At 37.4% G+C, this 288,358-nt stretch overlaps 1 protein-coding gene across 3 annotated transcripts; it reads left to right on the top strand.

Annotated features, from left to right (window-relative positions):
• Positions 1-49,237: 49,237 nt before the first annotated feature.
• TRPC6 (transient receptor potential cation channel subfamily C member 6) lies at positions 49,238-194,565 on the top strand. 3 transcript variants are annotated; one of them, XM_003828393.6, is made up of 13 exons: positions 49,240-50,137; positions 128,194-128,968; positions 152,964-153,146; positions 155,596-155,760; positions 161,524-161,740; positions 168,151-168,384; positions 170,951-171,215; positions 172,382-172,577; positions 173,328-173,531; positions 175,198-175,272; positions 190,920-191,003; positions 192,293-192,368; positions 192,934-194,565. In XM_003828393.6, exons 1-13 carry the CDS (start codon positions 49,968-49,970, stop codon positions 193,083-193,085), a joined length of 2,796 nt encoding a protein of 931 aa, XP_003828441.1. In that variant the 5' UTR covers positions 49,240-49,967; the 3' UTR covers positions 193,086-194,565. The 3 variants fall into 3 exon arrangements, with proteins under 3 accessions (XP_063464833.1, XP_003828441.1, XP_054950755.1); XM_055094780.2 differs by lacking the exon at positions 49,240-50,137 and adding an exon at positions 50,166-50,296; XM_063608763.1 differs by lacking the exon at positions 175,198-175,272 and having other exon boundaries at positions 49,238-50,137.
• The last annotated feature ends 93,793 nt before the right edge of the window (positions 194,566-288,358 follow it).

The following is a 288,358-nucleotide window of genomic DNA, read 5'->3' as shown; positions in this document are numbered from 1 at the left end:
GGTGGTGTGAGTTCACCAGGGGATCGCCTGATCCACTGGTTGCACAGATCTATGGGAAAAGTATGGTTTCCCTGGTTGGGTAGCACAATCACTCACTGTCTCCCTTGGTTGGGGGTGGGAGTTTCCCTTACCCTGTGTAGCTACATCCTGTCTTCCCTTGCTTTCCGAGGGTTGCACCAACCACTTACTTAGTCCCAGTGAGAGAACCTAGATACCTCAGCTGAAGGTGCAGGATTCACTTGCCATTTTCATTCTTCTTGGTGGGAACTGTAGATGGGAGCTAATTGCTCGTCTCAGACTCTCCCACATCTATGACTTTTGATTTTAGAAAATCATTCTGTAATAATTTTCCTTTTTTTTTTTTTGGCTATGTTGGTAATATTTATTCCTTTAGTGTTTGGGGAAATTAACTTTTAAAGCCATTAGGTCCAGAATTTTCTTTATACTGTGCTTTTTCAGAGACTTCAACATCTTTAATAACTATAGAACTACCCAAATTTTTCAATTTCCTCCTAAGGTTTTTCAAAAGGCTTGTCTCCTTGATCTGACTTCTTATTTTCATATTCTAAAAAATTCTTGTATTTTCTTTTAAAAACATGTAGAATCTGAGAATGACTCCTTTTTTGCACTGTTGATTTTGGTTAAATTGTGTTTTCTCTTTTTTTCCTAGGGGTGTATGAATTTTACTAGTCTTTTTAAAGGACTTCATTAGTGTTCATTTATTTTCTATTTCATTAAATTCCTATTTTACCATTTTTTCTTGCTAGTATTTTTTAGTTTATTTTACAGTTTTCTTTCTATCTTCATGAGAAAAATAATTAGATCATGGATGCTTAGCCTTTCTTTTTGTCTAGTATATGGAATTTAAGGCTATAAAATTTCCTCTAAGCACAGCTTTAGCTGAATTTAATTTTTTCTATTGTCTATATTTTTCTTGGCTATCAGTCCAATGTTATCTTTTCAATGCTTGATTTTTTTTTGCTTTTATTGAATGACAGCCTTTATGTGAAAAAAATAAAACAGAGAACATTTGAGGTTGTGGTAATAGTATACACACCCAGAAAGAATTTACTTCTTTAAGCATGCTTTTAGACATTAGTGGGAGATCACTTTAATTCAATTGGGAATTAAGCTGATTTGAGTCTGGAATTTAGTGTTAGTGCAGATTATTTCCAGCGCATTCCTATTCCTGGGGTAGATAGTCCTTTATGTGTTCTTACTGAAAGCCAAAGATGTTCACCAACAGGTCTTCATCTTTACAAGCCCTGAACATCAATGTTTATTTCCCCAGTACAGTGAGATTATTGAAAGCTCTGAAAGGTCTGTTAGTCTCTAGATTGCCATTTGCGGACTGACAAAGTGCCTAGAAGAGAGAATCAACACAGAATGTTTGGTTCATCTTTCCTTGCTGTGTTGCTCTTTTGAATCTTGTTCACTCAGTGTTGGTTGCTTTGTTAGTTTTCTTTTGCCCTCAAAGATATATTTAAAAATATTTTATCCACATTTATTAATTGTGATTATTTTCCTTGAACAGTATTTAATGGCATGAAAACATACAAAACAAAAGATAAAAATCAGATTACAAGTATTAGTCTTTTGAAATCATGTATATTTATGTATATGTGAGCACATGCATAGAACATATTCTGGCTGATGGATACCAAGATATTAGTAGTAACTGTCTCAGAGTGATGGAAGTATAAGTCATTTTTAGTCTCTCTCTCTCTCTCTCTCTCACACACACACACACACACACACACGCAAACACTCTTACATACACTCATCCCATAGATTCTTGTGGTGCTTCTTGGTTCCAAAGAGTACAGGTCCAGAGTTCAGGTTCTCAGATTTCATATAGTCAGATCATATGTATGTGTGTGAAACATGTGGAGGAGAGTTAAATGGTTAAATGGTACCTCTTAGTCTCCATCTGACACCAGAAAAGTCACTAGCAACTTTATTACCACTAGGCCAGACCTTGGATTCCTCAAAGTCTGTGGTTTCCCTCAGGTTCTGGCAAGCCAGAAATATGTGTATAAGTGATTCTTATTAGATAATAGTGAATTTGGTATGGTTAGTTTGGGGCAAGGGGGAGTTGGTAAGCAGAGATACATGAAGTTATCTATGTTCCTATGTACATTTTTATTGATACATAATATTTATTTGTATTTTGGGGGTACATGTGATATTTTGATATATGCATATAATGTGTGATGATCAAATCAGGGTAATTGGGATATTCATCACCTAAAATATTTACCATTTCTTTGTGTTGAGAACATTCCAAATCTTCTAGCTATTTAAAATACACACAAATTTATAGATAACTATAGTCACTCTTATAGTGACCTATAGTTATTCTTTTTCCTTTTTTTTTTATCTGAGTAGGTTATTTTAAAAGACCTGTTTTCAAGTTCAGAACTTCTTTCTTCTGCTTAATTTAGTCTATTGTTAGTGCTCTTGATTGTATTTTCGATTTTACTACTTGAATTCTTCAGTTCCAGAATTTTGTTCAGTTCTTTTTTATGATACCTGTTTGTTGATTTTTAAATTCTGGTCATTAATTACTTTCCTTATTTCTTTGTAATGTTTATCTGTGTTGTTTTGTATTGCACTGAGTTTCCTTAAAAGCAATACTTTGAATTCCTATTCAGTTATTTAATAAATTTCCTTTTCTTTGGGGTCAGTTACTGGAGAATTATTATGTTCCTTTGGAGGTATCATGTTTCCTTGCTCTTTCATGTTTCTGTGTCCTTATATTAATATCTGGTGTAACTGTCACTTCTTTTACTTTTATTGAGTAGCTTTCACAGGGAAAGCCTTTTTCCTGTAGATGTATCTATAAGGTCAATTGGGTAAGGTTCTTGGGCTTTGATTTTGAGTGGGCAACAAAATGTGGTCTCCATATGATTACTTTGGCTATAATAAGTATCAGTGGTGTCCTTAGTGGCTTAGGCTGTGGTAGGTTGTGGAGGCTTTTCTGAGGATGGGGGTGCTGGGCAGACTGGTCTTCAGGCACTTAGCTAGGTGGTTTGTGCAGTCACCAGATGTGGTATAAATATGCCCTTGGCAGGCCATTCCTTGGGCCTCAGGTGAGGCATGCAGTAACTGGTGGTGGTAGTGTTGGGCCCTGAGTGGGGCATTTGGGCACTGGCAGTAGCAAAAATGGGTCAGTCATCAGGCACCTAGGTGGGCCCTTTGTGTGTCAGTGGCGTTGATGATGGGTCAGCTGGTGTAGTCCCCAAGTCCCTAGGCAGGGTGTGCAGACACTGGAAATGTCCATGTCAGGCCAGTCCCCAGACTCCTAGTGGGCTGTGTCATTCTGCAAGGGCCGTGGCTTTGAAGTCAAGTGGGGTCACTGTTGGTAGCCACAGCCTTAGATAGGTGGATCTCAGGCTTTGGGGAGTGCCTGCTTTAGTTCCCTATGTCCCAGGGCAGCCTCCCTGATATACTGGACTGTATATTCCCTGGGGTACAGGCACTTTGCTGGCTCAGGTGCTGGCGATGTGATCGTACCTCTGGGTCCAACTGGTACTACAATGCTGTAACCCTCTGGGTAGATGTGGGGGGATGTTGGTGGGGCTCCAGGGATGTGGAAATGCAGGGGCTACTGGACCCCTAGGCAGGTTGTAGCTTGGTGTCAGCTCCATACTCAAAATGGTGCTGTGCTTCAGCAGCTTGAGTACCAGGGGTAGAATCCAACATAAAATTTCTTCTCTGGAATAATACCATCATGTGGACTCCAGGCAGCCCCTTATACTAGGCTCAAGGACTATGAGGGCTGAGGGGCTTTCCTGCAGTTAGAACTGTCAGAGTCTGCAGTGGAAATGTAGACTGCTGAGGACCTCTTACCTTTTCCCCTCAATGGGGAGTCCCTCCAGGCTCTGAGCCAATCTGGCCAGCTGCCTTGCTTCCCTCTCTATGCTGCCATCTCAAGCTTCTGTTCCTCATAGGGTACCTCTCACTTCCTGCTGGATTCTAGCATTCCCCTCTAGAACATCTACTTGATGTGCAGTTATCTCCTTGCTATTTTGGTCTTTGTTATGGAGGAGGATAGTGCTGGGTGCATCAACCATATTGATGATGTCTCCTCCTTAGGTGCATTTTGATATATTCCCCTGGAGGGATTTATCCCAAGGTGACTATTGATCATGGTAGTGTGTGTTATCCCATAGGGATGGTTTGGTATAAATAATAGCTAAGAGTAGTTCATTGCTGTTAAAGTGGAGTTGTTCTTATTTTTAAGGTAAGTCTAATACAAGATAATCCTCCATAGACAAAAGCAGAAATCCCTACCAGCCTGCCTTTTTCTACAGAGAATAGCCAAAGTGATCTTTTCAATTCACAGATCACTTCAGATCACTTTTCTAAGTAGGACCCCTGGAAGTTTTTCAGAACACTTAGAGTAAAAGCCAAACTGCTTACCATAACTTGCAAGGCCTCACATGGTTTGGCTTCTGCTTGCCATCCAATCTCATCTAACACAATCTTCACGTTTTGCTACACCAGCCACCAAGGTCGTCTTCCTGTTCACAAACTCACCAAACTCCTACCTGCCTTGGGATTTTTGGTTCCTTTTGCCTGAACACTTCTACCTCAGAGGGTTATATGGATGATAACTTTTTATTAACCAGGACTCCACTCAAATGTCATCTCTTCAAAGAGGCCCTTCCCCGAACCCTTAGGGCTGCTGTGTAGCACAGTTGAGGGGACATTATCCGTATTAGGGACTATGGAAATGGCACTGGAATTTGGCAGTGCACAGCCTGGTGTGGCTCTATGCTTTCTTCCTGGACCACTCTATTTAAAATTCCTCCTCCATTACTCTCAAGCACAGAACCTTATCATTATCTAAAATTATGTTATTCATTTACTTTACAGAAGGTATGCCTGCATGCTGCCACTTGCATCCCAAGAAGGCAGGAACTTTGTCTCTGCTATTCACTTCTATATTCACAGAGTTTAGAGAAGAACCTGGGACAGGTGCTTCCTGTATATTTGTGGCACTTCCAATATATTTCCTATATAATACGGATTGTAGGGGTATCTCAACACAGATCATAGGTCATGTCTCCCCGGTTTCATTTGCTCTGCTTCCTTAGGGGTCCAGTGGACCATATTCGCTTCTTGTTCCAGATATGAAGTATTTAATAAATATTTATTGAATAAAATTACAATAAAGATACAATAATTAAGATGGCATGATGGTCATACAAGAATAAATAAATAAATAAATGGAACAGAATAGAGACACGAGAAATAGAACACACAAATGTAGACACTTGATTTTTGAAGAGCTCTCCATGTAATTAAAAGCAAACTAAATGTTTTATCAATTAGTAGTCCTGAAGAAACTGAACGTTCATATAGAAATAAGTGATTCTTTACCCCAACTTGTACCATACATAACAATTAACATGAGATGAATCATAGACTTAAATGTGAAAGCTAGAACTGTGAAGCTTCTAGCAGAAAACATAAGAGAATAGCTTTAAGACCTGGGGATACAAAGATGTTTTAAATAGGAAGCCAAAAACACTTGCTATAAGATAAAAATAATAAATCAAACATTATCAAAATTAAAATTTTCTGCTCATCAAAATACCATTAAGAATGTGAAAATGCAAGCCACAGGCTGGAAGAAAATGTTTATAATACATATATCTGTCAAGGGTGTCATATCCAGAACATATAAAGAAAAATAAAAACAATCCTATTTTATAAACATAAAGAAAAGTACTTTAAAAGTACTTCACAAAATAAAATATCCAAACAACTGATAAACATATAAAAAGATATTCAACATTATTAGCCATCAAGGATATACAAATTAAAAACACAATAATATACCAGCCTACATCCACCCTAAATGACTGATATTTAAATGGCTGAAAACACAAGTGTGTTTTCTAGAATTTTGAGCAAACAGAAACTTTTTTTCAATAGAAGCCCATAAACTGAAAACAACACTAAATGTTCATCATCAGGATAATGGATAGTGATGTGAATGCATTACAAACAGATGCAAGCAACAATATGAAAGAATCTCAAAGCATGTGGAGTGACAGAAGCCAGAAGAGTAATAGTATGTGATTCCTTTTATTTATTTATTTATTTATTTATTTATTTTTAGACAGAATCTCGCTCTGTGGCCCAGGCTGAAGTGCAGTGGCACGATCTTGGCTCACTGCAACCTCTGCCTCCTGGGTTCAAGCGATCTTCTGCCTCAGTCTCCCGAGTAGCTGGTACTACAGGCATGCACCATCATGCCAGCTAATTTTTTGTATTTTTAGTAGAGACAGGGTTTCACCATATTGGCCAAGCTGGTCTTGAACTCCTGACATCATGATCCACCCGCCTCAGCCTCCCAAAGTGCTGGTTTGGTGGTGTGAGACACCGCACCTGGCCTATGTGATTCCTTTTATATGAAGATCAACAGCAGAAAAAACTGATCAGTTAAGAAATATGGAAATAAGTGATTCTTTACCCATTATTTATTGACTGAGAAGGTGCACAAGTAAGTAATGGAAATATTTTTTATTTTTATTTTTAATGGGATGGTAGTTACATGGATGTTGTGATGGTTAGTACTGGGTGTCAACTTGATTGGATTGAAGGATACAAAGTATTGATCTTGGATGTCTGTGAGGGTGTTGCCTAAAGAGATTAACATTTGGGTCAGGGGACTGGGAGAGGCAGACCCACCCTTAATCTTTGTGGGCACCGTCTAATCAGCTGCCAGCCTGGACAGAATATAAAGCAGGCAGAAGATCGTGGAGAGACTAGACCGGCTTAGCCTCCCAGCCTACATCTTTCTCCCTTGCTGGATGCTTCCTGCCCTCGAACATTGGACTCCAAGTTCTTCAGCTATGGGACTCGGACTGGCTTTCTTGATCCTCAGCTTGCAGATGGCCTATTGTGGGACTTTGTGATTGTGTGAGTTAATACTTCTTAATAATCCCCCCTTTATATATAAATATATATAGCAGCCTCTCTGTAAAGTCGTTATTTTATATATATATATATATATATATATATATATGTGTGTGTATACGTAGACCTTTCTCTAAGGTTGTCATTATATGTATTTTATATAATATAAATATATTTTACATATAATGATGACCTTAGGTATATAAAATATTATATATTTATATATTATTTATATATTATATATAAAATATTATATATTTATATATAATTTATATATTACATATAAATATATATTTATATATAATTTATAAATTATATATAAATATCTATTTATATATGATTTATATAGTATATATAAAATATTATATTTATATATAATTTGTATATTATATATAAATATATATTTATATATAATTTGTATATTATATATAAATATATATTTATATATAATTTGTATATTATATATAAATATATATTTATATATAATTTGTATATTATATATAAATATATATTTATATATAATTTGTATATTATATATAAATATATATTTATATATAATTTGTATATTATATATAAAATATTATATATTTATATATAATTTGTATATTATATATAAAATATTATATATTTATATATAATTTGTATATTATATATAAAATATTATATATTTATATATAATTTATATATTATATATAATATATATTTTATATAATTTATATATTAAATAAAATATATATTATATATAATTTCTATATCATATAAAATATATATTTATATATAATTTCTATATCATATAAAATATATATTTATATATAATTTCTATATCATATAAAATATATATTTATATATAATTTATATATCATATATAATATATTTTATATTTATATATAATTTATATATCTCATATATAATATATATTTATATATAATTTATATATATATTTATATATAATTCATATATAAATATATATAATTCAGATATATAATATATATTTATATATAATTTACATATCATATATAATATATATTTATATATAATTTATATATAATTTATATATATTATATATATTATATAATTTATATATATTATATATATATTATATAATTTATATATCATATATAATATATTATATATTTATATATAATTTATATATCATATATAATATATTATATATTTATATATAATTTATATATCATATATAATATATTATATATTTATATCATATATATCATATATATCATATAATTATATATCATATATAATATATTATATATATTTATATATCATATATAATATATATTTATATATCATATATATCATATATAATATATATTTATATATCATATATATCATATATAATGTATATTTATATATCATATATATCATATATAATATATATTTATATATCATATATATCATATATAATATATATTTATATATCATATATATCATATATAATATATATTTATATATCATATATATCATATATAATATATACTTATATATCATATATATCATATAATATATTATATATTTATATATAATTTATATATCATATATAATATCTTATATATTTATATATAATTTATATATCATATATATATTATATATGATATATAACTTATATACATATGATATATAAATTATATATATAATTTATATATCATATATAATATCTTATATAGTATATATTTATATATCATATATAATATATTATATATTATATATAATATATATTATATATAATTTATATTATATATAAAATATTATATATGATATATAATTAATATATTATATACAAAATATATATAATGACATCATATGTATAAAGGGGAGTTTATTAAGGAGTATTAACTCACACAATCACAAAGTATATATATTATATATATAATATATATATACTATATAGTATATATATATATATCCTATTAGTTGTGTCCCTCTAGAGAATGCTGACTAATACAAATTTATATGTATTGGTTATACAATTTAGATTTGTGGATTTTCCTACATTTAAATTATAGTTCATTAACAATTTTACTAAGCAAAAATAGAAAATATATGTTGAATGGAAAAACACGGAAATTATTTACTATACAAAAATAAATGTTCAAAGAAGGTTGTAATACATTTTTCCTTCAGAACTACATTTATCTCCCTTTATTTGACTTATTAATATTGCCTATTATTTTAAAATATTATATATGCTAAAGAACTAATATAAATTGCTATTCAGAATTTCCAGCCAGAAGTTTAACTTAAGAAGGAAGAAAGCCATGATTTTAATTTTACAAATAACAGAAATTTCCCTAATGTCAGACCATTGCAAACAGATGATATTATACTCTGGACAGCAGTTATGAGCCTATAATTAACAACAAGATGACTTTCCCTGCTGGTTTCATGAGACAAACAGCTTAACATCCTAAATAAGTTACACAATGCTTATCTCAGCAGCAAAAATGGAACATATTTATTAGCCATGCTTTGTATGTTTTACATTCTTCTTCATGGTTTTCAAATTCTGTGATTTTTCTTCTCACTGTATCTCTCATATTCACCCCCTTCTTCCCAATTCCCAGAAACACACCATAATTCAAGATCTTGAGCATTTCTCATAGGGAGTGAAGATCATACAGTAAAGGTGACATTTTTGCTATATTATTATTTGATTCTAGTTTTAACAATGACATCTATAGATTGACAGGCCTTTCAACTGACTGAATTAAGCTTATATTATGACCTATGTTATTAAATATTATCCCCATTTTATTCCCCATCTTTTTCACATGTGTCCTCCTTTATGTGCTCATGGTGTTATTTGCCCAACTTTTTTCTCTATCACTTTTTTCACGATCCACTCAGCCATACTCTATCATTCAAGGCAATGACTTCCTGTTGTATTTTCCACTGGTGCCTTTCACTGGCATTCTTGATCTGTCTTGCTTATGTCCTTCATATGTTCACATCTTCACAGATAATATATATAGAATCACTGAATGTTCTGGAAATTTATGTTTCCTTCTCCAAGTTCACACTCCACCTTTTCCAGTGGGCTGTGTGCCTTAGGAGGCTGACCTCTTTAACTGTATCACTCACATTCCCTCACTCTCTAGTTTGTGGGTGGATTTTGCTGGTGACTCTTATTGGCTGGATATTGGTGAATGGGAGTACAGAAAGATGGAGGTGTTTGCTTTTGAGATTCTGCAGTGGTTGCACCCTCTCTCTAAGGTTGTCGTTATTAATGGGTAACTCCTGTCCCGCAACTGTAATTTTTGCTGAGTTCTGTTAGTATCTACCTTCTCTTACCCTATTAGACCAAAGGAGTGCAAAAGTTTCTAGCCATTTCTTGTCCTAGAATTCTTAATCCTTCCTGTGTGTTCCTACAACTTGCCTACAGCTTTTCAAAATGATCTCTTCCAAAAATTCTCTTTGCTTTCTTCTTTTAGTATGACATCTCTCAAGACCTTGATGGATACCCCTGTTTGACATAAATAAATGAGGCTTGAATATGTGACCATCTCTGAGGACACATATGCTAACTTTTCCAGCTAGCCATCAAGATTAAACTCATGAGATTTTCATGCTTAAATTTGTGAAATTATCTCAGGAGTCACACAGATTAGGTGTGGGGCATAATCTTGCTATTACCTAGAATTCCTGGGATTACCATTAGTATGGAAACTTGCTAGGCCTCCTCCTGGAAGGAACAGTGCATGCAATGAACTATGTCAGTTAAGGACCTCTGGACACAAATATTATAAAAATAGTCAAAAATAGCTGGCACTTATCAAATGCTTAATGTACATTGGAATAATTGCTTTACATTCATTATATCATTTAATTATAACTTTTTCTACCACTACTACCCCAATAGAACATAATAAAACTCATCCCAGGCTCTGGGGATTTTACTACATTTGAGTATATAACTCTCCACTGTAATGTTTTGCCCCATTAGTTGACAGCTGTCAAGAAGATGAGAGGTTGAAAGGGCATATACCAAGATATCTCTAAATCTCCTTCATTGAAAACATTTTATTTCTCTAATTAAATCTGTCACCTGAAACAGCACACATAGATGAATTTTCCTCATGGTGAAGTGACTTAGGAGGAAGATTCCTTTAATTAGCATTTACTGCATATCTGCTATGTGTAAGACACTGTCTGTCAACCTAGGAAGATGAACTAGGTACAGCCTATGCCCACAAAATGCTCATAAACATGAACACATAAACAAAGTGAGCATACAAATACAAAGTGTGACCTAGGTCGCCAGGTTGTAGCACATGAAGGACCCTTTGAAAACTCTAATCCATCCTCCTCATCTTATACATGAAACCCAACTATAAACCCAACTAGTGTAAGCACTTCCCAGGTCTGAATTCATGGAGTCACTCATTAGTTTAATAATTAAAATTTAAATTATTAGATGGCCCTATTCCATGTATTGGAGGAATAGAATGCCTTGTACAGTGTCAGCAATTTGGCAAAGATTTAAATTTTAATAGTTCTATCCCACTCCAGTTTCATATTTCTAAGAACCCTTGCTCTTATTCAGGACTTTCCCCACCATGGCCATTCTGTCGTCTTGTCTCTGAGATCTTTAAGACATTTATCATAGTCTCTGTCTGTGTGTGATGTCTCTGAAGCATCACCCACAGAAGGCAGTCTGTAGTTTGGAGGGAAAGGGAGAGATACATTGTAGCATGCCAAAACCTGTACAATTTAATATTAAATATCCTGGTTCATAAATAGCATCTGGACATCCTCTACCTGAGGAATTACATGGAAGAAATAGCATGAGTTGGGCCCTGAAGAACAACAGAATTTTTTAAAGTTAGAAGTTGGGGGTAGGGACATTTAGAGAAGAAACATTCGAAGTAAAGGTTCAAGTCAAGGATGGGGCATGAACAAAAATCTTTCACAAAAATGACTTCCCTACTTGTCCACCACTACTCTGACATACACACCATTCATCTGGCAACAATAATACCCTGAACTGTCTTAGGGAATAGTGGTTTTGCTAAATGGAAGATGCGTAAGTGAGTACTGTGGATAAAACCTAGAGAGGTGGCTTGGGTGAAATAATGGAGAGTTAGCTAAATGTGGTGTGTATAATGGAAGCGTGTGAAGGTTTTTGAGCAATGGAGTTTCATTACCAAACCTGGGTTGTTGGAAGATTAATATGGGAATAATGTATGTGCTAAATTACAATAGGGAGAGGTGAAAAGAGGAAGGCTAGCTGTCATGAACAGAGGGATGTGCTCCCCAAGTGGGGCAGTGCTCCTGGGAGAGTTGATCATAGACAGCCTTCTGTTGTTAGACTTGCTGTGGATTGCCTCACCTACAGAGAGTTCTCTCAGCCAATGGCAGACCCCTTGGATTAGTGGCTCACCTCCGGTCACTGATGTGTGTGTAAGTATAAAAGCCTGGACATACTGGCCCAAATCGGGCAACCCTGCAGTGTCCATCTAGCTTCTGAGCTTCTCCTGGGGTGGGTGGTGGGGTTGGGCTGACCTTAGACCTGACTTTTATCTCTATGCACTCCAGGTTCCTTCCTCTCCCTTCCACAGGTATTGATTCCAAGGGTACACTTTAATCAGTATTTGGCACCTTAAACTACATCTCAATCTCTTTTCCAGAGAAGCCAATCTGAGACATTGGTTAGAACATGATTATCCTAGTCTAGATGAGGGGCAATAAAGACCTGAATTAGAACTGTCTCATCTGGAATAGAAAGTTCAGATATAAAGGAATCAGTTCCTCCATGGTATAGCTTTGCTGCCATGTAGATGTTATTGGGGATTCTGTAACTAGGATTCACTAGGACTAATTCTGTGTGACTACAGAAATCATTCAGCCTAGTCCATTCAAAGCATATGTGAAAACACGAATGAGAGAATAAATCCATGAATGGATTAGTAAGTGCAACAGATGTGTTAAGTTCATTTATCATCTCATGAATAGAGTGGGTCCAGAAATACTTATCTTACTGTTTGTAGGGCAACCGTAACAAGCCATAGAGAAGCTGACTGGCTGTCTGCGTTGTTGCATCTGACTTGGCTGTACTTGTATATACAAAGACTGTGATCAGAAAAGCAGCACAGAGCATTTTCAATGAGATATTTATTGTACTACAATTGCAAGTTCCACACATACTAATCAGGAATTTGAGTTATCCTAAACAGGTATATGTTACTACAGTCCACTGCCAGCCGGGGAACATAAAATGACCTTTTGTTTTGCATTTAAGGTGTCAGATTTATAAAAGGATACACTGAAATTTCACCAAGTATTTGTTAACTGTGAATCAGCCAGGAAATTGTTTTTCAACACTTTGATTTTATGAGCTAGTAAAAAATAAAACAAGATGGTAAGACCAATTTTACAGTAAATGAGCTTGTTCTGTTATAATTCATCTCTTTCTACTAAACATAGCAAAAATAAGACCTGGATAATTTTAAATATTATCATTTAGGTACTTGCTGATTGGGTTTTTATCCCATTAAGAAAAGACAGTTCAGGGGATGGCCTAATTTCTACACTAATGCAGTCAGCTTCCTACCCTAAGTATGTCCATAGCTCAGACACACTAATCCTTAGACACTAAAATATACCTACTCTCCAAAGAACATGTATTGTTGTGTAATATATTATTCTTATCAAATATATTTTTATTCCACAAATACTTATTGAGGACTAACAGTGTACTAAATAACACACTAAGCAGGGGGATCTAACGTTATAAAAGAATAAAAGCACTCAAGGAGAAAGGGAGAAGGGGAGGGAGGAATGGAACTCTTGACAGTGTCACTATTACTGAGGATTAAAATAACATAAAAACCAAAAAACATTCATTAGATTTAACATCTTGTACATTATAAGCAACTTTTGAAAAGCAGTTTCTGCAGGGTAGAGGACAAAATGTGGTGGTTTCGTATTTTCACATCAAGAGAAGGAAGTGGACACAGCAGATTATTTGAGTTTTTTATTTGTTTGCTTGTCTGTTTGCTTAAGTTCTGTAACCCACGCTGGAGTGCAGTGGCACAGTCATAGCTCACTGAAGCCTCAAACTCCTGAGCTCAAGTGATCCTCCTGCCTCAGCCTCCTGAGTAGCAAGAACTACAGGCATGTGCCACCACACCAGGGTACACAGCAGGCTCTGAGTAGATTTCTGGGAACTCAATGTGAAGCAAAGGAAAAATGCAGGGCAGTCACTTGGAAGAGGAATAAAAGCAGAGAAAGAAGCTTTTTTACAGATGTGAAATAATTGATCTTATATGCTGACAGGAAGAAAACAACTACTAGAGAGGAAAATGCAGAAAATACAGGAGAATGAGGAGATAAATGAGGCAGCCTGGGATGGGACTGTGAAGATAGGGGTTGAGGATGGGTTTCAACAACAACCAGAGTAATAGCAATAATGATAACTAATAAGCATTGATCTCTATGTGCTATACCTGCCTAAGGATTATATATGTTATTTAACCTCCCCCATAATATTGTTAGATGTATATAATTATTATCCCATATTTTAATGGTAGCTTAGGAAAGTGAGACACAAAGAGGAGTAGTGTAGATGCCAGGCAAGTTTTTAGGTGGAGAAAGAAGTTGAGATGTTTGCTTTGGTGGACCTCACTCTGGTCTGTAAGGCAGAAGGTGAGTAAATCTGCTGAGAATGAGGAGGAAGCTGATACAGCTTGTGAATTGTGAAGGTTGGAAATGGTTGTGAAGGAAACCGGAAATCGTATGAGACTTCCTTAGCAGGTCTGAGGAAATGAGGTTCAAGATCATGGATTTTCATAATTCCAATCAACTTAATTGTACAATTTGCTCTAGGAGCAGAGGAGGAGCTCCCAGAAGCAGAGGCGGTAGACACTTAGTGTTGACACCAGGATCACAGTCTTTCTCTGTAGCTCCAAGAGCTTCTAGCATCTTGAGGACATCAATGTCCACATGATGGCCATAAAGCATCCCATTGTTAAAGTTCCTTGACCCTCTCCATTCCAATGACCTTCCTTCTCACTCCATTTCATCCGCTCATTTCATGGACATTTCATGAACTCATTATAAACCTTATTTGCACAATATACATTCGGAGACCTCATTAAAACTAGCAGTACTTAAGTCCTCCATCTTTTCCCAAGCTATGAGATTCTTCCTATCCAGCCCAGATCCAAACTTTCATCATTTTAATTATTTATTTTTAACTTTGTTTTCTTTTCTTTTCTTTTCTTTCTTTCTTTTTTCTTTTTCTTTTCTTTCTTTCTTTCTTTCTTTTATTCTTTCTCACTTTTCTATCTATCATCTATCATCTATCAATCTATCTATTTAGAGACAGAGCCTTGCTTTGTCACCCAGGCTGGAGTGCAGTGGGACAATTATAGTTCACTGTAGCCTCGAAACCTCCTGCTTTGGCTTCCTGAGTAGCTAGGACTGACTACAGGCATGGCATGTGCCACCATGCCCAGATAATTTTTTTTGGAGGGATGGGGACTTGCTATGTTGCCCAGGCTGATTTTGAACTCCTGGCCTCAAGCAGTCCTCCCACTTTAGCCTCCCAAAGTGCTGGGATTTCAGGTGTGAGCCACTGCACTTGGCCTTAATCATTTATTGATACTGTCCAAACTACTGCCTCCCTATTTGTATGTCCTTGCACATGCTCCTCTCTTTGTCTAGTACATAGTTTTCTGCTTTCTTTGCCCGGAAAAAGCTGTCCTATACGTCATATGTAGCATATGTCTTATACATTCTCTAGGAAACCTTCCTTGGCTTCTCTCATCCCTGAGGATTTTTTAGTTATGTATCGCCCATAGGCTTCCTCCTGAAGCACTCTGCATGATTCCTCCAGTTTATTTTCTGGTCTCCCATACAGTTAAATCACGAGGCTCTTGAAGCCAGAGATTCTGTTTTTGTTTAATGTCTATGTGCATATAATTTACCGTAGTGACTTAAATAGAGCAATCGCTTAATGAACCCTTGAAAGATATAATCAATTTCTTTTTAATATTAATTCAATACTGCATAAATGTTCTTCCACTCATCATTTCCCAAGAACATGAAAATAAAATTCTGAATACAGATACACATTCACTGTCTAAGAATTTAATGAGGTTAGACTGATATATACTAATTTTCAGTAATCTACACAAGCATTCAGAAGTCTTGATGCCATGTTTATCCTTTTATTGTTTCTTAGACACTGATGCATCACATGCTATTCCTAAGAAAGTATCTCAATATTAACATGAGTGATATTAGCACTGAGGGGCTGACAAAGTTACTATACTTTAAGGAAAATATTTTTTAAAAGGGAATACATTTTGTATTTCAAAGCTTTGTGCTATTTTTACAACCACAGAGAAATTAAATGAGATCTGATAGGGCCTAGCTTTATTGCTTGTATTACGCTTCATTACTTGCATCTTGGAGTAGCTCAAATCTGTCCTCACTGGAGATAGAATATTATTTTTATTTTGATATGTAAAAATAGTGATAAGCAGTTTATCTTTAAAAGTTTGAAGAGTTATATATGTTTTTAAAACACTGGAGAGTTATGTAGAATTTCTAAGACAAAAGTAACAGAATAGGAGGAATGATCTTGTGTAAAAGTGTTGAGAAGGTTATGATGCATCATCCAAATATGGAAGTTTATGATGAAGCCACCCAATATTCCTCTGCTTCCCTCCATGACAGCTCATAAGATGGAGCACCCCTTGCTATTTCAAGCCAAGGTCCTTGTCTAACAACCTCCTCCGACACTTAGCTCATGGCTTGCCTCCTTCAGGAATACTTACTGGACACTTTGGTTAATTTAAATTCCCCTTGTCTGTGATCTCGCGGGACCAAGCATTACTTTATCTATCTGAGCACCCAGAGCTCTGTACTTTGCTTTTAGTATATTTATTCGTTTCCCTCCTAGACCATGAGCTTCTTTAGGTCATGGATCATGTCTTATCTGATTGTTCATCCCCTCTCTTTCTTAACAGAGAACTTGGCACAGAGTAACTGCTGAATAAATATTGATGGTTGAATGGATGGATACACGGATGCATGAGATGAATAAGTACAAAATACTAGATCTTTGCCTCTTTCCCTGCTTGTAATGCAGACAGGGTGTATGTTGGAGCTAGAGAGTGGAATATGGGAGATTTCTGGTTAAGAGTGTCTCTCTTTTCTCTTACCACCAGTTGTTTTTCATGAGATTTATACTTCCCATATATAGTAAACTTCCTAAAGCAATTAGCTCTACTGTTCAATTCCATCCTGCAAAGATCACACATCCATCAATCTATGCACAGAGCTCACAGAGAGATAACCCTTTTGACACAAAAAAATCCAATTCTAATGTCACTGAGCTGCCTGCAGATGTCACTCAGAGATAAAGCCAGTGTCTCTGTACCTGTCTTTCTTCATTCTGGGCCACTGTCTCTTCAGGTAAATAAAGAGGAAGAGATGAGGATTCTGTTGCCTGTTATGTGCCAGGCCTTATTCTAAGTGTTTTACTTTGTGTCATCTCATCTCGCCTTCACACAGTACTGCAATATAGGTACAATTTGTAGACAAGAAAACTGGGGGCTAGCTACATTCATTAGAAGCAATGGGACCCATTGAAAAGTGCATCAGCTTTAGATTTAAGCATTGACCCAACCATGTGCCAAGATATTACCTTAGACAAGCCATTTACCTTTCCTAACATTCAGTTTTTTAGTCTGTAAATGGCAATAATAAATGCTTTCTTTAGAGAGTGGTCATAAGGGTTAAAGCAACTAGCACAGTGTTAGGCACATAGTGTTAAACAGATCTACTTTATTATACAAATAGTCTAATACCATTCTAGTCAATAGTAAAATTAACTCCAGTTTCAGAAGCCCATGTCCCCAGCCTGCCACAACTTCATCTTGAGACAGGAATACTGGGTGGTCACAGAAGCGAGAAAATGTCAAGCAGCAATTTCATATGGCAGAAAGAAAGGAGCTGTTAAAATTAGCTACAGGCTGGGTGCGGTGGGCCTGTAATCCCAGCCCTTTGAGAGACCAAGGTGGGCATTTCACGAGGTCAAGAGATCAAGACCATCCTGGCCAACATGGTGAAACCTTGTCTCTACTAAAAATACGAAAAAATTAGCTGGGCATGGTGGTGTGCACCTGTAATCCCAGCTACTTGGGAGGCTGAGGCATGAGAATTGCTGGAGCCGGGAGGCAGAGGTTGCAGTAAACCGAGATCACGCCACTGCACTCCAGCCTGGTGACACAGCGAGAGTCCATCTAAAAAAAAAAAAAAAAAAAAAAAATTAGCTTCAATGACAAGGATGAGCCTAGGCTGATAAGACCCTAACAGAAAGGATATGGGATAACCTGGTTGAAACTGGCTAAGTCCAACATGGTGGTGGATTTGACCCATGCCCTATCCAGACCTAATTATATGCTCATTACCATACTAAATTACACACCCACCAGCACCACAACAGATCCGAGCATGCCCATAAAAATAGGTGCCACCCCAATTCTAAGAAATCACCACCTTTTTTTCCTAGAAAACCTCATGATTATTCCACCCCCTAAATGAGAGGAGAACATTAAAATAGAAAATTCCTTTGTGTGTGACTTGTTCTCATGAGCATGCCTGCACTTCTCTCTTACGTGTGTACTTTCTCTTCACAATACAAGCTTATTGTCTTTTGCATCATTCTGACTCATTCCCAAATTCTTTCTTGTGATGGTGTCAAGAACCTGAATACTGGCTGGGGGGCTAGGGTTTCACTAGCATCTGGGGACCTTCCTGAGCCCTCCAACAATAAGCTGACCTCATCAACCATGCCATGACCAATGCTGAACACATTTCCCATTGGGGCCACTTGTTATAAGGGAAAGCAGAGAGAATTTAGAATCTGAGGACATGTGAGTCTCATCTCTGGCACTTAACCTGGTCTTGGGCAGGTGATTAAAGTTCTAGAAGTTTCTGTTTTCTCATCTGTAAGATGGTGATAATACAATGATACAATGAGATAATTTATGAAACACATTTGTAATAATATGTTAGTGTCCTCCAAAGATTACTATTACTAGTATCACTACTTCTACATTTAGTACTTATTCTTCTACAACCATGCTGAGTTTTCTACACATTATCTCATTTAAACCTCACAAAATGCTTGATGTACTGACGTTTGTCATACAATAATTACAGCTGGAGAAATTAAAGCTTAGGGAGTTTAAGTCACTTTCTCAAGGTAAAAAAGCCATTAAGTAGCTGAGTTGGGATTTCGACATATGTCTTCATACTCCATGACCTAAAAATGCTACTGTATGGCCTGTAACGTGGCACAGAAAGTCCCTATTCAAACTAGTTTACCATATGATATGATGGCAGCAGTTAATTGTATCATGTAACTGAATGTTTAATACCTGTAAGAAGGCATTTGAAAATTTTCTCTATGATTCATTCTCAAATTACTTCCTTCTGAATTAGTAGGAGCTGTGGGTAGTTCTGCACATCTTGCCATTACTCATCCTGGAAGATCTATTGCTAAGACAGAAGGAGAGGAAATGTTACATACATTTCCAGAGTATTGAGGGCTCAGGCATTGATGAAGATGAGCCAGTCAGATGGGAGTGGGTCCCTGGGAAACTCCTACTGGCCTGCGCACTGGGAGGAATGCTCACTGAGGTGGATCCTTGGGAAGTTTGACCCGTCTGCAGCTGGGAGGAGCCTGGCCCCTCCTCTTACTGTGTGTGGAACCTGGAATTCAAACTGCTGGAGGGAAGCACTCTAACGGGACCCTGGCCTTGCGGAGAGTCTCTGTTTCCCCCTTTTCTTCCTTTTCAACCAATAAAACCCTGCTTTACTCACCCTTCAAACTGTCTGTGAGCCTAAATTTTCGTGGCCGTGCGACGGACAAGGACGCTGTCTTCAGCTGAACTAAGGAAAAATCCTGCAACAAAGGCAGTGCCAGGTACTGAAGAGAGCTCCTGGTTTGATTCACACACTAGAAACCAGCTTTGCCATCTTGCAGCTTTGGCAGGAAAGCATTCTATACCTCATTTCCCTCATTCATAAAATGGGAACAATTATACTTCAATTACTTCGTTAACCTGAAAGCACAAAAGGTGATTCAAAAGCCAAAGATTTCCAAGAAGATAACTAGAAAGGCAGGGCAAGTCTGCAAGCCTTTGCCAGACAGATAGCATTAAAAAAAATCACCCCTCAGTGTGAGACACTTTATGATCCAAATATCCAAGTTGAACTGGGATTTGTTTCATGAGAAGCAGTGGAGCCAATATGAAGGGGAAAACACAATCGCAAATATGTTGTAATCTGAAGAATGTGATTAAAGAGCAATATTTGTTACTCAAAAGCCCCCACAAAGTGTGGCGTACTTGTGAAATACCCATAAATGAGTACCCTCTGTCGGGATGTGACACTATAGGACAAGTTTTATCTTCATCAGCATGTCAGTGCTTATGAGCCCAAGTAAGTTTCATTGCATGATGGAGCTGCTGCCTTGCAGAGTGCAGGGCAGGGAAAAAGCTTTCTGAGAAGGAGACTTCAGTCCCCTTGCTGTAAGTCAAGGTTCGCAAAGGAACATCTCAAATCACTCCTAGGTCTGCCTACAGGGAGAGGTGAGTGGACATTAAGGCTTTCAGATATTTCTGGGCTGTGAGGCAGGCACTTTTCATGGTTTCTCAACAGCTTCCCATGTTGCTTACCACAGGAGAAGAATGTGCTTGTTCTACGTCTTTTATTGCTGTGACAGTTGTTTTTTCCACGGCTAACACCAGTTCTTTTGTGCATTTTAGTAAGCATGAGCCAGGTTCCCAGGATCTGACCACCTTGAGGCATTGACCCAATTATGTCTCTGAGCCTTCACAGAAAAGGGCTACATCCAGTCGCATTTTCTCAGAAGGTGCTGCTTCCCCACGCATATAGGCACACTCTCACACTCAGAGCATGCCCATTTTAGATGAAAGAAATAAACGTAGTTAGAGAACTGCTTGCCTGCCATGGAAGGGAATCTTGGACACTAAGATCGGCATGTGATTTCCTATAAAATTACAAGGGAATGTGCTCTTCCAAAAAGAAATGTAGTCTTTTTTTTTTTTTTTTTTGCCTGAGGCAGGTCATGGAAAGTGACTGATACCAACATTTGCCATCATCTCTTTTTGTGACCTTGCTCCCACTTCCTGATTCCTCAGATCTGTGTGAACCAGACTGAAGCTCAGTAGTGCAATAAAACTTTATGCCATAAAATTCAAAATTCATCTGAATATTTTAGTCCAAGTTAGTCATTTTCCAACTCTAGCAGTGTGTGAACATTGAACATGCTCAGTGCACATATGTTCACACCACATCCCAGGACAGGAGATGATCATATGGATGAATGAGTGAAGTCTTCCACTTATGCAGTGTTCTGTATCTTCAAATTCAGAAGAGTACAAAGTGCTCAATACATACACGGAGGCTCAGTTAGACACATTTTTCTCTTAAAAACCATCACCTCATTTACCAACTTTCTTCTATCAGCCTCTTTGAATTCACTTGCATGAAAGCATGAGTCAAATACATAAAATTTTCTGAAGACATCATAGAGGAGACAGAGGAATTCTCCTCACACATTCCACAGCCAAAATTTTGGAAGAAAAGACATGACAATAGATTTTTGTTTGTTCAAGTTTTTTTTTAGCCAGGGATGCTGGGCTACAGAGGAGCATTTTTCTTAAAGTAGAATCACTGGCACCTCATTGATGCTTGCTCCCTTTCCCCTAGATCTTCCTCCAGGAATTTGAAATTGCCAGTCATTTTTGGAGGACTTATTTTCCATCTCAAGAAACTTATAAGCAGTTTCTCAATGGAGAATAACCTGCAGTGTGAGGAATTCTTACACTAGCTTCTAAAAGACAAATATCACAGTTCCTTATTATGTAATAATATAAAGAATACTCTTATTTTTATGTGTGTGTCTGTTAATATGCTACAGACGTGAGGATATTTCTTTTTGAAACATATAGAACAGTGGAAATAAAAATAAACTACAGACTTCTATATTTATAGATTATAGATCTATTTAAAAGTAGTGCTCTATACTCTTCTGTGGAATGACTGGTTAATTATATTTAATGACTGAAAAATAGACACATTGAAACAGCACACTGTATCTCATAAATATATATAATTAGTATGTATCAATTAAAAATAAAATAAAACTTTAAAAAAGTTAGGAAAGAAGCTAGTCTACTAGGTTAAAACCATTAGTCATTAATACTAATTATGAAAAAGGATATATTATCATAGTCAGTGGTCTGTATTTTGGAAAACTTTGGCTGTAGTTGAGTATGTTTCTCAGAAAGAAGACATATGATTGAGGCAAATCTTCTGGAATCACACCTTCTATGTGGTTATATAAATGATTTGGAGGGATAGTTGCTTTATCAGTCAGGGTCCAGGTGGGAAAAGAGAAATCACTCTAGCTCTTTCAAATAGAGTTAATTTGATACAAGAAATGGTGGTACTGGGATAGAAAGGATGACAAGCAAATACGAGGTGGTGAGCAACCTAGAGATTTAGCAGCAACAGTAAGACAATGGGGTGATGCCAGACCTTGGACACCAGGGCTGTGTAGAAGGTGCTAGAAGAAGAGTGGGTACCTGGGTGGGTGCTGGGAACCCAGCTTGGTCAGATTGTGAGCCATGGTGAAAGTGTAACTGCTGCCAGACACCATAGGAAGCAGACAGAAAGAGGGAGGGAAAGAATTACCCTGGTTGCTCCCATCCTCCTGTCCTCCCATCTTCCATGATTGCCACCAAGTACCCAAACTTACCACCAGACCAAAAGAAATGGCCTAGGCAATGTAGCTTCCTATAATTCAGGGCATAGGAAAGAAAGGATAAGAAATGGATCTGAGAGGAAATGGAATTTTGACACGCATAAATGCTCTTCTCATAATCTGTATTTGAACTAATAAGAAACTTAAAAGATATAATTTCACTGGACAAGTAGTTAGAGGAAACCTAGTCATGTACTTTCCCCACTACCCTTCACCAACCTATTGAGCTCTTCATTGAACACATCCTTACTCTCTTACCTCCTTTATCAAAAAACTGTTCTTCCTTAAGTATCATAATCCACCTAGGCTCATGTCATCCTGCCATGACTATGTTCCACCACTAATCCATGTGTCCTCAAATATGTTACGTCCCTCTCTATTCTTTCAGCCAAGATTCTTTGCAAAAGAGCATATACATGGTTTTTACACTTTTTATTATTCACTTTAATCTGATTTCTGCTGTTACAGTCTTTAAATCTGACAAAGTTTTCCAATAACTCATCTTTTACCAAATTGAATGGGACTACCCCTTATAAAACTTTGATGCTGAATTTGATTCTATTTATCTCTCCCTCCTTCAAATTGTTTCCTAACTTGTCTCTGTGAGACCAGTTCCTGTAAGTTTTCCCTTTCTTAAATAGGGAAGGGTGACTTTTCTCCATGGGAAGAAGAAATCGGGGAGAAGGCAATGCTAGGCTGGGAAATAATAGATGACTCTTGGAAAGAAGAAGTTAGAAGATAAGTTTCAACATCCCCAACAATTTCCCTGGCCAAACCCCCTATTTTGTGCCAATTAAATGGATACCAATAACTGTGAAATCCCTGGTAAAACTACCACATTTTTCTGAAAAGGAAAGGAAATCTTGTAGTTCAAATAGTTCCCAGCAGAGTGGATTCTTTCAGCTCCCACCCTCAGGCCTAGCTACCAGCCAGCTGCCATATGCAAACTGTCCTCATAATGCAATGAGGCTGAGCTGGGAATATCACCCTCACCAGCGGTTGGAAAGGCTCCTGTATAGCTTCATACCCAAGGGCTAAAATATAGAGAAAAATTAAGTTCTTCGGCGTGAGTTTCAGCAACACTAACAAATGGCCACTTCATGGAGTCCAGTCTATCCAGTGTTTTGGGTTCCAGTAGTTCTCTCTCTCTGCTAGGTCCTTGGAGTCTATCAGGCCTCTCATACTGTATCCAAGCCAGCTGGCTGGCACCTGCATTCCTCTCTCATTCCTACCCAGCTCTGCTTCTTTGGACTCAGCCCTATTTTGAGTATTCCATGGTTCATCTCAAAAAGAGATTATCCAGGGCATGTCTCCGACATCCGGTTGCCATTTCTGTCTCTGCTCTGCTTTCCTGAATCAAACTTCTGTTTTCTTCCTCAAACCTTGAGGCTCTACCACTTGATATAAATCTTGTGGCTACACTTTCTTAGGATCAAACATTTCTGCCCCTGGTGGTGCCTCCTTACTCCTGTGAATTACCTCTCCCTTGATGTCTTCCTGTGTCAGATGACAGAAAATGGATGGGAGCAAACAACTGAAATGGTTAAAGCTTGCTCTTAAAAGACATGTGTCTGGTGGCTGAATACTTCTTATACAATAAATTAATTAGTTAATCAATATTACTGAGCCTCTACCCATACTGTTCCCAACTGTGCCAAACAGCATGGAGGAGGCAAAAGGATACTCTAAAGAGTGTATGATCTAATCAAGTAGATTAATAAATAAGTGAATACAAGTAGTAAATGATTAGACCCTAGTTCCAATCTGGGCTCTCTCACTACCTGTGTAACTGTGAGGCTTAGAAAGGTAAATCACTTTCCCTTCCTATAGTATAGGAATTTAAAACATATCCTTTTGGATTATTGTGAGGATCAAATAAGAAGATGAAAATGGAACGTATGGCACACACTGAAAAGCTCCCATTTTTTGAGCACTGCTTCAGTAAGTGTTCAATAGGGTAAACAGAAAAGACTTTGAGTATTTGAAACAGGAAATGCAATGCTCACAGTTAGTTACACAGGTGGTAGAAAATCTACAAAGATCACAGGAGGTGAGGGAGGCAGCCCAGAGATTAGCAGCAGCAGGAAGTCACTACCATCCTTAGGCTGGAGGGACTGGGGAAGATCTGGATTATAAGCAGGGTCACCCATCGGAAGTTGGAACCACAGTGGCATGTGCAGTAGGAGCAGGAGCCACAGAGCAGCTGCCCCTAATGCTGGAGAAGAAGCCCTTGGCACTGAGGGAGGGAGAGATACTTTGTTTTCCATTTTCCTCCTCCTTCCTCCACCCACAGTCTTCAGGAGATAATTTTCGCTAGCTGAATCCAGCTTACTCAGAAATAGGGAGAGCAGCTGAAAAGATTTATTGCCCCCCACCAACTATCCCTTGGCTCCCCTTGCAATACAGGCACACAAAGGTGAGGACAAGGAAAAGATTTAAGGACAAGCCTGCCCAGCATTGGGACAGCATTTGCCTTGGTATGCGTGTGTATGGTGGGGTGTAGGGTGGGTGGGGTGGGAGACAGGTTCACAGATGTATGGTGTTTGTGCTGGAGAGACGCATGACATGGCTAGGGTGAGAGATCATGTAGGGGTTCTAGAGAGAGAGGCCTAGGCCAGAAAGCAAGTGGTCTTTTTTTTTTTTTTCCAAGACGGAGTCTTGCTCTGTTGCCCAGGCTGGAGTGCAGTGGTGTGATCTTGGCTCACTGCAACCTCCACCTCCTAGGTTCAAGCGATTCTCCTGCCTCAGCCTCCCAAGTAGCTGGGACTACAGGTGTGTGCCACCACGCCTGGCTAATTTTTTGTATTTTTAGTAGAGACCGGGTTTCACTGTGTTAGCCAGGATCGTCTCAATCTCCTGAACTCGTGATCTGCCCGTCTCAGCCTCCCAAAGTGGCAAGTGGTCATATTTAAGAAAACCAGATTGAAGGGGTAGACAGTAGGGAGTCATTGTGGATTTCTGAGTAAGAGCAATAGCAAGATAAGTATAATATCTAAGCCAGGGCCTTACAAGCACTGATTGCACTGAGAGCAAAACAGATTATTTTAAAAAACATTTTATTTACTTAATTGCTAAATAAAAATTGTATACATTTATTGTATACGATATGTTGTTTTGAAATATGTATACACTGTGAAATGGCTAAACTGAGCTAATTAACATATGGATTTCCTAACACACATTATTAGTTTTTGGGGTGATGAAAACACTTAAAATCTACTCTTTTAGCAATTTTCAAGAATTCATTACATTGTTATTAAATATACTCACCATGTTTCACAATAGATCTCCTGAACTTGCCTCCTAACTAAAATTTTGTACCCTTTGACCAACATTTCTGCTTTTAAATACTTTTACATTCAATATTTAAAATGTAAGTGATGGCTATTCTTAATAATTCTACCTGCTAGTCCATCTGGATAGTAAGAAACTAAAACTTGTACTTTTCATGGGAATAATATATGAATGCAAAGGAGACTCATTTCAAGTGTTTTCATGATTTAGTTGTAATTAAAATACACCTGATTTTACTCAAAACATATATAACAAGATTAATCATTTTTTTTTTTTTTTTGAGATGGAGTCTCGCTCTGTCACCCAGGCTGGAGTATAGTTGCGTGATCTTGGCTTACTGCAACCTCTGCCTCTTGGGTTCAAGCAATTCTCCTGCCTCAGCCTCCCAAGTAGCTGGGATTACAGGCATGCACCACCATGACTGGCTAATTTTTGTATTTTTAGTAGAGATGGGGTTTCACTATGTTGTCCAGGCTGGTCTCAAACTCCTGACCTCAAGTTATCCACTCACCTCGGCCTACCAAAGTGCTGGGATTACAGGCATGAGCCACTGCACCTGGCCTGATTAATCATCATTTTTAATTAAAAGATTATTTGCAAAATGTTTATACAGCTTCTTTGAAAATTTATAGTCTCATAAAATTCAACTCTCATAATGAATTTTATTTGAAGCCTTTGTGTAATATAAATCTAGCGATCTATGCAGATTATGATGCAGAAAGATCTCTTTCTTTCCATGTAGCAAATTGGCAGTGGTGAGTTCATACCCCAGGAAACTACTCTACAATGTTGTCTCTGCTTACTTGTTGCCAGGCACTGATCTCCTCTGGGGCATTATGTTTCTTAAGTATCTTCTTATGCCCTGGACCTAGCACACTGCCTGGCACATGGGAGGAGCCAAGTTCATGTTGGCCAATTTGCTCTCATTAAATTAACTTCAGAATATTCTTACTAAAGAGGCCGCAAAAGGGTCCCATTTCTATCCCTTCTGTTACTCTAATGTCATGCAAATGAGGCTTGAAGTAATGCTTCTGACGATGGGCAGACTTCTTGGGCCTTCTCTGATGCTGTCTGACCTGTATTCAGATCTTCATTGTACCAGTCTTGGGTCATGTGAAATTAGCTTCCCTGAAAATAAGCTTTTGCATTTGCAAGGTAGACTACCCATACCTACATTCAGGGACTTCTGAGGGTTAAAGAAAATCATGTAGCTGGGAGTGAATAACAGTTATTAGCTACCTACTATGAGTCTGGAGTGGTTTCACTCAGCTACAAATCTGCTAGGACACTACTTATTCTCAGTGGGGCTGCACTTCACATAGTTTCCTCATGGTGATGTGAAGTCTCATTGAATTGAAGCTATGAGGTTAATTTCAAGACAATTGGCTAGGTGCATTCCAGCTGCTTAGCTAATCATATCATGATTACATGCCTTTAACACCCATTCTGTTCTATGTCCTATGGTACAATGTCCTTGTGGTTCTTCCTCTGAAATATGCCTTATATCCCAACTCTTCTATTTTCATTGCCGCCATACCTATAGGCTTTAGACCCCAAGATAAATTACTGCAATAATTTCTTAACTATTTCTTCAACTCCTGTATTTCTGTCTCGTCTCTCCATTTCTATATACACCTGCTGGATTTATCTTCCTGAATCCTCCCCTCTCAACCTTGCATCAGTTAGAATTGTGATAAAAAAAAACAGGATTTCAAAGAGTATTTCCAACTAGCCTCAAAAAGCAAAACAAAATAAAAGCTAAAACTTACTTTTCCTTTAACATTTTTTAATGCAATGATTTTGAAGATAGTAGAATAGATGTCTTTTAGAATATAGGCTATTACACCAATGTGGCACTTTTAGCTTTATGTAGAATTCACTAGATAGCGTTATTATTTTTACTTTTTAACTGAGGTCATTAAAAATTTCACCACATTCCTTGGCAAAAATAAAAATAAAAAAATTTTACCACAAATAAGCATTCAGAAACACTAAAATATATATCTCCTTTAATAGGTGTTTGGAGCCAAAAGCAATCTCTAAAACCAAGCCCCAATGAGTAGTTGAGGACATGAGAGTAAAGGCCAGGATAAGGAATGGAAATAATTTCTTCCATTAACTCTACTAAACTAGACTCTTTGCTGTTTTTCTCCCCACTCACCTCTCTAACCTAATGAAATGTCCCGTTGCACTATTCACTCATTGCTACTGGGGAGAGTTTCAGTCCTCACAACCCTGATCACACCCATCCTGCATAGCTCATTACTTGGACTGGGGTAACAAAATACAGAGTGGCCATGTACACCAGATCATGGGTTTTGAACTCAAGAAGCTCGGCATTAGAAGTCTCAGGTCTACTGCTTAACTGTCTGACAAACTCAGACAAGTTTTAAAAAATATTGGTGTTAAAAATGTCTGGTACATTATAGTTCCTGATACATCACAGTTACTCAATGATTGGTGGTTACATTTTTTTTTTCAAGATGGAGTCTTGCTCTGTTGCCCAGGCTGGAGTGCAGTGGCGTGATCTTGGCTCATTGCAACCTCTGCCTCCTGGGTTCAAGTGATTCTCCTGTCTCAGCCTCCCAAGTAGCTGGGATTACAGGCACGTGCCACCATGCCCAGCTAATTTTTGTATTCTTAGTAGAGACGGGGTTTCACCATGTTGGCCAGGCTGGTCTCGAACTCTCGACCTCGTGATCCACCCACTTTGGCCTCCCAAAGTGCTGGGATTACAGGTGTGAGCCACCCCCACCACCGACCCGGTGGTTACATTTTAACTTTATTTTAGGACATGAGAACAAGAATAGAAAAGGTTAAACTGTTTCAGAACTGTTTGTAGGTTCTTAGTCATGAATAAAATGGAATTAAAATTTCGGAGTCATCTACTTCCTTTCTCTTCAACCATTTTAACACTATTCACTTTTTTCTACTATTGTACAGAGCAGAAACTACAGTCATGTGCAACATAAGGACTTTTCAATGAGCAAGGGGCTGTGTCTACAATGGTGGTCTCATAAGATTATAATGCCATGTTTTTACTGTATCTTTTCTATGTTTAAATATGTTTAGATGCATAAACCAGTGTGTTGCAGTTGCCTACAATATTCAGTACAGTAACATAGCATACAGGTTTGTAGCCTAGGAACCACAGGCTATACCATATAGCTTAGGTGTGTAGTAGGATATACCATCTAGATTTGTGTGAGTGTAGTCTATGATGTTTGTACAAGGACATCACCTAATGATGCTTTTCTCAGAATGTCCTCTTACCAATATACAGAGAATAAGTTCCTAATTTTTCCTAAGATCTACATTAGTAGTCATCAGAGCTCAACTTAGAATATGTCACATCATTTCAGAGAAACAAAAATTAATCAAAATTCTTCCCTGAAGTATTAATTCCATGTATATGAAAAGGAAAGCCAAGGAGTACGGGAGCAGGTAAGTCCAGGAAATAGGGATCATTGAACCCGTGGTGGAACGTCCAATAAATCCTCAGTGGGAGGCTCAAAGGAAAGAGTAGGTTCTGTTTATGCAGAATAGTAAAGGTCACCCTTGCTTATTTTTGCTGCTTCAGGGAGAGAAGAGGCAGACCTAAATATATTTAAGAGCTTAAAAGAGAGTGAAGTTGAGACTGTCTGGGTTATCTGACTGCTGGACTTTTTCAGTCCCATTAGATTCTAAACAGAATCCATCTGTGTGCAATGTTCAAAATCCATACTGAGAAAACAGGCCATGGAACCACAAAGACTCACTGGAAAGCAAATCATATTGAAAAGAGCTGATGTGCAGGGTTTATGACCTTCCACATGTCATATATCCCCTGTAAATAATTATAAAACAAGGTACTGATTCATGACCCCACCACTGTATGGAAATTCATTTAACTTTCTTCCTGAAAAATTTGTAAATATGTGAACTTTGACACAAAATTGAAGAAAATGAATTTTGATACATAGCACCAAATTTCTATTTAAAATTCTTTTCTTTAGAGTGAAGAAACATTAGTATAACCAATCAAGTACTGATTTGTCTAATATCTACTTATCCAATAGTCAACATATTTACATAATTGTATACTTCTTAAATGTACGTGTGTCCTATGAATTATTAAAGTGCCTGATGGTGAAGACTGGATGGCAAGAGAGTGAGATAGTGCTGACTTGTTTCCTCACCAGCAGGAAAGCAGCCAGGTGTAAAAAACAAACCAAAGGCCAGTAGTGACAATCACTCAGATCAGATCTGAGCTGAGGTAGCTCATGCCTGGCCCTTTACTCTCCTGGAACTCTAGGTTCTTTGGATGAAAGATGGGGTTCTAGGTCAAACCCAGGAAGAATGAAGGCAGGGAACAACAACAACAACAAGAACACAGAACAATAAACAGTTGAGAACATTGCGCTGGAGTCAAGTAATTTTTAAACTCCCAAGGAAGTTGTGGGTGATGAAGAAAGGCTGGATGGGGTTAGAAAACATTTGCGATGTTTGAGTTGCCCTGGATAGTTGCCCCTGGTGACTTGAAAGCAGATTTGCAGCTTCTTCTCCATCACTTTTGGTCATTGATGGGGGACTCTCCTCACCAGACACCCATCCCTGCCCATGAGCCAGTGAAGGCTATCCTTACATCTTTTCCACTTTGGAATGAGAACCTATATTTTCATGCTAAAATTTAGTTATTAAGAGAAAGAGTAAACAAAACCTGGGATAGGAGGCTACAGAATGAAAATTTGATAGAAAGTTTTTGAGAGAGTCCTGTATCAGCAAAATGGGAACTTGTTATCAAGGCAGGTTAGATAGCTGAGTTCTCTGCTTGTGGTACACATGTAATAAAAAATACATTAAAAATTTTTATTTGACAGTTGGTTAATTATCAATTTCACTTTGCTCAAAAGGGTTTAGTGTAAGGATAGAGCTCTAGAAGGCATTCTTAGCTTAGATCATGCAATTTTAGAGTTTCAGGGATCTTAGACATCAGATAATCTAACATTTTCATTTTGGAAATGGAGATAAAGAAGGCTGAAAATGTTAGAAGAGAGTCAAAGTCACATAACCCATTCATTTATTTTTAAGTATTTTTATGGTCTACAATGGGCCAGGCATGTGAACCAGATAGTGACAAAATCAGGACAAGAACCCAGATATTCTCTGCTGTATCCCAGGGGCCTCACCACTGAACCACTGGTGCTGGGTACACCATGAAGCCCCCAAATCTTTCCAGTTATACTGTTTTCTTCAGAGGAAAATAGAGCCAAGTTGTTCTTTTATGCATAAAGAATCAAGTAATTGTAATCTTCCTCTCTGGCCACTGGACATGTCAAAGAAAACCTGCACCATGTTGCTGCAATCCAATATGAAGTTCCCCTGACCTTATCAAATTTGCTCTGTGGCAATAGTAGATACTAGGAAAAAGTAGGTTTGTTGCCCAGTTTGGATAGTACCAGGCCCAGATTGACTGTATGGTAGGTGAGCCAATTCCTTGAGTTATATGCATTTTTGTTATTCCTGTACTAAATCCAGGGTGAAACAGACTTGATGCAGATAATGCATTACATTGGAGACTAAGGGCTACGAGGGACATGTATAGATACATTCAGTGGGAAGGGCCACAAATTGAAGGAAGGTATACATCATGATGTTGAAGAAGTATAAAAGAGCAGGAAGAGAGCCAGTCATGGTAGTATACACCTGTAGTCCCAGCTACTCAGGAGGCTGAGGCACAGAAAGATAGTTGGAGGCCACTGTGCACTATGCTAGCACTTGTGAATAGCCATGACATGCCAGCCTGAGCAATATAACAAGACCTTGTCTCAAAGCTACAACAACAACAACAACAAAGAAGCCATAAGAGGTAACATGTAAAGTTTTTGAGCTACAGTAAGGAGTTGGAATTTCTATTGCCTAATAATTCCAAGATTAATTTATAGCTTTGAAAGATTTCTCAACAAAATCTAATACAATATGCAACTTAAAAATTTAGCATTACATTTCTATAATATATTAAGCAATTATTATTGACTACATATTAGGGAGATGGGATTCCATTAAATGTAAGATCAAGATGAAAAAGCAAAAGTGTTTTTCAAGTGAGCAAATGTGAGAAAGGTACAAAGGGAGATTTTGGTAAGTCTCATGACCTCCTCTAACCCAGCAAGGTCCTCTGGGATCCAGTTTCAGCTTTTCAAAATAATGTACACAAAGTTTTATCAGTAGCAGTTAGAATATAAAAAAAAAATTTATGGGAAAAGCAAAAAGGTTATGGCTTAAATCTGCATATTATCAAATAAGCTTAATTTATGACAAACAATATATCTTCTCTCTGTAGCACTCAGTGGAGCTGCACTTAGCAAGGTGGGTCAAAGAAAGTGGAGAATAAAGAGGTTCACGCCACATCATGTATTAAAAACTCCTTGGATGATTATACTCTAAGTCTTCACTTAAATTCCTTCTTCTGATGAAAAATGCATATAGTTAATAACTTTTGAGTTTTTCTGCCTTGTTAGAATAGTGAGGAAACAGGTAGACCTTCAGAGACCTAAATATTTCATGATATTTGGGGATTACTTAAGTTCTGCTTGAAACCACGGGCAGATCTGACCCTCTGCCGAGAGTTTTCTGGTAACATGGGAGGAGAAATTGGGAGAAAGGAAATTTATTATTCCTTATTAGATTTCATTTAATTTTCTTTCTGATGGGATTGCCAGTAGATCAGGAATCCTTTAGATTACTGTAGTTACTAAGATAGCTCTGTGAGTTAACAGGGAAATACAGGCAAGGGTTTAGTGCACTTAGTTTTAAAACTAAGCAGTCATGTCCAATGAGTGCTCATAAATGAACTGGTGCCAGCTTGGAAGGTGGTATCTGGTAATATGTGAAACATCAACATGAATTTGAATGGGCTTGAATCAGGAGATTAAAGTGAGTATTCCTATTCCTCCTCAGTATGTTTTCAAGTTTTGTTTCCTTCTAGTCCATCCTCATCCCACACTCTTACCATAGAAATAGAGCACTATTTCTAGAACCTCACTCTGTCACTTGCCACTTTAAAACTTTTCAAAGATTCATCATATACTTTGGGATTATGACTCAACCTCTAGGCATGGTTTGACTCTTTGTATTTTCACAGTCTCATCTTTCTTGTCCCTGTCCTCTCTTTCATACTTTAAGGATAACTAACCAGTTTGGGGGTTTTGGACATATGGCTTTTTCTGTCTGAAACATCACTTCCCCTCACTCTTCAACTGGCTAACACCAAATCATCCTTCAAATTTCAACTCAAGTGATTCTTCATCAAGGTTCATCTCTGAACCTTTCTTCCACAAGTAGGATTAGAGTTAGAGTTAAGAAGGTTAAAATTTCTTCACAATCACATAACTTCGAATCAGAAGACTTATTAAATTTATTGGTCTTTGTTATCATTAATCCTAAATAATACCTGGCACCTAGATAAAAATTTTTAAATGTTTACTGAATGAAGAGACAATACTATAACCAAAATTCAAATATTTAAGCACTCTGAGATAGCCATTGTTCAAACATTTCTAAAAGTTTGAGCTTATGAATAAACAAACAATACAAAATTAATGAAACCATACAATGGAGCACTATACAGACATAAAAATGTTATTATAAAAGAATATTTAAAGTATACAGGTAAATATTTACTACCTGTGGTTAGATAAAAGAAGTAGGATACAAAGTCGTGTTTATAGAATGTGCTGTTTTTGTAAAAGAGAAAAGTATAAATAGAAAGATAAAATTTACAGAAGAACGTACAACAAATGTTAACAATGGTTGCTTTGGAATGATAGAAGTGGTATGATTTTTATTTTCAGTGTTTCACTTGTTTATATTTTGTAACATAAATGTTTGGTCTGTAATATAAAAGGGAAAATATTTTAGGAAATAGAATCGACTTGCTGAGAAGCTCATGATAAGGAAGGCTCTTCAGGGGCACTCCTGCACTGCCGATTCCCTTGGGTATGAGTCAGTGGAGACATAAATGTGCATCAGGGCACAATTCCTTTTGCTCCCCACATTATCCTCACATAGGGGTGAAATGACCAGCTTAACAAAGCAATGATATGGTGTGTGCTTGGTGGAAAGGGGCCACCATAGTTTTTACCCTGTATGTTTCATGAAATAATCTCTATCATCCTTGAGAAAACCACACCAAAAGTTAAGGCCCTACACAAGAATTTCTTTATGGTTAGCTTCTGGAACCTAGCCATGCTAACATGTTCTTTGCACCATGTTTCTCTGAGAGTGTAAATCTTCCTTCAGACTTCCAGAGTGTGAATTCCCACCCACACAATAGCTGCCTCGGCTGTGAGAAATGCATCATTCATTCCCCATCCAGAGACTTTGTTAAATAGTGTGGGGGACAGAGCAATCTTTAGGAAATGCCCCCTAGATTAGAAGAACATTATGTAGGAATGTCAGCAGAATAATTCAGGACTCCAGTTTGGCTTAATCTCACATCTGACGTCCTTCGAGGTCTCCTTGCTATACATACACACACACACACATTGAAATGCTTCCTTCTTTGCTGCTGAGCCAGGGAAATCTTGAGAATACATTTGCAGGCATGCTCTGTTATCTTCTGTATTTGAGAAGGGAAGGCAGTGTGAGGATCTGTTATCCTCAGGTTAAGCTAAATGGCAGGAGATGAGAGGGTGGGATGGAGTGTCAATTTTGTGGAAAACAAATTTTCCTAGTTTTTAAAAGACTGCTAAGATCTTAGGGTCAACAGAGTGAATGGAATCAAACTTCACATAGGAGGGTGTGAGGAAGAAAGTTAGAAAGAGAGATTTTGAGTCTCAACAATATTAAAAAAAGAGACAATAATTTATGTGTGTGTGTGTGTGTGTGTGCGACCAGAGTTTTTTTGCTCAAATCAGTCTACCTGAGCATTCGGGGATCAGAGTTTTCAAGGACAGCTTGGTGGGGGGTGTAAACCAGTGGGCTAGGAGTGCTGATTGGTCAGGTCAGAGCTGAACTCAGGGAGTTGAAGCTGTCTTTTTACAGAGTCAGTTCCTGGGTGAGGTCCCCAAGATCAAGTGAGCCAGTTTATCACTCTAAGTGGTACCAGCTGATCCATCGAGTGCAGGGTCTGCAAAATATCTCAAGCACTGGGCTTAGGTTTTACAATAGTGATTTTATCCCCAGGAGCAATTTGGGGAGTGTCTGAATCTTGTACCCTCCAGCTGCATGACTCCTAAACCATAATTTCTCATCTTTTGACTAATTTGTTGGTTCTGCAAAGGCAGTCTAGTCCCTAGGCGGGAACGGGGTTTGTTTTGAGAAAGGGCTGTTATCATCTTTGATTCAAACTATAAAGTTCCTCCCAAAGTTAGTTCAGCCTATGCCCAGGAACAAACAAGGACATCTTGGAAGTTAGAAGCAAGGTGGAATTGGTTAGGTCAGTTCTCTTTCACTGAAGAGACAATAATTTTTAAGAAGAGAAGGGAGATACTTTGAAAAGAGAACTTAGATTTCCCTTAGGAGTGAGGTAGCCTCTTCTCACTCCACTTCCTGTTTCAATTTTGTGTTCCAATCACAAAGTCTGCAGCATCCCTGAATCTTCCATGCTGTCTTTCACATTCAGGTTATTCCCTCTTCCTGGAACATGACCACCTTCTCCCCTATCTCCTAGGGATATCAGTCTGTTGATGTCAGATGCTATAATATCTCTTCCGATGCTCAAAACAAAGTAAGTCTGTAACCCAAGCACCTCCATACCATTGTGTTTATCCTTATCATAGGTGCTATCACTGTGCATCCATTCTGCCCTCAAGACAAAAAGCAGACAGGGTTTTAGAGTTGGTGCCATATAAATTTTCACCATTGTATTCTTGGTGCCTCCAACAGTGCCAAGCACCAAGTAGAACTCAATACATTTTTTAAAAGATATTAAAGAAGAAATGTTGGACTGAGAATAATCTAGACTTAGATTTGAGAGGGAGATCAGAAATATTCAGAAAAACAAAATGAATAAAAAGAGTTGTTTCTACTACATTCATTGTGTAACTTACATATGTTTAATTTACTCACAGAGTTGATACCCCTCTCTATTTCCATTGCCTGTGGTATGGCAAAGCAGTAACCCTGGAGAGGGCCACTGGAGGAAATGTGTTATAAAAATAAACTTTCCACCTATTTTCTCTATGACTGACAGAAGCTGAGTTATCTTTGGAACATAAAGCCTTTTTAAATGTATTTCAGGACTATCTCAGTGTCATTAAGATGGGAAAAAACAAATTTTTTCTATCCATATTTCCCTCCAATTCTCGAGGGCCTACTAGGGCAGAATCACAGACTAAAAATAGATTAGACTAATTTAGGCTCCGTTAGGCAAGCTATTCTGTTGTACATAGTTGGGTTTTTTTTTCTTCTGAAACATCTAGTTAATTCTATTAATGCTATGAAAGCAACTATGTGGTATGAACAAGACCGACAAGACTGCTGTACATATTGAGTCACTTCCTTGAAAGTAATTCTCAGAATTCAGCTTTTGTTGAGCATCTGTTATTTCTCTCTTCAATTGCATTTTGTTACAAATTATTTTTCTATATTATAGCCACAAATCCTTTATTATCTGCCTGATTATTGATAACACATTCAAGTATGCAAACAACCACGTTCTCAACACCTAAATATTTTGGTTATAAAAGGAGAAAATTAGTTTTATACATTTTCATCTCTTTAACTTCTGGGTTTCATAAGTCACTTTATATTGAGTACCCGAGTCCTTGTGTTTTTTTTTTCATATGTGTATATATATATATGTTTTATTCAAGTCAAGATACTTCCTTCATTTTCTTCCTTGCACACTGTGATCATCATTCATTAATGCTTTATCCATGTTTATGTTTCTTACTCATTATATCTTTCAAGTTCTTCCTTTAAAGTTCCTTCATGTTCTCCAAAGTATATCTATCATCTTGGTTCCTTCATGTGGCTTTTTATGAAGGTTCAGTTTGTGATTTTCTCAGTGTATGGAATTGCTGGAAAGAACAATGTCAAGGGCAATATATTTCTAATATTTCTATCACGTTAAGAACTCTCAAAGTATTGAGTAACTATTCCATCTTTCAGCAATTTCTAACTCCCACCTCACTTTATCACCTCCACCCCCAGCATGCGTGAGGTTCTGGTGCCTTACATTTTGCTAAATTAATAAAGATCGATTTAGTCAGTAAGACCCAAGGCTTAGTCTTGATATGGCAAATAATTCTCGAATGCTGATTTGCTATGCACTCTTCTAGGCACTAAGAATTCAATGGTAAAATAGAAAAGGTTCCTGCACTGGTGGATCTCATAATCCAATCATGGAAGATGGCCAATTAATACATGAACATTCTATATGTAATGTGTGCAAAAAAGAAAACTGGAAAACAGGATAGTGATGCCCTGTACTTCTTTTTCTAGGATACGTTATTTAGCTTATATATTCTGAGAAGGCTCCTCTGATGAGGTAGCAATAAGCAGAGACAAGAATGAAGGCAAGGAGTGAAGTGTGCTGATAACCACAGAAAGGATCATTCCAGATAGAGGGAGCACACACAACTAAGGCCCTAAGGCAGAAGCACTCTCTGCCTGTTTGAGAAACAGCAAGAAACAAGTGGAAATGCAGAACCACCATGTTTGCAAGTTTCTGCAGGGTCCACATCTGCTAATACCGCAGCCAAGCAAGTTATACAGCCGAACTCAGAGTCAAGGGTGAGAAAATCGACTCCCATCTTTAAAAGGAAAAATTGCAAAGTCCCATGGCAAAGAACATAGAGAAATGGGTGAAAAACTGGGACTCAGAACATCTTTATCCACATTCCCACTTATTCTAAGGAATAAACATCAAAAGTAGGAATTATGAGACAAATGATCTTTTGAGTTTTTTCCTTTATGAAATCAATGTAACAAATAACTTGTTTGATTTTTTAATATTAAATTCCCCTTATGTTCCTAAGATAAAATCAATTTGTTCATGATGTGCATAATTTTTAGGTATTTATGTAGTGTATGGTAATGAGTGAAACTGGCTTATAATTTTCTTTTCTTACATTTTCTAGTCTGCTTTGATATTAAGGCTATGCTGTTCTCATAAAAATCATTGGCAAGTATTACCCCTTTTATTAGTCTGTGGCTAAGTTGGTGTAAGATTGCATTCGTCGCTTCTTAAAATGTTTAGTAGAACTAGTGAGTGAAGCTATTTAACATTGTTTTCTTTATGAGACAGTTTTAAACACTGATTCACTCTTTTAATCAGGAACTAGAAAGATTTCTTATTTCTCCTTGTGTTAGTTTTGATAAGATGTATTTTTCTAGGAACTTTTCAGCTTTCATTTGGGTATAACTTTGTTTATAATATCTTTCCATTATTTCTTAATGGAACTGTACACCTACCTCTAAGATGTACAGTGACATTCTATTTTGCAATTCTAAAATTGCTTTTTTGTTTTTTTTTTCTCTTCCTGGTAAGCTTGCAATAGGTTTATCAATTTTACTAATACAAAATATATTATCTATACTACACTACTATTTTGCATTACACTGGTGGTATTAACCAATGCAATTAGACAAAAGAAAACAACTAGACTCGTAAGAATTTGAAAAGTATAGAAAAAATGTTTCTAGTTGCAAATGGTATGATGGTACTCTTAGAAAACTGAATAATCAATGACAGAAGTAACTGAAACAAAGAACTTGGTAGGGTAACAGGATATGAAATTAACATAGAGAAATCAGTGACCTTAATGTAAATAAAAATAACTATGTATATAACATAATGAAAAATAAAACTATATTTAAGTAGAGTGATAAAAATTTTAAAAGTTAAAAATGTGCTTAACAAGAAATATACAAAACCTGTGTGAATAAAACTAAAACAGTTCTGAAAGATGAAGACATAGATTTCAGCAAATAAAAAGGACATCCCTTGTATTTGGATACAATGACTGAACCCACAAAGATGTGATCCCAATAAAAATACCACCAGGCACTTTTTCTAGTGTCAGGAATATTGATACTAAAATTCATCTGAAAAAATAAGCATACAAGAATAGCTAGGAATATACAGAAAAGAAACACTAACAGACTAGTCTTATAGCATATTAAAATATATTATAAATCCTCTACAATTATAACAATGTAGAACTCACAAGTGAATAAACATATAAATGAAATAGAAAACCAAGTCTAGTAGTAGACCCGAGTACATGTGGAAATTTAATATGTGAAAAAGATGGTACCTAAGAATACCAGGACAAAGGTGAAGTTTTTAATAAATGCTGTTGGGGTAAGTGGATAGTCATTTGGAAGAAGACAAAATTGAATCCATAACTCACACCATACATAAGAATAAATTTCAAAATGAATCAGGTATATAGATATAAAAATGAAGCCATATAAGCTCTGGAAATTGTATCATCTCTTACACCTTGGCTGTAGGGAAAGGAAATTTAACTATGACTCAAAATTCAGATTAATTAGATGAGATTTGAAGAAGTTACATCACTACGTTCTGGTACTTTAGAGAGAAATCATTGGCTAATTGAATTATTGTTCACCTTTGTATATTTTATGTTTCTACTAGCTTCTTTCAAGATTATCTCATGGCCTTCAGTTTTCAGTGGTTAAACTATGTGTCAGCTTCTATATGGTAAATTAAGTTTCTTCAAGACTCACACCTGCCATATGTAACAACTATTAATTCTGGGAAAAAAGCAAAAAAAAAAATACACAAAGGCACTTGAGAATGAATGAAAGCAGGATAATTCTTGAGGGGAGTGAAAACTTGAAAGAAGAGTCTCATTTGAAGTACATTTCTCTTTTTTTGACTTTTATGGAAGGACAGGCCAAAACTGCCACCAAATCGTCAATAGAAAACTCATAACCTGGCCGGGTGCGGTGGCTCACACCTGTAATCCCATTTTGGATGTAATATCTGAAATTTAAAAATTTATTTCATCATCTTAGAAGAATTGAGATGGCAGAGGAAAAGAACAGAGAATTTAAAGATGGACCAATAGAAAATATATAATACAAAGAAGAACCAGAAAAATAAGACTGAAATAAACTAAACAAATAACATACATGTGTTTATTTGGAGTCTGAGAAAGAGACAAGAGATTGGGCCAGAATAAGATATTTGAACTTATAATCACCAAAATTTTTATCCAAATTTAGTTAGGCACAGGTTTTCAGATTCAAGTAACTCTGTGCTTGCTTTTGAGCCATCAATTCCACTTCTAGGAATTCATACTAGAGATGTACCTCTATATTAGTCTGTTCTCACACTGCTAATAAAGACATACTGGGTAATTTATGAAGAAAGAAGTTTAATGGACTCACAGTTCCACATGTCTGGGAATCACAATCATAGGAGAAGGCAAAAGAGGAGCAAAGCCACATCTTGCATGGAGGCAGGCAAGAGCGAGCGTGTGCAGGGGAACTCCCCCTTTATAAAACCATCAGGTCTTGTGAGACTTACTCACTATCATGAGAACAGCACAGGAAAGACCCTCCCCCATGATTCAGTTACCTCCAACCAGGTCCCTCCCGTGACATGTGGGAATTATGGGAGCTACAATTCAAGATAAGATGTGGGTGGGGACACAGCAAAACCATATCAATCTCCAATAATATGAAAACACACATGCACAAGACTATTCATTATAGCATTATTAATAGTTAAAAATATTGGGTACAGTTTCAATATCCACACATTGGATATTGTTTGAACAAATTATGATTAATTTTCACTAAGGGACAGCAAAATTTTCTTAAAAACGAGGGAGGAATTTTTGGCCCACACAGTCTCTATTTCAATTACTGAACTCTGTGGTAGTAATCCAAAAGCAGACATAAAAAAACATACAAACAATTGTGCATGGCACATCAATCAAAGATCATTTACAAAAACAAATGGTGGGTCAGATTTTGCCTGTGGGCCTTAATTTGTAAATCATTGATTTACACAATGGATTTATACAACAATACATCAATTTAAAAAAAGATTGAAGAGGATCTCTATAAACTGATATGGAGGGATTTTCAGAGGCTGATCAAAAGTGCCAAATCTAGAATCATTTGAGCAGCAAAATAAATTATGATGATAATGGATAATAACCACTTCTATCAAATATCTGTCCATGAATCCATGGATAATGAATGAATGGCAGAAAAAGAAAAAAGTTTTCATTCACTAACCATGCATTCATGAATATGAATTTTATGTATTTATACATATTTGTGTATATATATTTATTCTTCACAGATTATTACTCTTATTATTATATTATATATAATATTATTATTATTTCTGGGCTGTCTATTCTGTTCCATTGGTCTGGGTGTCTGTATTTATGTCAGTACCATGCTGTGTTGATTACTATAGTTTTATAGCAGATTTTGAGATCAGGTAGTGTGATACCTCCAGTTTTGTTCTTTTTCTTCAGGATTGCTTTGACTATTTGGGGTTGTTTCTGTCTCCAAAGAGACAGAGCCAATATAATTTATAGAGAGATATATGAAAAAGGATTTATTAGAATTGGCTCACTTTATTTTGGAAGTTGAGAAATCTTGCAGACCATCTTTGTCAAGTGGGAGAACCGGGAAAGAGAGTAATGTGTCTCAGTCCAAGTCCAAACGGCAGAACCAACAAAGCTGTGGTGTGATTTTCAATCCTGATTGCTGGAGAGCCTGAGGGCTACTGGTATGAGTCCTGGAGTTCAAAGACCAGACCACCTGGAGTTCTGACATCCAAGGGCAGGAGAAGAAGGTGTCCTGTCTCAGGGAGGGAAAGTGAGAATTCTCCCTTCCTCTGCCTTTGCTCCATTAGGGCCCAAAACTGATTGGATGATGCCCACTCACATCGAGGGTGGATCTTCCCCACTCAGACCACCAACTCACATGCTAATCTCTTCTGGAAACATCCACACAGACACACCTAGGATAGCCCGATCATCTAATCAAAACCACAACTACCTGGACTTCCCTTTTAGCAAAAGAGGGATCAGTTCCTTCTGAAACATTAAGAATAATGCCTTACCTGCTATCTGAGTATGCCTTAATTAAGTCAAGTCCAAAGTTAACCATCACAGGGTTTTTTGTGGTTCCATGAATGCTTTAGAATTCTTTTTATTTCTGGGAAAATGTCACTGGAATTTTGATGGAAAGAATCTGTAGATAACTTTGGGGGAGTATAAACATTTTAACAATATTAATTCTTCTAATCCCTGAACATGAAGTATCTTTCCATTTATCCATGTCTTCTTTACTTTCATTCTTCAGTGTTTTATAGTTTTCAGTGTCAAAGTCTTTTGCCTTCTTTGTTAAATTTATTCCTAAGTTTTTTTTTTTTTAACTATTGTAAATGGGATTGTTTTCTTGATTTCATTTTTTGGATAGTTTGTTTTTTTAATATAAATGCAATTGACTATTGTATGTTGATTTTGTATCCTGCAACTTTACTGTATTGTTTATTAGGTTTAAGTGGTTTTTTTTTGGTGGAGTCATTAATATTTTCTAACTATAAGATTATGTCATCTACAAACAGGAACAATTTAACTTTTTCCTTTCTAATTTGTATGCTTTTTATTTCTTTCTCTTGCCTAATTGCTCCGGCTAGAATTTCCATTATACTATATTGAATAGAAGCAGGAAGAGTGGACATCCTTGTCTTGCTCCTGATTTAGAGGAAAAGATTTCAACTTTTACCACTCAATATGATATTAGTTGTGGGCCTGTCATATATAGCCTGTATTGTGTGATGTACATTGCTTCTATATCTAGTTTGTTAAGGGTTTTTATCATGAAAGGATGTTGAGATTTGTAAACTGCTTAACTATTGAGATGATCATGTGGGTTTTGTGCCTTATTCTGTTAATGTGGTATATCATGTTTATGGATTTGCACATGTTGAACCATCCCACATTCCAGGGAAAAATGCCACTTGATCATGGTGTACCATCCTTTTAATGTATTGTTGAATTCAGTTTGCTAGCATGTTGCTGAGGATTTTTGCATCAATGTCATTGAGGATATTATAATTTTCTTTTCTTGTAATGCCTTTGTCTGGCTTTGGAATCAGGGTAATGTCAGACTCATAAAATGAGCTTAGAAGTATTTCGCCTGCTTCAGTTTTTTGAAGTAATTTGAGAAAGATTGGTACTAATTCTTCTTTAAATGTTTGGTAGAATTCACCAGTGAAGACATCAGGTCCTGGGCTTTTCTTTGAAAAATATTTTTGATTACTGATTCAATCTTCCTACTTGTGATTGGTCTGTTCAGATATGCTATTTCTTCATAGTTTAGTCTTGGCTGATGATAAGTTTCTAGGAATTTATTTCTTCTAAACTATCCAATTTGTTGGTGTATAGTTATTTGTAATAGTCTTCTAAGGTTCTTTGTATTTCTGTATAAGTTGTAATGTTTCCCTTTTCATTTCTCATTTTAGAATCTTCTTTCATTTTTTTATTAGCCTAGATAAAGGTTTATCAATTTTATCTTTTCAAAGATCCCCTTTTAATTTTGTTGCTCTTTCATATTGCTTTCTAAGTCTCTATTTTATTTATTTTTTCTTTGATCTTTGTTATTTCCTCCTTCTACTAGCTCTGGACTTAGATTGTTCTTTTTTTTTCTAGTTTTTTTTTTTGAGAAATGATGTTAGGTTGTTTATTTGAGGGTTTTCTTCTTTTTTAATGTAGGTGTTTATTGCTACAAACTTTTCTCTTAGAACTGCTTTGCTGCTTCCCATAATTTAGTAAGTTGTGTTTATATATCATTTGTCTCAATATTTTTTTTATTTTCCCTTTGATTTCTTCTGTGATCCATTGGTTGTTCAGAAGCATGTTTTAAAATTTCCAAATACTTGTGAATTTTCCAGTCTCCTTCCTGTTATTTATTTCTAGTTTCATGCCATTGTGGCCAAGAAAGATACTTGATATTAATCTTTTCTTTTTCTTTCTTTTTTTTTTTTTTTGAGACAGTCTTGCTCTGTTGCCCAGGCTGGAGTGCAGTGGCACGATCTTCTTAAACGTGTTGATTATATGCTTTAAAAAGTTCACCTGTATCTTTCTTTAGTAGGTTTTACAACTTCTTTAATTACATTTGACTTATTAACGCATACCATTTGTGGCAAAAGTACAAGATAGAAATCTCTTATCCAGTTTGATTTATTCCACATTCCTTCACATCTCCCATTGACTTAAGATGTGCTCTTTATCATACCATAAAATCTTTTGTATCCTTTATTCTTTCCATTAAATTCTTTATATATTTCTAGTTTGTGTGTACCAATTTATATTATTTTTGTGGTTTCTTTAAATCATTCGATATTTTTTACACCAAGTTTCTTTCATTGCTTTTCTTTTTTTTGGATTTTTCTTTCTTTTAGATATTTATTTTTAGAAATGTGAAAAAATAAATAGTAGAGAAAAACCTGTCCTTCTATAGGAAGACATAAGTATTGAAACTACTACATTCTAACTAAATCTGTAAATTTAATACAAGTATAATGAAACTATCAATAAAATGTGTTATATAATTTGATACAGACCTCTGATTATTTTTCAATTAGGTCTTAGTGAAGATTTATAGTTTTCTTTTCATAGGTTTTACAATTCTCTGTTAAATATATTTCTGCTTATATTATATTTTATAGCTTTTATTATATTTTGGCTATTGCTGATATAAAGGAAAACTACTGAATTTTTAATATTTACTTTTATTATCTGGCATTGTACCAAACACATTTCTTACTTCTGAATCTAACTATTTTTAGCTAAAAATCTTGAATTTTTTATAGTAGACTATTATATAGCCTGTGAAGTAATAGATTTATGTCCTCATTTCAAACTTTTTCATGTTATTTTTTATGTTTTATTTTACTTATTGTTGAAGTTCTTAGCTATGAAAAATAGTAATGATAATGACAAACATCTTTGATGTCTTAAATTAATGGAAACATCTCTGGTGTTTCTCCATGTTGTTTTTATCTAAAATAGTTTTCTCTGCCATGTTAAAAATGTGTCTGTTACTCTTAGTTTTCTAAGCTTTTTCTTATTTCCTTTTAAAAAATGAAGAATAGATATTTTATTAACTTTTTGGATCCATGGAGATGATGATTAGTTTTTGAATTTTAGATTTTTTCTTACAGGATCTTAGTGTTCACTTAATTTTCCATAAGTATATTAATTTTCCTTGTAGTATATGTGGAAAATTGAGGTCCAGGTTGTATTTGAACATGTCCAGTGAAAGAAAACAAAAACAAAAACAAAACAAAACAAAAACCAGCATAAACAAACCAAAACAAAAAACCAAAAGCAGCTCAGTCCATTCTTGGTATGTCTTCATTTACTAAACTTGGGTGACATTGATGTATAAATCAACAATCTTTTCAATCGTCTTCTAACTATTTATGAATCACTCCTTTGTTACCCAGTTCTTATTTTTCAATTGTGCTGTCAAACATATCACACAATGCTCTTGGTAAACAGTTTACTAAAAATGTCCCAATAATTCCATCAAAAGAGATATTAACATAACTTGTTCTCTAAGTGAAACCATAGTAATCACAAGTGCTTACAAAATAAGCATATGATAATGTTAGAATTTTGGACAACATCTATGTCAAGCTCAAATTAGAGCAAAAATGAAATTAGCAATCTGTAGATTCTTCTTTTTGTTTCTGATGGTTAATAACATTTTAGCTGCAAGACAGATACTAAATGTAAATTATTATAACCCCTTTATTTTAAAAATTAAGAAATTGAGGTTCAAAGATACAGCAGCACCTGCTCAGATTTCACTAAAACTGGAGTTTGCAGGGCACTTTCATTCATAGAGAATCAGCAGCCCCTCTGAAGCTTCTGAAGTGTTTCTGTTTTCACCTGGTTGATTCTACATGTGATAGGAGTCAGGGCTCAGGGTTTCCATGCTTTAAAATATCCAGATGAAATCACGACTAAACTTTTATCTGTACTTCTGGCCAACCAACCCCAAACTGCATTTTCCAGAGAGACTCCTATGTTAGTGGTTTTCCATCAGCAACAGCAACTCACAAACTGCAGCTTTGTGTAACTTTTGAGCTTCTTGAGTTATTAAGCATTTAATGTTTTCTCAACCTTTTGCTTCTAGTGGCAATTTCTTTTCCTTTCCCTTTGGGCTCCTTGCCTGAGACTTCCTAGAGCAGCGGTTCCCAACCCCCAGGCTATGGACTACTATCCATCTGTGGCCTATTAGGATCTGGGCCACACAGCAGGAGGTGAGCAGTGGGCAAGCCAGTGAAGCTTCACCTGTATTTAGTATTTACAGCTTTTTCCCATCACTTGCATTACCGCCTGAGCTTTGCCTCCTGTGAGATCAGCGGAGGCATGAGATTCTCCTAGAAGCATGAACCCTATTGTGAACTGTGCACGTGAGGAATCTAGGTTGTGTGCTCCTTGTAAGAATCTAATGCCTGATGATCTGTCACTGTCTCCCATCACCCCCAGATGGGACCATCTAGTTGCAGGAAAACAAGCTCAGGGATCCTATCAAGTCTACATTATGGTAAGTTGTATAATTATTTCATTATATCTAACAATGTAATTATAATAGAAATAAAGTGCACAATAAATTTAATGTACTTAAATAATCTCCAAACCATCCATCCCACCCCACAGGTCCGTGGAAAAATTGTCTTCCACGAAACCAGTCCCTGGTGCCAAAAAAGTTGGGGACCACTGTTCTAGAGGACAACCGTTTTTCTTTACTCATTTTTCTCCTATCAGCTTTTCAAAACACTGTGTTATATATATATTATATGTATAATATATATACACATTATATATATTACACACATGTATATATGTAAAATATCTGTTTTTGTAAAATCAAACTATTAATCAAACAGTGCAGATATATATAATGAGGCAAAGGTCCTCTCTCATTTAACATCTCTTCCTCTGCCCACAGAGACACATAACTCACCTTCATCCTCACATCTCAGAATTAATGACTGAGTGTTTTTTTATTTCAATAGCATGAACATACTACATAAACATACATAACCTATAATTGCATAGCAATTTCCAACTCTGTAAGAACTATCAGTCCTGCGCTCACCCAACAATTTTTTAACTTTAAAAACTATTGTTTCTTTGTTCACTCAGCTTTCTTCATGACTCCAGATCTACTCAATACTTCCGTAGTTGATTCAAAAATTATATTATTTAATCGTATTTTGTCTTTTTAAAAATTGGTTTCACCATGTTTTTAATGTAAAGTGATAAAACTGCATAGATAACTATATAATGTGGGAAGTTAGAGATTGAGGCATAATTGTATACCAGCTTACTGATGAAAAAACTGAGGCAGAGAGAGATTTAATGACCTCTCTGAAATCATGTAACTTCAGTTAGGGAAGTGGCCGAAATAAAAATCCAGGCTTTGAGACTTCTGATCCAATGATTCCACTTCATCATGTCATAAGCTCTTTCAGAATCTTCTAACATTTGTACACCACCTTATTCCTTCTGGGTACTCAATAAATGACTGGGCTTGTTGTTCTAGTACTCACAATAATTCAAAAAAAAAAAACAGAGAAAAACATGTCTTATCTTACCACATGATAAATTGATGTCAGAATAAGTTTACTGTAGTAATTTTTTCAGTGTGAAGGTTGTTACCTGTGAATGAAAAACAGTGTAACAACAGCAAAATAAATTCCGTCTCAGTTTTTGTTTTTTTTCTTTTTATGTGAAAGGTTAACACTTCAACTGACACTAAAAATGTTTACTAATTTGGCTTTAACTCACAGAATTTGAATTGGGTAGAAAACCTTTGAATATTACTTTTCCCATGAATGTTTTCCCCATACTTGGTGTTGCCAAAGAGATTACCTTGGCACTGTTTAACTAAACGTTTATTGATTAATTCATTCAAGCATCAAAGCTAGTGAATACTTACAGATAGCAGTTGCCACAAACAAATTTTAGGAAGAATATCTTATTCCTAGGTATAGTAACCAGAAAATTATAAGAATTTTAAATCATGGCTCCACATGTTGAAAGATCAAAAAGGAAGGCTGTTAAATCAGAAAGAACAGACTTCAGAATGATGCAGGTTGTTTGTTTCCCCAGGGAAAATGTTCTTTCCAGGGCCAAGAGCATTTTCTTATTTTTTCTATATTCCTTCCATCCATCCATCCATCCGTCCATCCATCCATCCATCCATCCATCCACCCATCCGTCCATCCATCCATCCACCCACCCACCCACTCACCCACCCAAGCATGCATGCATGCACGCTACACACCTGTGTCAAATACAAAGCTGGATCCTCAGGACACAGTGGTTTCTGCTCTCTCTGAGTTTCAGTTCTAAATTTAAAGGCAAACTCAGAAGTTTCTAAATGTGTGAGCTCTTTTCCCTTCTATCAAATCAATTGCATTTTCCCACACTTCCAACATTCATTTTGTTGTCCACCTGTTCATAGGAAGCAAAGGCACCTTTGCAGACAGATTTCAGTCTGGCTTTCTTTCATCCATTTGCAATGGGCCTCTGATCTTTTCATGGCTGGCTGCTTGCCATGCATGCCTCAACTTAACGAGCACCTCCTTGGAGGGGCCTCTTTTAACCATCTCATCTGAAGTAGTCATTCACCAGCTGCCATCACATCAACCTGTTTTATTTTCATTGTAGCATTTGTCCTTGATATTTTTTCATTTGCTTATTTAATTGGTCCCCCTTTCTGCCACGAAAGCTCTATGAGGGCAGACAGGTGCCTCATCTGCTTGTTTGCCTCCGAATTCTGAAATGATTTGAAACGCAGTTGGCATTCATTAAATATTTGTTGACTTAATGAATGGATTCTTAATTGGCTACTACTGCTTAAAGGTCTACAAATACTGATTCATCCTTGTTAACAAGTTTTTACTTCTCACACGTATGCATATTAATCAGAATTTAAAACTAAGTCTTAAAAATAAAACAGCTTGGAAACGTGGGAAACATCTGGCAGAGAAATCATTCTTGCATTCGCAGTGACGGAAGGAAAATTTTTTCTCTGAAGTAAGCAGGTTGTTGGCCTCTTTATCGGTATCATTGGAAAATGCTTGCCTATTTTTGTTGGTTTTCTCAGGAACTGGGAACATCTGGCGTTGGGAACATAGAACGTTGTTCATTTTTAAAGCAGAGTCATAATAACTTTATGAGTTGAGGGTAAGAGAGAAAATGACCAAAGAAAATGAAGGCAGTTTGGAGAAAGAAGAGGCTCGTGTCCCTTTTAAGGAACAGGTTTCCTTGGCTCTTTGAGAGTGGTTCTTAAAGGAAGCTTCCTAGAAAGTCCGCAGTTGGTATCCTTACTAAATGAGCCAACTAAATAGTAGAGGGGAAAAAAAGAGTGCGTGCCTGACTCCTCCTAGTTCAGGCTCATACCGCCTCCTGAAAGTTGTGGCTACAGGACAGGCTTTGGCTGCTTTCTAGAACGTCGCTCGGATCCCTTTAAAGGTGGGGATCTTGACGGAGAATGCGGGGGATGAAGGCGGGAGCTGAGGGCTGGAGAGTCTCTGTTGACATAGTAACTCTTCAGCTCCGTCTCCCTTGCTCTCCGCTCTTACGCTTCGCTACCACCAGCGGCCCCGCCTGTGCCCTCTCTGCCCGGGCGCCCCAGACGCATCCTCGCGGGGTCTCCTCGGCCTGACCTGCTCAGGTCAAGGTCCTCTTTGCACCCCCTTAAGTGGTGACTTTTCCCCGGGCCAGTGGGCGAGCCACTTGCGGCGGGCGTCTGGACCCCCTGCTTCATCGTCGTCCCCTGGGCACCGGTCTGCCCAGGTCCAGTTCGGCCGCTGACGCGAACCCTCCGCACCGGGTCCCCGCTGGAACTGCCCACTCGGCTCCCCTGGGAGCGGGGCCCAGGCCAGTCGGGCGTTCCCGCCATGAGCCAGAGCCCGGCGTTCGGGCCCCGGAGGGGCAGTTCTCCCCGGGGCGCTGTCGGAGCCGCTGCGCGGCGCAACGAGAGCCAGGACTATCTGCTCATGGACTCGGAGCTGGGAGAAGACGGCTGCCCGCAAGCCCCGCTGCCTTGCTACGGCTACTACCCCTGCTTGTGAGTGCCGGCGACGCGGGGCGGATCGGGCGCGGGCTGCGCGGAGGGGGGTTGTGCGCTCGCAGGAGTGGCCGAGTCCGTCCGCGCGCGTCCTGAACCCGCGTGTGTACCTCCTAGGACGGTGCTGGGAGGTCCGCGAGAGCCAGGGCTGGGACCTGAGTGAGTGGAGGGGCGCGCGGGGAGTGGGGGAGGCGGGGGTGTCTAGGTTTGCTCCTCGTAGGTACGCATGGATATGTTTGCCCACGAGAGTGAGACCGCATAGTAACAACACCATTGCAGGTGATTAGATGGGTGGTCGATTTCTCCAGACCCCTTCATCCTGCGCTCTCCAAGAGACAGGATCGCTACGTAACAGGCGGGATCTGAACAGGGGGCTGATTCAGATGTGCGCCCGGGTGACTCTTAGCCTATGTGGGAGAGATGACTAGAACTCTAAGGGTTGGAGCTGCCTGGGTGCTGGGTGCGCCCGGAGGTCTCCACGCTTGGTTTAGCGTTTCGGGCTGAGCGCTGAGGTCCTTGGACCGTGGGACAGCCAAAGTTAGACCAGGACCTCTCCCCGGTCCTGGGGCCTTGGAGTGAAGACAGAAATAGAACCAATAGGACTCTCTACCGGCGGCGCGAACCTTTTCACCCGGGGCGTCTGGGGAGACGAGCCTGTTAGGGGCTGGGAGACTCACGGGCTATAGAAGTGAGGGCGTCGGGGTCGTTTGTATTGGGCTGTGGGTAACTGCAAGCTTTTGTTTATGAATCTAGGGTATTTTATTTTTAGCTGGGTGGGTGGCGGGAGGGGAGGTAGGGAGTAAGCAGAGTGGACTCCAGAAGAAAAGACTCCGCTTCCCCGACACCGCTGTGACCACATGTGCAGCGGGCAGATAGCATTTCTGTCCCATTGCCCCTTTGGGTGATTGGGTAGTCAAGTTTCCTGACTTGTCACATCCACCCGCAAGCGGTTTCCCGAGGTTCTCAGCTCTATAAACAGCTTTAGTTGGAGGGAGGATTCCACCCCATAGGCGCCTGGCAGACCCTCCTGATAGATGGGTGCTGTGTCAGGGCTGCCCGGCCTCAAGCCCTGCTGCGGTGCCCTTTCGAAGTAAGAGGTGAGCCCCAGTAAAGGGAGCATCTAACTTTTCTCAAAGATAAAGGAAAATAGTTAGAACTGGTTTCATTCATCTGTGTGCTGTGCAAGTTAAGAGCATTTACAATTATGTATATGTTTTTCTTTTTAAAAGTTCAAGACATAATTCCCATACCACGTAATTCCCCCATTTAACTTGTATAATGCACTATTTTTAATATATCCATAAAGTTGTACAGCCACCACTAATATCTAATTCCAGGACAATTTCATCATCCCTCAAAGAAATCTTACACTTGATGTGTTAAATTAGAAGATATTTTTATGTCTCATAGTACAGACTTTTCCAACTTTAATGGCTAGCATGCAAATCATGTGGAAATCTTGTTAGAATGCAGATTTTGAGAAGGCAGGTCTTAGGTACAGCCCAAGATTCTCCATTTCTGACATCCCTCAGATGATGACAAGGTTGCTAGTCCGTGGACCACCCTCTGAATAGCAAGGTGATATATGACAAGAAAAAACAAGAATAGAAAGAAAAATAAATAAATCTTGGATATTCTGAAATGCTGCTATTTTAAAATGTACTTTGAAGGTGTAAGTTTAAGACATAGATGGAATTTTTATTGGCTTAAACTTGAGATCTCCGATGTCTGAGGGTTATAGGTTTGGCAGTATTACCTCCTGGCTAAACTAGGTGACTAAAAATTTATACGGCTTTTTAAAAATTAGACTGTTCCATGAACAAAACCTTTTTTCATTCTATAATCCCTGTAATCACTTGTCGCTGTGTCTGTCAAAAAATGATTTGATTAAAAACCTTGTGGTTATATATCAGTAGTGAGAGAGACTGAATAAAGTAATAATTCCAAGTTGTCCTGAAAACTCTTCCCAGTGCTTTCTTCAAATGTGGCTTACTGCCTAATTTGTCTAATTATTGTTATTACATTTTTTAGCTACAAGTTCTCACTATGTTACCCAGGCTGTCCTCAACATGCAGTATTTAGTGAATATTCCCTTAGTTCAAGAATTCTGGACTATTCTTAATAAATAGAACTGAGCAGCAGAGTGATGAACAGAAATATTTTAATGTGCTTCAATTCATAACATCCACCCTGTGCGTGATGTCAGAGGTACTATAATACATGTAAGAGTGAGCCATGCTCTAGAATTTGAGTTTGGTTTTATATGAATCTATTATTTCCAAAAGTTTCTATAGTTACATTTCATCCACTGTTTTCTCTGACAAGGTTTTAAGTTTTTCCAGTTGAATAATCAACTAATGGAAAAATTTTAACCAAGAAACAAAAGTACTTCACACCTATGATGTATGAGAAAGAGCTAAAGAAAATTACTCCCTCTGGTAGAGTAGAAATCAACTCTTCCATATGCTTTTGACTTGTGATTTATACAATTTCATAGTGGGAGGTGTGTCATTTCTGAAAGTGGCAATCACTAGTACATTTTAGATATGAATATTGCCATTTCTCAAATCATTGAGATTTTCCCTTATAAGATCCCAAGTCTTTGTAAGTTGTCATTTCTGTGGAATAAATTCCATGACTCTTGCCAAAAATTTCTGTTTCATAGTTTTCTTATTTAGAAAAATTTTTTACATATATTTATGGGGCTTCAGTAGTAATGGGGCTTCAGTAATGGGGCTTCAGTTTTCAGTAGTAAAACTGAAAATTATGGTAAATTATCTTATTTGTGAGCAATTATGTGCAATAAGGCCTTAATAGTTAAATAAGGCCTTAATAGTTAGTAATAAATTGAAATGGTGTTTAGAAGAAAATGGCTCAGATTTTCTCTTTATTCAACTTTCAATAGCAAATCAATTAATATTCTCTATTGTGATCAATTTGTAATGGTGATTAGCAAGAAAGGCCCATGTCCTGCCAAGGTCCCAGGAGGCATTTCAGATTTCCTTTATTTAGAACTTTAAAGATATGTTTACAGTTCATCACTGCTGAACTTGGGGAAGAATCCCAGACATTTAAAAAAGTTAAGCATTTCTAAAATCTCAGGATCTGAAAACACAGTCCAACTAAACTTTCTGCTTGGGAAGAAGTAATTGATTGATTATGAATAATGAAACAGTAAACTGTAAACTAAAGCACTGGCAATTCAGCTGACTGAGACAATCTGAAAAATTTATGGTTACAGACACCTAGCAGTACTGGATAAAAGATTTTAAACGATTTTAAAACATCTCCCAATTTTGTGAAAAATAAAAGGGTAATCTACCATGTGCTAAGAACAAAGACATTAAAAGCGAGTATAGATTGTGAAGTGATGATGTGGTTGCCCTGTGAGTTATGCATCCCAGTGACGAAGAAGCCTGGAATCTGATGTCCATATGAGACAGAAAGAAGGTAAACTCTTGGTGCCAGATGAGGCAGAGAGCTGGAACTGAGATACCCCTGTGCCCTGCATAAAGCCATTAAATAAAAATGTAGGCTAGAAATATATGCCCACCAGCATACAGTGAGAACAGGAAACTTTAACAGTAAGAAGAAAGGAACACTCCCCTTAAGAATATCGTTTTTGGGGTTTTTGTTTTTATACCCTACCTAACTAGCCTAGAAATTGTCAACATGGAAAATACTCCTGAGGTTCCTATAAGAGTAAAACACAAAATCATTATGAAAGACTAGTATCAAGCATCTAGATTGCCTAGGCTTTTCAAGAAGAAAGCAAGTCCTGCTAAAGATATGCTTGCTATAATGAATAACAAAACACACAAGGAAACAATCGACCAAGAGTGAGAGTCAGTGGACCATGGACTCAATCGACCATAAGTGAGTAGATATAAGACATGCAGTAGTTAGTGGATTTCTTAAAAAGTTGAGATAATACAACAACATGAAAAAGAATATTTAAAAGTACATATAAATGTTGACAATATAAAAGAATAAATCAAACCTTAAGAAAAAAATGACATTTTTAAAGAAAAGGACAAATAGAACATCTATAAGTAAAAAATACAATTCTTAAAAAAAATTAATGGAAGGGCTAAATGCAGATTAGAGCATAATTGATGATAATACCCAAAATGCAGAGACATAAAAAATATTTTGTATGAACATTGTTAAGAGTAATGGAGCTAGAAGGTAAGAGTTCCAGGAAAAGAAAACATAAAGAAGTGGGAGAGGCAACACTTGAATAGATAATGGGTAAGGATTTTCCAGAAATAATGAATTTTCATGTTTATGAAGTATACCAATATTATTGTAAAACAGAAAAAACCCATTTAAACATATCATTTAAATTGCAGAACACCAAAGACAAGAGGAAATACTAAAAATTAATGAAAACAGAGATTTGAATGAGAGAGTTTTAAAATTCAAAGTATTTACAGTGGAAATGCACTCATAATATATTTTGATATTACCTTGGTTAAAGAATGTATAGCTTGTAAGAACTATGGCTTTTCCATTACATAAAAGGTTTACTCTCTTGTTATTAATGGAGTCAGTGCTCCATTGCTGATAAGGTCTCCGATGGATATATACTAAATATTTTTAAAAGGTGACTTATTGCATCACAGTCTTAGAGGAAACTCAAAGTGATTCTTAATTCTATCCTCTCATATAAAAAAAACAAAAAACGACTTTTAAAAAATGAGTCACAGATCCTTTAAAATTTTTATTGACTTCAAGAGGGTTTTGGGTGACCTGAACCCCATTTATGAAAATAAGATCCAGAGTTTGAATTCCCAGTTTAAGAAAGGTAATGTAATGTTAGAGACCACAAGTAAAATCCCCCACATATTGTTTTCTTTTCTCCAGGCAAAAAAAGTTAGTATTGAACACATTGATAATAAGGGAATGAAAAATTCAGACTGTAGACTAGAGAATCTTTCCTGATATTACTTGCCAATAGGATAACTAGTCTCTTAAAGAAGTTTAAGATTGAAGAACATGGACTCAGGCCTATGCATCATATTAAATTATTATATCCTTGTTATCTCTCCCTTGTTTTTGGCAACTATGTTCATTGAAACATCTGTTACACATTTTTACATTTATTTGTTCACACATCCTTTTCCTCTGACTAGAATGTAAGCCACAAGAAGTGGGTCTGTCCTTCATCCCCCCTATCTTAACACAGTGCCTAGCAGAGAGAAGGTACCATTTAATCTATTCCTCAACAAAGAGATTTCCTCCTCCTTGATATTTATTCAAATAAGGAATAAAATGATACTAGCTACTTTAATGAAATAGCATCTGGATCAGCTAAGTTGGGCAGAAGAGTGAATGTCCATATCAAAAGAGATACCTATATCTTGTATTCCAGCTGCCTGTCACAAAGACTCATCTTTCAGGGAATCTTTCACCAATCACTACTGCCACCAGCATACTACTCTTCTTTTAGCTCTCTAGCCTGAGGCTCTTCCGTTAAAGTTCCCTCTGCACACCTGAGGCGAGGCTATATCTTTACCAAAGAGAATTAATAAAAAGGGAAACACTCCTGGCTGGCTATAACTGCTCTTCCAACTCATTTATGGAGTCTCCTGGGGATTGACCCTTGCCTGGCCCCAAGCATTATCTATCTGGCAGCGAGCGTTCTTGTTTTCCCTCTGCAGACCGTCCTCAATCAATCTAGTCCTTAGTCCTAGCCCAGACTGAAGAATGACTGCCTCCCCACCTCCCGCCACAACCTTTTTCTTTGGTGTACTATCTATTTTCCAAACTTTATTTCTTTTTAAAATTCTCCTTCTTTCCTAGATGATTGACATTAGATATGTCTACTCCTTTAAGCAAAGATACCACCACTGACCCACAGAAGTGTGGCTTTACTCTCTGACCCCAAAGGGGCAGTCACATCAGAACATGACAGTCCAGCAGCAGTACGAGGTATTTCCAAATAAAATTAAAGGGCTGATTTTCTTAACAAGACATATTTATTGAATGGTAAGTGAAATCAATAAAAGTGAAATCAATGAAATCATGTGCGACACAATGATTTCTTATACATATGTAGTGGTCTAGAACACAGAAATAATCCTATAATCTAGTATACCCTTTGAAATGGCATCTATAACCATAAAGCCAAGACCTAGACTTTGGTGAAAGATTGCAGTGTGGAAGCTTGCTCTTCCAGGGGAAAAGCACGTGTAAAAACCACCTTCGAATCTGGCTCCCCTTCTATTAGGAGTAATCATCTCCCCCAACCACTTGGATTAATGGTGGGTCTCATAGCTGATGACTTTGAAGCTCTGTATTCTGCATGGAAACGACCTGTTTTGTGTTGAAACCTCCCCTGGCTTGAAGTAATCAACTCTACTGGTAACATATTATCGTGAAGCATTTTTAGGGTGCCAGCATTGTAGGTTGTGGAATGATTGCCAGATGTGCTTAAAAGTCCACATTTATTCTGTAACAAAATGTTTGCCTCCAGGAAGACATTGCATAATTTTTTTTCTCTAGACAGTTTATGCTCCTTGAGTTGTAAGAAGTAACTTCATAAGGCAATTCATCTTAAAGAGGGTAAAAGTCATAAAAGGAAAACATTTTCTTGAGTCCATTCTTATTTTTCTCCCTCTTTCATAAAAAATGCCAAATATAATTGGTTCCAGTTGGATAAAATTACCATGTGTGTGATTGCTCTTTGTTTAGGAATCTTCTGATGGCTTTCAATACATGCAGAAGTGTTCATCCATATGCCAAGTTTCAATTAAACTTTGGCATCTAAAATTTGGTATGCTGCTCAAGAGGCTTTAAGCCATTGGAACTGACTGAATCACAGTTCTTATAGAATCTCTGTTTAGAGCAGAATACAGAAATGAGTGTTACACATACTCAAACAACCTATATGATTGCAGCATAACTGTTCTCCACCTAATTCAGCTCTCAGCCATGACAAAGAGGAGAAATGATGTTAACTAGAATTACATACAGTTTAATGTAAGTTGCTGTTTCTGTGGAGGACTAATCCAAAATATTTATATATATTTGGGGCAACTAACATTTTTTGAATACCTATTCTGTAGCAGGTTCTTTTCTAGTTGTCAAACAAATGTAATTTGATCTTCAGAGCATCTACTCAGCTATTTTTAGCATCCGTTTTATAAAGAACAATGCTGAAATTTAGAAATGTTAAACAATGTGCAGTGTTACACAGCCAGTAGGTTGTTGTCAAGTGGGCAAAACCCAATATATTTGGGGCTGGAACACGTGGACCATGGGGCTGGCAGATTCTCTCAGTATCCCATATCTCAGTCCTCTATTCTCTCAGTATTCAGCCAGGCACAGCTGGATACAGGTGGATTATGCTCTTCAAAAGCACACTCACCCGCATTCCTTCTCTTCTCCCTTTTCATAGGAATTTGGAAAGCCACATGTTGGCTCTGATCTACTGAACCAACATTCCTTGTGCTGTGCTCATTATATCTAAGTTATATCCTGGGTACGGATAGAAGACTGGAAGAAAAGGGCATAAATAGCAGTAATAAGTATGTTTAACCCCCACTTTCTCTTTCTGTTGAAATCTTAGCCATCTTTGGAGGTCAAGCTTTATATCTCACTTCTTTCATTAATTCATTAATCTATTTATTCATTCATCTCTGTTGATTTTATATGATTGTGTCCCGCAAGAATAGAAATAATAGCTAGATTTATTAGCAACTTCTGTGTGCTAGGCCCTTCTCCAAGTGCTTTGTAGGTATTAACTCATTTAATCCGTATCACAAACCTATGAGATATGCATTTTTATAATCCTCACTTTACTGATAAGAAAAAAGAATGACAGTAGAAAGAAGGTAGGTGACTTGCCAAATGCTACACAGCTAGCAGTTGGCACAAATGGGAAGAAAGAAAGGGAAGAGCAAAGGATTTTGTTTTATCTCTTATTTCAATAAAGAGTGAAACTAGGTTTTGAAAAATTGCCAGTCTTTGTCACCAAAGGAAGACTATGAATGTTAACAAAATTGTGTGTCGATTGCTAATGTTACCAAAGATCCACAAACTGATCATGACTAAAGATTGCAAAAGGCAAGGCTTTCTTTTACTTTTCATTGCCATCATGTGGATAAAACTGCTTCTATGCTATAATGCAGGTTGTTTTAGAGACATTGACTCACATGACAGTGTGAAACTGGGGATTTAACCACAAGATTTGCATAATTTTTAAAGCATTTACATGGTATTCATCTAAAAATATAAGTTGCCAGGAATCAATTACAGTGTGGATAGTCATGTTAAGATTGACTGCCTATTCAAAGCAGAGTTCATGTTTCCATTGCACCAGCTTTGGTTTGTGATACAAAAAGCATTTTGTCCTGACTTGTAGTAGCACAAAACCTTCACAAAAAAAAAGAAAAAACAAAAAAACTAGGAAGAGTTCTTTTCATGGGAATCGCTAATAAAATTATCTTGAGAGTTAGGAGTCAAAATAAGAATTAGAAATGGCAATTTCTAAAGGTAACTTAAAAATTCTTTTAGGGAGCTAAACTGTTACAGATAAAAATCATTTTTGTTATTACTGAGTTAGCCTTCTTGAAACAGAATTTTGTATAGAGTAGATTGAAGGGTGGCAGAAGCAGCTATAAAAAGCTGATCCTGGGCAGTAAGAACATCCCCACACTTAACCTAGGGGAGGGATTTCTGCAGGAACCCTTTTCTTGGAGGGGCATTCAGGGCCAGACACTGTATTCCATCTGGAAAGATTCTTAATTTATTTCAACAAACATTTGTTTAAGTTCCTTTGGTATGTTAGGCACCATTTTAGGGTAACCAATGAATACCATATAGCATGAAGTCTAAGCTTCTATCAATTGTAACCTGCTCTGACATTTTATGTATCTTTAAGAAATAAGCAAAAAGAAGTGTTATCAGTTAAATTATATCTTAGATTTTTATTTTATACCTCTTAAAACAGTTCTTTATACTCAATTAGATATAGATTTGGATCATATATAACTCTTACGCACATAATTAAAAAATAAACAAATTTGTTATGGTATTCCTAAGTTCCTTCACATTTGGGGATGGAGTCTTCAGAATCACTTTTCAACTCAGAAGCTTCAGTGCCCATATTTTTCCACAGGATTGTGCTCTGTGCCAAAAGGACATTGGTGATGAAGGATTTCTTTAAAACAATCTAAAGAATCCATAATAGACCAAAAGCTTTTGGTGCTAGACAATTAAACTGACTTTGCAATTACATATAAGTAGCCTGTTTTGAGTAACTGTTCCAGAATGTTGCTAAACAAATCTGATTCAACACTGTTCCTTACGTACTCTCCACCCTTCTCAACACACACACACACACACACACACACACACACGTATTTGTTTCTTAGGCTTGAAAGGAGCTTCACTACTGTTCCCAGGATTTTTTTCAAACCATGCCATTCATTCTGAAACTCTGGATGCCATTGTTTTTAATGTTGGCACATGCACTGATGATGAAAACTATGTCACGGTAATGACTGACACTTGACTGACAGCGATTGCAAGAAGGCTTGGATTATAAGACATGTTGTATGTAGAAAAGTTAAAATGGGAGAAATATGTGTCTTAGACTCAATGAAATATGTTCAGTGGGCTAGAGTTACTGTAAATGAGAAAGAAGAGGAAACATGAAAGATTACAAGGCAAACAGTATTGTTTATGATCTGTCCAAAAGCTAAGAAGTTTGGATTTTATTCTCTAGCTGACTTGAAAACACAGATAAGACTATGCCAGGCCCTAGCTTTATTTACATTAGCTTATTTGATCCTCACAACAAACCTGTGTGGTTAGTAATATTATTTCTACTTGTAAATGCAGAAAAAGAAGTTCAGAAAGGTAAAATAATTTGCCAAAGAATTAATGGTTCTTAAGTATCTCAGCCAGGATTTGGGTTCATATTTGACTGTTTTGTTTATTTGCTTGTTTGCTTTTATCTTTACTGTTCTACGCTTCCTCTGAAGTAGAATACCAGTTCGATGAGGAAAGGAGGTACTCTAAAAAAATGACTAGCATCTGGTAGGGACTCAAGAAATATTTGTGAAATGAATAAATTAATGCCTGCCTTATACAAAATGATTTCAGTGTATTGGCCTTATCTCTACAATTCTTTCCTCTATGGACGTCATACTGTATCACTAGATTTTGCCTTTAGGGTATCAAGTTTTCATCTTAGCATTTTTAGAAATACATTATTGGAGTTTTATATTCTTGGAGCTTAGGTCATTTGATGAGTTTTTTTTTTAATTATACTTTAAGTTCTGGGGTACATGTGCAGAACGTGCAGGTTTGTTACATAGGTATACACATGCCATGGTGGTTTGCTGTAGCCATCAACCCGTCATCTACATTAGGTATTTCTCCTAATGCTATCCGTCCCATAGCCCCTCACCCCCGAAAGGCCCCAGTGTGTGAAGTTCCCCTGCCTGTGTCCATATGTTCTCCTTATTAATCTCCCACTTATGAGTGAGAACATGCGGTGTTTGGTTTTCTGTTCTTGTGTTAGTTTGCTGAGAATGACGGTTTCCAACTTCATCCATGTCCCTACAAAGGACATGAACTCATCCTTTTTTATGACTGCATAGTATTCCATGGTGTATATGTGCCACATTTTCTTTATCCAGTCTATAATTGATGGGCATTTGGGTCAGTTCTATGTCTTTGCTATTGTGAACAGTGCTGCAATAAACATATGTGTGCATGTGTCTTTATACCAGAATGATTTATAATCCTTTGGGTATATACCCAGTAATGGGACTGCTGGGTCAAATGGTATTTCTAGTTCTAGACACTTGAGGATTGCCACACTGTCTTCCACAATGGTTGAACTAGTTTACACTCCCACCAACAGTGTAAAAGTGTTCCTATTTCTCCACATCCTCTCCAGCATCTGTTGTTTCCAGACTTTTTAATGATCACCATTAAAACAAGCATGAGATGGTTTTAATTTGTGGTTTTGATTTGAATTTCTCTAATGAGTTTTTTTTCATATGTTTGTTGGCTACAAAAATGTCTTCTTTTGAGAAGTGTCTGTTCATATCCTTTGCCCACTTTTTGATGGGGTTGTTTATTTTTTTCTTATAAATTTGCTTAAGTTCTTTGTAGAGTCTGGATATTAACCCTTTGTCAGATGGATAGATTGCAAAAATTTTCTGCCATTCTGTAGGTTGCCTATTCAATCTGATGATAGTTTCTTTTGCTGTGCAGAAGCTCTTTAGTTTAATTAGATCCCATTTGTCAATTTTGGCTTTTGTTGCCATTGCTTTTCATGTTGTAGTCATGAAGTCCTTGCCCATGCCTATGTCCCGAATGGTATTGCCTAGGTTTTCTTCTAGGATTTTTATGGTTTTAGGTCTTATGTTTAAGTCTTTAATCAATCTTGAATTAATTTTTGTAGAAGGTGTAAGGAAGGGATCCAGTTTCAGTTTTCTGCATATGGCTAGCCAGTTTTCCCAACACCATTTATTAAATAGGGAATCCTTTCCCCATTTCTTGTTTTTGCCAGGTTTGTCAAAGATCAGATGGTTGTAGATGTGTGGTGCTATTTCTGAGGCCTCTGTTCTGTTCTCTTGGTCTGTATATCTGTTTTGGTACCAGTACCATGCTGTTTTGGTTACTGTAGCCTTGTAGTATAGTTTGAAGTCAGGTAGCGTGATGCCTCCAGCTTGGTTCTTTTTGCTTAGGATTGTCTTGGCTATGTGGGCTCTTTTTTGGTTCCATATGAAATTTAAATTAGATTTTTCCAATTCTGTGAAGAAAGTCAATGGTAATTTGATGGGGATAGCATTGAATCTATGAATTACTTTGGGTAGTATGGCCATTTTCACAATATTGATTCTTTCTATCCATGAGCATGGAATGTTTTTCCTTTTGCTTGTGTCCTCTATTTTTCCTTGAGCAGTGGTTTGTAGTTCTCCTTGAAGAGGTCTTTCACATCCCTTGCAAGTTGGATTCCTAGGTATTTTATTCTTTTTGTAGCAATTGTGAATGGGAGTTCACTCATGATTTGGCTGTCTGTCTGTTATTGGTGTATTGGAATGCTTGTGATTTTTGCACATTGACTTTGTATCCTGAGACTTTGCTGAAGTTGCTTAAAGCTTAAGGAGATTTTGGGCTGAGACAATGGGGTTTTCTAAATATAAAATCATGTCATCTGCAAACAGAGACAATTTGACTTCCTGATTTCAAAATTGAATACGCTTTATTTCTTTGTCTTGCCTGAATCCCCTGGCCAGAACTTCCAATACTATGTTGAATAGGAGTGGTGAGAGAGGGCATCCTTGTCTTGTGCCAGCTTCCAAAGGGAATGTTTCCAGCTTTTGCCCATTCAGTATGATATTGGCTGTGGGTCTGTCATAAATAGCTCTTATTATTTTGAGATACATTCCATCAATGCCTAGTTTGAGAGTTTTTATCATGAAGGGCTGTTGCATTTTGTCAAACACCTTTTCTACATCTATTGAGATCATCACATGGTTTTTGTCATTGGTTTTATTTATGTGATGGATTACATTTATTGATTTGTGTATGTTGAACCAGCCTTGCATCCCAGAGATGACGCCAGCTGGATCATAGTGGATAAGCTTTTTGATGTGCTGCTGGATTTGGTTTGCCAATATTTTATTGAGGATTTTCGGATCAATGTTCATCAGAGATATTGGCCTGAAATTTTCTTTTTTGTTGTATCTCTGCCAGGTTTTGGTATCAGGATGATGCTGACCTCATGAAATGAGTTATGGAGGATTCTGTCTTTTTCTACTGTTTGGAATAGTTTCAGAAGAAATGGTACCAGCTCCTCTTTGTACTTCTGGTAGAATTTGGCTGTAAATCTGTCTGGTTCTGGACTCTATTTGGTTGGTAGGCTAATAATTGCTTCCTTATTTTCAGAACTTGTTATTGGTCTATTCAGGGATTTGACCTCTACCTGGGTTAGTCTTGGGAGGGTGTATGTGTCCGGGAGCTTATCCATTTATTCTAGATTTTCTACTTTATTTGCATAGAGGTGTTTATAGTGTTCTCTGATGGTAGTTTGTATTTCTGTGGGATCGGTGGTAATATCCCCTTTATCATTTTTTATTCCATCTATTTGATTCTTCTTTCTTTTCTTCTTTATTAATCTGGTTAGTGGTCTATCTAGTTTGTTGATCTTTACAAAAAGCCAGTTCCTGGATTCATTGATTTTTTTTTGAAGGGTTTTTTGTGTCTCTATCTCTTTCAGTTGTGCTCTGATCTTACTTATTTCTTGTCTTCTGCTAGCTTTTGAGTTTGTTTGCTCTTGTTTCTCTAGTTCTTTTAATTATGATGTTAGGGTGTCGATTTTAGATCTCTTATGCTTTTTCTTGTGGGCATTTAGTGGTATAAATTTCCCTCTAAACACTGATTCAGCTGCATCCCAGAGATTCTGGTACATTGTGTCTTTGTTCTTGTTGGTTTCAAAGAACATCTTTATTTTTGCCTTAATTTTGTTATTTACACAGTAGTCATTCAGGAGCAGGTTGTTCAGTTTCTGTGTAGTTGTGTGGTTTTGAGTGAGTTTCTTAATCCTGAGTTCTAATTTGATTGCGCTGTGGTCTGAGAGACTTGTTTGTTATGATTTCCATTCTTTTGCATTTGCTGAGGAGTGTTTTACTTCCAATTATGTGGCCAGTTTTAGAATAAGTTTGATGTGGTGCTGAGAAGAATGTATATTCTGTTGATTTGGGGTGGAGAGTTCTGTAGATGTCTATTAGGTCTGATTGGTCCAGAGCCGAGTTCAAGTCCTGGATATCCTTGTTAATTTTTTGTCTCTTTGATCTCTCTAATATTGACAGTGGGGTGTTAAAGTCTCCCACTATCATTGTGTACAAGTCTAAGTCTCTTTGTAGGTCTCTAAGAACTTGCTTTATGAATCTGGGTGCTCCTGTATTGGGTGCACATATATTTAAGATAGGTAGCTCTTCTTGTTGCATTGATCCGTTTATCATCATGTAATGGCCTTCTTTGTTTCATTTGATCTTTGTTGGTTTAAAGTCTGTTTTTTCAGAGGCTAGGACTGCAACCCCTGCTTTTTTTTTTTTTTTTTGCTTTCCATTTGCTTAGTAAATATTCCTCCATCCCTTTATTTTGAGCTTATGTGTGTGTCTTTGCATGTGAGATGGGTCTCCTGAATACAGCACACTGATGTGTCTTGACTCTTCATCCAACTTGCCATTCTGTGTCTTTTAATTGGGGCATTTAGCCTGTTTACATTTAAGGTTAATATTGTTATGTGTGAATTTCATCCTGCCATTATGATGTTAGCTGGTTATTTTGCCCATTAGTTGCAGTTTCTTCTTAGCGTTGATGGCCTTTACAATTTGGTATGTTTTTGCAGTGGCTGGTATTGGTTATTTCTTTCCATGTTGAGTGTTTCCTTCAGGAGCTCTTATAAGGCAGGCCTGGTGGTGACACAATCTCTCAGCATTTGCTGGTCTGTAAAGGATTTTATTTGCCCTTCGCTTATGAAGCTTAGTTTGGCTGGATATGAAATTCTGGTTTGAAAATTGTTTGTTTAAGAATGTTGAATATTGGCCCCTCCTCTCTCCTAGCTTGTAGGGTTTCTGCCAAGAGATTTGCTGTTAGTCTGATGGGCTTCCCTATGTGGGTAACCCAGTCTTTTCTCTCTGCCTGCCCTTAACATTTTTTCCTTCATTTCACCCTTGGTGAATCTGACGATTATGTGTCTTGGTGTTGCTGTTCTTGAGGAATACCTTTGTGGTATTCTCTGTATTTCCTGAATTTGAATGTTGGCCTGCCTTGCTAGGTTGGGGAAGTTCTCCTGGATAATATTATGAAGAATGTTTTCCAACTTGGTTCCATTCTTCCCATCACTTTCAGGTACACCAATCAAACATAGATTTGGTCTTTTCACATAGTCCCATATTTCTTGGAGGCTTTGTTCGTTTATTTTCACTCTTTTTTCTCTAATCTTGTCTTCATGCTTTATTTCGAGTTGATCTTCTGATATCGTTTCTTCCACTTGATCAATTTGGCATGTATGATACTTGTGCATGCTTCACGAAGTTCTCGTGCTGTGTTTTTCAGCTCCATCAGGTCATTTATGTTCTTCTCTAAACTGGTTATTCTAGTTAGCAATTCTTCTAGCCTTTTTTCAAGGTTCTTAGCTTCCTTGCATTGGCTTAGAACATACTCCTTTAGGTCTGAGGAGTTTGTTATTACCCACCTTCTGAAGCCTATTTCTGTCAATTCGTCAAACTCATTCTCCATCTAGTTTTGTTCCCTTGCTGGTGAGGAGTTGTGATCCTTTGGAGGAGAAGAGGCATTCTGGTTTTTGGAATTTTCAGCCTTTTGCGCTGGTTTCTCCCCATCTTTGTGGATTTATCTACCTTTTGTATTTGAAGTCCATGACCTTTGGAAGGGGTCTGTGAGTGGACGTCCTTTTTGTTGATTTTAATACTATTCCTTTCTGTTGGTTAGTTTTACTTCTAACAGTCAGGCCCCTCCGCTGCAGGTTTGCTGGAATGTGCTGGAGGTCCACTCCAGACCCTGTTTGCCTGGGTTATCACCAGCGGAGGCTGCAGAATAGCCCAGATTGCTGCCTGTTCCTTCCTCTGGAAGCTTCATCCCAGAGGGGCACCCACCAGATGCCAGCCAGAGCTCTCTTGTATGAGGTGTCTGTTGGCCCCTACTGGGAAGTGTCTCCCAGTCAGGATACACGGGGTTCAGGGAACCACTTGCAGAGATAGTCTGTCCCTTATCAGAGCTCGAACACTGTGCTGGGAGATCCACTGCTCTCTTCAGAGCTGCCTGGCAGGGACGTTTAAGTCTGCTGAAGCTGTGCCTACAACCACCCCTTCCCCCAGATGCTCTGTCCCAGGGAGTGGGGGTTTCTAAGTTCCTGACTGGGGCTGCTGCTTTTTTTTTTTCAGAGATGCCCTGCCCAGGGAGGAGGGAATCTAGAGAGGCAGTCTGGCCTGAGGGGCTTTGCTGAGCTGTGGTGGGCTACGCCCATTTGGAACTTCCCCACGGCTTTGTTTATACTGTGAGGATAAAACCGCCCCCTCAAGCCTCAGCAATAGCGGACGCCCCTCCCCCCACCTAGCTAGAGTGACCCAGGTGATCTCAGACTGCTGTGTTGGCCAGGAGAATTTCAAGCCTGAGGATCTGAGCTTGCTGGGATCCATGGGGGTTGGACCGCCCCCCCCCCGCCCCCCGCCCCGAGCCAGACTTCAGCCCTCTTTCCAGGGGAGTGAACGGTTCTGTCTCACTGGCGTTCCAGGTGCCACTGGGGTATGAAAAAAAACTCCCGTGGCTAGCTTGGTGTCTGCTCCAAGGGCCGCCCAGTTTTGTGCTGGAAACCGAGGGCCCTGGTGGTATAGGCACCCTAGGGAATCTCCTGGTCTGCGGGTTGCCAGGACTGCGGGAAAAGCCCAGTATCTGGGCTGGAGTGCACGGTACAGTCCCTAATGGCTTTCCTTGGCTAGGAGAGGGAGTTCCCCGACCCCTTGCACTTCCCGGGTGAGGTGATGCCCCACCCTGCTTTGGCTGGCCCTCCTTGTGTTGCACCCACTGTCCAAACTGTCCCAGTGAGATGAACTGGGTACCTCATTGGAAATGCAGAAATTACCTGCCTTCTGCGTCTATCTCGCTGGGAGCTGCAGACCGGAGCTGTTCCTACTGGGTCATCTTGCCAGCAACCTTGATGAGTAATAAGACCTGGGTGATATATTCTTGATCTCTAAAATGGTGCTTGTTAAATATTTCTTAACAATCCTACAAACAAGATATGTAAATAAACATTTTTTCTTTTCATGTTGATAGAATACCTATGGGGATACATCTTTTTTGTTTTTATTTTAATAACAAGAGGAAAGGGGTATAAATTTTTATTTAAGTTGAAAGAATTTGTGAAAACTAAACTTCCTGAGACCAAAGCTCATCATCTCCAGAAAAAAAATCTTAAATACTGAAATGAAGAAATCCAACTTAAAATCAAGAAAGTTAGAAAAGAATGGGTAAGTAAAGAATGGTCTAAAAGTTACACATTATTGATAATATAATTTTGATTTGTACCATGTTGTGCCTGGGCGAAACTTACAAAGTGATTTAGTTGATTTTTATTGTAACCTGTCTTCTAGAAATGAGGTCAATCATTTTCAGATTAGATTACAATATACCCCATATACCCAAAGTGGCTTAGAAATTATCCTTATGTCACTTCTTACCTGCAAGAATCTAATAACCATTTACTAGAAACTTATGGCGAAAGATATTACTGAAGAAAGAGTGCTGTGCATTAAATGAACATAGAGAAAATATTAGCAAGTCCTTGTCTAAACATGTACACCGGATGATGGGGATTAAAAAATGTTTTAATTAGTGGTTTTCACATCTCGTTATGTTTCTGAATCACTTAAATGATTTTTAAAAATATAGTTTCCCTATGAAACGGTTACTGTGTATTTATCCAAGAACAAACATATGAGATTAAAAAATTATGCTATTTAGGGTACAATGATCAGGTGTTGTCAAATAAATTAGAAAATAGTACATTCTAATTTAGCAAGTTTTCATCAAATACCTATTATATACAAGGTGCTATTCTTAATATATTTTAGGGGCAGAAATGATGGGTCTATATGATATGCTTGATAAGATGTCAGGAGAGTAATGTCAGAGAGTTGTTTTTTGAGAAAGTATATTAAAAAAATTCCCCTTCCAGTTTGTTTCTTAAAGAACAGCCTGTTGCAATAATTTTATATTGGAATTACAGGATAAAAGAATTTCTCAGAATTTTATTTTTATCTTAATGTTGACTTTCTTCCTCATTTGGATTCTCAGTGTAAACTTCAAGTCTGTAATTTCAGGAAGTATTGAGGAAATTTGTCCTTTTTAAAATCACCCAAGATTTTTAGGGTAAAATTTCCCCAAAGGATGAAAATTTTGCTATTAACTAAACTCATTATCACTTAGGTTGGTTTCTTCTTTTTCTGAATATTATGTAGTTTTGAACACTTCTTTTCATTTGTTGATTGTTTTCTTTGCTGTGCAGAAGCTTTTAGTTTGAAGAAGTCCTACTTGTTTACTTTTGCTTTTGTTGTCTATGCTTTTGGTGCCATATCCAAAGAATTATTGTCAAGACAAATGTCAAGGAGCTTTTTTCCTATGTGTTCTTCTAGGGAAAGATCTTATGTTTAGGTCTTTAATCTATTTTGAGCTCATTTTTGTGTATGGTGTAAGAAGGGTCCAATTTAATTCTTTTGTGTGTTGCTATCCAGTTTTTCCACATCATTTATTGAAGAGACTATCTTTTCTTCCATTGTGTCTTCTTTGTACCCTTGTTGAAAATTATTTAACCCTATATGCTTCGGTTTATTTATGGGCTCTCTATTCTATTCTATTGATCTATGTATCTGTTTTTAAATCAGTACCATATTGTTTTGATTACTATAACTTTCAAATATAATTTGAAATTAGGTTGTGTGATGCCTCCAACTTTGTTTTTCTTTCTCAAGATTACTTTGGCTGTTTGGATTCTCTTGTTGTTCTGTATACATTTTAGAATTTTTTTCTATTTCTGTGAAAAATGCTACTGGAATTTTGATATTGTTTTGAATCTCTGTTATCACTTTGGGTAATATGAAAGGTTTAACAATATCGATTTTTCCAATCCATGAGCATGGAATATCTTTCCATTTGTTTGTGCCTTCTTCAATTTCTTTTATATTGGAAGCATCTCTTTTTAAATTCAGGAGGAAGACAATGATGCCTACACTGCTGCTTCTATAAGCATGTACTGGAGCATTAACTAGCACAATAGAAAGTGAAAGAAATAAAAATAATAAGTTTGTAAAGGAAGAAATAAAAGTGCCACTATTAGCATAACATTGTATAGTAAAGCTCAAAAATTCCATGGAAAAATTATTAGATACAGTAAGAGAGTTTAGCAAATTGCTATGTATATGATTGTTATATAAAATCAATCATACTCATTTATATCAACAATGAACTGTTAGAAAACATAATAAATATACAGTTCACATAAACAACAAAACTTAAGGAATAAACCTAGCAAAAAACATGGCTTTAATGGAATAAAATTTAAAATTGTATTGAAAGACATTAAAGAGTATTCATACAATGCAAAAGCATATGCCATCTTCACAGATAATAAAACTCATTATTAAAGATGTCAGTCTTTTTTTTTCTTTTCTTTACGAACTGATGTCTCACATTGGATTCTTTACTGGGGAGGTGGGAGTAGGAAGAAGGACAAGTTTGTTAAATCCTGCAACGCGTGCAGTAACATTCTCTGTTTCTGTAGCTTCACGCAGTTAAACATATAACCCTGTTTTCCTCTGGTCATCTCTTTCTCACTCTAAATGTACAAGTAGAAAATGGAACAAAGAAGGAAAATACTTAATATGAAACTAGCTGCATGATTCTTGGGTAGACGGATGCAGAGGCCTGTACTGCCCTCACCTTGGCTTTATAGCCCCTCTGTGTGTTCACTTCCTCCTTCGTGCTCTGCGTACTCAGTTTTGCACAAACCCACAGTGTCTCCTCCCATCCTGCCCCTCTCTTTTCTTCTCCCTCCAGCCCCATTTGCAGATATTCCCATCCTCTTTATCCTCACTCCATTCATACTGACTTTTAAAATTTACAAATTAAATGAATGTATGGTGAGTACCTATTAGGCAGTAATTATTGTACTAGGAACAAGAAATTAAAAAAAAAAAAAGATTACCTACACAGCCTACAGACAATAAACAGCTTTAACATTTTTTGTAATGTTTTCCTACCTAAAACCTATTCACTCTTCAAGACTCCTTAAGCTTCAGTTTTCTAACATATCAGCCCTGCCCCACTCTTGCAGACACATGGGAAAAGACAGACACGTACACATACAAGCATCCTCAGCACTTCACGCAGCTTCTGGTCCAGAGTAAACCCTCACTCAGTATTTTCACAACTACCTGACTCAACACATTCTTATCCTATTCTATTCCCTTGGGTCTCTGTTATTCTTGTAATCAATCTTATAATCAGTTTCTAGTACAACACTATGTGGTAGAACTTTTCGAAGTGGTGGACGTGTTCATTATCTGCTCTGCCCAGTGTAGCCACCACTGGTATTGAGCACTCGAAACATGGCTGGTGCAATTGAGGAACTGACTTTTCAGCATTAATTAATTTTGATGAATTTAAATTGTTATATATGGCTAGAGGTTACCATATATACTGGACAACACAATTCTAACCTCTTTACATGGATTAGTTTTCCAGATTACTGGCAGAAGAAACGCTAATGAAGAACATACTATCTGCCAGGCATGATGCTAAGTGTTTTACACATAGGAATCCATTAATACCTCATGACAGCCCCATGAAGTAGGCCTATTATTTTCTCCATTTTGCAGCTTAGGAAGTGAAAGCCCAGACATAAACTAACTTTTGCAAAGTCACGTAGGTAATTCGGAGAGCTGAGGTTCAAACTCAAGCAGTCTGGATCCAGAGTTTATATTCTTAGGGCTTATTCTTTACTCTCTTGGACAAGGTATTTTTAATACTTACTTTCAATGTCATATTTCACAGGGGTCAGAAAGAAGGACAAAGGCACTTTTCCTATTATGCTTCAGCTCACAACAGTAGGTAGCTACCTACATATGAGTAAGGCTCAGATTATTTTATTATGTAAACTAGGATTTTTGGTATGAGGTCTGTAGAGCAAAATTTAAATCACTTGTTCTACAATTTCAGGTTTTATAGAAACAAGCATTTTCATATAATATATAAAAAATATCTAGTGAAAAAGAGAACAGAGAAAGAATTTTAAAACATGGAATTAGCAAAGGGATTTACCCTGGAAATATTCTGGGACTCAAAGTGAAGCCATAAGCTTTTTGGGGACTGTCCAAATTCACAGGTACTAAATAGTTAACTAAATTATATACTAAATACATAACTGCTCATTTAAATCCTTGCAAGTCCCACTGAAATTGAGTTATTTCCCCTAGTTTCTTATCCTCCTCTTTGTATTCCTTTCTTCTGTTACCATCTTTATTTTTAAGTCAATTATGTCTCTTTCTCTTCCATTTTATGACCAGGTTTATCCATTTTCAGGAGTATTAGAAGAGGATAAGAACTGAGAAATAGGAACCATCCCCAATCAAAGGTAGTTTGAATTTTTAGTTTCCCAGGATATTCATTTACCACAGGTTCACTTCACTCACCCAGGCAACCAGCACCATCTTTTTGTGATCCTACGGTATATCTTAGGCATTTGTGAGCTGTGCCCCAGGCAATTTGTTAGTAATCAGAACTAAAGAACCAAACTCTTAAAATGATTTACTTTTAAAAGCATTTTAATGTATATTCTTTAATATCTTTGTATTTATAAATACATATAAACTAATATGTATAAATATATAAACTAATATGTGTATATTTAATATATATTATTTAATGTCTTTCTATCTATATTACATATATTTTTAATGGGGTCATACTATGCTTACTTATATTGTAATTGTTTTTCTTTCCCATTTAACATGATTATGAATTTTAGGGGGTTTAAGTTTAGCCCTGGAACTCTGATACTGGCATGCCCTCTCATATGTTTCCTGAGTAGAAGAGAGAGGAATAAGGCTTTTGAAAGTCCCAGCCTACACTGTCATTGCCTCTATATAGCAATAGAGCCTCTATATATCCTCTATATAGTAAGGGAGCTCTCGGGTCAGATGTAGAGTAGAAGGATAAAAAGGATGAGAACCACTGTTCTCAAATGTTCCCAACAGTTTCCATGAAAATTTAAAATAAAAAGTATGGAGAGGCTTCTAAGTGAATAAAAGAGTTGGCATGGAACTCATGTATACAATTTATAAGGGTGCTTATTCTAACTGAAATAAATGACTTACTTTATGTATATCTAATGAACTTGCTCTTTTAGCTTATAGTATATCAGAAAAAATGAGAAGGAGGACAGTACTTGAGACTGAGTTTTTGTTGCTGTCAATTTGCCTAACAGCTTTATATTTTAAAAAGATGAATTACTCAAGTGGAATATTATTAGTGTAGGAGGAAAAGTCCCATAACCCTCAAACCCACTGGTAGAATTGATACTTTATCAGCAGCGTGCTATAATGATTGGATGACTCAAGGATACACTATGAATGTCAAAGAAACTCAATCTGATCATTGTGAATATAATTTAAGAAAAGAGAGATGTATCTGATATATTTTAGAAAGATTTTAAATCCAATACAACAAAAATGTTCATGCAATAAGACATGGTATTAAACTGGAATGCTCTTTTATATGGATTAACTCCTTGGCAACAATCTGAGACCCTATTGTGGGTAGTTCAGGTTGACTTCCACTCTGACTTCTGCCTTCCCTCACCAACATTAACTCTCCTTACCTTCTTCCCCATCTTTGTGCTCTAATAATAAATGATCAATGCTTCTGACGGCTGTGCCATTCCTACACTGTTCTCTGCCTAGATTACCTTTGACTCTGATTCTTTTTTCTTTAGGAACAGCCCGTCAGAGAATCCTTCCCTGAATTTTCCTGTGCACTCCGGGTTGCTTCTCAGAGCTCTCATAATGTTCTGGGCAGATCTATGCTATGTTTTTTTTAATCACACTGTAGTATGATTTATTTCTGTGTCTGCTGTATGGGGCTTTCGGGTATTTGAGGGCAGTGGCTATGGCTTAGTAATATACCTGTTAGTTATAGAACAGTTTGTCACACACATTATCTAAAAACGTTCAATGCATGGAAGGATGGTTGAATGAATCAGTCTTGCCAACTTAAATGCTTAAGTGCAAGAAATGAAAACAAGCAAAGCAAATCTGATGTAAAGGAGGGTTGGGGACGTAGTGACCTTGAGAGCAGCCTTACATAAAATTGATAGTGTTCATTCAACCCTGATCAGTTGTTGCCTGGAGGCTCTAGAGGCTTGTGTTCCAAAATTCTCTGTTTTTTTTTTTTTTTTAAAGAGAAGCCAGAATTAAGGTTTTATATGTGAACTGTTCTGATTTTTCAAATGCTAAATGGTCCAAAAGAAGTATATAACGGGCTCACCCACAGACTAATCATTTTTAAAATATTTAGAATGAATAATAGGTCAGTTTCCATGAAATTCTAATTGGAAATTGAATACATTTTGCCCACTCATATGCCACCATAATGAAACCTAAAACTCTGTTGATCCGAAAAAAAATTGAAGTTATCTTGTTGTCATACAGGTTTTATTTTTATTTCAGAACTTGATCTGACAGATATTACTTTTTCACAAGATGGTCAGCTGTTGCTTTAAAAATGAACTGTAAGAAAACCTTTGTAGGGACATGGATGAAGCTGGAAACCATCATTCTCAGCAAACTATCGCAAGGACAAAAAACCAAACACCACATGTTCTCCCTCATAGGTGGGAATTGAACAATGAGAACGCTTGGACACAGGAAGGGGAACATCACACACCGGGGCCTGTTGTGGGGTGGGGGGAGGGGGGAGGGATAGCATTAGGAGATGTACCTAATGTTAAATGATGAGTTAATGGGTGCAGCACACCAACATGGCACATGTATACATATGTAACAAACCTGCACGTTGTGCACGTGTACCCTAAAACTTAAAGTATAATTAAAAAAAAGAAAAGACATTATAGTGGATGCTTTTAGGTGTAGAGAAACAAAAATTTTGAAAAATCACTGAAATAAAAATTCTTTCAAATTGCCAATAAATTATCTTAGCTCCCTATGAAAAAAAGTTAACTTTTATTTAGAGGTGTATTCATGATATGTCATGATCATTATTTGTTTTGTTAAAACCTATGGTGACAACTTCATGGAAAATCACTCCCTAGGGAATTGCTGGGCTAGTGCTTCTCAAACTTTTTAAAATTGTAAATTGGCAATTTATAATTGTCTAATTTTATGGGGTATAAAGTATTGTTATGATTTATGAATACAGTGTAAAATTAGGGATTAGTCTAATCACTAAATAGACTAGCTCAACAGATTAGTGATGTTGAACATTTAAAATATCTCTGGCCATTTGGATGTCTTCTTTTGAGAAATGTCTATGTAAGTCTCTTGCTCATTTATTATCTGTGTTTTGTTTTGTTTTGAATTGCCTGAGCTCCTTATATAGTGTGGATATTAACCCCTTATATATATGGCTTGCAAATATTTCTCCCAATTCATAGATTGTCTCTGTACTCTGTTGTTTCTTTTGCTGTGCAGAAGCTTTTTAGTTTGATATAATCCCATTTGTCTGTTTTTGCTTTTGTTGTCTGCACTTTTGGGCTTAAATCCAAAAAAAAACATTGCCTAGATCAATGTTGTGTAGTTTCTCCCCTGTTTTCTTCCAGTAGTTTTACAGTTTTTGATCTTATGTTTAAATCTCTAATCCATTTTGAGTTGATGTTTGCATATGGCACGGGATAAGGGCCCAATTTCATTCTTCTGCATGTGGATAGCCAGTTTTCTGAACACCATTTATCGAAGAGACTATCCTTTTGATAGTTACCATTGTGTATTCTTGGCACCTTTGTCAAAAATCAGTTGACCATAGGCTGGGCATGGTAGCTCATGCCTGTAATCCCAGCACATTTGGAAGCTGAAGAGGCAGAATTGCTTGAGCCTAGGAGGTCAAGGCTGCAGTGAGCTGTGATTGCACTCCAGCTTGGGTGACAGAGCAAGACCCTGTCCCAAACAAACACACAAAAAATCAATCGACCATACGTAAATCAGTCCTGGGCTTTCTATTCTGTTTCACTGGTTAGTATGTGTGTGTGTGTGTGTGTGTGTGTGTATGTGTGCGTGTGTATATATATGTATATATGTAGATATGTGTGTGTATGTGTGTGTATATATATGTATACATATATACATGTATACCCATATACATGTATACATATATGTATATATGTATACATATATACATGTATACCCATATACATGTATACATATATGTATATATGTATACACACACATATATGTATGTTTATATATATTTGTGTGTTTGTGTATTTGCCAGTACTATGCTCTTATGCGCTAGATTTTGAGGTCAGGTAGTATGATAACTTCAGTTTTATTCTTTTTGCTTATGAATTGCCTTGGCTATTTGAGGATTTTTGCAGTTCCATATGAATTTTAGGACTGTTTTTCTCTTTTTATGAAAAATGACATTGGAATTTTAAAAAGGATTGCATTGAATCTGTAGATCACGTAATCTGTAGATCACTTTGGCTAGTATAAACCTTTAATAATATTAATTCTTGTAATCTATGAACATGGAATATCTTTCCATTTATTTGTATCTTCCTCAATTTGTTTTATCAACATTTTATAGTTTTCCTTGTAGAAGACAGTCACCTCCTTGGTTAAATTTACTCCTAAATAATTTACCCTTTTTGTAGAGATTGTAAATGAGATTGTTCTCCTGATTTCTTTTTTTGGATAGTTCTTTGTTAGTGTATAGAAATGTTACTGATTTTTCTGTGTTGATTTTGTATCCTGCAACTTTACTGTATTCATTTGTTATAACAGGTTTTTGTGTGTGTGTGTGTGGAATCAGTAGAGTTTTCTGTATGTAAAATTATATTATCTACAAGCAGAGAAAATTTAACTTCTTCCTTTCTAATTTGGATGCCTTTTATTTTTTTCTCTTGCCTAATTGCTCTGGTAAGCTCTTCCAGTACTATGTTGAATAGAAGTGGTAAGAGTGGGCATCCTTATCTTGTTCCAGATATTAGAGAAAAAGCTTTCATATTTTCACCATTGAGTATAATGTTAGCTGTGGGCTTCTCATATTTGACTTTTATTTTATTTTTTGAGACACAGAGTCTCACTCTGCCACCCAGGCTGGAGTGCAGTGGCACAGTCTCGGATCATTGCAACCCCTGTCTCCCAGGTTCAAGCAGTTCTCATTTGTTAGCCACCCGGGTAGCTGGGATTACAGGCATGTGCCACCATGCCTGGCTAATTTTTGTATGTTTAGTAGAGACAGGGTTTCACCACGTTGACCAGGCTTGTCTCAAACTCCTGGCCTCAATGATCTGCCTACCTCAGCCTCCCAAAGTGCTGGCATTACAGGCATGAGCCACCGTGCCCAGCCATCTTTATTTTATTGAGGTACCTTTCTTCTATACGTAATCTGGTAAGAGTTTTTATCATGAAAGAATATTGAATTTTGTCAAATGCTTTTCCTGTATCTAATTAGATGACCATATGGTTTTTTGTCCTTTTGTTTTTCAATGTAATGGTTCATATTTATTAATTTGTGTATGTTGAGCCATCCTTGCATCTCAGGAATTAATCCCACCTGATCATGGAGGATGATCTTTTTAATGTGCTGTTGAATTTTGTTTGCTTGTATATTTTGTTGAAGATTTTTGGATCTATGTTCATTGAGGATAGTGGCCTATAGTTTTCTTTTCTTGTAGAGGTCTCATCTGGCTTTTGTATCAGGGTAGGGCTGGCTTCTTAAAAAGAGTTTGGAAGTATACCCTCCTGTTTAATTTTTTGGAATAGTTTGAAAAGGACTGGTATTATTTCTTCTTTAAATGTCTGGTAGAATTCAGCTGTGAAGCCATCAGGCTTTTCTTTGATGAAAGACTTTTAATTATTGGTTATTTATTCAATCTCCTTACTTGTTATTGGTCTGTTCACATATTCTATTTCTTCATGATTCAGTCTTGGCGGGTTCTATGTATCTAGGAATTTATTTCTTCTAGGTTATCCAATTTGTTGGCATATAATTGTTTCTAGTAATCTCTCTTATGAGCTTTTGTATTTCTGTGGTATCAGTTTTAGTGTCTCCTTTTTATTTCTGGTTTTATTTGAATTATCTCTCTTTTTTTTCTTAGTGAGCCTAACTAAAGGTTTGTTGATTTTTTCTTTTCAAAAAACATACTCTTCATTTGTTGATCTTTTCGATTGTTTCCCTAGTCTCTATTTCATTTATTTCTGCTCTAATGTTTATTATTTGCTCCCTTCTGCTAACTATGGGCTTAGTTTATTTTTTCTGTTTCCTTGAGGTATAATATTAGGTTGTTAATTTGAGATCTTTCTTCTTTTTTGATATAGGTGTTTATTGCTATAAGCTTTGCTCTTAGAACTGCTTTTGCTGCATTCTGTAAGTTTTGGTATATTGTGTTTCCACTTTCATTTGCCTCAAGACATTTAAAAAATCACCCTTTTAATTTTCCATTCACCCATCGGTTGCTCAGGAGCATGCTGTTCAATATCCGTGTATTGGCAAATTTTTCCAAAGTCCCCCTGTTACTGATTTCTGTAATTTCAGTCTTTTGAAATTTGCTGAGGTGTATTTCGTGCCCTAACAAGTGATCTGTCTTGAAGAATGTTTGTGTGCACTGTTCTTCAGGTTTTGTAAATAAATTGTATTTATATAAAATTCTCCACATTTTATGTTCCTGACTACAGAAAAAAAATGACTGGTTCTCATAGAAATCTGGTACAGTCCACCATAAACACAAATATTCTTTGACATCTGTTTTACATTAAAAGTTTGCATTCTCTTACATAATGTTCCCATGTTCATCTAAAAATAAAATTGTTTTTCTACCATCCCTTCTTCCAAAAAGATGAAATATGTTTATCCATAACTTCATATGTCCTTAGGTCACACTGCATGCTCAGGGGTATTCATACCAGGATGCGGAAAAGCAGATGACTCACATCGATAACTATGAGCAGAATATATCAGCTCAACCACTTACCAAGCTCAGGTCATGAGCAAATACATTGAGTACACAGGACCCTTCCTAGACAGGAAAAGGAAGCCTTTTGGTGGTCGTTGTTAAATAATAGAAGTCCATTGCAGAAAGGTGAAAGAGTAGGATGCCATGTGGCAAAGTTGAAAAGAAAGGTACAGCCTTTGGAACAGAAGAAATAATGTGGAGTCCTCGTATGTTCCATGACCCGTTGACACCAAGCCTAAAACATCCTGCCTTTGAATAATAGGTGAAGGCTGATTTCATCAAAAAGATATTTAGTTGTATGATCATCTAGTGAATATACACTTCACAAGAGGATGAGCTCCCAAAGCCTGAAACTCTCCTTCTCATGGCAGTGTCTCTTAGCCTACCACAGAGTGAAGGCTCAGTGACTATCAGACCGCAGTGTCATAGCACTGAAATTACCTAGGTAAGAAGAAAGAGCAAACACTAATGGAACCCAGAACAACTTTAACCCATGGAGTGGCATCTTTGTGGCCTGTTTTAAGACTCAGGCATAGAGAGCAAGACAAACTTAGAGAGGAAAGGGAGTCAAGCGGGTGATGTGCCTACACCCAGTGGGAGGACAAGGTAGGGCAAGGAAATAGGGCTGGGATTGATTGAGGGTATTACTCAGCTTTGAAAGAAGATCAGCTGCTATCTTTCTTAGGCTGGAGTTTACAATAACTTTCATTAACTTTTAGTTAATAAAGAATTTTGTTGATTGGTTATTTTTCATCTTTGTTTTTTAAAATTTTTTCCTCACTTTTTGGGTGATGCAGGGAAAGAAATATAGTGAGGCTGATAACTTGCTTCTTCCCATTGCCTGGCACTGGGCAACCACCACCTGAAACTGGCCAGGGCACTGAAGGATACTGTAGAGGTCAGTGTCTCACATTGAAACCAGGAAAACCCACCATATTCCCAATTTATATATATGTTTTATACATACATTCATGCAAACATGGGAAACATTAAGGATTCCAACATAATCAGGCCACTGTTTATTCTCTTAACAGGTTATTTATTTTTTTTTTTACTATTGCCCTACTTTGAAATAAGCTTAGATGCCCAGTTAACATACCAAGCATAACATAAATGTAAACAAAAGTTTATATGCAAATCTAAAACTTTCTTTTGTTGTTCCAGCTTCTCTACTACTGGCCTCTTAATAAAAAGCAGAAGTGAAAAGGAACAATTTTCATTTTCAGTTCTTCCTATTGAAGAGACACAGTATAGAATATACTGTCTCACACATCCATTTCACTGAATATACTGGTCTGTCTGCCTGGAGCACTGATTTCTCCTTCCTCTTTATTTATAGAACCATTTTGCATCTGACCACGTGTTCTTTAAAAGTCACCGGCCAGTGAATTCAGCTTCAACTGATGCAGAGTCCAGTGTGTCTATTTCTGTATTTCCATGTGCATTGCACATACCTCTAGCATAGCATTTAAAGCATGTGTGAAATGTGTTCACATGAACATTTTCCCCACAAAACTATGAACACTTACAACGGCATCTAGTATAGAGCAGGGACTTAATTTTTTTTTTCAATTGTCTCATTTTCCTTTACATATACCCTATTAGTGAGCTTGGTACCTGGGACACGATAAATCTTAAGAATCTTTTTGTGGAGAGAATGATGTATGAGTGCACTTACTCTTCTAAAAGTAGCTGTGGGAGCCGAAAGAGACGTGAATAAAATAGAGGAGCTTATCCATACATGTGTGCTAGAATATATTATAATTCTTAGTGAATGTGATCCAGTGTATGCTAAGTTCTCAGTAGGTGAGCTGGTTGAGAGGGAGGAAAGCTGGAAACTATTAGAAACACAACCTGGGTGGATTCTAAAGTACTGATCAGCAATCCAGAGTATAATGTCCAAAGGCATGGGACTAACATTACTTGCTTTAAACTAACATTGGCATCCAAGAGGGGCTGATGCGATAGGTGAGGAAGGCAATAGGAGTTAATAGGCAGGGAGATATTTGCATTTAGCCTATGGTTTCATCTCAATTATCCTTTTGTTTATCCAGTTTGAAATAGAATACGAGCTGTGATAAAGGTTCAGCGAGAGGGTTACAAAGCCTAGTCAGGAGGAAACAAAAGCAAAATTAAAAAAAAAATAAGGCTGGTATCAGAGTAGGCAGAGATGGGATAGGTTACAGGAAAGAGTTAGCTTAGAACAGCATTTGGTTTCTGCAGTCAACTTCAGTGTTTCAATGGTAAACTTCACTGTCTAGAATTATTACATTTATCAGAGCTGGCTCAGGTTCACGATCTTGAATCAGATGAAGAAAGAGGGGACTGGCACTGATTCTTTGATTACATCACCTATCTTACTTCCCATTAATACTCTACCTCACCCTATCTTACTTCCCATTAATACTCTACTTCCCGAATTTCTGCAAACCCAGACTTTAAGGAAGCTTCTCTTTTCACATTAGCCAAATACCACATATTTCTCAGCCGTTATCTGATAAAAGAATAAACATTTATTGGTTATGATATTTTCACTTGATTTCTGCCACTTGAAACAGAAAAACCACACTGGATAAAGTTTGACAGTGTTTGTCACTATCATTTATATTTATGCCATATCATTTACTCATGTTATTCCAAACACTAACCAGAACCCAGAATTAGACCTGATCCTGAGCGGCTATAAGATGTATATTTAGCACCAATTGAAAAATAATAATGTAGGAATTATAGAGGAACTATGCAGAGTTTGAGACATTTATCATCTTAATTAGATGGAGAATTTTTTTAATGGATAATCTGATAGCTAAGACTAAACTTCTTTTAGGATTTGTTGTTGGATCATAAACCAGTGTTCACTTTTTGATTTGGGCAACAAATAAACAAACCTAAACAGAAGAAAGATGTCTGAAGAGCAAAACTTGAACTTTCTGACTCACCTCCTTAGTTTGCCTTGTGTCAGAATGGATTGACTAAAGCTTTATTATTTGGTACAAATACTTTCTGGACCATTTTGTTTCTTGACATATAAACTGCTGAGACAGAAGGTGATGAAAATATTTAGAGCCAAGTAATTTTGGATGATTAGAAAAGCCAGCCTCATGTGGCTTTGTTATTATGTTTTCAAATATAGGCCACTGTGTGTTTCAAACATGGGTTACGTTGATTTCTCCTCTTCGTCATCTTTCTTGTTTCTTACAGCTAGAGGTGACCTGCTGCCCAGTGGAAAATGTGCAGTGAATGGCCCTGGCTTCACTTAACAAAAGAAAACTAAGTTTCTAAGTTCTGAAAATAACTTATAAAGGGTACATCAAGTATATGATCTTATTGGTGTAAAGAACTGTGAAGGGTCTGAGATTTTTACTTGCAAACTTACAAGATGGCCTGCCATAGTTTCATGGATGCTGATAAAAGACACAAACCTCCTGGGCCAAAGTTGGACAACCTTTAATCATAGCAATAACAGGAGCTAGGTATTCTTATTTTTGTATCAGTTCCCCAAGCCCCAGTTTCTACAAGGAGACACAACAAGATGGGATGGTACCTGCACTAACAGTGAGTTGTGTTACAGAAAGGATCTCTGAGCTTAGAGAACCTAAATCTTTTGTAATGAGCAATAACCATGACAGCCCTGAGGCTCTGGTGGGAGACATTCTATCTTCCAAGGCTGTTTGTTTGCTTTAGAGATGTCCTTGAAAATATAGTTTGGATCAAAGGGCAAACATTGCTTTGCACACAATATGTGTAGAAACTCTAGACCCATCTGTAAATAATTGAATTTTAGGAAAGTTTTTGAATCATTAATTGGCAGACATAATTTGTTGGTGGGGGAAGGGGGAGTTGATTTAAACCTTGTTTAGAACTACAGAAAAAATGTGCAGCTTTATGACTATATGAGAGAGTAATGAAAAGCAATTTCATGAAGCACTGGTGAATCAAGTTTTTTTTTCTAAAGAATGTTATTTCTTAGTAGAATAATTTGTATTAAGTTATTTTTTAAAAAGAGAAATTATGCCAACAAAGAAAATATTTTAAGTGGTCAAATCTGATGTATTTTTTGGCCTTCTTTTTGACAAACAGTTTATAAAAATATTTTGTTACTAAGATTGTCACTCCAGATTGGCCATCAATACTGTTTATTCTTTAATACTTTATGGTTGCAGTTAATAACTGCCAGTTCATAATATTAATTTAGTCCTTTGAATTCATTTAATAGTTTCACTGACTGTATTTAATGATTAAATGTTAAATACTAATTTCCAGGAAGTTTGAAATTGAACTATTTATTTATAGAAGGATGTTGACTTGAAGATATGCTCTTATATGGAGAAACTATTTTCTGATTCCTAAAGTACAGAAGCATTTTCTCTAAGCAAACTAGACTATGGGTACTGACCACTTTGTCCTATGTACTTATGTATTTGTAGTCATATAGTTGCACTTAATGAAAAGATTATTTTAATTTTGGTCAATGTAGCACCAAAATTAAATATTTCATTATTAAATCACATGGTTCAATTTACTTTAAATACTATGATCTAATAAACTATGGGAATCATCTTTTATATCACAATGATATTAGGTGAGCTCAATGAATGTATAGTTAAGCACATACATTATTTTTAAAATAAAAATGAAATATATAAATATGCAATATTTCAAAGTACTACATTTGATAAGAACACATTTTTCCAGTCCAGTGAGGTTATACCACATACTCTCCATGTTGTGTATATTTTTTACTTAATCTGTTTGTGTTTTATAATGTATCAGACTACAAAGGCCTTAGGAAACATTTATATATAAAGAATAATATTGTTATTCAATTGCCCTTTATCCTTATTTATTAGTGCTTATGACAAATATTACAGATTTTGCTGTTGAAATTATTTTTTCTTTAGTTCTGTTGCTTAAAAACACTACTGTGTGTTTTAAGGTTATGAAAATTATTATTATCAGTTGAACAAATACTTGCATAGTGTTAGCAGAAATAAAATTAAAATTAAGAAAAAAGTATCAATAAATCTGCACTCTAACAAATCAAATTATATTTCTCTCAGTTATGTTCTTATACCTATCCATATATATGCATGATTTTACATCCATAGCTTATATCCTTGCGTCTTTTTAAATTTAATGTAACATCATATTTGTGTTTTCATATGTGTAATATGTATTCTTCATAATAATTATGATAAAAGGCAGATAAAATTCTATCAAGGAACTTTTTGTTGAGGAATTAATTACATGATGATTTTGTAATTGTTGGGCATATGTAAGTTGATTCTAAATTTTTATTCTTATAATATTGCAAAAAACATCTTAAAAAAATTTAGATTCTTTTTAGACTAAATTTTATCAGTAATAATTTCCAAAGCACAAAAACTGAATAGAATTATTTTCATGAGTCTTAGACTATAATTTCCAAAAAGACTGTTCCACTTTCTGTGTCATCAGAAAAAAGGGAGGTTATAATTTGGTATCAGTCTTGTATACTTTTGATATCATTCTTTATACTGCTAACTCAGTATGGAAAAAACAGTACCTCATATTGTTTTTAATTTGCACTTATTTGTCTATTCGTTGACTAAATATTTTTCTAAGTATTGCTTTATTAATTATATTTTTAAAATTGTATTATATTTACATGAAATTTACCTATTTATCTATTAGGGCCATAATAGTTCTTTCTCAATTTTATTTTATTTTATTTATTTTTTGACATTTTTTCATTTGTGTTTTTATATTTTTTATTATTTATTTTGAAATATTCCATTTTACATACAAGTTTTCTTTTTTATCCCTTTTTTCTTTGTCAATTTTTCTCTCAATTTTAAACATAACTCCTTTCTACCTTATTCAATATGTTTTTCTCTCTGCCACTTTTTATTGAAATGATTTTATCATAAACATTTAACTATTTCTTTTTACTATAGCCTCTTCTAACTCATCAAAGTTGGTAACTACCAGTATAAGATCTGATAAATGTTGACTTGCCTTTTTGCTATTTTCTTGGATTTGTTTTTATTTAGCTAGCTAAATAAAACATGTATAAATGTTTTATTCACATGTTTGTTTTGCTTTATGGTGTAATATGAGGTGTGGATATAAATAATTATTTTTCATATAGCTGACCATCCTCACATTGTTTCAATAACTATTTTTTAAATTTTATAATATATCCCTTTTTAAATCAACCTAATGAATAAGTTAGATGTATTTCTAGGTTTTGAGTTCTGTTCAACTTACAAAAGTGTTTGATTTTATACTTCACTTGCTCTTAAATCACTTCAGGTGATTAAAGCAGGCATTTCTAATATTCAGCTCCTCCCATTAGTAGGCCTTTGTTCTGATCTGTACATCTCACAATCTTTTTAAAAATTGGATTGTCTTTAATTTTAAAAAGTGATATTTGAACATGAAACATCAAAAAAAAACAGAAGGATACAAAGGGAAAATGTCATTCTCTCTGCATGAACCCTACCCTTGGTACTACCCCCAGAGTTACCCACTGACATTTCCTTGCACACTCTTTCAGAACTTGTCAATGCATATGTAACCGTATATATTTTTTGACAAAGCAAAATTATATGATATCTTCATACTCTTCTACACCATGATTTTTTTCACTCAATAGTATATGTATTTTGTAAAATCTTGCATTTTAGCAAATATAGATTTATTGCATTCTTTCTGATAGCTGCACTATATTTCATTGTGTGGAAATGTTCTTAAAAGTTTTAAATAATAATTTCATCTCAGTTTTCTTTTTATAAATAAGCATGATTGTTTACGGATGCAGCATCTCTTGAAGTGAGAATGGTACGAGCTTTGCTATCACAGAGAACTGGTGTCAATTAAAAAATAGAATTGGATTCTTACTTTGGTTAAATGGCTTGACACCTCTTTGGATAAGCTACTTAACCTCTTTCAACCTCACTTTCCTCATCTGTGAGAGATAAATATATATATATATATCAGTATATGTAATTATGTATTATATATTTATATATTAAATATATTTTATATAATTATATATTATACATAATATATTTATATATTATAATTATAAAATATAATTATATAATTATATTATATTGTATTTCAATTATATATAATTATATATATAAATTATATATATATATATGATCTAGTTCTTAGGCTGTTGGGAAGATTAAATGAGATGATAAATTTTAAATGCCTGGCATACAGTTCAAGAAGTGAAAAGAGAGAATATTTTAGAAAACCTTATTTGTTGAAGTTCTCTTAGAATATAGTTGGTGAATAAAAATCCTATTTTAGCCCCATTACTGAAATAATAGATTCACTGCACATGGCAAGACTTCCATACTCTCAATAACCTTAAGGAATCTTAAAGTCATAGTTGGCATCTCCTGGATACAGTTTATATGTGAGAAGTATGTGTGAATATATTTGCAGCATATGTATTGACATAACAGTTACATTTTGGTGTCAGAATTGTCTAGTAGTCTTATTTCAGTGTTCCTTAGTTTGCTATATGATTCTGAATGTTGAGAATTAATGAGTAGGAGGAGACAGTCAGCAGGCTAGGAGCATATAGTGCCTACTGGGATCAAAGAAGATACACACCTGTGTGCCCCTGTTCCATTCTCCATGTCCATTTGTTAGTGTATGCTGGACCTTCAGGCAGTTTTCTAGGACACAAGTCAGAAAGATTACTACCTGGATACCTGTTAACATAGTATGTCTTCTACACAAAATTTCTGATAACTTATTGCTTTCTAAATTACAGACGGGAAGAAATATTCATAACAGAAATTGATGGTCTCAATTGATATACTGGGGGCATGGTTGACGTAATTGATAGGGCTTGTGCTAAATGCATGGGGAGTGTAAGTTCTCCTTAGTTTGAACCAAGAAGGTTTTGGGAATTTCTAAATAAGCCAATAGATTCCTACAAAATGTTCTTGGCAGCAGAGCATTTGTTCCATGCTATCCATCCTATTTGTGCTTTAGAGTACTTGAGATGCTTTGTTATTCTCATATCAAAAAGGAAATATTACATTAATGTTTGTGAGTACATGGGAATCTCAGGGCCCATATAGACTTAGATGTCATGTGTTTGTGAAAGAAAAGGAACATTAATTAACTAAAAATAATTAATGCTTTGTAATAATAATGACATTTTTGTTCTCATTCTTTATTGGGAGACACAATGCACATGTAGAAAAGTAAATAATACATATAAAGTTTAATAATTATAAAATGAATTCCATGTAGCAATGGCCAAGATCAAGGAACAAAATGCCACCAAACCCAGAAGATTCCCTTGGACCTCTTTCTGACCTGACTCTTGTGAAGATCGTTTTTTTGTTTTTCATTATCACTTAACATTTATGTATTTATCCTTAAACAATATAATGTGTTTGAACTTTCTATAAGTGGATGATGTCATTTGTATTTTTTATTTCTTGCTTATTTTGTTCACCTGATAATTTTGACATTCATAAAATTTTAGTGTCTCTCTAGTTCATTTTATTACTGTACAGTATCCCTTGTATAAATATACCATCCTTTATTTATCCATTCTATTATTGATAGATATTTGTGTTATATGTATACAGTCTTTGTTTGGTAAAAGACATCTTTTTAAAAAAATCATGAATAGAAGTTAAATTTCATCAATTTTCATGCAGCTGCACTTCACTTTTTTTGAAATCCACTGCTTCCCAAATGATATGATAGTTGCTTTATATACATCATGTTTAAAACTCAGATCAGTGTTACAAGTAAGTATTACAATTCCCATCTTGTACATGAAAAAGCCAAAGCTCAGAAAGGCTAAGTAGCTTGCCCAATTTTCTAGGTACTAAGTGGAAAAGCTAAGATTCAAAGTCAGGTTTCTCTGGTCACTTCATTCACTCATTCATTAAATTATGCATGTATTTATTCACTAACATGTTACTGAGGAACCTCCATGTTATCTTGAAATCTTTGCAGTGGTTCCTTTATCTCATCACATGAGTCTGAGGATAAAGAGTTGTAAATGTGATACTAGATCCATTATTTTTTTATTTCCTGTGAACTCAGTTTATCTTCACTCTCTCTTCTTCTTTATAGCCCTATTCACAGAATGGAACAAGTTGAACATCATAGGCAAGCAAATAAATGAAGGGCCCATCTGTGTGAAAACCAGAAAACACCAGAAATGCTACATGTGTAAATAGGTCAGATAAAATTGATTCCTATGTTTAGTAGCTAATATGAAAAATGAAGTCTATCTCAAGCAAGTGGAAAGATGTCTTAATTAAAGGAAGGTAAATGATAAAGCCCTCTCCATCATCTACCTAAAAATTATTTTAAGAAATAGGGGGCAACTCCTAATGTGTTAGCTAAATTATAAGAAATGTATTAAGGCTGAATCCAGATGAGTGTTTTATCTGACTATTTGGTTTTTATCAGAGACTTAATAATGTTAACAGAGTATTGGATTAGCAGTCAAAAGACCCAGACGATCTAATAATCTCAAGAAAGCTATTTTATGGATTACAAAACTAGCTAATGTGCCTTGTAAAATAGAAGTTTTGTTTATTTCAATTGTTGGGGCAATGTAATGGATAGATATACAGTTGTTCCTTACTATCCTTAGGGGATTGGTTTTGGGTTCCCCACCCCCCACGCAGATAGCAAAATATATGGATGCTTAAGTCCCTGATATAAAATGGGGTAGTATTTTCATATAACCTAGGCACACCCTCCTATATACTATAAATAATCTCTATATTACTTACAAAACCTAATACGATGTAAATACTGTGTAATAGTTGTTGTATTGTTTATTTACCATATTTTAATTGTTGTATGGTTATTATTTATTTATTTCAAATATTTTTGATCCACAATTGGTTGAATCAGTGGGTGTAGGATCCATGGATACATAGGGCTGACTGTATATGATGTTTGTGTTTATGTGTGTATGTGTGTGTGTGTGTAAAGACTAATACAGACCTATTTTTCATTCAGAACAATAACTCTTATAGGAGTCTCATACTTAAAGGCTAGGTGATCTTCATAAATTGAACAAATTCCTACAATGTTATTTCACAGGGCAGGGTTTCTACATATAGCACTACTGGTGCTCCAAGTACATTCCTAGAAAAGTTCAAAAAGTGTCAATTAATTTGAAGACCACTGAACAAACATTTTTTTTATTATACTTTAAGTTCTGGGGTATATGTGCAGAACATGCAGGTTTGTTACATAGGTATACATGTGCCATGGTGGTTTGCTGCACCCATCAACCCGTCATCTACATTAGGTATTTCTCCTAATGCTATCCCTCCCCTAGCCCGCCACCCCCAACAGGCCCCAGTGTGTGATGTTCCCCTCCCTGTGTCCATGTGTTCTCATTGTTCATCTCCCACTTATGAGTGAGAACGTGTGGTGTTTGTTTTTCTGTTTCTGTGTTAGTTTGCTGAGAATTATGGTTTCCAGCTTCATTCATGTCCCTGCAAAGGACATGAACTCATCCTTTTTTATGGCTGCATCATATTCCATGGTGTATATGAGCCACAATTTCTTTATCAAGTGTATCATTGATGGGTATTTGGGTTGGTTCCAGGTCTTTGCTATTGTGAACATTGCCACAATAAACATACGTGTGCATGTGTCTTTATAGTAGAATGATTTATAATCCTTTGGGTATATACCCAGTAATGAGATTGCTGAGTCAAATGGTATTTCTAGTTCTAGATCCTTGAGGAATCGCCACACTATATTCCACAATGGTTGAACTAATTTACACTGCCACCAACAGTGTAAGAGGGTTCCTATTTCTCCATATCCTCTCCAGCATCTGTTGTTTCCTGACTTTTTCATGATCATCATCCTAACTGGTGTGAGATGGTATCTCATTGTGGTTTTGATTTGCATTTCTCTAATGACGAGTGATGATGAGCATTTTTTCATTTGTTTGTTGGCTGCATAAATGTCTTCTTTTGAGAAGTGTCTGTTCATATCCTCTGCCCACTTTTTGATGGGGTTGTTTTTTTCTTGTGAATTTGTTTAAGTTCATTTTAGATTCTGGATATTAGCCATTTGTCAGATGAGTAAATTGCAAAATTTTTCTCCCATTCTGTAGTTTGCCTGTTCACTTTGATGATAGTTTCTTTTGCTGTCAGAAGTTCCTTAGTTTAATTAGATCGCATTTGTGTTTTTTGGCTTTTGTTGCCATTGCTTTTGGTGTTTTAGTCATGAAGTCTTTGCCCATGCCTGTGTCCTAAATGGTATTGCCTAGGTTTTCTTCAAGAGTTTTTATGGTTTTAGGTCTTACATTTAAGTCTTTAATCCATCTTGAGTTAATTTTTCTATAAGGTGTAAGGAAAGGATCCAGTTTCAGCTTTCTGCATATGGCTAGCCAGTTTTCCCAACACCATTTATTAAATAGGGAATCCTTTCCCCATTTCTTGTTTTTGTCAGGTTTGTCAAAGATCAGATGGCTGCAGATGTGTGGTGTTATTTCTAATCTGATTTCTGATCTGTTCCATTGGTCTATATATCTGTTTTGGTACCAGTACCAAAACAGTACCATGCTGTTTTGGTTACTGTAGCCTTATAGTATAGTTTGAAGTCAGGTAGCATGATGCCTCCAGCTTCGTACTTTTTGCTTAGGATTGTCTTGGCTATGCCAGCTCTTTTTTGGTTCCATAAGAAATTTAGAGTAGTTTTTTCTAATTTGTCTTGGAGTGGGATTGCATGGTCATAGAGTACATGTAAGTTGAACTTTATAAGAAATTGCCAAAGTGCTTTTCAAAATGGTTACACCATTTTGCATTCCCACCAGCAATGCATGAATTCTAGGTGTTCCACATCCTTGCCAAACTAGATGTGGTCCGTCTTTCTTTATTAGCTCTTTCCTGATTAATTATGTTGAGCACCTTTTCACATACTTAAGGACATTCACATATTTATGTTTTCATTTCTTGCCCTTTGTTTTGGGTTATTTGTCTTAATTGAGTTGTAAGAATTCTTTATATATTCTGGATAGAGGTTCTTTACTGTGTATGTATTTTGTAAATATTTTCTGTCTATAATTTGTTTTCAGCATTTTCTTGAGTATAAAAGAGTAGAAGCTTATAATTTTAATGAAGAACTGTTTACCAATTTTGAAAATAGTTAATATTTTTAATATCCTATCTATGAAACCTTTGCTAATCTAAGGTCACAAAGATTTTCTCATGTTTTCTTAAGGTTTTTCCTCTTATGTTGAAGTCTGAAGTTCATAGAATTTTAATCTGTTTAGATGTGTCTTTTATTTTCATTTTAAAATTATATATATATCACATTCACTATGCATAATAGATTATATAAATTTAGCTATAAAGATAGAATTTGTTTTATTCACTGGCTTTCATAATGGCAAATTATGCTTATTTTTTAGTAGATACTATTCTCTCTTTAGTTTTCTTGTGTTTATTTTTTAATGCTGTAGCTTTTTAGGATTCATGATAAATGGTTTAGACAATTAATTACTCATTCTGGGTAAAATGCAGGATGCAAAACCCAAATACATCATTTGGTTTCTGCATATCAGTTGGGTTTGACTGCTGACTTTAGTAGTGACTATCAGCTAGCTGAAATCAGCATTTACACAAGACAAACTTGCAAAACTACCTAACAAAGCTAGATCTGTCCCAGAAAGATGTATTTTAGATTTTTACTTAAGGGAACTATCTTTATCAGTGGGTCTGAATAGAGTGGCCAATGTACATTTTTTCAGTCATGAGGAGTTAATTAGCACCCTATTTATAATTGATCCTGGTATTCGTTTATTACATATTTAGATGGGGTGCCACAGGCAGGTGCCCAACAGACCTTGCACTTCTGTTTTACTCCGTGTCTCATCTCATTCTATCCTTGAAATTACAATAGTCAAGACACTATTGATCAAGACACAATAAATACATTACGTACAATTATGGCTCTAATTTCAGTTCTTTCAATTATTAAAAAAATTTATCTAGGAATAGTTCTTTTTCTCTTCCAGTAGAGAATGCACCAGCCATTCTACCAATTACATTTTAGACCTGACAATTGCTGATTTCAATCTGAATTATCCAAGAGTTTCCTGATATTTTCCAGATATTCCAAACTTCTAGACATAGTATATATTTCAAGATAATAGGGTGGTTCTTGGTTGGAGGCTCTCTGCTTGAGTCCTCCCTGTAAGCCTCTTGAGAGCCCATTGTCGTTACCAATGTTAAACATGCATATACATTAGCATGCTCTGAGCTTTAGCTCTTGAATTATTAAGAAAATTAATAATGTAATACTTTTTTTTCTTTTGCACTGCATAGCATTTGAAGAAGGCATCCTCCAGCCTGATATCCTCCAAGGTGTTCTTCAGCAGTTGGCAAAAGTAGGCATGTGTGGAGCCCTTAATCAAAAATTACCCAAGGAGAATTCCCTTACCATATCCATCTACTCGGCCTGCCTCTGGCCTAAGCTTTCTGTCTCATGTAGACTATAAGAAACACAGTAAAACCCTGTCTGTACTAAAAATACAAAAAATTACCCGGGCGTGGTGGCAGGTGCCTGTAATCCCAGCTACTTGGGAGGCTGAGGCAGGAGAATCGCTTGAAACCGAAAGGTGGAGGTTGCAGTGAGCCGAGATGGCACTACTGCACTCCGGCCTGGGTGAAAGAGCAAAACTCCGTCTCAAAACAAAAACAAAAAAATTCAGTCATTTTAAGAAGAAATTTATTTGTTTAAAGCATCATAACTCTTCTACCCCATTTTGTCAAAAACCTCACATAATTTGGATGATAGATAACCAGCAAGCTGAATGAGTTTAAAAATTTTGGATATGTTTTCATCATAGAAAAAAACAAAAAGACTGGCTTTTATCTATCAAAGGGACTTATTTCTAAGGTTAATATAACTAAAGAATCCTTTAGCCTCATAAAAGTTCCAACCAAATTTCTTTACTTATGAACATTAATATACATTTTCTATTAATTCATAAAATATGTTTGTCTTTGTTTTCACATCCTGAATCTGTTAGACTACGATGACTTGTGTAGCTGCATTTCTAGCCTGATTTTGTTTCTCCTATGCATTAAGCAAGTTTCAAAATACTCTTTTAAAGTTAAAAAGTTTACATATGTAAAGGGTTTTATAGTTCCTTGCAGGTTTTTGTGTAGGTTATATTTAATCCTCACAATTCCTGTGTGCCTTTATCTCTGCTCCACAGATAAGAAAATAAAAACTCATAAAACTGAGTCAACAGAAACCAAAAATGGTGGTCAAATAAGGAATGTAACCAAAAAATTTTAATTTTTAACTCATCTTTCTTTAGAGTTCATACTCAAATTGTTTCAGTATTTCAGAGCAAAAAATATGATATCTGAATTAACTGGACTCCTTACATCAAAATTATTTTTAATATTAAGTTATGTGTACATATTTTTTCTAACATCTTCACATTGATGAAATAAATGGCTGTGACCTCTGAATTATACATTGAGTTGCCTTGGATGTCTCTTTACATTACATGTAACAGCACAGTTAAACAAGAATGAAATTCAATAGACTCCAAGCATGTAGGATGCAGTCATTTAACACTACATATGCCCAGGAAATGCAAAGGATAAAATACTTTAAAAATACGCTGTGAAGAATATCACATTGTTCTTTTCCTCCATGTCTTTAAGAAAAATTAAAATATCAGAAGGTAATTTAATTTGCTGTAATTTAATGTCCTGCTCTGAGTACCTAAGTCTGCTTAACTCTCACAATGTTCCTTAGACCCTGCATTGCTTTGTTTCCTCATCTGCTCTTGCTCTGCCTGTGCCCTTCCTATCACAGCTGAAGAGCAGAGGCCTCAGGCAGTCTTCTATGTGTGTACCCCATTGGTGTTGACTCATTTCCACTGCTGCGATAATTGTTTCAGCATTTCCTAGAGAACAGGAATTTTACACATATGTGTTGTTCACAGCTAAGAGAAGCTAAAGAACTTTTGAATAACTTTTTAATCTTATATCACTCGCTCAATTATTTGCTGTATTTTGACATAACTAGAGGTTTAAAAATGATTTAGTATTTCAAATCTATAATTAATTACATAATAAAAACAAATGCTCCCATTGAAACTTCCATGATTGACTCTGAATGGCTGTTCCTTCACCACCTGCCAATTCTCCAGCATTGATGTCTAGACAGGTGGGCTTCCTTTCACAAACACTCCCAAATTCATAAAACAGATGGCCTAGGACTTAATTAAATATATTTTAATGTAACGCTCCTAATGCAGAAACTTATTACTAAATTTATTTATAAAGACAACTGCCATTAGAAGATTGAAATATGGCCTGTTTTAATAATAATATTTATGAGCAATTTTTCTAAAGTATGTTTAGATTAGGCCCAGGATTCTGGAAAGATGCTGATGATGGTAAAAGAAGCATAGTTTTTAAAAATGTCTTCAAATTCCCTCATATAAACAGCCAAGGCAACTGTTTAGTAAAAGCAAAAAATGATGGACAATATTTATGACAAAATTGGTGACAAGGTGTCTCCACAACCCCAAAATGTACGTTGATGAGGCAAGTCAGCAGTAGCCAAAAGACCTACTTGGAATAAGTGTCTTCAGAGGAAAGCTCAGTGTGGCATCTGAGAAACTGAGAACAGGTTAGCTCCGCACAGCAATAGATATTTACTAGAAGGCCCAGGCAGTCTGAGAACAGCAGCTGAAACTGGGAAGGTTTTCCTCACTCTAATAGCAAAGTGCACAAGGCTTATGGTCAATTCTAAACATGAGAGCAGTCTAGCCTCAGAGTTGGAGCAGTCTAGCTCTAAGGAATCTGAAAACCGAGACTTTAGGGCTCCTTTCTAGGACTAGACCTCACAGTGAGGGTTGGAGTCAAAATTGAGCATGATAAAGATGATGGAAAGAAACGAAAAATATTCAAATGAAAGTGGATGTGTTTGTTTTCAAATTACTAGTGTAAAACACTGCCACAAATTTAGTGACTTGAAACAACATACGTGTATTTCTCACGGTTCTGCAGGTTAGCAGTCTGGGTGGGCCTGGCTGATTTCTCTGTTCTGAGTTTCACGAAGCACAAACCAAGGTATCAGCTGTCTGGGCTCTTATTGAGAGACTTTAGAAATAGTTCACTTCCATGTTCATTCAGGCTGATGGCAGAATGTTGTAGCATGTAGTTGAAGGACTGAGGTCTCTGTTTCCTTGCTGTCTGTTCTGGGGATCATTCTTAGCTTCTAGAGCCTGCCAGCATTCTCTGGTTCATGACTCTCTTCATCTTCAAAGCCAGCAGCAGTGTGGCCTTCTCACATGGGTCCAGTTTTTATCATGTCTCCAATCTCTCTGATCTCTCATTCTGCCTTATGTCTCCTGCCTTCAGTTGGAGAAAGTTTTCTCTTTTTAAGGGCTCATGTGATTAGATTGAGTTTACATGGATAATCCAGGAAAATATCTCCAGACTTTATTTCATAGTCTATAACCTTAATTACATCTGCAGAGTCCCTTTTACCATGTAACGTAACATACTTACAGGTTCCAGGGATTAAGGCACAGACATCTTTGGGAGACCATTCAGCCTCCCACACAGGATTTGGTTGAGGGGGTAAGGAAAGGGGCCACAGAGCCAGGAAGTCTTGGGAAACAAAACTGCCGTACAAAAATGACAGAAGAGGGAGCTTTGTGACATTAGAAAGTTACCCTGAACTATGTACCTTCTAAAAATTCAAAGAAACTAATTTCACGGGAAAACAGGCAATAGAAAAGTATAGAAATAGCTTTTTCAAAATAAGCTAAAATACTTTAAAAAAGATGATGTAAGAGCAATATTCACCAGAATGAGAAAAATTCAGAAAGGAGGTAACAGAACTGAGGTATTAGAAATAAAGAACAAAAATCCACACAAGAGAGAAGAAACATACTAGAGAGTGCTAAGTAAAAAATTTTTTTAAATGAAGAAAGAGATTTTAAAAAGAATTAGAAAGTTAACAATTGTGAACAGGCAAAGAAGAATCAGCATAAAGGTAATTGAGATCTATGGAAAAAAACTAAAAACAAAGCAAGAGGACAGAAAAATATACTAAGAACTGCAATCCAAGAAAACTGCTAAAAATATGTATACGTTTAAAACTACATATTGATGGTACATGGAATACCTAATAATATCAACCCAAATGACAAACATCAGACACATTCTAGTAAAATTACTCATTTTAAAGAAAAAATAATTTGGCATCTAAGCAAAACCAGTAGGTGAATTATAAGGCAAAGAAATGTAAATTATCAGACTTTTTTTTTTGACAGCAATGTTTTTTTGCTAGCAGAAAATGGAATAACATATTTAAGATACTCCAGGAAAGAAATATTAGACAATGATTTTTATATTCAGCAAACTGACGTTCAAGTAGAAAGGGTGCAGATTAACTGTGAACAACATACAAGAACTCAGGGAAATAGTTCCCAAGATCCCTTCATGAAGAAGTTTCTAGAAAATGTGCCCCAGATGACCAAAATGACTAGAGAAACATCCACATAAGGCCATGTGGAAGCATTAAAGATGTAGTTACTTATAGAATTCAGACAAGTGTTTTTGAAAGAGAGAGAGTATAGTGTATATGGCCAAATGTTCAGACAGAATATGGTGTAACTACAAAAAAAAAATACAAGGAGAAAAAAAAAAACCCATTCTCAGTAATTGCTTAGGCAACAGTAGCATTAGTGTAACAGTGAGACTGTTAATGATTGTAATGTGGCATAAAGTAAATGAATATATGTGGAATATTCTATCATCCCTTGTGTCCTTGGGAATCAGGATTCTTGGTGTAGTTGAAAAAAGGTATAATATAAAAGAGGTTAAGTGAAAAACAATGTAGTCTTGAATTTGGTTTTAAATTGGAAGTACTATTTTGAATATTATCTTAAAATTTTCTAAACGAAGTGCGTTTCAAAGTCTGCATTATCTTATCCCAAAGTACTCCAAATGTAGATGGCAGCACTATAACCCCAGATGTTCAGTCCAGACACTTGGTAAACACATTTAACCTTTTACGTCCTTAACTCTTTGCTCACAGCCAGTCTGTAAATCCTATCAATTCTACTTTCCAAGATTTCTCAAATTCATCAACCCCTTTCCATCCTAATGGTGCCATCTCTCACCTGGAATACCACAATAGTCTCCTAACTGGTCTCCTTGCATCTAGTCTTGCTACCCTCCCATCTGTTCCTCAGATTGCAAAGTATCTCTGCAAAACAGATCTGATTGCATCACTCCAGGTTTTAAACTCATCAATCACATCCCAGAATCCTAAGAATGGTACAGCGGCCTGAATGCTCTCGCCCCTGACTAATGACTGAGCCCAGAGAGGCATCATTCTCCTTTCAGCTCTCTGATCCCCCAGCCCTACTGGACTTTTGGCTCCTCAAACATGCTAGGATCTTAACGGCCATGATATTAGTTATTTTCCCTTTCTGCAATGCTTTCTTCTCCCCTCTACTACATCTTACTTTTTCTTTGGTTTTCATCTTAAAAATCATTGTCTCCAGGAAGATTTTCCTGATTCCTACCCCAGACTAGAGAATATACCTGGGAGTGTATCGCATTCTGCAGTTCTTACCACACTCTGAGCACTTGCAGTTACATTTTCTTTTCTTTCTTTCTTTTTTTTTTTTTTTTTTTTGGTGAGGGGGAGGGGCTGGGGGATCGAGTCTCGCTCTGTTGCCCAGGCTGGAGTGCAGTGGTGTGATCTCGGCTCACTGCAACCTCCGCCTCCCGGATTCAAGCGATCCTGGTGCCTCAGCCTCCCAAGTATCTGGGATTACAGGCATGAACCACCAAGCCTGGCTAACTTTTGTATTTTTAGTAGAGACAGAGTTTTGCCATGTTGGCCAGGCTGGTCTCAAACTCCTGACCTCAGATGATCCGCCCATCTTGGCCTCCCAAAGTGTTGGGATTACAGGCGTGAGGAATGTCAGTTTTTTTCATCAACATGGAAGTTCCATGAAGAGAGAAGTCTGTCTGCTTATTTCCCACAGTTTCCCCATTTCCTAGCACATAGCAATGCTGATTAAATAAATATTTATTGAATGGATAAGGGAATTACTGTCTAAATAGACAGAATTGGAGCATTTTAAACAGTCTGCCATTTTCCTTGTTAATCTTTGCATTAATTAAAATCAAGCGTGATGTCGTCTATTTTATTTATAGGAATATTATTTAAAGGATATTCTCACATTCTATAGCCATTAATCTGGTTACCAACTTTTTGTTACTAAAATTTTTCCAGGTAGGTCATTTCATTTATCTACAGAGTATTTTATTCTTTCCATCCTAACTTCTAACTCCAATAAAAGCTGATTGGTATGCCTAATCAATAATGCTTTTATGCTCTGCTTTTATCAGACTAGACAAATCACAAAGGAGAAACAGTCTATTATCAGGGATTTTACTAACAAGTAAACAAAACTATTAAGTCATATCCTAGTCAGCCCAGTTTTCTGTATGTTCTGTATTTGAGGTGAGCATAAAGGTTCAGAATAATGACCCTATAGTCCTCTGAAGTTCTGTGTCATTAAAAAGACTCAGAAAGTTTGAAAGAGAAATAGACAAATATCTTTTATGAGTACACTCAGTAACAAAGGTTAAAGCAAAAAAAAAAATAATAAGATTAAGGAATTAGTTGGCTAGTAACTAAGGTATCCATAAAAATAAGTTAACTAGAACATGCTACTTCTGAGCATTCTGGAAAGTTTTTACCTTTACTTTTATGTTATTATACATTTCTTAATCACTTTGACTCCTCAAATGCTTTGTGTTTTCTTTCTTCCTTCCTTCCTTCCTTTCTTTTCTTTCTGACAGAATCTTGCTCTGTCACCCAAGCTGGAGTACAGTGGTGTGACCTTGGCTCACTGCAACCTCTGCCTCCCAGGTTTAAGCGGTTCTTGATCCTCAGCCTCCTGAGTAGTTGGGATTAGAGGCATGCGCTACCATGCCCAACTAATTTTGTTTTGTATTTTTAATAGAGACAGGGTTTTGCCATGTTGGCCAGGCTGTTCGCGAACCCTTGACCTCAGGTGATGTGCTCACTGGGCCTCCCAAAGTTCTGGGATTACAGGCGTAAGCTACTACGCCCAGCCCAGTTTGTGTTCATTTTCTCATATAAATCTTGCAGGTTTATATGAACCATATACGTTTCTGATATATAGAAATCTCCTAATAAACCTTTTAAAAAATTTTCTGAAATGCAGATTGGATTGAAACTTCACTCAGCTATGAAGTAGTTATGTTAAAAAGATGTGAACCATCTCTTGCTAAATGAACCACTACTTCTAAATATGTATCAGTTGTTATTTAGTCTTTCTTTTAATTAGGAATATATGGAGTTATTAATCTTTTATCTATAGTATTATGTAGTGACCTGGGTTTTTTTTTTAATAAACTTCCTTGTCATTATCAAAACATAATTCTAGGTGAATTCATTTGTTTTAGGATTATGTTTACACCAAATCCTTACTGTTATATCTTGAAATGATACTTTAGTGTGGGCAGTAGTAGTACAGATTATATAAGAAGTGAAGGGGTGCCAGTCGCGGTGGCTAATGCCTATAATCCCAGCACAGTGGGAGGCTGAGGTGGGTCGATCATCTGAGGTCAGGAGTTCGAGACCAGCCTGGCCAACATGGTGAAACTCCACCTCTACTGAAAATACAAAAATTAGCCAGGCATGGTGGCAGGCACCTGTAGTCCCAGCTACTCAGGAGGCTGAAGTAGCAAAATCTCTTGAACCAGGGAGGCAGAGGTTGCAGTGAGCTGAGATGGCGCCACTGCACTCCAGCCTGGGCAACAGAGCAAGACTCCATCAGAAAGAGAAGAGAGGGAAGGAAGGGAGGGAAGGGAGGAAGGAATCGGGGCCCAGTTCAGTATCCATCATTGAGGAAGGATAAGAACAGAGGCAACTTCCTGATGGCAGAGCCTGATTTTGGAAGAGTGGCCTCCTGAGCTAGATGGAATGGGAGCTTCCAGACAGGCATATAGCACACAGCATCAAGGAACGTATTAATAGCTAATGTGGAGTTACAGGAGTGGATGATCATCAGCCGTAAGCCAATACATTATGGAGCCCTCAGTTGCCTGAGTGGGGCTGTGAATACATCAAACAAGCTGGCCTTTGATATTGGGCTGAGGTTCAGGGTAGGATTAAGTCCCAGAAGGGAATGGAATCCTAAGCAGAAAGCGAGTTAGAATAAAGGAATGGGGAGAAAGATAGAAGTCCCTGTTTATAAACTGAAATACCTTAAAAAAAAAAAAACGGCCAAAACTTAAGCAAAGCCCCAGTTAAATTTAGGAGTGACACCAAGATCCCAGTATGGTCAGGCTCTTTCTGCTATGACTCCCTGAACCTGACACTTGAGTTTCACTTGGCACTTCAGACCTACAACTCTGACATGGTTTGCATATTTGTCCCTGCCCAAAGCTCGTGTTGAATTGTTGTCTCCGATGCTAGAGGTGGGGCCTGGCAGGAGGTGTTTGGGTCATGGTGGCAGATCCCTCATGGCTTGGCACTGTCTTTGTGACAGTGAATTCTAGTGAGATCTGGTCATTTAAAAGTGTGTGGCACTGCCCCGCTTCCCCCTTCTCTGCAACCAAACTCTCTCTCTCTTGCTCCCATTCTTGCCATGTGATGTACCTGTTTCCGCTTTGCCTTCCACCATGATTGGAAGCCTCGTGAGGCCTCCCCAGAAGTAGATGCCACTATGCTTCCTATACAGCCTGCAGAACCATGAACCAATTAAACTTCTTTTCTTTATAAATTACCCAGTCTCAGGTATGTCTTTATAGCAATGCAAGAACAGCATAATACAAACTCTTACTCCCATCTTTTTCACCCTGATCACCTCCCAAAGACTGAGCTTTATTCATTGTTCATTTTCTATATTCTCAAACCCATTTTTCTAAGTGCTTCCTCCACCCTGACCTTCTTGGTTTGTGGCTCACCATGGCACTGTTGAATGTCTAGCCATGCAGCTCAGCCAGCTCTGAGGTTCTGCGATGCCTTTTTTCTCAGGAGCTCAGAGTGGCTGCTGGCTCGGCAATGAATCCTTGGGGCAGCTGGGAGGAAGAAGGATCTGAGGCTGCCGCATAGTCTCAAGAACCTTTGTTCTTGGAAATCTGATGTGCCTTCCCATTCACTGCCTCACCCTCTTAACTCCCCAAGTGACAGGGAGGGGAACAGCTTCTCCCTTTCTCCCACACTCCTCTGTCATGCTACTGGGTGCTCTTGGCTAATTATTTCTCCTCCTCAAAGTATCCTTCTTATCAGCTGAATTTCACCAGCAAAACAATGTTGGCTGAGGGCTGGAGTCCCACTTTTCATTAGACCTCTTCTCTTTACAGGAGCTGCTTAAATTCACTACATTGTCCACTCCCAGTTACTTCCACCTCTTGGACAGTCCTGATGAACAGGCCATGCATCTTTCAGTTGTTCTCATGCCATGCTATGAGTGACCCTCATGCACACTGACCCTAGGCTAGGACTTAAAATCCTGGCAAATCATTTTTATTCCTGGATGCTTTTAGGAAAAGAATAAGATCTATCTCAAACTCAGGTTAGCTTCAATAATTTATAAAACAAAGTAAGATTTCCTCAAAGGTGGAGTGAGGCAGGCTTTAGGACACCAGATATGCACTTTATCTGGTTGCCAATTTTCTAAATAGCTGAACCAAATTCCACCTTGAAGGTGTGATTAAAGCCATAGCTTCAATGAGAAGATTTAGGTTTTGGATTTTTGCACTTATATAATTTTAGGGACCTTTGCTAGAGTCTCTCCCAAGACTTGGAAAGAGACCTGTACCATTGAGATACTCTGAAGATTGAGTTACTTAGCTTCAGGATACATGTGCCCTTGGGTTCAACTGTACAATGTTGTTGCTTGATCTAAACCCTGGACTTGCTTTTGCTTCAGCACCATGAGTGATCTCATTTTGGTCCTTGTCCATCTAACTGTGCCTCTGCCTCAGGACACTTCTTGCCATGCCTGGAAACTGCTGAGCCGACACCTTCCCAAGTCTCCTTAACCAGCAATCTCTGCTATGGCTAAAACAGGCAGACAGGAGAGGGAGAGAATGCTTAGGGCGGTTCTACAATAAACCAGGAATGGGCTTTTGAACCTCAGTGGAGCAGAAAGAACGGGGAGAAGAGAGAATGAACTCAATTGGTTATAGAAGATACAAAAAAACGTAATATATAATGTCAATACTAACTGGAAGTGGGAACACTGGATGTGGAAAATTTGCTGATTTGGGCCTTGCATATTTAGATTGGGTGAAAATATGGTAGGCAGTAAAATAGTATTAAGTACAAAAAGCCTCAAATTGTGCCTGCTTCATGCTTCCTATTCATAAGATTTGGGAAGAGTAATTAGCAAATAATCTTTCAGTAAAATCAGATATTCCCAGAATCAAGATTGTGAGTCAAATTCTTTTTTAGAATAAATGTTATGCATGATGTTCATATGTACTAACACAGTCTTTCCTATCTAGAAAAAGCAATACTGAATGCCTACCAAGATAAAAGGCAATGCATTTGAAAGGTTTAGGATGCAGACTTTGGGTCCAGACTTCCTGGGTTCAAGTCTCTGTTCCACCAGTAAGCAGCTGTGCTACCAAGACAAAGTTATTTATACTCTTGTTCTTCAGTCTTCCCACCTGTAAAGTGCTGGTACTAATATCATGTACCTCATAGAGTTCTTATGGGGATTGAGTTTTTTCCCAGATTTATTAGGGTATAATTGACAAATAAAAAATTATATATATTCAAGGTATACGACATGATGATTTGATGTATGTATGCACTGGGTAATGATCATCACAATCAAAGTAATCAACACATCCATCACCACACATTGTTACCGGTGTGTGTGTATGTGTGTGTATGCGTTAAGCACACATTAGGTTACTCTGTTAGCAAAGTTCAAGTCAACAATACAGTATTATTTACTATAGTCACCATGATGTACATTAGCTTCCCAAACTGAAAGTTTGTACCCTTTGACCAACACCTCCCCATATCCCCCACCCCCAGGCCCTGGCAATGCTATGTGTTTGACTTTCTAAGATTCTACATTATAAGTGAGATAATAAATTTGTCATTCTGTTTGGTTCTTTTTTATGATTTCTATTTATTTATTAAATATCTTATTTTGTGGATGCATTGGTTTTCTGCTTTTGTTGGGTCCCAGGGCTGATGGGATTGCCTCCAGATCACAGTTCGTGGTTGGCAGGCCTGTTACCAGGGGCTCGAGCTGGCATGAATATTGTTTGGTCCCTGGGCAGACTGGACTTCCAGGATCTTGGTCAGTAGGGCTGGTACTGGTACAAGGGTCCACTTCAAGGTCTGCAGAAAATGGGCCTGTTACCAGGTCTGTAGACAGGTGTGGCTTCTTCTTGGTTCCTGGGAAGGGTCACTTGGTGGGTCCCTGGGTGGGCAAGACTGGCCCCAGACTGCAGATAAGAGGAGCTAGAGCTGAGTTACAGGGCTGCTTCAGGGTCTGCAGCCCAGCCTCATGTCTCAGACCTGCCTCTGGAGGCACAGATGGGCGTATCTCCTGCCAGGTTCCTGGACAGGCAGAACTGATCACGGATCACAATTGAAGGGCACTGGAGACAAATTTCTGGGCTGTCGTAGGATCTGCTGTGGGATGGAGTTCAGCAAGCCTGCTTCCCAGGGTACATACAGTGTGACTCCTGGCAGGTTCCTGGGTGGTCAGGACTGCATTCAGACTGCAGTTTATAGGGGCTAGAGCCAAGTTAGAGCTTTTTCAGGGTCTGCTATGGGACTGAGGGTAGCAAGCCTACTTCCCAGGGCACAGATGGGTGTGTCTCCCAGCAGGTCTCTGGGCAGGCATGATTGTTCTCAGACTAGATGAGGGGCTAGAGCTGAGTTACATGGGTACTTCAGCGTCTGCTGCCAGGCCTGTGGTTGGTGGACCTGTCACTTTAGGCATGGGTGAGCATGACTCCTCCTTGGAGGATGGTTCTGGTGGCAGGACCAAGGCGAAACAGGATTGTAGCTGGGTCCACAGGGGATGTGTTCATTTTTGATCAATGGCTTATTCCATAGTCAGCAAAATTGCCACCCAAGTGTGGGCCTGCCCTATTAAAACGAGCCTCCTTGGTTTTGGCGTGTACCAGAATTTTAAAATCTGCTCCCTGGATCCCAAAGCTCCCACTGAGGCACTTCTATCAGTGGATGGCTGCCAAATCCTTCTTGCTGTGTGGGTATATGAGCAGGGGGCCTCCTATTCCATTATCCTGCCAACCGTGATTGACTTATTATTTATAAAAACATGTTTAAAATTGTACCTGGCATGTACATAGGAAGCAGTATCTGTATTTCATAAATAAGTGCATTTTTTAAGGTCCCTCCTAATTCCAAGATTATCAAATTCTGTAGGACGATCTATTCTAGCCAGGCTTTAGCATTGGTTTACTGTGCATTCAGATGATTCTGCATTAAAACAAACAATTTTGAAGTACTATGTATGTCCGAAGTCCTAGTTAAAGGGCAAGAGATCACTCAGTGCACGCTCATGCTTTTATCCAGGCTATTTAATTCTTTTTATGAAGCAGCAGCATCTCCTGTTTCCCTTAGGGGAGTGCTCCAAAGGCAGGAGCTTTCATTGCCAAGATGCTGCCCTGATATTTAGCCTAGACTCTCATTTCTTCTATGTCTCACCATCCCTCCTAGTTAATCGACTATATATGCATTATCCTACTCCCATCCTCAGGAGCAGATATTGGGCAGTGAACTCCCTTCATCCTTTCTGATCTTCCTAGGCTTTTAGTGAAGTTTGAAGCTTTTTTGAACCATTTGATCTGTGAACCCCTGTGTCACAAAATGAAGTCTTGTGGATCCAGAAGTCTTTATTTAAAGTATGTGGGAATTCCTTAGAAAACACACTTAGTATTTCTTACTTTCAACTCACATTCAGTTCATGAGTTGTTCAAAGGAGAAAAATGGTGTCTATCCACTGTTCATGTCTCCTGCTTGCTAATGCGGCTGTGCATTCATTAGTTGGAATTTTCCAGAATATATGGCTTGGGAAGAATCATTAATATTTTCATGATTCCAGATGCTGATTGGCCTGTAGTATTTTTTACAAATTATTTCTTCATACGCATTCTTAGGTCAACTTAGCCTTCCAGAAAACATCTAAGAATCTTTCAGTCTGTTGAAATTCCGTTTGGCCCAATGAATTTTTATTGGTGCAATTAATTCTTACCTCATACTGCTAAGCATGTTTATGTTTTTCAGATATGCACAGGCTAAGAAAGTATCACATGGCAAAGGTAATGGTCCTGCATCTGCACAGATTTCTATTAGAGAAAGCAGACTACACATAAGAGTTAGTATAAGCAATAATACAATAGTAATATACACATTTATTGAGTGCATATTATGTGCAACTCTTTATAATGTGTTGCCTCATGTAATATAGATGCCAATAACCCTCTAAAGTAATATCTGTTTAAAGATAATTTTAAGTATTTCATAATAGATCATATCAAAAAATAAGATCATATTGTATATATTAAGCTTTGTGCAGTGACAGTGCCAATGAGGTTTGCAATGTGTAGGCAATGAGGTTTATCCAAGGCACAATATTGCTGATTGAAAAGTCTTCCCGTATTGCATATACCACCTTATGATCTACTTTGTTTTTCCAGGTCCCATGTGGTAGACAATTTTCCATGTCAGTATCTTAAGTTCTAATGATTAGATAATACTCCACTAATCTGACTTTTACCTTTCCCATTACACATTCTTTAAGATAATAAAGAATATGTAAATTTAACATAGATTTATTTATTCATATTGATAGACATAAATCTGTTTATAGATATGGATATACAGATAGACATAGACATATATATATATATATATATTTTGAGATGGAATCTCACTCTGTCACCTGGGCTGGAGTGCAGTGGCACGATCTCGGCTCATTGCAACCTCTGCCTCCCGGGTTCAAGCGATTCTCCTGCCTCAGCCTCCTGAGTAGCTGGGATTACAGGTGCCCGCCACTATGCCCAGCTAATTTTTTTAATTTTTAGTGGAGACAGGGTTTCACCATGTTGGCCAGGCTGGTCTCTAACTCCTGACCTCATGATTCGCCCACCTTGGCCTCCCAAAGTGCTGGGATTACAGGCGTGAGCGACTGTGCCTGGCTGACAAAAATATTTTACACTCCATCACATTCCAGAAAATGTTTGTACTATCATGAATTTTATCAGAACTATAGAAAAAAATCAATTATTTAGTTGCTTTATTTTAAAATGTCTTTCTGCTAATAACTTTATAAAGTCAATTAACAAAATTCAAATTTTATACCATTGTTTTTATAAAGGCTTCAAAATGTCCATGAAAAGAATTAAATAACATGCATGTGTGCACACCACCCCCCATCCACACACACTTCACAAATGCATATAATCTCCTGTTAATCTAGGATACGGTATTGGAACTGTGTCATCAAAAATGTAAATTTTGAAATCCGTATTTCCTTGAATGTTATGTAAGAACACTTACTAGCCCAGTCAAATCATTATGGGCATAAAATGATCAAGCAAAAGACTTGCTTCATTAAATTATTAAGTGTCCTAGAGGTTTCTATTATAATTGAATATAGTGATTTCAAGTATTGTTTTTCAAGCTTCAGAGTAATTAGTGAAAACATAAACATATTTAGTCAAGACTTGGAGGCAGTAATTCAACAGAGCTTTGTCAAACCAAGAAACCCTATTTGGTATTTAACAGGATGTATACATTTCAGAGGTAAATAATATATTGCAGTAAATGATAAAAAAATAGAAATTTTATTCCTGAATAAATAATTAAAATTGTTCATATTGCCAGCATGTTTTTCTTCTCCAGTGTTAGTAGTGTGCTTTATAAAATAGTACATAGCCTTGCAGCTATATAATATTTTTTGAAATTGTAGTCTTGTTAATTCATTTAACATTTATGTATACAGTGAATAGTATTGCTCACCGGAAACATGACTGGATCAGATATACTTTAAAAATACATTTTCTATTGTCCAGGAACTAAGACTATTTAATTTTTTTTTTTTTTTTTTTTTTTTTTTTTTTTTTTTTTTGAGACAGAGTCTCCTTCTAGTGCAATCTCAGCTTACTGCAAGCTCTGCCTCCCGGGTTGATGAGATTCTCCTGCCTCAGCCTCCTGAGTAGCTGGGATTACAGGCACCCGCCACCATGCCCAGCTAATTTTCTGTGTATTTTTAGTAGAGATGGGGTTTCACTGTGTTGGCCACACTGGTCTCACACTCCTGACCTCGTGATCTGCCTGCCTCGGCCTCCCAAAGTGCTGGGATTACAGGTGTGAGCCACTGTGCCCGGCCAAGACTATTTAATTAAATCATCTTCTGATGTTCAGAAAATTCTGGAAAGGATTTATATATACAAATAAAGAGAAAGTTTAGGAATAACACATCTGAAAAGATTCACTCAGTAAGAAAACAACTATACTTATTGATCTTGACTTTAAAAGAAGGAAGAGAAACTAAACTATGCCAAAATTTATTTTTTTAAGTTCAAAGCATGTATCTTATAGAAAAGTTTCTGAGGTCAGAAAATGTGCCATATTTAACTTAATGTTCAGCATGTAATACCATTTCGCATGGATATTAACACTGAGAGTTTCTGTAAGAATAACAGTGGTCTTCTCTCTACTGGAGGAAACAGTTCCATTCATTAGAGGGGTCTGCATCATGCCTATGAGTGGTCATTGTTAAAAAGAGAGGGACAAAGAGAGAGAGAGAGATTCATATTTACACCCTTTCATTAATGTACATATATGCAACTCTTCAGGTGCCAGAAATTGCATGAGGGACTGGAAACAAGACACATCTCTTGCCCTCTTGGAATCTGTTTTACCGTGTAATTAAAATATACTGTGATAAGCACTCTGCAATGAGGGCTATGAGTACAAAGGACTGTGGATCCCAAAGAAAAGGAGCTGCCCCGCCCACCTATGGAATCAGGGAAGGTTTTCCTGATGTGTTCTCTTAGTTCCCGCTGGTGATGCCTCCTTTAGGCCACCATTGTGGCTTGTAGCCATAGTCTCTTGCCTGGTCATCTTGCTTCCTGACTCTGATCCTCTCAACTTCAAATATGATTTAGAAGTTTTCAGTGTCTCCATATTATGCTCAGGATAAAGTACAAACATTGCATCATAACTCAAAAGTTTCTTCATGACTGGCTGCCCTTTCCCTCCATCTTAATCTCTAGCTACCCTGTTGTACTTGACTGTCAAAGTGTATCAAAATACTTTGAGTTCCAAAAACGTGTTACGTTCTCTCTTAACTTCTGCCTTCTGTTCATGCACTCCCAAGTTCTAGAATAGTCTCTTTCCTCTTACTGAACGTTTACCTGGCTAATTCATACTCATCCTGTAGGTCTCAGTTTGTATCTGTTCATCCAAGCCAGAACTATGAGTGTTGTCCTAGTCTCTTCCCTTTACTTCCTCCTTTCCATTCAATTCATCACCATGTCCTGAAAATTCTAAGACTAAGCATCTTTGCTGTCGGTTATTTTTAAATTTCTCCTACTTATTACAATAAAACCACACAGTTGGTATTTATGTTCCTCTTTTACAGGTGGTGAAACTGAAGCTAAGAGATATTAAGTTAGTCACTCAAGATCACACTCTTAATAACTCATAAGCTAGGATTCGAGCCAAAGTCCATTTGACTCCAAAGCTAAAATGCTCTACCACCTTGCCTTTCCATTGCCAGAGATATGCTAATGACCATTACATGCTTGTTCCAAAACAATAGTACTTTGATACTTTTCATTTTGTTTAATTGTTTCTTCCATGGTTATGAAAAAATCAGTGGCTAATGTAACTGGCACCAGACTTTTAAACATATTCATCTCTTCAACAATTCCTTTAAGATTTCTACTTAACGCAAAGGCTATTTTAAGTGAGGCAATGAGACTTGATTGATTGTTGCTACTGTATTTCTAAGGCATAGAAATGGAGAAATAGTTGGAAAGTGAATTGAAGCAGCATTACATTTTGTATCAAGGAAAAATGTATAATTTATAAAGTATTGCAGGCACACTGTAGGAAATTCATAAAATAATGACACAAAACAAGTGAAAGATAAAATCACCTGTACTTATTCCTTCCATGGATAACACTGCATCAAATTTTGCTGTCTATTTTTCTTAAATGAAGTCTATGTATCATATTGTATACAAACATATCATACCACCTACTACCTACTACTCACTGTTTTGATAAATGGGGACTATTGACATGGAAAAAACAGAGTGCTGAAATAAAAGTTCTTGCAGCATGGTAGAATTATATTTAACGGTAGAATTACATTTGTGATTTAAATACATTTAAATTTAAGGGATAAAAATGGCCTGGGCTGGGCACAGTGGCTCATGTCTGTACACTTTGGGAGGCCGAGATGGGTGGATCACGAGGTCATGAGATCGAGACCATCCTGGCTAACACGGTGAAACCCCGTCTCTACTAAAAATACCAAAAAATTAGCTGGGCATGGTGGCAGGCGCCTGTAGTCCCAGCTACTCGGGAGGCTGAGGCAGGAGAATGGCGTGAACCTGGGTGGTGGAGCTTGCAGTGAGCCGAGATCGTGCCACTGCACTCCAGCCTGGGCGACAGAGTGAGACTATGTCTAAAAAATAAAAAATAAAAAAATGGCCTGATTGAGACTGAAGCCACTGCCTCTCCATTTGTTGGTAAATTCACTTAAGGGACCTTGATCAACCTATAATCCCAAATTTGAAAATGGAAGGGTGTTGTGAATACAAAAAGTAAAATGAATGAGAGGCTACTTTTACATTGGAGGAATGTGGACTAAACAATGGGATGTAGGCAGCTGAGTATGTATGGGTAATCCTGTGTTGACTTTGACAAAGACAATGGCTATTCCTCTCAGAGGAATGCCTCCTAAATTAACAGCCATTATAATTTTAAAACCACAGAAGAATCAGGGTGAGAGGAATAACAGGGGACAATATGTTTTACTAAAATGTAGGCAGGGAAAAGAGCAGAAAATTTCACATGAATCACCATCTCCATTCTGAATCATTTTTTGCAATAATAGAAAAATTTTAAAACAACCTTGTTTCCTACTTGTATGTACATGCCTTAAATGATCACTGTAAGTGAAGCAAAGTATTTGAGTAGAGATTGGATATATTTTATCTCAAATGTAGAACCACTGAAATGGTTTAGTCTTTTTCAATTTGCTGTATTCAATTTCAGCTAACAATAAGTATCTGTGAAATGAACTCCTGTCTAAACTAAGAGAAAATGTGGAATTCTTGCTTTTTTACTCTCCAGTGAAGTTTGAAATTGGTTTCTTCCAAGATTTAGTCTACAAAGTTTAGTGTAATCTATATTTTATTTCTGCTATTATTGATTTAAAATGTTTTATAAGAAAGAGAAAATTACAGATAGTTGAAGACAATGGCAACTGTTCAGTTCCATTTTCTCATATATCTTAGAAATGATATAGACTAAGAAAGGAGAAGTAAAACTTCACAGGTGTCATGCCCATGGCATAACTTGAAGACAGAGAGAATCACCAATTTCAAAATAACTCTGACCAGTAAAAGAAAAAACTCTGTTAAATCCTAATGCAGATCTCTCATCCTCCTGCTCCTTGCTTTCACTCTGACCTGTTTTGGGACAAGTAAAGACAGCTAGTGAACAGCCACAGGTTGGTCTAAAACCACTGCCAGAAAGACTCAGTTGACCTTAAATCTGAAGAATACTAAAAAAGTGCCTTGTTAGATCAGAGCATGAAGAGTAAGGGTTCTTTGTTTTGATGATGCCCAATTTGCCAAATTTTTAAATCATGGGATCATAATTTTGGTGTCATATCTAAAAATCCTTTGCCCATTCAAGCTGTCAAATGTATAGGCATAAATTAGTCCACAATATACTATAATCCTGACATCTCTAGACTCTGTGATGGTATCATCTCTCTCATTCTTGGTATTGGCTATTTGTGTTCTCTATCATTTTTGTTTCTGCTTAGTCTGATAGAGCTTTACAAATTTTATGGATTTTCTCAAATAATTCTATTGTAATGCTGGCACTGAAGCTATGCCTAACATTTCCTTGCAGACATAGATACATAGGTTATTTCTATGCATGCTTTCATGCATTCAACAGATATGTGCTGAGAACCTAACAGGTGCAGGCCCTGTTTTATGCACTGGGAATATTTTGGGGGAAAATAAATGCTTTCATAGAACCTACATTCTTATGAAAGAGACAAACAATAAACAAGATAAATAAGTAAAATGTACAGATGTTAGTGATAAGATGAAGAAAATAAAGAAGGGAATGTAGACCTGGAATGTTAGAGGTTGAGATTTTACTTTTAAATAATAACCAGGGAAGGCCTTAGTGAGAAGGTGACTGTGTTAGTCTGTTCTCACATTGCTGTAAAGAACTACCTAAGACTGGGTAATTTATAAAGAAAAGAGGTTTAATTGACTCACAGTTCTGCAGGCTGTACAGGAGGCATGGCTGGGGAGGCCTCAGGAAACTTACAATCATGGTGGAAGGCAAGGCGAAGCAGGCACATCTTACATGACCAGAGAAGGAGGAAGAGAGTGAAGGGGGAGGTGATATACATTTTTAAACAATAGATCTTGTGAGAACTCACTCACTATCATGAGAATAGTAAGGGGAATATCCATACCCATATTTGATCACCTCCTACCAGGCCCTTTCTTCAACACTGGGCATTACAATTCAACATGAGATTTGAGTGAAGACACAAATCCAAACCATATTATTCTGCCCCTAGCCCCTCCCAAATCTCATGTCCTTCTCACATTGCAAAACACAGTCATCCCTTCTTAATAGTCCCCCAAGTCTTAACTAATTTCAGCATTAACTCAAAAGTCCACAGTTCAAAGTCTCATCTGAGATAAGGCAAGTCCCTTCAGCCTATGAGCCTGTAAAGTAAACAAAAAGTTACTTACTTCCAAGATGCGACAGGGGTACAGGCATTGGGTAAATACATCTGTTCCAAAGCGGAGAAATCAGCCAAAGGGAGGAGTTACAGGCCCTGTACAAGTCTGAAACCCAGCGGGGCAGTTATTAAACCTTAAAGATCCAAAATAATCTCATTTAACTCCATGTCTTACAATTAGACCATACTGATGCATGGGGTGAGCTCCCAAGGCCCTGGGCAGCTTTGCCCCTATGGCTCAGCAAAGTTCAGTTCCCATGGCTGCTCTCAAGGGCTGGTGTTGAGTGCCTGTGGCTTTTCCAGGTTCACAGTGCAAACTGTCAATGGATCTACCATTCTGGGGTCTGGAGGATAGTGGCTGTCTTCTCACAGCTCCACTAGGCAGTGCTGCAGTGGGGACTTAGTGTGGGGGCTCCAACCTCACATTTCCCCTTAGCACTGTCCTAGTAGAGGTTCCTCATGAGGGCGCAGCCCCTGCAGTAGACTTCTGCCTGGACATGGAATAGTTTCCATACATCCTCTGAAATCTAGACAAAGGCTTCCAAGCCTCAACTCTTGCCTCTGTGCACCTGCAGGCTTATCATGACATGGAAGCCACCAAGGCTTATGGTTTGCACCCTCTGGAGCAGCATCCTATGACATATCTGGGACCCTTTCAGCCGCAGCTGGAGCTGGAGTGGCTGGGAAACAGGGAGCAGTGTCCTGAGGTTGCACAAGGAAGCTGGGCCCTGGGCCTGGCCTACGAAACCATTCTTCCCTCCTAGTCCTCCAGGCTTGCGATAGAAGGGGCTGTCACAAAGGTCTCTGAAATGCCTTTGAAGCATTTTCCCCATTGTCTTGGCTATTAACATTTGGCTCCTCTTTACTTATGCAAATTTCTGCAGCCAGCTTTAATTCCTCTCCTGAAAAATGGGTTTTTCTTTTCTACACAGGGTCAGGCTGCAAATTTTCCAAAGTTTTATGCTCTGCCTCCCTTTTAAATATAAGTTCCAGTTTCAGATCATTCCTTTGCTCATGCATATGAGCAAATGCTATTAGAAGCTGCCAGGCTACATCTTGAATGCTTTGCTGCTTAGAAATTTCTTCCATTAGATCCCTAAATCCATCACTCTGAAGGTCAAAGTTCCACAGTCCCCTAAGGCAAGGGCACAGTGACTCCAACCTCTTTGCAAACGCATAGCAAAAGTGACCTTTACTCCAGTTCTCAATAAGTTCCCATCTCCATCTGAGACCACTTTAGCCTGGACTTCATTGTCCATATCACTATCAGCATTTTGGTCACAACAATTTAACAAGTCTCTAGGAGGTTCCAAATCTTTCCTCATCTTCCTGTCTTCTTCTGAGCCCTCCAAAACAATTTAACAACTCTCTAGGAAGCTCTAAACCTTTCCTTATCTTCCTGTCTTCTTCTGAGCCCTCCAAACTGTTCCAACCTCTATCCATTGCCTGGTTCCAAAGTTGCTTTTACATTTTTAGGTATCTTTAAAGCAATGCTGTACTTCTCTGTTACCAATTTTCTATATTAGTTTGTTCTCACATTGCTCTAAAGAACTACCTGAAACTCAGTAATTTATAAAGAAAAGAGGTTCTGCAGGCTGTACAGGGAACATAGCTGAGGAGGCCTCAGGAAACTTACAATCATGGTGGAAGGCGAAGGGGAAGCAGGCACTTCTTACATAGCCAGAGAAGGAGGAAGAGGGTGAAGCGGGAGGTGAGACACACTTATAAACAACCAGATCTCATGAGAACTCTCTCACTGTCACGAGAATGGAAAAGGGAAAATCCACCCCCATGATCTAATCACCTCCCACCAGGCCCCTTCTTCAACACTGGGGATTACAATTCAACATGAGATTTGGGCAGGGACACAAATCCAAACCATATCAGTGACTTCTAAGTAAAGAAATACCTGAATGAATTGAGAGTGTGTGCTCAGGTATCAGGATAAGAGCTTCCAGGCAGAGGGTAGAGAAAAGTGCAAAAGCACAAGCAAGCTTGGTACGTAGAGGAAGAACAAGCAGATCAGTGTGGCTGGAGCAGAGAGACTGAGTGAGGGAGTCAGAGAGTTAAGAGAATTAGTACAGGTGAGATTGTACTGATTCTCTTAACTCTCTGACTCCCTCACTCAGTAAAGATCAGATTGTGCCAGGCCTTTCAGGTCATCGAATCTAGATCTAGTATCTAGATGCCTGGACTGGGGTGGTAGCAAGAGGTGTTCAGATTCTGGATACATTTTGAGATACAGCTCAGAATTCTGAAAAATAAGCAGGATTTCCTGATTAAATGGTTTTGGAGTATGAAAGAAAGAAGCCCAGGACACCACCATGATTTTTTTTTTTCTGAGTAACTAGAAAATTGGGGTGCCACTAGCTGACATAAGGATCAAGATGGGTGAAGCAGATATTGGAGAGAACATCATTTTGTAGCATGTTTTCACCAAGTTCTCACCTGACTAGGTTATTTAGCTTAGTCTGTGTCCTCAAAGCGGTGGAAAATGAAGGTAAATATTCCACTTAGTTAAAACAGAGAAATAGAATTAAATGTTGTATTAACTGGAAGGGTCCTTAGAGGTTGCTTTATTTATCTTATTTGATTTTTTAAAATTATTTAAAAAAATTTTTGTGGGTACATAGTAGGTGTATATATTTATGGGGTACAGGAGATGTTTTGATACAGACATGCAGTGTGAAATAAGCACATCATGGAAAATGGGGTATCCATCCCCTCAAGCATTTATCCTTTGAGTTACAAACAATTCAATTACATTCTTCACATTATTTTTAAATACACAATTAAGTCATTATTGACTATGGTTAACCTATTGTGCTATCAAATAGTAGGTCTTACTCATTCTTTCTTCTTTTTTTATCCTTAACCATCCCCAACTCCTCCCAAACCTTCAGTACCCTTCCCAGCCTCTGGTAACCATTCTTCTACTCTCTGTGTCCATGAATTCAATTGTTTTAATTTTTAGCTCCCACAGATGAGTGAGAACATGCAAAGCTTGTCTTTCCGTACCTGGCTTATTTCACTTAACATAATCATCTCCACTTCCATCCTGTTGTTGCAAATGACTGGATCTCATTCTTTTTTATGGCTAACTAGTCCTCCATTGTGTATAAGTACCACATTTTCTTCATCCATTCATTTGTTGATGGACACTTAGGTTGCTTCCAAATCTTAGCTATTGTAAGCAGTGCTGCAACAAACGTGGGAGTGCAGCCATCTCTTTGATATACTGATTTCCTTTCTTTTGTGTATATACCCAGCAGTGGGATTGCTGGATCATATGGCAGCTCAATTTTCAGTTTTTTGAGGAACCTCCAAACTATTCTTCATAGTACCAATTTACATTCCCACCAACACTGTACAAGGGTTTCCTTTTCTTCACATCCTCACCAGCATTTGTTATTGCCTGTCTTTTGGATATAATTCATTTTAACTTGGGTGAGATGACATCTCATTGTAGTATTGATTGGCATTTCTCTGATGATCAATGATGTTAAGCATCTTTTCATATTTCTATTTGCAATTTGTATGTCTTCTTTTGAGAAATGTCTATTCAAATATTATGCCTATTTTTTGATTAGATTATTAATTTTTTTCCTATATGGTTGTTTGAGCACTTTATATATTCTGGTTATTAATCCCTTGTCAGAGGGGCAGTTTGCAAATATTTTCTTTGATTCTGTGGGTTGTCTCTTTACTTTATTGATTGTATCCTTTACTGTGCAGAAGAGAGATTACTTTAAAAGCAAGGAAACAGAAGACCAAAGAGGGCAAATGATGCTTTTCTTTCAACAGAAATGGTGGCAAAAATCTGGCTGATTCTATTGATTAAGTTCCACAATAACATCTCATGAGCAGATATACCAGTATATCACAACTCTGAGCTCCAGCTAAGATCTGAGGATTATTGACTCAAACAACTTTTTAATCTAGGCCAATTCTTCTGCTTTCATTGGCCACAGTATAAATGGGAACAAATTTAACACCAGCTATGGGAATATCTAGAGAACAATATGTTGTTTATTGAACTGGATCTTCATCATAAGAAAATTCTCCTTAACAGGACCAGAAACTAATTTCCTTTCAATAACATTTGTTTTTAGGTAATAGCATTTTGGAATAAAAATGATCTAACAGCTCAGGGTTCTAAGTAGCTGTTTAACATTGGGCAAGTTAGTTTGTATCTTGGTTTCTTCAGGTAGAAATTAACAATATAATTAATAATTTTTATATATTCCCTCCTCTAGAAAAACTTAAAGCAGTTACTTGAAAAGTGATAAGGTTGAAACAATTTTAAATACCCTTATGGAACTTACAATTTGTGGTTCTATCATTATTACTTTGGTGGGTAAAGTGGAAGTAATGCAGAAATGTATTCCATGAATGCAGACACTTAAATAACTAGCATTCAGTCAGTGACTAATGGCAGTAATAAAGAATCACCGAGTAGGATACATAGAGGAAACATGAGCCTTCGGCAGAGTTCTCAAATTTAAATTTACTAGCATAGGAATAAAAATACAATTAGTAAAAATGGTTTGAGTTATATCTGTAAAGACTGAAAACAAGCATTCTTACCATAAGAGAAAAAGGGTAAGATAAGAATAATTTGTCCGTGGAAAATAGAACTTTTCTTTCATGTTATACCAAAACACCAAGGCTTTAGTCAACTAGATTTGCTTTATGGTATACCAAAGCAATGGCTTCACTAGTTTCACTGAATTTGTTTTCCTTTTCACCTTCCTTTAGGGAAGTCATATAACTTTTATAGCTTGAACATACTATTGTAAGTAGAGGCACATTGATCACATCCCTGAAAGCTGAATACAGCTGCAAATGGATATAGACAAATTCCATTCTGGTTCAACATCATGGGTAGCTTTCCAGCTACTGGCTGTTCATATTATGTAGCTTTCAGCGTAGTTCAGTGTTTTGCTTTTGTAAAATTGGTTTTAAAAAAATGTGGGCAAAAGGGGAAACATGGCAAAAAACCTTGATTGACAGCCTTACTCCTAAAGGCAATGTGGAAGAGTTCAGTGAGGGTCAGCCCTCTCTCGCCTCTAAGGTAATGTGTTCTGACCTGCTCTTTTATAGCAGAGAAGAGAGTAGACAGCAGCAGATGCATGGCCAGATGCCCTGCTGGCTACTCGGCCAGCTGCTGCAGCTCTGAGGAACCCTGTGTTCCCAGGATGAAATTCATGGTCACCCCCTGACCAACCTACAGGGGCTCTTGCAAACTCTCAGGGAAGTTGGAGCCAGATAATGAACCACAGGTTCTGCTCTGCTTATCTCATGTTAGGAGCCTTCCTCTAAGAGTATAGCAGTGGCAGTATTTCCCTTCCTTATTCTACCAAGTTTGTGCTAAGTACTTACTTTTTTTGAGCTAATTTGTATTGTTTAGGGCATGCAAAGATGGAAAAGCTATAAAAAATATGAGAGTGCTTAACATAAAAACCAGATAATGGTTGGTGGTTGGGGTTCAGGGGAAGATAGTAATTTAAATAGGCACACAGAGGTCTTTAAAATGATCACTGATCACATTCTTAAGTGGGGATGGGTAGGAAAATGGTGTTAATTTTGTTATTAATCTTAAAATTGTAGTTCTTTTCAGCATGTGTGCGTCACAATAATAAAAAATAAGATTTAAGAAATGAAATAGGACATCTGCAAACCTAGGTTTACAGTCTTGCCTTACCATGCATTGCTAGCATGAACTTAAGAGGGAAGTTTCTATGTATCAATCAGTTCATAACTAATCCTAGGTATTGTTGAAATCCACAAATTTTCACAGTTTTTGGGGAGGGGATATTGAAACTCTGCTTTTTTTTTCCCAGCTGCATTTTAAAATAAATTCAGAAAACAAAAGCCCCCAAACATTTTTCCTTATATATGCCATGCCTGTTCAGGAGTGATCTCCAAACATTTCTTCATGTAGTGAAATAACAAAGCCAACCTCACCAAATGCCGTGAAAATTAAATAAAATAACACCTATAAAGTTATTTGGTCATAGTAAAAACTTTTAATAAATATCAATTTCCATCCTCCTAGCCTTAGTGAAATTAATTTAATATATGTGTACCTACAAGTTTATATAATATTTTTATTGATAAAGCTAGAGAAACAGGGGTAAATATATAGTAAACTTATAATTTACTTGACATGATTAGTATACTCAAAATCAAACTCCATCAAATTGCTATATTTCATTTTTACTTAGGGTGGATAAGTACATTTCACTTTATGACAAGTAAAAATTAGTTTAAAATACTGTGAAATTCTAATTTTTAAAAAGTTTCTTGAAATGGAGTAAAATAGTTTGAGAAACTCCTAAAACTGTGACAAACTAGGGTGCTCTCCATTCATTTTTCTTTTCATATTCTTCTTTCTGTTGTTGCTTTTTTATTCATTTGTAGATGCATAAAACATTTTGTGTCTGGCTCTGTGCTTGGCACTGGAATTCAATGATAAGTTCAGGTGTAAAGAATATAGGTAAGAAGGGAAAGGGAAATATATAGTCACAGATGAAGGTATAAGAATAGAATACACTTTAAGAACAGTGGCAGCAAAACAAAGCACAGAGTATTCTGAAGATTAAAAACATAATGCCCATTTGGCCATATTGACATCACAGCAAGGGAAAAAACAAACAAACAAAAAAAAACAAACGAGGTCAAACTGTGTTCTTTGGACACATGGTGCAGATGTAACAGCTGGCATTAAAGGAAGAGAAGCCATTTAATGATTTCTTAGTTTCTATCTCCTTTATTAAGCAGCACATCTTCTAACTGGAAAGTCTTGAATAATTATGATTAAGAAGGATTTAAAGTCCATGACAGATGAGGCATTGAATTACCTTAAGCAGAATTCCACAAATCACCAATTTCATAGTAACCCTAACAGGTAACTGCTATCCTTGATGCTGTTCCCTTTCCATTTTTACAGTTAAGGAATCCGAGGCTCAGAGGCATGACGCAGGTAGTAACTGACAGAGTAAGGATTCCCAACTCAGCATGTCTTTCTTTAAAGCTTTGTTCTTCCAAATATTTTGCAAGGTTCCCCCAAAGTTTTCTCAAGTTTAGGTCCCTAAGGACTCAGTTCTCAGTTTCCCTCAATTTGTCCACAGTTATTCTCAACTTGAGATCTTGAATTATATAAGCTCCAAACCCTTCAGAACAAAACCTTTTGGGGCAGCAATCCAGTCTCCCAGTTTTGAAGCTTGAATCTCCTAAATTGGAATCCTGTTGTTAAGGAATTACCTTAATGTTTACCTTTCTGCCCTACAGTAGAAGTGCTAAGTGCTAAACTGTGAATATCAATGGATGTTTAGCTTCTAAACCTGAGTGCTAGACCTTTGGTTAAATTGAGCCAGGAACCAGAAATCGTGTTGGGGATGGGAACTCTTATGTGTTCCAGCCATAATAAACATGTTTCAGGGTTTTTTCTGGGCTGCTGACTTAAACAACTGTGATTTTCTCTGCCTGCGGGCTGAGTCTCCTCTTCCCTCCTCTCAGCTAACTCTCCTTCATTCTTAGGCTAAGTGACATGTCCTCAGAAGGCTTTCCCTGACCTTCAGATTGGGTTGAAAACTGTTTGCTAATCATTTATATGCCACACTACTTCCTTTTTGGTAACATTCATCACCCTGTAGTCTTTTGCTTATTCTCTTTTTTTCTGCCATACCCTATTTTTCTGTGGCTGTACCCCCAATGTGCCTAGCACAGTGCCTAGAACATGTGGAAGCTGAGGTTCAGTAAATATTTGAATTGATGAATGAATGAATGAATGAACTGTTACGATCCCGGTGGTGGTAGTGGGTGTGAGGGTTGATAATGATGTCTGAAATCATATCACATCAGCAAAGAAAAGCATTTCACAATTTTGGTTTCAATAAATGAAAGCTATGTGCTGCATGGTCCTGCCAATTTCCCTATCCATGTACTCTATTACACATAGCAGTCACATATAGAGTGAAACCTGTACTGTGAGCATTTGGAGCTATCCCCCATTGTGGAGAGTTAGAGCATGTTCCAGACCTATTATCAAAGTCTTTCTTCAGCACCATTATCTCTGGGAATCAGCAGCTTCAGCTTGTGCTCTTCACATTTTGAATGTTTCTATGACATCAGATTATCCTTCTTCTCCCCCTCCACATCAGAGTTGTTCATCCTAAGCCTCATATGAACTTCAACTTAGAATTTCTATGGATGAATCTTAGTTACAAGTTAATTTTTTAAGATAATGGACTGCATGAACTTGAATGTGGGTGTCTTTCTTGACAGCTTAAAGAAGGGAAAAATAAGCTCAGAAAGGCGTGAACTGATGATGCCGTGGTTACCCATCATCAAAAATACACTTACCATTTTTTTGGTGCATATGTTTTCATCAGTAATTTCTTTTCCTCTCTCTCTCTCTAGTAGTTTAAAATCTTTTAAAAATTATTTCAGTAGTTTTTTTTGGGAACAGGTTGTGTTTTACATGGATAAGTTCTTTAGTGATGATTTCCGAGATTTTAGTGCACCCATCACCCGAGCAAGGAGTTAATTATGGCAAAGTCAAATTATTGCATCTAGAGCATATGCTGGGTGTTGTTGGCTTGGTCGTCCTGGCCTAGTCTTCATGTTTTGCGTACTGTTCTCTGACTGTGGAATAGCACCAATGCAGACCTGTGTGGACTGCATCAATGGGCTTCTTTGTCCCCCAGCACTAGTCTGAGTTCAGCCCATCAGAGGCACTTGTGGGACATCAGAGGGCAGGAGAGTGAGGTCAGAGTATCAGTTCCCTTGGCTCTCTCCTTGATGGTGGGCTGTCACCCTTCATAAAAGGTCAGGGCCACTGTCAGGTGTCCCTTGTCTTATGGTTATCCTGTTCTGGTAACTGTTCCCTCATTATGCCCCTTCAGACTTAAGCCTACATTGTCCTAGATGTGGGCACTTCATGGTGCCATGTTGGATTTCCCTAACTTCTGCACACATACTCCTAGAATTCCTTCATTAAATTTTTTTAGATTGTCTTATAATTGAAGTGTGTTTTTTCCTCCCCAGAATCTATCTTATGCAGAGGAATTGGAAAATGTGCTTGTGTAATACACATGATGATGGCAGTCACTGATAACAGAAGCAAAGAATTTAAACCTCTTCTTTGATGAGATAATTTGGATATAGTTTGCTGGTATTACAAAGAAACTTTTTAATATTCCCAAGAGTACTCTATTTTGTTCTTAAAACTTTGTTCTTCCAAATATTTTGCAAAGTTCCTCAAAGTTTTCTCAAGTTCAGATCCCCAAGGACTCAGTTCTCAGTTTCCCTCAACTTGTCCTTAATTATTCTCACCATAAATGTCTGGCCCCAAAACTCTTCCAAAGAGCATTTCAAAGTAGGAAGACATGACACATGAAATAAATTAAACCACCAAGGAGAAACTAAAAGGGAACAATGAATTAAACCACCAAGGAGAAACTAAAAGGGAACAATGACATGTCAGATGTTGTTTTATAAAAAGGCAAGTTCCTATAACTTCCGTTATTTACTCACAATTTCATTCTCTCACACAGTTTGAGTTCTAATTTACACAAACAAGATGTCAATTGATGATACAAATGACATGATGATACAAATGAAATGATGACCAAAAATTTGTTACATGCACCTGACATTTTTCAGTCACACTTTTGCTGGCTCCCAACTGAAAGTGACAAGTAGCTCAGGCTCTTACCATTTCATTCATAGAATACTAAGGCAGGGTGTGATGTAGTGTGACTGATCAAACAGCAAGTTAGTATTTGAAGAAATGAGAAGAGTTCGTGAGGAGAATTGAAACTAATTGAATCAAAATGAAGAATTGCTATCTAGAAGACTATCTGGAAGTTCAAGGGATTTGGGAGTTCACTGTGAAGATGGGTGCTCACTCTCTCACCCTCTAAACAAGAGGGAGAGAGAACAGGGTGAGAAAATATTAGTTTTGCCTTTATTTTTCTTTTTTTTTGTTTTGTTTTTTGAGACTGAGTCTTGCTCTGTCACCCAGGCTGGAGTGCAGTGGCGTGATCTCGGCTCACTGCAACCTCTGCCTCCTGGATTCAAGCTATTCTCTCGCCTCAGCCTCCCAAGTCGCTGGGATTACAGGCCCCCACCACCATGCCTGGCTAATTTTTGTATTTTTTAGTAGAGACAGGGTTTCACCATGTTGGCCAGGCCGATCTCAAACTCCTGACCTCAGGTGATCCACCCACCTAGGCCTCCCAGAGTGCTGGGATTACAGGCATGAGCCACCGCACCTGGCCCTAGTTCCACCTCTAAAGTCAAGAAAATCTCTGCTTCTGGATCATGAACAAGACACAAGGATGCCATTAAAAACACGGCTTTCAACTTCCTTTGTCCCCTGTTGAGCTCACTACTTATTTGAAATGAATATAAAATATTATATTTACACTAGAACACACTGTGGCTCAACCTTTATATTTTGTTCCTTTTTTCTGTGTAGGGTTGTACATTGTAGTCGTTTGCAGTCAGGTTAGTAGGGAACAAACAAGCTCTAAACTTTATTCCTTTAACGGGAGGGATTAATGTATTCCACAGTTTTGTACTGAGAGTTTACAATGTGTCCCTCTGCAAAGAGGGGTGAATTCAGTGTGAATAAGGCAAAATCATCATTGCTCTCATAGGACTAAGGAAAACCACTTTAATTGTTTATTGCTTCCTCAGCCCCAGAGGAAGAGCATAGGGTATGTGCCCAGAGATTAAGTAGTCAGGGCAAAAACAGTGTCAGTGTTGTAAAATGAGAACAAATGACTTCTTTCATTCATCTCCCTAAAGTGGTTTGCAAACTTGCTAGTTGTGTATAATGTTAATCTCTAAATATCTGAGTCTAATTATTCCCATTGATAATTGTGCATATAATAAAATGCAAATTCTGGAATTTCTTTTATTTCTACTTTCCTAGGATGAATCCACATTACGCTTGTGGCTGACCACACTGCCTGGAATAGTTACATTCCATTTACAGTTTTAGAACTTCTGCTGTAATAGAATTGTGCTTTAAAATATTTGTAAGGATTTTTAAAGCACAAAGTCAAAGTTAAGCTAAGTACTTAATATGGAGCTTAGTTTGTATAAAAGCAGTTCCATGTTATAAAAGTGTATCATAGTTGAACAGGAAGTAGAGAGAATTACTACACATGCTGTGGACTCTAGCATGCAATCCACTCTACTCAGAAGCTAATTTGCCTTGCTGGCATTTTCAATAGAGATGGATTATTCCATGTCTCACTATCTGGGGCAACAAGTACTAAAAAGATCAGGAAAATGAGGTATGTAAAAACATGGTTTTCATGACCTAATCTACATTTGAGTGCCATAGGGGTGGTGGCTAATTACTCTTTCTTAGAACCAGTATTTATATGTTGTGATAAACACCTTGTAAAAATACAGACATGAAAATGTAGGTTACTAATCTTTTAACCATGCTAAATGTGGCTAAATGGGTGAAGAAAATTTCTTAATAAATATTTTCATAAATAGAAGAGCCGAATTTGAAAAGTGTGCCCCTTAGCTGAAATGAAAATGTCTTTTGTTGAAGTAGTGCTATGGAGCTATGGGCTGAGTTGTTCCTTTTTTTAACAGATGATTTTGCTAGGTTTCATTTGCTATTAATGTAAAATTCTACAACATAGTTTTATAAAAACCATTTGCAGAGAGGTTTGTAATATAATCTAGTAACATCTAGTATCTTTCCTGAATTGCTTTCAAATACCTGTTACTTAAAAAGTTGTTTTACACATTTTGCTTTTGCATAGGAGAGGCAGGGATTAAGCAACACCACTTGTGACATAAAAATACAAGTAGAATCTTTTATTGCTTCTCCAGGCTGCAGTTAAGAAAGATAAGGAGAGCAGCAAAGCATGCGTTTTGTTCTGTCAACAACATACAAGCAGCTTTTACTGTGTCTTACTACTCATGCAAGGGGTGCTGAATCCATTGGGCCTGCATTTGTAATATGCCTAAAACAATAAAAATTCATTGTGCCTGCTGTTGTAATATTCGTAAAATAATCAAAAACAAACAAAAATGTATCAGATACATTGTGACTTTTCAGATACAGAATGACCGAGTTGTAATTCTGTCACAGACTCATATATAGTTGACAGAGTGCTAAACAGATTATGATAATCTAGGCCTTTTTATAAAAATGTATCTAAAAGTTATATCATTGCATATGATTAATATGTGTGGTCACAACAACTAAGACAGAAGATGCTTTAAAACTGAAAAAAAAAATTCTACGGAAATATCTTTGCTGTTCCTTCAAGAAGTTATAGGTACAAAAGCCACAGTAATTTAGAAGGAAATAAGATACATCATTAGGGTTAGTGGCTTGCCAAGATAGAACTTGTCATTTTTCAAATAAATGGGCAGGAAAGTCATAGATTGTGATTTTAAAATTTTAGAATAAAAGATGTCACAACTCAGACATTCTATTTAGCTCAATGTAAACTTAGTATTGGATGAAAAAATAAAATTTTGTAAACCAGATTAAAAATTGAGATACAAGTAAAGCTGCTAATTATTATTTTTCTTTCTTTAAAAAGACAAACAAAGGGCAGGTGTGGTGGCTCATACCTGTAATCCCAGTATGTTGGGAGGCTGAGGTGGGAGGATACTTGAGCCCACGAGTTTGATACCAGCCTGGGCAATATGGCGAGACCCCATCTCTAAAAAAAATACGAAAATTAACTGGGTGAGGTAGCATGTGCCTTTAGTCCCAGCTACACAGGAGGCTGAGGAAGGAGGATTGATTGAGCCTGGGAGGTTGCGGCTCTAGTAAGGCAACAGAACGAGATCCTGTCTCAAAAAAAAAGAGGAAAGACAAAACAACTTATATCAATTACCATCTCAGTCCTTGCCTTTTTTCATAGGTCTTCTTATTGCATAACAGCTGAAAAATGATGAAGTCCAAGTGTCCTTCCTATTTTAAAGTGCTATATATGTGCTTATTATTATGGATGTGGCTGTAAAAAAATTTAAATCCAACCTAAAATGCTTTCCACATTCATAATTTCAATTACCTCTGAAAGTAGTCCTTTGAGATAGGTCAGAATAATTATTTCTCCCATTTTAATGGATGAAAAAAATGGAGCTTGTTCTTGATGTTTTGATATGTTACTATTTTGTGTCAGTTTTGTGTCATTTTTTTAGTTACATGAGAACTTATCTTGCAAGTTCTCACTCCCAGTACTTTCATCTTACTTTTATAGATCCCTGATCCTATTTTGTTTCTCCCTTAAATTTACAGTTTTTCTTTTTCAAAGCATTCTTCATGTTTGGAAGATACTGTCTCTCCCCCTAATCTTTGAACTTCCTCTTGTCTACAATAGAAACTACGCAAAGCAATAAATACAGAAGATAAGAGAGAGGAAGTGAAAGCCTTAAGAAGTTAGTAGAAGCCAGAAAAGTGACAGAGAGAAGGGAAGAGGGTTAAGAATTTCAGTAGGAAGATGATGGATGTTTCCTCATGTAATAAACCTTGATGATCTCCTGTCTCTTCTACCTCATCCATCTTGTTAACTCAGAAATAATGTGATTCTTCTAGAAACTCACCCTAACTCAGACATCACCTTTTGCCAAAACCAACATTAGGCTCACTCTAGTTTTTATAAGGGGAAATTATACTCTCTTAGAAAAGACATTATAAGGAATATTTCTTTAAAAAGAAGCAAAGAATATCTACTAAGAATCACTAGCTATACGAGGAAAAATTCTACTATGAAATACAGAGACCAAAGCAAACAAACACAAAAAAGCAACTCAGGAGTAAGTTCTCTAAATTGTGATGTGTGCAATCTTTAACATCCCCAGAGAGAGAAGAAAAAATGTTTGTGCCTTTAAAAGCAGAAAAGTCTTATAAAAAGTAACATTTGAAAATAAAGGGTGTTTTTGAAAATTAAAAATATAATAGCAATTTTCATAATCTAAAGTTGAAGAAATTTCCCAGAATATAATAAATAATATTGAACATAAATAATTGGAAATAGAAAAGATAAGAAAATTAAAGGACAATTACAGGATGTCCAACATCAAAAAGAAGGAGTTCCAGAAATGGTACATTGAAAGCAGAAAACAAAATGATCAGATAAATAGGGCAAGACTATTTCTTAGAAAAGGACACTTTTTACTCCAGATTAAATGGGCAGCAATGTGGAGGAGAAGAAGACTCCCTTCAATAAACAACCATGTAATTTTAGGACACCAGAGACAAAGACAATATCCAGAATCAAAATTGCATCATGCTTCTCAATAGTAGCCACAAAACTATAATTTATTACAGCAAGGCCTCCAAAATTATCCTCAACCTTGAATTCTCTACCCAGCCAAACTATCAGTTAAGTTTAGAGGTAGGACAAAGTCAGTTTTAGATGTACACGTTCTTTAAAAATTCACCTATGCATGCTTTATTAGACAGCTGTTGGAAGATGTGCTATACTAGAACAAAGAAGTCAGCTCAGATAAAAGAAGATCTGGGATACAGAAAACAAGGACCCCAATACAAAAGCAAAGTGAAGAGAATCCTTGGAATGATACCAAAGGAAGATTCAAAGAGAACATACATGCATCAAGTCTAGACAGCAACTGGTCCAGATTTTCCAAAATTGAAAAAAAAATACCCACATAATATGTAGAATGTATTAAAATAAGACTTATATTGATGGAGAAGAGAGTTTGATTGAATTAGTCATATGTATATAGAGCACTGAGAAAATGAAGAGAATTTTTATCTATTAGGTTTAAGGTTATAGGGAAGCTGTACCTGAAAAGACACTATAGTATACCACTTAGCCATGATTAGCACTTGCATTGTCATGTTTTAAACAGTAAATAGTTATCTAAAAAAAAGTCATGATATAACAATTCTGGAAAGATAAGGGACCATGAAGGGGGTCTGTGTGTGTGTGTGTGTGTGTGTGTGTGTGTGTGTGTGTGTGTTAGAGAGAGAGAGATACGTGAAGGTATGGTGTAATGGGAAGTCCATAGGTAATGCCAAACCTGAAAAATCAAGAAGTAACAATATAACCAAAGCTATGTGGTTATAACATTTAAAATTATAAAGTAACCAGCTAAAATAGTTAAATTGAAATGTATCACCTCTGGAGATCAAGACATACAGAGAATAAACTAAAATATGCACATGTATAACTTTACTAAAATTAAAAATGGAATTAAAAACAAAGTAATAGCTATGGGACAAAATAGTTACAGATGCTATTCTCTTATAATAAAAGTTGCATATGTATTATCTAATGACCCATTTTAGAAATTATTATTAGGTTGTATAACTTGATATTGGCCCTTCATGTCATTTTTGAAACTTACAAAGTTGTCTCTTTGAAAAAAACATCAGTTTGGTTGATTTTGGATAGGACTTGGATAGTTAAAGGAATCACTGTTGAATGAAAATCTATGAAAAATATTTGTCAATATGGCAGTATACTCTTCAAGCTCTTCCAAGAAGCAAAATCTGTTTGTGAGTTGCTGAAACTTTACTATCTTCCTTTCTATTCCTGTCCATCACATTGCCACAGACAGCACTGTCTGGAGATGTGGAATCAAGATTGATAAAGGCCAGTAGGGAAAGCAACTAAGATTCTCCAGACCTGAACATATTGGAGGGAAAGATAGCTTATGAGGCCCTTGGATCTTTTTATTGTCCTCTTTATACTGGGAAGTTTGTGACTGTTTTTAAAGAGGGATGAATCTTGGAACATTCATAAAGAGAAGAAAGAATACTCATTTATCACACCTTTTTCTTTCTCTTTAGCCTCCCCTATAACCTGGCCCTGTTCCAGTTCTGCAAAAACATGCCTTTGGGTTCAGTTAGTGATACTGGTAAGAGTTGAACCTCTAATTGTAATGAGATCCCTTGACGCTCAAAAGACCTTAAGACACGAAGTTATGAATTAATAATGAAAAAATCTTCATTATAGCATTTTGATCAGAGGAAGAATCACACCCCCCTTCCTTTTTTTTTTTTTTTTTTTTTTTTTTGATATAGGATCTTGTTCTATCACCCAGGCTGGAGTGCAGAGGCATAGTCATGGCTCTCTGCAGCCTTGACCTTCTGGGTTCAATTGATACTCTGCCTCAGCCTCCTGAGTAGCTGGGACTACAGGCATGTGCCACCATGCACCACTAATTTTTCTATTATTTGCAGAGATGGGGTTTTGCCATGTTGTCCAAGCTAGTCTTGACCTCCTGGGCTCAAGTGATTCGCCCACCTTGGCCCTGCAAAGTCCTGGGATTATAGGCGTGAGCCATAGCACCCAGCTCACTTTCCCTTCTTATCACAGATTGAAGGACTACGTTGAAGGCTGGCCACTGCTCTGACCACAGCCTGCACCGCAGAAGTGTTTTTTCCTACCTGACAACTTGATTACAATTTTCTCCAGTTTGCAGTGATTTTTAGGACAGCAGAGTTCAAGCATTTATTGCCCATATTAATGAAACCTGTACTCTAACATCTAGCTGATACCTCTGCTAGAGAAAACTTTCTACCTATACCTAACCCCTGTCTCACCCTCCTGAAGTACACTCTCACCTGAATTCTACTTATCCTTCCATTTTCAGCTTGTCATTTTCTCTCAGAATCTGGGATAGATGCCCCATTATAGGCTTATCATTATAATTAAGCAGCTGATAACAAAGCAATATGCTGATTGCCCATCTCTCCCTTTGGTCTATAAGACTTGTAGAGGCAGGAAAAAGCATCTATTTGTTTTTTCACTATTGGCCTTCTTGGACCGAATATAGTTCCTAGACCTGGCATCAGAAGGACTCAATAAATATTTGTTAACTTGAATGGATTTGCTATTGTCTCTACTTCTTAAAATGTAGTCTTATATTCTCCATCACATTGTGACTGAATATGGATAAGAGGGTATGGATATAGACATCTTTCCTAAGTCTATACCATCTATATAGTACATTAGTTTCTATCTGAATGGCACAGAGTAATTATGGCAATTGCTAGTCTCCACCCCAAATGGGAATGTTAAAATCTGCAAAGTGCTTGGCTTTCTTAGACGTGAAGTTCTTGGAATCCATTAACAAATAAATGCATCTTCATTTTATAATATAGTAGGTCTAGAGATGATGAGACAACATCTAATATACTTGAGGATTGTATTAGATGAATGGCAAGTCATTTGGCACACTAAAATGCTCTTAATGTGATTTGTTTACAATCTTTCTGTTTTATTGCAGCCGGGGATCTGACAACAGACTGGCTCACCGGCGGCAGACAGTTCTCCGTGAGAAGGGGAGAAGGTTAGCTAATCGAGGACCAGCATACATGTTTAGTGATCGCTCAACAAGCCTATCTATAGAGGAGGAACGCTTTTTGGATGCAGCTGAATATGGTAACATCCCAGTGGTGCGGAAGATGTTAGAAGAATGCCGCTCACTCAACGTTAACTGTGTGGATTACATGGGCCAGAATGCCCTACAGTTGGCAGTGGCCAATGAGCATCTGGAAATTACAGAACTTCTTCTCAAGAAAGAAAACCTCTCTCGAGTTGGGGATGCTTTGCTCCTAGCTATTAGTAAAGGTTATGTTCGGATTGTGGAAGCAATTCTCAGTCATCCGGCTTTTGCTGAAGGCAAGAGGTTAGCAACCAGCCCTAGCCAGTCTGAACTCCAGCAAGATGATTTTTATGCCTATGATGAAGATGGGACACGGTTCTCCCATGATGTGACTCCAATCATTCTGGCTGCCCACTGCCAGGAATATGAAATTGTGCATACCCTCCTGCGGAAGGGTGCTAGGATTGAACGGCCTCATGATTATTTCTGCAAGTGCAATGACTGCAACCAGAAACAGAAGCATGACTCGTTTAGCCACTCCAGATCTAGGATTAATGCCTATAAAGGCCTGGCAAGTCCGGCTTACCTGTCATTGTCTAGTGAAGATCCAGTCATGACGGCTTTAGAACTTAGCAATGAACTGGCAGTTCTGGCCAATATTGAGAAAGAGTTCAAGGTAGGTCACTAACAATAGAGACTTCACCCTCCACAAGCCAGAGTCAAGGTGTATTTAGCAGCTTCCACCATGTGCTCAGCACTGTGCTAGTTACTGTGGACACTGGGTCATTTTATAAGTTTATTCAACAAGCTCTTTATTATAATCATTGTAGCAAAAGTTGTGATCGCTACCATTTAGTGATGCTCTACCGTCTGCCAGACATTTTTCATTTATTATATCTAATCTTTATCCGTTCCCCTTGAGAAGCTATTATTAGTTCCTGTCTAGATGGGTAGATGAAGGCATAGAAAGTTTCGCTAATGCCCAAGATCAACAAATGGGAAATGACACAGCTGGGTTCAGAATCCAGGTATACTGCACTCTGAAAAGGCCAGGCTTTTTCCTCCCACAAAACACTATTTCCATGTTCAGAGCACAGTGATAGATGCTGTTGAGGTCAGAAAGAAGAATAAGCTTAAGGAAGTCACAGTTGACTAGAGAGACAAATGCACACATGAATAAAAAATAAACAAAACTACCAGGTAGAGGTAAAAGCAACATACTGTAGAAGTTCAGAGAAAACAATATTTAATTCCGGTTAGGCTGCAGGGAAGTATGTGTAAGTTGGCATTTCAGCTGTATATGGTGGAACAAGTAGGATTTTGGAAGGCAGAGAATGAGGGAAAAGATATTTTAGGCCAAGGTGTACCAGCAAAAGCAAAACATGATAGATATGAAATAGTAGGAAATTAGAACTTTGACCAGTCAATCTCTTAATAAGAGGTATCTGGAGAGATAAATGGTGTCAGATGCTGCCATTATCCATAAGGGCTGTGCTCCACTTGGAGAGGATGAAAGCTTGCATCCCTAGCTAAGATCTTCCCCACAGGTATCTCTAAACTCCCTCTACCTGTTTGAGGTAGTTCTGATCCTCTAATGCCCATCACCTTTTACCATGGATTATTGTTATTTATGATGCACTTATCTCCTTTACTAAATAATGCAGGTTGGAAACAGGTTTGATTCATCAAGTACAATGTTTTACAGAAGTGAATATTGGTTTCATTTTTTCTATTCTATATGCTGAGAGAATGCTTGTTTCTATACTCTTTTCTTGAGGGATTACAGCCCAGTCTTTCCTGAGCAGCTTCTTGGTGCCACTGTCACTGATGTTTCACCCCAGTATCAGATGTCATGTGTCCATCTATCCTCAGGTCCAGTCTATCCAGAAAGGCTAGAAGGAGGAAAACGGTTACTGAATCGCTCAGTATGTGCTTGGCTCCCAAGGTAGAGGAAGGTGCTTTTCCTCCAGCTACCTGGCAGCTAACAGGGCAAGACAAGTAAATGGTCCTTCTAACCCTGTCTCAGATTCTTACCTACTTTTCGCTTGACTCCTAGGACACAGAGACTTTCACCTGATTCAAATTAAAGCATTTTGAACTCTGATTAATATTAATTATTTTCAAAATCTATATTACTAATTTTGCCTAATTTCAACATTTCTGTTTCCTTTACTGTATCCTTGTTTACATGCTTTCTCTAAACCACTGAAGACTATTATATTCTTTATTTGTTCATTAATTCACTGGCATACATCTTTTGAGTCCCTGCTGTTTTTTACTGGGGACAGTTGAGGATGAGGATGGCGAGGTAGTACAAAATACAAAGACAATTCAGTCAGCAATCCTGTCCTCAATTAGTTTATAATCCAATGTGATAGAAAAGATCTGTGTGTAGTAACTATCATATTAGGCATGACCTTATGGAGTGAGGAGGGGGCTAGTGGCTGAAAGGTGGGAAGAATCACATTTAACCAGGATGTAAATTCTTCATGGTCCCTAAATGCATTGCAAAATGTTGAGGCCTCCACACGATGATGAAGACGTAAAGATCTGGACATTCTTCTGTTTGTTCATCACACCCTTCTTTCTGCTGTCATCAGTGTGAAGTGTATGGATTAGCCACTTTCCTCCCATTTATGCTTCCCTATTTGCTCCATTGTCTTGAGCAGTTACCTAGAGCCTCTGGACATGCATACCTTTTTGCTAATGCCCTGCCTCTATGAAGGTTTCAAGGCAAAGAAAAGATAAATCTAACTGAAAACATAAATGTATTTAGGAGTATGTTACTAATGTCTTCTAAAAATCACTTTCAAAAATTAGATTACTGTTAAACAAGAGTAGCAGTTTAAAAAATGCTTTTATAAAGTATATCCTAGAACTTGACAATTTTTATAATTAGAAACCTAACTCAAAATTACTGCACAAGGAGAAAGGGCAGTTACTGGCTTGATTTTTAAGGCCTTTTTACAAAAACAAACAAGAAAAGATTTCTTCCTTGCCAGGTATCAAGCATTAAAACAAATATTCTTTTTCTCTGAGATTAGTTTGGACAGCAGATGAAAGAACTGCCGCATACAAGGGTGAGCCTCCCTTGCCTTTGTGTGTAAACTCACAGGGAAATAACATTCCCCCACCACCCATGGCTACTGGGACACTAACTCTTGTCCCAGCATCCCAGTCTCAGTTTACAGTAGGGTGGGACCTTACAGGAATAGAGAAGTTGGTGTCTCTGAGGTGAGGTTTGCTGCTGAGTTTGCTGCTTCTACCCTTAAAAATAACTTCTTTTTTCTTACTTTAAAGTAATATATAGCCATGTTAGAAAATAATAATATAAAAATGAAGGAAGTTTAAAAAATCATTCCTAATTTTAGCCATCAAGAAATAAACACTGATACACTACAAACATGCTAGCACATATCCTTTCAGTCTTTTTTTTTTTTAATCTTTTTAAATAGTCAACTCCCTTAGAGTCTCAGGAAATAAAAGTCACTGAGGGCTGGATAGCTTAGGCCTGGTCAGCCTCACAGGGACCTGAGAGATTGTATTGGCCACAGGAGATCCTCCCTGTTCATGGTATGTATGTATGTATGTATGTATGTATGTATGTATGTATGTATGTATTTTGCTCCCTTTCCATCTGAAAGATGTTTGAAAAACTCTGTGTTCATTCACACAGTTTAAAATTGATATCTATTTTTTGTCTTCTGTAAGTATAAATATTTTTAAGGGATATAATTTCTGCATGGTGTACATATTGCCATTTAAGAATAGAACTCTTCAATTCTCCTTCAGATATATGCAAAGGACTCTAAATGCTTTAATGATTTCATGCCCACCATCAACTAAGCGAACAACATCTTCTTTAATGTTCAGAATAGCTGCATCTTTCCTTTTACTCCTTGAGGTTATATTTTCAGTCCAATTTCCTTCACAAATGTGATTCCTCATATTATAGCTTTTATTATTGTAAAGTCTCTTAAAATCCCTTTATACAGATATCAACATGTATATCATATATAAATAAAATACATATAACACACACATATATATGAAATTTTAGAATTTGTTTCATTTCCTCTTGCTAAAAGGCTCTGGGTATTGAAAATACTCCAGAAAGAGTTGTCTTTATATCTATTATTAGTATATTAGATCAAAAACTACAAAAATCAACCCAGCTGTTAAAAATAATTAATATGGGCCGAGCACGGTGGCTCTCACCTGTAATCCCTGCACTTTGGGAGGCCGAGGCGGGTGGATCATGAGGTCAGGAGTTTGAGACCAGTCTCACCAACATGGTGAAACCTGTCTCTACTAAAAATACAAAAAAATTAGCTGGGCATGATGGCGCACACCCGTAATCCCAGCTACCCAGGAGGCTAAGGCAGGATAATCACTTGAACCTGGGAGGCGGAGGTTGCAGCGAACTGAGATTGCGCCACCGCACTCCAGTCTGGTCAACAGAACAAGACTCCGTCTCAAAAAAAAAAAAAAAAAAAGAAAAAATACATTTTGAAAAACAAATTTTAACTATGTGACATAATTCTTACTGGATGTATTTTTTAGTGGTACTCATCATGTTCACACTTTGGCTATATATTTAAGGAAAGAAAAATGTGTGTGTGTATATATATACACACACATTTTATATTGTATATATATATACACATTTTATATTGTGTATATATATATACACACATTTTATATTGTGTGTGTATATATATATATACCACGTATATATACACCATTTATATATATATATATATGTAGCTAAAAATTAGTTGGTATGGCAGCCAGTATGTTATTTTAGTCTTTGTTGATAGGATATATAAATTATTAAAGGTTTTATGGAATAAAATTTTAAAAGGATAAATAGTAGTAGGAATAAATATTTCTAGATATGATTTGATAACTATCTTACTAGATTAAAATTCTAAATCAGAAAGAAAACACATAAAAGTTTCATCCATGGGTTTTGACCATTTTCCTGTAAAAATTTTGAGTTCTGTAAACCATTCCAAGTCACATTTAAAAGAATCACTCTCACTAAGCTTTTCTGCCTTGCCTGTTTGAGATACTTTTCTAGTGAATGATACATCTTAAAGATATTAAGAATAATATAAGGAATCATTTACATTTCAATACATGACAAAGCATTGTTTGGTATTCAGTATTCCCTGCTGATGCTGTCTTTGCTTAACTTTTTCTGGACTCTCACTCAAGAAGCGTTCATTCTTTGACAATTGTTGGCAAATGAAGAGGCAAAGTCATAAAAAATGGCCCTTGTTTCTGTCTCCACCCTGCACTCTCCATCTGAAATCAGAACATCCCAACATGAGCCAAGGTGCTGCATTTCTTTCTTTTTTTTTTTTTTTTTTATTATACTTTAGGGTACATGTGCACATTGTGCAGGTTAGTTACATATGTATACATGTGCCATGCTGGTGCGCTGCACCCACTAACTCATCATCTAGCATTAGGTATATCTCCCAATGCTATCCCTCCCCCCTCCCCCCTCCCCACCACAGTCCCCAGAGTGTGATATTCCCCTTCCTATGTCCTTGTGATCTCATTGTTCAATTCCCACCTATGAGTGAGAATATGCGGTGTTTGGTTTTTTGTTCTTGCGATAGTTTACTGAGAATGATGGTTTCCAATTTCATCCATGTCCCTACAAAGGATATGAACTCATCATTTTTTATGGCTGCATAGTATTCCATGGTGTATATGTGCCACATTTTCTTAATCCAGTCTATCATTGTTGGACATTTGGGTTGGTTCCAAGTCTTTGCTATTGTGAATAATGCTGCAATAAACATACGTGTGCATGTGTCTTTATAGCAGCATGATTTATAGTCACTTGGGTATATACCCAGTAATGGGATGGCTGGGTCAAATGGTATTTCTAGTTCTAGATCCCTGAGGAATCGCCACACTGACTTCCACAATGGTTGAACTAGTTTACAGTCCCACCAACAGTGTAAAAGTGTTCCTATTTCTCCACATCCTCTCCAGCACCTGTTGTTTCCTGACTTTTGAATGATTGCCATTCTAACTGGTGTGAGATGATATCTCATAGTGGTTTTGATTTGCATTTCTCTGATGGCCAGTGATGATGAGCATTTCTTCATGTGTTTTTTGGCTGCATAAATGTCTTCTTTTGAGAAGTGTCTGTTCATGTCCTTCGCCCACTTTTTGATGGAGTTGTTTGTTTTTTTCTTGTAAATTTGTTTGAGTTCACTGTAGATTCTGGATATTAGCCCTTTGTCAGATGAGTAGGTTGCGAAAATTTTCTCCCATGTTGTAGGTTGCCTGTTCACTCTGATGGTAGTTTCTTTTGCTGTGCAGAAGCTCTTTAGTTTAATTAGATCCCATTTGTCAATTTTGGCTTTTGTTGCCATTGCTTTTGGTGTTTTGGACATGAAGTCCTTGCCCACGCCTATGTCCTGAATGGTAATGCCTAGGTTTTCTTCTAGGGTTTTTATGGTTTTAGGTCTAACGTTTAAATCTTTAATCCATCTTGAATTGATTTTTGTATAAGGTGTAAGGAAGGGATCCAGTTTCAGCTTTCTACATATGGCTAGCCAGTTTTCCCAGCACCATTTATTAAATAGGGAATCCTTTCCCCATTGCTTGTTTTTCTCAGGTTTGTCAAAGATCAGATAGTTGTAGGTAAGCGGCGTTATTTCTGAGGGCTCTGTTCTGTTCCATTGATCTATATTTCTGTTTTGGTACCAGTACCATGCTGTTTTGGTTACTGTAGCCTTGTAGTATAGTTTGAAGTCAGGTAGTGTGATGCCTCCAGCTTTGTTCTTTTGGCTTAGGATTGACTTGGCGATGCGGGCTCTCTTTTGGTTCCATATGAACTTTAAAGTAGTTTTTTCCAATTCTGTGAAGAAAGTCATTGGTAGCTTGATGGGGATGGCATTGAATCTGTAAATTACCTTGGGCAGTATGGCCATTTTCACAATATTGATTCTTCCTACCCATGAGCATGGAATGTTCTTCCATTTGTTTGTATCCTCTTTTATTTCCTTGAGCAGTGGTTTGTAGTTCTCCTTGAAGAGGTGCTTCACATCCCTTGTAAGTTGGATTCCTAGGTATTTTATTCTCTTTGAAGCAATTGTGAATGGGAGTTCACTCATGATTTGGCTCTCTGTTTGTCTGTTGTTGGAGTATAGGAATGCTTGTGATTTTTGTACATTGATTTTGTATCCTGAGACTTTGCTGAAGTTGCTTATCAGCTTAAGGAGATTTTGGGCTGAGACGATGGGGTTTTCTAGATAAACAATCATGTCGTCTGCAAACAGGGACAATTTGACTTCCTCTTTTCCTAATTGAATACCCTTTATTTCCTTCTCCTGCCTAATTGCCCTGGCCAGAACTTCCAACACTATGTTGAATAGGAGCGGTGAGAGAGGGCATCCCTGTCTTGTGCCAGTTTTCAAAGGGAATGCTTCCAGTTTTTGCCCATTCAGTATGATATTGGCTGTGGGTTTGTCATAGATAGCTCTTATTATTTTGAAATACGTCCCATCAATACCTAATTTATTGAGAGTTTTTGGCATGAAGGGTTGTTGAATTTTGTCAAAGGCTTTTTCTGCATCTATTGAGATAATCATGTGGTTTTTGTCTTTGGCTCTGTTTATATGCTGGATTACATTTATTGATTTGCGTATATTGAACCAGCCTTGCATCCCAGGGATGGAGCCCACTTGATCATGGTGGATAAGCTTTTTGATGTGCTGCTGGATTCGGATTGCCAGTATTTTATTGAGGATTTTTGCATCAATGTTCATCAAGGATATTGGTCTAAAATTCTCTTTTTTGGTTGTGTCTCTGCCAGGCTTTGGTATCAGAATGATGCTGGCCTCATAAAATGAGTTAGGGAGGATTCTCTCTTTTTCTATTGATTGGAATAGTTTCAGAAGGAATGGTACCAGTTCCTCCTTGTACCTCTGGTAGAATTTGGCTGTGAATCCATCTGGTCCTGGACTCTTTTTGGTTGGTAAACTATTGATTATTGCCACAATTTCAGCTCCTGTTATTGGTCTATTCAGAGATTCAACTTCTTCCTGGTTTAGTCTTGGGAGAGTGTATGTGTTGAGGAATGTATCCATTTCTTCTAGATTTTCTAGTTTATTTGCGTAGAGGTGTTTGTAGTATTCTCTGATGGTTGTTTGTATTTCTGTGGGATCGGTGGTGATATCCCCTTTATCATTTTTTATTGCATCTATTTTATTCTTCTCTCTTTTTTTCTTTATTAGTTTTGCTAGCGGTCTATCAATTTTGTTGCTCCTTTCAAAAAACCAGCTCCTGGATTCATTGATTTTTTGAAGGGTTTTTTGTGTCTCTATTTCCTTCAGTTCTGCTCTGATTTTAGTTATTTCTTGCCTTCTGCTAGCTTTTGAATGTGTTTGCTCTTGCTTTTCTAGTTCTTTGAATTGTGATGTTAGGGTGTCAATTTTGGATCTTTCCTGCTTTCTCTTGTGGGCATTTAGTGCTATAAATTTCCCTCTACACACTGCTTTGAATGCGTCCCAGAGATTCTGGTATGTTGTGTCTTTGTTCTCGTTGGTTTCAAAGAACATCTTTATTTCTGCCTTCATTTCGTTATGTACCCAGTAGTCATTCAGGAGCAGGTTGTTCAGTTTCCATGTAGTTGAGCGGCTTTGAGTGAGATTCTTAATCCTGAGTTCTAGTTTGACTGCACGGTGGTCTGAGAGATAGTTTGTTATAATTTCTGTTCTTTTACATTTGCTGAGGAGAGCTTTACTTCCAACTATGTGGTCAATTTTGGAATAGGTGTGGTGTGGTGCTGAAAAAAATGTATATTCTGTTGATTTGGGGTGGAGAGTTCTGTAGATGTCTATTAGGTCCGCTTGGTGCAGAGCTGAGTTCAATTCCTGGGTATCCTTGTTGACTTTCTGTCTTGTTGATCTGTCTAATGTTGACAGTGGGGTGTTAAAGTCTCCCATTATTAATGTGTGGGAGTCTAAGTCTCTTTGTAGGTCACTCAGGATTTGCTTTATGAATCTGGGTGCTCCCGTATTGGGTGCATAAATATTTAGGATAGTTAGCTCCTCTTGTTGAATTGATCCCTTTACCATTATGTAATGGCCTTCTTTGTCTCTTTTGATCTTTGTTGGTTTAAAGTCTGTTTTATCAGAGACTAGGATTGCAACCCCTGCCTTTTATTGTTTTCCATTTGCTTGGTAGATCTTCCTCCATCCTTTTATTTTGAGCCTATGTGTGTCTCTGCACGTGAGATGGGTTTCCTGAATACAGCACACTGATGGGTCTTGACTCTTTATCCAACTTGCCAGTCTGTGTCTTTTAATTGGAGAATTTAGTCCATTTACATTTAACGTTAACATTGTTATGTGTGAATTTGATCGTGTCATTATGATGTTAGCTGGTGATTTTGCTCGTTAGTTGATGCAGTTTCTTCCTAGTCTTGATGGTCTTTACATTTTGGCATGATTTTGCAGCGGCTGGTACTGGTTGTTCCTTTCCATGTTTAGCGCTTCCTTCAGGAGCTCTTTTAGGGCAGGCCTGGTGGTGACAAAATCGGTCAGCATTTGCTTGTCTGTAAAGTATTTTATTTCTCCTTCACTTATGAAGCTTAGTTTGGCTGGATATGAAATTCTGGATTGAAAATTCTTTTCTTTAAGAATGTTGAATATTGGCCCCCACTCTCTTCTGGCTTGTAGGGTTTCTGCCGAGAGGTCCGCTGTTAGTCTGATGGGCTTCCCTTTGAGGGTAACCCGACCTTTCTGTCTGGCTGCCCTTAACATTTTTTCCTTCATTTCAACTTTGGTGAATCTGACAATTATGTGTCTTGGAGTTGCTCTTCTTGAGGAGTATCTTTGTGGCGTTCTCTGTATTTCCTGAATCTGAACGTTGGCCTGCCTTGCTAGATTGGGGAAGTTCTCCTGGATAATATCCTGCAGAGTGTTTTCCAACTTGGTTTCATTCTCCCCATCACTTTCAGGTACACCAATCAGACGTAGATTTGGTCTTTTCACATAGTCCCATATTTCTTGGAGGCTTTGCTCATTTCTTTTTATTCTTTTTTCTCTAGACTTCCCTTCTCGCTTCATTTCATTCATTTCATCTTCCATTGCTGATACCCTTTCTTCCAGTTGATCACATCGGCTCCTGAGGCTTCTGCATTCTTCACGTAGTTCTCGAGCCTTGGTTTTCAGCTCCATCAGCTCCTTTAAGCACTTCTCTGTATTGGTTATTCTAGTTATACATTCTTCTAAATTTTTTTCAAAGTTTTCAACTTCTTTGCCTTTGGTTTGAATGTCCTCCCATAGCTCAGAGTAATTTGATCGTCTGAAGCCTTCTTCTCTCAGCTCGTCAAAATCATTCTCCATCCAGCTTTGTTCCGTTGCTGGTGAGGAACTGCGTTCCTTTGGAGGAGGAGAGGCGCTCTGCATTTTAGAGTTTCCTGTTTTTCTGTTCTGTTTTTTCCCCATCTTTGTGGTTTTATCTACTTTTGGTCTTTGATGATGGTGATGTACAGATGGGTTTTTGGTGTGGATGTCCTTTCTGTTTGTTAGTTTTCCTTCTAACAGACAGGACCCTCAGCTGCAGGTCTGTTGGAATACCCTGCCGTGTGAGGTGTCAGTGTGCCCCTGCTTGGGGGTGCCTCCCAGTTAGGCTGCTCGGGGGTCAGGGGTCAGGGACCACTTGAGGAGGCAGTCTGCCCGTTCTCAGATCTCCAGCTGCGTGCTGAGAGAACCACTGCTCTCTTCAAAGCTGTCAGACAGGGACATTTAAGTCTGCAGAGGTTACTGCTGTCTTTTTGTTTGTCTGTGCCCTGCCCCCAGAGGTGGAGCCTACAGAGACAGGCAGGCCTCCTTGAGCTGTGGTGGGCTCCACCCAGTTCGAGCTTCCCGGCTGCTTTGTTTACCTAAGCAAGCCTGGGCAATGGCGGGCGCCCCTCCCCCAGCCTCGCTGCCGCCTTGCAGTTTGATCTCAGACTGCTGTGCTAGCAATCAGCGAGATTCCGTGGGCGTAGGACCCTCCGAGCCAGGTGTGGGATATAGTCTCGTGGTGCGCCGTTTTTAAGCCGGTCTGAAAAGCGCAATATTCGGGTGGGAGTGACCCGATTTTCCAGGTGCGTCCGTCACCCCTTTCTTTGACTCGGAAAGGGAACTCCCTGACCCCTTGCGCTTCCCAGGTGAGGCAATGCCTCGCCCTGCTTCGGCTCGCGCACGGTGCGCGCACCCGCTGGCCTGCGCCCACTGTCTGGGACTCCCTAGTGAGATGAACCCGGTACCTCAGATGGAAATGCAGAAATCACCTTCTTCTGCGTCGCTCACGCTGGGAGCTGTAGACCGGAGCTGTTCCTATTTGGCCATCTTGGCTCCTCCCCAAGGTGCTGCATTTCTATCATTCAGCTTCATCTTCAGCAGAAATGTGTATTCATTCAGGGAAATACAGGAAGCCCTTCAGGGTTTATAATAGCTGGATACTGTAAAAGGGGGACGCTCTGTTGTTTAAAGGGGGACTCTCTCTTGCTTGCTACATGGGTGGGTGGGCGAGCAAAAGATGTATTTTCAAGGAAATCCATTTTAGGAAAGTGGAGATCTGCAAATTGATTCCCTAAAAATTATCCATACTCTACAGCCACTTGGCAAGTATTCATGTACCTCTGTTTGAAGACGATTAATCTATTTTATGACAGAGAATGGGACTTTTCATAACGATTTTGTAAGCTCCAATACATAGCTTGCTTTTCTAAGCACCTTCCAAACTGTCCCCTACTACAATAACCCATAGTACATTAATAAAAGAGACCATGGGAGATGTTACTGGGTTTCTGAGGCAGTTTTATCCTGTGCCTTGAACCTTCTAGGCCTAAGTGTTTTGTTACTCATATCACCACATGTATAGCTGGTTCCAAGCAGAGGTGACATGAGACCTCAGCAGAGAAATCTAACAATTAGATGGAGCCACAGGAACAAGAAGAAAACCAAGAGATGTTGGGGAGTTGCAGGTTTTTAAAGAAAATGGGGAAAAACATAATACAATTTTTACCCATTCAAATTCAGTTTTTATATTGAATCTTTATAAATAGTTGTAGGCTTTGGTAGCATGAGACCTCAGCCATCTTAAGCTTAAAATTGGGTTAAGACAATTTTGGCAACACAAAGTCAGTAAAAAACAGAAAACCCAAAACTTTGACTAGTTTTGATACTAAAGAAGGACAGCAAAAACTCTTGCTTTCTCTCCTTGACTTGAGTTTTAATTCAAATAAGGGACAACAGACTTAAAGACAAGGAGATCAATACCAGGGATGGTCTTGTCCACAAACACATTCCCCAGCATTCTTAATTTCATTTTAGTTCTCAATATGTGTCTATGACTGATGTCTCTAATTCCCTCTTTTTTTGAACCTATTTATCTTTTAGGTTGTTTGTAGTAACACAATGTTTCCTTTTATTCCTCTTAAAAATCCCCTCTTTTGGGAACATCACACACCGGGGCCTGTCAGGGGGTGGGGGGCAATGGGAGGGAGAGCATTAGGACAAATAATGCATGCAGGGCTTAAAACCTAGATGACAGGTGGACAGGTGCAGCAAACCACCATAGCACATGTATACCTATGTAATAAACCAACATGTTCTGCAAATGTATCCCAGAACTTAAAATAAAAAATAAAGGAAAAAAAATCCCCTCTTTTATACAGCAGGAATTGTCCTCTTCTCTGTCATTCTGGATAGAGAGTTTTTCTGGAGGTCTTCCAGCTCCTTTACATCTTCCTAGAGGTCTGCTCATGCATGTGCACATGGCCCTCCAGATGCCTCTGCTGCTGACTCTGAGAAAGAGGAAGGGTAGAGAAACTCCCGCCGTGTCTGTTTTTAGACCGTTGCTATGTTCTAGTGTATAATATTCAAAAAATGCTTGGCATTGTTTCAAAGATAACTATCCTCCAAGAAAATGGCTGCTTTGAAAAGTACTTTTTGTTGGGACAAAGGTGGTGTGACTGTTATCAGACCTTAACAGGGTGACAAAGGGTGTCACAAGCAAAATAGTCTGCGAGGCAGAATCACAGCTCCAGAAGAACAGGGCTTGGATCCTGACCAAAGAGGAAGAAGAAAGTGTACCTTAGCTGAGCTTTATGAGTTATTCTGTTATTTACAGTCTATGCTATAGCAGAATTTAAGTTGTCCATAATGACGTGAAATTAGGAGAAGGCCAGCAAATGAAATAACCTTTTCAAGATCATATAGTTATTTAAGTGGCAGGGCAGAAATTCAAATCCAGGTATGCTTTCTACTCAGCTATGTTCCTTTCTTTACATCGGTTAGCAAAATGTGTTGATTACCTACTACGTACCTCACACCATGCTAGGTTGGGAGGATTCAAAGATGACTAAGATATAATCCTTGTCTTGAAGGATATTGAGTCTATTCAAGAGAGGCAGAAACATAAACAAATAAATGCAGTAAGTGATATGGGGGTACGTGTATGTGTGTTCTTGCCTTTGAATATCCTATTGTAGTTTGAAACAGATGGGCAGAGAAAATCTCATTCTCACAGGATTGTAGGTCTATGACAAGTCAACAGTTAGGGAGGGAGTTAAGTGTAACAGTTTGCTTGATGAGCAACCCCAGCCCCTGAAACAATCTGTTTACCTTCATCGTCGCTCTCCAAGCTTCGTAGCTTCAATGGGACCTGAAAATTGTTGTGCAAAGGGAAGAGTAAAAGCTAACCAGACATTATACTAAGTGTATATAACCAAACACTATATTAACTAAGCAGCCACTGCTGATGGCAACAATCAATGGAAAAAGGCTGACATATCTAGGAAAATGTTTTTCTTCAATTCTTGTTTTGAAATTGTATTCCATTTCTTTTTACCTTTTCTATGGAATAGTGCCAATTAACTTTTATATCCTCACAACCCCACATAGTAGATGCTTTATAAATGCTTGTTAATTATCACCATAGAGCTCCATGATCAGTGTGCCATCTGGTGACAATTATCCTGAGCAGCAGAAGAGCCCTAGAGTTACACTTGGTCCCAAGAAGCATGGTTGGCCAATGCAACACCGTATATATCATAGTATAATACACTTTTCTTACTGATATGGTTTGGATTTGTGTCCCTGCCCAAATCTCTTGTTGAATTGGAGGAGGGGCCTGTTAGGAGATGACTGCATCGTGGGGATGGATTTTCCTCTTGCTGTTCTCATGCTAGTGAGTGAGTTCTCATGAGATTTGATGGTTTAAAAGTGTGTGGCACTTCTCCCTTCACTCTCTCTCTCTCTCTCTCTCCTGCTGCCACATGGAGAAGGTGCTTGCTTCCCCTTTGCCTTCCGCCATGATTGTAAGTTTCCTGAGGCCTCTCCAGAAGCAGAAGCCTCTATAGCCCATAGAACCGTGAGCCAATTAAACCTCTTTTTTCTAAATTACCCAGTCTCAGGTAGTTCTTGAGTGTCAATGCTTCTATTGCTGACTGTGAGAAAGAGGAGGGGACTAATATGCTTACTCCTCACATGTAGAATCTTATTTTACAAACTCCCATCTTAATAAGAGAGTGGTATCTATCACAGTGCTGTGTGTAAAATATTTGTTGTGAAAATATATGAATAATTGTTTTATTTCCAACACGTGCAGATAATATCCAGGAATTCCAACATGACTTTATATTTGATAGCATAGCTTTGTGATGGGGACTGCAAAGAGCTAGATACTGTTTGTGAAGTAATGAAAACAATGATAATAATAATATTAATAATAATTACCATTGATCTGCACTACCCTGTGCCAGGAACTTGGCATTCATTGTCTTGTATGATCTTCACAGCAACGCTAATTCATGGGTACTAATATTATTCCCTTTTTAAACATTAGGATTAGAAGCTTTAAGAGATTAAATCATTTATCTAAAGTCACATAGCTAGTAAGTTTCAAACCCAGGTCTGCCATCTCCAAAGCCCACATAGTAGATTACTGAGAATCAAGACATGCATTTTTCTCTACACTGTTAATTTCTATGAAGTAAACTTCATTCTTCATATAGAAAGAAGAGCCAGAGATTAAAATCACAAATCATAACATCTATTATTTAAAATCCAACTAAGAGGAATTTTCGAAAGGATCATTTTAATGGGTATTTTTTATAGTTTCTAAACTGTGTTTCATTAGCCCACTGTGAGTTATCTCTTTTCAACTTTTCAAAGGTTAATAGGCAAGCACCCATATTTGATTAATGAATGAATGTACGGTGTAGGTGTGTGATCCAAAGACATGACCCAGAATTAAGTTAACCCATCAGCTTCACTTTTCCTCTCAAGGAACCAAAATCATAGAGCTGCATTCTGGCTTATGAACTACCACCACCATTTTATTTGAGTGAGTTTACATGTCAGTTACTTAAAATATGAATTAATAGTAATGTCAATAACTGAAAATATGAAAATATTTGTAAATGATTTCCCAAGTAGAAAAAGTGTGTATTTCTGAAATCATAGTCTTATTCTTTCTTTCTCTCTCTCCTTTTTAAATAGGTATTTTTGCTTAAGAAAATGTCTTAGGAATTAGTGATGAATTGGACAAAAATTTATAGATTAAGGTTATTAAATACCACAAAGCTCTTGCACTTTACTTTTTCAGTCCACATGGGTTCTGCTTTAAAAAAGTGTTACCTCCATTTGAAAGATCATACTTTCTTTTAAAATATCTAAATATATCTGAGCTTTCTTAGAATTCTAGAGAGCACTGCTTTTGACAATTACTTTGTTACTTTTAAAAGGACTAAGAATTCACTATACTTGAACTCTACATTCAAGAGAAGCCAGGTGCGTTAAATTTTGTCTTAGCTCCATGGTATTTTTTTAATGTCAAGAGATGGCCTGTTTTCAGATCTTCTCTTTGATGGTATAAAATGAAGTAGTTGCAATTTATCGAATGCTTGCTAAATGCTCACAACCTTGCTAAGTCCTTGGCATGCATAATCTCTTTAATACTTATTTAATCTCACTAAGCCTCAGTGTTCTTACCTGTAAAATGAGAGTAATAAGGATCCCTACCTCATAGACTGGTTCTAACATATTAAAGGTCACATGGCTCGTAAGTAGAAGAGTTGGGATTGATTACAGGTATATCCAGCTCTAAACTACCAAGTCGTAACTACTATACTATAGTATAGTGGACATGGACAAATATGTACCTCCATATCTAAGAGTTCGTCCCCAGGGCCCTAACAGACCATTTTATAAAATGGGCAAAGCCGTTTCCTTGTAACACTCTAGATGCTATCTGCCCAGACGTCTGTTTATAAGTAGTTTGAGCCATTCTCAACTAGCCATTCTCAGGTAAGACACAATTTGCTTTATTTATTATTTATTTATTTATTTATTTCTTTTTTTAATTATACTTTAAGTTTTAGGGTACATGTGCACATTGTGCAGGTTAGTTACATATGTATACATGTGCCATGCTGGTGCGCTGCACCCACTAACTCATCATCTAGCATTAGGTATATCTCCCAATGCTATCCCTCCCCCCTCCCCACCACAGTCCCCAGAGTATGATATTCCCCTTCCTGTGTCCATGTGATCTCATTGTTCAATTCCCACCTATGAGTGAGAATATGAGGTGTTTGGTTTTTTGTTCTTGCGATAGTTTACTGAGAATGATGGTTTCCAATTTCATCCATGTCCCTACAAAGGATATGAACTCATCATTTTTTATGGCTGCATAGTATTCCATGGTGTATATGTGCCACATTTTCTTAATCCAGTCTATCATTGTTGGACATTTGGGTTGGTTCCAAGTCTTTGCTATTGTGAATAATGCCGCAATAAACATACGTGTGCATGTGTCTTTATAGCAGCATGATTTATAGTCATTTGGGTATATACCCAGTAATGGGATGGCTGGGTCAAATGGTATTTCTAGTTCTAGATCCCTGAGGAATCGCCACACTGACTTCCACAATGGTTGAACTAGTTTACAGTCCCACCAACAGTGTGAAAGTGTTCCTATTTCTCCACATCCTCTCCAGCACCTGTTGTTTCCTGACTTTTGAATGATTGCCATTCTAACTGGTGTGAGATGATATCTCATAGTGGTTTTGATTTGCATTTCTCTGATGGCCAGTGATGGTGAGCATTTTTTCATGTGTTTTTTGGCTGCATAAATGTCTTCTTTTGAGAAGTGCCTGTTCATGTCCTTCGCCCACTTTTTGATGGGGTTGTTTGTTTTTTTCTTGTAAATTTGTTTGAGTTCACTGTAGATTCTGGATATTAGCCCTTTGTCAGATGAGTAGGTTGCGAAAATTTTCTCCCATGTTGTAGGTTGCCTGTTCACTCTGATGGTAGTTTCTTTTGCTGTGCAGAAGCTCTTTAGTTTAATTAGATCCCATTTGTCAATTTTGGCTTTTGTTGCCATTGCTTTTGGTGTTTTGGACATGAAGTCCTTGCCCACGCCTATGTCCTGAATGGTAATGCCTAGGTTTTCTTCTAGGGTTTTTATGGTTTTAGGTCTAACGTTTAAATCTTTAATCCATCTTGAATTGATTTTTGTATAAGGTGTAAGGAAGGGATCCAGTTTCAGCTTTCTACATATGGCTAGCCAGTTTTCCCAGCACCATTTATTAAATAGGGAATCCTTTCCCCATTGCTTGTTTTTCTCAGGTTTGTCAAAGATCAGATAGTTGTAGGTAAGCGGCGTTATTTCTGAGGGCTCTGTTCTGTTCCATTGATCTATATTTCTGTTTTGGTACCAGTACCATGCTGTTTTGGTTACTGTAGCCTTGTAGTATAGTTTGAAGTCAGGTAGTGTGATGCCTCCAGCTTTGTTCTTTTGGCTTAGGATTGACTTGGCAATGTGGGCTCTCTTTTGGTTCCATATGAACTTTAAAGTAGTTTTTTCCAATTCTGTGAAGAAAGTCATTGGTAGCTTGATGGGGATGGCATTGAATCTGTAAATTACCTTGGGCAGTATGGCCATTTTCACGATATTGATTCTTCCTACCCATGAGCAAGGAATGTTCTTCCATTTGTTTGTATCCTCTTTTATTTCCTTGAGCAGTGGTTTGTAGTTCTCCTTGAAGAGGTGCTTCACATCCCTTGTAAGTTGGATTCCTAGGTATTTTATTCTCTTTGAAGCAATTGTGAATGGGAGTTCACTCATGATTTGGCTCTCTGTTTGTCTGTTGTTGGTGTATAAGAATGCTTGTGATTTTTGTACATTGATTTTGTATCCTGAGACTTTGCTGAAGTTGCTTATCAGCTTAAGGAGATTTTGGGCTGAGACGATGGGGTTTTCTAGATAAACAATCATGTCGTCTGCAAACAGGGACAATTTGACTTCCTCTTTTCCTAATTGAATACCCTTTATTTCCTTCTCCTGCCTGATTGCCCTGGCCAGAACTTCCAACACTATGTTGAATAGGAGCGGTGAGAGAGGGCATCCCTGTCTTGTGCCAGTTTTCAAAGGGAATGCTTCCAGTTTTTGCCCATTCAGTATGATATTGGCTGTGGGTTTGTCATAGATAGCTCTTATTATTTTGAAATATGTCCCATCAATACCTAATTTATTGAGAGTTTTTAGCATGAAGGGTTGTTGAATTTTGTCAAAGGCTTTTTCTGCATCTATTGAGATAATCATGTGGTTTTTGTCTTTGGCTCTGTTTATATGCTGGATTACATTTATTGATTTGCATATGTTGAACCAGCCTTGCATCCCTAGGATGAAGCCCACTTGATCATGGTGGATAAGCTTTTTGATGTGCTGCTGGATTCGGTTTGCCAGTATTTTATTGAGGATTTTTGCATCAATGTTCATCAAGGATATTGGTCTAAAATTCTCTTTTTTGGTTGTGTCTCTGCCAGGCTTTGGTATCAGAATGATGCTGGCCTCATAAAATGAGTTAGGGAGGATTCCCTCTTTTTCTATTGATTGGAATAGTTTCAGAAGGAATGGTACCAGTTCCTTCTTGTACCTCTGGTAGAATTCGGCTGTGAATCCATCTGGTCCTGGACTCTTTTTGGTTGGTAAACTATTGATTATTGCCACAATTTCAGCTCCTGTGATTGGTCTATTCAGAGATTCAACTTCTTCCTGGTTTAGTCTTGGGAGAGTGTATGTGTCGAGGAATGTATCCATTTCTTCTAGATTTTCTAGTTTATTTGCGTAGAGGTGTTTGTAGTATTCTCTGATGGTTGTTTGTATTTCTGTGGGATCGGTGGTGATATCCCCTTTATCATTTTTTATTGCGTCTATTTGATTCTTCTCTCTTTTTTTCTTTATTAGTCTTGCTAGCGGTCTATCAATTTTGTTGATCCTTTCAAAAAACCAGCTCCTGGATTCATTGATTTTTTGAAGGGTTTTTTGTGTCTCTATTTCCTTCAGTTCTGCTCTGATTTTAGTTATTTCTTGCCTTCTGCTAGCTTTTGAATGTGTTTGCTCTTGCTTTTCTAGTTCTTTGAATTGTGATGTTAGGGTGTCAATTTTGGATCTTTCCTGCTTTCTCTTGTGGGCATTTAGTGCTATAAATTTCCCTCTGCACACTGCTTTGAATGCGTCCCAGAGATTCTGGTATGTTGTGTCTTTGTTCTCGTTGGTTTCAAAGAACATCTTTATTTCTGCCTTCATTTCGTTATGTACCCAGCAGTCATTCAGGAGCAGGTTGTTCAGTTTCCATGTAGTTGAGCGGCTTTGAGTGAGATTCTTAATCCTGAGTTCTAGTTTGATTGCACTGTGGTCTGAGAGATAGTTTGTTATAATTTCTGTTCTTTTACATTTGCTGAGGAGAGTTTTACTTCCAACTATGTGGTCAATTTTGGAATAGGTGTGGTGTGGTGCTGAAAAAAATGTATATTCTGTTGATTTGGGGTGGAGAGTTCTGTAGATGTCTATTAGGTCTGCTTGGTGCAGAGCTGAGTTCAATTCCTGGGTATCCTTGTTGACTTTCTGTCTCGTTGATCTGTCTAATGTTGACAGTGGGGTGTTAAAGTCTCCCATTATTAATGTGTGGGAGTCTAAGTCTCTTTATAGGTCACTCAGGACTTGCTTTATGAATCTGGGTGCTCCTGTATTGGGTGCATAAATATTTAGGATAGTTAGCTCCTCTTGTTGAATTGATCCCTTTACCATTATGTAATGGCCTTCTTTGTCTCTTTTGATCTTTGTTGGTTTAAAGTCTGTTTTATCAGAGACTAGGATTGCAACCCCTGCCTTTTTTTGTTTTCCATTTGCTTGGTAGATCTTCCTCCATCCTTTTATTTTGAGCCTATGTGTGTCTCTGCACATGAGATGGGTTTCCTGAATACAGCACACTGATGGGTCTTGACTCTTTATCCAACTTGCCAGTCTGTGTCTTTTAATTGGAGAATTTAGTCCATTTACATTTAACGTTAATATTGTTATGTGTGAATTTGATCGTGTCATTATGATGTTAGCTGGTGATTTTGCTCGTTAGTTGATGCAGTTTCTTCCTAGTCTTGATGGTCTTTACATTTTGGCATGATTTTGCAGCGGCTGGTACTGGTTGTTCCTTTCCATGTTTAGCGCTTCCTTCAGGAGCTCTTTTAGGGCAGGCCTGGTGGTGACAAAATCGGTCAGCATTTGCTTGTCTGTAAAGTATTTTATTTCTCCTTCACTTATGAAGCTTAGTTTGGCTGGATATGAAATTCTGGGTTGAAAATTCTTTTCTTTAAGAATGTTGAATATTGGCCCCCACTCTCTTCTGGCTTGTAGGGTTTCTGCCGAGAGGTCCGCTGTTAGTCTGATGGGCTTCCCTTTGAGGGTAACCCGACCTTTCTGTCTGGCTGCCCTTAACATTTTTTCCTTCATTTCAACTTTGGTGAATCTGACAATTATGTGTCTTGGAGTTGCTCTTCTCGAGGAGTATCTTTGTGGCGTTCTCTGTATTTCCTGAATCTGAACGTTGGCCTGCCTTGCTAGATTGGGGAAGTTCTCCTGGATAATATCCTGCAGAGTGTTTTCCAACTTGGTTCCATTCTCCGCATCACTTTCAGGTACACCAATCAGACGTAGATTTGGTCTTTTCACATAGTCCCATATTTCTTGGAGGCTTTGCTCATTTCTTTTTATTCTTTTTTCTCTAGACTTACCTTCTCGCTTCATTTCATTCATTTCATCTTCCATTGCTGATACCCTTTCTTCCAGTTGATCGCATCGGCTCCTGAGGCTTCTGCATTCTTCACGTAGTTCTCGAGCCTTGGTTTTCAGCTCCATCAGCTCCTTTAAGCACTTCTCTGTATTGGTTATTCTAGTTATACATTCTTCTAAATTTTTTTCAAAGTTTTCAACTTCTTTGCCTTTGGTTTGAATGTCCTCCCGTAGCTCAGAGTAATTTGATCGTCTGAAGCCTTCTTCTCTCAGCTCGTCAAAATCATTCTCCATCCAGCTTTGTTCCGTTGCTGGTGAGGAACTGCGTTCCTTTGGAGGAGGAGAGGCGCTCTGCATTTTAGAGTTTCCTGTTTTTCTGTTCTGTTTTTTCCCCATCTTTGTGGTTTTATCTACTTTTGGTCTTTGATGATGGTGATGTACAGATGGGTTTTCGGTGTGGATGTCCTTTCTGTTTGTTAGTTTTCCTTCTAACAGACAGGACCCTCAGCTGCAGGTCTGTTGGAATACCCTGCCGTGTGAGGTGTCAGTGTGCCCCTGCTGGGGGGTGCCTCCCAGTTAGGCTGCTCGGGGGTCAGGGGTCAGGGACCCACTTGAGGAGGCAGTCTGCCCGTTCTCAGATCTCCAGCTGCGTGCTGGGAGAACCACTGCTCTCTTCAAAGCTGTCAGACAGGGACATTTAAGTCTGCAGAGGTTACTGCTGTCTTTTTGTTTGTCTGTGCCCTGCCCCCAGAGGTGGAGCCTACAGAGGCAGGCAGGCCTCCTTGAGCTGTGGTGGGCTCCACCCAGTTCGAGCTTCCCGGCTGCTTTGTTTACCTAAGCAAGCCTGGGCAATGGCGGGCGCCCCTCCCCCAGCCTCGCTGCCGCCTTGCAGTTTGATCTCAGGCTGCTGTGCTAGCAATCAGCGAGATTCCGTGGGCGTAGGACCCTCCGAGCCAGGTGCCGGATATAATCTCGTGGTGCGCCGTTTTTTAAGCCGGTCTGAAACGCGCAATATTCGGGTGGGAGTGACCGGAGTTTTCCAGGTGCGTCTGTCACCCCTTTCTTTGACTCGAAAAGGGAACTCCCTGACCCCTTGCGCTTCCCAGGTGAGGCAATGCCTCGCCCTGCTTCGGCTCGCGCACGGTGCGCGCACCCACTGGCCTGCGCCCACTGTCTGGCACTCCCTAGTGAGATGAACCCGGTACCTCAGATGGAAATGCTGAAATCACCGTCTTCTGCGTCGCTCACGCTGGGAGCTGTAGACCGGAGCTGTTCCTATTCGGCCATCTTGGCTCCTCCCACAATTTGCTTTATTAATTTGCTTTTCTGGAATCTTTTTGGACCTGCAGTTTAGCAAATTGTAGCCTCTTTTGTAGTTACTAAACTGCAATGATACTCACTTTTGGCATGATTTACAGAAAGGAGCCCAAGTAGGTACCTTACACATACCTAGTATTAAGCTCTTCTCCATACAGACACCCCCCAAATATGGCCTTATTGACTGACATCCTGAATCACATACATTTCTCTTGAACTTTCCAAAGAAATCTTTTCATCCTACAACACACTGGTTTCAGGAAGAGAAGACAACTAACTTTAAATCTGCAGTTCTGGGTTTAAGAGAAAAGTCTGTCACTGAAGCTGTGTGAGAACCTTAGTTTTTTCATGTGCAAAATGGGAACGGTATTTGCCCAGCTTGCCCCCTCAGTTGTTTCAAAAATCAAAGTAGAAAAGTACTCTACAAATAAGAGAGATAAAGTGGCATTATCTCAAAGGCAAAAGGCTTGGGGCCAAGCAGATTTAGGTTTAAAGCTTGATTTTGGTGCTTACTAGCTGCATGATTTTGGACACATAATTCAACCTGAGCAATTGTAAAGATTAAATGAGATAATACCATCCACCTGCAATACAACAAGCTCTAGCTCAAGCTTGTCCAACCCACACCCCAAGGACATGTGGGTTGGACATGAGGCCCAGGATGGTTTTTAACACAGCTCAACACAAATTTGTAAATTTTCTAAAAACATTATGAGATTTCTTTGTGAAAATTTTTTAAGTTCATCAGCTATCATTAGTGTTAGTGTATTTTATGCGTGGCCCAAGACAATTCTTCTTCCATTGTGGCCCAGGGAAGCCAAAAGATTGAACACCCCTGCTAACAGGCTTTCTTGATTAGCATTTGGTTATAGGTGGTCTTAGTGTAAGAAAATAGAGGGAGGAAATATTACAAAAGCATGAATGAAGATGTAAAATGATGCCTTATAGAAGCATGACATGAGTTTACGGTAATCTGAATGTGACCTGCATGATTTAAGTCTTCCCAATAGAGTATTAGATCATCAGCAACAAACTACAAAACTACGACAGTGTTTCATTAAACTTTCTTTTCTCTAAAGAGAAGAGTCTCAAATTGCAGACTCTATGTCTAGATTTCATCTTTTGACCCTGTGCCTGCCATATAAAGTTCTTCAATTAAAATCTGTTAAATAGACACGTACTTGCTCTTCTCTGGAAACTTTCCAAATGTTCTATGCTCCTCAAGTTTACTAACACAGTTTACAAGGTCTTCCAAAGACCTATTAAATGTATATTGTATGCCTAACTGATGAAGTTGTGCCCATGAAGGAGATGATATATGCAAAGTCCTATGATCATGCTGTGGAAAAAGTTGGTTATATTTCTTCCGAATCAACAGGTGAGTTTGGTATACCATACTCTTTTTTTTTAGACAGGGTCTCGCTTTGTTGCCCAGGCTGGAGTGACAGTGGCACGATCACGGATCACTGCAGCCTCAACCTGCCCGGGTGATCCTCCCATCTCAGCCTCCTGAGTAGCTGGGACTTGACAGGCACACATCCCCACTCCTGGCTAATTTTTTCTGTATTTTTTAGAGACAAGGTTTTGCCATGTTGCTCAGGCTGGTCTCCAACTTCTGGGCTCAAGCGATCTGCCAACTTCAGCCTCCCAAAGTGAGGGGATTACAGGCGGGAGCCAACACACCCGGTCAGCATACTCTTTTTTAAATAACTTTGATTATGCTTTAGATAAATTTCCTTTTTGAGGGTATGAAGAAAATCTTCATGTGCTAAAATATTTTAGAGGTCAGTCAGCAGAAACTGCAATTGATATATGATAAATGAACAGTAAAACTAAAAATAGAATGTTTCTCGGCTGGGCATGGTGGCTCACGCCTGTAATCCCAGCACTTTGGGAGGCCGAGGCGGGTGGATAATGAGGTCAGGAGATCGAGACCATCCTGGCTAACATGGTGAAATCCCGTCTCTACTAAAAATACAAAAATTAGCCGGGCGTGGTGGCGGGCGCCTGTAGTCCCAGCTACTCGGGAGGCTGAGGCAGGAGAATGGCGTGAACCCAGGAGGCGGATCTTGCAGTGAGCCAAGATTGTGCCACTGCACTCCAGCCTGGGCAACACAGCCAGGCTCCGTCTCAAAAAAAAAAAAAAAAAAAAAAAAAGAATGTTTCTCTTAAAGTATAAAATCCTTCAAGTCTCTGAAGCATAGTAAAACGTGGTATTCTCCATTATTGCTTTTGTTTTGCTTTGTTTTTCCTAGAATGACTACAAAAAACTGTCAATGCAGTGCAAAGACTTTGTTGTTGGACTCCTTGATCTGTGCAGAAACACTGAAGAAGTCGAGGCCATTCTGAATGGGGATGTTGAAACGCTCCAGAGTGGTGATCACGGTCGCCCAAATCTCAGCCGTTTAAAACTTGCCATTAAATATGAAGTAAAAAAAGTAAGGTCAGGCGTGAAGCCCGTTTACATTATTTTGGTTCTTGTTGGTGCTAAATAAGGATAAAGGGTTGATATTGTTAGATTGAGCTGGGATTTTCTTTTCTTTTCTCTTTTTTTTTTTTTTGAGATGGAGTCTCCCTCTGTCGCCCAGGCTGGAGTGCAGTGGTGCGATCTCGGCTCACTGCAAGCTCCGCCTCCCGGGTTCACGCCATTCTCCTGCCTCAGCCTCCCAAGTAGCTGGGACTACAGGCGCCCACCACCACGCCCAGCTAATTTTTTGTATTTTTAGTAGAGACGGGGTTTCACCGTGGTCTCTATCTCCTGACCTCGTGATCCGCCCGCCTCGGCCTCCTAAAGTGCTGGGATTGCAGGCGTGAGCCACTGCGCCCGGTTAGGATTTTCTAATTAACAGTTGCACTAGGCAGATTCTCTAACAAATCATAAGCATCTGTACTAGTTGTGAGGCACTCTACCTACACTAAATGCCAGTCTTTAAAATCTAAACGTATTTATATAGAATCTTACAGGGCCTGCCACTTTCTTACTGTGCTAATGATATAACAATGACTTTATGAATCCAAATTCTAAAACATTTGTTATAAGACAGGAACATCACCATTTGAGACTCAACTCCATTTTCCCATTTGTTGCTGTTTTCCAATAATGCCTTTAATTCTTTCTTTACTGCATTAGAATTTCCACCAGCTGCATTTTTATTTGTGAAATATTTTTAGTCTCTCCCTTCAAGCATTGGCCCCATTCTCTGCTTTCTTAGATTATGTGAGGTATCTTTTTAAAAGCTGGCCGGGCACAATGGCTCATGCCTGTAATCCCAGCACTTTGGGAGGCTGAGATGGGTGGATAACTTGAGGTCAGGAGTTGGAGACCAGCCTAGGCAACATAGTGAAACCCCGTCTCTACTAAAACTACAAAAATTAGCTGGGTATGGTGGCGTGCACCTGTAGTCTCAGCTATTTGGGAGACTGCAGTGGGAGGATTACTGAACTCTGGAGGCAGAGGTTGCAGTGAGCCAAGATCATTTCCTGCACTCCAGGCTGGGTGACAGAGTGAGACTCTGTCTCAAAATAAATAGATAGATGGATAGACAGATAGATAGCTTTTAAAGGTAGATTTTTCCAATAAAAGTAATATATGTTTATGGTAAGTTTTCAAATAGTATAAACATGTCTCCTCCCAATTTTTCCAGTTCTGAATGGAGAATAATGAGCCATTGTTATGTTTCTATACACAAATTTCTTTCTTGGACAACTTTATATAACAGTCAATAAATGTCCACTTTATCTTTTTAAAGGTTGCATTGTTATTTCATTATATTCACATAATCTGTTTACTATTTAGGGATGTTTATTATAATTTTCAGATTTTTGTTATTAGATTTTTATTTTTTATACAGTAAACATATTTGTTGATATAGCTTGCTTACTTGCATGACTTTTACTTGTAAACAAAAATTCTTAGATGTGGAATTAATATGTCAAATTTTTATTTTTAGGTTTCCAAACATTTGCTAGGTTTCCCTTAAAAAATGGTGTACCAGTTTCCATACACACCAACAGTATGTGACAGGGCTTATTTCTTCCACCCACAGTGGAATGGGTTTTATCCAACTTTACCATTCTGAGTAGATAAACATTCTATCTTGTTTTAGACTCAACTCCTTTTCTACCTACCTCTCAAACTACCTTTGAGGTTAACCACCCTTAAGATTCACTTGTAGTTCTTTTATATAACCTGTCCTTTGTAATATTTTAATATTAATATTAAATATTGTAACTTTTTAATATTCTTTACCAATTTTTATTTTGGGATATTGCTTTTTGTATATTAACTGCCATATGTATGGTTCAGTTGTAAAAATAAATACATGAAAACTTAAAGATTCCCTCAAAAAAAATATTGAAAATTAAAGTCTTCTTAAGTGAAAGAGTTTTTGGCACAAGAATAAAAGGAGAGATCAATAGAATAAAACAGGCAGTCCAGAAACAGACCCATATACAAACGGGAATTTAGTATAAACTGTGTGGCATTTTAGGTCAATGCAGGAAAGGTGGTATTTTTTAAAAAGTATTTAGGCAACTGAGTTAATATTGATCTCTTTCTGGATGAAAAAACTATGTAATCATAAAAGCCGTATGTAAAATTTAGATTAATCTTTTTATAATATTCAATTAAAATTTTTTCTGTGCTTTGAAAGAAAGCTTGTTTGTCATAAAGGAAAAGCTTGATAAATTGAAATCTTCAAATTTATGTAAAACATATTAGAACTTTTTGCCATTTGTTTGTTGCCTGTTAATTTGATGTTTTATGTTTGTTCTTTAATTCTAACAATATATTTCATTGGAAAGCATGGAACTATTAGAACACATGAAAATCGTTTATGCTGAACCTTTCTTTAATCAAACTTAAATATTTTGTCACTTCCCTGCTAGTTTGTAGCTCATCCAAACTGCCAACAGCAACTTCTCTCCATTTGGTATGAGAATCTTTCTGGTTTACGACAGCAGACAATGGCGGTCAAGTTCCTTGTGGTCCTTGCTGTTGCCATTGGACTGCCCTTCCTGGCTCTCATTTACTGGTTTGCTCCATGCAGCAAGGTATGTATGTGAAGCCTGGACCTCTATTATCTACTAGAAGTATGTTTTAAGTGGGGAAAAATCTTATCTCCAAAGTGAAAATTTCAGGGAATTATAGTTGGGTTTCAGTAATCTTTATTGTTTTTAACATTACAAAATAATTCCTGTTTGGGTTTAAATAATTTGTATTGCTTTTATTATCAAAAAATAATACATGTTTGCTATAGGAAACAAAAGGAAAAGATAAAATTCACCTGTAATATCACCACTGTTAATGTGTGAAAGGATACTCAGTAGCTATATTAATTTCCTTTTACTCTTTTCTCTATGTACATCTATGCATATACTTTTATATTTCTTTATGAGGTCATAGTACCATTGAGCATATATTTCAAATGACATCCTAAAAGATGAACACTTTTTCTGTTTCTCCTCTGGCAAAATTTGAGATGAAAGTTTTGTCTTGTATTTATTTTAGCTAATATGACCAGATAAATCTTAAATAAAAGGCAGTCATGTAAATACTAATGTAATACTTGTTTCAGTAAAGAATATATATTTTTTAGGGACTAAGTACACCAGAACCTGACAGCAAAAATAGCCTATTTTCTTAGCAAAAGCTATCTACCCATGCTTTGGTAAAAATGCTATGTTCAGATGGATCTAGCCTTTCATTAGTGTGACAGGATAGGTTTGAGAAATATTGACCTATCATTCTGTTAACAAGTAGAGAAATTTGTGTCTTGCATTGCTAACAAGCCTATTCTTCATGTTTTTGAAGCCACATTTCTGGATCTGTTTAACTCTGAGAGGCAGATTGAAATAATTCTGAAGCTTAGTGCCTAAATGTCTTTTGGACCATCTATTAATGTGCTATGTAGAAAGAACTATCAGTTGGGTTACTTCCAGTGCTTAAACATGGGCATGATTCATTTTCAAACATTCATAATATGTGGGCGCAAACACAAACATCACCATTGCTAACATATTGTTTTCTAATTATTTTGTCATATTTTTGGTGTTTTAGCCATATTAGGGCTGTTCAAAATGACTCATGCTAGAAAGCTTGTGCAAAGCCTTTTAGACAGTGGAAACATCCTAATTATTTCTAGTGATGATAGGAATTACAGGAAACTGGACATTTTCTCATGAGAGTAAAATCCATCATCATAGATATTTTCCCCTTAAAATATATAAGGCCAAAATTTGGTATCTCAGATTCATAATATAAATGAGGAACATAAAATGAAAATAGTGCAGTTTACTAGAAATGACATCTATAGTACAGACTTTCATCTAGAAAATTGACTTTTTTTCCCTTTTTACTAAAAATGACAGATTTTGCCTGGAAAAATAATGTGTGTACATGGACATGGAGTGTGGAATGATAGACATTGGAGACTTAGAAAAGTGGGGGCTCAGAAGAGGGGAGGGACAGGTGGTGACAAATTATTTAATGGGTACAGTGCATATTATTTGAGTGACTGGTGTACTAAAAGCCAAGACTTCACCACTATGCAGTATATTAGTTTAACAAAATTGCACTGGTATCCCTTAAATTTCAACAAATACATTTCTAAATTGTCCTCCCTAGAACATGAGTTATATCTATGTAGGTAGTCTCTTTGTTCTTCTTCTCCTTATATTTCCTGAGTCATCTGAGATTTAAACTGAATTAAAATGGGGGGAGTTTTTGAATTATCCCTATTCTCATTCTGTGACCAGTTAAATTATAATCTCTTTCCTAAACTGAATAATTTTCCTTTTCCATAACCAGTGTGTTCGAAAGCATAATGTATTCCAGAGTGTCTGGTGCTTTGACACAGACTATTTTTGGCAATCCTTAGAGTTACACATTTCTTAAATTTTGATTGAATTCTAATTAAACTGATTTCCTTTACTATTTCTTCTTCCCTGGCCATTTGTCTTTCTGGCATCTGTTTTCCATCCTTGTTTATGAACATTGAGGCAAATAATCAAATTAAAAGGACATTGTCAAGGTATTTTTTTTTTCTCCTATCCAAAACCTATTTTACTGTTTTTATCTTTGAAGCATGATGATAAAATCTATTTTACAGTTTTCCATTTGCAGTGAACATAAATATGCTTTACAGGCCACAGGATTCTTTGTGGGAGGGGATTGCTTCAGCTAAATTGGTGCTTTTATTCCAAATATATTTAAAATATTTTGGATTTTCCAATATATCCATGAACATCAGTAAGATCAAATTGCAGGCCTATGCACTGTGACTGAGTCCCCATTTTTGTTTAAAGTTGGTTTTGCTATAGGAAACAAAAGTTGGTTTTCTTCTTTCCCCATTCCGAAATCCCTTTTGTTTTTACTTGCTCTCTTTCTTCTACTGTAATCCAAATATCAATTGTTTTTGTTCATTACAATAAGAATAGTCATACTGCAATTACAAGTCATTTTAGTTTAAGCTAGTCTCAACCTTTCTCATTTCTATGTGGTGTTGAGTAGCTAGGTATTTAGTCATCAATAAATACCTAAAAAGAGTATCACATATCATATTTAAAGACAAGTATTTATTTCAATGCTTACCCTCAGTAATTTTCCAGGTACATAAGTTGTTCAATTTCTTCATCTAGCTCTCCTCCTTTACAGTTATTTTTTGGAAATTTGTCTATATCCCAGAGTATATAGATGGCAAATTTTACCAAAAAGGATAACTCACTTCAGTTCCTAAAGTCTAGTGAGAGATGCCAAAATCTTCCTCAGTTTGAAGAGAAATACGATTCTCAACTTTTGTAAGAAAAATAAAGGCTACGAGGTTTCAAACATGCCCATTTTAGTTTCTAGGCAACCAGCTTTCTGTTTGATTGCTAAAACAAAACAAAACAAGAAAACACCAACAAACAAACCAAGAAATACCCTAAGACTTTTAGTAAGCAGAAGAAGATGCCTGGATTGATACTCCCTTTAGAATAAAATAAAGGAAGAGTAATGTTACATAAAGGTCAGTAGGCCAGTGGAGAAAGAAGGGAAGCCAGGTAGGGGCCAGGCACACAGATCAGACACCTTGCCCCAAAAACTGAAGATTGACTTTAGAGGTGTTCAGGACAGTTAAACTAAGGTTCCAGAGTTTTCAGATTTGTGGCTCATTCTAATGTAGATAGCTTTATTTCAACTCCATTTTATGTCCCCAACCTCGTGTTTTCTATTTATGTTATTTATTTGGTTCTACTTTAATTTATGCTCTACTGTATGATGTCCTTGAAAGCTGCTTCTTATTCTTCCTGGAACCAGGCAGGTGATAAATAACTTTTTCATGAATTTCACTAACAGTCATTGCCTCTAATCCCGGGTTTCCTCAAACAGTCAAATAAATTGAGAATTTAAAAAAAAAAAAGTTTAGGATTTATAATGGATTTTCCCATGAGAAAGATATGGATTCTTGCAATACATTTTCACTTGCTCTAATACACGGTTAAAATAAATCATACATAAAACATTATAGAATTAAAATTGTATGTAAAATATATCATGGAAATATAACATTGATGTTTATTTTTAACTGTTTATATTTAAAAAGAAAAATAGCAAAGGACAATAGGCAGAAGAAAATCAAACTTACTTTTTATACCATTTGTTTTAATTTTGCCATTGTTTGATTATTTGAGAGTTTGATTTTAAAAGGATCTAAAAAAAAAAAAACAAAAAATACTCTTTGAATCAATTCAGTAGGTGATCTTATCTAAGCATTTTTTTACAGCAAACTTTTACAAAGTAACTTTGGATTGGCTCTGCAATTCTAGAATCTATTGGCTTTAAAACTCTCTCTCTCTGTGTGTGTGTGTGTGTGTGTGTGTGTGTGTGTGTGTGTGTGTATTCTTTGGCCCTCTGTATATGTGGGTTCTGCATCCCTGGATTTAACAAACCGCAGATTGAAAACATTTGAAAAAAATTGTATCTGTGTTGAACAGGTAGAGACTTCTTTTGGCATTATTCTATAAACAGGATATTGAATATTCTGAACACAAATGATAGATGTTTGAGATGATGGCTATGCTAATTACCCTAATCTAATCACTATATGTTATAGGTATTGACACATCACTATATACCCCGCATAAATATGTACAAATATAGGTCAATTTAAAAGTGTATCTTATAACAAAAATTTACATAGCATTTACATGATATTACGTATTATAAGTAATCTCAGCATGATTTAAAGCATATGGGAAGATGTGCCTAGGTTATATGTAAATATTATGATTTTATATCAGGAACATGAGTAGCCTTAGATTTTAGTATCCATGGAAGGACCTGGAACCAATCCCTCATGGATACCTAGGGACAACTGCACACATACACACACACACACACACACACATAGCATGAGAGAGAGAGAGATACAATACAATATCTCCTGATATTCTGTGTCTGGCCTAACATTCAGAATGTCAAGATAAGTTAATTGGTTCCAGCTCTAAGTTTTATTATTTTGAAAACCATATAGACAAATAAAGGTAGGGAAATAGAGAACACTGATTGTGTTCCTTCCATGATAGCATTTATCTTTTCCGAGTCTTAAAAGATAATTCCTAATAATTTACATATGTAGGCCCACTGATGAGAAAGTATGAAATTATTCTGTAAACCAAATAGAAGTATTAACTTAGGAACAAGAATGCCTGGGTTCAAGTTCCAGCTCTACCACTTATAAGATATGTGACCTTGAACAAGTTTCTTGACTTCACTTCCTCAGTTTCTTCATCCAAAGTGGGCATTGAGTGCACCTGCCCTTTTGAATTGTTGTAATGATTACAAGTTAACAGTGTAAAGCACTTAAAACAGTGCCAACTAAGTGTTGGTTGTATTTTATTAGTTTGTAAAGTTTTCTGTAATAATAAACTCACTTGAAAAGCAGTTGAAAGCTATGGACCATCTCCTAAAGGGTGGGGGAAACTGCACACACAGCTTAAGTTTTGTTCATTTCAGAGGATGTCCAGACCCCTTAGTCATATCCTAGATCCTCACTCTGCCTAGGTGAAGATCTGTACATCTTAGACAGAGATGAATCTTGTACTATAAAAGGCACACTAGCTTTTATTGTCCCCCATATTTCATATAAAGAATCTGGTTTTCACATAATTCAGGAAATGTGCTCATTGTCACTCAGCTAATGAGGGAATGAAACTGGAACCTGAACCTAAAATGTTGGACTTTAAATCCAGTGTCCTTCCAGGAGATTGTTTCAATACACTGTAGGAACTGCCCTGCTGCCCTGTCCTCAGCTGGGAGTTCTCTTCTTGGTACTCATGACTTTTACTGCATTTACAAGATCACCAAAATAACAACATCCACTCAGGCCTGAATTGCATGCCTGTCAATGAAGTATATGTGAGGACACCCACCAAGGTTCTATACCTGGCAAAGTAGACTCAGTTTCATATTTTCATTACCACTTCCTCAATACCTCAGACCCACTAAATTAGTTTTCTTTATATGAATAATGCTGATATTATTATGCTCTATATTTTGTCAACGATATTATATATTTTAAGAATTTAAATATCCTTTATTAGAAAAATACATGTATTTAGTTATTAATCAAGAACATCAGCACATGTAGGTGAGGAATGTGAACAAAATTTTGTAACAGCATAAAGATATTACTCTATCACGAATTACATAAATATAAACAATTATCTCAGGAGATTATTGGAATGTGCAGATGTTTATTCTTGCATGTATGTATGTGTGTTTTGCAAAGTGTACAAAACAAAGTTAAGATTTTATTTTGGTGTGTGTTGTGGCAGATGGGGAAGATAATGCGTGGACCATTCATGAAGTTTGTAGCACACGCAGCCTCCTTCACCATTTTTCTGGGACTGCTAGTCATGAATGCAGCTGACAGATTTGAAGGCACAAAACTCCTTCCTAATGAAACCAGCACAGATAATGCAAAACAGCTGTTCAGGATGAAAACATCCTGCTTCTCATGGATGGAGATGCTCATTATATCCTGGGTAATAGGTAAAGACTGATTTTCTGTCATATTTTCTGTTTGCAGTCTTAGCAGTTGGACTGAATGACACTGATTCTTTCACACATCAGTTATACAAATGTATGCAGCACGATACAATGCACCACACATCATAATTTTCTTTGTGTTCCTAAAGTACAGTTGCCTTGGGTTCATTATCAGTGCCATAGTCTTCTCACATGCTGTGCGCCTTTCGCATTTCCAAGGAAAACCCAGGAAGAAAACCAACAGGGTAGTATCAATCACATCCCACCAGTGACACAAAGCTATTATACTATTCATATTTTGAGAGAGAGCTATGATTTCCAGCTTAAACACAACCACAATTTTACATTGAGATTTGATAGGAATTGAAGCTAACAGCCACTTGCATTTATTGAACATTTATTTTGTGCCAAGAATTATTCCAAGCACTTTATATACATCAAATCACATCATTTCTCTGCACCTCAGTTTTCTAGTCTATAATGTATAATCACATCTATTTTATAGGATTTATCTAAGGATCAAGTAACTTTCTTTAGGCCTCTTGGGTGGTAAGTGGAAGAGAAGGAATATGATCTTAGTTGCTATACTATTTGTCTTTAGAATCAATCATACATGTAGCTTGCCATTAAATATAATGCAAACAATAAAGATATTTCAATTAGATATTTATGAATAAATAAATCCAGTGGCTGTTAAGTGCCTTTGTTAAGTAACGAGGATACTAAAGTGAATGAGACAGTCCCTGTGTTCAAGGAAGTTAAGTCTGGGAGGCAGGTCAGTAAGTAAATCAATAATTAAAATTCAATGTGACAAATGCTATAATTGAGTTATTGGGATATTATGAACATACACAGATTGGGCATCTAAATCTGAGGTGGGATGTGAAATGGAAGGGGCAAGAAGCCCTTCCTGGGCAGTATCTTCAATGTGGTACTTTGAGGATAAAAGAATGTTAAACAGACCTGTTTGGGAGACAAGGATGGCATGGGAACATTAGAGATGTGGAACTATGGCAATACCTCGCACACTCGAAATATGATGAGTTAGGCAGAGAAGGAGCCAAGGTGCATTTATGGATGCGAGTGATGGGAGATAAGGGTGGAGAAATGGCTAGAAGATGCTTTTCAGCAATTGGTGATTTGATCTGATCATGTTTTAGAAAGGTCACAGTGGTTGTGAGATAGACGGTGGCTTTAAAGAGTCCAGAGGCTGAGACTCAATGGAAGTGCTCCCTGCGAGGAGGATGAGGCCTGGAACTCAGGAGATAGGGGAAAGGACTTGAGAGCACCCTGATAGGTAAACCCCAGACAACTTGGTGATTATTGGACATCAGAAGGGAGAGCTGTGGATTCTGCCTTGGATCAGCAGGTAGTGACTACAGTCTCTAAGAGGGAGAATACAGAAGGGAGATCATGCCTGGGACTGGAGGAATGAAAAGCTGATAAAGTTTAGGTTATGACTGACTTTGAAGTGCCCATGGAATTTCAAGGTGGAAATGTCCATTCGGTAATAGAAAGTATGACCCCTGGGAGTATTTGGGTTTTGAATAAAGTTCCAGCAATCCTCAATTCCAGATGGTACTTAAGGCCCTGACTATGCATAAAATTATGTAGGGTTAACAGATGCAAGATGTAAAGAAAATTAGGCTCAGGGATTTTCATATAAATCCTTTAATAATCCACAGGCTTCTCCATTCTCTCCCCCCAACATCCCACCTCCCTCTCTAGGGACCTGGAGAAGCACTGACAGTCAGTTTTGTATCACTTCTAAGGCAGGACATGTCTTCTTGGCTTCATGCTGGAGCTTGATGAGATGATCAGTCAAAATATTAAGACGCATTTTTCAAATTACCATAGGAATATTTTAAATTTAATTCAGTAGCATTTGAGTTATTCAAAACTTTCAAATCACTTCATTTCCTGAATATGTTTTAGGGAAAAATATGGATAGTGGCATAAAATGTGAATTGTATCACCAAAGTAATGATAAATCTTGGATACAGAAGATGGCTTTGATTTTATTCTATTTCTTTTCTAATTTAATTGATGAGACTAGAAAAAGAAATTATATTTCACTTCTAATATCTGATTTAAAATAAGAATAAACAATCACTTGTGCATGGCCTTTATCTTGTTAAACTAAAAGCCCATGTCTCATAGTTTATTTTTTATGTGTTAGTATATGTAAGGTAAATAATACAGTACTTGGCACAACGGACATATTCAAGAAATTTCAGATAATTACAATTATTATTCAACTTTTCACTGAGCATTTATATGTCACTTTTACATAGAAGTGCTATTTTCCTATTAGGCAAAACATGACTGTTTTAGGACAAGATGAAACTTTGAAAAATTAAATTTTCTATAGGGGGTAAAGAATTTTAAAAATTAAATTTTATATAAAGGGGTATGAAGAGAATGATTTATGGTAAAGAATAAAATGAACATATTATATTTTATATATAAAATATGTATAAACTTGAGAGCACCCGAACAGGTAAACCCCAACCCACTTGGTGATTACTGCACATCAGAAGGGAGGAGCTGTGGGTTCTGCCTTGGACCGGTAGGTAGTGACTGCAGTCTCTAAGAGGGAGAATATAGAAGGAATATCACGCCTGGAACTGGAGGAATGAAAAGCTTTGAAAACAACTAGACTGCATGAGTTCAGTGAGTTATATTTTATATAACATGTTCATTTTATTCTTGACCATAAATTATTCTCCTCATACTAGTCTTAGTTTTATTGATTTTTCTATTTTATTTATTTTGAGACGGAGTTTCACACTTGCTGCCCAGGCTGGAGTGCAATGGCGCGATCTCAGCTCACCGCAACCTCCACCTCCCGGGTTCAAGCAATTTTCCTGCCTCAGCCTCCCGAGTAGCTGGGATTACAGGCATGAGCTATCACGCCTGGCTAATTTTGTACTTTTAATAGAGATGGGGTTTCTCCATGTTGGTCCAGCTGGTCTCAAACTTCCAACCTCAGGTGATCTGCCCACCTCGGCCTCCCAAAGTGCTGGGATTACAGGCGTGAGCCACCGTGCCCAGCCGTCTCAGTTTTATTTTAAACTTTATATATATTTTTTCCTTTTTCACTTAGCAACCTAACACAGGAATATTAAATGGGGCTTTAATCAAAAGCATTTTCCTTGTAACTTTTGTCCCATCAGCCTTTGTATTTGACTTCAGAGACTAGCTAACACTGTTTATTTAAAGGGAAAATAATGAACAACTCAGGATAGCTGATGCTTTTATAGCCTATGTTAGATTCCTGGTTCAGTTTCTGACATTGGTATTTATTTTCTTTTTTGAAGTTATTCTTGAAAGAAAGTTGTACTTTCTGGAAATGTTAATAAGAAGTGGCCTACTTAGATGAGATGTTGGGTGTGTTATCTGGGCTTGAGGGAGAGGATGACACTATTAGTCACAAAGCAAATTTATCTCATTTTTAGTTGACAAAAAGTTGAAAGGTTAAATGACAAAACTGATGTGTTAGGAGATGTTGACAAGGCAGAACAGTGAGCTCAAATCAATGAGAGGACATGTAGCAGGAACACAGGGAGGAGGACGTGCTTGAAGACACTAGTGAAAAGGGCCTTAGGAGCACTTGTCACTTAATGGCCAGTCTGAGCTGCTGAGAAAGCAGATGCAGTCCTGGGCTGACTCTTCAACAGAAGGAGAGGACGGCAGTCCAGGCAGTAATTACCCAATGGCGAGACCACATCTGCAGGCCCCGGGTACCACGTGCAGCCAATTGGCAAACTAAGGAGCGTTTCAAGCACAGCAGTTAGTTAGGAGAGTGAGTGGTTCTCAGAACAGCACTTGAGGGGGCTGGGGAAGTTTACCCTAGAGGGTGAGGCATGGTGTAAGACCCAGTGGAATCTGAGGCTTGTTTATTCAGAGGGCCCCATTTAGTGAAAAAGAAGACAAAGTGACGACTTAGCAGGAGCCTGGGCAGGTAAAGGCATCTTGAAGCTTCAGTTTCATGGTTAACCTGCCTCTGCTAGAGAAAAACAGATTTAATGAGCACGCAGGTGGGTTTTTTGGTTGTTTTTTGTAAAAAGAAATTTGAAGGCATAGGGAGCTGACTCATTTGCTACCTGTCTAGAGGGCAAAAATAGAACCACTGCATCCACGTTGAAGGAATATTCTGAAAATTCAACAGTGGAATGAGCAGCCTTCAGAATTAGTTAAGCACCTTATCGCAAGATCTATACGAGCTTGATCCCTGTGAAGTCTCCTGCCTGGGGCAAGCTTGGACTTGATGCGGGATTTCAAACTCTCCTTGGCAGCTCTCAGGGGTCCTCAGGACAAATGAGACACGAACTTTTCCTTCAAGCAGAATAGCTCACTTGTTTTAGTTTTTAAGCTTCAGGAAGACATCATTTGTGCCAAGAATTCTATTTCTTAAAGAGAGAAAGAGAAAAGAAAATGGAAAAGTGGGAGGAACAAGAGGAGGGGAAGCTTTGAAAACAACTAGACTGCATGAGTTCAAATGTCCCTTTAGTCCCCATGCTTGTTACTCTGAACCATCCGCATCTCCTCGTGAGGCTGACAGGAGCCCAGGGACCACAGTAGGGGGAAAAAAACTGCCGTATTTCGTGTTACAAATTTGATCCCCCAGATTATATATGAATTCAATCCTAGTCCCCTCTTAACTTGAAACAACTCAAAATAAGTAATGAAGTCTTCTCTTAAATCCATGTCCTCTATGCTGCATTTAATGCTGGCTTTAAGAAAAGGCACATGACGTGCTCTTGGAAATTAGAGATGGGGCATTTCCTTAATCCCCACAGGGCTCTGCAGCTATTCACATAGCAGGTTTTGTGATTGACATTTAGGACAAATGTGAGAATTTGAGGCAGGTGGTTGCTGAGGGTAAGAGGAGAAGATTATTTTCAACTCGAGGCTGTGAAGGACTTCTTGATGGAGGCAAGTTTTGATCAGTTGTTGGTTTGGGTTGTATTTCTCCGGATGGCTCCAGTAGGAGGCAGGATGTCAGAGTAGACTATCTTAATAGGGATAAAGCAACTTCTTTTTAATTAAAAAAGTGGGATTCTTCAAATTAAGAAAAAAATACATGTGCCAATCACGGAAAATTTTAAATAGTAAGCACTCAATGAATGTTAGTCATAATTTTTTCCAAGTGCCAGACACTGAGCTGTGTATTTCACATGAACTATTTTATTTAAGGCTCATAACAATCCAATGAAGTGGGAATGAACCAATATCATTCCCATTTTACAAACTGAGTTTTAGATAGTTTAAATACCTTATCAAAGACTTCATAGCTGACAAATGGAAGAACAAATTCTCGAATCCATGGTAGCCTGATCTCAAATCCAGTGTTCCTAAATACTACGTTAAAATTTTGAAGAAATATGCAGTACTATTAATAATTCTACCAGAAAAAGACAACTACTATTAATAAGTAAGTTCCTGTCATCCCATCTAGGCTGTCACTGTGCTGGTTTTAAACATAAACCACACATCATAACATTTTAAACATTTTTACTTAGCATTACAATATAAAGATTTTTCCAGTGTATGTTACTCCGGGTCCTCCAAGAAGCAGGCACAAAGATTAAATGTTCAACAGGTTTATTAAGGGAAATGGGAATTTTATTAAGGAACATTTCTTGTGAGAGGAAATGGCAAGAGAGCTGAGAAAGGTCTCAAGGGCTCTCAGGCAGGGATACAAGTCAAACCCCAAGGGACAGTGAGCAGGCAGGAAGGTTGGGTAGAAGCATCCTAGATCTTTACACAGTCTAAGGAAAGGCTGGCAAGGCTGTCATGAAATCCTTGAGCCAAAGTCAGCCATCAGAAGAGTCCCATGTCTCCCAAGAAGGGGCACCCTCAGTAATTGGCTGACAGCAGCCGGGGGGAGACACGGCCTTGGACAAAAGTGGCAGTGGTTTTCAGAAGGCAGTAGGTGAGGCCTGTGATCAGTCAAATTCCTATAGTTGGATGTCACTGAGACACATTCTCATGGTCACTGTCCCATAGTAATTAATAAAATATTAAATGGCTTCATAATACTCCATCTGCGGAAGTCCCACTTCCATTTTACTTCTATTTTGAGTGTGTGGGTGTGTTTGGGTTATTATAAAGTATCCTACAATAAACATCTGTTAAATATATTTTTATGTGTGGAATTAATTGATCAGCAGGACATTTGTTATTTTAAGGTGTTCAATGAACTTTGTCAAATTGCTTTCAGGTATGCACTGATATTTCTGGACTAGGATATTTGTGAGGATATGGGAATTATGGTGGGACGGCAGGTTGGGACCAAATTTTGAAGGGTTTTGTAATGTCAGGCTGAGACCTTTCAAACATATTTTGTTTTATAGAACAGCTAAGGCTGAATGCGATTGAATTGATATTTTAACCCCTTTCTGATGCAGGCATGATATGGGCTGAATGTAAAGAAATCTGGACTCAAGGCCCCAAGGAATATTTGTTTGAGTTGTGGAACATGCTTGATTTTGGTATGTTAGCAATTTTTGCAGCATCATTCATTGCGAGATTCATGGCATTTTGGCATGCTTCCAAAGCCCAGAGCATCATTGACGCAAATGATACTTTGAAGGACTTGACGAAAGTAACATTGGGAGACAATGTGAAATACTACAATTTGGGTGAGTTTACAGTACAGTCAATATAAATAAAAATGCAGAATTTTCTTGTAAAACAGATGTCAGTAGTAGTTCGGTTACTGCACAATTCTCATAAAATTGTTTGTGAGTTTCCAACATCTGTATCTGAAGAATGAGCATCTATACGTGAGGAAGCATGCTTTCTGCTGCTTCTTTTGATTTTTCTACTCCCTGGAAAACTCTCTTAATCACAAGACTCATCTCCCTTTATCTCTTGGATCAATTGGCTAATTATCAAACTTCATTGAGAATACATGTCTTATGTCCTGGATTTATTTTTCCCTCTTTTTTAATTAAAAATGGTTCACATTTGATCTATCTCTCTGTATCTCTCTCTCTGTATACATATATATGTATATGTATATATACACGTGTGTGTATATATGCACACACGTGTATATATGTATATGTATATATACACGTGTGTGTATATATGCACACGTGTATATATGTATATGTACACACATATGTGTGTGTGTATATATATGTGTGCAATGGAATAGTATTCCACCTTTTAAAAGAAGAAAATCCTGTCATTTGTAACAACATGAATGAACTCGGAAGACATCATGCTGAGTGAAATAAGGCAGGCACAGAAAGACAAATGGTATATGATCTTACTTATTTGTGGAATCTAAAAAAAGTCAAACTCAAAGAGGTAGAAGGTAATGGTGGTTGTCAGGGGCTGGGGTAAAAGGCACAAAATGGGGAGGTGTTGGTCAAAGGTACAAAGTTTACAAAGGGTACACGGATAGGATGAATAAGTTCTAACTTATTAGTTAGAGCTTATAATAAGGGAGCTTGTAATAAGCTTATAATAAGGGAGATATACAGTATAGTGGCTAGAGTTAATAATCATGTACTGTACTGTATACTTGAAAATTGCTGAGAGTAAATTTTAAATGTTCTTACCACAAAAATGTAAATATTCGAGGTGATGAATATGTTAATTAGCTTAATTTAATCTTTGCACAATGTAGACAGACATATATGAAGACATCAAGTTGTGCCCCATAGATATATATAATAAAGTTCACATTTGGGTGCCATTTTCATTTAAGATATATAAAAAGTATTTGAAAACGAAGGAATTGTTGGGATCTCTGAGAGGTTCCCCAATCAATAACACCACTGTTTCCCAACCAGGCTTAGAATTAGTTGAGAAATAAAACAAGAAATTAATATGGAGGCCAGATCATCACCTCTAACACTGATAAAATCCAGGGTGGATGACATAGTTCTATTAGCTAATGGATTCAGTAATACTGAACCCCAGAATTAGGCAGACACATCCTCCAGTTTCTAGACAGCAATGGGCCAGGGCAGTCCTCCTCACAAAAAGAGGATGGCAGCAAGTGCCCGACCAAGTGAGATCTTCCATGGAGGACCAGAGGAGAATTCCCAAGAGAGAGAAGGTAATGCCGAGCTAACTATGTCCAGTTATTCATCCCAATTTAGCAATCAGATAAGTCATTCCAGCTTTCCAGGAAGAAAGTGACTAAGGGATGGAAATTGGTTCAGTTATTTACTTAAGGAGACTACCACCTCGTAGAAACCTGGATGGGGAAAATATATTCCCTTTGAATACTCATTTCAAACCCTCTGATAAGAAATTAGTTAACATTCACTTGTGAGTTTATTGGCAATATCACATAAGGCCTCCATTATTATTATTAATGTTTATTTTAATGTTTAATTTTAAGATTTTTTAAAATGCACTTAATTAAAAAAATTCAAAGCTATTTGTAGATAATACTTATATTCAAAGCACTATAAAAAAGGAAACTGCTTTTATTAGTTTCTTGTTATCCTCCCCTAATTCCACTTCTCAGCAAATAAGCAAATACAAATTTGTAATTATGTTTTTCCCCTTTCTTACACACTGTTTTCTGTTTTTCTTCATAATTGCATTTTTGATGACCTGATGTAATAATGCCAAAAAAATTCATAAGTGAATAATTGCTTCATTTTATGGTAAAAATAGACTTGTTTGAGTGACCAATAAAAGTTACTTCTAATACATTTAAATGACTACAAATATGCTACAAGCCTAAAATTATATTATAGTGTAATTATAGTTTAAGACTGAATAATAAACGCTACCATTTATTAAGTGCCAGGCACTTGCTAAATGCTGAACATATGCTGACTTACTGAATTCTCACAAAGACAAGAGAGTTAGAAGGGATATTATCTCATTTTCAAAAATGGGGAAACAAAACTAGAGAAATAGTTTGCATAAGTTCTTTGTTATACATGTGTGTGCGTACATATATACATGAATTTTTACAGATACTGAGTCTATAGTCTGAACTCTTAACTATTATGCTATCCCCTTATGGGAAATTGCTAGCAAACCAGGAGAATCATGTTCTCAATAAACTAAGAAGCTCAACTATAGCAGACACTTAAGAAGCCCTTTAAGATAGGAGACTTCCATTCGAAAACTGGATTCTAACATAACTATATTTCTTTCGCAGAAAAAGAAGTTACCTAAATAAAAAACTTGAAGAAACTCACACAACTCTTTGTCTTTGCTTTTTCCTAGCCAGGATAAAGTGGGACCCCTCTGATCCTCAAATAATATCTGAAGGTCTTTATGCAATTGCTGTAGTTTTAAGTTTCTCTAGGATAGCTTATATTTTACCAGCAAATGAAAGCTTTGGACCTCTGCAGATATCACTTGGAAGAACAGTCAAAGACATCTTCAAGTTCATGGTCATATTCATTATGGTGTTTGTGGCCTTTATGATTGGAATGTTCAATCTCTACTCCTACTACATTGGTGCAAAACAAAATGAAGCCTTCACAACGTATGTGATCTCAGATATTTTGATGATAGTTATTGCAAATTAAATAAATATTAGTTTAACAGTGTTTATTTAAGTCCATGGGATAATGTTTTGGTAAAGACTTCATCTCTAGTTCCTGTTTTGCAAAATGAGGGGATTTTACAAATGAGTTGGAGGGACTCTAAAATGTAGGAAGCTTTCTAATATTAAATAATAACTTACATTTTTAGAGCCACGTAAATACCTTGCATGCCTCCCTTTATTATCTCTATTTCACCAAGAGGAAACTGAAATTCACAAAAATTAAGTAATTTGCTGAATATTCCATAGCTGTGTGTGGAACAAGCCAGGTTGTAACCCTTGCTTGCTGACTCTAGGGTCTGTTGCTCTAAACTCCCTTACCCTCCTGCTTACAGGGGACTCCTGGGGATGCTAACTATGAAAACAGCTGCTTTCCTAATTGAATTTCTCAGATCTTATCACTGAGTAGATATGACTTATCAATAGTGGCAAGAGTTTTGACTTATGTTCACCATGGACACGTGGTTTTTTTTTATAAAGTGTGTTTGGAATAGATTATTTAAATATTAGGTCTTCAGTGTTATAATAAGAAGCAACAACTGAAACATAAGCCTACTGTTTTCCATATTTCTCTAAAATACAGTTTGCCAGGGAAGTGAAACCACCTGAGTTAAGCAAATTGGCTTAGCTTTGGTCAATAATTAGGCCTAAAGCATTGAAATTCCTACCTAAGACATGTCAGTGATTTTGGTAACATTGTCTGTTTATATTGTATTTTCCATTAAGATGTATATGATTATTATCTATTGGATATGAGTAGAAGTATAGATCAGGAGGAAACCTAAAAGGATTCTAACAATTCCATTGCCAATGCTATGGATTAAGTGTTCATATCTGTGGTTATGAAATTATGTTAATAGCATTTATTGAGTGCTTATGTATTTAGATATTGAGCTATGATTATGTACTTCATATGCACAATATTACCCCATCCTTGCAGCAATCCTATTGTAACCATTTTACAGAAAAGTGAGCTTCAGAGAAGTGAAGAATTTTTTTTATACTCACTAATTTGCAGACACTAAACAAACTCACTTTTATTATGGTAATATTGTTATTTATTTATACACTTTCTTATTTCTTTTCTTCTGTTATTTTTTCCCCAGAGTTGAAGAGAGTTTTAAGACACTGTTCTGGGCTATATTTGGACTTTCTGAAGTGAAATCAGTGGTCATCAACTATAACCACAAATTCATTGAAAACATTGGTTACGTTCTTTATGGAGTCTATAATGTTACGATGGTCATTGTTTTGCTAAATATGTTAATTGCCATGATCAACAGTTCATTCCAGGAAATTGAGGTATAATCTCAATACATTTTTATAATTTGTGCCTTCATGTTTTAACTATTCCAAGGGCTAACTCAGCAATGGGGATGAAAGCATGGACTGTTCTTCGCCCTTTGTTCATTCCCTGTTTTATACACTCGTTTGACCAGTAATCTGGAAAATTTTAACTCTTTGCTTCCAAATGCAACATCAGTAAGGTGTCATGGGGCAGAGACATAAGGCATAAGAAGCAGAAATGCTGATTTGATACTAATTTAATAAAAAACTTTAGAAATACTATATCAGCATGAATTTATATTTTATTCAAAAAATTATTGCTTATGAATACCATCATTCTCCAAGTCTTTTTTGAGTGATATTCAAAATTGACCTTTTCTCAAGTTGAGATTAATAGTGTAAATTTTTATTCCAGAAATCTTGATCTGTGTCCCAAATAAATGAGTGGTATATTTCAGATTAAAAGAGAGAATAATTTTTCATAGCATTTTTCAGAAAGTAGGAAAATACATTTATATTTATCAGGTATTTATAAACACATGGGAACTTGGAGATTAATAGTCTTGCAAGACTGTCAAAATTTTAGACAAATTTAAGAAAGAATATGTGAATAGAATGTTAACATTTTGAAAAAATCTTGGAACGATCACTGGGGTCTGAGAGTGTTTATAGGCATTGTCCTCCATCTAGCTACACAATGTTAAAAGCATCCCAGTAATTCTGTTTATGCATTTCCTTGCTGAACTGTCATGTGTATTTGTATAGGATGACGCTGATGTGGAGTGGAAATTTGCAAGGGCCAAACTCTGGTTTTCCTACTTTGAGGAGGGGAGAACACTTCCTGTACCCTTCAATCTGGTGCCAAGTCCAAAGTCCCTGTTTTATCTCTTACTGAAGCTTAAAAAATGGATTTCTGAGCTGTTCCAGGGCCATAAAAAAGGATTCCAGGAAGATGCAGAGATGAACAAGGTAACTTAGCTTGATAAGTTATCATTGTATTCTTAAATTTTGTGACTACTGTAACCACTATGCCACATCCCTTTAAAGAGAAGCAGTTCCTGATGACACATCCATTCATTCCCACATGCAGTCACTTCACACAGCACAGTCCTTTGGCTTGTGTCTGTTCAACATGAGCACACTGGACATTTGCTACTTAAAAGAATGTAAGAAAAATTCATGAAATATAACTAAAATAATATGTTATCTGGAGTGGGTACTGAAAGAAGAACTATTCTGGGCTGCTTTTTTGCTGTTATGGCTACATGTCCCTCACTTTTCCTTCAATTTATACGGCCCAGTAAATCAGCAGCAGATTGTTATGACTCAGGGTGGGGGGGCAACTTGATTAACTCTTAGATAGCTTCTACATTGAAAAGTTCAGAAATCAGTTGCTCACATACAATTTGGGAAACCAGGCTTGGCAATAAGTAGTTCAAGAAAGAAAGAGCTAAGGACATTGATTGAAAACAGTAATCCCACAAGGCGATGCAATCTCTAAAAAAAATAAAAAGATTTAGTGCTTAGATGAGGCAGTAGGGCGATCACAGCATGTTCAGATATGTTTAGAGAACATGTGGAATTTGTGTCTCACTGGAGGTGGAAGGTGAGGGCTTATGATGTGCAAAGATCTCTGCTGAGCATTTAGACCTCTGTACTCAGAAGGAGCACTGAGATACCAGGTGTATCCAGAGGAGGAGGACCAGAATGGAGCACATATGGATAAAGTGTCATATGAGGGAGGACTGAAGGAGCTGGCTGTTTCTTCTGAAAAAGGAAGATTGAAAGTGACTAAAAATATCTTTGTAATTTCCATCTTTAATTAGAAAGTACACTTGTTTTTCAAAAATGGGAAGAAAAGCAATGGGCCAAAAATTCAAATTGTTAAATTTTAATTCGATATAAGAGCAAACTTTTAATAAGAAAATCTGCCCAACAGAAGAATGGGCTGCCTTTAGAAGTAGTGAGCCTCCCACCATTGTAAGAAGTCAATAAATGCCAGATGGCTGACAGTGGGAATGTATTGAAGATTTTTCCTTCTTACACTGAGTGGGTGATTGGGCCAAATGATTATAAAGTTTCCTTGCAATAAGATTCTATCATTAAATAAAAGGAAAATGTTGTAATTCCTGCACTGTTTCCCATTTACTGTTTAGGGTGCTCAAGTAAGTATCACATTCTCTGAGTTCTAGTTTCCTCAACTGTAATATGTGAAAAAAATTATATCTACATCCTGAAGATCAACTCAAATAAGTATATAAAAGTACTTTGAGAATTTTAAAGCTTTCTTTAAATGTGATTATGATTAATTTGTGTAGGAATTTTGGAAAAAATACAATCTATGATATTCTTCCAGAAGTATAACTTACAGAACTCAGTGGCAAAAATTTCCCTTCCTTTATTTTACTTAATTAAATGGGTGGTTTACAGGTCTGGTTAGAAGTGCAACCTGAGGGAATTCAGAGTCCAAAGGAAATGTCTAAGCAAGCACTTGCAAAGGGAAGAACCCCATAAGAATATGTTTCTCTCATTAAAACTTGTTGGAGAATTAGACGAAATGGCTTTTAAAATACAGAATGAAGAGTGAAATTGGTTATGCAGTTATACTCATTTTACTATCTATCATCTTTAAAAGATAAATGAAGAAAAGAAACTTGGAATTTTAGGAAGTCATGAAGACCTTTCAAAATTATCACTTGACAAAAAACAGGTAAGCTCATATTTGAAAATATGAAGTCATGCACATGATCGGGCTTATCTTTTCAAACAAAGGGACAGATGTTCAGAAGCAATTTTAGGAAGTAGAGAACAGACCCATTAAATAATTCAACTATTTTAACAATTCTCAACAATTCTGTTATTGAGAGGTAAAAATAAGCTATGTTTGATAAGCAAAAAAGAATAGCATGTACATTTAAGACATATACTAAGCACATATATATACTTATGGTGATGGAATAGAAGACTGGTGATATAAAGAAGGGAATATTCTGTCAGGAACCTGATGGGAGGGTATGATTAACTTCACTCTTTGCAGCTCAGGTAGAGAGCAGGCATGGTCCCCAGTGCCTCCTAATTTGTCAATAATCAAGAAGCGATGGAAAAAGGCACTGTGGGACCTTAATGGCTATTGTGGTCGACACCGTGTATAATGAACAATGTACTCTAGAGATCTATCAGCTCCTTAACTGAGAGTAGCAAAATCCTCAACGATGAGGATGTTTCCTTTTTTGTGGCCTGTACATAGTAGGGCCACAATAAATGCTTGTTGCTGAAAAGAAATGATAAAGGAATGATTAGGAAAAGGGCAATGTATCAGGTAGGACCTGCATTCAATTACACATAGTAATATAAAATCCAAATCATAGTAGTTTAAACAAGACATTTGTTTTTCCCCTGTCTCATTTAACTCTCCAGATTTATGCAGTATGGGGCTGTTACCAGGCAGGAGTTTCTGTGATTCTCCTGGATTTTTTGTCATAGTCAGATTCAAGAGGACAGCTTTACTTTCAGCTATTATACCCACTTTTCAGGCATGCAGGAGTAAGGGCAAAGGAAAAGTCGGGGATGCTAGCTGAATCTGCCACCACCTTTAGAAGAATCTCCCAACAATTTCTGTTGTTATATCTCATTGACCAGAACTATGATATATGGCTATCCCATGGAATACAAATGACAAGGAGGGAGACCATTTTTTTTGTTAAGCTGGTTATGTTACCTCCCCCAACAACATAGGAATCCTCTTAAGGCCTATCTGATATCCAACCTCCCAGCTTCCTTTCTAACCATCCCTTTCACTAGCATGTCAACCATCACCCATTACAAATCAGAAAACAAAGGAGAGCTTTAGGTAAGGGGAACCCTAAGCCATTAGCCCTAGTTAAGATTAGGAAGTTTGATTGGGAAGAACTTCCAAAGATCAATATCACAGGTGAGAAGGGCTGCAGTGGGAGGTAACATGTGGATGAGAGACCTGTACATGAATTCTGTGAGCCCTGCCACAGCAATGGGGCCGCATGGGCTGAGAGTAAGACAGCAAGAAGGCAAGTGGAAATCGTCCCTGGTCATCCAAGAGAGTCAGCAGATTAGGGTCATTGCAAATTGGCACATTCTTGCTGTTCAGACAAGTTTTGTTTGGCTTGCCTATCCAGGTGAATCTAGATTGCATTTAAAAATGATTCCAATAAAGGAAATTTAAGAAATGGAAAATAAGGTATTTAACAGAGCTACAAAGTCATTTCACTCTAGAAAGGATAGTTTAGTGGTTAGGAGGCTAGTGTATGGGGGTCAACAAGCCATAGCCCTCAGGCCACATTTAGTCTTCAGCCTGTTTTCAGACTGAGAGTTAGATTTTTTAAAAATTACATTTCTAAATAGTTGTTGTGAAAAAAAGAAGGATATGTGAGAGAGACCATATGTGGCCCACAAGTCCTAAAATATTTATTATCTGGCTCTTTACAGAAGAAGCCTACCACCCATGTTCTCATGATGATGGTTATCATGAATAGAATACATAGGAAACACGGAATTAAGTTCAAATATTTTGTGAGCAATTTCTGCCATTCTAATGCATGCCTGTGTGTGTTGTACTTAAAACGTTGTCTCATTAAGACTATTTACTTGTTCACAGGATGTAGGCAGTAATCACACCAACATCCAAATGTTCTTTTGAATATTAAATTACTTAATACTGTAAAGTTCTGACAACAGGGCCTGGCACATAGTGGGTATGTAATAGCTATTTATTATTTTTATTGCTATTACTAGAGAGCAGGAAGAGTAAGTATACTACATAATTTGGTAGTGATATTAATCCAGTGAGGACAGAGAAATAATACTAGGCCTAAAAGCCCTATAAAAAGAATGCAAAAAATAAAGAAGGGGTCCAGTTAAAATCATAAATGGGCATATCTAGAAAAAAATAACTTGAAATAAATGAAGTAGTGAGTGGAAGAAACAAAAACAGGATTGCTGGCAAGATGGCCGAATAGGAACAGCTCTGGTCTGCAGCTCCCAGCAAGATTGACGCAGAAGGCAGGTGATTTCTGCATTTCCAACTGAGGTACCCAGTTCATCTCACAGGGACTGGCTGGACAGTGGCTGCAGGCCACAGAAGGCGAGCTGAAGCAGGGTGGGGCATCACCTCACCTGGGCAGCGCAAGGGGTTGGGGAATTTTCTCCCCTACCCAAGGGAAGCCATGAGGGACTGAGCCTGAGGAACTGTGCATTCTGACCCAGATACTGTGCTTTTCCCATGGTCTTTGCAACTCACAGACCAGGAGATTCCCTCTGGTGCCTACTCCACCAGGGCCCTGGGTTTCAAGCACAAAACTGGGCGGCTGTTTGGGCAGACACTGAACTAGCTGCAGGAGTTTTTTGTTTGTTTGTTTTCCATACCCCAGTGGTGCCTGGAATACCAGTGAGACAGAACCATTCACTCCCCTGGAAAGGGGGCTGAAGCCAGGGAGACAAGTGGTCTGGCTCGGTGGGTCCCACCCCCACGGAGCCCAGCAAACTAAGATCCCCTGGCTTGAAATTATCGCTGCCAGCACAGCAGTGGTCTGAGATCAACCTGGGATGCTCGAGCTTGGTGGGGGCAGTTTTACCCACACAGTGTAAACAAAACGGCCAGGAAGTTCAAACTGGGCAGAGCCCACTGCAGCTCAGCAAGACCACTGTGGCCAGACTGCCAGATTTCTCCTCTCTGGGCAGCGGATCTCTGAAAGAAAGGCAGTAGCCCCAGTCAGGTACTTACAGATAAAAACCTCATCTCCCTGGGACAGAGCACCTGGGGGAAGGGGCAGCTGTGGGCACAGCTTCAGCAGACTTAAACATCCCTGCCTGGCGGCTCTGAAGAGAGCAGCGGATCTACCAGCACAGTGTTTGAGCTCTGCTAAGGATCAGACTGCCTCTTCAAGTGGGTCCCTGACCCCTGTGTATCCTGGAAGGTGCCCCTTTGGGACGAAGATTCAAGAGGAAAGAACAGGCAGCAATCTTTGCTGTTCTGCAGCCTCTGCTGGTGATACCCAGGCAAACAGGGTCTGGAGTGGACCTCCAGCAGACTTGTAGCAGAGGGGCCTGATGATTAGAAGGAAAACTAACAAAGGAATAGCACGTCCACTCAGAGACCCCATCAGAGGTCACCAACATCGAAGACCAAAGGTAGATAAATCCACAAAGATGGTGAGAAACCAGTGCAAAAAGGCTGAAAATTCCAAAAACCAGAATGCCTCTTCACCTCCAAAGGATCACAACTCCCCACCACCAAGGGAACAAAACCAGACGGAGAATGAGTTTGACAAATTGACAGGAGTAGGCTTCAGAAGGTGGGTAATAACAAACTCCTCTGAGCTAAAAGAACATATTCTCACCTGGTGCGAAAAAACTAAGAACCTTGAAAAAAGGTTTGAGGAAGTTCTAACTAGAATAACCAGTTTAAAGAAGAACATATATGACCTGATGGAGCTGAAAAACACAGCACGAAAACTTTGTGAAGCATACACAAGTATCAACAGATAAATCGAACAAGCCAAAGAAAGGATATCAGAGATTGAAGATCAACTTACTGAAATAAAACATGAAAACAAGATTAGAAAAAAAAGAATGAAAAGGAATGAACAAAGCCTCCAAGAAATATGGGACTAAGCCTCCAAGAAATATGGGACTATGTGGAAACACCAAACCTACATTAGATTAGTGTACCAGAAGGTGACGGGGAGAATGGAACCAAACAGGAAGACATCTTCAGGATATTATCCAGGAGAACTTCCCCAACCCAGTAAGACAGGCCAACATTCAAATTCAGGAAATACAAAGACCACCACAAAGATACTCCTTGAGAAGAGCAACCCCAAGACACATAATCATCAGATTCACCAAGGTTGAAATGAAGGAAAAAACTTAAGGGCAGCCAGAGAGAGAGATTGGGTTACCCACAAAGGCAAGCCCATCAGACTAACAGCAGATCTCTCTGCAGAAACCCTACAAGCCAGAAGAGAGTGGGGACCAATATTCAACATTCTTAAAGAAAATAATTTGCAACCCAGAATTTCATAACCAAACTAAGCTTCACAAGTGAAGGAGAAATAAAATCCTTTACAGACAAGCAAATGCTGAGAGATTTTGTCATCACCAGGCCTGCCTTACAAGAGTTCCTGAAGGAAGCACTAAGTATGGAAAGGAAAAACTGGTACGAGCTGCTGCAAAAACATACCAAATTGTAAAGACCATCAACACTATGAAGAAACTACATCAACTAACAGGCACAATAACCAGCTAGTATCATAATGACAGGATCAAATTCACGTATGACAATATTAACCTTAAATGTAAACAGGCTAAATGCCCCAATTAAAAGACACAGACTGGCATATTGGCTAAAGAGTCAAGACCCATCAGCATGCTGTATTCAGGAGACCCATCTCACATGCAAAGACACACATAGGCTCAAAATAAAGGGATGGAGGAATATTTACCAAGCAAATGGAAAGCAAGAAAAAAAAAGCAGGTGTTGCAATCCTAGTCTCTGATAAAGCAGACTTTAAACCAACAAAGAACAAAAGACAATGAAGGGCATTACATAATGGTAAAGGGATCAATGCAACAAGAGAGCTAACTATCCTAAATATACATGCACTCAATACAGGAGCACCCAGATTCATAAACCAAGTTCTTAGAGGCCTACAAAGAGACTTAGACTCCCACACAATAATAGTGAGAGACTCTAACATCCCAATCTCAATATTAGACAGATCTACAAGACAGAAAATTAAAGATATTAGGGACTTCAACTCAGCTCTGCACCAAGCAGACCTAATAGACATCTACAGAACTCTCCACCCCAAATCAACAGAATATACATTCTTCTCAGCACCACATTGCACTTATTCTAAAATTGACCACATAATTGGAAGTAAAACACTCCTCAGCAAATGCAAAAGAACAGAAATCATAAAAAATGGTCTCTCAGACCACAGTGCAGTCAAATTAAGAAATTAACTCAAAACCGCACAACTACATAGAAACTGAACAACCTGCTCCTGAATGACTACTGGGTAAACAATGAAATGAAGGCAGAAATAAAGATGTCCTTTGAAACCAATGAGAACAAAGACACAAGGTACTAGAATCTATGGGACACATTTAAAACAGTGTTTAGAGGGAAATTTATAGCACTAAATGCCCACAAGAGAAGGCAGGAATGATCTAAAATTGACACCCTAACATCAAAATTAGAAGAACTAGAGAAACAAGAGCAAACAAATTCAAAAGCTAGTAGAATACAAGAAGTAACTAAGATCAGAGCAGAACTGAAGGAGCTAGAGACACTAAAAACCCTTCAAAAAAATCAGTGAATGCAGGAGCTGGTTTTTTGAAAGGATCAACAAAATAGACCACTAGCCAGGCTAATAAAGAAGAAAAGAGAGAAGAATCAAATAGATGCAATAAAAAATGATATAGGGGATATCACCACTGATCCCACAGAAATACAAACTACCATCAGAGAATACTATAAACACCTCTACACAAATAAGCTAGAAAATCTAGAAGAAATGGATAAATTCCTGGACACATACACCCTCTCAAGACTAAACCAGGAAGAAGTTGAATGCCTGAATAGACCAATAACAAGTTCTGGAATTGAGGCAGTAATAGTAGCCTACCAACCAAAAAAAGTCCAGGACCAGATAGATTCATAGCCAGATTCTACCAGAGGTACAAAGAGGAGCTGGTACCATTCCTTCTGAAACTATTCCAAACAATAGAAAAAGAGGGAATGCTCCCTAACTCATTTTATGAGGTCAGCATTATACTGTTACAAAAACCTAGCAGAGACACAACAGAAAAAGAAAATTTCAGGCCAATATCCCTGATGAACATTGATGAGAAAATCCTCAGTAAAATACTGGCAAACCGAATCCAGCAGCACATCAAAAAGCTTATCCACCATGATCAAGCCGGCTTCATCCCTGGGATGCAAGGCTGGTTCAACATACGCAAATCGATAAACGTAATCCATCACGTAAACAGAACCAATGACAAAAACCACATGATTATCTCAATAGATGCAGAAAAGGCCTTCAACAAAATTCAATAGTGCTTCATGCTAAAAACTCTCAATAAACTAGGTATTGATGGGACGTATCTTAAAATAATAAGAGCTATTCATGACAAACCCACAGCCAATATCATACTGAATGGGCAAAAACTGGAACCATTCCCTTTGAAAATCGGCACAAGAGAAGGATGTCCTCTCTCACCACTCCTATTTAACGTAGTATTGGAAGTTCTGGCAGGGGATTCAGGCAAGAGAAAGAAATAAAGGGTATTCAAATAGGAAAAGAGGAAGTCAAATTATCTCTGTTTGTAGATGACATGATTGTGTATTTAGAAAGCCTCATCATCTCAACCCAAAATCTCCTTATAAGCAGATAAGCAACTTCAGCAAAGTCTCAGGATACAAAATCAATGTGCAAAAATCACAAGCATTCCTATACACCCATAACAGACAGAGAGCCAAATCATGAGTGAACTCCCATTCACAATTGCTACAAAGAGAATAAAATACCTAGGAATGCAACTTACAAGGGATGTGAAGGACCTCTTCAAGGAGAACTACAAACCACTGCTCAAGGAAATAAGAGAGGACTTAAACAAATGGAAAATCGTTCCATGCTCATGGATAGGAAGAATCAATATCATGAAAATGGCCATACTGCCCAAAGTAATTTACAGATTCAATGCTATCCTCATCAAGCTACCATTGACTTTCTTCACAGAATTGGAAAAAACTACTTTAAACTTCAAATGGAACCAAGAGAGTCCACATAGCCTAGACAATCCTAAGCAAAAAGAACAAAGCTGGAGGCATCACGCTCCTGACTTCAAACTATACTACAAGGCTACAGTAACCAAAACAGCATGGTACTGGTACCAAAACAGAGATATAGATCAATGGAACAGAACAGAGCCCTCAGAAATAACACCACACATCTACAACCATCTGATCTTTGATAAACCTGACAAAAACAAGCAATGGGGAAAGGATGCCCTATTTAATGGTGATGGGAAAACTGGCTAGCCATACGCAGAAAACTGAAACTGGACCCCTTCTTTACACCTTATACAAAAATTAACTCAAGATGGATTAAAGACTTAAATGTAAGACCTAAAACGATAAAAATCCTAGAAGAAAACCTAAGCAATACCATTCAGGAAATATGCACGGGCAAAGACTTAAAAAGCAATGACAACAAAAGCCAAAATTGACAAATGGCATCTAGTTAAACTAAAGATCTGCACAGCCAAAGAAACTATCATCAGAGTGAACAAGCAATCTACAGAACTGGAGAAAATGTTTGCCATCTATCCATCTGACAAAGGGCTAATATCCAGAATCTACAAAGAACTTAAACAAATTTACAAGAAAAAGAAAAACCCATCAAAAGTGGGTGAAGGATATGAACAGACACATCTCAAAAGAAGACATTTATGCAGCCAACAAACATATGAAAAGTGCTCATCATCACAGGTCATTAGAGAAATGCAAATCAAAACTACAATGAGATATCATCTCACTCCAGTTAGAATGGCGGTCATTAAAAAGTCAGGAAACAACAGATGCCAGAGAGAATGTGGAGAAATAGGAACGCTTTTACACTGTTGGTGGGAGTGTAAATTAGTTCAACCACTGTGGAAGACAGCGTGGCAATTCCTCAAGGACCTCAAACCAGAAATAACATTTGACCCAGCAATCCCATTACTGGATATATACCCAAAGGATTATAAATCATTCTACTATACGGACTCACGCACATGTATGTTTACTGCAGCACTATTCACAATAGCAAAGACTTGCAACCAACCCAAATGTCCATCAGTGAGAGACTGGATAAAGAAAATGTGGCACATTTACACCATGTAATACTATGCAGCCATGAAAAAGGATGAGTTCATGTCCTTTGCAGGCACATGGATGAAGCTGGAAACCATCATTCTCAGCAAACTAACACAAGAACAGAAAACCAAACACCGCAAGTTCTCACTTATAAATGGGAGTTGAACAATGAGAACTCATGGACATAGGGAGGAGAACATCACACACTGGGGCCTGTCGGAGGTGTAGTGGGCTAGGGGAAGGATAGCATTAGGATAAATACCTAATGTAGATGATGGGTTGATGGGTGCAGCAAACTACCATGGCACGTGTATACCTATTTAACAAACCTGCACGTTCTGCACATGTACCCCAGAACTTAAAGTATAAAAAAAGAAACAAAAACAATAATGGAGAATTGTAAAATCAGAATGAATTTGAATGTCAGTAGATATTATTTGCAAAATGGCAACAAAATTAGCATTTTTCAGGTATGTTTGGCAGCAACACACACATACATAGTACACACACACACAGGGTCATGTTGGTTTCCCACCACTTCCCAGCAATGGATGTGGATACGTTTTATGGCTTTCTCAGGCCTGAGTTTCCTCACTTGTCATTACTACAGCCTCAAAGGGTCATTAAATTAATGAAATAACATACCTAGCAAGGAACATGGTAGGAAGTATATTTTGCTACTCACATGCCCGTTTCTTCCTCCCATTCCTCTTCCTTGGTGAAATCATGTTGGTCATGGTGTGTTAACCAATCTCCCAGACCAGGAAGAGGCAAACTAACTGATGAAGGTGTGGGTTCTGGAAGATAGAGCCCATGTCTTAGTTTAACTCTGATCCTTAATACTTCTATAGTTTTGGTACCTGCAAATGTCTGTGGAAAGAAAGAATGCGTGAATGTACAGAAGGAAAGGTGTACAGACAGAAAGATAAAGGGGAAAATGTTACTGAAAGAATATGAAATAGCTTACCTCCAAAAGGTATTCAACTCAAAACATTTTATTTTTATTTCATTTTAGTTTTTGAGACAGGGTCTCTATCACCCAGGCTGGAGTGCACTGGTGCCATCATGGCTTGCTGCAGCCTGGACCTCCCAGGCTCAGGTGATCCTCCCACCTCAACCTCCCAAATAGCTGGGAGTGCAGGTGAGCACCACCACGCCTGGCTAATTTTTAGTATTTTCTGTAGAGATGGGGTTTCGCCATGTTGCCCAGGCTAGTGTTGAACTCAAACTCCTGGACTCAAGTGATCCACCTACCTCAGCCTCCCAACGTGCTGGGATTACAGGCATCAGCCACCGTGCCTGACCCAAACAATTTTATAATTTGCTAGGACATTTTAGTAAATTCTTTTGTTTGTGTGAAGTAAATTATCTGCACATATCACATAAGAAAACTGGAGTAAGGTGAAATGATTTAATTTCTCAAAGCCTTCCCTAGTTAGTGGATATATTCAGAAAAGAATTCAGTCATTCCTGGTGACATATTGTTTGGTCCCAATCATTTGTAACGTGTGTACCAAGCACTATATAATTAAGTCTGTCTTACCAGTTTAACTTCACTCTATGTATTTTAAATATTGAAATGCTTAAAGGAAAAAGAAAGGGGTGACATTTCAGCTAGTAATATTATTGTTGTGTTATAATTGACAATATGGCCCATTATGTTTTCTTACGGATAAGAGGTTATGAATTATTAGTCTCAAGAATAACAGTGTCCCTCTCCAAAACCTAAATATTCATAGCAACCCTTGGGGTTGACATATACAGGCAACTGACTTCTTTTTTATATTTATTTTCATTGTTATAAAATATATATAGCATGAAATTTACCATTTTAACCATTTTTAAGCATATAGTTCAGGAGCATTAAGTGCATTCACAATACAGACTTCTGATTCTTAATTGAATATTCCAAGGAGATGGTTATGGCTCTTTTCCTTTCCATCTAACTCCCATTTATGATCTACAAAATGTGTGATATGACAAAATTGTTTTACAGTTTTGCAAAGGGCATTTCAATTAAATATCACACACATACACAGTCCACCCTCCATGTCCATATGTTCTGCATTCACAGATTCAACCAACTACGGGTCAAAAATATTAAATAAAAACATCAAAAATAATATGATCATAAGAATAATACAAATTTAAAAACAGTAGAGTATAACAATATTTATCAGTTACATAAAATTATATCGAGCATTGTAAGTACTAGAGATGATTTAAGTTATACCAGTGGCTATGAGTAAGTAAGTTATATGGAAATAGTACACCATTTTTTATAAGGGGTCTGGGCATCAGTGGATTTTGGTGTGCTCAGAAGGAGGGTCTTGGAACCAATCCCCCATGGATACCAAGGGGTACATGTACTGACTTCATATAATATACAATTGACTACATATAACATATATAATGGATTAATATGAAGATATAAAATTCACCATGTTTGATCAATATTTTATATTCACTGCTTTTCCTTCCTTATCAAAACTGCACTTTGGAAATTGATATAGTAACAGTATTGAACTAAGTACTCAGAAGATTGAGATCTTATAATAAGTGTACATCTCTGCCCCTTCAGCAATTCATTTAACTTCTCTGAACCTTAGTTTCCTCATCTATAAAACAGAAATAATCAAGTTGTACAACCCATCACACAAGCATATTGGAAAGATTAAATTGGTACTTTGAAAATCGTAAACACTACGCAAATGTAATATACTCATATTATAAAGAAATGGCTCTTGTTGTTATTTGGTTTTAAAAATCTCAATAAATTTTTTGCAAAGATAGGTCAGTGTAATTGGCTCTTATATTTTTCCAGTAAGAAAATACTCATCCTGAAAGCATGAAGGATGTATAATAAGTCACTGGACAGATAAGAGAAAAATTAAAATAAAATCAAAATGCCTTTTATGATAGAAAATATGGTATCCATCAAATGAAATAATTTTATTTTCCCTGTAGCTTCTCTAAAAATGTGGAAAATTAAAATTTAACCATCAGCAAAATGTATATTATATATTGTAAATGAGAGTTACACTTTTCAATAACACATATTTTAATCATAGCTTAAAACAAACTGTTTAGTATTTTAGAAATACTAAACCTGTGATGTCTGACCTCAGTTGTGAAGTCTGGAATAAAATGTTGATTCCACTGTCAGTTTAACAATCTAGAGAGCCTTTTGTGTAAGTGTGTCTTCTGGCAGCTACAGAGATGTGCCATTCCCTGTTGGGCTGACTGACTTTCCCAGACAATCGTCTTACCTCTCCCCCTTTCACAGGTGAGCAGAGCCTCACAGTGGAGAGGATTTCTCCGCCTTCTCCCGTTCCCACTTCCCTTTATCTCTCATAGGTATAATCCTGGGTACATCTCATACTTCCAACTCAGTCTTGGCATTTGATTCTTGGAGGCTTAAATCAACACAAGTATCTCTTTTCCCCTGCCATATGAGCTTGTGGTGAACAAAACTTGAGACACATTTCACATGGCTTGGTTTTACGACATACATTAAACTGTATTCCTGAGAAGATTTTTTAAGGCAATCATTTATATTTCAAATAATTTTTGCCCATTGCTAATGAGATGGTTTGGCCCTAGTGTATACATACTAAGAAAAACTCTCATGGTTCATTCTTTCCTACCCAACTCATATGGCTTATGCTTAATCTTTTTCATAACATCTATATCTAAGATGGTAAGTGAATTTCTGATTCACTCAGGTCTTCTCTCTCTGACCTCTTGAATTTTAAAGTAGTTAGCTAGCTGCACAAACACTGCCTTCACATCTGCTCCAGGTGCACCATAGATGTCAGTAGGATGAACCATATATAAAAATACATTTTGAAACAAGGTAAGCATACTTATTCATTATCTCCGACCGTATCCTTTAACTCTAAAGGTCACTGACTGGTGGTTGCTAGCATTAGCTTTTCAGATAATAAGCAGACCTATTCATTATCTTCAATCATATCCTTTAACTCTAAAGGTCACTGAGTTTGGTGGTTGCTAGCATTAGCTTTTCAGATATACAGTCTGAAAGGATAGCATAAATTAAAAGTTGATCTCTTCCATAGTCTATTACATGTGTAAACCTGAAAATGCCAGATAACTTCTTGAATAACTGCCCTGTTCCAACTTCTGAACAGATCACATTCCAGTTGTCGTCTTAGGGCAGGTTTTTAAACCATGTAGGGTAGAGCTTAGGAGATTTTAATGCTCATCTGAATGCGTGAATCACTGACTATTTCATTCCCTGAAGGACTTAGTCATGGACTTGGGCACATCAGTAAAAAGTAATATTTGGCAAAATATCTCTAGGATGAATTGACTACAGACAGTCCCAGACTTACCAGAGTTCAACTTCATGATTTTTCACCTTTATGATGGTGTGAAAGCAATATGTGTTCAGTAGAAACTGTACTTCAAAGTTTGAATGTTGATTCAAATTTTGTATAATAACTTTAATATAAAATAGGTTTTGTGCTAGATGCTTTTGCCCAACTGTAAGCTAAGGAAAGTGTTCTGAGTATGGTTAAGGTCAGCTAGGCTAAGTTATGATGTTCAGTAGTTAGGTGTATTAAGTGCATTTTCAACTTACTTACAATGGATTTATCAGGATGTAACCCCATCATAAGTAAAGGAGTATGTGTAGATTAAAGTTAACCATGAAATAGACCTAAAGCCACATAGTAGATATTTATCTTTCTGTAAAATAATAGCTCTTGACAATTATAGAATGTCCAGTGTATTTCAAACTATATATTCTCTATACCCCATCTCTTTAATTCTTGCAATAGCTCTGGGAGGTAGGTAATATTATTTTCCCTATTCTATATCTGAGGATCCCAAGGATATAGAGGTGGAATGATTTGCCTCAAGTCCCATTTCAAACAAGTGACAGAGCCTGAATTTGAACCAACATCCACTTGATTCAGAGCAATATGTTTATAAGCACTGTATAACACAGCTTCATTTCATATCTGCATTCACTGCTGACTGAATATATTGTCCATACCTTTTCAGTTCCTTGCTCTGTTCTCAGCTGCAGGACATTTACTGCTTGTGGGAAATAGGTGACTCCATGAACTGTTCCTGTATCCAGCAATATAAGAAACTTTAAAGACTTAAGATTACTTGTTCTTTTTAACGAATTAGAAACAAGTTATTAGTATTGCTCACTCTAATCCTAAAATGAACCTACAAGATGAGAAATGTTAATATCCAACTAATTATTAGGAAATGAAAAAGAAAATGAATAAAGAATGCATAAAATGTGGTAGAAGGTATTAACAAAGGGGGCAGGCAGTGGTTCATTCAGAATTGGAGAGAGTGTTTATTTCCATATTAGGAACAAAGCTTGCATCCAGTCCTTCTTGCTTGTAGTCAACAAGCTTCCCACTTCCAACCTCTATGGCAGTATACATGTTGGCACCATCTATAAATACCCAAATCCCTAAGCTTTAAATACTATTCAATTTTCAAATTGAATTTTCTTTTATGTACAAACGTGTTGCAGACTTGGATTTCCAGACATTAAATAATTGTACATGGAAACAATTATATATTAGGATTTTCTGCCACCAAGTGGTAATAATACTTCCTTGCACCATTGGATAGGTTTACTCTTCTCTGTATCATTAAGTTTTTTATGAAATATTTACTGAATTTCTATGATGTATTAGAAACTGACTAGAATTTTTTTCTGAAAATAAAATATGTTATATATGCATCCAAAACTTGGTATTTAATACTTAGAAAAAAACTAGACCCATAAAAATGCTTCATGTGAGTTTATATTTAGTTTTATGCCATTTAACTATACCAGTGATTCTCACCCAGGGGTGATTGTGCCCTCCACTCCTAATCTGGTGCCTTTGATAATACCTACAGATATTTTTGGTTGGCACAATAGGGGGTGGTGGGAGCTGTGACTGGCATCTAGTCTGTAGATGAGAGGCCAGGGATGCTGCTAAGCATTCCATAATGCACAGGAGACCACCCACACCAAAGAATTATCTAGCCCAAAATGTCAATGGTGAGTTAATGAATAGATGGTAAATAAATCAGAGACATGATGGTTATGAGCCTGCCCTTACCTGCATGCTTTATCATAATGGGCTTAGTGGGAGCTTCACACTGGTCTTCACCTTTTATGATGTTCTTAAGGCATAAATCATAGTTTCAAAGCCAGGGTTCCCATTATATTATTTAAGATGTTATGTGGAAGTTTTTATGCATTTCACAAATTCATAAATTAGTGGGGCTTGAATGATAGAAGCTAGGTAGACCACTTCCTTCATTGTCAGACAAGGTTATAGAAAGTTGAAGCATCTTGCCTCTGTTCCATGGCTAGCTTGTGGCAAAGCCAGATGGTATTTATCCTTCAGGTTCCCTTCAAGTGCTCATTTTGGGAACCTAAACTGCCTCACTTTGGTTAATTTGATGAATTATGTAATTTATCAGAGTGGTTTTAAAATTCAGTATAAGTAAAATTATATGGACACTAAAATTTTTAGAGTGAGTAAAAGAAAAAGGAAATAGATACATGAAAAATGATGCTATTTTCAAATTTATATATTATTATTAATCTTATCAATCTTGCCATATTTTTCATAATTGAGCTGTTACCATAACTCAGCTATACCATAATTGCTTATGTTCATTTATACACAGAGGCTAGCACAGCACCTTACATTTTGAGGACCCTCAATATATACTTGAATATATAGATGAATGTCTGAGTAGCTGTTTTAATTCAGTATGTGGCTATTTAAAGTATCACAGCAAAGCACTGCAGTGAATGCAAGGATTTTAATTCAGAAAATGCATTAAAGAGGTTTTAAATCATCCTCTTAGCATGTTAATATGGTATGCTTTATTGCAGATTGCTTTAATTTTTTGTTATTTGCCTATTTGGGTAAATGTATTTTAATTTGAAAAGTGCTACCCAAACGGGATAGTATACAGTACCTAAAATTCAAACATTAATTAGAGCTTTTTTTGCAACTGAATTCTGCTCCACCACAGTCTTACCCTGGTGTTTCTGCAGGATCCACATCAGACCCTACTTCAGGTGTGGATGTCTTAGTTAATCAGGTGGCACTGTTGATCCCCCATCAATGGACTTCTGAGATCACCACCAATTTGTTTGACTCTTTCTCTACCATGCATTTATCTGTGAGAAGGTTAACGCGTGATTCTCATGACAACGTGATTGGCAGCCACAAAGTCTAAGAGACTCCTCAGACAACCTCTAACAGCCATTAACAAACTGAACACACCTAAAATGTCACTGATTTGTCTTGGAAGACAGAATATTAAGCAAGATAAATGGCACTATACATATAGATAATTTGTGTATGTAAGACTATTAGTTCATTAGATAACTAATCTCACTACGTTATTTAAAAGAAAATTTAAGTAGGAATCCATTTCTAAATCTTTTCAAATTACAGGTTGGGCACAATAAACAACCAAGTATAAGGAGCTCAGAAGATTTCCATTTAAATAGTTTCAATAATCCTCCAAGACAATATCAGGTAAGCATGGATTTTTAAAGGAATAAAACTAGTTATTTGTAATATTTAGGTTCTTGAACTATGTGATTCTTTAAAGTATCAGGATATTTTTCTCAACATCAAATAATGCATTAATTCAACAAATATTTATTAATTACCATGTACCAGGCATTTTGTAAGTGACAGAGATATATAAGTTAAAAAAATAAAGTATTGGAATCACAGATCTGAAAGTCTCCATTAAAAAAGAGTGTTCATTGAAAAGGCAAACCTTACAAAAAACATAAAGAAGACAGTAAAATTCATGTCAGATTCCACCAGTGAGAAACAAAGTCTGCTTGCTTTTGGTGAAAATTCTGACAGCTGATTATATGCCTATATGTGCATAATTTTACATATATTTTAATATTATTATAAAATGCATATATAATACTATATAAATCAGCTAATACTTATATAATGAGTAATAGTTTTTAGCTTGTGATTTTCTCTCCACAAAATATATATTCCTATTAATTTCAGTGAATGTATCATATTCCTTCATACAAATATATAATTTACTAAAAATAATTCCTTATTGATGAACATTTAAAGTTTCATTTTTGTCTATTATATAACTAGTTCTATGAACATACTTGTTAATGTACTAAATCATATCTTTAGAATAGATTCTTGAAGGTAGAGTTTTACTATCTACCATTTAACCTTGGCTTAGGTGTAAAATTTTATTTAGTTCTATATCCATCAAGACTTTCTGAGCACCCACTAAGACTCCTTCTTTTTATGAAAAATATATAATAAAAGCAATGTTTGCATGATAGAAGCCCAGGTACTTGAAAAATATATTACATTGAAACTAGCATTCCTAAATTAATAGGAAGTTTAAAATAAAAATTGGTTCCATTTTTTGGTGGGTCAGACGTGGGGCTTAAATGTGCAGACATTAGCTTAATTTCCCATTTCCACGAGCAGTAGTGTACATCTTTTACCTACCCCACTGAAAGACTGTCTTACTCTAATACTTTTCAAATAAAATACAAGCAATGGACATAAAGGATTTCATACTTGCTCTAAACATTCGTTTCTAAGAACTCACTTTTGAGTCATTAGCCTAGGTGATGTGAAAACTGCTTTAAAAAGGAAAGCAAAATGTAGAGATCGCCTGCATCCTGGCTGAATCATCTTAGTCCTTGACAGCCATCACTTCCAAAGGGCTCACTACAGGGAGGAAGACTCTGAAACTTGTTCCAAATGAGAGATTTGTCATGAACCTGAAACTGACATAGATTTCTCCTTTCTCTGTTTTCTAGAAAATAATGAAAAGGCTCATTAAAAGATATGTACTGCAGGCCCAGATAGATAAGGAGAGTGATGAAGTGAACGAAGGTGAGTTGAACGCAGAAGCAAATCAGCCCCTGAATGTGAGTCAGGACGGGGGCCTAATGCAGAGTGCCTGGAGAGCTGCAGAGATGCGTACAGGGAGAGTGAACTTCAAGGGGAAAAGTAGAACAGGATCTCACCAACCACCGTTCTGTTAAAGAGTGGGGAACAGGCTATGTCTCCACAGGCGGGGACAGGTGCCACTTGCTAGATAAAAAGCTTTCATTCTTATGGTGGACTTGGAGGGAGGAGGAAGTGGGTGGGAAAGGCAAGGAAGGGGCTGCTGCCTCAATCCCTGAATCATTCACCACCTTTTTGTTTTAACTTACTTTAGGAGGGCTTTTGTTATCATTCTGCTATAATCTCTTCATTCACAAAAACACTTAGCTAAGAAAACAAAAACCTGCTCAATTAGGAAGTTATTTCCTTTCAAAGGATTCAAAATAAAATTGTGTGTGAATCAAAATAAAATTGTGTGTGAAATTAGAGCCGATTTCCTCCTGTCCCACAGTCACTAGTTTTTCTGCATTGCGTATTTATAGTTGACTTCTTATCACTCTTGCTTTCAAAGGGGAACTGAAGGAAATTAAGCAGGACATCTCAAGTCTCCGCTATGAACTCCTTGAAGAAAAATCTCAGAATACAGAAGACCTAGCAGAACTTATTAGAGAACTTGGAGAGAAATTATCCATGGAACCAAATCAAGAGGAAACCAATAGATAATGCGAAGACTTCCTTAGAAATTCATATTTATTTGTCCACTTGAAGCCATATTATTTTCTGATTTATTTTCTTAAGTGCCAATGGGCCCACCTTTTAAACAAGAAAACGTTAAATAACTTGGGCCATCCTATCATCTGGAGCCCTAGTATCTAATTTTTTTGGTGATTAAACTCCATTGTTCAGGGTAAAGGCTGTAGATAATGAGGAAAATTATGCCCAGTTGTTTGGTGCTTGTTTTATAAACTGCTTTCTTGGATATAACTCTTGTGATGATGTCATTGCCATGTAGTGTCTGCCTGAAAATGGGTCCCAGCGGACAGGGGCTGACCCACGTTACTCCCCATGCGGTTTTTCCTCTGAAGTTTATTTCAGGTTCCTTCTTGCCTGCTCTGTGGATCCCCTGCTGGGGACTCCCAGCTCTGAAATTTGGGAAAAAGTAGCCCATGGGCCTTTAGAATGCTTTAATCCTTTCTTTAGAATGCTGTTTAAACACCATTTACCCTACTTATCCCTCAATGCACATGATTGATACCGTTCATACAAAACGGGCTTACATCTATGTAAAATTTTCTGATTCATCTATTTGAAAACATTACACTTAACAATGAAAAAAGTTTTTCCTCCACTGAACCCTGGAAACATGGTCCAGTTTTGTGTGTGTGCGTGTGTGTAAATGTGTACACACATACATAAAGTACTCGCCCTATTTATTTTGTGGCTAATGTGGACACACAAGCTCTTTATGTTATAAATTTTTATTGTCACTAAAAAATTACTGTCTAAATAAGTACCTTTTATTGGAGAAAAATCAAAACCCCAAACAAACACTGTGGTTGTTTGGTTCCATTATAGCACAATTTTGTGCCATTTCTGGGAGCATTTACAGATGAATCCCCACACTTAGCCATTGAATGTAAAGGGGAAAAATAAGGTGAGAATTTGTAAATACTTATCTGTTATTTTCAATATGTTCTATCCTTCTACCCAAATATATAAAACAGGAATTTGCATTCATGTGCATTTACCAAGAGGTTGTTGTTGTTACTTACTGATCATGTGAAGTGGTGTCTTAAACAACTAAAAGAGATGAAGGTTCATATGTTTACTCAAAGACCATTGGCATTCAGAGGATGCTGGACATTAACTGGAACTGCTACTTCCAATTCAATAATGGGAGATTTCAAATGCAAATCTTTAACTTCATCTTAAAGATGAAATGGCTGCAGAAAATCTGTTTAGCTCCAACTTTGGCTTAATTTAAATCAAAGAACATTTATGTAACCAGATCAGAAAATACAGCTGAAAATTTATATTCAGTGATTTTGTATTTGTGGATACTACTTATGGAAAAGTTACTTGGTGATACATAAAGATCAATTTTCAAATATTTTGTGACAGTATTTGAATCAGCAGTTGTAAAAAATCAACCTCATACTGAATGCAATATCAGCAAATTAAAATAATCTAACATCCACAAAAAGTGTGTGTTGTGCCATGCGAGAGATGGACCTTCATCCCAAGGATGCTCTATGACAGCACATGGTCTTGACTCCAGAAGACTCAAGAAAAGATATTCAGATTCCTCAGTGTCTTTTAAGTTGGATTGACTTGACAAGATATAAGTTTTGGGAAACTCACTCAACAGGCATGACTGTGGGTTCCTCAGCAAAAGGCATTACCCTCCTGGTGGCTCTTATGGTTCAAATTAATGTCCTGAAGTCAGATTTTCATCAAAGTGCAACTGAATTGACATCTCTTCTAATTTCATCTTCCAACTTAGAATAATTGGCATTTCTTCTAAGTTGGAAGATGAAAAAGGAAATTAAACGTATTTTAAGAAAGCTTTTAAAATTCTGATAAGAGCTGAATTACAGGCACATCGCCAAAAGATGGTCATAAGCATGGGAAAAGTCTCAAGTCCACTGGCTTTAAATCCTACCTTCACGTCGCAGTCGGCTTCATCTTTGAAACTAAGATGATAAGTTGAAACGTTTTTATCCCAGTTGCTCTCCTGTCCTATTTCTCCCCTCTAAGTGGATGCTTTCTGGAGGTTCATGCACCCATGAGTAGGATGAAGCAGCGCTGCTTTTCACTGTGACCACACAGCTGCTCCCCGAGGGCTGAGCCCTGCCCACTCTTCACCATCTCACCACAGATCGACCACCAAGAAACAGAAAAAAGTCCCTGTTTTTGTCCATCAATGCCTGGGTTTCCTCTCTGCTGCTCTTATTACTTGAAACTGAGAAATAGCACAAACTCAATATGATTTTATGAGGCATATCAAAGAAATTACCAGAATCTGCTGTCTGCTTAAAACTACCAGTGATTGAAAGGAGAAGAAAATGAGTGTTTGAACTCAAGGTACTTGCAACCAAATGGGGTAATGGGCCTTAATACAAGTATGAGAAATGTTAAATATTTTCTATGAATTATCAAATTTAATCTAACTTAATGCTTACAATGACTGTGTGAGGTAAATTCTATCATTATTCTCACTTTGGAAAGGAGACAACTGAAGGAGTTAGAGGCTAGGTGACTTACACATGAAGTGTCAAAGCCAGAAATGAACACTATACCTGCCTCACAGTTATTGTAGGTCTTGATGAGGCATATGGAAGTGTGGTCGTCTCATTGCGTAGCTTATATTTAAGTTTCTAGGTGAGGAAGAATACGTGGTACCTGAACACCCTAGCTCCCATTATATGTCCAGTCTAGGGAAAAATGAGCATTAGGCAAAGAAGGCTATGGGTTAAGAGAGGATTTGGTTTCAAAAGGATTGTAGATATTGGGGAGGAGAAGTATGTCTTTCTCACTCATCCTATGTTCATGGCTGAGGCCTCTATAACCAAAGACAGGTTAACAAAAGAAAAGTGTACAAATTTATTTACTGTGTTTTATGTAACACGTGAGCCTTCAGAAAGACTCAAACACTTAAACTTATGTATTTTTATGTTAAGTTTGACAAAGAGTGGAATTGAACAAGGGGGTATTATGTAATGGTACTGAAGTGGTGGGAACTTAGCAAGGCCTATTCAGATTCTTCTCTTACTATCTGGTTCTATAACAAGAGTCTTTTATTCTTTTAATCACTCATGGTCTATCTCTAACATTCCCTTTAAGGGTCTGAGTAAAGTTGAGAATCTTTGAAAAAACACTGATGTGATTAAATATAGTGTACAGAAATCTATTTACAATCAATAAGCCAATAAGGCCTGTGGCTTTAAGAGATGTGAAGCCTGTGTGTGTGTGTGTGTGTGTGTCCTCTCTGTGACCCCATGTCTTCAGAGATAAGGAGGTTTCTGTCCTCCATGTATAGGAAGGACACTTCTGGAATGAGGGTCTCATGACCTGCTTCAGTGGAAGATCAGAAAATTCTTTCTAGGGAAAGAATTTCTCACCTGCTTCAGGAGAGAAGGGTGAAGGGAAGGTGAGAATAACCTTCCTGCTTCTGCTGTTTCTTGAATTCCTTCAGCTCAAAATATTCAATATGCTGGGGTGCCATATTTTCAAGTAGCATGTCCTGAACCCTGTGATAGTTATAAAAAAGAATAAAAGATTGAGATGTATATTTCTTGGCAGGGACAGTATGAGCAAAACTAAGAGCTGGCCATGAGTGTGGGACACTTAGGGAGTTCTTCGGAGAGCAATAGTAAATTCAATGGCTGTGAGTCAGTGAGGAGAATGGATTGACTCAGGAGCAAATGGTTTCACTTTATTTGGACAGTCTATCCCACCCTTCCAGGGCTGTTTCAGTATGAAAGAATTTTATTGCCATGTGAAGAGTGAAAACAAACTGAATTTTCAATTAAAATGGAGAGACTATATGTCAGTATTTGCCTGCCAGCCAGTCCCCTAATGAAATCACTGTCAGGATCGATTACCAGCTTCAGACCAAGGAAGAGCCCCAGACACAGATGATGTTTCTCCAGGTGGCACGTTCTAAGCATGCCCCACATCAGTTCTGATTTGAACACATAAATATCATCTCCCTCTTGGCTCCGAAACCCTCCTTCATCACTGTGTGCCAAGCAAGGTTTGTGAGCATCATGCCAGTCATCTTGGCAGCTCTGGTGAATGGTGCTGAATATGAATTCCTACACTTCAGAGTCTCTACCCTTTGATGTAGACAGCGCATGTTTCCAAGTTAATCCAAGGTTGTGCAGGAGTGCAGCCCAGAACCCTAAAATGGATGGAAACTGAAACTTCAGCTGTTATCTGTTGTTATACAAAACATGGACTGCTAGTCCAAGTCTTTACTTCCATATGTGGCTAGCTGAGGTGAGCGACACAGCAGAGACTCTCTAAAAGACCTGGTAATTAAAGTAAATTCATTTTTCTTTTCATGAATCTTGGAATGATTGCTTGAATTTTCTTCCTTACTCTGTATTCATAACTACAGCTATAAAAGTTTCCAGAAGCACTTTTCAAAAACACTTTCCTGGGATGGATTTAATGATAAGATCTATCAAAAATATTTCATTTTAAATTAGAGATTTTTGTATAGCTGAGTAAATAGCTAGAGACACTGACCAACTGTATGATCGTTTCTTTTTTTTTGTTTTTAATATTAGTGCCATTTGATGGATAATCAATTTATCCAATATAAGTGGATCATAGAAATAGTGGCTCATATTTTTCAAAATCTCATGAAAATTACATATCAAAAGGCACCTTATTCAATGGTAAAGGTAATTATATCTACTAAGGAGATCATATATTCATAACGACTGTAACACTTCCTAAGTAAGTATAATGTTACCTGGAACACTGAAGAAAAAACAGGAGAAAGATTGGTATTCTAGTCTATTTGCACTGCTAAAATAAAATACCACATTGGGTAGCTTATAAACAGCAGAAATTTATTTCTCACTCTTCTGCAGGCTAAGAAATACAAGATCAAGGTGCTGGCAGATTCAGTGCCTGGTGAGGGCCCACTTTCTGGTTTTTGATAGTGTCCACTTGCTGTGTCTCCCATGAAGGAAGGGGCAAGTGAGGCCTCTAGGGCCTCTTTCATAAGGGCACTAATCCCATTCATGAGAGCTCTGGCCGCATGACATAATCACCTCCCAAAGGCCCCATCTTCAAATGCCCTCACATTGGGGGTTAGGATTTCCACATGTAAACTCGGAGAGGACACGAGTATTCAGATCATAACAACTGGTTTGTATAGAATCAAATGAATTTTTAACCTTTCTTGTTTTTCTAATGTCCACCCTGGAAGTCACAAGGCTTTCATCATTGCACACTGATAAACTGATGGAGTAGTGTATCAAAAGTTGACAGAGAGCTATATCTTCTGGCAAATGCATAGAAAGCACACTTTTTTTCCCTAAATAATAAAAGAAAACCTTGATGCTGACATTCAGGAAGTGAGTCTGGAATTTCACGTCCCTGCATTTTTGTCCTAATTATTGTCTATGAAAAGATACTGTTATACCACCATAGGAACAATTTTTTCAAAATAAAGTCAGTTTACTTATTATCACGTCTCAGGCTAAAAGAACTGTGGCAATGCTCTGCGTTTGCTTTAACCTTTTTAGTAGTCTGTGATTCAGCCGTGTGACATTTACCCTTCACTCTTCTTCAGAAAATGGACTTTCACCAGAATGATTGGAAAAGGTCAAATTGTAAAGTGTCTTCTTATATTCTGGAAAATGTTAACATGTCCTGTTGTTGCTACTGTTTGTTAACATTGAGAAAAATGTATACATACACACACACACACACACACACATATATATATAAAGTCTGCCATGATATACAATCAATAGCTAAAGAACACATATATATGTAATTGTATATATGCTCAAAGACATTTTTCAAAACACAGCTATCTATAATTCTATCAAAAATTATAAATATGGATCTTTTTCTTTTCCCACATATCCTTTTACATTTTTTTCTTCATTTCAATGATTTTACTCTCTTTCTAGTCTCTCTGTATTATTTATCTCTTTGAATTCTTTTCATCCCAATGGTTCAGAGTATAGCATCTGCAGCCAGAAGTATTGGGTAATCCCAGCTCTGACAATAGCTGTATACTCTTCACCAAGTTTCTTAACCTCTTTGGACCTCATTATCCCAATTCTACAGGTGAAAAACAAAACACTAATATCTCCTACATTGAGTTTTTATGAGGATTAAATGAGTTAATACATTTTAGGCTGATGATAAGCATTCAGTTCATACTAGCAATTATAGAGAAAGCATGTGGCTCCAAAATTTCTTTTTCCACTCCGTCTTAAATAACTCTCACTTAAACCTCACAAATCTATTGAAATTTAGGTTCTAACTCATGTTTCTCTGATCACTTGGTACATCACATCTAGGGCATTGTGCTAAAAAGGATTCTGAGGCCCAGTCAGAATTGGTAGGAAAGAATGACATAGAGACACTGAATAATGCTTGCCATGGACATGGGAAGGTGGCCCTCATGCCACATATTTGCCATTTTTGAAAAAGATGAGTCACATTTGAGCAATATGTGGGAAAAATTCAAAGCATTTTTATTACTTTTGAGCATGATATTTGTATCATTTTATAACAGTATCATTCATAAGATGGCTTAGGCCAACTCCCATATTAGGTCCAGCTCGCAAAACTTTTATTTGAAACCTATGAAATTCATTGCAGTGTTCTGGGTGCTATTGCCAGTAGCAGTACTAGAAACAGAATACAAGTAGTCTATTTATAAGCAAAAGACCTAATTAATACAAGCTACTTCCATGAGGCCCACCTTAATTTATTCATCCTAGATAGCTATACAGCCCTTGAGAATGAAACCTGGACTAATTTGTTTTGGGTTAATTTACCTGCCACAGCTTGTGGCTTCATCTCATTTTTTAGAGGGCATACCAAATCTATGTAAGAAAACCTTGACATTGTCCAGTCATTGGGTGGCTCCTGAGTGATTTGCATCTCCCTCTTGCAAGGTGATGACTTTTGACTCATTCACTCATACTTTTGTTTAATAAGAAAGCTATCTTTTGGCTGATGTAGAAGTAAACGATAAATGAATCACATGCCAGCTTTTTCTGCTATTCCATTTACAGGTCTAGCCTATCAGGCTGCTTCAGAGCCACGATCCAGTTGTCTTTCATGACCTACTAATAGGATATAATTAACCCATAGCTTGTGTCATTAGTTCATTTGACATTTAGCCTCACTAAGAAGCAGGACACAAAGAGCCTGTCTCAGTTTGATCACTTCTGCCTGATGCTGTCCACTCTGAGACCTAATTACTTTTTCTTGCAAATCCCCAAAACATTTAGGTTTGAACTCAGGGTAGGTGTTTCTCTCCTAAACCAATGACATCTCACTAATGATTTAAGAGCCCAGGGAGGGTTTATAAAGAAAACCTGTGTGAGGAACAGTTACGGCCCCTTATAGCCTTTGAATTGCTATCAATCAGGACAAGCCAGAAGTCCTCCAATATTGTGGTTGGTAAAAGGCATTTAATATGTCACAGGATCAGCAGTTGTTTTTTAAAATAAACTTTTTCCAATAAGAAGTCTGGCCTGAGGCTGACATTATGAGGACATAACTTTTCCAGCAATTCATTTATTCTTAGTGTTATAATCTAGACATTAATTGTAACCTATCTGCTGCTGACTGCATCCAGTGAGATAATCTAAATCATTCCCAATTCCTTCCCCTTGAAGCAGGCACCAGGCCTGTTAGCCTTCTAGTATTTTCCAGTATTTCATGAGAATTGCAAAACTATCCATAAGAAATGCATTATCAGAAAATCAAAATAATGCAGTACTCCATGTGTCTTGGCTTGTGCTTTGCAAGAGAGGTATCTAATGCCATTTTCATTCCAATGACTTTTATGCATCTCCATGCTTGGAAGGGCTCCTGGGACTTTGTGGCTGCCCAGCAACATGTGATTTATTCAATCTGTAAACCAAAAATAAATTCTAAGCTCCACCCAGCCATCTGAATGGGCCCCTCCTCTCAGCCAAGGACATTCCAAAGTTATCCTGAAAAACTCATTAAGGCCATGATGGGAAGGAGGAGCTAGACATGCTTTATTACCCTCCTCTCTTTTGGAATTACTGGTAGAACAGACTCTTTAAGTCTGATAAGAAATATTCACAATCGATTCTCTCTGAAGCCTGCTACCTGGAGGCTTCATCTACATAAAACCTTGGTTTCCCCAACCTCTTATAACCCAGACATTTCTTTCTATTGATAATAACCAACTGTCATTCAGAAAAATGTTTAAATCTACTGATGACCTGGAAGCTCCTGATTCGAGTTGTCCTGCCTTTCCGAACAGAACCAATATACATCTTACATGTATTGATTGATGTCTCATGTGTCCCTAAAATTGGCAAAACCAAGCTGTGTCCTGACTGTTAGCGGTGGTGAATCCTTAGGAATCTGCAGTAACCTCAATTCTTGCTACTTCAGAAGAAAGAATTCGACCAAGGGGACATAAAGCAGAGTGAGAGACCAAGGCAAGTTTTAGAGCAGGAGTGAAAGCTTATCAAAAAGCTTTAGCGCAGAAATGAAAGGAAGTAAAGTACACTTACTTGGAAGAGGGCCAAGTGGGCGACTTGAGAGATCAAGGGCACAATTCCGCCTTCTGACTCATTGGCATGCTTACAGGATCTTGTGTCATTTCTGCCCTGATTCTTCCCTTGGGGTGGGCTGTCCACACGCACAGCAGCCTGCTAGCACTTGGGAGGGGACACATGCGCAGTGTGTTTACTGGAGGTGTATGCATGCTCACTTGAGGCATTCTTCCCTTACCAGTCAAATGTCCCTAGAAGGTGAGACACCATTGCCTCTTAATGTGCATGCTTGAGCCCATTCCCCCAACTCCTGAGATCTTGTCAGGAAGCTGCTGATTACCAGTTTCAGGTGTTTCTGTTTATAGGAAGACTGCCTTTCCCTGATGCTGGCTGCAACCAATTATTTGAGACAGTTTAATAACTGCCCATCACCTGATGGTTGCCTGACATTCCTGGTTGAGGGGGACCTTCACCTGCCCTGCTCATGTCTGTGTGACTACCTGCTGTAACATAACCACCTTGGGCACATGTGGTCAGGACCTCCTGAGACTGTGTCATGGGCATGTCCTCAACCTTAGTAAAATAAACTTTCTAAATTGATTGAGACTGGTTCACAGTCATTTCACAAATAATTTTGGGATCACAAATCATTTCACTTAAAATTCAAATAATAACTAAAACAGTTTATGCTCTCAAAGAGTTCTGAGCCAGACATACAGCCTATTAAATGCTGTGAAAGCCCCCAGGAGAAGCATCTAGGTATGTATTTGGAAGGGGGTGGGTGGGCTGGAATTTCAGGTCAAAGGTGCTTCTGTTTGGAAGTAGCATACATTTTGGGGAAGCCTGCACTGAGACTGAAGCATTGTTACTTCCATTCCTTGGGACAGCGATGTCAGAAGGAGACCCTAGAACAAGATTCACGTGCAATCAATTCACGAAGAAACGCTCCCAAGAAAAAACTGAAAGTGGTAGGGAAGGCAGGACAAGGAAGGAGAAAACCAAGCAATTGTGCAATTCAGGCAAAATCCTGCTAAGGGTAACTTCAAACAGATCCTGCACAGGAATTCTCTGAGCTGGACTTCCATTTTCCATTTTCTACCAGTCATTGGCTAAGGGCTGCCTCAGGAGGACGTAAACTCTCGGGCACTTTCAGCAAAGGCTCCAGTAGCCCAAGTGTAGGCGTCCAGAGAAAGCAGCAGGTGCAGGTATTTAGAAGCAAAACCACACAGTCTTCATGGACGGACACACTGAAAAGGGATCTTGGAGGAATGCTAACAGCATCCACTCTACACCCAATGCACAGCACCAGGAACAGTGTTCCTTGTAGTCACAGATTGCATCAGAATTCTAAAACGTTGTTTGGTGGCAAATTTTTTGGTACTTTGTAATTTTGGAATTTTCTTTTGGAACTTTGAGATTTTGAGAAATTGTATGTTTTTGTTTTTTTTTTTTTTTGAGTCTGTAGAGGAAATGCATTGTATCCTCTTGAAATCAAGGAATGTTTGGGTTACATGAGGTTAAACCAGGTGACATCTTTGTCCGCTGGGGACATGGCTGCTTTTATAGGTGGCTGCTGACTCCATTAAACTAAATTACATCATTTGGTTACAGAGATATCCCAGGCCCACCTCCCCGTCTTATGAGGCAGCTAGGCCCTTCAAATTGCCCACTAGTTGTCCTTCCTTTAAGTGAAGTTATAATATGCTTCTTTGAAATGAAATTTTAATGAGGGTTATACATGAAACAGTTATTAATATTAACCTGACAGAATTTATCAGGACCTCTAAAGAATGAGACCCAGAATCGATAACTTTCAATGAGGGTCTAAGAAAATATCCAGAATATGGGGTCATTTTGTTAGGCTGTGTTGTAACTGAGAATACCATAGCAGTATCCTTGGCCTGAAGGGCAGCAGGAATGTATTAGATAGCTATGGGAAATGTAAGGGCCAAGGGCAGCCTCGAGAATAGGCAGCCAGCAGCACGAATGACTAATTTTCCCTTAGGTGGCCTTGTTCACAGTACTCACATTCCTACTGCCACAAAAAAATGACCCTGCCCAAACTTTAGAGACTCATAACCCAAAGAATTAGTTCACAGTCACTTTCAGGCATTCTAGCGCATATTGGGTACTCAAAAATATTTACTGAATGAATACATTTGTTGAATGAATCCTTTGTTTGGTGCGACTTGCAACCCCAGAGGGGCTGGTAGCCACAGCCTGGAAGAGAAAAGGTGGAATAGGCCTTAGGTAGAGAAAAACTCCCAAGGGACCATTTCAAGACTTTCTGGCTGAATGTTGTGACATAGATGTCTCAGTAGCCTTCTCCAGGCTTAGGCAGCTTTGAGACTTAGTGCGGGACATGATCTCCAGTGATAGGGGAGCTATCTCTGGCTGGCTGGCACAGGGATCTCCTTACAGACTGCCAGAAAGAACACACCAACCTGGCTTGACTTGGGTTCTCTTTGTTTCCTGTACAGCTGACTGCTGGCCAAAACACACAGTATTCCAGATTGAGAGGTCACACTGACACAGTTCAGGCAGGCTGGTGACAAGGCCTCTGAAGAAGAAGGCGGGAAGCACCCACCCCCTGCCACTGCTGCTGATGTCATGTGGCAAAGTGGTTCAAGGAAATGGACACAGCTCCAGAGTCATAGCTGGAGCAAAACCTACCGGCTGCCACTTATCACCTCCCAGGTGAACTTGGGCAAATGTTGAGCCTTTCTGAGACCCACTGTCCTCAGCTGTTTAAGAATAACCTATTTGATGAGATTGAGTGATGGTTAAACAAGAAAATGTATATGAAGTGCTTTTTCTTTGAGGGTCTTAAAATTGAGCATCCCTGTCAGGAACTGGGCTAATACCTTGCCTTATACATCTGCATCAGGTCTGCCCTAGAGGCCCAACTCAATTTTGAGATGAGATTTGTGCTGTAAAATACTCCCAGGACAAGCCTTCGGATATGCATCTGGGCTAATAAAGACAAAGCTGAGACATGAACAGACCAGTCTTGGGGAGATGGGGGGCAGGCAGATAGCAGACCCGTCTTGGGGAGATGGGGGGCAGATGGATAGCAGAGTGGGAAATAGGGAGCTCTGGCCCAAAGCCACGACAAGACAAACACACCTGTTCTTGTCTACAGCTCTTGGTTAATCTAGGTGCTAAATTTTGCCTCCAAACTTCACACGGGTCTTTTCTTCTATATGTGGCTGCTGTCCCTGGTGGGGACACGGCTTCAACTGGACTTTATTTTCTGACACTTCCGTGGTCTTGATGGTAGGGGCTTAGTCATTGGTGCCCTAGTCTTATGCCTATTCCTCAAAGTCGGCTGGGTTACGATCCTGTAAACTGCCAGGGGTCTATTGCTGAATCTTAAACACTCCTGAAGCATTCCTAGTCCCCACTGGACTAGAGCCCCTTCCTTGATACTTCTGTGAGAGCCCCATGTGCTCAGGACTGAAGACTTCCTGGAGCATGCGTGCCCCATCAGAGATATGGTGCTGAGAATTGCAAGTCCAAGATTCATTTGTTGAAAAACAAATACGCTCTGAGTGCCTAACATGTGCAGCAGCTGTTCTGAGTGATGAAGACAACAGGGAAAACCTCTGCCTCCCCATGGAATTTGTATTCAGGAAGGCAAAAACAGACTATAAGCAAAATAATTAGAGGTAAAGCAGTTGCGGTTTTAAATCGGGTTGTCAGGAAAGGCCACCCGAGAAAAGATCTAAAGGAGCTAGAGGAGGGAACAAGCAGATATGTAGGAAGAACATTCTAGGCTGGGTGAACCTGAGTACAAAGACTCGGATGCATGAGCATGTCTTGGGGGGGTTGTAGAACAGCGAGGAGGAGAGGGGCGTTGGAGGGAGGGAGGGGGACAGCAGGAGGAGATGAGGTCAGAGAGGCCACAAGAAGGGCCAGAGCATCGACGGCCGTGAGAGCCACAGGGAGACTGTGGCTTTTACATTGAGTGGAAAAGGAAGACCGAGCAGGATTTTGAAGACAGCGAAAGCAGCATTGTTCTCTGGCTGGCTGGCTGCGGGGCCTGTTCCTACCCTCACTTCTAGAGCTGAGACCTTCCTTTCTTCATCTTACTTTGCCATCATCTCCTGAACGGCAGTTTCTTGTGATATTGGGAGCATCAGAACCGGCTGGGTCAGGTCAAAACCCACATTGTGACATGCCGTGCAGACTTTCACTCTGACAAATGGCCGGAGCTGAACTGGAACACACTATCCAGTTGACACTATCTCCAACACCAGCCTACCCTCCCCACAAGCCTTCCTCCTTCCTGCTAGCTTGTAGCTGAATCTCTCGCCGCCTCCTTTCTCCCACTCTTTCCCCATAATTTCCTTCACGTGGGCTCTTTTGCGCCTAGAAAAACTGATGCTAACCTCAGGGTTTTCTAAATACCTATTAGAAGCCAGTGTTGACAGTGTACCAGGCTACCTGGTGTTTCCCTGGAAGCTTCCACTCCTTCATCCTGCCACCTATTTATGTAAAGAAACGGCAATAAAATTAGCATAGGGCTTGCCTCAGGAAATTATAGGCCCAAATGAACACTGATTTCAAAAAGGAGTTTCTAAAATCTCTTCATTTTTCTTTTTGAAATTGACTAACCTGAGCCGGCGTCTCAGCGCAAACCAACTGTGGTTTGTGACTGAATCAAGCCACAGCCAGTTTAAGCCATAGTGCCCACTTCACTCTCTAGCACTACTCTGTGGTGGAGAAGGGGTGATGCGTGAAATTTTTTTTTTTAACTTTTATTAAGTTCAAGGGTACATGTGTTGGTTTGTTACATAGGTAAAGTTGGGTCATGGAGGTTGTTGTATGGATTATTTCATCACCCAGGTATTAAGCCTAGTATCCATTAATTATTTTTACTGACCCTCTCCCTCCTCCCACCCTCCACCCTCAAATCGGCTCCCCTCTATATGTCCCTGTGTTCCATCATTTAGCTCCCACTTATAAGTGAGAACATGCGGTATTTGGTGTGTTGTTTTCTGCATTAGTTTGCTAAGGATAATGGCTTCCAGCTCCATCTATGTCCCTGCAAAAGACATTCTCTCATTCTTTTTTATGGCTGCATAGTATTCCATGGTGTATATGTACCACATTTTCTTTATCCAGTCTATCATTGACTGGCATTTGGGTTGATTCTATGTCTTTGCTATTGTGAATACAGCTGCAATGAACATATATGCGCATGTGTCTTTATAACAGAAAAATTTATATTCCTTTGGGTATATATCCAATAATGGGATTGCTGGGTCAAATGGTTTTTCTGTCTTTAGGTATTTTATAAATGGCCACATTGTCTTCCACAATGGTCGAACTAATTTATACTCCCACCAACAGAAGGTAAGTGTTCCTTTTTCTCCACAACCTCACCAGCATCTGTTATTTTTTTGACTTTTTAATAATTAGCCATTCTGACTGGTGTGAGATGGCATCTCATTGTGGTTTTGATTTGCATTTCCCTACTAATCAGTAACATTGAGCTTTTTTTCATATGTTTGTTGGCCACATGCATGTCTTCCTTTGAGAGGGGTCCTGTTTATGTCCTTTGCCCACGTTTTAGTGGGGTTGTTTTTTTTCTTGTAAATTTAAGTTCCTTATAAATGTTGGATATTAGACCTTTGTCAGATGCACAGTTTGCAAAAGTTTTCTCCCATTCTGTAGGTTGTCTGTTTACTCTGTTGATAGTTTATTTTGCTGTGCTGAAGTTCTTTAGTTTAATTAGATCCCATTTATCAATTTTTGCTTTCGTTGCAATTGCTTTTGGCATGTTCATCATGAAATCTTTGCCCATGCCTACACCCAGAATGGTACTGCCTAGGTTGTCTTCCTGGGTTTTTTATAGTTTTGGGTTTTACATTTAAGTCTTTAATGCATCTTGAATTGATTTTCATGTATGGTGTAAGGAAGGGGTCCAGTTTCAGGCTTATGCATATGGCTAGCCAGTTGGCCGTCTCCAAGGCAAGGAGCAGCCAGCAGGGAGCAGCTTGTGCTCCAGCTCTGGAGCAGCCTGCCAGGAGGCCTGGAGCACTGTGACACAGACTGGTTTTATGAGTAACTGGTAGCCTCTAATAACCCTGCTCATAACTATGGCACTGGAGATGGGGCCCTGAAGACCATTCATAGAGCCAATGCAATTATGGCCTTGACTTGCACATGGGCCATACACAAGTCATTCCTTCATGTCATCACCCCCAGCAGTGAGTGAGATGCTGCAATATTTGAGTTTTGCAAATAAATATATTCAAATATAACATAAATATATCTAAAAATAGATTTTTAATAAATAACATTATTTTTAATTTTTACTATGTAAAAGTCCTAATTCTTGTAGAAGATTTAGTAACATTAATCAATGATAACTGTCATCTATTAAACAGACATAAATGGCAGATTCTGTGCTAGGTCTTCAATCTACTTCATCTCATTGAATATGACAACCCTATGTGTAGATATTGTTCTGTCAGAGATGAGAACATTCAAGTTCAGTCAGATCAAATAACTGGCTCACAGTTAGATAGCTAATATGTGGTAGAATCAAGATTTAAGTAAGATCTTTTTGGAAATAACAGTAAAGTGCAAGAAGTAGGTATTGGAGTTAAAATGCCTTAGTTCGCCTGGCTGTGTTTGACTTTTGTGGATGGAGGATGATTTACACACATTTAATGGTGTTGCATCGGCAAAAATGGAAGGATTTATTTCCCACTCTGAGAAGAAAAACAACTCACTCCACACACTATCACAGCTCACTAGGACAGCCAGTCACTCAGAGGAGCTGCGACGGGCAGAGGGCTACAGAAGCTCAGGTCATGGAGAGAGAGCCCATTTTGCACTGCCATGTCCAGAGTTCACACACACAAAAAGACTGATTTTTTTTTTTGGTTACAAAGACACAAAAACATAAAGCTAGCATACAGAGTGGTCTGTTCTGGTGAGACTCTTGGTTTTGTTGCTGGTTTATTCTGAATTCTCTTAAATTTCCTCATCACATAGGTTAAAACAAACACTAGCTCTTTAGCAAGAAAACCTTGGAGCCTAAGCTCTGCAACTGATCAAAGATGGATACAGAAGGTTCTGATAAATGTATAGCATTTCTTTATTTTTCCTTGCAGAGCATTTGACTCAGTACCTTGTGGAGAAGACAAAAAGATTTGATAATAATCACTGTACCCCTTTTTTCATATATATGGATCCCATCTGACTATTAAAGTTGTACTTCATAGTGAGAAAAAAGTAGATGAATGCTTACACAATGCTTCTTTAATATATCTTATTTTTCTCTGGGTGCACATCATGTTCTATCTTAACACATTTGCTAATTTAATTTTCACAGTAGTCCCCATCTTGCATCTTAGAGAAGAGAAGTAGCAATCATTGTTCTTGCTGAAGACCAGGATTCTAAACCCAGCGCTTTTAAGACCAAGGCCAGTACTTTATGTATGCAAGCATGTAGAGTAATTGCAAAAGAAGAGGCTCTCTCAAGAGGAAGAGTGTTGAAGTAATTTTCAAAGTCAGGTCAAGTTGCTCCTGTCTATCAGCAGTGAAGGTAGGTAAAGAACAATTTGTCTTTCAATTTGCCAATGAAGGATAGAAGCAAAAAGCATCTTGACCTAGGTAAGCCAGCAGAGGGTGCCATTGTCCCTTCCTGTAGATGTAATCATGCAAGCCCAAGGGGCTCACCTTTCTTGCCTAAAGGAAAAGGTCCAGGCGAGAGGTCCCAAACTTCTCAGGTCATAATGCTCCTGCATCTTCTTTCCACAAAATTTAGATCAGTAAAAAAATTTTCCTATAAGCAAACAGGGAGCTGAGCTTTATGGATACAGGTAACTTAGTATCTTTGAAACCGGCTTTAAGTAATTTTTTTGAACTCACTAGAAAATGTTTTTTCAATGACTAAATGAGACCTGGGAGGACACACAATAGTCCCTGCTGTCTGGCTTTGAATAACTTTAATTTTCTTTTTTAGGAAGAGAGGATTAGTCTGTGAAGAAGCAGCTTTGCCCAGCCCTACCAGAAGAATCAGAGTTTAAACTGCCATAGTGTGATTTCTAACCCCGTCCCCAAACCACCACCACCACCACCATCATCCTAAATTCTCATCCAGCCACCTTCCTGGACCTATTAAACAGTGGACAACACAAGGACTTCTGTCCACAGGAAGCACTTAATAAACAGTGGTTGAATGTGCGAGTGCAGCCCCTGCTTAAATACCCCCAACAGCAACAAAGTGATGTGCACATTCCCCAGCTACCCATCCTGCCACGGTTTTGAGCTGCCCTGCTTGTATGTGTCAGGAGTGAGCATGCTGAAAATCAAGCAAAGAAGATGTTTACATGTGTCTTTTGCTTGCCAGTGGTTACAGACACAGCCTTTCTCTCACCATAAACGCTTCAAAAGTACCTGCTGAATTGAGTAAGTAGGAGCTGGCTCTAATTATGAGTAATAAATGAAACTGAGCCAGGAAAATTGAGTATGAAACAGTTTAAGGGGAAGACATTAATGATAAAATCTGCTCATGTGTGTAATTGCCTCCCACCAGCAGCAGTGGCTGTCCCCTGCCTTAATTAACTTAGCAAAAGAAATAGTTCAGCCTAGAGCTCTTCATGCGGGGATGCAATGAGAGGATGAAGGAGGCAGGGGAAAGCACAGCAAAGATGCCCTAATGGGTTTTCTACATCTAGGTTGATTGACTGTTGAGAAAAGAAAGAACAGCTTGTACTATTCTGGGTAGCATGAGCACTGTAATTTGTGACAGCTATAGGTCATGTATCTATTTTTCTGTCTGACAAGGATGAGGAGCAGCTGGTGGCTGGTACAAACTCAGATTGGCTTGGTCAGGCTGTGAACTATGATAGAGCCTTGGTTTTCAGCCTGAGCTATAATGGAGGAAGGGTATGTGGTTAATGTTTGCATGTCTGTGCAAATTTAACTGTAGTTAACAGATCTGTGGCTGCAGGTGGAAAATGAAGCTTAATGATTCCAATAACTCGTCCTTAATTTCCTTCTGATTCTGAAAACAAGGTAGATTTTATACCTTTCATATCTCTCTCCACTCCCACTGTGGCCACCTTCAATTAAGTCCAAAAACATTATTTTAGTTCTTGTTAAGTACTTGGCACCATGCTGGGCACCGAGCAAGTGAGAAGAATGTGGCATGCTCCCTGTCCTTCCAAGAATCATTTAATACAGAAGATAGATAAGTAATCAAATAGGGTGGTAATTGTGATAACAGATCTATGCACAAATGCTACAAAGATGCAGTACAGATAAGGGAGTGATTTCCTCTATTGCTACAGAATAAGGAGAATCATAGAAAACATCTCAATTCATAGAAATGAGGAGACCATATTAAAGAATGCAACTTTCCAATGCATAATTCAAATTCTTCCCTCCTGTAAGGTGATTTAAAAAGTGTTGAAGGGTAAAAAGACTACCTCATCCTTATAGAGAGACTTTCTTCTCTGCCTATCCAAACCTCCCATGCCAAGTGATAGACCTTTGCTACTGTGACCAGATCCCTAGCAGGTGCCCTGCTCATGACCCCCACCCCTTCCTAGGTCATGGCTTCCAACTACAGTAATATATTTTTTGTCTTACAAAATATTCTGGGCTTTTTATTTTATTTCCTTTGGACATTAAAAAAAAAAGATCCTGGAAAAAGCATTCAGCTGGAGCAGGAGTGTCCAACTTCTGGCTTCCCTGGGCCACATTGGAAGAAGAAATGTCTTGGGCTCCACACAGAATACACTAACACTAACAGTAGCTGATGAGCTAAAAAAATTGCAAAAAAAAAATCTCATGTTTTAAGAAAGTTTACAAATTTGCGTTGGGCTGCAAAGGCATCCTGGGCCACATGTGGCCAGTGGGCTGTGGGTTGGACAAGCTTGAGCTAGACTGTGCTTGTCTCTGCAAGCCTGAAGTGTCAGTGTTTCCCTTAGGAAAAGAGCATTATCAAAGCTCCATGTAGTTAAACCAAGCCAAACGCATGTGTTGAAACTGTGAACTTCAGAAAGTCAAATACACAGAGTTTCCTGACATCTTCTTGTTCCTAACACGCTCATTAATTCTGTCCTCATTTCCCCTTATCCCTTCTTAACCACACCTTCCTTCACTCCTCCCTTTATGGACCTTCTCCCTGTTATGCCACATGCCACAACAAACAGGCCTCCCTCGTAGACACTGTCATCCTTCTCCAGGAAAAAAATTACTAAGTGGAAAGAGGGAGTTGCAATGTCCTATCCCTATAGGAATAGCAATGTGGTTCACTTTTGGGGAACCAATGCAGAATGAACAACAAATGAATAGAAAACTAGTCTTGTATATTTGGAAAGATCTCATATTCTTGGAATAAATCTATGCCCTCAGATCTTCAGTGGAAGGGAGTAATAAATATATAAATAAAAATAAATATTGAAGTAAATCGTCAGTGGTAAAGAAAATGCATGGGAACTTTAAAAGAAATTGCATGTAATAACTGAATATTCCACAGTGCAACAGCAGTTCTCTTTATATTCCCAGGCTCATTGAGTTAGCCCTGGAGTATTTAAACATCGAATTATGTCCAACCATCAGACTGAGCCTCAAGATTGTAAGAAAACCACCAATAAGGGAATGTCCCCTGAATCCTAGATCCCTAGGATTTGCTGTATTAGCCAAGCACTTAAATCTTTTCAATTTGACTTAGGCTGTATTTCCTGCTTGGGTTTGTCAGGTGATCTACATGGAAAGGAGTCCCTAACTCCAGAGAGTAATTGACAAAAATGTTCATTCTAAAGCAATTCAGGTTATGTTTAGACCATAGCACCGAATGTATATGTATCCTGGAGTTTTCTCAAATTTGGGTTTTGATGCGCGATAGATTTGAATATAAACTACAATTTTGGAGGCCTTCTAACAGAAGTACAGTCTGGACCCATGGCTTATGGTGTGTCACATAAACAGGAACAGTCTGTTTAGCAAAAGCTTGGAAGTTTTAGTGTTTTCAAAGCAGATATTCAGGGACATAATCCAATATCCTCTATTGCCAAATGAATTCCAACTGTGACCTGTTTTTCTCAGCCATGATGAGCTTTGTGTTTTTGATGGAACCCAATTGAATCCGGGAAGAAAAGGAACTAAAATAATTAACTGCACATCTCAGAGTCTGGGTCTGGCAGTGTTTAAAGTTGAAGGCAGGGACTAGCATTAAACACTTTTATGTTGCCATAGAAGCATCCAGGACGTTAAAATCAAATCATTTGCAGTCTCGATGGCTCTTGCTGCAGGAAGCTCCTTGGAGGGGCAACAGGGATCAGTCTTATTTCAGCAGAGACTCCTTATCAGGGGAAGGCACCCCACACCCTTCTCACATGCAGCCCTGAATTTTGTGCATGCCAGTCCCTGAGGCATCAGCTGTGAAGTTACTGCAAAAATAAGAATGGACTCTATGAATTTTGTGGTAAATAATTTTGGAAGTTATTACATACTTTATCTCCCTCTTGAAGATTCACCACACTCTTGATCACCTTAAAGACCCTGAGAAGTCTTAAAGTCAAAATGTTTTATGTGTTCCTATACATATGTATTTTTAAACACAGACTTCTCTAAATTTATTTGACTGAAGCCATTTTTGCAGGACACTTATTAACATCTCAAGGAATCGATGTTCTATGACACACGTTTTGGGAAAGACATATCAAAGTAACCCGCACTTCACACAGCAAATGAACGTTTGAAGTAGGTGCACAAACTACTCACAGGTGAGGAGGGATGCAGAAGAATATTTGTAAAAATTCACAATATAGGAGCCTCAGGGAAGGCAGCCAATATCAACCAGGTGAGTCTTGCTCAAAAGTGAGGGTATGTTTGGTGAAGGTGAAAGTGAAAGTGGCGAAGTAAAAGTAATTTCACTCAAATGGAAGGAAATTGGCACAAGGTGGGCTCTCACTTCCAGGTATTTCTATCAAACCCCAAGGCAGCTCTTCCTGTCAAATTACAAAATCTCTGGGCTGGGTGGAGCCTGAAACCTAATCAGAACCACACAAGGATTCATCTGGGATGGGTCCTATGTGGGAATAGATCTTATGGCTCCCTAATTGGTAACAGATAACATTATTAAGTATGAAAGTAAAGGGAGGGATTGAGACACATTGCGCACAGACAGACCACACAGGACTGTGATCAGCAAGCTTCCTTTTGTTTCCATAATTATCAGCTTAAAACTGACTTGGAATGGGAACTCTGAGGACAGAATCAGAGCCCTCTGGCCTCAGAAGTCTAAATTGGAGCTCATGCTCTTCAATCTCTGCTTTATGAGTGTTGTAATTTATATTCTCCTGTGAAGGGGAGTAGCCTTGGGAAATAGAATTCTAAGTCTGAGGGTGTAAGGATAGCTTGGGGACAAACAACTCATTGCTTGTTTACTGGAGATTTTGGGGGGAAAATCCAGGGAAAATAATTTCTCAAGAAAAACAAGTTTTTATGGAGTTTCTACCTCTTTCTGGCTTTTCCCCTCATAGACTAATACCAGAATGTTCCCCTATGTTAATTTGGATTCCTCTTAAAAGCAGACACCAAGATGACATGTTACATACAAGAGATTTATTGGGGGAAATACCCCAATAGGATAAAGAAGAGGGAAATTCAGGCTGGGCACGGTGGCTCACGCCTGTAATCCCAGCACTTTGGGAGGCCAAGGCAGGCGGATCACGAGGTCAGGAGATCGAGACCATCCTGGCTAACACGGTGAAACACCATCTCTACTAAAAATACAAAAAAAATTAGCTGGGCATGGTGGTGGGCACCTGTAGTCCCAGCTACTCGGGAGGCTGAGGCAGAAGAATGGCGTGAACCCGGGAGGCGGAGCTTGCAGTGAGCCGAGATTGTGCCACTGCACTCCAGCCTGGGCGACAGAGCGAGACTCCGTCTCAAAAAAAACCAAACAAACCAAAAAAAAAAAAAAAAAAAAAGAAGAGGGAAATTCAAAGAGTGGGCGGAGTCAGACAGCTGTGAAAGAGGGGAAAAGAAGGATGACTCAGTGGAAGGCAATTCAACCTGCAGCAAACTGCAGTGTGGTTCTAAGAAAGTGTCAGCCAGGCCAACGGCAAACACATCAGCTGAGGGTGCCTGTTGAAATACTCCAGGCAAAATTGCATTTCTCACAGGAACGAGCCTGCAATTTACCTCCACAATGCTCCAGGCTTCTAATAGCCACCCTAGAGGTGAGTTTACCCTATCCCCAGGGGTCCTCACAAGAATGTTAAATTCAGTGTCGAGAAAGTTCCCCCAAGTCAATGAATTTTTGCTTGTCCACTCTTACATTCCAGTACCCTCCATCAAATATCACTAAAATTCCAATACAAGTATAAGCTAGCTAAAATTCATAGTTTCTCTAGTATATAATTTCTTCCTTCCCTTATCTGGCCCAGCACATCTTCAGCTGGAATCATAGTTATCAGTGTGGAATGCAGGAGAGGAAGTAGAGGCAGCTCTTGAGTGGGATTCTTCTTGATTCACTGCTTTATCTTCTACCAAGAGGGTAGCGTAGTTCTTACTAGGGAAGGGTTGTTAACTGCTGAAAGCTCTGAGAATGGTCAGGATGGGGAGGAGTGTGCAGAGTCAATATCCTCAGGAAATCCATCCAGTTGCCCCCATCTCATTTTTTAGGGTCCCAAGTTTTCTCAGCCATTTTCAATCTTTCTCAGCATTTAAACATCTTTGGGGCTTCCAAAGGAGAAATTAAGGGGGATTAAGTAATAAGAGTTCCAAGCTGCAGCACAGTTCTCACAAGGTTTTAGCCATATGGAAATTCTCAAGTAAAGTCACCAAAACAAGAGTCCTGTGTTTTACAGGAATAGGCCTGCATCTATGAGGCCAGTATCCCCACTATGCTCATTTGTTAGCTGGAAGGAATTCATGGGAGGTATGCTTTTGGCACAAACAAATGAGCAGGGAAGAGCTAGAAGAAGAGCAGCTGAGGCTACCAATCAGTTATGCTCCCCGAAGCAAGAGATCTGATTGGCACATTTTTATGGCCATCCCATCCTTCCAGGTACTGTGTTGCTGCCCTGAAGACCTGTCTGACATTGAAATGACATTCTGGGAAAGTCTGTCTACAGCTTGAAGAGGCCAATTCTATATACAGCAAACTATCCCTCTGGCTGATTCCTGCTGATACTCTCCAAATGAAAGATGGGTGAGAGCCAAGAGGCAGAAGGAGAATGTAGATTAAAGTGGAGAAAAAAGAAGAAAACAAAAACTGAAGGGTGGAGCAGTGCCTCTTTTATGTCAAAATGAAAACTCAAAAATGAAGTAGCAGCCAGAAGATGAAAAAGAATAACAACCACTACACAATTCAAGAAATATGAGGGGAAGAAAGGTTGCTTCTCTGCAAGACTGTGTGCTGAGCTCAAAGAGAAAAAGAAACCCTGAGACTGCTCTTGCCCTCCTTCTTCCCTAGCAATAGCTGCTGATTTGTTGACTCTGCCATGTGACCTTTGCAACCACTTAGCTGCCTTTTGTTAACATGTCAAACACTGAAGTTTCTTCTCTAATCACCACCAGCAGATGATTCAGTGAAAATTTAAAATGGATTCACTGATGGCATCAAAATGGCAGAGTAGGAGCAATCTGGCTTCACTCTCCCTCATAGAAAAGCAAAAACAACTATCTAGTGCCAAGATTATCACCCGGAACATTCCAAAACTTAAAACTGAGGCTGCGACAATCCCTGGAGCCTCAGAGAAGTGAAAAACCAGGAGCAGAAGGTAGGGAAATGAATTTCTTTAACCTTGATGCCCCTCCAGCAAGCTGCCAGGCACCACATGGAAAACTGCCCCTAGACTTCTTTCTACACTGAAAAAGTGTAGCCTCTACAATGGAAAAACTGAGATCAAGGCAGACAGCTGGCTTCTCCACCATCCTGGGTTCCTTAGAAGGAAAAACATTCCTGCCTTAACCCATGGGAATCATTGCAAGTGCCTGTAGGGTAAAAACTCCTTAGGTCAGCCAGAGACAAAAAGTGGAGGTGAGGCTAGCAGCAGTCAGCATGCAAAATCTGGTGGCTGCTCTTCATTTCTACCTAGGGAGGCATAAATCAGAAAGGCTCTTCAGCAGGATCATGCTATAGGAGGCATTATCCACGACTGCTTTGGGCACAAACCTTCGCCAGCCTTCCCAGACAGCCATGTATCCACTTTGGATCCCACCCCCAGGCCCATCCAAAAATAGGCACTATGCAAAACTCAGAACCTGTGAAAGAGCTAGAGCAAAGATTAGCTTAGGGCACCATCTAGTGCTGAGAAGGAGTCAGCAATCTTGAGATAAGGCACCTTAACAGTCTGCCTAGGACCTTTAGACATATATACTCTAGAAAGATCAACACAAAGCAAGACAGACAGAGAAGCCTGGAATAAATACCTAATACTTCAGTGCAAAGACATAAAAATACATCCAAAATAAGCAAGAGCAAACAGGAAACTGTGGCCTCAAAAATTAACAAAATAAGAAACCAATGACTGACCCTAATAGGATGGCAATGTGTAACCTCTCAGATCAAGAATTTAAAATAGTAGTTTTGGGGAAACCCAGTGAATTTCAGAATAACACAGAAAAGCAATTCAGATATTTATCAGATAACTTTAACAAAGATATTGAAAAAAAACTTAAAAATCAAACAGAAAGCCTAAAGCTGAAAAATGTGATTAATGAACTCAAAAATACAATAGAAGGTCTCAACAACACAATTGATCAAGCAGAAGGAAGAATCAGCAAGCTCAAAGATAAACTAATTGAAAATAGAGGAGAAAAAATTAAAAAGAATGAAAAGAAACAAACAAAGCTTACAGGTCCTAAGGGACAACATCAAAAGAGTAAATATAAGGGTCACTGAAGTTCAAGAGAGACTTGAAAATGACAAAGAGGTAGAAACTTATTCAAGTAAATACTAACAGAAAATGTTCCAAACACGGAGAAAGATATAAATATCCAAGTATAGGAAGGTTCAATATCACCAAATAGATACAATATAAATATGACTATCCCAAGACATATTGTAACTAAACTCTCAAAGGTCAGTGACAAAGACAGGATTCCAAAAGCAGCATGAGAAAAGAAGCAAATGACTTATAAATGTCACCCAAAGTTCACTCTGGCAGTAAACTTCTCAGTAGAAATCTTACAAGCCAAGAGAGGGTAGGATGATATATTCTGAGTGCGGAAGGAAAAAAAAAAATTGCCACCCATGAATACTATACCTGGCAAAATTATCCTTCAGAAATGAAGGATAGATAAAGACTTTCTCAGACAAACAAAAGCATAGGGAATTCATCACTGCCAGACCTGTCTTGCAAGAAATGCTAAAGGGAGTTATTCAAACTGAAAGAAGAGGTGTAACAAGAAAACATCTGAAAGTTTAAAACTCACTGGTAAAATTAAGCATACAGACAAATTCAGAATACAATAATATGGTAATTGTGGTATATAAACCACTTATATCCTTAATATGAAGAATAAAAGACAAAATATTTAAAAATAATTGTAACTACAAATGTTTGTTAAGGGATAGGCAATATAAAAATATGCAAATTGTGACATCAAAAATTCAAAATTTTGGAGGGGCAGAAATAAATTTAAAGCGTTGAGTTTTATTTTGATTATTTCTTTTTTGACATGACTAAAGTTAAGTTGCTATCAGGTTAAAAATAACTGGTTATAACTATAAGATGTCTTTTGTAAGCCTCATGGTAACCACAAAGCACAAACCTATAATGGATACACTAAAAATAAAAAGCAAGGAATCAAAACACATTGCTGAAGAAAATCACCTAACCACAAAAGAAAACAGCAAGAGAGGAAAAAAAGAAGAAATAATCTACAAAATGACTAGAATGTGAGTAACAAAAGAGCAGTAGTAAGTCCTTACCTATCAATAATTATCTGGAATGTAATGGATTGAATTCTCCAATTAAAAGACAGAGTCACTGAATGGATTTTTGAAAAATCAGGAAAACAGAAAAACAAGACCTGATGATATGTTGTATACAGGAGACTCATTTCATTGTTAAACACAAATACACACTGAAAGTAAAGGAATATTAAAAATAAATCCATGCAAGCAGAAACCAAAAGCAACCAGGACAGCCATACTTACATATAAATTAGACTTTATATCAAAAATGCCAAAAAGAGGTCAAGAAGGTCATTATACAATGACAAAGAGATCAATACAACAAGAAGATATAATAATTTTAAATATTTATGCACTCAACACTAGAGTATCCAAATATATAAGGCAAATATTATTAGATCTAAGGTGAGAGACAGGTTGTAATATAATAATAGTAGGAAACTACAACACCCCACTTTCAACAGTAGATAGATCATTTAGACAAAAAATCAACAAATAAACATCAGTCTTCTGGCCAGGCACAATGGCTCATGCCTGTAATCCCACCAGCATTACCCTGATTCCAAAGCCAAACCATAACACAACAACAACAACAAAGTACAAACCAATATCCCTGATGAACATAGATGCAAACATTCTTAACAAGATGCTTGCCAGTGGAATCTATCCCAAGTATACAAGAATGATCCCACATAAGCAAATCAATAAACGTGATACACTACATTAACAAAAAGAGAGGAAAAAAACTCACATGATCATTTCAATAGATGCAGAAAAAGCATTTGACAAAATTCAACATTCCTTCATGACAAGGATGCTCAACAAATTAGATATAGAAAGTATGTGCCTCGATAGAATAAAGGCCATATGTGATAAACTCACAGCTAACACATTAAACAGGGAAAAGCTAAAAGCTTTACCTCTAAGATCAGGAGCAAGACAGGGTGCCCACTTTCACCACTCTGTTCAATATAGTACTGGAAGTCCTAACCAGAGCAATGAGGGAAGAAAAAGAAATAAAGGGAATCCAAATTGAAAAGGAGGATGTTAACTTGTCCCTGTCTTTAGATGACATTATCTTATATATAGAAAACCCTAAAACTCCACCAGAAAAAACAATAACAACAACAACAACAACTGTTAGAACTATTAAATGAATTTACCGAAGTTACAGGATACAAAGTCTACATGTAAAAATCAGTAGCGTTTTTATTTGTGAATAGCAGACTATCTGAAAAAAATTTTTCATTTACAGTAACTACAAAATTAAAGGTACCTAGGAATAAACTAAATCAAGGAATTGAAATAACACCACATGGAAAACTATAAAACACTGATAAAAGTAATAGAAGAAAGCACAAATAAGTAAAAAGACATCCTGTGTTCATGAATTGGAAGAATTAATATTGTTAAAATGGCCATATTACCAAATGGTATCTACAGATTTAATGCAATACCTACAAAAATTCCAATGACATTGTTCACAAAAATAAAAAGAAATCTAAAATTCATATGGAACTACAAAAGACCTAAAACAGCCAAAACAATCAAGAGCAAAATGAGCAAAGCTAAAGGAATCACACTATGTGATTTCAACATATACTACAAAGCTACAGTTAACAAAAGAGCGTGGTACTTGTAAAAAAAAAAATAGACACACTGATCAATGAAACAAAATGGAGAGCCCAGAAATAAATTATTGCACCTACAGCCAACAGACTTTTGACAAAGGTGCCAAGAACACACATTGGGGAAATGATAGTATCTTCAATAAATGGTGCTGGAAAAATTAAATACCCATATGGAGAAGAATGAGACTACATCTCTACTTCTTACCATATACAAAAATCAACTCAAAATGGATTAAATACTTAAATGAAATTACGAGAAGCAAACATAGGGGAAACATTTTATGGAATTGGGCTGGGGAAGCATTTTTAAAATAAGACCTCAAGAAAATTAGAAAAATGAGATTACATCAAACTAAAAAGCTTTTGCATAGCAAAAGAAACAATCTACAGAATGAAGAGACAATTGCCAGAATTGGAGAGATATTTGCAAGCTATGCATACATCTGATAAGGGGTTAATAACCAGAATATATAAGAAAGTTAACAACAACAACAAAACTAACAAAACAAAATAACCCCCCCCCCACAAATAACTTGATTAAAACATGAGCAATATTTTAATAGACATTTCTCAAAGGAAGACATTCAAATGGCCAAAATGTACATGAAAAAATGCTTAGCATCACCAACCATTCATAAATTTGAAATGCAAATTAAAAGCACAATGACAGACCATCTCCCTCCAGTTAGAATGCCTATTATCAAAAAGTCAAATGAAAACAAGCGTTGGAAAAGGTGATTAGAAAAGGAAGTACTTAACACACTGTTGGTGGATTGTAAATTACTATAGCCACTATAGAAAACAGTATGGAGATTCTTTTAAAAATTAAAAATCAAACTGCCTAATAATCCAGCAATCCCATTACTGGGTATATATCCAAATGAAATGAAATCAATATCATGAAGAGATATTTGTACTCTCATGTTTATTTCACCCTTTTTATAAATGCCAAGACATGGAATCAAGCCAAGCGTCCAATAACAGATGAATGAATTTAAAAATGTGTCATATATACATAATTAAATAATATTCAACAATAAAAAAGAATGAAATTCTGTGACAATGTGGATGGATCTGGAGGACATCATGTTAAGTAAAATAAGTCAGACACAGAAAGAAAAATACTGCCTGATTTCACTCTTTTTGAAATCCTTTTTTTTTTTTTTTAAAGGCAGTTGATATTATAGAAGCAGAGACTAAAACAGTGTTTACCAGAGACTGAAGATAAGGAGAGTTTGGTCAATGGGTACAAAGTTACAATTAGCAGACATAAATTCTGGTGTTCCACTGCACAGGAGGGTGACAATGGTTAACAGTAAGGTATTTTATATTACAAAATAGCTAGAGGCTTTTGAACATTCTCACCATAAAAATAATAAATGTATGAGGTGTTGGATATGCTAAACACCTTGATTTGACCATTATACAACATATATATGTATTGAAACATCAAATTGTACTCCATAAATATATATACATTATGAAGTATAATGTAAAAATATAAAAGGAAAATTTAATGTTGATTTTTTAAATGCAATACTCTTGGCTATCAAGATGGCTGACAAGAAGCACCAAGAACTCACCTCTTCCACAAAAAAATGACTAAAATAACATAATAGATAATCACATATCAAATAGAGCAACTGAAGAAGAACACTGGAATTTAGCGAGGAAATGGCAAAGACACTATGAAGCACAGAAATTCACAGTGGAAGCATGGAAAGGGAAGTGAAGCAGTTGGCCAGGATTAGCTCAGAGCTAGGAGGGACTCCATGTTGTGAGGAAAATGTAAACAAGAAATCCCAAGAAGTCTACATTCCCACCACAGAGGCCCGCAATCCTGACTACAAAAGAGCTCTGCAGCCCTTACAGGTCCTGAGCATTGTGCAAAGAGCTTCCTGGAGTCCACACATCTGCATTGTTTCGGAGAGGAAATAAAAAATTGGTCCCCAAACCCCCTTGGAACCAGGCCGCTGCAGTATGGTGTTATTTTGAGGTTGGAGCCACCGCCAGACTACATCTTGCCCTAAGGCCAATAGCCCATCCCCCCACATCCATAGAGGGCTGCAGCACTGTGACATCACCTGGACCCAGTGGTCTATGTCCCCAGTCACATCCCCAAAATAGAGCTCATGCAGTACTCTCCACCCTGAAGAACAGGTGGTCAAGTATATCAGAGAGTCTACACCCAGGAAACAGAGAACCAAAGCAAGTATTCCCTAGAACCTGAGTGCCACCAGCCTGGGGTTTGCACACTAACAGCAACCCCTTCCCCTCCAGTGGATCCACCATCTGTGCCTGGCCAAGGTCTGCTGCCACCACCAGCACCATGAGTATTGTTTGGAGCCTGAAGACCAGCTTACTTGGGGCCAACTGCTGTCATCACTGATGCCCATGTACTCTACCTAGGGACCCAAGGAACAGCCTACCCAGGACCCCCCACTGTCACTGCTTGTAAACCCTCCCCTTCCAGTGATGGGTTTATCAATATCCCCTTGTAAAACTGCCCCATGACCTCCACAAACAACTGCAGCCTAGGCCACTGAGAAACTCAGACACGACTGACATTGCTTACAGTCAAAGAAATCATATAGAGACTATACTACTGCTACACAGAACCAAAGACAAAGCATCCTGCTCAATTGACACTATAAATATGTCTACAGGAAGAAGTCTTTTCCCACAAAAGATACTTCATAAAATTAGAAGTGGCTGTTACAACAGATGTGCAGATATCAATATAGGGACAAAAGAAACATGAAAAAGCAGGGAAACGTAACACCTCCAAAAGAGGACAAAAATTCTCCATGCTCAGATCCCAAAGAAAAGGAAATTATGAGATACCTGACAGGAAATTTAAAGTAATTCTTTGAAGAAAACTCAGTGAGATATAAGAAAACATAGATAGACAATACAAAGAAATCAGGAAAACAATTCATGAGCTGAATGAGAAATTCAAGAAAGAGAAAGATACTACAAAAAAGGACCAAACAGATATCTTGGAACTGAATAATTCAATGAATGATATGAAAATACTATTCAGAGCTTCAATAATAGACTAGATCAAGCAGCAGAAAGAATTTCTAAACTTAAAGCCAGGGTTTTTGAAATACAGACAAAAAAAGTCAAGAGAAGAAAAAAGAATGAAGTAAGCCTTCTTGACATATGGGATACCATTAATTAAACAAACGTTTGAATTTTAGGATTTCCAGAAGGAGAGGAGACAAGAAAAGGCATATAAAATTTATCCAGTGAAATTATAACTGAAAATATCCAAAGTCTTAGGAGAGCTATAGACATCCAGATTCAGTAAACTCAACTACCCTGACTTAGATTCAACTCAAAAATATCCGCTCTCTCAAAAGTCAGAGGCAAAGAGAGAATTCTATAAACAGCGAGGGACTGTTCCACAAACAGTCAAGCCACACATAAGGGACTCCCTATTAGGCGAACAGCAGATTTCTCAGCAGAAACTTTATAGGCCAGGAGAGAATTAAATGATACATTCAAAGTGCTGAAAAAAAATTTTAAAAACCCTGCTAGCCTACAATAGTGTATATATTCAGCCAAGCTATCTTTCAAAAATGAAGAAACAATAAATTCTTTCTCAGACAAGCAAAAACTGAGATATTTCATCACCACTAGACCAGCCCTCCAAGAAATACTTAAGAGAGTTCTACATGTGGGAAAAACAATATCTGTCATTATGAAAACACATGAAGATATAAAACTCACCAATAGAGCAGATACACAAAAGAGAAAGCATCATTACTACAGAAAACCATCAAACCACAAAGATAAACAATGAGAGGAAGAAGTAACAAAGGGTATACAAAACAATCAGAAAACAATAAAACGACAGGAGTAAGTCTTCATCTATCAATAACAACTTTGATTGTAAATGGTTTAAATTCCCCATTTACAAGATATAGTCTGGCAGAACGGAGTAAAAAAAAACTATACCCAACTATATGCTGCCTACAGAAAACTCACTTCACCTGTAAAGACACACACAGACTGAAAGTGAAGCGATGTAAAAAGATATTACATTCTAACGGAAACAAAACATGTATGGTAATACCTGTAATTATATCAGACAAAATAGAACTGAAATAAAAAACATAAAAATATTCAAAGAAAGTCATTATATAATGATAAAGGGGTCAATTCAGCAAGAAGAAATAACACTTATATCTATGCAACCAACACTGAAGCATCCAGATATAAAAAGCAAATATTTTCAGAGTTAAAGAGAGAGACAGACCCCAATACAATAATAGTTGGAGACTTCCACACTGGGCTTTCAGCATTGTACAGACTACCTTGACAGAAAATCAACTAAGAAACATTGGACTTAAACTGGACTTTAGACTAAATGGACCTACCAGACATTTGCAGAACATTTTTTCCAACAGCTGTAAAATACACATTCTTCTCATAAGCACATGAAACATTTTCCAGAATAAATGATATGTTAGCCCACAAAACAGATATCAATGGCTTTTCAAAAATCAAAATCATATCTAGTATCTTCTTACACCACAATGGAACAAAACTAGAAATCAGTAAGAGAAACTTTGAAAACTGTAAAAATACATAAAAATTAAACAACATACTTTTGAATGACCAATGGGTCTTTTAAAAAATTAAGAGATAAATCAAAAGAATTTCTTAAAACAAGTGAAAATAAAAACACAATTGATATGGTTTGGATTTGTGCCCCTGCCCAAATCTCACGTTAAATTATAATTCCCCAATTTTGGAGTTGGGCCTAGGGGGAAGTGATTGGATCATGGGGATGGTTTCTCATGGTTTAGCACCATCACTCTAGTGCCGTTCTCATGATAGAGTTCTTACAAGATCCAGTTGTTTAAAAGTGTGTTGTACCTCCCACCTCTCTCCCCTTCCTCCTGCTCCAGCCATGTAAAATGTGCCTGCTTCCTTTTGCTTCCACCATGATTTTAAGTTTTCTGAACCCTCCCCAGAAGCTGAAGCCAGTACAGCCTGCATAACCATGAGTCAATTAAAACTCTTTTCTTTATAAATTACCCAGTTTCGGGTATTTCTTTATAGCAGTGCAAGAATGGACTAATACAACAATGTACCAAAACCTATGGGAAACAGCAAAAGCAGTACTAAGAGGGAAGTTTATGGCAATACATGTCTATATCAAAAAAGTAAAAAGATTTTAAATAAACAACCTAACAATGTACATCAAAAAAGTAGAAAAACAAGAACTAAGACAAAAATTAGTAAAAGGAAAGAAACCAGAAAGATCATGGCAGAACTAAATGAAATAGAGACATAAAAATAATACAAACAAAAAATTGTTTTTTTTTTAAGATAAACACAATGGAGAAACCATTAGGAAGACTAAGAAAAGAAGGAAGAAGACACAATCAATAAAATCACAAACAACAAAGGGGATATTATAACTGATACCACAGAAATACAAAGAATTATTAGAGGCGATTATGAACAACTACACGTCAACGAATGGGAAGACCTAGAAGAAATAGATGAATTCCTGAACACATATAAGCAACCAAGATTGAACCAAGTAGAAATAGAAAACCTGAACAGACCAATAATGGTAACAAAATTATAAGTAATAAAAAGTCTCCCAACAATAAAAAGCCCAAGACAGATGGCTTTACTGCTAAATTTTACGAAACATTGACAGAAGAAATAGCACCAATTCTTTTTAAACGATTCCAAATAATTAAAGAGGAGGAAATTCTAATTTATTCTATATGACCAGCATTACCCCAATACTAAAACCAGACAATGATACAACACTAAAAGAAAACTAAAGACCATTATCCGTGCTGAAAATAGATGCAAAAATCCCCAACAAAATACTAGCAAACTCAATTGAAAAGCACAATGAAAAGATAATACAATACAATCTAGTGGGATTCATTGAAGGGATCAAAGGATGTTTCAGCATATGTAAATTGATAGAGGTGACACATCACATCAACAGAATGAAGGACAAAAACCATATGATCATTTCAATAGATGCAGAAAAAGCATTTGATAACATTCAACATCCCTTCATGATAAAAATTCTCAATAAATTAGGTATAAAAAGAACATACCTCATCACCACAAAGTCCCTATATGACAAACCCACAGCTAACATCATACTGAATGAGGAAAAGCTGAAAGTTTTGCCTGTAAGAACTAGAGCAAGACAAGGATGTCTACTTTCACCACTCTTATTCAATGTGGTACTGAAAGTCTTAGGCAGAACAATTAGGCAAAGGAAAGAAAGAAATGGCATCCACCCTGGAAAAGGGAAAGTCAAATTGTCCCTCTTTGCAAATGACAGATGATCTGCTATAGAGAAAAATCTAACAACTTCACCAAAAGACTCTTAGAAGCGATAAGCAATTTCAGTAAAGTTGCAAGATATGAAGTTAACATTAAAAAACAGTACCGTTTCTCTACTAACAACTAGCTGAAAAAATTTAAAATAAAAACACTTAAAATAGCTACAAAAATACAATAGTTGGGAATACATTTAACAAAGGAGGTTAAAAATATCTACAATGAAAATTATAAAATATTAGTGAAAAAAACTCAATAGAACACAAAAAGGACATCACATGTTAATGGATTAGAACAATATTACAAAAATGACCACACGGCCGGGCGCGGTCGCTCACGCCTGTAATCCCAGCACTTTGGGAGGCCGAGGCAGGTGGATCACGAGGTCAGGAGATCGTGAAACCCCGTCTCTATGAAAAAATACAAAAAAATTAGCCGGGCGTTGTGGCGGGCGCCTGTGGTCCCAGCTGCTCGGGAGGCTGAGGCAGGAGAATGGCGTGAGCCCGGGGGGTGGAGCTTGCAGTGAGCCGAGATCGTGCCACTGCACTCCAGCCTGGGCGACAGAGCGAGACTCCGTCTCAAAAAAAAAAAAAAAAAAAAAAAATGACCACACTACTCAAAGCAATCTACAGATTTAATGTAATCCCTATGAAAATACCAATAACATTCTTCACAGAAACAGAAAAATAAAACCTAAAATCCACATGGAACCACAAAAGACTTCAAATAGCAAAAGCAATACTGAGGAAAAAACACAAAGCTGAAGGCATCATACTACCTTACTTCAAAGTATATATTCCAAAGCTATAGTAACCTAATCAGTATGATACTGGCATAAAACCAGACACATAGACCCATAGAAAAGAGTATAGAACTCAGAAATAAATCCAAATATTTACAGTCAACTCATTTTTCCACAAAGGCATTACCAACATGTAATGGGGAAAGGACTCTTCAGTAAATGTTCACCAAGAACATGCATTGGGGAAAGTCTCTTCAATAAATGGTGCTGGGAAAACTTGCTATCCATATGCAGAAGACTGAATCTAGACCATCAACATATACAAAAATTAACTCAAAAGGAATTAAAGACTTAAATGTAAGACCCAAAACTCTAAAACCATTAGAAGATAACACAGAATAAACTCTTCAGGACATTTTCTATACTTTGGATTTTCGACCCTCCAAACCTCATGTTGAAATTTGATCCCCAATGTTGGAAGTGGGGCCTAATGGGAGGCATTTGGGTCAGGAAAGAGGATTCCTCATGAATGACTTGGCACTGTCCTTGAAATGAGTGAGTTCTTGCTGTAATAATTTCTGAGAGCTGGTTGTTAAAAAGAGCTTGGAACCTGGCCGGGCGCAGTGGCTCACGCCTGTAATCCCAGCACTTTGGGAGGCCGAGGCGGGCGGATCACAGGTCAGGAGATCGAGACCATCCTGGCTAACACGGTTAAACCCCGTCTCTACTAAAAAAAAAAATACCAAAAAAAAAAAAAAAAATTAGCTGGGCGTGGCAGCGGGCGCCTGTAGTCCCACCTACTCGGGAGGCTGAGGCAGGAGAATGGCGTAAACCCAGGAGGCGGAGCTTACAGTGAGCCGAGATGGCACCACTGCACTCCAGCCTGGGCGACAGAGTGAGACTCCAACACAAAATAAATAAATAAATAAATAAATAAATAAATAGCGAGCCTGGAACCTCTATCTGTCTCTCTCTTGCCATCTGACCTTTATGAACCAGCTTTCTTTCACCTTCTGCCATGAGTGGGAGACTTAATCCTTCACCAGAAGCAGATGCTGGTGCCATGCTTGTACAGCCTGCAGAACTGTAGACAAACAAACCTCTTTTCTTTTTAAATTACCCAACTTCAGGTTTTCCTTTATAGCAACACAAAAAGACTAAGAAAATGTTGGTCTTGGTAACGATTTTATGGGTAAGACCTTGAAGTACAGGCAACAAAAACAAAAACAGAAAAATGAGACTGTATTATACTAAAAAAGCTTCTGTACAGCAAAGGAAACAATCAACAGAGTGAAGAGACAATCTGTAGAATATAAGAAAATATTTGCAAACTATTTATTTGACAAGGGAGTAATATACAGAGTATAAAAAGAAACAACTCAATAAAAAAAACCAATAATCCAATTAAAGAATGGGCAAAGGATCTGAATAGACATTTTTCAAAAAAAAAAAAGATATGCAAATGGCCAAGAAGTATAAGAAAAAATGCTCAGCATCACTAATCATCAGGGAACTCCAAATCAAAACCACAATGAAATATCATCTCACCCCAGTTAGAATGGCTATTACTAAAAAGATAAAAAGTAAATGCTGGTGAGAACATAAAAGGAACTCTTATACACCGTGGGTGGGAATGTAAACTAGTTCAGCCATTACAGAAAACAGTATGAAGTTTTCTCAAAAAACTAAAAGTAGAACATACAATCTAGCAATTCCATTACTGGGTATATATCCAAGGAAAGGACATCAGTATATTGAAGAGATATCTGCACCCGTATGTCTATCGCAGCACTATTTACAATAGCCAAGATATGAAATCAACTTAAATGTCCATCAGTGGATGAACAGATAAGGAAAATGTAGTGTGTGTATGTGTGTGTGTACCCACACAATGGAATCTTATTCAGCCATTAAAAAGAATAAAATTCTGTCTTTCAAGGCAACATGGATGAGCCTGGAGGACATTATGTGAAGTGAAATTAGGCACAGAAAAATGAGTACTGCATGTTCTCAGTCACATGTAGCAGCAAAAAGAAGTTGAGCTCATGGAAGTAGAAAGTAGAATTGTCATGATTAGTAGCTGGGAAGGGTAGGAGGGAGACGAAGTTAGTGAGAGTTAGTTAACAGATACAAAATTACAGTTAAGTAGAAGGACTAAGTTCTAGTGCTCTGCAGCACTGTAGGGTGAATATGTTTTTTTTTTTTTTTAAAACTTTCATTTTAGGTTCAGGGGTATATGAAAAGGTTTATTATATAGGTAAACTTGTGTCATGGTTGTTCGTTGTACAGATTATTTCATTGCCCAGGTATTACCCAGTACTCAGTAGTTATATTTTCTGCTCCACTCCCTCCTCCCATCCTCCAGCTTTAAGTAGACTCCAGTGTCTGTTGTTCTCTTCTTTGTGTTGTTCATGAGTTCTCACCGTATAGTTCCCATTAAGTGAGAACATGTGGTATTTAGTTTTCTGTTCCTATATTAGTTTGCTAAGGATAATGGCCTCCAGCTCCATCCATGTTCCTGAAAAAGACATAATCTCATTTTTTATGGTTGCATAGTATTCCATGGTATGTATGAGCCATGTTTTATTTATCCATATTTATCCAATCTGTCATTCATGGGCATTTAGGTTGATTTCATGTTTTTGCTATTGTCAATGATGCTGCAATGAACATTCATGTGCATGTGTCTTTACGGTAGAATGATTTATATTCCTCTGGGTATATACCCAGTAATGGGATTGCTGGGTCAAATGGTAATTCTGTTTTTAGTTCATTGAGGAATTTCCATACTGCTTTCCACGATGACTGAACTAATTTACCCTCCTACCAACAGTGGATAAGTGTTCCTTTTTCTCCACAGATGAGCAGCATCTATTATTTTTGACTTTTTAATAATAAAGATTCTGATTAGTGTGAGATGGTATCTCATTGTGGTTTTGATTTGCATTTCTCTAGTGATCAGTGATATTGAGCTTTTTTTCATATGCTTGTTGGCCACATGTATGTCTTCTTTCGAAAAGTGTTGTTCATGTCCTTTACCCACTTTTTAATGGGGTTGCTTTTCTCTTGTAAATTTAAGTTCCTTATAGATGCTGGCTATTAGACCTTTGTGAGATGCACAGTTAACAAATGTTTTCTGGATCAATATAGTGAACAACTTATTGCATATTTTCATGAAGGTAAAAATGAGGATTTTGAATTTTCCCAACACAAAGAAATTATAATTATACCTTAATGCTAATAACCTTGATTTGATCATTACAAATTGTATACAAGTATCAAAATATCACTCTGTATCTCATAAATGTGTACAACTATTATGTGTCAACTAAAAACAAAAGAAAAAAGTAATATGGAATAAATTCCCAATTAATATATTATCTATTTTTTTTATCAACTAAAACCTTATTATAAAAATGAGGGATGCTTTTCTTCTCCTGTCCCAAAAGGGTACTTAGAACTTTGTGTTCTACAACTTTTGGCTCCTCTCATACCCAAAAAAGGGTAACCAGTTTTTATTTTCAAAAGTGTTGACTGGAAAAAATGCCTGTGAAAAGTGGGTGTTGATGTCATAGAGCTTCAGGTAAAAAGGGGAGAAGGGCTTAAGCCAGAGAGCAGAGCTGGCTCCCCTGAAATCAGGAGTAAAACATAAGAGGAATCAGGCCACCTTTGGGCCTCTGACTGCTCTCAGTGCAAGAGATCTCTCTGAAGGTTGTCTTTGTACCTCAAGTAGTTAAATGGGCCGCAGTGGATAAATACAGAATTTTAGAAACATAGTGTGGAAAAAGTGACATGGCAAATTAGACTTTAAAGTTGAATAGAGTCACTCAGGTGATTTGCAGAAGGAGTAATATGTATAGCCCCTAGCTAGATATCTGTTTAAGTGGCCAAATTGTGGAACTCCCCTTCTCCTACTCACATAGGACAAAATGAATTAGAGGAAGATATCAGAGAAAGAGGCTATGGCAGAGTGCCCTGCATCCAACTATTTTATATGGCAATATTTTGTACATTGCCCAGCCCTCTTTCAAGGCTGTCTAGCAAGAAAATCCAGTAGGGAGAAGTTGCTGAGTAGAAATCACTAGGAGTGGTTGCTGAACAGGGTTAGAAGAGGTCAATGGGGAGCTCGATCTCTCCCATCAGGGAACGGCAATAATGCCTGCACCTCTCCACCTAAGAAGTCCCTCTAAAGAATCTACATAAGTTTCCCCCAACCCCAATAGAAGAATCAGCATTTGAGTGCCTGACACACCAAGAGTTTAGAGGGTCAGTCAGACCCAGAGAAGTCAGACCCAGGGTCAGGCCAGAGAAGCAGCAACAACCAACAGAGAAAGGACTGGAAGAACCACCAGCACAGTTTAGGGAGAAACAGATGTTGCCTGCCCCTTCCCTGTCCTGGCATAGCCTAGGAGTTCGAACTTTGAAGAGAGAGAAGAATAAAGTATTCCAGATGCATATCCTACATCCTGCAGCCTCATCCAAGCAGAGAGCTCAAGAACAGGGCTCTCTCTCCCAACTCCATACACTTGACTTACAAAACGAAGAGTGAAGGAGATTAGATTGACCCTTAATAGGAAATTGCCCTTTTAAACTTAATGGACTTTTAATATACTAATATGACTCAGGTGTTAAGAAATCTGCCCAAAATATCATGAAGGATCCTGCTTCTAAGCAAGGAAAGGAGAGCCAATACTGACCATCAGGAGTGAATGGAGAAAAAAAAAAAAAATTTCAAGGTTATACCCCACCAAATGGAGATACTGCAAGAAGCTAGTTATAAGAATTTGAAGTTTTCCTCAAGGCAATGAGAAGACATTGCATTTTTTTTTTAAGAAAGAGGGTGCTCTGATCATATTCACATTTTAGGGAGATTGCTTGGTACAATATGGAGAATGGGTTGTAGGTGAGTATGTCTCCGTGTGTATAATTGGTGGGTAGGGGAAGAGTTTGGAAATTAAGATAGAAGGAGGCAGACCAGTTAGAAGGTGTAGTAGTGTCTATGTAAATGGAGACAAGTAGATAAATTTTGACATAAAAAATAGGAAAAGTCCTTTGGAGTTAGGTAGATATCAGAGCAAAGGGAAGGGAGAATGGACACAATAACATCCATACTTCCAGCCTGAGCAATTGAGTACTATTAACCTAGATGAGGACCATCGGGGAATAGTGTGTTTGAGCACAAGATATGATTTTAATTGTAAACAGGCTGACTTGAGGTGTTTGTGGGACAGTCAACTGGAGATATTTAGTAAGCAGCTGTATATACTGATCTGAATTTCAGGAGGAAAGGGCAGGATTTGGGTGGGAGATAGAGACTTTAGAGACCTTAGCTAACACAAAATAGTAAAAAAAATTAAATTAAAAAAGGAATGGATAAGAGTTATCAGGAAGAATGAGAAAATAAGAGGAACTTAGACAGAACCTAATAAATATCAGCATTGAAAGGGTGAATAGTAAAAATGAGGTCAAAAGGAAACTCTAACAAGGGTTGAGAGAGAGCTAAGAAGAACATTAGGGAGTATGTTGTTATCAAAAGAAGAGATGGTTTTGAGACAGGTAGTTCCCTTGACCCCTTGCAAAGGGGTTGGCTTGTTTACTCAGCCTGCAACTCTCAACACCTCACAGGAAGGGAGCACACAGGTGAGAAGGTACACGGGCTTGGATAGGTGCTTCTGGGCACCAGCAGGAATAGAACCCTGTGAGGCCCTGTGGCAGCATCTAGGGGAGTACCCGTGACCCCTGGAGCCTGAGAGGGCATCTGTTACAGTGTGCTCTTTTAGCTTTGCTTAAATGTTTAACAGCTCAGTGGAGGGTCAGGGTAACAACTTTTTTGCACTCACCCTCTTGGTACCCGAGTTGTTGTCTGGCATCCAGGAACAATCAGGTTGCATGAATGAATTGAAGGGTGGTGAATGTGGAGGAATTTATTGAGCAGTGGAAGTGGTTCTCAGTGGTATGGCGAGCTGGAAAGGGGATGGAGTGGGAGGGTGGTCTTCCCCTGGAGTTTGGACATCCCTGGCCAAAGTCTTCTCCAAAGTCCTGCTGATAAGCCATCCCTCTGAAGTCAAGCTGCTTCTCTCTGACATCTGGCTGCTTCTTCTTTTCTCTCTTTCTCTGCTGTTCCACTCTGCCACTCAGCCACTTTGCTGTCCCTCTGCCAGTAGAGCCTCAGGTTTTTGGGGGTACACGATGGAGGGTAAGGCAAGCCAAAAAGCAACATTTGAGCAGGAAAACAGGAATGCATGTTCTCACTTTGGGCCATGGATTCAGGCTTGAGGGTGGGGCTTCGCCAGGGACCCCCCCCCCTTTTCTGCCTAGTATTTCCCTGCCTCTTGTCCATATTAGTTTCAGGATGGGAGAAGGGGTGTTTAGCACTTAAAGTTAAGGAAATATTTGAATGGAAAAGTGACTTTGAACATCATTGGTGAACTTGAAAACCAGTCTCAATGAAGTTGAGGAGCTGAGGCCAGATTATAGAGGGTTTAAGCATGAATGAAAGGTGAAGAAGTGATAATAGATACAGAAAACCACATTATAGCAGCTGGAAGTTTATTATTTTGGAGAGAATTTATTATTCTTAAGATAGGGGAGACATTTAAGCATAATTAAATCCTGATGGGCCATAAATTGAAAGAGGCAAGGGACTGGTAAAGCAGGAAAGCAAGTCACCTATGGAAATGAAAGGATGTGCAGGAGTATGGACAGAGAGTTTATCCTTAGGCAGGAAGACAATATGTCTTATTTAACAGACAAATAATAAAGAATACTGTGTGGACTCCATAACTATGTGAGTTTGGTGGGAGAGTGTATCAGGAATTACCATTAGCTGGCTTTAATTTTCTCTTTAAAGTCAGAGACAAGGGAAATTCTTATTTCCAAACCATTCGGTGCCTTGTTATCCCTTGATCATTACTTCTGTCTCTTTTCTCTTCCCAACATTTACATGGAGCTCTTTATAATTTTGCATGGATTTCAAAAACATTATCTCTTTTTTTCTAGGGTGACCATATAATTTATCTTCCAAACTGAGAGAGTTTAGAGAGCGAAGGAAACATTAACACTTAAGCCAGGCAACAGACTATGAACTGGTTCTGTTCTGACCAAACAGGGATATAGGGCCAATCCTATTATATGTATATTTCCTTTTTTCAAAGAACTTTCCCTAGACCTAACTAAATCATAGCTGTTCTAGAAGATACAACTTCTTCTGAAGGTACTTCTATGAGGGCTGCTTATTCTCTTGCATTTTACATAAAAGAAGATCAGAAGGTGAAGCAGCATCCTTCAAATTCTCAATGATGCTTTCATGGCTTAATTCCATTACTGCTTGAGGCTTATAGATTTGGCTTCTCATCATTTTGTCTGTCACTAACCACTCCCATGGTTATACATTAGAACTTGATCTTGTCTAAAATTGTTCTACTTAGAGATTTGAAGCCCTGAATCTTTTTCTAAGATATCAATCATTTTAACAATCCTCTCATAACCTTACAACGACTACAGATCCTCTGCATCAGCATGACTTAACAGAATAGACCTTCTTTTCATCACGTTGATGGTTAAATGCTCATGGAACAGTTTATAAAAACTTACCAAAGTTTAAGTCACCAAAAATTCAATAAATTTACCAAATTAGAAATTATCTGACCAAAATGCAATATAATCAGAAAATAATCCCAATGAAAAGAACAAAAACAAAAAACCCATTACTTCAAATTTTTAAAAAATCTCCTAAATTCAGATATCTTCAAAGATAAAAAACAAAATTTCACAATGTCTAAAAGATACTAATATTGAATTTACTATATATAAAAATATTAAAAAATATAAATATGACTAAATCTATGACTGAAGAAATTCATAGCTTGAATTTGAGTGTTTGTATAATTTATAGTAAGCATTCAACTCAAGAAGACAGAAAAGGGCCACAAAATGAATCTAAGCTATAAAAAGAAAGGAAAAATAACAAATTAGAAATTGCTATAAAATAAAAAAAGTGGGATCACTAATCTATGTGTGATGTGCTTTAAAGGTACACAAAATAAAACAGATAAGATACTAGCTAATCTAAGAAAAAAGGAAAAAGGCACAAAGACAAAAAATGAACAATAAAAAATAAAGTGGGTTTTATCAGGAATTGGTAAGAGTAGCTTACAAAATATGCCAAAAGATCTGAATAGCTCAATGAGATGACTGGACTCCTAAAGAAATACAAATTATCTATTGCTCATTAGGTCATTTTGATGACTTTTTTATTTCCTGTAAGGCCATAGATCTGTTTCAGTTTTCTAAGAGTTAATTCCTAATAAAAGACCAACATAGCCATTAAAATGTTTAAACAGAGGAGTGAAGAGATCAAAATTGAATTTTAAGAGATCACTTTTATCCTCTAGCCATGCCATTCCTTACTCTGTAGCCAGAGAGAATGTCAGGACACCAGTTAAGAGGCTATTACAAGACACCAAAGAAGGATGTTGGTGGCTTTGACTGGTGGCTGTAACTGAGAGATATCCACAGATTCAAAATGTAGTGAGCAGAAACATGATTGGTGATTGATAGAGGGAAGGGATGGGAACTGCACACAGCAAAATGATCATATTCATTTCCTCACTTGTCTCTCCCCTTCGTCTTTGTAGCCCCAGAATCTAGCATAGTATCTGTCCCATGTTACAAGTATTCTGTGCACTGTCCATCAGTTTACTCAACACATCTTTATTTCCAAATGACACTGAGGAAATATTGATTTACCTTCTGAGTGTTGCTATTTAGACAGTAAAGGTTACAAAAAATTGTCTACATGGGAAATTGCTTAGGAAATGAAGAGATTTGAATAAACTCACCATGACTCTTGATTTGCAATCAAAAGGACTATGGTGGATGCATTAGTAACATTCTAAGAACTCACATTATGTGAATGACATTCGGGTGGCCATTTTCCTCAGAAAAAGTCTATTAATTCAGATGTGTGACTCTGTTCCCAAAGACTGTAGAAAATATCTTTTACTTTGTTCATGCTTGGTAAAAGCATAAGCCCATATAAATGAATTTGAAATGAATTCTGGGATTTTTAAAAGCATACCGGAAGTACGTAATGACAAAGCACATTAAAAATCCAGTAGACTGAGATTGTACAAGCATATCATAAATCTCAAATTGTAGTCAAACTTCCTATTCAAAAAAAATTTCTAATCTTCATAATTGAAAGTCTCTCTGACCCAGACAGAGTTCCTTCCATTACATGAGTTTGCTTCCATTACATGACTATCAGAGCACTTACACATTACATAAAAATGATTGGATTTTCGGTCAGCATCCCCTCAAGTGAGTTTGAACTTCCTAAGGACAGAAGCCATGCCTTATTTATTTTTATGTCTTCATGGGTGATATTTGGCACACACCAATGTATAATAAATAATGAATAAATGAAAATCTGTGCTAACTGCTACTGAAAAATAAAAGCCTTTGGAATGCCAAAAAGTAGATGAGTTAAAATTAATATCCAGTTTTAAAATGCTTCTGTTCTTTCAACTGAGTTGAATTCATGTTTACTGCTCACCTAAGACTCATCTTTTGTGATGTAGTTACCCAATTCAATTTTTTTGCCCAAGGTTTCTCAACCTCGGCACTGTTAACATTTTTGGATGAATAATTCACTATTGTGAGGAGTTTCCCTGTGCATCATGGGATGTTTAGCAGCATCCTTAGACTCTACCCATTAGACACTAGTAGCACCCTCTTATTGTGAGAATAAAAATGTCTACAGACAATGTCAAATGTCCCCTGTGGGGTAAAAATCACTCTAAGTTGAGAACTACTGCTCATGTCTGCCTTGGATTTTATCCACAGAGGGAAAAGAAAAACAAAAGCAAATCCTTGTCTAAGACAGGCTAATTGGCATGTACCAACTTATGTGACTCAAAAGTTACAATGGGAATAAAGGCAATTCTAAACGTTTATGGTGGGAATTACGTGTGATAAAATAGGTAAGCATCCTTGATAAATTTTCTAGCACATACTGGGTGTTGGAAACACTTGTTGATTCTGAATGCTGGTGTGTGATGACTCTGGAAAAATGTGTAATTTAGCAAAAACTGACAAACATGAGACATTTGGGGTTTGCTGTCAACATGTTCAGCTGCAATGATATGGCTTTATTAACATGTGAATTTTTTTAAACTTTGTTCTTTATCTTGTGTTACCGTTTATAAAAAGTAGAATGATAGCTTTGATTATTTTTAATTAAATTATTCACTTTGACCAAATTTTTAATCTGGCATTGTTCTTCTAAAATTTATTTTGACATAAATAGAGCCTCACTGTCACCAAAGTCAGCATTTGACAGGAAACCATTTCTTGAACTTAAATACATTAAATCTTCTAGAATGCTTTAGCTATCTTTAGTTTTGACTTTGAATACAAAGGGAATTATGAATAAGAATTAAACCCAATTTTACATATATGTGTTGACAAGTCACTGAAGAAGATATTAAATAATTAAACAAAGGAACACTGTCCTCTAAATTTTGTCTTTCAAAATCATTTTTTTCTCAAATCCAAACATTTGCATTAATCAAATCTTAAACGAGAAGCTTTTAAAAAAGTACAAGTGAACTACATGGTATTTTCTAGGAACTTGAATGCAAAACAATTTCACAAACTAGATATATGGCTTAAGTGGCAGATTTTGCCCCTTAAGCCTAAACTGGAATGGGAAAGGTCAGGTTGTCCTAGAGAACAGGTCTCCATGGCCTTGGGTATGCTTTCATTTTGCTGTGGGAGAAAGAAAGAAAGAATAAAGAACTGTTCTCTCCTCCTTAGAGGAAAGGCAGCTCATCCCTTGGCAAGCCTGCTACATTCCTCCTGGTTTTGAAACAGCCCACATAAGGTCCTGGAAGTCTTACCAACCTTGGACTTCTCTGTGAGCCTGAGACACTTTTAAGATTGTTTTAGAGACCGGAGCCATACACAGGCTAAGAGGCAGCTGCCGACTCCTGCACAAGTATTATTTGGGTGTTCAGATTTTGACAGTCTATACTATAGAGTGAATGCCTGTGTCCTTTCAAAATTCATATGGGGAAATCCTAACTCTGAAGGTGATGGTATTAGGAGGTGGGATTTTGGGGAAATGATTATGTCATGAGGGAAGAACTTTCATGAATGAGATTAGTTCCCTTATAAAAGGGACCCCAGACTGATCTCTCACCCCTTTTGCCATGTAAGGATGCAGGGAGAGGGCATTATCTGAGAACCAGAAAGTGAGCCCTCACCTGACACAAAATCTGCCAGTGTCTTGAGTTTGGACTTTCCAGCCTCCGTTTATTTCTCTGTGAGAAATAAATTTCTGTTGTTTCTAAGCCACCCAGTTTATGGCATTTTGTTACAGCAGCCTGAACAACTAAGACACTTCACCACCACCCCAGCCCCCCTCCCCTTTTAAGCCCTCAAACTCCATCCGACTCCCTACCTTGATGCAGGTGCTTTAAAAATGGTTTCCTCAGGGCTGCCTTAGGGATCTTCTGCAAGCCCTACTCTTCCCAGTCCCACCACTGCTCTAGATGCTGCTACAGATCTGGTCCCTGCTGTCTGCCAGCTCTATGATCATGACTTCTTGCTTCTCATGGCTACCCTTATCAAGGAGCCTCGTTTTTTTTGCAAGTACAGAGACCACAATTGCCTGTGGTTGAAGATTTACTCCTTTGGAAGGTGACATGTATAAGAATTTGGAAAGGAACTATAGAGAAGGACTTGCATACTTACAGAATATATCTTCATTAGCAGGCAATGAGAATCTAAGACTCACTTTTGCAATCATCAATACTGGAAGTTGTGTCCACACTGATCTAAGCTTAAGGAAGAACGAGTACCATTCTCACTTTGAGATGTAGTTTCAGAGGAAAACAGCACTGTTTCTTGTTAATGTGTTCTGCAGTAACCATAAAAATACCTGCATGAGGCACCCTGGGAGCTGGAAAGATACCTCTTGCCAGCAGCTGGATTGAAGCTACATTCTGCAGCAGGACTGTTTGTTTGCAGATCAAATGAACTGGAAAGAATGATGAAGGGGGGGACTAATAATTATAATTAATAATATGTGTAGATAATGTTTTAGTGAATCCTCATATAATCCTTTAAATAGGTATATGATTATCCCTATTTCAACCAAAGCATAGAGTTAAGAAACTTGCCGGTTTTCTGACAGCTAGTAAATAACAGAGGCATGATTTAAAAGTAAGTGTCGGATTCCAATGTCAGTGTTCTCCACCACCAGGCTCTTTTGCTGTAGACTACTTAAGTTCATTTAAGTCCTAGTTCTTAGTTGTCACCTCAGCTTGCTTTGCCTTGGTTACTTCACTCATGTACAGCATATGAAATTTGCTAAGAGAGTAGATCTTAAGTGTCTTCACTGCACACACACACAGACACACACACACAAAATGGTAACTATGGGTGTTGATAACTGTATTAATTTGACTGTGATAATCACTTCACAGTATATATATATGCTGTATATATATTGATAACATATAAAATATATTTATATCTATAGTACAAATCTAATTATATGTATATAAATATGTATTTTATACATATATTTATATAAATATATAAATATATAATTATATATTTATATATTGCATATAAATACACAATATAAAATATAAAGAAATATAAAATACATTAAAATTTTTATATAGATATAATATAAAAATTTATATAAAATATATATTTATATAAACATATATAATGTATTTTATATATCAATATATTTATACTATACATATATACTGTGAAACGATTATCACAGTCAAATATATTTATATATTTAAATTGCAAATATATCTCTATATTTCCATATATAATTATATGAATATATATATACGGTGAAGTGATTATCACAGTCAAATTAACACATTTATTACCACCCAGTTACCATTTTGTGTGTGTGTCTGTGTGCATGCGCAGTGAAGACACTTAAGATCCACTCTCTTAGCAAATTTCATACCCTGTAAATAAGTGAATACGTATATATATATATATATATAAAATCATCACATTGTACACCTTAAATACATACAATTTGTATTCATTAATTATATCTCAATACAGCTGGAAAACATAAATTTTAAAATAAATAGGCAACACCTTCCTCAGAAGACTGTTGTGGAAATGAGAGAGATAATGGATGTGGGAGGGAAATATTTCAATTTTAGGATATCTCATTGTTATGGCAAGATGTAGTGCATTGTTGAGCTTATGGTAATACTGTGGAGTGGCTTCCAAGAGATGCTTTTCGCAGCTGAATTTAAAAGAATATTTCTCTATCTTTGTGACCAGATCTTTTAGAAATTCAATTTAGGCAACATATTATTTTGTGACACAGTTGAGTTTCAAATAAAACAACTTGACATGGGTGTTGCCAGTCTGGATTCATAGTCAATTTGTCACTGTGATCTTAAAAGAGGAAACAGCGTAGGTTGGAACAACATCTGACATGTTTATCGTGGGAAGTCATATGTTAACAAAGAACTTGGGGCTTCAGTCAAGGTTTGTATTTGTAGAAAGAACCAAACTAATGCTATTTAATAACCTTTCAGGAAATTGGATACTAAAGTTTTATTAATGCTGCAATGATTCTGAAAAAACTACCAGGCACTGGAAACATAAAATGAACAACTCCCGGAAATAAGAGGTAGAATAAGAGTGGTTGAAAAGAAATAATGAGGCTTGAGGGCTGGTCTGTGTGAAGGTTATATAAGTGCCATTTGCATAGGCACAGAAGGATTTTCCTTCCAGAAATTTGCTGCAGTTATTACAATGTCTAAGTTTCTACTATTAGAAAGCCTTTTTTTGGTCTAAGTGTCCATCTCTTCCTGCCCTTCCATTGTAAAAGGAAAGTCCTTATGAAGGGGAGCCCAAGAGTCTGTGAGCGATTTATTAAGTTTCCCAGATTATTTTCTGGAAAAGAGTCATATAATGGAAATAGAACTTGTTTTCAAGTCAAACATAGCAACTTCATTTCAAATTTCAGCCTTGCCACTTTCTAGCTTTGTGAGTTTAAGCAAGTTTCTAGCTTTGTAAATGTAAGCAAGTTGCAAAAGCATTCTGAATCTCAATATTCCTCAGTATAACAGTAAAAATAGTTAACAACATTGTATACCATTTCAGGTAATCTCACAACTTACTCTGGGGGCTGCATGTAGATCTGAGTCTGCCATATAGGAAGTCCTAGACAAATCATCACCTCTCCACACATGTTCACCATGATTATTCAAGTTTGATATCAGGGGATGAAAGAAAAAAAAAGTAGCGAGCTAGAAATGGAAATTACCTTAGGAATAGTCATATTAGTTATACTTAACCAGGCCGGGTGCGGTGGCTCACGCCTGTAAACCCAGCACTTTGGGAGGCCGAGGTGGGTGGATCACGAGGTCAGGAGATCGAGACCATCCTGGCTAAGACAGTGAAATCCCGTCTCTAAAAAAAAATACAAAAATTAGCCGGGCATGGTGGCGGGCACCTGTAGTCCCAGCTACTCAGAAGGCTGAGGCAGAAGGATGGCGTGAACCCGGGAGGCAGAGCTTGCAGTGAGCCGAGATCACACCACTGCACTCCAGCCTGGGTGACAGAGCAAGACTCTGTTTCTAAATAAATAAATAAACAAACAAACAAACGTAACCAACATCCTCTCTCTTAGGTTATTACTCTAGCTTTGGGAGTATTCTTGGCTGCCAAGAAGAGATAAAGATCTTCCCCTAGGAAAATGCTGGCATCTACTTATGATACCACCATTCCCTGTCCCCTCCTCCTTAGGCTGCAATGAGTGTCAAAGCAAGTCTGCAAATCTTGCTTTCAACCTTACACAGCACAGTGGTAGCCTGACCCTTTCGAGAGCTGAGAGCAACACCACCTAGCTCCCACCAAACCCAGCACTGTATTTGTGCTCTTAAAAAGTCAGTCATGTAGGTGCTACAGAAACAGTAGTAAACAGGACAGCCTGTCACTTAAGTAGCTCACATTCTGGTGAGAGAGAGGGGACAGAAAATAAACAGGAACATATCAGAAACTGGAATTATTTCTTTTAAAGTGATTAAATAATTTGGGCACTGAGATGGAGAATAACAGAAAAAGTCATTTTCTAAATGGGCCAGTCAAGAAAAATGGTATTTCAACCTAAAAGGAGCAAGTATTCAAAGGGCTGGAGAGAGAGCAGTCCAGGTGGAGCTTGGTGGGAAGAGCTTGGCGCATGTAGTGGAAACTCTAAGGGATTGTAGGTAGTCTGGGGCAACAACAGTTGGGGAAGTAGAGAGATGGTTTAGAAATGGAAGCCAGAGGAGAGAGAAGCATTCCTCATAGTCCTCTTGCCTTCATTCAACAAGGTAGATGGGAACATCTTCACAGGAACCTCAGGCCAGGATATTTGGTTCTTGCTTGGAGTTGGGTTCCAGAGGAGAAAGGTCTCTAGTATCAACTGCTGCATCTGTTTTCCCTGAAGATGCCACAGTGAAGGTAGAATGAGATGGGCTTCCTTGTCCCTTCTCAACTTCTTGAATGAGCCCACTTTGGCGAGAGAGCTTGTCCTTCCCTTTATCTCCAAGACTGAGGTTTAAGGACCTGTTCAGTAAAGTCATCAAGGAGATCAAGCTGACCCTCTAATGTTCCTGAAGTTTTTTCTCTCCTTGTGTCCATGTGCCCCAAATTACTCCATTTACGCTGACCGACTGTCCTTGGCTACTATCCTAAATCTGCTATCACAGGGCAATTTTCAATAACCTACAATCACCCATTCCTACTGACCACATTCCTATCAAATCTCTTTCCCCTAAAGAAAAATATTATCTTGGCTATGGTTGTTGCTGGGGGTGGGAGTGGAGAGATGGCTTGTTAAAATAAATAGCACTGAGGAGGTATAAATAACTCAGTTTCCTCTTAATATCTCCCAAAGATACTTAAATTCTTGGAGAATAGCTTAATACACACAAGATAACCATTTTCTGATGATAGAATTCTAGAAAAGATACGCTGACTTTCTATGTCTTATGAGTCCATGAAATATATAAAAATTTTAAAATGCACTAAGTCAAATGGGCTTCTCTTGATACATACTCATGCAATAAATACTTAGGTCTATCATGGCATACGTTTTATAGTCAATTGAAAGTGTTATTGACCTAAAATTTATGAGTGTTCTATTAAAGAATGTTGACAAGAAGAAGAATATTTTTAAAAGTATAGCAGTAAAAATACTCCATAATATAATAATAAAATTCCATTTTTAAATTTTGTGTTCAGGGGTACATGTGCAGGTTTGTTACACAGGTAAACGTATGTTGCTGGGGTTTGTTGTACACATTATTTTGTCACCCTAGTATCCAGTAGTTATTTTTCCTGATCCTCTCCCTCCTCTCACCCTGCAGCCTCGAGAAGTCCCCGGTGTCTGTTGTTCCCCTTTGTGTCCATAAGTTCTCATCATTTAGCTCCCACTTATATAAGTAAAAACATGCGATATTTGGTTTTCTGTTCCTGTATTAGTTTGCTAAGGATAGTGGTCTCCAGCTCCATCCATGGTCCCACAAAAGACATTACCTCATTCTTTTTTATGGGTGTATAGTATTCCATGGTATATACATACCACATTTTCTTTATCCAATTTGTCACTGATGGATATTTACGTTGATTCCTTGTCTTTAATATTGTGAATAGTGCTGCAGTGAACACTGGTGTGCATGTGTATTTATGGTAGAATGATTTATATTCCTTTGGGTATAAACCCAATAATGGGATTGCTAGGTCAAATGGCATTTTTGTGTTTAGCTTTCTGAGGAATTGCCACACAATCTTCCACAATCACTGAACTAATTTACACTCCCACCAATAGCGTATAAGCGTTTCCTTTCTCCACAGATTACCAGCATCTGTTATTTTTTGACTTTTTCATAACAGCCATTCTGACTCATGTGAGTGCTATCTCGTTGTGGTTTTGATTTGCATTTCTCTAATGGTCAGTGATATTGAGCTTTTTTCTCATGCTTATTGACTGCATATATGTCTTCTTTTGAAGAGTGTCTGTTAATGTCCTTTACCCACTAAACAATGGTGTTGTTTGGTTTTTGCTTGTAAATTTGTTTAAGTTTCCTATAGATGCTGGATATTAGAGCTTTGTCAGACACATAGTCTGCAAATAGTTTCTTTTGCTGTGCAGAAGTTATTAAGTTTTATTGATCTAATTTTTCAATATTGCTTTTGTTGCAATTGCTTTTGGCATTTTCGTCATAAAATCTTTGCCAGTTTCTATGTCCAGAATAGGATTGCCTAGGTTGTCTTCCAGGGCTTTTCTAATTTGGGGTTTTACATTTAAGTCTTTAATCCACCTTTAGTTGATTTTTGTATATGGTGTAATGAGGGTCCAGTTTCAATCTTCTGTATGTGGCTAGCCAGTTATCCCAGCACCATCTATTGAACAGGCAGTCCTTTCCCCATTGCTTGGTTTTGTCAGCTTTGTTGAAGATCAGATGGTTGTAGGTATGCGGATATTGCAAAATGGAAGAAAGAGATCTGGTGTTTTGTTTTCCAAATAGCAAACAGTATACAAAAATTATAAAGTATATATTTGGCAAAGAATTCTTTATGAGAAATTTTATGTATTTGGTGAAGAATTCAGATTCTTTATGCTACAGAACACAGCTATAGAAAGCAAACAAAATGCAATAATTAGAAAACTATATATTTAGTAAAGAATTCTTTATACATAATTGTATTTTTTGGTACAGAATTCAGATTCTTTATGCTATAGAGCACAGTTAAAACACATCCAGCAGAATGAGAACAAAGTTTATGTAGTGCCATTCACACAGTGAGATGGTAGCAGGGCTCAGAGGACAACTCTAAACCTAATTTGAAGATTTTTATAGAGTTGGCTGAGTAGCATGACCCAGAGATTAATTGAGTTAGGATTTTGACCAGATTTGATTTCTGATGACAATGTAAGAGACGACTGGGAACAATGCTGAAAGAAAGAAGATTATTCCTTAAACCAGCTAGTTTCACATTTTTCTTCTAACAGCCCATCTTACCCTTCATTCTGGGATTTTCTGTTCATGAAATTTTGCCTCATTTTGATTTGGAGCATAACTGCATCCATTCTTGAAAGATTTATCATCTAGCATAGTTCCTAAGTACTTGGATTTAAACGTCTTTTCCTGTGCCAGAGTATTCTTGCTTTATATGTCTTTTAATTCTCTGCCCTAATATCCCTCCAAATTTTACATTTTGTCATTTTATTCTAAAAAAATTATGTTTCATTTTCCCAGGGAAATCTCATTTCTCTGTCTCTGAATGCTCAGGGTCTGAGCATCTCTTCATCATATGGGACATTCATCACTATGAGGTATCTCATTTCCTGAAATTCAGGCTATTGATCTAAGGAAAAAGGCCAAAAATCAAGTTGAAAGCAGATCACTAATATATTTTAAGGATGTATCACAGTTTTCTTGTATAAAGTTATTATGCTACTTACTACAATTTCTGTTTTTTATATAAATAGTGGAATTTCCAATGTCCTATGGAAATTCCACACTGAATAAAGAGATGCTCCTATGTTTAAATTACTTATAGTTTTTAAAAAAGACAGCTTATGTTCCCTATCATATTTTCTGGGGGCTAAGTCGGTTTAGACATAGCTCTATCCACCAGAATTAGTCTGGATCAACTCTAGCGGGGTCATCACTGCCAGGCATGGCTCCTCTCTCTCCATTTAAGTCCTTAACAAATGGATATTATTGTAACAATAAAAATTATTATGTACCATGCACTGTGTTAAATGCTTTATTGTATCCCATTTAATATTTACAACAGATGCTTTGAAGTCTTTTATTCATGCTACCATTAGGGAAAACGAGGCTCACAGAAGTTAAGTAACCTGCCAGAGGTCACACAGTTTGAAAGTAATAGAATTAAATTAATTCAGTATCCCTCAAGCTTGTACTTGATCACGTGATCTCTCTGGAGGCTGGTATTCCAGATACCAGAGTCAAAGTCATATTGGTTTCAGGAACTTAGTATTACATAAATTTCAGTTTCCTCCTTGTGTCCTCAATGCCCCATTATAGTCCTGTAACTCTCATATGCAACAGGAATCAATTTTCCACTCTTAGTAAGTTTAAATCAGACCTAAGGCACACTCCTTAAGTCTGTTTTCATTCAGTCCAATTTGTTCACGCTCAAGATAAAACTGCCTCATTCAACAAGGTTGAGTATTTGCTCCATGAATCCTCTTGTTTTTTATTCATAGTTTGCCCATCAATTAAGATACATTTTGCTACAGGAAGCCATATGCAAACTGGCATTAAAGAAATGTATTCTTGCACATAACAAGAAAGCTACACATTGTGTGGACTCCAAGCTTGTTTGATCCCCAACACTGTCTTCAAGGACATAGGCTCTTCACATTTCTTCCTCTCTAATAAAATGGCAGGAGCAGTTCCAGGAGTTACCTCCAGAAACAACAGGGTCCTGGGAAAGAAGAGAAACCATCCCTCCATATAGACCTCTTTATAAAGCTTATTGATAATGAAACTTGTAGAAAGTGGGTAGAAATATTACTATTGGCTGGAAGGTAATGGATGTTGGACAATCCAGAACAATGTCTGCTTCAACTTGTGGACCACTTCTACCTAGAAATAACTTACACTTAACAAAGTGCTCCCACATATATGATTGTACAACAGTGCTGTTGGGTGGATATTACTAGGCTTCTAGTTTTACAGCTGCAGGAACTGAGGCTCAGAGAGGCAAGTGTCTGTCCATGATGAAAGTGCTAACACAGTGAACTAGACCTGAAGTCTGTGCTCTTTCCACTCAAAAGAAGAATACATGTGATTGTGTATTTTCATACCCTTTAGTGATTATCCAATTTCTGAAGCAAAGGTTCTCAACCCTGACTTTGCATTAATACCAAAACAATAGACAAACAAACAAATAAGTAAATAAAAACTGGGGAGCTTTTAAAAAATCCTGATGCTATGCCCTGTTCAATACAAACTAAATAAAAATCTTCAGAAATGGAATCTAATTTTTTTTGCAAAGCTCCCCCAGGGGATTCATATGCAGCCAAGATTTGAATCATAGTTTTAAAAATAAAAGCCAAGCTGTTTTACTTAAAACTTATCATGATCTGACCTCTCTTTCCTGTCTCACCAATGGGCCTAGTGCGTCAACAAGCTGGTCCCCTTGAGGATCTGTATTCAAACAGTACAAGATTGTTCCTGAACTCCTGCGTATACTAGGCTGCTTCATGATTCTGAGCCTTTGCATCTATCTATCTATCTATCTATCTATCTTTTTACAGGAAATGTTTGTTCTATCACTACATATTCCCCATCATAGCCACCTAAAAAACTCCAATTAGCCTTTCAATTGCAGCTCACATATAACATCTTCTGGGACATCTTTCTAGACCTCTCCTCAATAAATAGAGATTATCACTCTCTCTGCTTCTTCCTCATTTTTCATTTACATATCCCAGGGCAATACTAAAATCATGTATCAAAAAAGTGAAATTGCCATGTCCCAATGGACCATAAGTTTTTTAAGGACAGGGACAGCATTTTATTTATCTTGGTGTCCTAAGAACTTAGCTTGATGACTAGTACTTGGGCAACACTTAATAAATGTGTGTTGAATTAATTTCTTTTACTTTTTACCCACTTTCAGAAAAAATTTTCTATTTCAATTATTATTTTATTTTCAAAAAGCTTCTTCTCATCCCAACGTTCATCTTAAAAAAATAAAACACGCTAGAGAAGCAAGAGTAAACAAATTCAAAAGCTAGTAGAAGACAAGGAATAACTAAGATCAGGGCAGGACTGAAAGAGAGACACGAAAAACCCTTCAAAAAAAATCAGTGAATCCTGGAGCTGGTTTTTTGAAAAGATTAACAAAATAGACTGCTAGCCAGACTAATAAAGAAGAAAAGAGAGAAGGATCAAATAGACACAATAAAAAATGATAAAGGGGATATCACCACTGATCGCACAGAAATACAAACTACCATCAGAGAATACTATAAACACCTCTACGCAAATAAACTAGAAAATCTAGAAGAAATGGATAAATACCTGGACACAACACCCTCCCAAGACTAAACCAGAAGAAGCCAAATCCCTGAATAGACCAATAACAAGTTCTGAAATTGAGGCAGTAATTAATAGCCTACCAACCATAAAAAGCCGAGGACCAGATGGACTCGCAGCCAAATTCTACCAGAGGTACAAAGAGGAGCTGATACCATTCCTTCTGAAACTATTCCAAACAACAGAACAAGAGAGACTCCTCCCTAACTCATTTTATGAGGCCAGCATCATCCTGATACCAAAGCCTGGCAGAGACACAACAAAAAAAAAGAAAATTTCAGGCCAATATCCCTGATAAACATCAATGTGAAAATCCTCAATAAAATACTGACAAACCAAATCCAGCAGCACATCAAAAAGCTTATCCACCACGATCAAGTCAGCTTCATCCCTGGGATGCAAGGCTGGTTCAACATACAAAAATCAATAAATGTAATCCATCCCACATAAACAGAACCAATGACAAAAACCACATCATCACTAGTCATTAGAGAAATGCAAATCAAAACCACAGTGAGATACCCATCTTACACCAGTTAGAATGGCAATCATTACAAAGTCAGGAAACAACAGATGCTGGAGAGGATGTGGAGAAATAGGAACACTTTTACATCTCAATAGAATGCAGAAAAGGCCTTCAATAAACTTCAACACCCCTTCAAGCTAAAAACTCAATAAACTAGGTATTGATGGAACATATCTCAAGATAATAAAAGCTATTTATGACAAACTCACAGCCAATATCATACTGAATGGGCAAAAGCTGGAAGCATTCTCTTTGAAAACTGGCACAAGACAAGGATGCCCTCTGTCACCACTCCTATTCAACACAGTATCGGAAGTTCTGGCAAGAGTAATCAGGCAAGAGAAAGAAATAAAGCGTATTCAACAGGAAGTGAGGAAGTCAAATTGTCTCTGCAGATGACATGACTGTAAATTTAGAAAACCCCATTTTCTCAGCCCAAAATCTCCTTAAGCTGATAAGCAACTTCAGCAAAGTCTCAGGATACAAAATCAATGTGCAAAAATCACAAGCATTCCTATACACCAATAACAGACAAACAGAGAGCCAAATCATGAGTAAGCTTCCATTCACAATTGCTACAAAGAGAATAAAATACTAGGAATACAACTTACAAGGGATGTGAAAGACCTCTTCAAGGAAAACAGCAAACCACTGCTCAAGAAATAAGAGAGGACATAAACAAATGGAAAAACATTTCATGCTCATGGTTAGCAAGAATCAATATTGTGAAAATGGCCATACTGACCAAACTTATTTATAGATTCAATGCTATCCTGATCAAGCTACCACTGACTTTCTTCACAGAACTGGAAAAACCTACTTTAAAGTTCATATAGAACCAAAAAAGAGCCCGTATAGCCAAGATAATCATAAGCAAAAAGAACAAAGCTGGAGGAATCATGTTACCTGACTTCAAACTATACTACAAGGCTACAGTAACCAAAACAGCATGGTATTGGTACCAAAACAGATATATAGACCAATGTAACAGAACAGAAACCTCAGAAATAATGCCGCACATCTACAACCATCTGATCTTTGACAAACCTGACAAAAACAAGCAACGGGGAAAGGATTCCCTCTTTAATAAATGGTGTTGGGAAAACTGGCCAGCCATATGCAGAAAACTGAAACTGGACCCCTTCCTTACACTTTTTTTTTTTTTTTGAGATGGTGTCTTGCTCTGTCACCCAGGCTAGAGTGCAGTGGCGCGATCTTGGTTCACTGCAAGCTCCGCCTTCTGGGTTCATGCCATTCTCCTGCCTCAGCCTCCTCAGTAGCTGGGGCTACAGGTGTCTGCCACCATGCCTGGCTAATTTTTTTGTATTTTTAGTAGAGACGGGGTTTCACTGTGTTAGCCAGGATGGTCTTGATCTCCTGACCTCATGATCTGCTTCCTTACACCTTATACAAAAATCAACTCAAGATGGATTAAAGACCTAAACGTAAGACCTGAAGCCATAAAAACCCTAGAAGACAACCTAGGCAATACCATTCAGGACATAGGCATGAACAAAGACTAAAACACCAAAAGCAATGGCAGCAAAAGACAAAATTGACAAATGAGATCTAATTAAACTAAAGATCTTCTGCACAGAAAAAGAAACTATCATCAGAGTGAACTGGCAACCTACAGAATGGGAGAAAATTTTTGCAATCTATCTGGCAAAGGGCTAATATCCAGAACCTACAAGGAAATTAAACAAATTTACAAGAAAAAACAAACAACCGCATCAAAAAGTGGGTGAAGGATATGAACAGACACTTCTCAAAAGAAGACATTTATATGGCCAACAAACATATTGAAAAAAAGCTCATCATCAGTGGTCATTAAAGAAATGCAAATCAAAACCACAATGAGATACCATCTTATGCCAGTTAGAATGGCAAAGTCAGGAAACAACAGATGCTGGAGAAGATGTGGAGAAATAGGAACGCTTTTACACTGTTGGTGGGAGTGTAAATTAGTTCAACCATTGTGGAAGACAGTGTGATGATTCCTCAAGGATCTAGAACTAGAAATACCATTTGACTCAGCAATCCCATTACTGGGTATTTACCCAAAGGATTATAAATCATTCTACAATAAAGACACATGCATGTATATGTTTATTGCAGCACTGTTCACAATAGCAAAGACTTGGAACCAATCCAAATGTCCATCAATGATAGACTGGATAAAGAAAATGTGGCTCACATACACCGTGGAATACTATGCAGCCATAAAAAAGGATGAGTTCATGTCCTCTGCAGGGACATGGATGAAGCTGGAAACCATCATTCTCACCAAACTAACACAGGAACAAAAAACCAAACACCAGATGTTCTCACTCATAAGTGGGAGTTGAACAATGAGAACACATGGACACAGGGAGGGGAACATCACACACCAGGGTCTGTTGGGGTTGAGGGCTAGGGGAGGGATAGCATTAGGATAAATACCTAATGTAGATGACAGGTTGATGGGTGCAGCAACCCACCGTGGCATGTGTATACCTATGTAACAAACCTATACATTCTGCATGTGTATCCCAAAACTTAAAGTATAATAAAAAAAGAAAAAAATTAAAAAATAAAAATTACATATAAAAAACAGAGCAGGGACGTATTTTTTATTTTATAATACATCTGTGTATAATTGGAATGTTTTTCTTATGATTTATCACTCAAACTTAGCAGAAAAATGCTGTGCTGACTCTCTGATAGCTGCACTAAAGCAAATGGGGAAAAGAAGCACCCTTTCACTCTGGAGAAAAATTAGGCTGTGGTCAATTTAGCAATTTGATAAAAATCCACCGTGTTCTTGTGTGTAACATTTCAAGTTTGGGACAGGCTGGAAAATCTGAAGTCATTTTGTATTTAATCAGAGCAAGAAGAAAACAAGACTTTTTGAATACTGTGCTATATCATCCAAAGTGGCAATCCGCATTGTGGCTAGTCTGGAAAAACAAGTGAATATTGCTACAGGTACATTTAAATTCAAAGTGTATGTAGAGAGCTAAGTGAATTTTTCACATTCTTCTAGCCTAGCTTGGGCAAGGAGACTGTACAAAACAAGAAGAGAAGTCAGTATCCAATCCAAAATTAAAAGTACTTGTAAAGCTGTGAATCCAAAGGGAAGAAAAATCACTCAGAATGGCAACAGGATTAACGACAGGGAATGCATTTCTATAAAACATATAATTAATTATTTATGAAAGAAGACAGAAGAATTCTGTTTTACATAATCCATGACTTGGATATTGACTTAAGTACTTTAACTCTTAGAATAACACATGTGGAAACAAAGAAGGGACGCCCTATTGCAGTGACAGAGGAACTCTGAGAACTACTCCAGGTAGGGAGGGTCCAACTGCCCCTGCACAAGTGTGGGGGCCAGTTACCCACATATAACAATTCTTGATCAGTCTTCTTATTTGAACAATATAATCACAGCTGCCTATTGAGATCACCACAATCCTTCATTCTGGTCTCTGAGAAGGCAACCTGACTATCTAATATAGCAATTCTCATCTTGCTGTCTCTTTACTTTTCTTTTTCTTTTCCTTTTTTGAGACAGAGTTTTACTCTTGTTGCCCAGGTTGGAGTGCAATGGCATGATCTCAGCTCACTGCAAACTCTGCCTCCCAGGGTCAAGTGATTCTCCTGCCTCAGCCTCCTGAGTAGCTGGGACTACAGGTGCACACCACCATGCCCAGCTGATTGTCTTATTTTTAGTAGAGACAGGGTTTCACCAGGTTGGCCAGGCTATTGTTAAATGCCTGACCTCAAGTGATCCACCCACCTTGGCCTCCCAAAGTGCTGGGATTAGAGTGCATTTTCTTTATAGTACTTATCACAACCTGAAACTACTTTTTTTAAATTGAATTATGCATATATTGTCTCCAATCTCCACTAGCGTAAGAGAATGTATTTTGTCTAGTTTACCTTTTTTAATCAACTAGAATATTGTATGATGCATCACATGTGCTCAGTAAATACATATATATGTATAAGTGTGTATATACATATATATGTATACACACATATTTTTAAATGCATCAATTACTTTAGTGAGATTTTCTCTTCTGTAACAAATATTTTGGTGTAGTTGCTAGTGAATCTAAAGCATACAAAACGCAGTTATTTGGCAAAAAACATATATGTATACACACACAAATATTTGTATATACACGTGCACGCACACACACATATATATATCTACACTTCTGCAGTCTCCTCACAACTGATGAATAGTAAAATCATCAATGAAAAGAAGGACTGAAATAGGTTGAGAATGTCTCTGTTCCAGTCCGGAGTTGAGGAGAAGTGATCCAGAGGGCCTAAGAAATTTGGTATCCCCAAGGCTAAGTGGTTGTAAGAAAGCTTCCCAATGTAATGCAGATTTGGAAGGAAGCAGACATTCTTATAAACTTTTATGTTTATAAAACATAAAAATTATGCTGACAGAGAGGACATGCACCTTGCAGGAGGACCCTCAAAGGGCTGCTGGCAGAAGATAAATCCTTATGCTATGAGATAACTTCTTTCATTTAAAAAAATTGCTTGAGTTCAACCAAAACCAATAAGAGACAGTAAAACAATAAACTACCATCTGGATTTAAAATTACTCTTAAACTCTCCCTTTGTTGCTCCTAGCTCTGGACCAGAAGTTTTCCCTTTCCCTAGCCAGCAGCACAGGGTGTAATTAAACCTATGAACTCGTACCTCCAAGCTACCAAGACACAAGAAAGGACCAAGGAAGGGCCACAGCCCGGAAATGCAGGGCAGATGGGGCCTCCAAGGGAAGCTTGTGCATTAAGAAGGTGAGATTATCTCCACGAGGATATGCTTGGAAGGTCTGCACAGTGATAATGGGTTTTATTTGGTTCTTGGCGACATTTTAGATAGATTAAAATTTCTATACTCAGATTTCTGTCCTACACCCTACTCGGTTTGGAGTCTACCACTATCAAATTGTGGTAAGAATCTTTGAGTCATTTTTGAGGTCCTTGGCACAAAAGGGGGAATAAATCATTTCCTGAAGCCCCACCATAGCCCCTGCAATCATTAGTAAGCAAAAGACATCATTAGTGAAGGCACAGGGCTGAAAAGAGAGAGTCAAGGTTATTGCTAGGTAAAGGTAAGGCTAATTTCCGTTACTGCAGCTCTTACTTGGGAAGAGGTAAAAGGCCAACAGCACCAAAAACCAAAAATCTAAGGCTTGTGGCACACAAAGAAAGAGAAGTGTACTCTGATTCCACAATTTTAATATTGACATGTAATGTAGTGAAAGAAAAACATATCAGTTGGCATGTCTTAAGCAGTTACCTCAGTATAAAATGTAAATAAAATTATTGAGTTATACAAAATACTAAAAATATAATCTGGTAGTATATTAACATATAATGATAAAGTAAGGTTTATTTCAGAAAAGCAATACTTATTCATTATTAAGACATAGACTTGGGGAAGAATTTCCATAGATCTTATTCTCTTACTGTCTTATTATACCAACTTGAGTTTCTTTACAAGTGAGTCCATCTCTTTTTCATTCCCTTATCCCTCTACCTACTGATAGTTTTTAGAGGCTGTATTGATAAAAGGTAGTTTGGGTGTAAAGGCAAAAAATTACAAGGTGACACCACTGACAGAGTAAGCAATCAGGATATGCTGTATAATTGTTAAATCTATTCTTAATAAAATATATTATAAAAAAAGTGTCATGAAAATTGACTCAAGAATTACTTAGAAATCTAAACGACTGATGATTTTTTTCAAATTCTTCTATAGCTATTGAAAGATTTCCTCAAAGAAAGGTTCTACATTTTTAAAATCAAGATGGTATATTGAAAACACAAGTCCACCAAAATATCCACGAAGTAGAAAAATAGAAAGGAATATAAGAATAAAAGCATAAGAAATGTGTAAAACAGGAAAGAGTGCCACCAAGTGGAATGATGTATTATTTAGGGTTCTCCTGAGAAACAGGACCAGTAGGAGACTGGTTCTCCTATTCTCACTAATAAAGCTATTGTATATATAGTATGACGTATTATTTAATACTATATATATATATATATGGAAGAGTTGATGCTGCAGTTCAAGTTCAAAGGCAATATGCTGGCAGAATTTCCTCTTCAAGGATGTCAGCCTCTTTTTATTGAGGCCTTCAACTAATTGTATGAGGCCTACCCATATTATGGAGGGTAACCTGCTTCACACAAGTCTACTAATTTAAATGTTAATCTCATCTAAAAAATACCTTCACAGAAACATATAGAATCATGTTTGATCAAATGTCTGAGTACCATGGCCTAGCCCAATTGACATAAAATATTAATTATCACAGATGATACTTGAGGAATTCCTAAAAGAAAACTGAAAGCAATCATATTTGCTGCAAAAATAAAGAATCACTGTCAACCCATATGAGGAAAAGAGTGAGTTTAAGGTTTTTCCAGAATCCATTTTCTTCTCCACAAAAGCACCAACAGATAACAATGAGCAGAAGAGAGCCATTGGACAATTGTTGGGATAATTGACTTCATCTCTATATTCAGAGCAGGTAAACCGTTGGCTCCTTGCCCTTCCTGACTTGAGCTGAGCAATGGGCAGCAGCAACCTTAACTGACAGGTTTCAGCTCTGTATGGACAATGGGGTAGAAGGGGCAACACAGAACAAGGGGATAGGTTCTGACTCTCAGAGAGATAGAGATCACACACTCCTAGAAGCCTGAGGAACACCACACTTAGTGGCACATGCCACACTTTACCATGATCACATAATCAGCACCTACTAAAGGGAAAACAGAAACTCTTAAATTTAGAGATAAAATCAAAATCACCAATCATTTGAATAAGGAATGCAAAGAACTGTAAAAAGAGCAGTATGACCAAAGCACAGAAGGTCAAGAAATAACGTGGCATGAGAAGTCAGTGGAGCATTAGGAAAGGGGGATCATGCAGGGCTCTGTAAGCCAATTGATGTTTTAGCTTTATCCTAAGAGAAACAGAAATCCATCAAAGGAGTTTCAGCCTTGATGTAATACAACACATTAAAACAAAAACAAAACAGATAATGTGGTTGTCAGAAGAAAATAGTTTGGACAGGCTTTCCATTTCCAGTTATGATAGACTTAGTAACCAAACCAAATTTCCCTCTGAAAAAAAAATTCTAGCTAAAACACACACAAAAAAAACCCCATCAACCTAATGGAAGAAATATACAGAATACTGACTTCAAAATCCACATGCAGACAGAAACCCATATGAAGGAAAGTAACACAGAAACCACTTTTGGCCTAAATTCAGCTAAAGATGTTGAACTCAAGTTTTGTTCTTCATGTTTTTTGGGTATAGGCAAAATGAGGCACAGTGCAAGACCAACCAAAGTATGGAAGATAACAACAGACTTTATTTTCATAAAGCTGGTACCCCAAAAGGCACATCCTCAATATTTGAGTGAATTAGAACTAAAGTCAAGATTTCCTAATCCCGCTCTTGCCATGGAATATTTCCTGTTTCAACAATGTTACTGAGAAAAAGGGGGAAATGGCTCTGAGAAATGTGACATAAGGTGGCTTTCTTATGGATTTGTAGCTCAAATTCACATTGACTGGGTAAAGCAAAATACCTTAAGTAGTGATTTTAACTAAAATGGTCCCACACAGGTAGTAGCTGCCAGAGACGTGAAACAAATCCACATGAAGGGAAACTGCCTTTATCCTAAGCATCGAATAATTCTCACAAATAAACCTACAAGGAAAATGAGCAGCTTACAGTAAAAATATAATAAAAATAAATCACTAAACATTAAAACAAATCTTCATGAGTGAAAACCAGCAGAAACAATGAATAGTTGAAATATACCTGTAGAGAATACAGAATAGTTATATTTATTATATTTAAGGAAATAAAAAACAAGCTTAAATACCAATTCAGGGTACAGAAAACCAAAGTAACCTAGAAAGAAACATTAAAGCATCAAATAAAAATTCAAAAAATAACAATTAATATTTAAAATAATCAATGGATGATTTTAACAATAGGTTATACAAAATTAAAGAATTTGTGAACTGGAAAATATTTAAGGAAAATAAATCTACAATGAAGAAAAAGAGCCAAAATACATGAAAATATGATACAGAAAATAACATACAGAGATCATAGAGTAAGAAAGTCCAATATATATCGATCCAGATATCCCAAAAATAAATAGGACAGAGGCAATATTTGAAGCAGTAACTACTAAGCACTTGTTCAAATCTAATGAAAGACATCAATTCACAAATCTAAGAAGTTTAACAATTCCCAAGCTGGATAAAAGGAAATCTATATTTGAGCACTCATAATGAAAATATTGAACACCAAGCATAGAAATAATATACAAAAATAATAGTTTTTCAAGGAGAATAGTTAGACTGGGAATTGACATCAATAGCAACACAATGGAAGTGGAGATTTAGTGGAATAAAATCTTCAATGTGCTGAAAAAATAACAATCAAAATATTTTACCAGATGATTCTGGTAATTGCAAATAAGCCTGCTGTAGATAATTACTTCTTTCAAAAACAAGTAGAAAGTCTGAAAAAAATACAAAACAAAAGAAAGAAAAATTATTTGAAGATGTCAGAGACTCACCTTGGAAGCAAAAACTTGAGGGGACAACAGAGAGAAGCAAACCTGACATTCATTGTCACTTTTCTCACTGGGGCATTTGCTGTCTTGGAAGCAGGTATTGAGGGACTGAAAAGCTGCCCAAACCTTTCAGTAGGTTTTTAAGGCTAGGGGAAAAATGAATGTGAGTCTAGAAAGAGTTGGGGGCCCAATAAACACTCTAGGCTATCAGTTGGAAATCCCAAAGGGATACACTCTAGGAATAGCAGTGAATTAAAAATAAACACAAACCTTGAAAGCTAGCTGTGAAACAATTATAATCTCTAATAAATTGAAATGATCAGTCCCAATTTTAACTGCCTAACACAAAGTAAATCCTCTTTCAGGGAAGATTTATCTTCAAAAAACAAAAAAAGGGATTAGTCATCAGGAAAGTTCATGCAAATAAATACCATAATGAGATACCACTGGATACTCAACAGAATATCAAAAATTAAAGAGACTGACAATTCCACAATTCTAAGTGTCAGCAAGGATGAGAAACAGTTAAATGTTGTTGTTGAAAGCACAATTAGGTACAAACACTTTGGAAAACTTTGGCAGAATAACTGCGGGACATGCATATAATCATCCCCAAGCAATTCTTCTCCTAGGCATATAGCCAACAGAAATTAATATATGTGCACAGAAGGACAAGTACAAGCATGTCACCCTGTTTTATTGTAATAGCTCTGAACAAGAACAATCCAAACATCCATCATCCATAGAAAGGATAAATAATTTGTAGTCTGTTTATACAAAGGGAGCACTATAAACAATGAAAATAGCCAAACAAATGCTGCATACAGCATGAATGAATTTCACCAATATGATATTGTACAAAATAAGAAGTCTAATAATACATACTACACATAAAGTTTGAAAACATGTAACATGTATCTATGATGTTAGATACCAGAATAGAAGTTACCTCTGGAAAGAACAGAGAAGGGAAGGTCACTAGGGTCTCAGAGATGTTCTCTGTCTTGATCTAGGTAATGGTTACACAGGAGAGGTCAGCTTATGATAATTCATTAAATTGAATACTCAAGAATTATTAATCATCTACATGTATGTCATATTAAAATAAAATATATTTTTAAAAATATATTTAAAAGATATACACAGTGAAAATATCTTTCAAAAATGAGGGCAAAATAAAGACATTTCCAAACATAAACAAATAGAGCTTGTTACAGCAAACTCTCCATAAAGGAAGTTCTAAATCATGTACCTCACTTAGAAGGAAAGTGATACCAAATGATATGTCTGAGGTGCAAGAAGAAATAATGAACAAATAAATAGTTAAATATATAAATAAATGTAAACAAATATTAACTCTAATAATAATAACAATAATGTCTTGTCCAGTTTTAGAGAGAGATGCAAATAAAACATGTTAAACAGTAGTATATAATTGGGGAGTGGGTTAAATGGAATTCAGCTGTTTTGAGTTCTTGTATTGCTTAGGAAGCAAGTAGGACACTGATTAAATTTAGGTTTTGAAAAGTTAAGATGCATGTAATAATTTCTAGCCTAGCTTCTTGTAGAGAAAAAAAGTGTAAAACTTTCAAGCTGGTAGAGAATAAAGCAGAACAAAAAACTGTCAGTCCAAAGGCAAGCTAGTGAGGAGAGGGAAATGAAACACAGAAGAGATAGAACAACTAAAAAGCAAAAAATAATATCATACATACAACCCAAAATCTATCAGTAATCACAATAAATATAAATAACTTAAATTCTCCAGTTTACAAACAAAAAATTACAGATTAAAACTACAAAAACAGACAAAATACCTGTACAACAAGCCCCTATGAAACAAGTTTACCTATATAACAAATCTGCACATGTACCCCAGAACTTAAAATAAAAGTTAAAGAAGAAAATCAAAGTATATATATATATGCAAAACCTAGGTTCAAGCTCCATACAAAATCAAAACAAAACAAAAAGGATAAAGAATGGTTACATGTAAAAGAATGGAAATGATATTTTAGTCAAATATGAACCAAAAGAAAACTAGAAAAAAATATGTAAATATCAGATTAAATAAACTTTGAGGCAAATATATTCATAGAAATGAAGATAACTTTATCAAAATTGGAAGTTCAATTCACCAAGAAGAATTTACTATTACAAAAATGTGGTTATGTAAAATAGTGGGAGATTTTTAACAGGCATGTTGATTTCTCCTTGTTCTGTGATTTTTTGCTATATAAGTGCTGAGTATATAAATATGTTTGCATAAGTAACTAATAAATTAAGCAGATAAATCAGTAAATTATAGAATATTTGAATGAAACAATAAGCCATATTTAATGGACATAACATATAGAACACTAAACATATTACAAAAGGGTAGATTTATTTTGTTTAGCCCAGATAGAACATTTATAAAAATGAACTGCAGACTGGACAATAAAACAAGACATATTTCAAAGAAAAGGAATCAGAGAGATTTTTTTTCTACTATCAGCAACATTAAAATGGAAAAAAATCACAAAAGATAGCAAAATAAATTCTGTATTTCGGAAGTTAAGAAACACTGAAAAATTTAAAATATGTAGAATCAATAATCACTACCTATCAAAACTTCTGGGGTGCAGTTAAAACAATACCTATCATTTTACAGCCTTAAAAGAGTACATTAGAAAATAAAAGTGGCTAGTATTTATTGAGCTAAGCATCTGTCTTTAGAAGTTAGAAAAATAACAGCAAAAAAAGCTCAGAAAATGGATAGGCAGAAGATAGTAACAAAAATGGATATAGGGAACCAGGTAAAGACTAGTGAAATGTCCAGTTGGAAGAGGCTCTTTAGTAATATGAGAGATGGAGAAAAGACCAACTCTAGAAATAATATGAGGCAGGGAAGCAAATCTCTGTGAATTAATTGACATAGGAGAATGAAGGAAGGGAAGTTGTAGGATTATTCCCCAACTCTGGAATTGATTCAAATTATTTTTCATTGGGAATTGATGAACAACTTGGCCAAGTGTAGAAAATGGAAGTGAAAGGAGCTATCATTTGTTGAATGCAAATGCACATATCATTTTTGAACAGCCAGCACTGTACCATTGTACACATTGGTCTTATTAATTCTCACAATAGCCTTTTGAGGTGCATCTGTTAATATACTCCTTTGATCTAAGCCTTCAGATGTATTAACTAGCCAAAAGCCATACAGCTTGTGTATGAGTAAACAGAGACTTTAATTCAGCTGTTGCATTTAAAGTCCACATCCATTCTTGGTTTTGCTTCAGACATGTTACATTTGAGTTGTCAGGAAAAAAACTAAGAACATTGGGAAAAGTACATATGAGCTGGCCATCAAAAGAAAAATGGCCAAATAAAGGATGAAGATATATTCCAAACTGAGAAATTTCATTAGCATGTTACTAAATTGCATCTATTAAATTTTCTTGTGGTTCACTTTATATTCCGTGACGATATAGGGGTACTTCTTTGTCCAATAATAACCATAATGCAGGTTTAAAAAAAAGCAGGAACTAGATAAATGTTATTCTTACAAACTACAAATCATTTCAATGTGTTCTGCTTGTTGGCTTATGAATCACTTACAGAATTGATTGCAACTCTGTGGAAGTGGAAATAAATGAATCAAACTCAAATTTAGTGTCCTTAGAAGTCTCCCAAAACAAAATTCGCTGCAGTCTTTTGGCCAATACATTAGAGTGCTTCCTCAGAGGTAACACAAGGCTTGATGGTAAGTAGTCTCTATCCACTTAGTGAAATAATCTTGAAAAATAATCTTATCAGAAGAGGAAAACAGGAATTGTTTAGGGGAATTTCCTAAGGATAATAACTTTACATGAATAATTGGTTTTTCCACAAATTCTTTCATGTCTGTATAATCATACACAATAGGGAAATAAGTCAATTGAATGCATTATTCTGCCATGTTAATTTTGGACAGCAAAATTGCTTACTATATTCTAAAGAATATTTACCCACACATGGCTGCTTCTTACTGGTGAAACCACAAAGATTATTACAGTAAAATGAAAGTGCAAAAGGACTCAGAAGGAAGAAGATTTTTTAAAAGTTATTTCTAGAACATGAAGTCAGTTTTCAGAGTATAGCAGGCAAAGTTAAAGGAACAGAAACTTCACTTTTTCCAGGCAACTCTCAAATAGTCAAGGATCAAAAAACAAAGCTGTATTCTATTACAAGAGAATGTAATTTCTCTCCACTAAAAACAGCGGGCATTTGAGCTCGATAATGAGGAGGCAGAAAACATGTTAATCTTGTTTTACAAATTAAGGTAAGTGAAGTAAAGTCTTTCATGTATGACAATTATATAGCAAAAATTATAGAAAACCATCATAAGGGAGAATGAACACTTGTTAAAACAATGGGAATATGCAGTGTTAATATTTTCCATATATATTATTCTTTTTTTTATTGTTCTTATTTCTCTGTGGGATTTATTTATCCCTTAAGCAAATTGCTGTATCAACAAAATGTAATGTTTTAAGTGCTGCCTCACAAATGATATCAGGATTATCAGCAGCCATATGATAAGCCAAGAGGGAGAAGGGAGGGAGCGATGGACCACGAGTTAGGACACTTTGGTAAAAGTTCTAGCTTCACCAATGAGGCCAACGCTATACACTGCTTATCAATAGCCATTTTGCCCCCTCTGTGCTTCCACATCCTGTTTTAGTCAATATCTTATTTATCTAAATGTACATTGAAATATAACTTTACAGTGTGAATTTAATAGCTAGGCTCATTAATTTATTTGCTAAATATTTATTAAGCATTTGTTACAGACCAGGTGATAAGCCTTGCAATATCATACAAAACATGTCTATCCCCTCAAGTAGTTGTATATTATAGATAAAATTTGCATGATTTTATATTTTTCCTGTGCCTTTTTATGAACAACATGGACTTTCATTTTTTATTTCTGTCAAAACTAAAAATATCTTTTAATTGGGAAGTTTAGATCATTTACATTTATTATGATATATTTGGTTTTCTGTTGCTATAACAGAATATACTTGAGACTGGGTAATTTGTCAAGAAAAGAGAAAAGTTTTCTTTGACTCACAGTTCAGGAGGTTGGGAAGTCCAAGACCGGCGGCCAAATCTGGTTGGCTTCTGATGAGGGCCTCTTGCTGTGTCATAACATAGCAGAGAAGTGAAAGGGAAGCAGGCATCTGTAAGAGCACAAAAGGGAAGCAGTCATCTGTGAGAGCACAAAAGCACACAGGGAAAACTCGCTATAACAACCTGCTCTCCCAGTAACTAACCCACTCCTGCTATAATGACATGAACACATTCATCAGGGCTCCACTACTGTGACCGAAACACTTCCCAGTAGGCTTCACCGCCAAACACTGCTGCAGTAATAAGCAACATTCCAACACATGAATTCTGGGGAACACACACACAAACCATAGCAATATATAAACACACTTGTACATGCATAAAACTTTTTCTATCTACTCTCTATATTTTTTATCTTCTATTTTATATTTGTCATTTTTTTGTTTCTCCATGTGGTTGTCTGATAATTTATTCAGGCTTATATTCTAAAGATTCTCTCTTCGGCGTTGACTAATATTCTGTATAACAATGTATTAAGATTTTAATTTAAAAATTTACTTTCTATCTAAAATTTCTGTTTTGTTCTTTTACAGATCTGCCTAGTAATTTTGGTGTTCTCTTAATTCTTGATCGTTATTTATTTACTATTTATAGAAATTTATGAGATACAAGTATAATTTTGTTACATGGAATTATCATGTAGTGGTGAAGTCAAGGTTTTTAGTGTATTCATTATCTGAATAACAAACATTGTACCCATTGACTAATTTATCATCACCTAATCCCTCCCACCCACCCCCCAACCTTCCAAATTTCCATTGCCAACATCGTCACCATTATTCAATACTCTATGCCCATGTGCACAGATTATTTAGCTCTCACTTTTAAGTGAGAACATGTGGTATTTGTGTTTTCATATCTGAGTTGTTTCACTTAAAATAATGGTCTCCAGTTCCATCCATGTTGCTGCAAAAGACATGATTTCATTCTTTTTATGGCTAAATAGTATTCCATTGTGTACATATGCATCATATTTTCTTTATCCAATTGTCTGATTGTTGTGGACACTTAGGTGGATTCCATATCTCTGCTATATAGTGAATCGTGTTGCAATAAACATACAAGTGCAGGTATCTTTTGATATAACTTATTTTCTTTTCTTTTGGGTGGATACTCAGCAGAATTTCTGGATCAAACAATGGGTCTATTTTTTATTTTCTATTTTACTTCTTGAAAATTTTTATACATGTTTATTTTACATATGGTACCTGATAATATCTGAAGCTCTTAGATGTCTAAATATATTGTTTACTAACTTTGCTGGTTCTCTATAGTGATTTCTTATCTTGTGGGTTTGAAAATGCTTTCATGTTCAAGTTCCTATTTTATTGAACTTAATCCAAAATTATAGGCAACTACAATGGAAATGCTTCCTTCCAAGAGAATTTAGTTATTACTCTATAGGGCATCAAAATATGCTACTAATTGTCTATGGCTTCATTTCCCTATTCCATCACTAATCATCAGGACTCCATTGCCTTTCACATTCACAATTTTATCTTGGGGAGGCTGGGGGCTGGAGGTAAGCCTGTAGGTTTCATTACTTTCAAGGAATACAGGGAGAAAATTTATTTTTGTTACATGTAGGATCTAGTTGTAGTTTAGTAGACAGGCTCTTCATAAAATCTAGTCTGTCATAAGACCACCAAAAATAGTCCCTTTATTTTTCCAGGTATTGAAAGGTATATTGAGGTAGTGGAAGTATGAGAGTTATTTACCCAGTAATAAATAGATTAAATCACATTGCTCACTTAGTTACATAATTAAGGTTGTAGTAATAGGCAAGGAACTTCAGTAACATAGAATTAAAGCTGGTACTGGTAGACATCTGTATACATCCATGTAACATCTAGGGGAGTTATTTCAATTGAGTACACAGGCATTTTATTTAGGATGATATCTACAGAGAGAGTTTTGTTTTAAATGAGGATGAGAAGGTAGAAAAAAATAGGATGAGGAACAAACTTTTGAACAAAAATTATATAAATTACATAGTAGTTATATGTAGTATAATTACAAAAATATTTTCATTTGCATATATTTTTAAATCTGGTAAGTCACTTTCTTTCTAAAAACCCTTAAATGATGCCCCATTTTTAAATGATAAATCTGAACTTCTTAGCAAAACATACTAGAAACCTGATGATCTGTTTCCTCATCAGATCTTATTGCTCACCACTGTCCACTTCATAGTTTACACTCCATCTATATTGAATTACTGAATGCAGCAAGCATCTACCTAACCAAAAGCTAGCTGTTTTCCTCTTCCTTGCAAACAGAATCTTGAGTTTGTTACAATATTGAGAAGAGATCTTTTTCTCTCAGAGAATTCTGGCCTATTATGTAATCTGGAGATGGGCATGTTCCTGAGTTCTGGGTAAGAAGAAGTCTTCTAAAAAATATTGGAAAAAGATCTCTTATGAATAAAAGAAAATATCCATTTTTCCTGTATTTATTTTGCTTGTGAAAAACCAAGATGTCTAGTGCTACAGCAGCCATCTTACAACCATGAGACAATAAGACGAGCCCAGATCTACCAGACTCTGATGTCCACATTCTTCTCACTACCTCTTTGCCTCTTGAACAACCTTGAGGTCATTTGGCTAAGATTTCCATCTAATCCATGAATAAAATGAACAGAAATGTAAGGTTTAATATGCCAAAGCTGAATTTCAGCTCAATCCCACTTCTACCCCACACATGAAAGAACAATCCTGATTCACCTATAATGTTCCCATTGTAGCTGCTGTGACTCTGTATAATTTTAGTTGCTGAGGCCACAAACCTTGAAATTGTCTTTGACTTCTCTTTTTGCACATGTCCCACAGACAATCTGTCTGGAATATATATCACAAAATATATATGGAATCTGATCACTTCTTATCACAGATCCTGCTACTATCCATGTGTGAGGCACTGTCCCTTCTCACCTGGATTTTTGCAACAGCCCCCAAACATAGAAGACAGAGTGAGCCTTTACGAAAGCAATCCAGATGACATTCATATGCTTAAAACCTTCCAAAGTCTCTCCAACAATTTCTATGTTCTGTCCATCAGCTCCCCATGGACCCCACATCACAGACCCTGGAATGTTAGAAGTTAAATGACTTACCCAAAGTCACAGAGCCTATAGTAATAGGGCCGAGGCTAGAACCCAACTCGAGGCAACAAGATGAAGATGGCAAGTTTCAGGTTCTTATGTTATATTTAAACACGAATAATTTATCTAATTTAATTCATAATAAAGAAAATTGGGGAAAGGACTGTCTTCCCTACCAAAATGAAAGCTGATCAAAGGCAATGATAGCCCTTATGATTCTGGAATATTCTCAGGTTATTTCTTAAATTCCTTCTCACAATGACCAAGTGAGCACAATGACTTCCTAAATAATCACTGTGTTCTACGTAATGGATGTCATCCATTAATAATCATCACAGTCAGGATTCTCCTACTATTCTCCATTGTGCTATACCCAGCAAGTCATTAAGAAAGTCTTCTGATAGTGTATACATTTGTAACCAAGAAGTGCCTAATAATTATATGTATAGTTAGAGATGAAAGTATTAGTTCAATAATATCTTTATACCTCTCAAACTCAAACACCTTCTTCACTAAAGTCTCCTTGGCTAAAAATGTCCCCTTCCTCTCCTCTTCTATTCCTACACACATGTGAAATAAACTCTGTTAACCTGAACTCCTTCCTTCAGAAAACAAACATTAATTATCCAGTTTGCACTAGGCCTGGTTGAGAATGTTATTAATCTATGGTGGATACTGAAAATGGAAGTCCATTTGCTAGCACTGTGTAACATGAGGCTCTCTTTCCAGGGGAAGCAGGCCCCAAATTACACATTCTCCCACCCTGAATTAATACAAGTCAAGTAGATAAACTTATAACACAAATGCCCATTGCCCTTTGGCAAGATTCCAACCCTACTTGATTCTAGGGAAGAGGGTTGTTAATATACCTTGCTTTGATAGGTAAGATTTTTACTAGCAGCCCTCACCAACACAACGTCTTGGTAGTGGTAAGAGATAGATGTGTACAGACCACCAAAATAAATATTGTGTTCTATATCTACGTGTCTATAACCCCAAAACTCTGCATCAAAAATGACACTCTCTGTAGGTCTCTAAGGACTTGCTTTATGAATCTGGGTGCTCCTGTATTAGGTGCATATATATTTAGGATAGTTAGCTCTTCTTGTTGAATTGATCCCTTTACCATTATGTAATGGCCTTCTTTGTCACTTTTGATCTTTGTTGGTTTAAAGTCTGTTTTACCAGAGACTAGGATTGTAACCCCTGCCTTTTTTTGTTTTCCATTTGCTTGGTAGATCTTCCTCCATCCCTCTATTTTGAGCCTATGTGTGTCTCTGCATGTGAGATGGGTTTCCTGAATACAGCACACTGATGGGTCTTGACTCTATCCAGTTTGCCAGTCTGTGTCTTTTAATTGGAGCATTTAGCCCATTTACATTTAACATTAATATTGTTATGTGTGAATTTGATCTGTCATTATGATGTTAGCTGGTTATTTTGCCTGCTAGTTGATGCAGTTTCTTCCTAGCTTCGATGGTCTTTACAATTTGGCATGTTTTTGCAGTGGCTGGTACTGGTTGTTCCTTTCCATGTTTAGTGATTCCTTCAGGAGCTCTTGTAGGGCAGGCCTGGTGGTGACAAAATCTCTCAGCATTTGTTTGTCTGTAAAGGATTTTATTTCTCCTTCATTTATGAAGCTTAGTTTGGCTGGATATGAAATTCCGGGTTGAAAATTCTTTTCTTTAAGAATGTTGAATATTGGCCTCTACTCTCTTCTGGCCTGTAGAGTTTCTGCAAGAAATCAGCTGTTAGTCCAATGGGCTTCCCTTTGTGGGTAACCTGACATTTCTCTCTGGCTGCCCTTAACATTTTTTCCTTCATTTCAACTTCGGTGAATCTGACAATTATATGTCTTGGAGTTGCTCTTCTCGAGGAGTATCTTTGTGGTGTAATATCCTGCAGAGTGTTTTCCAACTTGGTTCCATTCTCCCCATCACCTTCAGGTACACTAATCAGACGTATATTTGGTCTTTTCACACCGCACTGTCAACATTAGACAGATCCACGAGACAGAAAGTTAACATGGATATCCAGGAATTAAACTCAGCTCTGCACCAAGCGGACCTAATAGACATCTACAGAACTCTCCACCCCAAATCAAGAGAATATACATTCTTCTCAGCACTACACCACACCTATTCCAAAATTGACCACATAGTTGGAAGTAAAGCACTCCTCAGCAAATGTAAAAGAACAGAAATTATAACAAACTGTCTCTCAGACCACACTGCAATCAAACTAGAACTCAGGATTAAGAAACTCACTCAAAACTGCTCGACTAATGGAAACTGAACAACCTGCTCCTGAATGACTACTGAGTACATAACGAAATAAAGGCAGAAATAAAGATGTTCTTTGAAACCAATGAGAACAAAGACACAACATACCAGAATCTCTGGGACACATTTAAAGCAGTGTGTAGAGGGAAATTTATAGCACTAAATGCCCACAAGAGAAAGCAGGAAAGATCTAAAATTGAAACCCTAACATCACAATTAAAAGAACTAGAGAAGGAAGAGCAAACACATTCAAAAGCTAGCAGAAGGCAAGAAATAACTAAGATCAGAGCAGAACTGAAGGAGATAGAGACACAAAAAACCCTTAAAAAAACCAATGAATCCAGGAGCTGGTTTTTTGAAAAGATCAACAAAATTGATAGACCGCTAGCAAGACTAATAAAGAAGAAAAGAGAGAAGAATCAAATAGATGCACTAAAAAATGATAAAGGGGAGATCATCACCGATCCCACAGAAATACAAACTACCATCAGAGAATACTATAAACACCTTTATGCAAATAAACTGGAAAATCTAGAAGAAATGGATAAATTTCTCAACACATACACCCTCCCAAGACTAAACCAGGAAGAAGTTGAATCTCTGAATAGACCAATAACAGTCTCTGAAATTGAGGCAATAATTAATTGCTTACCAACCAAAAAAAGTCCAGGACCAGATGGATTCACAGCCAAATTCTACCAGAGGTACAAGCATGAGCTGGTATCATTCCTTCTGAAACTATTCCAATCAATAGAAAAAGAGGGAATCCTCCCTAACTCATTTTATGAGGCCAGCCTCATCCTGATACCAAAGCCTGACAGAGACACAACAACAAAAAAGAGAATTTTAGACCAATATCCCTGATGAACATTGATGCAAAAATCCTCAATAAAATACAGGCAAACCGAATCCAGCAGCACATCAAAAAGCTTATCCACCATGATCAAGTGGGCTTCATCCCTGGGATGCAAGGCTGGTTCAACATATGCAAATCAATAAACGTAATCCATCATATAAACAGAACCAAACACAAAAACCACATGATTATCTCCATAGATGTAGAAAAGGCCTTTGACAAAATTCAACAGCCCTTCATGCTAAAAACTCTCAATAAACTAGGTATTGATGGGATGTATCTCAAAATAATAAGAGCTATTTATGACAAACCCACAGCAAACACCATACTGAATGGGCAAAAACTGGAAGCATTCCCTATGAAAACTGGCACAAGACAGGGATGCCCTCTCTCACCACTCCTATTCAACATAGTGTTGGAAGTTCTAGCCAGGGCAATCAGGCAGGAGAAGGAAATAAAGGGTATTCAATTAGGAAAAGAAGAAGTCAAACTGTCCCTGTTTGCAGATGACATGATTGCATATCTAGAAAACCCCATCGTCTCAGCCCAAAACCTCCTTAAGCTGATAAGCAACTTCAGCAAAGTCTCAGGATACAAAATCAATGTGCAAAAATCACAAGCATTCTTATACACCAATAACGACAAACAGAGAGCCAAATCATGAGTAAACTCCCATTCACAATTGCTTCAAAGAGAATAAAATACCTAGGAATCCAACTTACAAGGGATGTGAAGGATCTCTTCAAGGAGCACTACAAACCACTGCTCAACGAAATGAAAGAGGACACAAACAAATGGAAGAACATTCCATACTCATGGATAGGAAGAATCAATATCATGAAAATGGCCATACTGCCCAAGGTAATTTATAGATTCAATGCCATCCCCATCAAGCTACCAATGACTTTCTTCACAGAATTGGAAAAAACTACTTTCAAGTTCATATAGAACCAAAAAAGAGCCTGCATTGCCAAGACATTCCTAAGCCAAAAGAACACAGCTGGAGGCATCACGCTACCTGATGGTACTGGTACCAAAACAGAGATATAGATCAAAGGAACAGAACAGAGCCCTCAGAAATAATACCACACATCAACAACTATCTGATCTTTGACAAACCTGACCAAAGAATGGGAGAAAATTTTTGCAATCTACTCATCTGACCAAGGGCTAATATCCAGAACCTACAAAGAACTCAAACAAATTTACAAGAAAAAAACAACCCCATCAAAAAGTGGGCGAAGGATATGAACAGACACTTCTCAAAAGAAGACATTTATGCAGCCAACAGACACATGAAAAAATCCTCATCATCACTGGCCATCAGAGAAATGCAAATCAAAACCACAATGAGAAACCATCTCACACTAGTTAGAATGGCAATCATTAAAAAGTCAGGATTCTGGAAAGGATGTGGAGAAATAGGAACACTTTTACACTCTTGGTGGGACTGTAAACTAGTTCAACCATTGTGGAAGTCAGTGTGGTGATTCCTCAGGGATGTAGGACTAGAAATACCATTTGATGCAGCCATCCCATTACTGGGTATATACCCAAAGGATTATAAATCATGCTACTATAAAGACACATGCACACGTATGTTTATTGTGGCACTATTCACAATAGCAAAGACTTGGAACTAACCCAAATGTCCAACAATGATAGACTGGATTAAGAAAATGTGGCACATATACACCATGGAATACTATGCAGCCATAAAAAAGGATGAGTTCATGTCCTTTGTAGGGACATGGATGAAGCTGGAAACCATCATTCTGAGCAAACTATCGCAAGGACAAAAAACCAAACACCGCATGTTCTCACTCATAGGTGGGAATTGAACAATGAGAACACTTGGACACAGGAAGGGGAACATCACACACCAGGGCCTGTTGTGGGGTGGATGGAGCGGGGAGGGATAGCATTAGGAGATATATCTAATGTAAATGACCAGTTAATGGGTGCAGCACACCAACATGGCACATGTATACATATGTAACAAACTTGCACATTGTGCACATGTACCCTAGAACTTAAAGTATAATAAAAAAATATAAAACAAAACAACAACAACAACAAAACAAAAATGACACTCTTTTCTTGAAGTGAGCCGAGATCATGCCACTGCACTGCAGCCTGGCTACAGAGTGAGACTCCATCTTAAAAAAAAAAAGTAATATAACTAGTACAATTTTGAGTTTAATTCTCTGAGTTAAAAGTCTCTTGAATACTTTGTGCCAGGTCTTTCTAGACAGCAGTCTTTATAGGTCACTCGTTCTTTCTTATTTAATTGATGAGGACCAAATCATTTTCCCAAAGGCATAGAACAGACAATGCCAGCACCAGACCCCATGATCCCATCACCCAATGTAGAGTCAGACAAGGCCATTTGTGACATTCTGATAACAACGCATCAGTGGAGAGAGGTGGAACCAGAGGCCCTAAAATCTTCTTTGCTCCAATTTCCTTGATTGAAAGTAGCATCAAAATTGCTCCTTATTTTCCACAGTGAAAAAATGCTGCTCTTGACGAATTTTTTAAAAGGTTATATTAAGGGACACTATCTGTGAAACAAACATTTCCCAGGTTGTCTACCATCCTAACAACCACTTGCATTCAAGAAGGTAGTTTGTTTTTTATTTCACTTCAAGGATTTGGTTCAGAAATTGGCAAATAGATAGAATATCCTCAACTAAGAGCTCCTTTCATATTTTGAAATGTAAGACAGAAAACAGAATCAACAAAAATCTTTTAATAACAAGATGATAGTGCCTGGGGAGGTTATTGAAATGCAGGACACAGTGTTTCCTGGTGGTTTGAATGAGACTTGATGTAGAGAAAAGGGCCTGAAGAACGCACTTTAGACATTGTTGATCCACTCCTCTCAAGGTCCTTTAAGAACATGAAGGAAGAAGAAGAAGAACAAAAAAACTAGGTACTAAGATTCAAAGGACTTGGTATGCCTACCATATCTGCCACCACTACCGTGGTACTTTGAGTAAGTCATTTAACCTCTTGAAGGTTTGATAAATCAGAGGGTTAAACCTAAGTGATCATATAAGGTTATCTTCAGTTTAGAAATTTAAAACTCTACACTTTAGCTTCAACAAAATGTTTACTCTAAACACCATTGCATCCCTTGCCCACAACGAATACATATATCCAAGTATGCCCCACAGTGAAAAATCTCACAATGCTGGATAAACTGCAGTTCTAGGAACCCATTCCCCTCTCTGAAATCAGAGTCTTCATTTTATAACACATGTCTAATCATGTCATTCCCTAGATTAAAACACATTATAATTCAATAGCTAACATTTATGGAGTGCTTACTATGTTCCAGGTTAAGTACTCCAGCTATTCTATGTACATTATGGGGTTTAAATTTTTCCATTGTTTCAACAACCCTATGAGGGAGGTTTTACTATTTTCATCCCCATTTTACAGATAAGAAAAATGAGGCATGGAGCCCATAATCCTAAACACTCTATTTTGCCATGTCTTCTCATAGGACTGTTGAGAATGCATTGTCTCAGTTGCCCTTAGGATAAAGCTCAATTCCTAACTAAGGTGGGTTGAGTCCATGTTCAACAGCCTCATTTTGGTCAGATCCTCTCCCAGTACTCTGAACTCATTGCAGTTCTTCTGAGATGCAGCCTTGAAGAGATAGGGAGAGTGTGATGTTTCCTCTGCCTCTACCAGTGCTCTCTTAGACAATAAAAATGTCATAGTTCAGAATTCACTTCCTCCAAGAAAAGGTTAGTTGGTTGGGTTGGTAGGCACCCCTTTCTCATGCTCCTGTATCTTTCCGTATTACTTTTACTGTAGCATGTCTTATAGGATATTGAAATTAACTGTTTACCTTTATGTCCCTCAGTACTGTAAGCTTCTTGGCTTTTTTCTCTTTTTCCTTTTTTAGAAACAGGGTCTCACTCTGTCACTCAGACTGGGGTGCAGTGGTGCAATCATGGCTCACCGCAGCCTTGAACGCCTAGGCCAAAAAATTTTCCCATCTCAGCCTCCTGAGTAGCTGGAATTACCATGATAAGCCCCCATGCCCAGGTCATTTTTTTAATTTTTATTTTTGTAGAGATGGAGTCTTGCTATGTTTCTCAGGCTGGTCTCAAACTCCTGGCCTCAAGCAATCCTCACACAGCCTCTAAAAGTGCTGGAATTACAGGTGTGAACCACTGCACCTGGCCCTGTAAGTTTTTTGAACATGGAAACTGTGTATTCTCATGTTTATGCTCTCAAATATTCGTTGAATTCATGTAAAGAAGGAAGCATATTTGCCTTTTTCCTCTTTACATTTCACATACTCAATACTACTATGTGACTTTTGAGAAACGTAGTGGATTCCATAGTGCTCCAAATCCATCTTTCTTCTTTCCCATTAAAAATTATCCATTCTGTGAACTTTCCTATCAGAGTCTTGATCTACTTGCCCATTTGTCTAATACTACTCACATTTCCCCACAAGTTTTCCAAAGGAGTTATTACAGGCATTCGAAGCACTGAGGTAGATGAGCTACTTCTGACCAAGTCATTCCACCAAAAGGCCTGCCTGCTCAATCAACACATCAGGGGCCTTCCCTGCTGCAACATTATGACACTCTTGATTTTCAGGGGCCTTCCCTGCTACAGCATTATGACACTCTCGATTTTCAGAAATTTTTGATGTTCTGCAAATTAGGATGATCACCTCTATTCCTGGAAATAATGCAGAAAAAAATTTCTAATTCAGAGAAAAGTTATTTACTAATTATAAATATTTGCCTGACATTTCCAGATTTTGCAAAAAATACTTCTAAGATTATTTTTATTTCTTTAATCCTCAAATTGATACATGGATTTATTTATAAAGATGTAACGTTGACAATTCCATCTAGAGAGAACAACAAGAAAAAGATTTGGTATCAGAAAGTTAAACTGTATCTTCCCAGGAGAGAAAGTATAAAAAAGTTGGGAAGAAAATTCTTCACTTCACAGTTGGTCCCATGCCTGTTTAAAAGCAAGGGTTTCTCAACATTTGCACCTCTACTGTTGACTGCCTCACACAGTTTCTTGGACTTCAGGTTTGAAGTTTCTAGATTGTAAACACAGAAACATGATAGAATGTGACTACGGCAGCCAAGAATGTCTGTTGCCAGTTTGAACCACTCTAAGCCCCCTAAGCATTTTTTTATTTTTTTGAGACTGAGTCTCACTCTGTTGCCCAGGCTGGAGTACAGTGGTATGATCTCAGCTCACTGCAACCTCCGCCTTCGGGGTTCAAGCTATTCTCCTGCCTCAGCCTCCCAAATAGCTGAGATCACAGGTGCAAACCATTACACCGGGTTATTTATTTTATTTTTAGTAGAGACAGGGTTTCGCTATGTTGGCCAGGCTGGTCTTGAACTACTGACCTCAGGTGTTCCACCTGCCTTGACCTCCCAAAGTGTTGGGATTACAGGCTTGAGCCACCACACGTGGCCAGCCTCCTAAGCTTTTAAATACTGTTTAAAAGAAACTGAAGAAAACAGGTTGCCCATAAGGGAACAAGAAATAGCATACTGCTAGTCTGGAGAATTCTCCTTTAAGTCAGGCAAGCACAAATTGACTGGAGGTTTTTGGTGTGGAGCAATAACATTAGCAAATCCAGCAGAATTTGGTGGCATTAAATCAGCTTCTGAGATATCCAGATTTGGGCTGGAATCTAAAGTTTAGTCCTGCATGGAATGGTAATTTATTTGGCAGCATCAGGACTATAAGAATTATTGCAGAAACTATCACTTAAAGAAACCTCTTTGCCTATTTCACATGAGTATAGACATGTTTAACCTTTAAATTCTGTGAAAATGTCCCCTTTGAAATTTAGATGATTTTGACTTCTGGGACTTTTCAAATAACAGAACTTCAAAAGCAAGGAGTGGGGAATCTGCATAACAGTCTTCCCTCAGCCCATTTCTCGCCTGAACATTCTCAGAGAATTTTTAGTGCACCCAGGAACTTCCTCCTTTCTGTCCCTTCAGCCAGGGGAATAGAAGCAAATTGTTATAATAATAATATTTGGCACAGTACATAGCACATGGACATGTATTACCTTGGTCCTATCAATACCCCTGAAGTTAGGCTGGGGGCAGTTGCTACTATCACCATTTAGGAGATAAACAAACTGGCTACCAAAATATTAAATGACTTAACCAAATTTGCAAAGCTAAAAAATAGAGAAACCAAGATAATAATTCCAGCCTGTTGTCCCTAGGACCAGTGATTGCTGTATGTCTTGTTCTACTTATAAGATCTGATATATATTGGGGGGCTGGCAAGATGGCCAAATAGGAACAGCTCCAGTCTGCAGCTCCCAGAGAGATGAATGCAGAAGGCAGGTGATTTCTGCATTTTCAACTGAGGTACCTGGCTCATCTCACTGGGTCTGGTTAGACAGTGGGTGCAGCCCACAGAGGTCAGACCGAAGCAGGGTGGTCGGGGAACTCCCTCCTCGGCCAAGGGAAGCCATGAGGGACTGTGCCACGAGCAATGGTACATTCCAGCCCAGGCACTGCATTTTTCCCATGGTCTTCACAACCACTAGGGCCCTGGGTTTCAAGCGCAAAAATGTGTGGCTGTTTAAACAGACACCAAGCTAGCTGCAGGAGTTTTTCATACCCCAGTGGCACGTGGAATGCCAGCAAGACAGAACCATTCACTCCCCTGGAAAGGGGGCTGAAGCCAGGGAGCCAAGTGGTCTAGCCCAGCAGATCCCACCACCATGGAGCCCAGTGAGCTAAGATCCACTGGCTTGAAATTCTCGCTGCCAGCACAGCAGTCTGAAGTTGACCTGGGACACTGAAGCTTGGTGGGAGGAGGGGCATCCGCCATTAATGAGGCTTGAGTAGGTGGCTTTCCCCTCACAGTGTAAACAAAGCCACTGGGAAGTATGAACTGGCCAGAGATCACCGCAGCTCAGCAAAGCCGCTGTTGCCAGACTGCCTCTCTAGATTCCTCCTCTCTCGGCAGAACATCTCTGAAAAAAAGGCAGCAGCCCCAGTCAGGGGCTTATAGATAAAACCCCCATCTCCATGGGAAAGAGCACCTGGGGGAAGGGGCAGTTGTGGGCACAACTTCAGCAGACTTAAACGTTCCTGCTTGCTGGCTCTGAAGAGAGCAGTGGATCTCCCAGCACAGCGCTCAAGCTCTGCTAACGGACAGACTGCCTCCTCAAGTGGGTACATGAACCCCATGCCTCCTGATTGGGAGACACGTCCCAGGGGAATTGAGAGACACCTCATACAGAAGAGCTCCGTCTGGCATCTGGCAGGTGACCCTCTGAGATGAAGTTTCCAGAGGAAGGAACAGGCAGCAATCTGTGCTGTTCTGCAGCCTCTGCTAGTGATATCCAGGAAAAGAGGGTCTGGAGTAGACCTCCAGGAAACTCCAGCAGACCTGCAGCAGAGAGGCCTGACTGTTAGAAGGAAAACTGACAAACAGAAAGGAATAGCATCAACATCAACAAAAAGGTCATCCACACAAAAACCCCATCAGAAGGTCACCAATATCAAAGACCAAAGGTAGATAAATCCACGAAGATGAGGAAAAACCAGCACAAAAAGGCTGAAAATTCCAAAAACCAGAATGCTTCTCCTCCAAAGGATCACAACTCCTCACCAGCAAAGGAACAAAACTGGATGGAGAATGAGTTTGATGAATTGAGAGAAGAAGGTTTCAGAAGGTGGGTAATAACAAACTCCTCTGAGCTAAAAGAACATTTTCTAACCCATTCTTGGCAGAAAAGCTAAGAAACTTGAAAAAAGGTTAGAGAAATTGCTCACTAGAATAACCAGTTCAGAGAAGAACATAAATGATCTGATGGAGCTGAAAAACACAGCATGAGAACTTCATGAAGCATACACAAGTATCAACAGCCAAATTGATCAAGTGGAAGAAAGCATATCAGAGATTGAAGATCAACTTAATGAAATAAATCATGAAGACAAGATTAGAGAAAAAGAATGAAAAGGAATGAACAAAGCCTCCAAGAAATATGGGACTACGTGGACTATGTGGAAAGACCAAACCTACGTTAGATTGGTGTACCTGAAAGTGACAGGGAGAATTGAACCAAGTTGGAAAACACTCTTCAGGATATTATCCAGGAGAATTTCCCCAACCTAGCAAGACAGGCTAACATTCAAATTAAGGAAATACAAAGAACATCACAAAGATATTCCTTGAGAAGGGCAACCCCAAGACATATAATCGTCAGATTCACCAAGGTTGAAATGAAGGAAAAAATGTTAAGGACAGCCAGAGAGAAAGGTCGGGGTACCCACAATGGGAAGCCCATTAGACTAACAGCAGATCTCTCTGCAGAAACCCTATAAGCCAGAACAGAATGGGGGCCAAACTTTAACATTCTTAAAGAAAATAATTTGCAACCCAGAATTTCATATCCAAACTAAGCTTCATAATTGAAGGAGAAATAAAATCCTTTACAGACAAACAAATGCTGAGAGATTTTGTCACCACCAGGCCTGCCTTACTAAGAGCTCCTGAAGGAAGCACTAAATATGGAAAGAAAAAACCAGTACCAGCCACTGAAAAACATACAAAATTGTAAACACCATTGACAGTATGAAGAAATTGCATCAACTAACGGGCAAAATAACCAGCTAGCATCATAATGACAGGATCAAATTCACACATAACAATATTAATCTTAAATGTAAATGAGCTAAATGCTCCATTTAGAAGACACCGACTGGCAAATTGGATAAAGAGTCAAGACCCATCAGTGTGCTGTATTCAGGAGACCCATCTCACATGCAGAGACACATATAGGCTCAAAATAAAGGGATGGAGGAATATTTACCAAGCAAATGGAAAGCAAAAAGAAGCAAAGGTTGCAACCCTAGTTGCTGATAAAACAGACTTTAAACCAACAAAGATCAAAAAAGACAAAGAAGGGGATTACAGAATGGTAAAAGGATTGATGCAACAAGAAGAGCTAACTATCCTAAATATATATGCATCCAATACAGGAGTACCAAGATTCATAAAGAAAGTTCTTAGAGACCTACAAAGAACCTTAGGCTCCCACATAATAATAGTGGGAGACATTAACACCCCACTGTCAAGATTAGACAGAGCAATGAGACAGAAAGTTAACAAGAATACCCAGGATTTGAACTCAGCTCTGGACCAAGAAGACCTAATAGACTTCTACAGAACTCTCTACACAAATCAACAGAATATACATCCTTCTTAGCAACACATTGCACTTATTCTAAAATTGACCACATAATTGGAAGTAAAACACTCCTTAGCAAATACAAAAGAATGGAAATCATAACAAACAGTCTCTCAGACCACAGTATAACCAAATTTATACTCAGGATTAAGAAACTCACTCAAAACCACATAACTACATGGAAACTGAAAAAACTGCTCCTAAATGACTACTGGGTAAATAACAAAATGAAGGCAGAAATAAATAAGTCCTTTGAAACCCATGAGAACAAAGTCACAGTGTACAAGAATCTCTGGGACTCAGCTAAAGCAGTGTTTAGAGGGAAATTTAGAGCACTAAATGCCCACAGGAGAAAGCAGGAAAGATCTAAAATCAACACCCTAACATCACAATGAAAAGAACTGAGAAGCACAAGCAAACAACTTCAAAATCTACCAGAAGACAAGAAATAACTAAGATCAGAGCAGAACTGAAGGAGACAGAGATGCGAAAAACCCTTCAAAAAAATCAACGAATCCAGGAGATGGTTTTTTGAAAAGATAAACAAAATAGACTGCTAGCCAGACTAATAAAGAAGAGAGAAGAATCAAATAGACACAATAAAAAATGATGAAGGGGACACCACCACTGATCCCACAGAAATACAAACTACCATCAGAGAATACTATAAACACGTCTACACAAATAAACTAGAAAATTTAGAAGAAATGGATAGGTTCCTGGACACATACACCCTCCCAAGACTAAACCAGGAAGAAATCAAATCGCTGAAAAGACCAATAACAAGTTCTGAAATTGAGGCAGTAATTCATAGCCTACCAATCAAAAAAGGTCCAGGATCAGACGGATTCACAGCCAAACTCTACCAGAGGTGCAAAGAGGAGCTGGTACCATTCCTTATAAAACTCTTCCAAATAATAGATTCTGGTATGTTGTATCTTTGTTCTCATTGGTTTGAAAGAACTTATTTATTTCTGCCTTAATTTCATTATTTACCCAGCAGTCATTCAGGAGAAGGTTGTTCAGTTTCCACGTAGTTGTGTAGTTTATAGAATAAAATACCTAGGAATACAACTTACAAGGGATGTGAAGGACCTCTTCAAGGAGAACTACAAACCACTGCCCAAGGAAATAAGAGAGAACACAAACAAATGGAAAACCATTCCATGCTTATGGATAGGAAAAATCAATATCATGAAAATGGCCATGCTGTCCAAATTAATTTATAGATTCAATGTTATCCCCATCAAGCTACCAATGACTTTCTTCACAGAATTAGGAAAAAACTACTTTAAATTTCATATGGAAACAGAAAAGAGACCATAATGCCAAGACAATCCTAAGCCAAAAGAACAAACTTGGAGGCAACACGCTACCTGACTTCAAACTATACTACAAGGCTACAGTAACCAAAACAGCATGATATTGGTACCAAAACAGATATATAGACCAATGGAACAGAACAGAGGCCTCAGAAATAATGTCACACATCTACAACTATCTGATCTTTGACAAACCTGACAAAAATAAGCAATGGGGAAAGGATTACCTATTTAATAAATGGTGTTGGGAAAACTGGCTAGCCATATGCAGAAAATTAAAACTGGACCCCTTCTTTACACCTTATAGAAAAATTATCTCAAGATGGAATAATGACTTAAATGCAAGACCTAAAACCAAAAAAACCCTAGAGGAAAACCTAGGCAATACCATTCAGGACATAGGCATGGACAAAGACTTTATGATTAAAACACCAAAGAGCAATGGCAACAAAAGCCAAAATTGACAAATGGGATCTAATTAAACTAAAAAGTTTCTACACAGCAAAAGAAACTATCATCAGAGTGAACAGGCAACCTACAGAATGTGAGAAAATTTTTGCAATCTATCCATGTGACAAAGGACTAATATCCAGAATCTACAAGGAACTTAAATTTATAAGAAAAAAAACAACCCCATCAAAATTGGGTGAAGGATATGAACAGACACTTCTCAAAAGAACACATTCATGCAGCCAACAAACATGAAAAAAAGCTCATCATCACTGGTCATTAGAGAAATGCAAATCAAAACCACAATGAGATACCATCTCATGCCAGTTAGAATGGCAATCATTACAAAGTCAGGAAACAACAAATGCTGGTGAGGATGTGGAAAAATAGGACACTTTTACACTGTTGTTGGGAGTGTAAATTAATTCAACCATTGTGGAAGGCAGGGTGGTGATTCTTCAAGGATCTAGAATCAGAAATACCATTTGACCCAGCAATCCCCTTACTGGGCATATACCCAAAGGTTTATAAATCATTCTACTATAAAGACACATGCACACATATGTTTTTTGCAGCACTATTCACAATAGCAAAGATTTGCAACCAACCCAAATGCCCATCAATGGTAGACTGAATAAAGAAATTGTGGCACATATACACCATGGAATATTATGCAGCCATAAAAGGATGAGTTCATGTCCCTTTGCCGGGACATGGATGAAGCTGGCAACCATCATTCTCAGCAAAGTAACACAGGAACAGAAAACCAAACACCACATGTTCTCACTCATAAGTGGGAGTTGAACAATCTGAACACATAGACACAGGAAGGGGAAAATCACACACCACGGCCTGTCATGGGGTGGGAGGGCTAGCGGAGGGATAGCATTAGGATAAATACCTAATGTTGATGATGGGTTGATAGGTATAGCAAACCATCATGGCACGTGTATACCTATGTAACAAACCTGCACGTTCTGCACATGTATCCCAGAACTTAAAGTATAAAAAAAAAAGATCCTGATATATGTAATTATCTAACAGGAACAAGCACATATCAGGCTCTTAATAAATACCAGTAGGATGAATGAATGTTTATGATAGGGAGGAAGTAGGAAACTTACTATGTGTCTGGGGAATTAGAAGGTACCTACCACATTGAACTCATGTAATCCTCACAGCTACTCTATGAGGCAGTGACTATTACCATTTTCATCTTACTAATGCAAGAAATGAATTTTTGAGATGCTTACTGTGTAACTTATTGGAATATTATCATCAGCTAGGTATTGTATAAATTGCTTTACATAATTTTCCCATTTAATCTTTATAACAATCTTATCTGATAAGTACTGTTACAATTTTTCAGAAGTTAAGAAAACTGAAGTTTAAAAAAGTTAAGAAGCTTGCCCTAGGGCAGACAGAGTGCTCAGTTAGATCCAAAGTCTGGAATTCTGATGCTTTATCACTGAACAGCCCTGGGTCTTCTCTGTTGAATAAGTCGTGGCTCACAAGGCACATCAGGGCTGGAGTTACAATTTAACTTCAGATTTCACAACTGTATTAGTTCCTTCCCATGCTGCTATGAAGAGATTCCTTGAGACTGGGTAATTTATAAAGAAAAGAGGTTTAACTGACTCACAGTTTTGCATGGCTGGGGAGGTTTCAGGAAACTTACAATGATGGTGGAAGGTACCTCTTCACAGGGTGGCAGGAGACAGAATGAGTGCCGAGCAAAGGGGGAAGCCCCTTAACAAACCACCAGATCTTGTGAGAACTCACTATCATGAGAACAGCATGGAGGGACCACCCCCATGATCTAATCACCTCCCATGAGGTCCCTCTCCCAACACATGGGGATTACAATTCAGATTACAATTCAAGATGAGATTTGGGTGGGGACACAGAGCCAGACCATATCAACAACTCATTCTGTTTCACCTAGAGCACACTCTCCTGCTGGGTCACTATGTACAACTTTAAGTACTGAAGAACTAACAATTGAACATTGTCAAAATATCTGTTCTTATATTAAATGTCTTACAGGAATTATAAACTCATCATAAATGAAACAACATTTCAAAACTGGTTTTGCAGAAATTCTCTAAATGAAAAAAAAAAAAACAAAAAAATACAAGTTCTGCTCTCTTGGAGTGGTGTTTGTTTGCTTGTTTTATGATGGTTAAAACTTGCAGAGACTCCAAATTCCTCATTAACGTTAAAACAGTTGCTGATATCCAATGAATTCATCTTTAAATGTAGGCAAGAATCACCCTGATTCTTATTTTGTAGAGGATTGAGGGGAAAGCAAAAGCCCTCCATATAAGATGAGGACTTCAAGATCTGTAAGTAAATGACAAATATGTCCTATATTCCAGCAGACCAGAACATCTAAAACTTTGATACACAAATGGTTTGGTGCTGGGAAATTCTGTAGTGCAATTTTTTTTTTAGGTTTTAAAACATCTACGCCTCTCTCCTCTCAAAAGAGATATAGAAATACATGCTATTTTTATAAGTTTATAGTACATTTTATATTAAGATCTTTTTGAAAATTTAATGACACTACCTGAGCTACAGTGCCATGCTACAAAATAAGAATTCGGAATCACTGGTTGAGTGCTACCAAAAACCCCAGCTATATAATTGCAATAAGTGCTGAGTCATGGGAAAATTGTTCTGTGGAAGCCAAGTGCCAAAAACATCACTCCACAAACAAAGACTGAAAAGTATTTAGTGGAATATAGGAGATGGGATATATCCACAAAACTATAATGTAATTTAATTCTGCAAATATTTATTAAGAATCTATTTTATGCCCAGAACCATATAGATCTGGTCTTAGATACAATGGTAAATAACTTCTGGTTTCTGCCATCTTGTAATTCACAATCTAGTGAAGGAAATAAAATATACATTATATACTAAAAAAGGTAGAGGGGAATATAAAGTTTTAAATAACAAGCTCTGAGAATACTGGGGCTGAAAGAGATCAGTTCCAGGGAGAAAGATCTGGAATCAGTCCTTGTAGGTGCTTCCTACTCACCTACAAACCAACAGGGAAAGTATGGGTACACATCAGTGAGGATAGCAGTTCAGTGGAATGCTTAACTGCCTTAATCCTACTTTATCATCCTGAAACATCAGACACCTTTAGTTACTCTTTCCTTCTCTCAGTTTCTCCTCATTTTCCTTCTTTCCCTCTCCCACTGCCTTTGTCTCTCTCTCCTTCTTCCTCTTCCCCTCCCTCTTTACCCTTCCTCTATCTGTCTTTCTGTCTCTGTCTCTCCCTCTCTCTTCTCTCCATTTTTCCCTCCTCTTCTTATCCATAGTAATGCTTCCTACCAGTGTTTCTACAAGTTTCTTTTATCTGCCATGTACTCCCTCTGGTAACAATATTCTTCATACCTCCAAAATATGCTGATGTCTCCAAATCTACATTCCTTTTTCTACCTATTGTCTGCATTTGAAACCTTTACATCAAACTGTACTTGATTATCCTATTGATGCCTAAACTCATTATGTTTCAAACCATATTCAGTTTCTTTCAAATGTGCTTCTCTTCCTGAAATCTCTATCCTATGAGTGGCACCACAATCCACTGAGGGAGTGGGGATAAAAGACTGAGGGATACCCTAACCTCATCTCACTCATTCCTCTTCCAGAAAGCCAGCAAGGCCTACGGATTCTGTACTTCATCAGTGTATCCCTTGGTTCTACCCTCTTTATGACCTTGGTAATAGCTTTAAGTCAGTCCTCATCGCCTTTTCTTTTCTTGTATCCCTTTATTTTTTTGTATCCAACCTGTCACCTGTCTTCTTGCTGCAAAGTAAGACTTCTTAATCTGAAACCAAAATTTCTTGACTCAATATTTATGCTGAACATTATATGAAATAACAGGGGTTTCACACTCCTGGGTAGGTTTGCACGTAAGACTCCTACCTATCTCCCTAGCCTCAATACTCAAGGCTGTTCGTAATCAGCCGCCTGCCTCTTCATCACCTCTCAGCCCCTCAATTTTACCATATTACTTTCAGATATTAAAAAGCATTATACCGTATAATACCTTTATGCCTGCCAACAATATTTTGCCTAGGACTTTTTCCGTCCTCTCATATAGTAATCCAGTCTTCAAAAGTCAGCTCAATTATAATCTACTCCTCAACGGTCCACAGTTTCATTTATATGACCTTTCATTTATATGACCACAGAACACATGCACACTTTTATCAAAATTATTCTTCATTTACACGCATTTCTTTCTCCTTAAACTAATCGTTTTTAACCTTTTGGGGGAGCCATTTAAGTTAAATTATGGAGATTCTAATAAACACTTTAGACACACATTCTAGAAAAATGTGTTCACAATTTCAGGTGCACACGGATACCTATACAAGGATTTCCCAAGGAATCCGCATGGACTCCAGAACAGTGCCATTCCTAGATAAAAAGCTCCTTGAAGATAGAGGCTATATTTCTTTATTTGACTTTCTTTTCCCAATATCTAACACAATGTCTAGCATAAAGTACTGTAATCCCTCAATAAATGTTTATTAAATGAGCAAAGAATAGGTCTTTGACATTTGGATATGTCAGAGAGATGGAGGAAGAAAAGAGGTCTTTTAAGACAGATGAAACAGCTTGATGGACTGTGCATTCCATAAAAGGAATTAGTTTTAACCATACAGACAATGTGTACCTAGTTTACTTTGGAAGGGGTTAAAACAGTAGGTAAAATTTAGGGTTCAAGTAATGCTTTTATAATGAAGAAAATATAAACTGAAGGCCTCATAAGCATAACTATGTATCTGAAAATTATTGAATGGATAAACTCTAAGAATATGTAATTTGGGCTGCTCATCATCCCCCAAATTGCCTGCTTTCAGTGCCTCCAGCTGAAAGATAGACTACTCTATGTAATTAAATAATAGTGGAATTAATCAGAACAATCATCAGATTCTTGAAAATCACATCTAGTACATTGCATCATGCTAATCTGACTCAAGGAGTGTGTGTTTTCACGTGGCTCACTAGTCATTGGTAATTGTATGGTTGCTCTGAAAATTCATGTTTACTTCTCCAAGACAGGATCAAAAGATTAGATTACAATAACCACTACAATAGCAATGTTGTAATGTCTTCTTTTAGTAGTTTCATAGTTTGAGGTTATAAATTTAAGACTTTAATCAATTTTGAACTGATTTTTGTATATGTCAAGAGATAGGGGTCTAGTTTCATTCTTCTGCATATAGATATCCAATTTTCTCAGTACCATTTATTGAGTATAGTAGCATAAGAATTCAGTCCAAGAAATGCACCCAATCTAGTTTTTCTCTTCTACCTTTTGTTCTAAAAGTGTCCCTGCTGGGGAGTAGTAAACAAATGAAATGATTAATGATTAACTCCCAAAACTGAATACACATTAATGCTCTCATTCCTTTCACAGCCTAAATTCTAATTCATAAAATATTAAATATATAACATCATATATATTGTATATATTTGAAGAACATTTTTTAATTTTTAATTTTTGTGGGTACATAGTACATGTATATTTTATGGGTTACATGAGATATTTTGATATAGTCATACAATGCATAATAAAGTAAATGGGGTATCTATCAGTTCAAGCATTTATCCTTTGTGTTACAAACAATCCAATTATACTCTCTTATTTTTAAATATACAATAAATTACTGTTGACTGTATCGCCCTGTTGTGCTATCAAATACTAGGTCTTATTCAATCTATCTAACTTAATTTGTGTACCCATTAACTGTCCCCATATCCTGACACTCCCTCACTATCCTTAGCCTCTGGTAACCATCCTTCTACTATCTCCATGAGTTCAATTGTTTTAATTTTTATCTCCTACAAATGAGTGAGAACATTTGAAGTTTGTTTTTCTGTGCCTGGCTTATTTAACATAATGACCTCCAGTTCCATCCATGTTGGTGCAAATGACTGGACCTCGTTCTTTTTTATGTCTGAATGGTGCTACATTGTGTATAGGTACCATATTTTCTTTATCCATTCTTCTGTTGATGGATACTTAGGCTGTTTTCCAATCTTGGCTATTGTGCATAGTGCTGAGAGTGCAGATATCTCTTCCATATACTGATTCTCTTCCTTTTGTGTATATAGCAATGAGATTGCTGGATCATATGGTAGCTCTATTTTTAGTTTTTTGAGTTTTCCATAGTGGTTGTACTACTTTACATTGCCACCAACAGTGTATGAGGGTTCCCTTTTTTCCACATCCTTGCCAGCATTTGTTATTGCCTGTCTTTTGGATAAAAGCCATTTTAACTGGGGTAAAATGAAATCCCATTGCAGTTTTGATTTGCACTTCACTGATAATCAATGATATTGAGTATCTTTTTATATACCTGTTTGTTGTCTTTTGAGAAATGTTTATCCAGATCTTTGGCCCATTTTTGTAATTGTATTATTAGATCACTTCCTATAGCTTTGTTTGAACTCCTTATATATTCTGGTTATTAATCCCTTTTCAGATGAATAGTTTGCAAATATTTTCTCCCATTCGGTGGGTTGTTACTTCACTTTGTTGACTGTTTCCTTTGCTATGCAGATGCTTTTTAACTTGGTGTGATCCCATTTGTCCATTTGGCTTTGGTTGCCTGTGCTTGTGGTGTATTATTCAAGAAATCTTTGCCCTGTCCAATGTCCTGGAGAGTTTCCCTAATGTCTTCTTTTAGTAGTTTCATAGTTTGAGGTTATAAATTTAAGACTTTAATCAATTTTGAATTGATTTTTGTATATGTCAAGAGATAGTGTGGTCTAGTTTCATTTTTCTGCATATAGATATCCAATTTTCTCAGTACCATTTATTGAAGATACTATCTTTTCCGAAGTGTATGTTGCTGGCACCTTTGTTGAAAATGAGTTCACTGTAGGTGTATAGATTTGTTTCTGCATTGTCTATTCTGTTCCATTGGTCTATGTGTCTGTTGTTATGCCACTACCATGTAGTTTTGGTTATTATAGCTCTGTAGTATAATTTGAAGTCAGGTAATCTGATTCTTCCAGTTTTGTTCTTTCTGCTCAAGATAGCTTAGGCAATTCTGAGTCTTTTATGGTTTCATAAAAATTTTAGGTTTTTCTATATCTGTGAATAATGTCATTGGTAGGGATTGCACTGACTCTGTAAATTGCTTTCGTTGGTACGGACATTTTAACAATATTGATTCTCCCAATCTATAAGCATGTAATATCTTTCCATTTCTTTGTCTTCTTAAATTTCTTGCATCAATGTTTTATAGTTTTCATTATAGAGATCTTTCACGTCTTTGGTTAAGTTCTAGGTATTTCAGTTTATTTGTGGCTATTGTAAATGGGTTTGCTTTTTAAATTCTTTTTCTGATTGTTCACTGTTGGCATATAGAAATGGTACTGATTCCTGTATGTTGATTTTGTATTCTGCAAATTTACTGAATGTATCAGTTCCAATAGTTCTTTTGGTGGAATCTTTAGGTTTCTGCAAACATAAGATCATATCATTTGCAAACAGGGATAATTTGACTTCTTTCTTTCCAATTTGGATGCCATTAATTTCTCTCTCTTGTCTGACTGCTCTAGCTAGAACTTCCAGTATGGTGTTGAATAACAGTGGTGAAAGTGGCATCCTTGTGTTCCAGAACTTAGAGGAAAGGCTTTCAGTTTTTCCCCATTTAGAGTGATACTAGCTGCGGGTCTCTCATACATGGCTGATATGGTTTGGCTCTGCATCCCCACCCAAATCTTATCTTGAATTGTAATCCCCACATGTCAGCCTTCTGCCACGATTGTAAGTTTCATGAGGCCTCCCCAGCCATGCAGAACTGTGACTCAATTAAACTTCTTTTATTTATAAATTACCCAGTCTCATGTAGTATCTTTACAGCAGTGTGAAAATGGACTAATACAATTGGCTTTTATTGTGTTATGTTCCTTCTATATCTAATTTTTTGAAGGTTTATATCTTGAAAGTATATTGAATTTTATCAAATGCTTTTTTCAGCATCAGTTGAAAGGATCAAATGGTTTTTGTCCTTCATTCTGTTGATATGATGTAGCACATTGATGAATTTGCATATGTTGAATCATCCTTTCATCCCTGGGATAAATCTCACTTGGTCATGGATGAATGATTATTTTAATGTATTGTTGAATTTGATTTGTGAGTATTTTGTTGATGATTTTTACATCAATGTTTATCAGGAATACTGACCTAAAGTTTTCCTTTTTTAATATGTCTTTGTCTGATTTTGGTATCAAGGTAATACTGACCTCATAAAATGAGTTAGGTATTTCCTTCTTCTCCATTTTTTTGGACTAGTTTGAGTAGGAATGATATTAGTTCTTTTTTAAATGTTTGGTAAAAGTCAGCAGTGAAGTCATTGAGTCCTGGGCTTTTCTTTCTGGGATACTTTTTATTACAGCTTTAATCTCATTACATGTATTTTAGTCCATTCTCACATCTCT

The sequence above is a fragment of the Pan paniscus genome, chromosome 9 (genome assembly GCF_029289425.2).
Source record: "Pan paniscus chromosome 9, NHGRI_mPanPan1-v2.0_pri, whole genome shotgun sequence".
Lineage (NCBI taxonomy): Eukaryota > Metazoa > Chordata > Mammalia > Primates > Hominidae > Pan > Pan paniscus.
This window is presented reverse-complemented; position numbering and strand designations above follow the sequence as displayed.

Bases quoted from the DNA above. Each gene is read 5' to 3' on its own strand.
- TRPC6 (XM_003828393.6), top strand. From the start codon at position 49,968: ATGAGCCAGAGCCCGGCGTTCGGGCCCCGGAGGGGCAGTTCTCCCCGG. The intron at 173,532-175,197 runs GTAACTTAGCTT...CATCTTTAAAAG, and splicing joins AAGATGCAGAGATGAACAAG to ATAAATGAAGAAAAGAAACT. The intron at 191,004-192,292 runs GTAAGCATGGAT...TCTGTTTTCTAG, and splicing joins ATCCTCCAAGACAATATCAG to AAAATAATGAAAAGGCTCAT.